Source organism: Schistocerca piceifrons, chromosome 4, assembly GCF_021461385.2.
Source record: "Schistocerca piceifrons isolate TAMUIC-IGC-003096 chromosome 4, iqSchPice1.1, whole genome shotgun sequence".
NCBI lineage: Eukaryota > Metazoa > Arthropoda > Insecta > Orthoptera > Acrididae > Schistocerca > Schistocerca piceifrons.
In genome coordinates, this window is record NC_060141.1 from 109,135,371 (window position 1) to 109,423,728 (window position 288,358).

The 288,358-nt window shown below is 42.4% G+C and overlaps 1 protein-coding gene across 1 annotated transcript; it reads left to right on the forward strand.

The window, feature by feature from the left end:
* Positions 1 to 52,212: 52,212 nt before the first annotated feature.
* Positions 52,213 to 164,663, forward strand: LOC124795638 (40S ribosomal protein S4-like). Its single transcript, XM_047259711.1, has 3 exons — positions 52,213 to 52,300; positions 52,406 to 52,646; positions 163,956 to 164,663. Exons 1-3 carry the CDS (start codon positions 52,213 to 52,215, stop codon positions 164,623 to 164,625), a joined length of 999 nt encoding a protein of 332 aa, XP_047115667.1. The 3' UTR covers positions 164,626 to 164,663.
* Positions 164,664 to 288,358: the final 123,695 nt, after the last annotated feature.

A 288,358-nucleotide genomic window follows, 5' to 3' on the forward strand; every position in this document is an offset into this window, starting at 1 on the left:
AAGAGCAGATATATGACTACTTCTCAGAGATTCACAAAGAATAGGATCCTGGCCGGTTGTCGCCAAGTGTAACCTACCCACAATATTTTATAATAAATAATATAAATAAATATCCTCATTCAGTGTAACCTGACCACAAAATTCTTTCTCATTCGTAACCTCCCCACAAAATTGAATAAATATTATTTGGTTAATGATTCTAATTTTAGTGTAACCTCAGAATAAAATTGCTTCCCAGTTATAATCTCCGGTCAGAAATGCATTCACATTTAATGTACCCACAAAATTCTTTTCTCATTTAATGTAAGCTCGAAACAGAAAAATTCCTAAACCTCGTAATATAAAATAAATTCAATAACCTGGTAAATTTTGGACGACAGCAGTGCTGCGTCATGGCCCTGTAAGATCATTCTGAATAAAAAATAAAAAAAATCTTACCTCAATAAAGTCGCCAACTATCTGCTCTTACAATAACTTTTTCCGGCACAGCTCTGTGCAATGCTGGCCGACAGATTTGTCATTTATGAAAGGAAGCAACTCATTTTTCTTTTGCAACAATCGGTATGATCATGGATTGGAGAAATTAGTAAGTTCTTTAAATAGAAATGAATGCTTGTTGGAAATTACTTTATATGACAAAGATTATTATTAGGACATTTTTAAAAGATTTACATGGGAGTTCACATAACATTACTAGATATGCACGAGGCTGCTTTTTACCTTATACAATAATACTCAGGCTCGGCATCGCTGCACCGCGACCGGGCCAGCCAACACGATACACCAGACCAGAGCAGACTCCACACCAGACTAGCGCAGACTAGCGACAACTTACTGCTACAGCTACACAGTTCCTACTGCAGTCAACACTGCTCTCTGGTCAGAGATTTTCTTATACCTTGCATATCGCAGGCAGCGCATGAGCAATACATCGAAATTACATCTGCTCGGACCTCTTACGAGGTGGATTCAAGTTCTAAGGCCTCCGATTTTTTTTCTAATCAACTATTCACCCGAAATCGATGAAACTGGCGTTACTTCCGGACGTAATCGCCCTGCATACGCACACATTTTTCACAACGCTGACGCCATGATTCCATGGCAGCGGTGAAGGCTTGTTTAGGAGACTGCTTTGACCACTGGAAAATCGCTGAGGCAATAGCAGCACGGCTGGTGAATTTGCGGCCACGGAGAGTGTCTTTCATTGTTGGAAAAAGCCAAAAGTCACTAGGAGCCAGGTCAGGTAAGCAGGGAGCATGAGGAATCACTTCAAAGTTGTTATCACGAAGAAACTGTTGCGTAACGTTAGCTCGATGTGCGGATGCGTTGTCTTGGTGAAACAGCACATGCGCAGCCCTTCCCAGAAGTTTTTGTTGCAGTGCAGGAAGGAATTTGTTCTTCAAAACATTTTAGTAGGATCCACCTGTTACCGTAGTGCCCTTTGGAACGCAATGGGTAAGGATTACGCCCTCGCTGTCCCAGAACATGGACACCATCATTTTTTCAGCACTGGCGGTTACCCAAAATTTTTTTGGTGGCGGTGAATCTGTGTGCTTCCATTGAGCTGACTGGCGCTTTGTTTCTGGATTGAAAAATGGCATCCACGTCTCATCCATTGTCACAACCAACGAAAAGAAAGTCCCATTCATGCTGTCATTGCACGTCAATATTGCTTGGCAACATGCCACGCGGGCGGCCATGTGGTCGTCCGTCAGCATTCGTAGCACCCACCTGGTTGACACTTTTCGCATTTTCAGGTCGTCATGCAGGATTGTGTGCACAGAACCCACAGAAATGCCATCTCTGGAGGCGATCTGTTCAACAGTCATTCGGCGATCCCCCAAAACAATTCTCTCCACTTTCTCGATCATGTCGTCAGACCGGCTTGTGCGAGCCCGAGGTTGTTTCGGTTTGTTGTCACACGATGTTCTGCCTTCATTAAACTGTCGCACCCACGAACGCACTTTCGACACATCCATAACTCCATCGTCACATGTCTCCTTCAACTGTCGATGAATTTCAGTTGGTTTCACACCACACAAATTTAGAAAACGAATGATTGCACGCTGTTCAAGTAAGGAAAACGTCACCATTTTAAGTATTTAAAACAGTTCTCATTCTCGCCGCTGGTGGTAAAATTCCATCTGCCGTACGGTGCTGCCATCTCTGGGACGTATTGAAAATGAACGCGGCCTTATTTTAAAATAATGCGCATGTTTCTATCTCTTTCCAGTCCAGAGAAATAAAATCGGAGGCCTTAGAACTTGAATGCACCTCGTACATAAAATTACATCTGCTCGGACCTCTTACATAAAATTACATCTGTTCGGACCTCTTACAACACATGAATCGAATGGTCGAAGGTTCCTATTACACAGTAACTGCGAATGTAATGTAGAAATTTTGCAAGTAAATCAAATCTGCACGTACTATCTTAACGACTTTAAATGATGAGTACGATAGTAGAAGTACTTTTGAGAATGCGGTATCTTTCTGAAAACACTTATTGGTGTGGATGGTCCAGCAATTAAATAAAACATAACTTGAATAACAGGGAAACAATAGATTCCCACAGCAAGTAATTAGATATGAACAACATCATAGCTCGCGAGATATTCATTTCTAAACGCACGCTGCGTCTTCACTGTAGAATCCACGGAAATCTCAGCAGTGCACAAGTCGGCACTCCAAAGTATTTCTATCTGCCGCGACCACGCGCAAACTGCTGCACACTCTCCAAGTCTCTGCCGCGACCGTGTGTCGTCATACCGTCACGTCCAGCACCCTGTCCTGTGCGACTGTCCCTCACGCCGCACTGTCGCGAACTCCTCTCCAGCTTCCATCCAGTCTCCTCATTCACGACCGCTGTGATTGGCTAGAGCGCTCGCGCCATGTCTTCAAGCAAACGCACCCACACAAAGATAATGAAACACTTTCGAAATACTGGATTTAAATTTAAATAACTTGAAATTAAATAAAAATTCCTATGGCTGGACCATAAAGACCCCCTAACACACATTATTAAATACATAAACAAATTAAATAGACATATATCAAAGGAATAGCGAGCAAAAGTAGGCTAGTAGCCTTACGTCTCTCTGCTTTCTAAAACACAATAAATAATTGACCAATTTCTTCTTGAATAGCATATATCGGATATAAACAAAGAAATAGATGAATACATATATATTTATAAGCTTGCTGCTACAGTTTCTCGCGTCTTTGTGGAGTACTTGTGGCTTGACGCTTTTAGTAGTAATCGTCCACTTTGACCTCCAATAACGCATGTACTATTCAAGTTACATGCCTGTGATTCATACCAATTTAGGTTTACACTAATAGCTTTCTGAAGACACGTCGATTGCCAAAATCGGATGAACCGTTTAGATTTTGGAAATTCGTTGCTGGGTGTTACTTGTATAATTTATCGTCGGATACTAAACTTTAAACTAAGAAAGGTGTTGAAAATCTGATTACACCGTGAGATTCGTAGTGCAAATAATGGGAATGTACATGTTTCTTTTTGAGATATCATGATTTCTCTGGCTGCTATTAATTTCTATATAAACTGTGAAATGTTTGCCTTTAAGGTTTCACAAGGTCCGCCATCTTTGGCACCCCCTGCATGTCTCCTTCATTGACCAGCATCACCATGGAATTCCCAGCCATGCGGCCGATGGACCCCAGCTAACGTTCGGCAGTATGTAGCCACTGAAGAGCCCCGGCTTACCGAGCGGCCCATGTGGCCACGCCAACTCTGACCTTAGAATATTTACAGGGTGTCACAAGTCACCCATTACGTCACATGTTCATTATAATGTGCCCAGAATGTAACATTTGGATGACTTCACACGGAGAAGAATTTTTGTGAAACTAAAAGAAGTATGAAGTGTGATGAGTGAATCCACGGAGTTTGGTATTGCACGCAGCATTGGTTCATGAGCACGAGGGCAGGGAGGCAAGGGTGGGGGGAGGTCGCTAAGTGGAGGGGGGGGGAGCGTTCAGCGTTCTGAACCAAGGGCACTGTTGTTTGTTGCAATGGAGGAGGTGGTAAACCACGGCCAACTACAGCAGCAGATGACCGCTACATTTTGCAAAAGGCAAGAGGAGACCCACGTCAAAAAGTGGGTGCAATTTTAAGGCACACAATCTTACACTCCACAGTGACACAGCGACTACATACGGTATTTATGCCCGACGACCAGTACGTTGTGTTCCGTTGATACTTGTACATCGGTGGCACCGTTTGCAATGGTGCCAAAAGCACAGAGACGAAACCTCTGAGGAGTGGGGTCGCGTGCTCTTCTTGGATGAGAGCGGATTCAGTCTGAATAGTTGTTTGGGATGTCTCCTCGTATGAAGAGATGGGAACACATAATGCACTCACGAACATTTTAGAGCATGATCGATTTGGTGGGCCAGGTATTCTGGTGTGGTGATGAATAATGTTTCATTGGCGTACTTTGAACACGGAGTCACTGGTCAACGTTATTTTGAAATTGTACTCCTTCCACATGTACATCGTTTCAGAGTTTGATTCGATCCTGACTTAATTTTTATGGCTGACAATGCATGATTGCAATGAACAGCGTAGTTGGATGAGATCTTGGAACAAGAGGATATTCAACGAATGGACTGGCCCGCCCATTACGCGGACGTACATTTTATCTAGAACGTGTGCGATGTGTTGCGATAAACACCCCCCAGCATTTATCAACCGCACAAGTGGAAGAATGGAACGCCTCACCAAAAGATCGTCTTACCAAACTTCTGGTCAGCATGGGAGCACGTTGTACAACGTGCATGGTTATCCATGGTGATCACACACCATATTAAGTACAATTTGCCGCTTATCTTAATGTCCAAGGGACTATTATGAATCGCAGTAATTCGGTTTAATTATTGTCTTTGAATGAAAGCGTCATTTCTGCACGTCTCGCTGGGTGAATTTTTCAGTTACCTTCTGTACTATTCTGTAGAATTTCTTTCTAAGTAAGGTCCCAGTTGCATCGAGCTATGTTAGCTGGTAGCGATACAGCTCGCGAAAGTAATTTTCATCCTTAAGTTTTGCACAACTGTGTAATTCTGGGCACTGTGTTGTTGCATTCTCTAAAGATGTGTCTATCGACGAGATATGAAGCACTCAGCCCTTCAGTATTTCCTCTTCGTCTGCGTTCCAAGCAGATGTTTCGCTGTAAACTGTATGCCACTTTGTGCGCATAAAATCTTTCGTGCTTTTTCGGTATTGGCAGTTTAATGTCCGTAACTACTCTCAATTTCAGGCGTGAGCTTCTAATACCAAATTGAACGGTCTTGTAACAAAAACAGAATGAAGTTGTTCCCATCATTGTTTCCTAAGATTCCGTTCCTTACGCTTAGTAACATGATTGCTATCATATCCGTTTCGTTTTATGTTAAGTAAGACTAGAGAAAGAGGTCGAGGAAAAGGGCAATTTACTTAAAATTTTGCAACATGGATTTGATTTAAATTCGTTAAGTACCAGATCATATTTTTAAACATAAATGATACAATGAATTTGGTGTCGTGTCACCATGATCCTCCACGATATATTTCCAGCTCCAGAAATGTTTCCTGTAGAAAGACTAGTTTTTGTGTTTCAAAAATTCAGTCGTTGTGCCTCTAACAACTATGTTTTCACTCCTGACAGCATTGTACACATGTGTGGCTAATAATAGCTCCTGTGACTATTTAGACTGGTTCATTTGATTGTTTGGTGGAATCCATTAACCGTCTTGCAGGGTTACGTTTACTTTTACAGCATGTATGTTGTTGCATGGTACACAAAACGCGTCAGAGCACTGTTGCAGAAGCTACGAAAAAAGCATGCCAAATTCAGAAGAACGCAAAATCTCCAAGACTAGCTAAGTTTCACGGAAGCTCGAAATTTAGTGGGGACGTCATTGCGAGATGCTTTTAATAGTTTCCACAAGGAAACATTGTCTCAAAATATGGTAGAAAACCCAAAGAGATTCTGGTCGTATGTAAAATACACCAGTGGCAAAAACAGTCAATACCGTCACTGCCCGGTAGCAATGGAAATGTTACCCGCGATGGCGCCGCTAAAGCGGAGTTACTAAATACAGTTTTCCGCAATTCCTTCAGGAAAGAAGAAAAAGTAAGTACTCCAGAATTCGAAACCAAAACCGCTGTTACCATGAGTGACACAAAAGTAAACATCTTGTTGTTGTTGTTGTGGTCTTCAGTCCTGAGACTGGTTTGATGGTGCGTAGCGAAACAACTCAAGTCACTTAAGAGAGGCAAGGCTTCCGGTCCACATGGTATACCAATCAGGTTCGTTTCAGAGTATGCTGACACAATAGCATCTTTCATAGTAATCATATGCAACTGCTCACTTGACGAAAGGTCTGTTCCTAAAGACAGGAAAGTAGCACAGGTCACACCAATATTCAAGAAAGGTTATAGGAGGAACCCATTGAATTACAGACCCATATCACTGACCTCAATTTGCAGTAGGATATTGGAGCATGTACTGTACTCGAACATTATGAATCACCTTGAAGAAAATGACTTATTGATACATAACCAATACGGATTCAGAAAATATCGTTCTTGTGCAACACAGCTAGCACTTTATTCCGATGAAGTAATTAGTGTTGCCGACAAGGGATCTCAGATCGATTCCATATTTCTACATGTCCTGAGGGCTTTTGATACCGTTCCTCAGAAGCGAGTATTAATGAAATTGCGTGCATATGGAGTGTCGTCTCAGTTGTGTGACTGGATTCGGGATTTCCTCTCAGACAGGTCACAGTTCGTAGTGATAGACGGTAAATCACCGAGTAGAACAGAAATGATATCTGGCGTTCCTCAGGGTAGTGTCATAGGCCCTCTGCTGTTCCTGATTTACGTAAATGATCTAAGTGATAACCTGAGCAGCCCCCTTAGATTGTTTGTAGATGACGCTGTAATTTATCGTCTAGTAAAATCATCAGACGATCGATTCAAATTATAAAATGATCTAGAGAAAATTTCTGTATGGTGCGAAAAGAGTCAATTGGCACTAAACAAAGAAAGGTGCGACGTCATCTACTTCGGTACTAAAAGAAATCTGATAAATGTTGTGTATACGATAAATCGCACAAATCTAAGCGCTGTCAATTCGACTAAATACCTAGAAATTGCAATTGCGAGTAACTTAAACTGGAAAGACCACATAGGTAATATTGTGGGGAAGGCAAAACAAAGACTGCCCTTTGTTAGCAAAAAACTTCGAACATGCGACAAAGAGACAGTCTACATTACACTTGTGCGTCCTCTGCTGGAATATTGCTGCTCGGTGTCGGATCCTTACGAAGCAGGATTGTGGAGGACATCGAAAAAGGGCAAAGAAGGGCAGCTCGTTTCGCGTGTAGGGGTGAGAGTGTCACTGATATGATACAAGAATTGGGGTGGCAGTCACTGAAACAAAGGCCGTTTCCTTTGCGGCGGGATATATTTACGAAATTTCGGTCACTAACTTTCTCTTCTGAATAAGAAAATATTCACCTACGCAGGGATAAATGATCATCATAGTAAAATAAGAGAAGTCAGAGCTCGAACGGAACGATTTAGGTGTTCCTTTTTCCCCACGCGCCATTCGAGAGTGGAATGGTGGAGAAGTAGTATGAAAATGGTCAATGAACCCTCTGCCAGGCACGTAAGTGTGAATTGCAGAGTAACCATGTAGATTTAGATGTAGACGTAGTTAAATCAGTCTGTATTATATTTCACCATTTTTTAGACATATCAAGAACAGCACTCCGGCCGTAAGTGAACGACTGTAAAAGTAAGGAGTTGTCGTGACTCCCTTTTGTTCTACGTTTGACACCCATCATACTGACACTGCAGTGTCACGACCCCCCTGGGAACATATTTTTCGCGAAGCGCTTCTTCTGGAGAACCCAAGAGGTCGGGATACCCGAAGCGTGGTGTGGAAAAGACCTCCGGTTGCGGTGGGGGTGGTGGAGAGGGAGAGGGGTGGTAAAACTGGCTTCCACCCCTGTACATCGCACCCTTCTCACCCCACTTCTCCTACCGGTGATTTATATTTCAATTCCGCGCCACAGGGAATCCGCACGCCTTTGGAATAGGGCACCTTATCTCTTCCTCTCTCGCCATATCCCCTCTTTGTCGCCACGCGAGCTTTCTTAGATTAAGTGGTTGCTTTTGACTCGGAAGTCCTTGATATGAAAATAGTCTTGTTGCGTGCAAGTCCTGTCGCATAGCTTCGCCGGTGTCTGTTCACTACCGTGAATGGTTGGCGCGGAGGCAAGGTTTGGTTAACTCTTACAACAGCACACAACAGTTATCAAATGGAAACTCAGGAAATATCAGAAAGGGTTTCACGCTGTGATTCTGCTATCGTTAATGTAGTAGGTCGATGATCTGGACAAGACCGATGTTAGGCACAGATATACAAGTGTGCCCCACTACGATAGATATATTTTACCATATTTGTAATGACTATGTTTGTCCTTGATCTTCCATGTATTGGGATGTGACGTCATGAAATAGGCCATGTAGTTGTTCTGTAAGGTTTCTTTTAAAAACTAGAATGTAGTTGTTTTTTATTGATGTACCAGTGTTATGCACTGCCTTACACATAAACTCGTATAACAATTTCAATTCCTTACTATTTGCGTTTTCTTCTGGTGATACACAAATTATCTATATGCTCTCGCTTAAGATAAAATACTCTTGTTCCGCGTCCATTTCCTGTAACCACAATGAATTAATATTTAGTTCGATGATATTAATTAAAATAACTGTACCCCATGTGGCATTCCTAACGCTTGTTATACTTTTCTTATTTTTGTCAGTGCCAGTAAATTATGGGGGTTGATAACAATCTAATGTAAATCCAATTGGGCATGTAAAATCACAATGTGGAGTAAGTAATATGATTCGACAGGGCAGGTATAAATAAAGACTGGTTTTGGGCATATTGAATACACGGTGTTCCCAATGTGGCCTGTTCAACTTCTTTTAGAAACAAATTACAAATACTGAAATCTAATAAAATCTGATTTACAATATGCATTATTACTGTCTCACAAAATTGTTTCCCAGAGCATATTCAAAATATGTAAAGATTTCTGAAGGATTAATGACTTACCTACCTCAGTCATTCATCATGCTGGACTGACAGCGCAGTACTGTTACTTTTTGTTAATCACTGTGGACACACCTTGGGGATATACAACTGTCATTGTCCTATGTAAGTGTGCAGTCTTTCTTGGCCGTTGACACTGAAGTTAACATCTTCGGGATTACTAGGCCGCGTCATATTTCCTCTAAGATGATCGACGTTTCGACCCCTCTGCTGGGATCTTCCTCAGGATCTGTCGGTGTCCACTAGCAGTAGTGGACACCAGAAGTGCCTGAGGAAGATCCCAACAGAGTGGTCGAAACTTCTTTCGTTAGTCCGACACATTCCTCGTGGTTGTAAAGACCACAAATGCAATAGCTACGCATATCTGTCAAAGAATGTTTCTTTTCTCACTTCACAAAACCAAGAGTCATCCTTGTGTGTCAGTCTGGCTGGTTTCTTGGATTTAGGGTATTCTCGGAATTTTGGTTTTATCTTTCTTCGAAGATAGTTATTTCTCCAGAAAAGAAGTCTTACTATTCAAAGCAGCAGCTCCACCGTCATCTCAGTCAATAATGGTATTTACGACACAATCATCCTCCTCCACAGAAAAAATCCGTACTCATTTGAGATTTCTATTTGGCACACTTCAAGGCCCAATATCTAGTGTGTCTCCCGATTTTTGTGGAATGTGTTTACTGCGGTTCTGAAGCTATAGCATTTTGTAACTCGGAAGCAATACTAGGTGTAAATGAAGTTTCTGTAATAGCACCATACGGATAAAACCCAATAGCCTTTGACACAGTTGTGATATTAAATATGGTTATATATTTTTCCCAAATTTTGGTAAAGCCTGTTCCGAATCTTTTCTTAGTTAATGTTCTCGAACGTTGTTTGTCCCAGTACATCATTACTTCTTGATCCCATAACCGTTCGAATTAACGAATTACTACCTCATCGAGAAGATCGACAGGCTGCATGGTCTAAGTGGCTTTTGGCTCTATCAGAAATCAATAAGCACCGACCAGCTGGTTTATGATGACCAAAGTCGTGTATCCATTTCACAAAACTTATTTATGCCACTGATCCATCTTCTATCATGCAGGAAACGGTGCCTGTACGTAGAACGTCAGCAAACTCTGGTTTTATGCGTTTTCCTTTGAATGCGATCATTGGAGGAATAGCTGCTGTTTTTGCACTCATTTAAGAGACAACCGTTACATCTTCCCATTTTCGGTGCTAAAACTTCTGTTTCCCAAACAGATTCAGATTTAGGAATTTTCTGATGCAAACCGAAATCTGGATTCGCAGCACAGAGCGGATCAGGTTGTGGAAACGGGCCAAGGTCAATTAATGTTAATTACACAAGAACACATACAACTTTGTTCCTTAAACCAATGCACAGTCTTCTCTTTATCAATTCACGGCTGACTGCCCAAGTAACTTCTCCAGAATAAGTTTAAATGATTGCTTTTAAAACACCAGGATTTAGAGTAACGGCTGAAGGCCTTAATTTAGTAAAATTACAATATCATCTTGACTAAAAGCCAAAATAATATTTCAGATCAGCTAAGGAAATTAGGAAATGAGACACTTAAAGTAGTAAAGGAGTTTTGCAATTTGGGGAGCAAAATAACTGATGATGGTCGAAGTAGGGAGGATATAAAATTTAGACTGGCAATGGCAAGGAAAGCGTTTCTGAAGAAGGGAAATACACTCCTGGAAATTGAAATAAGAACACTGTGAATTCATTGTCCCAGGAAGGGGAAACTTTATTGACACATTCATGGGGTCACATACATCACATGATCACACTGACAGAACCAGAGGCACATAGACACAGGCAACAGAGCATGCACAATGTCGGCACTAGTACAGTGTATATCCACCTTTCGCAGCAATGCAGCCTGCTATTCTCCCATGGAGACGATCGTAGAGATGCTGGATGTAGTCCTGTGGAACGGCTTGCCATGCCATTTCCACCTGGCGCCTCAGTTGGACCAGTGTTCGTGCTGGACGTGCAGACCGCGTGAGACGACGCTTCATCCAGTCCCAAACATGCTCAATGGGGGACAGATCCGGAGATCTTGCTGGCCAGGGTAATTGACTTACACCTTCTAGAGCACGTTGGGTGGCACGGGATACATGCGGACGTGCATTGTCCGGTTGGAACAGGAAGTTCCCTTGCCGGTCTAGGAATGGTAGAACGATGGGTTCGATGACGGTTTGGATGTACCGTGCACTATTCAGTGTCCCCTCGACGATCACCAGTGGTGTACGGCCAGTGTAGGAGATCGCTCCCCACACCATGATGCCGGGTGTTGGCCCTGTGTGCCTCGGTCGTATGCAGTCCTGATTGTGGCGCTCACCTGCACGGCGCCAAACACGCATACGACCATCATTGGCACCAAGGCAGAAGCGACTCTCATCGCTGAAGACGACACGTCTCCATTCGTCCCTCCATTCACGCCTGTCGCGACACCACTGGAGGCGGGCTGCACGATGTTGGGGCGTGAGTGGAAGACGGCCTAACGGTGTGCGGGACCGTAGCCCAGCTTCATGGAGACAGTTGCGAATGGTCCTCGCCGATACCCCAGGAGCAACAGTGTCCCTAATTTGCTGGGAAGTGGCGGTGCGGTCCCCTACGGCACTGCGTAGGATCCTACGGTCTTGGCGTGCATCCGTGCGTCGCTGCGGTCCGGTCCCAGGTCGACGGGCATGTGCACCTTCCGCCGACCACTGGCGACAACATCGATGTACTGTGGAGACCTCACGCCCCACGTGTTGAGCAATTCGGCGGTACGTCCACCCGGCCTCCCGCATGCCCACTATACGCCCTCGCTCAAAGTCCGTCAACTGCACATACGGTTCACGTCCACGCTGTCGCGGCATGCTACCAGTGTTAAAGACTGCGATGGAGCTCCGTATGCCACGGCAAACTGGCTGACACTGACGGCGGCGGTGCACAAATGCTGCGCAGCTAGCGCCATTCGACGGCCAACACCGCGGTTCCTGGTGTGTCCGCTGTGCCGTGCATGTGATCATTGCTTGTACAGCCCTCTCGCAGTGTCTGGAGCAAGTATGGTGGGTCTGACACACCGGTGTCAATGTGTTCTTTTTTCCATTTCCTGGAGTGTATTTTAACATCGAGTATAGATTTAAGTGTCAGGAAGTCGTTTCTGAAAGTATTTGTATGGCGTGTAGCCATGTTTGGAAGTGAAACATGGACGATAAATAGTTTGGACAAGAAGAGAATAGAAGCTTTCGTAATGTGGTGCTACAGAAGAATGCTGAAGATTCGATGGGTAGATCACATAACTAATGAGGAGGTATTGAATAGAATTGGGGAGAAGAGGAGTTTGTGGCACAAGTTGATAAGAAGAAGGGACAGGTTGGTAGGACATGTTCTGAGGCATCAGGGGATCACAAATTTAGCATTGGAGGGCAGCGTGGAGTGTAAAAATCGTAGAGGGAGATCAAGAGATGAATACACTAAGCAGATTCAGAAGGATGTAGGTTGCAGCAAGTACTGGGAGATGAAGAAGCTTGCACAGGATAGAGTAGCATGGAGAGCTGCATCAAACCAGTCTCAGGGCAGTATACCACAACAACAACAACAACAACAACAAGGACATTCTTTAAAAGCCAAGCATTTACCAATTCCAGCTAAAGGCAATATTTAGGTAAATTCAAGTAAATTCTTCGGCTGAAAGCCCAATTTAAAAAAAAATTCTATACGTAATAAAATAGAGACTTTAAAGATAAACCTTTACACAATACAACAGAAAAACATATTAAGAAAACTCTAAGTATCTTGTGGGCTGAAGGCCCAAACTATTACTCAAGAATAATCAAAGACAACCTTAAGACACGGCCGCTGTGGTCGAGCGGTTCTGCCACTGTCGCAGGTTCGAATCCTGTCGCGGGCATGGATATGTATGATGTCCTTATGTTAGTTAGGTTAACGTAGTTCTAAGTTTAGTGGACTGATGATCTCAGATGTTAAGTTCCATAGTGCTTAGAGCCATTTGAACCATTTGAACTACCTTACGATAAACACTCACAGAACACGGCTGAAGGCCGTTTCAAGATGATTAATGAGAAACCTTACAGATAAGGATTTACATATTAAAGCCACATATTCTGAAACAAACGCGGCTGAAGGCGTAAATACAGAGCAACAAGCATTTTAAATGAAACACGGCTGAGGCCCTAATCTTAAAGTTATTATGAAGTTCGGCTAAAGGCCATATACTAAACATAAAGCAGACCATATTAATACACGGCTGAAGGCCTTGCACAGTACTTGCGACAAAAGAAAATCACAATCACGATCAACAGAACAGTGGCGCTCAGTAGTGTCCCAAGGGTCGGCCTGGGGAGGAAACTCTAACAACAGTTTAGGTGAGACATTCAGTCAAGCCTAACACTAAATAATCGGGTGGCAGCACGACCTCTAGGGACGGCTTAAGAACCCACCAACTACCTAATCAATTCCCTGCCACCCCACCAACGGCACGACAACCGAAAATTTCAGCGAGGACGAAGATCCCAGCAGTCGCAACCGACCGACTGGCTACTCCAGTATGCAGACAGCATTCATCTGCTCAGCGGAAATCACAGAAGCTACACACAGTTTCACGTAAACTCTTTCATCAAGAACTTCGACAATCCTAAAACCAATCACCGTGGAACAACAAGGAGAAATGACAAGTCACACACACACAGAGTTTCTACAAGCCGCCGGCGACGAAATACACGTCGTCCAATGAGACGACCGACCGTACGACCAACCAAGGTCGTCTCACTCAAGCTTTGAGTGTCGGCAACGGTCGGTAGAAACTAGGCTGTCCGGAGCTCACTGCAGCTGCAACCCGACTCAACTCGGTGTCCTTTGGAACTCGGAGACACGGTGACCCGGGCATACTGGCTCGGACCCACCCATGCAGAGGCAACACTTGCCCATCGTTGACGACATCTCTGCACGAGGAAGGAACCGACCCACGTCCGGCAAGATGACCAACTGACGAGGCCCAGAAACGGTCAAAAGACCAAAAACACGTCACCCAATGAGATGATCAACCGGCGGTCGTTCCCGCTCCAATCTCCTTCCGTCAGACACTTCATTCGTGTGGCCAGCGTTCGGCAAGTACTGGCTGTCTGCACCTCACTGGCGCTCTGGTCCCCGATTGAACTGCAGACACACGGCGACCTGGAAATACTAGCTGCCGCTCCAGAGAAAGTACGACAATGCTCTTATAGATAAGCGCTGCTGCTGCTACCACTCACGGCCAAATGAACCAGCAACCTAGTGGAGCCCATAAATGGAATTAAAAAAAAACTAGGGCGACAGAATCATAAAAACAAGATGACGAGCAAATAAACGGCATGACCGCGAGCCACGCACGGCTCCTGAAATGATACGGCTAAACAAGAAAAATTTCCTTCTCCACTGGTCGTTGCAACCTGCTTAAGATCAGCAAACTGGTAAGTAATACTGTTTCTCGTACAGTATGTGTGACTACATAGTATCAAAATTTTAGTTGTTGTTGGATAACCCAGTATGTGTGAGTACATAGTATCAAAATTTTAGTTATTATTGGATAACCCACTTCTGCCAACCATCCTGTTTCGAGAACGGAGTTTAGGTTATTCTTCAGTCAAAGTAAACTTTCACCCTAACTTTTATATGATTTTATATCCAAGAATTTGTCGTGGAAAAACCAAATGGTTTCTCTGCTTTATAGCCCGATATCTCTTTCTTGGTGATGGCTTCTACAACTCTATGTAGGTCATTCTGGCTCAATCGACCAAGGATCTCATCGTAGTTTAAAGTCTTAACTACAATGAATTGATAAAACCTACCAGTAAAGTGTGCTCTCAATACAGTCTCCTCTCAATAATGTAAAAACTCAGTATGCTTCAAATGTTACAAAGTTCATAAAGTGTGCAAAGTCTACCAGTTTGCCTATGTTCCGTGCCTCTAATGCCCACGCTGGGTGGGATGGGGTCACACTCGTTTTTGACTAACTTAAACACGACTAATTTAAGGGTTCCGTAGTGAACACGCATTTCAGTTCTCTCATCACTGAACTGGAACCCATCAACTCAATGTAATCGTGACACACTTCATCACTTTCCCACCATCTCGGTTCTCTAATTCCGTCAAATAGCAACGATGTGTTACTCCTTTCCCATATTCACCGCCAAACTTCGAACAAGCCAATTTCCACAATTCATATCCGGCTGTTTAAGATAATACTAGGGCATTTCTATTCCTTCCTTAGATTTCTGTGCGAACATAACACAAACGGTAGTTTCTCTCAGCGCACCCGCGTCCATTCTTCCCTAATTTGCCTTAAATATTTATATTTCACGGGTGGACATGGAGTTTCTCTTTGCTATGGTCATCACAATTTCGTTATTTGTTTCGTAGCCATTTCGAAGTGTTTCATTCCAGACCACTCTTCAATCATATGCGTCATAACAAATTAAATGCGAATTACAAAGAAATGTCGGGTATAGTCAATTGAAGACCTTACGTCCCTAACCTAGCCAAGACACGTGGAAAAGTATTAAATGCAGAGTAAAATAAACATGAAACCTAAGGCAAAAGTTAGAGTTGCACTACTCATTTTACGTATGTCTTGTAAAACTTCTATGAACGTATGTTATAATTATAAGTTTTTGTGTGTTGCTTCATAGAATGCTTTCATCCTGTTTAAAAAAAATTATTCCTCTGAAATAATTGTTAGAGAAAATACACGTATGATGTGTTACGTCTTGAATGGCTGAAACCCACACATATTCAGAGATGAATATCACATCAGAAAATATGTTTTGCTGAGATGGGAGTAAACTTTAGTCATTCCGGTGAACACACTATTTGGTACTGATGCTGGAATGCTTCTCGCACTGGAACTGAATAGCAGTTAATCTCTTGCTTCTATGATAAGTGTGGGAAAGCGGTAGTAATCCAATCCATAAGCGCAGAACCCAAATCCAGAAACAACCATGAAGATATAAGGATTATGAAACGCGTGTGGTTCCTGTTGGATCAAACGAATATTACGCTAGACTAATTTGGAACTAATCTATCGAATGAGCACGTAAAATCTCGCTTTAAAAATCTTTTATATACACAGATCAAAAAATGGTTTGCGTCACCCCGGTTCCCAGAACGCCTGAAGATAGACGTTGACTGTGGATATTGTATCTCAGACACAGTCTCTTTGACAATTCAGATATGTCACTAATCACGCCAAAAGATGTAAACAATCATGCATGAGCAGCGCCTCTTAGACGGAGGGGGTCTGACAGCCGATCAGGTACAGTCATTCCACAGGAAGGAGGTACACGGCTCGTGTTGTCTGTAACTCAACCATGCTTAGATGGTCAATACTGCGGTTCGATCGCGTCCACATTGCATTTTGTGCCAGGAAGGGCTCTCAACAAGGGAAGTGTCCAGGCGTCCGGAATGTGAACCAAAGTGATGTTGTTTGGACATGGAGGAGACACAGAGACTCAGGAACTGTCGATGACAAGCCTCACTCAGGCCGCCCAACGGCTACTAATGCAGTGGACGACAGCTACCTACGGATTGTAGCTCGGAAAAATTGTTTCAAATGACTCGGAGCACTATGGGACTTAACAGCTGTGGTCATCAGTCCCCTAGAACTTAGAACTACTTAAACCTAACTAACCTAAGGACATCACACACATCCATGCCCAAGGCAGGATTCGAACCAGCGACCGTAGCAGTCGCGCGGTTCCGGACTGCGCGCCTAGAACCGCGAGAACACAGCGGCCGGCATATAGCTCGGAGGAACCCTGACAACAAAGCCACCGTGTTGTATTATGCTTTTCGTGCAACCACAGGACGTTGTGTTACTACTCAATCTGTGCACAATAGGCTGCTTGATGGGCAACCTCACCCTCGACGTCCATGGCAAGGTCCATCTTTGCAACCACGATACCATGAAGTGCGGTACAGATGGACCCAACAATATTTCGAATGGACCGCTCAGGATTGGCATCAAGTTCTCTTCACTGATGAGTGTCGCAGATGCTTTCAACCAGACAATTGTCAGAGACGTGTTTGGAGGTAACCCGATCAGGCTGAGTACCTTAGATACACCTTCCAGCAAGTGCAGCAAGTTGGAGCTTCCCTGCTGTTTTGGTTATGTGTGGCCAATGTCCGCCGCTAGTGATCATGGAACGTGCCGTAATGGCTGTGCGATACACGAATTCCATCCTTCGACCAATAGTGCAACCATATCGGCAGCATATTGGCGAGGTATTCGTCTTCATGGACGACAATTCACGCCCCCATCGTTTACATATTGTGAATGACTTCCTTTAGGATAACTACGTCGCTCGACTACAGTGGACAGCGTGTTCTCCAGCCATGAGCCCTATCGGAAATGGATGGGATAGATTGAAAATGGCTGTTTATGGAGAGATCTACAAGATCTACACCGAACCCCCGTTCAGGAGTGGGTTAATCTGGATCAACAGTGCCTTGATGAACTTGTGGATAGTATGTCACGAGGAATACAGGCATGCATCAGTGCAAGAGGATGTGCTATTGGGTATTAGAGGTACTGGTGTGTACAGCAATCTGGACAACCAGGTCTGAAGGTCTCGATGTATGGTGGTACAACATGCAACATGTTGTTTTCATAAGCAATTAAAGGGCGGAAATGATGTTTATGTTGATCTCTATTCCAATTTTCTCTACAGGTTCCGGAACTCTCGAATCTAGATGATGCAATTTTTTTTCATGTATGTATATATGTGTCTGGCAAAACACCATAGAGAATGACACTCGTTGGAGGGACTTCTGGAATTCTATGCAAGTGTTGGACAAAATTATTGAAACCCCTTGCTTGCTTGAACGTAGACACTAGCCAAGCCCGCGCTGCTAAGCAGGAACAACGTACCGAATCTGTGCAGTGTCCTCAATACCTTCAAAGTGTCGGTCGTGCAAGAAGTTAGTTACATTGGAGCTCAGTGCTCTCCAGCTTGGGCAAATTGATGGTGATCATATCGGGGGGGGGGGGGGGGGGGGGCGGGGTTACTTCTGACACCAAGGCAGCAAAAGTCTTTTTGCTTCAAGATGAACAATATAGGATATTTAAACCGCATGCTAGAAAACCTTAGAAATGTCATCCACTAAATCATAACGCAGACGAAACTGTGTGTAGGCTCATTGTTAAAGACGGTCATTGAATAGGGTGTGGCGAAAAAAAAAGACGAGAACTGCAAAAGTTACTGCAGAACCCTATAAACACCAAAATAACATGAAGAGAGCTTCAGAGGCAGGCAATCCCAGGGCTAGCTGGAATTCGAGAACCATTCATCAGCCATGCGAATGTCGTAATTGGATAAATGGTACCGAAGCCATAAAAACCTGGACTATGGAGCAACGGAAGAATGTCTTTGATTAGTTGAGTCATTGCAACACCATAATCGATAGTGAGTAGTTTACACAGTGCAATTTATTATGTGAAGTATAAAGTGTTTACTCTTTACTGCTTAATGTCTTTGCATTACTGTAAGGAAGTGGAGTTTAGTGAAATATGTTTTGTAGAATTATAACTGTGTGTTTAAATAATGGAATTTTATTGAATATGTTTGCTTATGTACGAGAAACTGCAATGTAAAAATTTGTACATACTTAGGGACTCCGTACTACATAATTTAAAAGACATAGTGATTCCCCTCCGTTACGGAAATGATGTGGTCCGTGCTAAAAGGTGTAATTGGCCCTCAATCTGGGCGGCAAGTAAGAGAGCACAGTAGGCAGTCAGTAGCCAGCAGCCGATCTGTAAACAGTGCAGGTACCGAGCGAGGCATCCAGTACCTAACTTGAAATGGAATGGTCCCGGGTCTAATTGCGGCCGTAAAATGGTGCTCTCGCATTGGAAATGGCTCGAAAAATTATATTAACGTCGCCAAGAAGAACTAAATAAAGTATATTACTGCCAAGGGAGACCCCAGGTAGTCGCCACGTGCTCGCCACCACTATTGCGCCCCTACTTCACCAGACCCAAGAGATTACAACTGTATAACAGTGTGAAGCAGATTGTTTGTGTGAGTGTTAATTTGCTACAATAATTCTAATATTGCTAAACTTTGTGTTGGAACCATGAATTTTCCCCTTTCTTGGTACCTAACATGGACCTCTCCTCAAAATACTACATACCGAGTATCCTGTGTATGAAACACTGATAATAAGCTGTTTTATTTAATTGTGTCTAAGTTTGAATGCAAAAATATATAAACGTGGATAGTCAGATTTTTGGTTTCATGAAAATCAAGGGAGGCACTTATTGATGAATTTATAAAAATTTCCAATGTGTTTTGTTTTGCTTCTATTTTAAGAGTGTCTGTGTTTCAATGTTTATCAGCATAAAAGTTTTCAGTGAAAGTCACTTGCTTCACAAGTGGTGATATAAAGCATTTGGTTTTGATGCTATTTGAAATTGAACTTGTACTTGAAGTCATTTCTGAAGTTGTAAAGAGTATTGACACTGCAAATAATGTTCAAACTTTGCAAGATAAATGATCTTAAGTGGGGCAGTAATTCAGCATTTATCATAATGCAAAATATTTCTGAAAACTGTGTATAGTTTGCTTACATAAAGAAGGGATGGTTTGTGGACCCCCTTTTTTAATTTTTTTTTTATATCAGGAAGTAAGCAAACTGAATAATAAGAAACCTGAAGTAATCATTTAAAAGAGTGAATATAAAAGGTACGTGTCCAGTGTTATCTTACTGCATTTGTGATGTGTATATATGAGTCAAACTTTAATTCTTATCAGATGCCACTCAATCTTGTGTAAGCCTTTGGAATCAATTCCCACGCTAAAGTAGTGAAAGGTAAAAGTGAAGATTATGTAAACAGGGATAAATTTGGTTTCTTTTTAATTGATTTCTATGACTGTTACATATGTTTTTGTAACTACTGCTGTTCACTGTGTAGCTCGGCTGGTTATTGCAGGTGTTCATTGCACTTTAATGAGAAAGAATTAATGAAAGTTCTTTTTGCAAGAGTAAAGATAGATTCATTCAAAATAATGTTTTCACATTATTATGCCTAATTACTTTGGCGACCGTTTTGTTATTTCATTTACAAGAACTCTGATACTGTAAACTCTCGCAAAATTTTAGTCTCTCTGTTATGTACTAACTGTAACCCTTACGAAAATCATGTTCGATACCCTCTCCCTGTTAGGGAAAACATGGTCAAATTCCAAAATCCTCCTAGAGGGTAACACCTCTGGTTCATTTACGCCACATTTGGCAAAAGCTCTGCTAGAGTGTTATGCTTGGCTTCTTTGTGACAGGTTAGAAAATTATGTTATAAGGAAACAGTGCGGGATACGCACGCACGCGCAGCGACAATAGTGTTATATCCTGTTTCACGCTGTTTCCATTTCAGATCTAGTATATTTCCCAAGAGTGATACATGTCCTGCGGTCAGTGATGATTTTTCAGCAATATCGTGGTGTTCTACAGGACCCATGGTTACTCGGCGAGATCGCATTACTGCCAGTGACTATGTGACAATTTTGGCTTATCAGATTCATGTCATAGAAACATGTTTGTTCCACAGCTGTGATGCTGTGTTCCAAAACGAAAGAGTTCCTGTTCATACAGCTCCCATCGTGGAGGACTATTTTTGCGAGCACTGGGATGAATTGTCGACTCTCCCTGGACGTCACAGTTACGAGAACTTAATGTTATTGAGCCTTTTTTGTCTACTGTAGAGAGAAAGCTGCATTATCGCTACCTGCGCCGTCGTTACCTAAACTTGCCACTATGTTGCAGAAGAATCATATAAGATTGCTTTGAAAACCCTACTCTACCTGCAAGCATCCATTCAGAGGTGACTGGAAGATGCTGTTAATGTCAACGGTTTTTCCTACGTAACATTAGGCTTCGTAAGTTGATATGTTGTTTCTGGTGTTTCCATAGGGTAACAGAGGACGGAGTAGTGAACAACGTTGCATCGTATTTCCGACATTTGCTGACTAATAATTGTAGTCAGTACAAGTCTTACTATTTTAGGTTTTCTAGTACCTCCAAGCACATGCAACAAGAGCAAGCCGTTTATCGTAATTTTCTCTATTTCGACAAGTCAGGTGTGAACGCATGAATGCACTGACGCAAAATTGTCAGACTACAATGACGGTGTAGTTCCCTCAGTGGTGCAGAAGGACTGTACAGAAAACATCAGGGTGGAAAGTTTGTGGCATGTTTGTGGAAAGACTATTCTGCGCAGAGATAAACAATTAGCACGCTGCTGTGTGTATGTATTAACGTACCACATATAAAAATATCAGCAGCTATGCCCGCTACACCATACATACAGATTGGACAATTTTATTGAGTAATCTTAACAACTTCGGATACAGTTGGGATAAAGCTAAATGTGTTAGATAAAAGTTGTAGGTGCCAAAAAAGGGTCAAGCATTGCTACTAACGGCTGTGACTCGAACGTGATTTTGAAGATGATTTGGAGGTTAAAGTGAATTTCTTAAATGGGAATCCCAATGTCTGGTCTAAGATTTGAAAAGAGTGGAAACTTTACGTATAAAGTGATACAATATTCGAAAGCATGACACGGTTCAATGAAGGTGAACTAAGCAAATATGTGTTTAGCTGCAGTAGGGATAAACTCGCGATATCATTGCTAATAACCATAACATCAATGGTACCTAAGTATCGAAGGTAATTCGAAAGTTGCGTTTTGTTTCATGGAACCCAATTTCTGACGTCGGATTTGAAAAACGCGGAGAGAGATTTTATTCTATGCTTTCATTAACGTGTTTGTTGACAAAAGCCGGCCGCAGTGGCCGTGCGGTTCTAGGCGTTACAGTCTGGAGCCGGGCGACCGCTACGGTCGCAGGTTCGAATGCGGCCTCGGGCATGGATGTGTATGATGTCCTTAGGTTAATTAGGTTTAATTAGTTCTAAGTTATAGGCGACTGATGACCTCAGAAGTTAAGTCGCATAGTGCTCAGAGCCATTTGAACCATTTTTACTGACAAAAATACACACGACATATAAATGTTATATTGACTTTTACAAGACAGAACAAACATATATAAAACGTAAATCATTAATTTACAACTCGGTGAGTTAATCCCCTCGCCTCTCACTCTGTGTGGGGAGTTTGATTTAAAGAAATCCCATTCATTTCACTTTGCATCTGGAAATTAACCGTTGAGCATATGCTCAAAATGACCTGTGGCAGCACAAGCCTTCAAGATGCATTCCATCACGTTTCCTCTCGTCGTTGGCTGCTGCTCATAACAAATAATTTTCAAACATCGCCAAAGATAAAAATGAGTGAAATTAGATTGAGTGAACAAGCGGGCCACGGAGAGGGACCGCCACGTCCAATCCATTGGTGTGGATATTGTTAATTAAAAATCTCATTACGATACATGCGTAATGTGGCGACGAAAAAAATGGCTCTGAGCACATACAGATACTTAACAACTATGGTCATCAGTCCCCTAGAACTTAGAACTACTTAAACCTAACTAACCCAAGGACAGCACACAACACCCAGTCATCACGAGGCAGAGAAAATCCCTGACTCCGCCGGGAATCGAACCCGGGTGTGGGAAGCGAGAACGCTACCGCACGACCACGAGCTGCGGACAATGTGGCGACGCCCAGTGAAAATGTACCCATATTGTTTGTCTTGCATATCAAACTCAACATCCTCAACTAAGTCAGGTAAATGGTCTCTTAACATTTCTAAACAGTTATGTTGATTTACATTATTATTAAATTAATGGGGACCAATTGATAATTTCGCTACAAACCTTTAGGCTTCAGCGATGTTGGCTGTCAACGGTTCTCTACAGGTTTGGATGGACACATGACCGTTAACAACGGTTGTGCCTGTTGAATTCACCAGTATTTTGAAATGTGCATACTTTTGACTACATTACTGTCGTGAACCCCCCCCCCCCCCCCCCCCATGAACCATGGACCTTGCCGTTGGTGGGGAGGCTTGCGTGCCTCAGCGATACAGATAGCCGTACCGTAGGTGCAACCACAACGGAGGGGTATCTGTTGAGAGGCCAGACAAACGTGTGGTTCCTGAAGAGGGGCAGCAGCCTTTTCAGTAGTTGCAAGGGCAACAGTCTGGATGATTGACTGATCTGGCCTTGTAACAATAACCAAAACGGCCTTGCTGTGCTGGTACTGCGAACGGCTGAAAGCAAGGGGAAACTACAGCCGTAATTTTTCCCGAGGGCATGCAGCTTTACTGTATGATTACATGATGATGGCGTCCTCTTGGGTAAAATATTCCGGAGGTAAAATAGTCCCCCATTCGGATCTCCGGGCGGGGACTACTCAAGAGGATGTCGTTATCAGGAGAAAGAAAACTGGCGTTCTACGGATCGGAGCGTGGAATGTCAGATCCCTTAATCGGGCAGGTAGGTTAGAAAATTTAAAAAGGGAAATGGATAGGTTGAAGTTAGATATAGTGGGAATTAGTGAAGTTCGGTGGCAGGAGGAACAAGACTTCTGGTCAGGTGACTACAGGGTTATAAACACAAAATCAAATAGGGGTAATGCAGGAGTAGGATTAATAATGAATAGGAACATAGGAATGCGGGTAAGCTACTACAAACAGCATAGTGAACGCATTATTGTGGCCAAGATAGATACGAAGCCCACACCTACTACAGTAGTACAAGTTTATATGCCAACTAGCTCTGCAGATGACGAAGAAATTGAAGAAATGTATGATGAAATAAAAGAAATTATTCAGATTGTGAAGGCAGACGAAAATTTAATAGTCATGGGTGACTGGAATTCGAGTGTAGGAAAAGGGAGAGAAGGAAACATAGTAGGTGAATATGGATTGGGGGACAGAAATGAAAGAGGAAGCCGCCTGGTAGAATTTTGCACAGAGCACAACATAATCATAACTAACACTTGGGTTAAGAATCATAAAAGAAGGTTGTATACATGGAAGAACCCTGGAGATACTAAAAGGTATCAGATAGATTATATAATGGTAAGACAGAGATTTAGGAACCAGGTTTTAAATTGTAAGACATTTCCAGGGGCAGATGTGGACTCTGACCACAATCTATTGGTTATGACCTGTAGATTAAAACTGAAGAAACTGCAAAAAGGTGGGAATTTAAGGAGATGGGACCTGGATAAACTAAAAGAACCAGAGGTTGTACAGAGATTCAGGGAGAGCATAAGGGAGCAATTGACAGGAATGGGGGAAATAAATACAGTAGAAGAAGAATGGGTAGCTTTAAGGGATGAAGTAGTGAAGGCAGCAGAGGATCAAGTAGGTAAAAAGACGAAGGCTAGTAGAAATCCTTGGGTAACAGAAGAAATATTAAATTTAATTGATGAAAGGAGAAAATATAAAAATGCAGTAAGTGAAACAGGGAAAAAGGAATACAAACATCTCAAAAATGAGATCGACAGGAAGGGCAAAATGGCTAAGCAGGGATGGCTAGAGGCCAAATGTAAGGATGTAGAGGCCTATCTCACTAGGGGTAAGATAGATACCGCCTACAGGAAAATTAAAGAGACCTTTGGAGATAAGAGAACGACTTGTATGAATATTAAGAGCTCAGATGGAAACCCAGTTCTAAGCAAAGAAGGGAAAGCAGAAAGGTGGAAGGAGTATATAGAGGGTCTATACAAGGGCGATGTACTTGAGGACAATATTATGGAAACGGAAGAGGATATAGATGAAGATGAAATGGGAGATACGATACTGCGTGAAGAGTTTGACAGAGCACTGAAAGACCTGAGTCGAAACAAGGCCCCCGGAGTAGACAATATTCCATTGGAACTACTGACGGCCGTGGGAGAGCCAGTCCTGACAAAACTCTACCATCTGGTGAGCAAGATGTATGAAACAGGTGAAATACCCTCAGACTTCAAGAAGAATATAATAATTCCAATCCCAAAGAAAGCAGGTGTTGACAGATGTGAAAATTACCGAACTATCAGCTTAATAAGTCACAGCTGCCAAATACTAACACGAATTCTTTACAGACGAATGGAAAAACTAGTAGAAGCCAACCTCGGGGAAGATCAGTTTGGATTCCGTAGAAACACTGGAACACGTGAGGCAATACTGACCTTACGACTTATCTTAGAAGAAAGATTAAGGAAAGGCAAACCTACGTTTCTAGCATTTGTAGACTTAGAGAAAGCTTTTGACAATGTTGACTGGAATACTCTCTTTCAAATTCTGAAGGTGGCAGGGGTAAAATACAGGGAGCGAAAGGCTATTTACAATTTGTACAGAAACCAGATGGCAGTTATAAGAGTCGAGGGACATGAAAGGGAAGCAGTGGTTGGGAAGGGAGTAAGACAGGGTTGTAGCCTCTCCCCGATGTTGTTCAATCTGTATATTGAGCAAGCAGTAAAGGAAACAAAAGAAAAATTCGGGGTAGGTATTAAAATTCATGGAGAAGAAATAAAAACTTTGAGGTTCGCCGATGACATTGTAATTCTGTCAGAGACAGCAAAGGACTTGGAAGAGCAGTTGAATGGAATGGACAGTGTCTTGAAAGGAGGATATAAGATGAACATCAACAAAAGCAAAACAAGGATAATGGAATGTAGTCTAATTAAGTTGGGTGATGCTGAGGGAATTAGATTAGGAAATGAGGCACTTAAAGTAGTAAAGGAGTTTTGCTATTTGGGGAGCAAAATAACTAATGATGGTCGAAGTAGAGAGGATATAAAATGTAGACTGGCAATGGCAAGGAAAGCGTTTCTGAAGAAGAGAAATTTGTTAACATCCAGTATTGATTTAAGTGTCAGGAAGTCATTTCTGAAAGTATTCGTATGGAGTGTAGCCATGTATGGAAGTGAAACATGGACGATAAATAGTTTGGACAAGAAGAGAATAGAAGCTTTCGAAATGTGGTGCTACAGAAGAATGCTGAAGATTAGATGGGTAGATCACATAACTAATGAGGAAGTATTGAATAGGATTGGGGAGGAGAGAAGTTTGTGGCACAACTTGACCAGAAGAAGGGATCGGTTGGTAGGACATGTTCTGAGGCATCAAGGTATCACCAATTTAGTATTGGAGGGCAGCGTGGAGGGTAAAAATCGTAGAGGGAGACCAAGAGATGAATACACTAAGCAGATTCAGAAGGATGTAGGTTGCAGTAGGTACTGGGAGATGAAAAAGCTTGCACAGGATAGAGTGGCATGGAGAGCTGCATCAAACCAGTCTCAGGACTGAAGACCACAACAACAACAACTGTCGTGAACACTTCTTGATGATGTACGGTCCAGCGGCAAAATGGAAAGCCTTAAAGGTTCTGAAAACTGTTCCGTTAGAATTTTCCGTGAATTAATGTGAGGATTTAGCTGGACCATTGCAAGAACGGCTACGAGGCGATTATAATTTTCCCCACTTTCATGAGGGCGACCTGCACTATGTGCCCGTCCATCCCAGGCGTTGTCAGTGAAATTGCAAATAGTGACGACACCTGGTTGCGGTCCTTTCGAAAAATCTAGAATAAAGGGCGGCAGCACGGACGTAAACAACCTGGTTCTCTCCTAAAAAAGTAATCATGTCTACCATATTATTTGCAGTGTACTCAGCCATTGTAGCTATGTGATCCAACGAAGTAATGCCAAAAATATTCGCATTTTTGACGAACTGATCACTAAAATTATCACTGGAACAATAACAGTATTTCAGCACCTGATCGTGCGCGTCATATCTCTCTCCCCGTGAGGGTCAAGCGCTCCGGTCCTCACAAGACGGCCCTCTCATCCGCTCTACTCTGGGCGCTATACAAGAGCACCCGAATAGTGTGAGCGACGATCTCCCGCAATACGACTTCATAGTTTTTATTAATAGTTACCTCACTTGATTCAAATTTAGTAGGCCAACCGGAATATTATCCACATAAATTGTGTTACAATATAATGGCCGCACCTCATCCATTTTTATGTTCTCTCGAACTGAGCATAGTCTACAGAATTTGATTTCTTTGTTCAGAAATCATCATTTTATACGTATAGTGTGCCGCTCTTTTCAGATGTTAGTGTTCCCACTAAAACAAATCGCTATAGCCTCCAAATCACTTTGTCAATAACGTTCAAGGTCACAGCCATTAGTAGCATGCGTGACCCTCTTGGCCACCTACATCTTTAATCTAAAACATTTTGTCGTATCTCATCTCTATCCCAAGTTGTTTCCAATTTCGGATTCTAATGGTCCAATATAAGAGTAGAAAATGCTCGCGTGAGTGTGTGTGTGTGTGTGTGTGTGTGTGTGTGTGTGTGTGCTTGTGTGGTGGTGAGGAGCAGTGTTTTATATAAAACATTAACGCGATGGAAAGCCAATGGTAGCATTCCATTTCATTGGACATCTTCAGCACTTCGGAAATACAGTCTCACTTACTATTGGAGATTTTTGACACAGCAGAGGACCGCTTTCTATTTGATCCATTGTCGTCCCTTCTCGATTGCCGGGAGGAAGCAAGGCTCCTCCACAGCATGCAGGCGATATTAAAAATCACGGCGACAGCCAGGGCTGGTTTGTCAAAAGAACAGTAGGCAGGAGACGGCGTCTGTGCTTCGCGATAGCGCATTTTCTCGCCTCACCTACTGGAATTTCTGGTTTTGGATTGAGCATGTGGAAACTTCAAAGGGAATTCTTGTTCGCCAATAGTGGCGAGGGGAACTTATTCAGAGCAGGCGGCGATTCGCGGTGTTCGCGCGCAGCTTTGTGCTGGCCGCCTGCCCTCCCTCAACACCATTTTCTCCCCTCCCTCCCCCCCCTACTGCCACACCCCAGACTGCCCGCACTCCCTTCCGTTTCTTCCACGCGCTGCCGAATTCAAATGTGATTCTCGCAGCGCCGAAGAATCACGTGACTGGCGTGGTCAAGCACGCGAGTGGTTGCGCTTGGGTTGTGCTGCCTGGCTGCCTACCTGCTGGGGAAGCGGGCCGCGGCGAGAGGAGACACCTCGGGAAGGTTCCTGGGACAGGGCATCAGATACCGCCGCCGGTCGCCGTATCTGCTGTACAGATCGAGGGAAAGCGATTCCCGCAGGTTCCCTGCCAGATCTGATTACTTTCCGCCTCGGGAATATATACGTTAGTGACTTTGCCGACTCCAGCTTACTGTGAGTGTATTTGTGCGCGTGTGTGCTCGCGTGCTGGTGAACGGCCGTGTCAGTCTCCCGAAACCTTTTGTACCGCTGGAATAGGATTTAGAGAGTGGCCGAATGCGGTGACCTTTCTGCTGAAAAGGGACGCAGTGAAGGAGATGGAACGTTTTCTTGCCCGATTTCGAGAGCCTCGTCGTGTTGATACGGAGTGCGAGCTCTCTCGCCTAACGATACAGAGATCGGATGTTTGAAACGGCAGGGTGGTAATCAGAGAAACTCTCCTAGGACATGGGAACTCTCTCGCTACGAGCAATAACCTGATGAAAAACTAATGCTCGTAATTTTAGAAACATAACAAGCTTAATTACGACCTTTTTCTTTGCTCCGTAAAAGTGTCGTTTGTTTAGGAACTACTGATTAAAATAACTTTCAGAAGCCATGCGAAGCTCAGCCAGTAATGTAGTAGATTCTAAGAGGAGCCTCTTCGAGGATTAATTATTGGCAAACTCATCTACTCAGCGAATTTCTTAGCAAAATCATTTGACAATCCCTATCGCATAAAATGTATGCTACATAACGCATGATTCATAATTTTTCAATGTAGCACAATGATTAGTAAATGTACGACTGTTTTCTTCTTAGTGATCCTTTTCTGTAATTTCCAAACAATTCATATTATTCACTTTAGTGTGTGTACATTAAAATGTTATGTGATGAATGATTTCAACACTGTTTCATTGCAGCACAGACACTTGCAAAAGTAAGCCTATTTTCCTCTTCACAACGCTTGCGTGTAATATTCTACAATTTAAACTTTACGGTCTTGAACATGCCTGGAGGCAGCAACAGTAAAATTTAATTTTTGTGAGGAAAATGTGAAAAACTGCCAAATACGTCACAATAGAGGAAGATTGCATTAAAACGCTTTGACCTTGGTTTCGAGTTCTTACAAAACTTCTTCTTCAAAAGAGTCAGTGATCAATCTTTGTTACATAATGTTGTGAAGTTCCTTTAAAGATGGACCCATGAGGACTCAGGCAAGGAGATGGGTTGTCCCCTATTCTATTCAACTTTGCTCTCGAGAAGATCGTACTCGAGACTTTCCAAGAGAACGAAGAAATTAAAATCTAAGGAAAGAGACTGGCATACTTAGCCTATGCAGACGGCATCTGTTTACTCTCTAGGTCTGAGGAGGAGTTGGAGCAAATGACCAAAGCTCTAAAGGAGGCTAAACATAAACGAAGCCAAGACAGAGTACCTCGTTATGACGAGTGTTCAAAGTCAGATGCTGGTCATCTACAATCACTGTAGGTGGGAGACCAGTCCTACAAGACAATGCATGAAACCACTGCTTCGGTCCAGATATTTCACCAGACAGTTCACGATTCGACTGTGTAAAACCCTGATACAGCCTGTTGTTTTACATGGCTGTGGGACATGGAGTATCCGGAAACGGGACTTCCATAAGCTCCTCGTTTTTGAGAGAAAAGTGCTTCGGAAGGTCTTCGGTCCAGTTCTGGATAAACACATAGTGGAATGGAGGATCAGATACAACCAAGAGCTTGAGGAACCATACCAGCAGCCCAACATAGGAGGAACTGTCAAAGCCAAACGAATGCAGTGTGCCGACCATGTGGCCCGGGTGGAAGATCACAGACGGCCTCGGAAGCTCCTGGATTTCACATCTACAGGATAGAGACCCTCAGGGAGACCCAAGAAGCGTTGGAGGGATGGCCTCCATGAAGAGTTAAACCAAGCATCAGTAGATGTGGACGGATGGCGTATACCAGCAATGGACAGAATACAGTGGAGGAGGGAACTTGTAGAAGCGTGCGGTCCACTGGGCCTGATAACTTAGAAAAAGAAGAATTGTAATATCACAGTTTATCGTGCTGACTGTCGTTATGAAGCACTTCTCAACTGCATGTAATGAAGTCAATAATTTATACTATGCACATTAGTGTATATACCTACAAGTGGTTGCGGTAAATATTTTATTTAGCGTGCAAACGGAAATATGTTAGGCTTTGCACAACCTTCAGGACCATCTTCCTTAGCTATGAAGTTCATTCAATGGTCACATTAACTGTTTAATGGCTTCACTGAATTCAACTGACTAGACTTTATCGGTAGCTCACAAATGAGCATTGATTGGAGTATACTGTCTTGTAAGTATTAGATGCTCTCTTTCAATAACATGGAAAATACATTTCACGTGGGATCTGTCAAAGAAATATTAGCGTACTACTTATTTTCTAGATTATATTATAATGTTTAATCATACACTGTACACTTTCATGACCGCTGTTTATTGCAGTTGAAACTACCGGGATGGGAGGTGGTGGACGATGGATAGAACTGTTCAGTGATGTTTCGTCTCCCACAGCGCATGACGGCCGATCTACCCTTGGACATGTCTCCCACAATCAGAGACGAAGCGTTTGGTACTAATTACATATATTGACCGCAACCTCCCAGCCCGGAAATTTTAACTGAAATTATTACGTTTGTTTGCCTCCCAGAATAGTTCCACATTTTCGGCTTTAACTTAATTATAGGTAACAGGAATAATATAATGTAACCTATACTCATGTAATTGTATAATTTTTAACAGCAGCTGTCAGTCGATAAACTCTATGAGGATAAGGAAGGTTGTAGTATGTTTTGGGATGCGACACTTGCTTTGAGTCATCCGTATTCCGTCTGGTTTGATGCGGCCACCATGAATGCCCCCCGCAAATTCCTCTCAGAGTAGTACTTCCACCCTGCTCCCTCAGTTATTTGCTGAATGTATTCCAATCTGTCTTCCTCCGCAGGTTTCACCCTCCACAGCACCGTGCGGTACCGCAGAAGTTATTCCCTGACGTCATAATACATCTATCATCCTATCACTTCTCCTTGTCAGTGTTTCTCATATATTATTTTCCTCGCCGATTTCTTACCGTATCAGTCCACCCAATTCTCAACACTGTTCTGTAGCACCACAACTCAAATATTTCGATTCTCTTCTGTTCCCGTTTCCCCACAGTCCATGTTTCACTACCATAAAATACTGTGCTCCAATGTCTTCCGCAAATGTAGGCATATGACTGATACAAGTAGACTTCTTTTGGCCGTAAATGCCCGTTTGTGCCAGTGTTAGTCAGTTTTTGTATGTCATCCTTCCACCGTCCGTCAGTGGATCTTTTGCTGCCTATTTAGCAGAATCCTTAACTTCGTCTACTTCTTGATGTTTAGTTTTTAACTGTTCTAATTTCTGCTACTCCTTGTTTCTTTGGTAATTCCTCAGTTTACTCTCAATCTATACTCTGTACTCCTTACACCGATTATTTCATTCAACGCATCCTGTAACGCTTCCTCACTTTCACTGAGGATAGGGATGTCATCAGCGAATCTTGTCATATATACACATTCACCTTGAGTTTTAATCACATCTTAAGCCTTTCTTTAATTTCTCTCATTGCTTCTTCGGTGCATACATCGAATTGTAGTACGAAAGACTACATCCCTGTCCACACATATTTTAATCCGATCACTTCGATCTTGGTCTTTCGGCCTTACTGTTCACCATTGGTTCTTGTACATGTTATATACTACTCGTTTTTCCTTACAGCTTACTCCTGTTTTTCTCAGAATTTCAAATATCTTGCACCATTTTACACTGTCGAACGCTTTTTCTGCGTTCACAAATTCTACGAACGTGTCTTGATTTTTCTTCAGCATTGCTTCGATTATCAACCGTGACGTTAGAACTGCCTCTCTGATATCCTTACATCCCATAGTCAAACTAATTGTCGTTTAAGTGTTTCTCGGTTTTATTTTCTATTCTCCTGTATATTAATTATGTCAGCAGCTTGGATGCGTGTGCCATTAAGCTGATTTTGCGATAACTGTCTTTGGCATTACGTGGTTAGCATTATCCCAAAAGTCAGATGGTATGTCGTCTATCTCATAAATTCTACATTCCGACCTAAACAGTCGTTTTGATTCCGTTTTCCCCAAGAATCTTAAAATTTCTGATGGAATATTTTGTATACCTTCCGCCTTATCTGAATATAGGTCGTACAAAGCTCTTCTAAATTCTGACTCTAATATTTGATCCCCTATCTGTTTCCCGCCGATTCCTCTTTTTCTTCTGTCACCTCATCAAAAAAGTCATCGCCCTCACTAGACGGTGTTTAAACTTCTCCTATTCGCTCTTTCTTACGCACTTCTTTAAACTGACAAATATCCAATAACATATCATACGGGGTCAGGTAAACGCACTCCAGTTGAGAAAAAAATCGTGAAATTAATCCATTCATACTATGAGAAGAACTGCATGAGTTCGTAGTAATACTTTCACACACTTTTCATAGAACTTTCCCAACAATGTCACTCAAGGACGAGTCGTTCTGAAAAGGATGCACTGGCTTGTATCTTCCTGTATACCAGATAAGGTTTCTGTGGTCAGTGCTCTTAATAATAACGTCGATAGACGTAACATAATGCTACACCTGACAGCTTAATGATAAGAAAAGTAGGAGAGAGATACTGTCTTACTTGAAACTGTTGAGACGGATTGCGATGCATACCTGGCTAACATCCTACTACCGGTAAATGCGGCTCCCGGCCGCATGCCTTGCTTCCACACAGCAGTGACAGCATGTTAGACAAATTTTTCTTCGGTTTTTTTAAATTATTTAAGACACTCGCTGCGGTATTATTGAGGCATATACTGAAGGGTCACGACAAGAAAATAACCTTCGCCGGTCAGGTGCCTTCCACAACCACGTCGACTTCCTAATCAGTTTACTGTTGTTACTGCCGACCTGTAAGCCATACTGAAGGCAATGGGAGTTTTTCATCTGCTCAGCTTCCATTAATATACCATAAATACTGCAGCAAATATAACCAGTAGAGAAAGTGGTTCTCTGAATACGACAGAACCTGCTTCTCCTTCAAGAGATAGGAGGATATCATTCTGGAGTGTAGGAAGTCGGCGATATCAGCTAGCAGATGTAGCAGCCAGGGAGACATGCTGAAAACTCGCAGTGACTATGTACGATACCCCTGAAGGCTGTCATATCACTTCTGGTTTCACAAAAAACGAAATTCATCCCACCAGGCGACACGGTTCCATTAATCCACAGTTCAATCTCGATGATTCCGTGGCCACTGCAATCATAACTGACTATATTGTTGGTTCAACATGGGAATACATAAGGATGCTTAGCTGCAGAACACCGTGCTCAACACTGTGTGCTGAACGGAGTGCTCCAAACCACTTGTGCCTGCGCCAGCACTGTACTATGTCGTCAGATCCGCCACAGTTCCCCGCCTATCCTGCTTTAGAGAGCGGACAAGACTCTGGTTCATATTTTCTGTGATGAGGTACGGACGTCCTACTTCTTGTCGCCTACTCGTGGTTTCAGCATTCTTCAACCACTTTCCATAGATGCTCATGGCAGTAGTACGCATACAGTCGACCATCTTCGCCCTGTCGGAAATGCTAGCTCCCAGGCACTGGCACCAATCTGGCTTTCATTCAAAGAGGCTTAGGTTGGCGTTTGCGTCACTTATCGTCTCCGTAATACTTACCAGTTCGTCTATCTTCTGCTCGTATGCTTCTCTTACCGCGTGTCGTTCACTCAGCGCCACCAGGCAGCATACAACCTCTTAGTCGGCAGTGGTCATAATATTTTGGCTCGTCAGTGTACAATACATTTGCCATGGTAAGTTACATGGTATTACCCCTACTGCAACGTTATTACCGATTATGACACTCTGTGTAATGGACGTTCTGTATGTTACTACTTGTGCTAATGTAAACTGGAAAGAGGAGTTCAAACCTGCCAAAACTACTCATCACTCTATAAATAACTGCGACCTGGCAAATTAAGCGTTCGCATAAAGAGACTTCAACCTTTTGAATCCAGTGACACAGTTTTTTCTGCCTTTTCGGCTATACCTGATAGATTAGTGTGATTGCAAACTTTTTAAAGTGAGACATAACGTATCTTATTTGAAATAGAGGTGAGTAAAGAGCAAATTTCTGAAATTGAGGTATTTTCAAATTTTACATGTTCATCTAATGAGCATAAATAAGAACTTTTCGAACTTTCGAACATTTTAGGTGAGTTTTGGTTGATGCTGGAAGATTAATAACACGTGCTGCATTATAAATGTATGTTAAAATAAATTTACGATTACTCTTTTCTTTAAATTTATAGATTCTCTGTCTCTCTCTTGCACCCACTGCCGACAATTCAGTTTCAATAGAAGTGAACAGAAAGCATATAAGATAGTAATATTTTAATTGTTTGGTGCCTTAATGACTTGCTTCTTAAGCATAAATTCTTTCTTATCGAAAAAAATTTTTTTTGTAAATACTTTTTCTCATTTCGTAACATGAATCATCCTCGCAGGTCCGCAGCTCGTGCTGTAGCGGCTAGCGTTGATACCTCTGTATCACTAGGTCCCGGGATCTTTTCCCGGCCAGACTGGGGAATTTTCTCTGCCTGGGGGCTGGGTGTTTGTGTTGTCCTCGTCATTTCATCATCATTCATGGAAGTGGTTAGACTGGACTGTGTACAGATTGGGAACGTGTACGGCCGCTGATGACCGCACAGTTGAGCGCCCCACAAACCAAACATCATCATCATCAGCAGCAGCAGCAGCATCATCCTTGCTGTTACTGTATAACGTATTTAGTTTGTCTTGAGGGTCACTTTGTATCGAGTCAAATTATTTCTTTCATTTTCACACCACTGAAAGTTTCGCTATTCTGAGCCATACACGAAGTTCACTACTAAGAGAATGCCTATTTAAAAACATGGGCCTATTTATAATTATTTATAAACGCTCATTATAGGCAGTCAATAGAAAGCTAATATCGGAACGGCTATAATAGTCACGGAAACTGATACCGGGCGGAAAGCGTGTTACTGATCACATGCTCCTGTGTATCCGCAGCCGGTGACACCTAAGGGCTTAGGGTGACATGGCGGCCCGTCGGTACAGTTGAGCCTTCACAGCATATATGGACGGTGTTTGTTTGTTATAGTGGCGGCAGGTGATAACAGAGTGCAGTCGCCGGCCGGTGTGGCCGTGCGGTTAAAGGCGCTTCAGTCTGGAACCTCGGGCATGGATGTGTGTGATGTCCTTAGGTTAGTTAGGTTTAATTAGTTCTAAGTTCTAGGCGACTGATGACCTCAGAAGTTAAGTCGCATAGTGCTCAGAGCCATTTGAACCATTTTAGAGTGCAGTCAAAGATAACGATATAACATTGGCAAATCGATCGAATGTTTCCACTCACACTGAATAGGCTGGAAAGAGTCGACTCTTTCCATTTGGTCGCTTCCACACTGATTTCACTAGAAAGTTATGTAACAATAATAACGCTGCGGATGAATAAAACTAGAACAGACGGAGTGGACCCTTTTTATCTGGTTGCTCATGCAGACTGGTTTCACTCAGAAGCATGAATGAGTAATTCAACCGATATGTAAAACTACTGCCGGCCGGAGTGGCCGAGCGGTTCTAGGCGCTACAGTCTGGAACTGCGTGACCGATACGGTCGCAGGTTCGAATCCTGCCTCGGGCATGGATGTGTGTGATGTCCTAAGGTTAGTTAGGTTTGAGTGGTTCTACGTTCTAGGGTACTGATGACCTGAGAAGTTAAGTCCCATAGTACTCAGAGCCATTTGAATTTTGTAAAACTACTACTGGATGAGTCGATTGTTTTCCAACAACCGACTGAAAGATTGTTTCATTCGGTTGTTTCCATCACTAGGAAGTGTTGATGTAAAACCTGTACAAATATGCCAAGACATGACTACACTGAGATGTTTCAAAGAGATGTCGGTCGTAATAGTAGGAAGGAACTTGCAAAGGACAGATTGAAAAATACAACAACCTCCGCTTGAACTAGTCTGCAAGCTTCTGATATCATGACAGAACGAGGTAGCATGCCGCTAAGCATGTGACAGAATGCGTTACCTAATATGTTCGAAACCACTGTGCACAAAAACGGATTTCTTCCAGGACTAATATCTCGGGCTCTACAGCTGACAGAAAAGTAGGGTGAAGTGTTTCTGGATAGACTATGGCCTGGGGACCATTTGTATACCCAACACAAGGATCGTTTTACTGTAACTATCCTACAGTACAGGGTCAAACTTCGAATATTACACATTTCCTCCAGCTCAGGTAAATGGCGCAAATCGGTAGTTTCTTTTTGTTTTATACGTGGCCTCTGGTCTTCGTTTTCAATGTGCCTTAAGGGGCTCATGGAGACACCATTTACTTAATGGGTGGATCCTGAGAGAACCTGAAGAACATAATTTTTGGTGCGGATTGGAGTACGGCTTTACATAACAAATAACTGATATTTATACCATGTACTCTTACGATCCCGAGCTCAAACAACCTTGAAAACTTTCTTGATATCTTTGCCCCTGTTCGAGATACAGATACTTGTACATGTAAAATACGCACATAATAGTAGTAGGGTAGTGGGGTTACAAGCACAATTTTCATATCAAATTGATATGCAAATTAATAGAATTGATCAATTAATCACTCCCACCCCAAACCACTCCAGCCCTTCCCCAACCCGGCCACGTCCGCGCCCACCCCGCATGACATCACATGTTTTCCCAGCTGCACATGTGCCCCAGCCTCTTCATCGCCTCCTCCCACCTCCCCCATCAGTTTTCCCAACCTACCCTGTTGGAGCACATTTTGAATTTTTCGGGAATTTTGAGTTTTGGCGGGAATTCCTGTGTTCCGGTGCTGTGCTGACATTCCATCCCACAACGCTTCCACACCCACTTGGGAATTGTTGGGAAAAGGACTCAGCCTGTGCTGGAGGCAGTGCCTTCATCTGACGTGTTCACCATGGGGTCTGAAGTCCAGCTGACCTAGTACACAGCACTGCTACCATAGGGTGCTGTCGCCCTCCCGTGATGAAATCCAAGATAGCGGTCTGGAGGGGAAAAATTACGGGAAAAGGACTCCACCTGTTTTGGGCTGCTGGAAAGAGGTACGATTGTACTTAATTTATTTTTGTAACAATTTATTTAGGGACAAATTTCAGGTATTTATTTATTACGCTGATACAAAACACTCACCCTGGCGTGCTTGAGGTCGCAGTAAATAGTCTACAGACCTGCAAACTACTCGTAAATAATGGAGTACACTGATGTTCAGAGACGCTAACAACTCGTAATTACCGAAATAATGAACTACATAGCATACAGACGTGCAAACTCCGCATAGATCACCGAAATAATGCATGTGTAACGCTTTGCAAACACGCTCACAACACTTAAACACAAAATAATCACGTTACCTTCCATTCGGAAAGCAGTTGCACTCCGCGACTGTTATATTGACTTGTAAATTATAGATTACAGCAATCAGTCGTCCTTTTACATTTTGATATGCAGATCCAGATTTCGGCAAGAAGCCCAAAATCTGGATCTGCATATTAAAATTTAAAAAAGGACGACTGATTGCTGCAATCTATAATTTAGAACCCGAAAATAATGTGGTGCACAAACACTCTGTGCATGTAAAAAACGCAGCGTATCAGCGACTCGAACCCTGGTTCTCCCGGGCAGAAACCCCAAGTGCACCCCCCTGACACAATTAAACCACCAGAGGTGCTAGGAACTGATGATAAATTAAAAATGGCGGTGCCCTCTCTGGGACTTGAACCCTGGTGCTCCTGGATGGAAAGCCCAAGCACACCTCCAACACTTAGAAACTGTTCAGACGCGGGAGAGGAAGGTTAGGTTAGTGTACTTTATTTATTTTGGCCGGGAAACAGACCGAAAGATCGATCCTAATTAAGTAATTAATCACAAAGATCCGTCATAATTACACAACTATATGCATAGCTCTACATAAAACGACATAAAATCGCAAATCAATGCGAAATCTGATTATACCATACAAATAGTCTTATCTTGCTGGGAAAAAGCTTCACAATATCACTCGAAACTGACGAAATTATAAAGCCTAATTACCTAATTAATCACACAGATCTGGCTTAATGACACAACTACATGTATAGCTCTACACAAGGACGGTATAAAATCGCAATACAGTTCTAAAACGGACAATACCATAAAGCTGGTGTTTTCTTGCTAGGAAAAATTTCGCAATACCACTCGAAACTGACTCAAATATCGATCCTAATTACGTAATTAATCACAAAGATCAGACCTAATTACACAACAATATCCATAGCGCTACACAAGGACGGCAAAAAAGCGCAATACGCCGCAAAAACTGACGATACCATAAAACTGGTGTTATCCTGTTGGGAAAATTTCGCAATACGACTCGGAACTAATTGCAGGAACACTCAAACTCCACCCTACACCTACAAGCTGAAGAGAAAAAGGCAGTGGTATAAACCACCCATATCTTGTTCTTCTTAACCGTCTGCTACACACCCAGCACTTTCAAACGCACTACTGTACACCAATAAGGGGTACTAACCTGGAGAAATCTTGTGCACTTGGATGAGCAAGGACTCGGCAAGCTCCATTCCTTCACGAGACGCTAAATGTAGCGGTCTACTTCTGGTCAGCTGCAGATGAAATCGGTAACAGTACTGCATGGTGGGATGGTCAAAGACGGTGCGAGGGGGTCTTTCAATCCCTAATTTTATCCGAAGGTTGCGAGAATGCTTTGTGACTCCCATCCGCATAGAGATCGTGACCTATGCACTATGCTCAAGGTACTAGAAATATGTAGAGCGCGTTGGTATGCTTTCAGGGTATATATGTTCGAGAATTAACAATGAATGGACGTACTGCACGGTCATATAGCTACATTTACTATGATACTCGCAAAGTAGAAAAGGGACGGTTTAGCGATTATACTGAATTTGGGAAAAATGCTATTGCATCATTGGTTGGTGTTGAAATTACTGTAAAATTGCTTTAATTGTGCGCCCTATCAACTGTGGTGCTTATTATTACAATACATCGACGGTGTCTTTTCCACCCCATCCGTCCACTGGTATGCTGTTGGTTACCACATAATGATTTACTGACATTGCTTGTTTGAGATGGAGAACGAGTTTTGTTGGAGGGGAAACACCTGCTGGGGATGGCTAGCATCGAAACAGTGATCGCGTACATGATTGCAGTATGAGGAATCAGTCGAAATGGAATACAGAACCATTAGCTATTCTGTCACTGTGACAGATGAGTTTAAATGTAGAGGTCGTCAATCATCTTCGGACAGCAGTTTGGAAACTCTCCACAGCGCCGCCAAACTCTTCCAGTTTCCTTATGTATTTAAAATCATTCAGTGTGTCTTGTGTGTTATGGTAGCAGTAGTAGCAACATGATTTGTACTGTGCGGCATCTAGTTTTCTATGAGAAGGAATGGATCAGAACTTGTTAGTTTGGAACCTGATACAGACCTCAAAATCGTGGTGGAAAAAGCAAAATTTATGGCAGTGTACGAAGCGTGTTATAGCAGAAAAAGCAATGTTTCAAACACCGACACAGGGTCACAGGGAGCGTCTCTTGCGACTCATTGTATATTTTGTGGGATACGGTCATCCTCCTACAGTACAGGCAATACATCTGTACACTGGTCGGTGCTATGGGTCAATACCTGTATATTTAATAGGATCCTTACATGTGCCTGATGCCGGCAGGCAGATAGTTCGTAATTTTTCTCTGCTAAATGGTAGAGAATAACGATGAATAGAATGTTTGGGTAATAGACGAGAATGGAGTCTGAGGGACGTGGATCTGCTTCGATGTTGAGTCTTCCTAATTTTTCCAGCAAGAAACAGCACCCTCACTGTTTGTACTGTCGTCGTGTTGCAGGAGCAGGCTTCATTTGACGCAGGCCTTACACATCGTACGTGGGTGGTGGAGCTACGATAACATGTTCCCACTTGCATCGAGTGGTCAAAACACACTCCTATAGCATTAACTCAGCTCACTCAGCCGGCCGGTGTGGCCGAGCATTCGCTGCTCGGCCGCCGATCCGGACGGACGTGTGGCGGCAGCGCTAGGAGGGTTGGCGGTAACAGCGGCCGTGTGGCTGCTACGAAGGTCAGAAGAGCGCTTTGTTTACTTTGCATCTTTCAGTGATTTAAAATGACAAAATGAACGAAATTAACTGTGAATGAGGAGATACGATTAGATTCACTTTTGATTGGACCTGTAAAAGACCAAAGGCTTTTGAGATCAAAAGGTGGCTTTCAGAAACAGTTAAGATCACAGGAGACGAAATTATTGGTGTTCATCTATCATTTGTTTCAAATTCTGTCTTTTTGAAATTGATTACCTCTGATTTGTGGTCCTCGATAGTTGAAAAGTGTGGTTGCAAATTGAAATTTAATCATGCAGACGGAACCGTTAGTGACGTTCTTGTTTCCCATGCTGGGCTAGGCATTCGAACAGTGAGAGTTTTCGAACTGCCGTTCGAGGCCCCTTCCGGAGCAATCAATGCTGCTCTTCAGCCCTATGGTAGGGTTATATCTAATATTGCAGAAAAATGGTCGGAGCAATATATGTTTCCGGTTTTGAATGGAGTTAGACAGATTAAGATTGAGCTCTTACGACATATCCCTTCTTACTTGAATATCTGTGGCCATCGCGCTCTCATAATTTATGATGGGCAGCCACGGACTTGTGCGTTATGTAACGCCACAGGGCACGTCAGAAGTGAGTGCAGTAGAAGGCGTGTTCCTCAGTTACCGACTAACGAGGCGGCTGTCCCAGGACAAGTTGTTAGCATGGGAAGCTAGCAGCTAGCCGGGCCCCCTATCAACAGAATATGGCCGAACAGGCGGGATCTTCCGACGCGCGCACGGAAACGGGAAGCACCGCGGAGTTGACTAACGAGGACAATCAGAATCTGGCCAGTAATGATGTCACTGAGGACCCACCGCGCTTGCCCTCTGAGTCTGACAACTCTTCCAACGAGCGACAAGCTTCATCGATAATACCTGATGTAGACATGGCAGAGTACGAAGCGGTAGTTACACACGGAAGGGCCAACATCCCAGAGGGAACTACAGTGGATGGACATAAAGAGGAAGTGATACAACAGAAAACTGACAACCACACAGATGACAGGATACCACAGACAGGTTCAGGAAACGTCAAAGGAACGGGAGGGGCCCAAGAAGACGAACCAATGACACCACCCGTCTCACGTGTCGTAGAAACAGCAGCAACGGCCGACTCCGAAATTAACGGAGCTCAAAAATCTTCCGCCACGAAGGCGGGACAGGTGACTTCTCTTCGACCTTCCATGGAGCCTCCAGGAAGTTCACCAAAGGTTTCACCGACGATTTCACCGAAATCATCAAAAAATAAAAAGAGACGAAGAGCACATCAAGCTGCAAAGAATTTGGCCCCTCCTTTAAGAGAGCGGTTGGGGAAAATACAGGAGACCGAAAAGAAGGACGAAGATACACAAAAGGAAGCGGTCGGCGAATTTTCGAATCGGAACAAGGGACAAGAACGGGCTGACACGCCACACGGAACGTATGAACCCTTGCATGACAATACGACATCAGATATGGACAATGAAACCCAACTTGGACAAGGACATGGACACGACATCACCGAGCCACGATTTAACTGGGCGGACGAAAAGGAGGATCAGACCGATGCAATGGGGGGCGAAAGGGGTTTTTGAGGAAGAATTTTTTTAATGAAAATTGTCACACCGAACTCTAAGAAGAAAGAAAAAAAAAGAAAAAAGAAGGAAAACCGTCAATAGAATACAAGTAAAATAAAATAACACTATATATATCTAACCCGAAATTATTGTACGCGGCTCCAATACCGTGTCCTCTGTTTAATGTCTTGTAGCGTCTCACAGTGGAACATATATATAACGTGACCACCATAAACATAAACAAAATTCAGAGTCAAGCAAAGGTAGCTGCACTGAAGGACTTTCTGTATCAGTCAGATACAGATATCGCCTTCCTCCATGAAGTTAATGTCAAAGAATTGTATGTTTCAGGGTACAAAGAGGTGTTGAATGTTGCTCCAGAAAACGCGAGTGGAACAGCCATCCTTGCTAAAGAAGGGATCGAGATGACAAACGTGTGCCTTTTAGAGTCGGGGAGGGGAATTAGCTGAAAAATTTTTAACACCACTTTTATAAACCTATACGCACCTTCAGGCAACAATGCGAGACGAGAGAGGGCAGCCTTTTTTAAAAGTGACATTTCATTTCTACTCCAAGAAAACCCTGCAGAAATTGTCATTGGTGGAGATTTTAATTGCGTTTAAAACAAAAAGGATCAGCGACAAAATTTTAACTTCTCCCAAAAACTGCAGGCGTTGGTCACCAACATGAAGTGGTTTGACGCGTGGGAAATAAAATATCCGACGCTGGTTCGCTTCACATTTATCACTGGTGCTACACAGAGCAGAATCGACAGAATATATGTCACCTCCCCCCCTTTAGACACTAAAGTCAGTAGTATCGAGGTGATACCAGCTGCCTTCTCTCACCAACTCGGAGTGAGGTGCAGTATCAAATTAACCAGGCAAAAGACATATTGGGGTCGCCCACTACGGAAATTAAATATCAATACCCTCTCTGAAAACGCTCTAGCTTTAAAGATGCAAGAAACTTGGCGGTCTGTTTTAAGGATGCGTACTAAATATAGAACAACTATTGAATGGTGGACTATGGCCGCTAAGAAAAAGATAATAGCAGCGCTGATATCTTACGCCAAAGAAAGGGCAATGTGGTCAAGACACACAATGGCGTTTTACTACTTTTGCTTAAGAGACCTTTACGACCAACCAATGTCTCAAGACGTCTTTATCAATATAAAAACGTTAAAGCCAAAATGATAAGTATCAAGAGGGTACATTTGGAGGGATTACAAATCAAATCACACACTAGAACGACGGTGGAGACAGAAAACACCTCCATCTACCACTTGATACAACACACAAAAAACAGAAGAAGAAATTTTATTGCCAGCCTCAGAACGGAAGATAACAGAATCCTGACAGAGCAAAGGGATATCTCAACTGAAGCACATAGATTTTTTTCAGCAATTATATTCTGGAAATGCTACTGACGACAACTCAGTACAAGAGTTTTTACAGAACTCCGGAGTAGAGGCAGTTGTTACAGAGGAGGAGAACAGAGGTTTAACGTTAGAAATTACGAATGATGAGGTTTTTGATATACTCAAATCTTCACTTTCACGTAAGTCTCCAGGCCCACACGGCCTGCCTGTGGAGTTTCAAATGGTTCAAATGGCTCTGAGCACTATGGGACTTAACATCTGAGGTCATCAGTCCCCTAGAACTTAGAACTACTTACCTAACTAACCTAAGGACATCATACACATCCATGCCCGAGGCAGGATTTGAACCTGCGATCGTAGCGGTCACGCGGTTCCAGACTGAAGCGCCTATAACCGCACGGCCACACCGGACGGCTGTGGAGTTTTATAGGACTTTTTGGCACCTAATAGGTTCCCAATTCACGGAAGTAGTTAATGACGTCTTGAGGGGAGAGGAAATTCCTGCTGCTCTCAAGGAAAGTGTAACTGTACTATTTCCAAAGGGAAGGAGTACGGACACGGAAGATATTACTAAAATGAGGCCGATCAGTCTAATGAACTCAGATTACAAGGGAGTTGCACGTGTAATTAAAGAACGAATGGGACCGATTTCAGAAAAAGTCATTGGCCGCCACCAGACGTGTCTCCCTCGACGTACCATTTTTAAGACTGTATGTGAATATCCAGACGTTATTTCTATTTTCTCATCATCGTCAGCGAATGGTGGCATTTCCTTCACTGATTTTGCTAAAGCGTTTGACAGAGTCAACTACGGATATCTGTTAAGAACCTTGAAACACATAGGTTTCAATTATGGCAACTTAGCGGTTTTAATGAACATCGTCAGAGGCATACGAACCAAAATCTCGATCAATGGACAATATACTAATGAAGTATTGATATCTAGTGGAGTTCCTCAGGGAAGTCCCCTGTCCATGTTGTTTTATATGGTTTCTCTGGAACCCCTTTTACGGCTTTTGAACACAACCTTAGAAGGCATTACAATAGCTGGACCGAAGACGGTTATAAATGCATACGCTGACGATGTGGGAGTTTTAGTTAGGAGCGATTATGACTGTGCCCAGCTAACAGACAAGTAATTGCTTTGTAGCAGGGCAACTGGTGCGAAGATAAATGAAACGAAAAGTTCCTTTTTAAATTTGCAGGGTCTTGACATTGTGCAGCTACCGTGGGCAAACAGGGTGGAGCGCCACACCGCTTTGGGCATAACTTTGTACAGTTGCCCATTAAGAACAACGGCTGCAAATTGGAAACAGGTGATAGGAAAAATCAGAGGCAGCTTAATACTGCATGAAACGAGAGACTTAAATATCAAGCAAAGAATTAAACCAATAAACTGTGCAGTTCTTTCGAAAGCTGCATATGTCGCTCAGATTTTACCAACACCTCCAGACATAGTGAAATCTATAATGAGTACAATCTGTCGATACGTATGGAAAGGCCATATTTTTAGAGTAGCAGTAGGAACGACTACATCGAGACCCGAAAACGGAGGCCTAGCGCTGACAGATCTTCGGAGGAAAAACACTGCCCTCTTCATTAAAAGAACGCTGAAACTTATAGAGAGACAGCCGAACAGTATAACTGCCGCTCTATTTGACTTTCTCAAACCCGGAAGCATGCAGCCGCCAGTAGATGTTCACAACATAAATTACAACCTAAAGCATATTAAGGATTTTTATGTAGAATTAAGCTACTTGACATGCATTTTAACAGACAAAAATAAGAGGACAAGTAAATATATAGCAGAGAAGTTACAATCACGCGAAAACCAAAATAAAATGGAGCTGAAGTATCCCAACAAAAACTGGGAAAAAATATGGACTAATATAAATAACAAAACACTGAGTACGGACGTGCAAGCGTCTTGGTGCAGAGTTGTCAACAATATCATTAGTACCAATGAAAAACTGTATTCAATAGGACTACAAGCAACCAATGTGTGCCAAAAGTGTCACAATTTGGACTCCTTAAAGCATCGTTTCATCTGTAATGGATACAAGAATATTTGGAATGACATTGTATTGCAAGTCGCTTTTCTCAAACGGACCGATAGAAGAGAAATCACACTAAACGATATACTCTTCCCAGAAGAAATTTCCTTTCCGCCAGAAAAAAAAACAATGTCATCTTGTGGCCATTCGGAAATTTTGTCACTTATGTCGTTAACAACAAAGGCAATGACAATCTACAAGAATATCGAGAATATATGAAAGACGAATACTTCTAAATATACCGCAACAAAGACCATAAAAAGAAGTTCGGAAATAAGATGCAAATTTTGTTTCAGAAACAAGGCATCGGTTAATACCTAAATAATATGAAATCGACCGAACAAGATAGACTGCCAAAGTAGGGGATTGCTGTTGAGGGTGAAGTACGGTGGGGACTTCGTGTGCCCCGGGACCGATGCGGTAGCCGTGAAGGCCTCAACAGAACCCCGAAAATGCATGTTTTCCCAAGAAGTAACAGGAGTCAGGCCACAGCACAAAAATAGTAGGGAAAAACTATTCTCATGCAAAAGACGTGCATCACTGAAGGAGTTTAATTTCCTATCATACTTTTTACTTTTGCTTCTCTTTCACTTATGTTAAAATTCTAATGGAAGAATATTTTGCGTTCCGTTATTGCAGTCAATAGTATTATAGAGAGAGTTATTTTCACCGTAATCAATTCGGATTACAATTTACAATTTTCTAACATTGTCTTCAAGCTGCAATTCAGTTTCATAACGCTTAAATAACAAAAAAAAGAATGAGAGTGGGGCGTTGAAGCTCGCCGAAGAAGGCGCATGAAGGAGAGCGAATGGAAGGGCTAGAAAGGGAGATGGGAGGCCCTATAAAAAAAAAAAAAAAAAAAAAAAAGCGTTCTAGGCGTTTCAGTCTGGAACCGCGCGACCTCTACGGTCGCAGGTTCGAATCCTGCCTCGGGCATGGATGTTTGTGTGTCCTTAGGTTAGTTAGGTTTAAATAGTTCTAAGTTCTAGGGGACTGATGACCTCAGATGTTAAGTCCCATAGTGCTCAGAGCCATTTGAACCATCTTTGAACCAGCTCACTCTCTTTCTAAACAGGTTGCAGAATATGGTAGATATTGTTCCCTCCGACTTATGGGTAAAACTGCTAAAATTGATTTCACTATCAACTGCGGTGTGTATTGCATTACATCGCTCCATTCAATGGCGTCTTTCCAATCCCGACCTTCCACTGGGTATGCTGTTGATTACTGCATAACGACTGACTGCCACAATTCCGTTGAGATGGAGGGAACCTTGACGGTACACTGGATATCAGCAACTTGTACTATCGTCAATCACGTTTGGACAGCAGTTTGGAGATGTCCCGCAAAAGCTTCGTCCTACCTCCATACCTTTCTAATTTTCCCAAAACGAAATACCACCGTAACTGCTCGTATTATCTATCCTATTACCTCATGTTGCTGGGGGATAGCTTAGTTGGGAGCTGTCTTATGCACTGTACACGGTTGGCGGAGACATAACATCGTGTTCCCATTTCTACTGAGTGGTCAACACGCGCTCCTGTCACACTAATTAAGCTCGTCCTGTTTCCCTACAGGATACAGAATATCGCAGATACAGCACTCTACGACTTCCATACAGGTCAGACTTAAATTGGGGCGATCTCATAGACCAATCTGCATGGATGGCAGCGGGGTAGACTTAGGTGCAGTTACCAGATACACAAGGACTTTCTAAAAACAGCGCTGGATTTTCTGTCGTATGGCATCCTTATCAGATAGGTTCCAAAAAGGTGACTCATTTCGAGAAATGAGAGTGCCACGAATATGATTCACCAGTGGCTGTACGTTAAAAGGTGTCTCTACAGAATCCAAAGCAAGTAAGTGGTAGAATGGGTAGACTTGATTCCAGATCGCTGACCGACAGCATTTCTGCCAGAAAGTGTAACACTATTAGTAGCTCGTGTATGTACCAGTAGACTCAAGACCGCCTTTATGCAGGGTTAAGGTGCTCGAAAGGCATGTTCTGGGCTGTACAATCTCTCTGTGGCCAGCTTTAGATGTCATTTCTCGATAGTGTTCCTCGTAAAAGAACGTCGTGTTCCCTCCACTGATTCCCATTTGACCTACCTGCTGAGTGTAATCTGACTGCAGAAAAAAAAATACTCAGCATGCAAAGTGACTCTCATGAACAATTTCATTTCGAAATAACAAGGACATTCTCCGGTGATCGGTAGTTTTCGCATCAAAATAGTCGAACTTTTTTTTCCCCTGATTTTACGCATGGATATGTTTCTGCTGATCATTTGTGACTGGTGGCAGTACACTTTGCTGGTCGTCACAAAATAATGAAATGCGAGTGCAGTCGAACGTAAATAACTATACCGATTTTGCTCATGAAACTAAATGAAAGTGGACTTCGTCCATTTTCATGGAAAGAGTACATTTATTATCGCCGAGAATGTTTATTTTCATTTTTTTAGTAGTTGCTTTATTATAGGAGTCGAGTTGATGTTAAATAGTCCAGTGCAGAACGGCGGGCGACTTCCCTACGAGGCCGTGGCTTTCCCTGGGCCCCAGCTGGACCATTCTCCTGAATTTCGTTGTTGTTCCAGAGGGACCTGGTCTTTCCGAGAAATACTTTTAACGGATTGCAAGAAAGAGTTCCAGAATGAGATTTTCACTCTGCAGCGGAGTGTGCGCTGATATGAAACTTCCTGGCAGATTAAAACTGTGTGCCCGACCGAGACTCGAACTCGGGACCTTGGCCTTTCGCGGGCAAGTGCTCTACCATCTGAGCTACCGAAGCACGACTCACGCCCGCTACTCACAGCTTTACTTCTGCCAGAAGAGTTGTTGACGTTACAGAAAAGGTGTTTTGCATCGCAAAACGAGCGCCTATTGGAGGCGTTTCGGGCCTGCCTACACTTTTTCATGTGCCTCCCTAATCATTAGGGGCGGCTTGGTCACTATATTTTAGACGAACAAGATGCATTTGGGACAGCCGTCCTTTTATCTCCTATTGCTTAGTTAACTATACCTGCTTTTGTGTTGGCGAAGGAGCATCTTCTTAAGGCAGACAGCGGCCAGCACATGTGGCGAGGCTGTTGGTGGAGTAGCTCCTTCGCTTTCCACATTCCCCCTTCCCCCACCCATAGGTGGTTGGAGGGAGAGAGGGGAGAGGGCATCGATTTTCGGCAGTTTGTGACTGACACTGAGCAGAACGCATGTTCGAATACCATCCCCTTTGCAGACTTTTAGAACGACGTATTTCCCCAGTACATGTGCTGCATTATGACCCGTTTGTTACAAGTGCTGGTTTTTTCATGACAGTTTCGAAGTGTGATTAGAATTGTGACGCTTTTTTCCATCAGCTGTGATTGCGTGTATTGGCTTCGTTTATTTGGGCTGTAGGGTGATTTTTAGTAGGCGTCTGTAGCGAACTCTGACGTCAAACAACGATAGATACTGTATGCTTAAGGTAATACACATTTCAAAATCCTCTCTGTCTAGCACCAACATCTCGTCAGTTGAACATATTTTCCCTCAGAAACGATAAAGATAGTACCTTATACCACTGCCTTTTTTCCTCTAGCTTGTACGTGTAGGGCAGAGTCAGAGTGTCTCTGTAATTAGTTCTGAGTGGTATGGCGAAATTTTTTTCCAGCTGGATAACACCAGATGTATGGCATCGTCAGTATAGTATCGTCAGTTTTTGCATCGTATTGCGCTTTTTTGCCGTCCTTGTGTAGCGCTATGCATATTGTAGTGCAATTAGGCCTAATCTTTGTGATTAATTATGTAATTAGGATAGATATTTGGGTCAGTTCCGAGTGGTATTGCGAAATTTTTACACAGGATAGCACCAGTTGTATGGTATCGTCAGTTTTTGCGTTGTATTGCGCTTTTATGCCGTCCTAGTGTAGCGCTATGTATATAGTTGTGTAATTAGGACCGAATTTTGTGTTTAATTACTTAATTTGTATCGATCTTTGCGTCAGTTTCCCAGCTAAAAAAGTATAATACACTAACTTAAACTTACTCTCCCACATCTGAACAGTAGCCATGTGTTGGGGGTACACTTGGGCTTTCCATCCAGGAACACCAGGTTTCGAGTCCCAGAGAAGGCATCGCCATTTTTAATGTCCCGTCAATTCCAGGCGCCTCTGGTGGTTTAATTGTTGTAGGTGGGTGGACTTCCCGCCCAAGAGGACCAGGGTTCGAGTCACTGATACATTGCGTTTTTAACAAGCACTGAGTCTTTGTTCACTGCATTATTTTCGGGTGTTTAAGCGTTGTGAGTGCGTTTACATAGCATTACACATGCATTATTTCGGTGATCTACGAGTAGTTTGCAGGTCTGTATGCTGTGTGCTGAATTCTTTCGGTAATTACGAGTTTGGAAAATTTGGATATTTGTGGTAAGTCCTTATGGGACCAAACTGCTGAAGTCATTGGTCCCTAAGCTTACACCCTACTTAATTCAACATAAACTAACTTATAGTCGCAGAGACCACGACCAGTGGTGTATCTACTGCATTTTTTACTAGTAGTTTTCAGGTCTGTAGACTATTTACTGTGACCTCAAGTATGTCTGTGTGAGTTTTTTGTATCAGCGTAATAAATAAATTACGTGAAATCTGGTCCTAAATAAATTGTTTCAAAATTAGATATTGTACACTCCTTCCTTTCTCCAGCAGCCCAGAACAGGCTGACTCCTTTTCTCACCATTTTCCCCTCCAGACAGGAGGGACGACAGTGCCCTCTATGGCAGTGCTGTGTTCTAGGTCAGTTGCACTCTGGACCCTGTGGTGAACATACCGGATGGAGGGACTGCCTTAAATTGTTTAAATAAAGACTGTTTAAATAAAGACACACATCCATCCTATCCAGCACAGGCTGAATCATTTTCCCACCAATTCCAAGGTGGGGGTGGGGGTGGGGGGGTGGGGTTAGTGTGATGTCAGCACAGCCCTGGGACAAAGAAATTCCCCCCAAAATTTAAAATTCTCCGCCAAAATTTAAAATACCCACAAATAGAATAGGTTTGAGGGAGCGAGGTAGGGGTGGGAGGTGGAAGTGGCGGATGGGAGGGGGGGGCGGAAGGGGGAGGGGGATGCGTAGGCTGGGGCCTACGTGCAGCTGGGATAACATGTGACGTCATCTGGGTGTGGTTGGGGGAAGGGATGAGGGTGATTAATTGATCAATTTAATTAATTTGCATATCAATTTGATATCAATACTGTGCTCGTAACCCCACAACCTTACTACTCATAATACCCAGTGTGGGACGAAAACGTAGTTTATAAAGTGATGTACGTCAGAAGTATATGCTGTAAAGTGTCTCCGTTTTCATCGTAAGTGTTCTCGGGACGCCTTGTTGCATTACTGAAGCACATGCAACAGTTTGTGCACGTGGATCCGAGATGTAAAATTATTAGTTTTGCGCTTTCATTTAAGTAAAGTATCAAAATTTTAGTATCGCATAAAGTTTTTCTCTTGTGTGCCCCATGTCCTGCGGCAGGAGGGAAAAGAAGGGAAACAGCAGAAATGTGCCTGTACTGGAACATGAAAAAGGAAAATATGCTTGTGTTTTAGAAGAGCTTGTCCGAAAAGTGGAAAACCAGATGCCTTATTCTACCTTAATCGGGACCTTTAAAAATTTTCCCAAATATTTTGGCATGCCAACACATTCACGTTTTCCTGTGCTGGGAGTGAAGGAGACAGTGGTAGTGGGAAAGACACGGGAAAGTGAGCATTACTGGAAGATAATAGACTATGGTTGTGGTGTATAAAGAGCGAGGGCAACAATGGCAGTTGAGAGAAAGAGAGGGGCATGTTGACAGTGGGACATAGTTGTGCTAGGAAAAGAGTGAAGTGGACAGTGCCTGAAGGAGTGGAATAAAGAGAAGGATAAAGTGGAAGGGGACAAGGAAGTGATAATGAGAGACAGATTCTTTGACAATGACAAGGAGGAAGAGAGAGATACTGAGAGTGAGAAGAGACAGCAGCAGTGGGAAGGAATGAATGAGGTAATAGTAGCAAGAGAGAGCAAGAGGCAAATAGCGACACTGAGAGGAGACAGTATTAGTAGAACTAAGGAGGCTGTGGCCGTGAGACAAAGGATGACAGCTATAGACAGAATGAGGTTAGACAGAATGTGTGAGTGAGAATATGCAGGGGGTTTGGATGGGTATGAGCGACTTATCGATGGACTAGTGGATGTGAGAGAATTGTAGTTAGGGGAACTTGTGTGATTGAGAAGTGAACTGCGTGTTAAATAGGAGAGCAAATATGTCGATTTTGGGAAAAATTTTAAAGGTGCTAAGGAAGGTAGAATGAGGCAGCCGGTAGTCCACTCTATCAAAGTCTTTTCAAATAGGAGCTTATTAGCCTTTTGAGTGCTCCGATAGCAGCATTGTTTTCGGTGGTGAAATACTGCTGTTGGGTGGTGGGAAGGTTAAGGCGACTGATGGAACGTGAGGAAATCTAATGAGGTACCTTATAATCGCTAGGTATTCTACGGCGCAGCCATTTTCCCGACAGATATCAAATGAATAACGCTCTCACTGCTCCAGTATCGACCGAACTTCCCGACCTGCCTAATGATACCCGCACCCTGCCAATTTGGCCGAGTAACAGGTGGGCTCGGAGAGCCTGCCACCTGCGCCGCGCTCTAATGACCGCTACTCCAGTTAACCGACGTCTTTTGTGTCCCTCGTAATTGGTCGCAGGGACGAGAGCGGAACACAACTTCCAAACTCGCCGCCGTACCTCAGGGAACAAATGAAAAGGTGTAACGGTATAGGTTGGAAACTCTGGCGAAGTTGGCGCCGGTTGCCGCCTCTGGCGAACGATCTTCGTCCACGTTCCGGGCGTAATGTCTACAGTCGCCGTAACGCGGCGGCTGGAGACCCAGAACGGAGAGACGGAGCGTTTTTCGGCTGTTACCCGCTGCCGCCTCATTGGTCGCGCGCGTTCGTACCTGACAGAGCGGAGGCGGCGTCAACGCTTGCAGCTCTAATGGCGGCTCGAGGCGCACCTATTACGCCCTGAGACCCTCCGTCTCGCAGCGTTCGGCAGCGCGGCGCGAGCCGGGCGTCGTCAAAGGAGACGGTCCCGCCACGCGGACACAGCGCCGCCGCCCCCGGTCCCCTTCCGCTCCGCCCTCGCGCTCACCGCCTACGTCATCGTCTGTCTGCTCCGCACCGGCTGCTTTCGGGATGAAATTAAATTGCCGCCGCGGGACTATGAGGGCCCTCCGCTCGCTGCCTTAATGAGGACCTCGATGCTGCGCCACGCCTGCCGTGCCTGGTATGCAATATTCTGTACCTGAAAGGGCATTAGGACCAGACAGTCGGAGGTGCACGAGCTTCTAACGTGAAGACGCGCTTCGCGCCAAGTACCTAGAGATCACCACCTCACTACATTCTCGGGGAACGTGAGGGGCCATTACGCTGCCACCTCTATTTATCTGCAACATTTTTGTACGAAAGCTATTACAACACTTCGCAGCCAAAGTTTGCTCGTTGTGAAAACTCGCACGCTTTTCAACAACCTCTACCCAACGCTGTAATTGGCAAGACGAACGCCGACCACCATTTCGGTCTGAAATACGAAAATTGCACCCCAAGAAAGCTCATTAAAACTAAAACACCTGTCCCACTGGAGAAAAAAGGTCGGAGAATTCTTTCCATTGTACCTCTTTGAATAAAAAAAGTACAGCACCGTGTGTTAAATGTCCTTCTTATATCATCGGTCCAAAAAAGTTTCGAGAAATGTTAAGTTCACGATTTTAAAGTTTTAGGTGTACCACACAGTCTTCTTCCCACTTTGCTCAGCACATAACGTTCATGCAACCATGCGAAACCGTCAGAAAGTCCTTCTCTGGCCTGTTCACCTTTTACATCACATTGCCTTGAATGTTCAGTTACGTCGTCTAATCTAGACCCATCTTGTGAATTTCGTCACTTTATCGTTTTGTGGTTGGTTCATATTGATAACACAAAGTCTTGTCACCCGTGATGATTTTATCCAGAAAAATGTCTACATTGCACATTTGAAGCAAATCACGGCGGTCGTCGATACGTCGTTGTTTTTGTTCAGAAGTCAAGGGTATGCGGAACACACTTCCCTGTTCTTCGAAATATTCTGGAGAATGCCTTCAGTACAAAATGGTTGAAATGGCTCTCAGCACTATGGGACTTAACATCTCAGGTCATCAGTCCCCTAGACTCAAACTAATTAAACCTAACTAACCTAAGGACATCACACGCATCCACGCCCGAGGTAGGGTCTAACCTGTGACCGTAGCAGCAGCGCGGTTCCGGACTGAAGCGCCTAGAACAGCTCGGCTACATCGGACGGCTGCCCTCAGCACACAACAGTGTGATACGTTGAGACTGACTGATCGAATTTGAATGGTCGAATGCACATCTTTTCCTTTCAGTTGTTTGTTCGAACTGCCACCAAAGATATTGTGCTGGCGTTGTTTGTACGCCAGAAATAAAATGAATCCCTGAACAATTTCAGTGGACGGTTTGCGATTCTACACTTATGAGAAAGGGTGGTTTTTTACAAAAATGTGTCTTCGGTTTCTTTTCTTAAAACACGCGCGTTGGTAGCGGTTATTTTCGGGACTATTCTCACACCTGTTGGGTCGTCTAGGATTGCATTCGGATTCATCTACGTCACATTCATAGCCCTACAAGCCCATAAAATTTAGTTATGTTCAGTTTGTAGACCCCTTTTATTACGGGGAACAGGTAACTAGGATGTAACTGACTTATTCTTCGATAGGCTGGTGAAAAGGGTAGGAAAGTGACACTACAAGCAACAGGTGAATTCAGATACTCATTTGCTTCATAATCACTGGCTCTTTCTCAGTTTCAGCATCTCAGTTATGTGTCGCGTATATTAATACTTCTTGGAACCATAGGAGGCATATTAGGATGTAAAAAAGAAAAGGCACTTTAGCTGAGGGTACTTTGTGAATTCACTAAACTAAACTCCGTCAGAGCAGGCAACGGAAGGCCCAGCGGTACCGGCCGACCGCCGTGTCATCCTCAGACTATAAGCGTCACCGTATGAGGATGTGGAGGAGCATGTAATTAGCACGCCGCTCTCCCGGTCTTCGTCGGTTTACCAGACTGCAGCCGCTGCTTCTCTGTCAAGTACCTCCATAACCAGCCTCACAAGGACTGAGTGCACTCGGCTTGCCAAAACCACTCGGTAGACTGGACGGTTATCCATCCGAGTTCTAGCCAAGTCCGACAGCGCTTGACTTCGGTGATCTAACTGGAACCGGTGTTACCAATGCGGCAAGGCAGGTGGCACTTGTTGAATATAGCACCCTAATATTCATAAACACTCCAGTTTACCATTACCGTCTTACACTGAAATGGTGGACCGGTTTATTGTTTAACAGTTATCTAAATTACTTCCCACAAACGGTCCCTTACTATACACTTCCGTAAAGGAAATAGGAAACTAATAAAACAAATGAGGACACATAAACTGCTACTGCTCGGCTTTTGGAAACGGGCCCTGCAGAATAATGAAGCGGAGAACACTCAAATCACTTGCAGATGACCACATACAGAACACGATAATATTTACTACATAGGCTACTATTATTCAAATGAACAGTGAGCATGTCGAAAATGTCACAGGTTAGCATCAGGACTGGGTCGTTGTCTCTACAGTAAGTGGGACAAAATGCATAAATCAGCAACTGGACTGACATTTACGTGGAAGTAGGTAATTTTACTCAGCATGAGGTGCCTTATTTATTGGACTCAGGGATCCAATATGACAGGTTTTTATGCGCAAGTCCCATAATATTCAAAAATAGGAATTAGCTACAGTATACGCTTTATTTTCTACAATTTGAGCAACACTATTTAATTGCTGTAGCTTCTTAGGAAGCACGAGGTGGGTTAAACGGTAAGATTTAGTTTATATGGAGTAAATTCAGAAATGGGGAAACTGAAATTCTGTCCACATGTAGGTATTCGTGGACTCTCCGCTTTCTGATCTACAATTTGAGCAACATCATTTAGCTGTAATATCATCTGAGTAAGAAAAGATGAGCTGAAGGATAATATCTACATTGATTTTAGGAAATTCGGAATTGGGAAAACTATGTAACTGAACCCCACATAGGTGTTCTTTTGATCATGTACTTTATGATCTTCAGTTTGAGTAATTCCATATAATCGTAACAAGTCTTTCGAGTATGTGAGGAAATCAACAGCCAGACTCTACCCTGCCAGACACAAAGACACACACTTCACGATGTAAAAGAATCGCGGTCCACAAAACAGCACACAGAATATGAAGAAAATGAAATCCCATTATCAGCTAAAACATTAAGGGTCTATTATCATCATAAGCGTGAACTTCACATGTAGGCGACCCACTGTCAGAACGATGGGCGACTTCACAAGTCCACTGAAACAATCGAAATTGAGGGAGAACTTCCAAATAAAATGGGCAAGAAGCACTGCCTAATCACTGTGACTGGAATGAATGAAAGTGACCCTCATTTAGAGACAACTTATGTAACACCAATACACTTATCCATATACTAGCGAATCGTTAACAGAAGCGTCAAAGAAACAGTGCTGCAAGTCTCCATTGTTCACGTTCTTCACCCTGTAACCAGTGGTAGGAAGATGTTACACTTAGTAGCAGCGGAGTGGTAACCACGTTTCTCTACTGTGGTCTCTTGACCCTTGCCCTGTTAGCAATTAGAATCTTTCTGGTTTCCACGCCTACCAGCTCCAAAGTTAGGTTGGTAATACAAACCCCATCTCAACAAGCTCTGGCCCTACTGGAGGCATCTTCAAAATACCCAGATATTCGTATTTACCCACTCACGAGTATTTATAATGGACAGTGAGAGGTGGGTCACTGCCGTTACTGCCCAAAAACGGTGACACATCATCAGTCAGAACTTTTTTATCAACGCATCTGGTTCTCAGAAATCTGCGGTTGTCATATTTCACGGACATCAACATCAGCGCTTTCTTATCGTCAAGACTTTTCCCAGAACTCGCATTCGGCTACCTCCAGCCATTCTCGGAATCCTGACATTAGTATCAGCGTTTTGTTATCACCACATCCACCCACCGCACCATGCCGCCGCTGGATTTTTGCTGTGACTGTTGTGTTCAGAGGCAGATAAAGAATTTCCGTTTCCTTCCTCATTCCTTTTACTGCTGTTATGATAATTATTGCACACATTGAGGTGACAAAAGACTTGTGATCCCTCCTAATATCGTGTCGGAACTTTTTCCAGGCGTAGTGCAGCAAACGGACGTGGCACGGACTCCAAACGTCGTTGGGGATATTGAGCTATGCAGAATTTATATCTGTCTGCATTTGCGAATCAGTTGTCAGTGCCGGATTTTGTACACGAACTGGCCTCTACACTATGTCCCATAAAAATTCGATCGAATCAAGCGATTTGTGTGGCCATATCATTCGTCAGAATTGTTTAGAATATTCTTCAAACCAACTACGAACCACTGTTCTTCGGTAATATGACACCTTTTTAGTCATAAAAATTAAATCGTTGTCAGGCTGAAAATGGTCGCCCAGTAACTCGACATAACCATTTCCAGTCAATGATCGGTTCAGTTGCACCAGAGGACCAAGTCCAGTCCATGTAAACACAGCCAACACCAGTATGGAGCCACCACCACCTTGCACAGTACCTTGTTGACACCTTGGTTCAAAGGCTTCGTGGGGGCGGCGCCGCACTCGAATCCTACTGTCAGCTTTTACCAATCGGGACTCATCTGACAAGCCAACCGGTGTGGCCAAGCGGTTCTAGGCGCTACAGTCTGGAACCGCGCGACCGCTACGGTCGCAGGTTCGAGTCCTGCCTCGGGCACGGATGTGTGTGATGTCCTTAGGTTAGTTAGGTTTAAGTAGTTCTTTGTTCTAGGTAACTGATGACCTCAGAAGTTAAGTTCCATAGTGCTCAGAGCCATTTGAACCATTTGAATTAATCTGACCATCCACGGTTTTCTAGTCGTCTAGGGTGTAATTGAGAAGGTCATCATGCCGGTATCGGCGCTGCGGGCGATGTCTTGCTGCTAGCAAAGTCACTCACGTCGGTCGTCTGCTGCCATAGCCCATTGACGTCAAATTTCGACGCACTCTCGTAACGAATACGTCCATCCCACATCTCGCATTGATTCCTGCATAAGCGGCGTTTGTGTATAGTTGTCAGTGCCAACAGATAAGCAACTACGCGGATGCACGCCACACTGAAACCAGCCAGGATATCAGGGCTCTAATAGGGATGATTCCCACGTTCTGATAATCAGAACGTCAGACCATGTGGTTAGCATTTTTTCCTGGACGAGTCAGAACATTGCAGCTGCTGCAGCGACCAGTCTTCACCCACAACGTGCCGTTTTCTGCTGCCGCCTGATGCAAGGAGAAATAGTACAGTAATGCTGCCCTAGCGTAGGGTTGTTAATTGATATTCGCAGCTCCCTGTTCTGAAGGAAAGAATAAGGAAGAGAGAGTAGGTTTAACGTACCGTCGACAGCGAGGTTATTAGAGACGGAGCATAACATCGGATTGTGTCAAGGGTAAGGAAGGATATCGGCTGTGCCATTTCAAATGAACCATCCAGGCTTTTGCCTGGAGGGATTTAAGGAAATCACAGAAAACCTAAATGTAGATGGCCGGACGTGGGTTTGAATCGTTTTCCTCCCGAATGCGAGTCCAGAGTACCGACCACTGCGCACCCTCACTTTCTCAAGGGAACCGTAGTTTGTTGTGTAGTTGATCGCAGTTGATTGCATTTGAATAGAATTAGACCTCACAGTGGGTTCATGTAAATAACATCAAATTGCTCTGTAAAAGGGGTTAAGTCGAGGGAGAATTTATGTACTTTCCACCCCAATGTATGCTTTGCCTATCAAACATAATTCTTTATCTGACTTCTGTTTCACATTTTTGTGTAAAATTTATCCAGAAAGTAGCAGTTACTAATGGTTTAATAAAACTTGTTATTATTTTTGTAAACTTAAATACGCCACTGATCTCGTACATACTCTCTCTACCTTTCACAGTTTTTTTTATATTGTGGTTGTAAATGAGTGCACCATGGCTCAGTATTGTTAAATTTGTTGATCTGATTGTTAATTTGACTTCTGAAAGAAATTAAATGCAGAGGTCATTTACGATTTAACCAAGCTACGGCTTGCACTTGGAATGCTGAACTCCGTAACTATTTCCGAAATGGTGTGTCCCATACGTCTAGCTCCAATTACGATTCCGCGTTCAAAGTCTGTTAACTCCCGCCGTGGTGCCATAATCACGCCGGAAACCTTTCCACACGAATCACCAGTGTACAAATGACAGCTCCGCCAACGCACAGCCCTTTTATACCTTACGTACGCGATACTGGCGCCATCTTAATATGCACATATCGCTATTCCATGACTTTTGTCACCTTAGTGTCCGCTCCCAGTAGCTGCGTGGTCAGCGCGACGGACTGTCAATCCTAAGGGCCCGGGTTCGATTCCCGGCTGGGTCGGAGATTTTCTCCGCTCAGGGACTGGGTGTTGTGTTGTCCTAATCATCATCAAATCATCCCCATCGACGCGCAAGTCGCCGTAGTGGCGTCAAATCGAAAGACTTGCACCAGGCGAGCGGTCTACCCGACGGGAGGCCCTCGTCACACACACACACACACACAGACACGTCACCTTAGTGTATAGCCATATTATAGATATTCCCCCCAAATGTATTTCATCGATCATCACGAAATGCTCACAGCTACGCACAGAGCATATGCCATTGTCACAACAAAAAGACTGTCACAGACTATTAATATCCATCGTGTTACGGTAAAGAAAGTCTCTGCACAGCTAATGCATTTTCGGTACAAGAAGAATAGCTTTTTTTCTTTCTAACATACATTGTCCTTTCCAGTATAGGTTAACTTTTGAAGTAACTGATTCTACAAATAACATTATCCGCAAATACTAAAGTTCTCAGACACAAATGGCAATATTTATTCAAATAGTTTCTTACGATTCTAACAGATGGCTTAACTGGCTACAGTCTAGGGACGGTGGTGCATGCTTTAAGATATTCAGATTGAATTATGGACCTAAATTAATAAACTCATAATTAAACATATTAACAGAATCTTCCGTCGGTTCTTGGTAGAGCAACATTATAATAAATAAAAAGCACCACTTTGTTTTTGTTCTACAATATTACTTTTATTGTTAATTGGTTTTCGGCTTACAAGGCCATCTTCAGACATTTACTGAGTGTTATCACCAAAGAAGTTCAATGTTAGCAGACAACATTGGAAGAGAAGTAACACATCTACACTGAAATAGAAACATACAGTAAGTAACATCTTTGCAATGAAAAAGTTAAAATGTCTGAAGATGGCCTTATAAGCCGAAAACCGGTTAACAATAAAAGAAATATTTTAGAACAAAAGCCAACTGGTGCTTTTCATTTATCAGAATTAAACATTATACTGTGCTTCTGTGATCAACAAGCTAGTAGCATTAAGTGTGTAAGTAGGCTGTTTAGGTTTTCTTATTGGTAACGCTACGTAGCGCTCTGTATGAAAATCATTGGCTGTGCTGTGTGCAGTCTGTGGCTAGTTTGCATTATTGTCTGCCATTGTAGCGTTGCGCAGTTTGAGGTGAGCCGCCAGCAGTGGTGGATGTGGGGAGAGAAATGGCGGAGTTTTGAAATTTGTAAGACTGGATGTCATGAACTGCTATATATATATTATGATTTTTCAACCCTATTAAGGTAAATACATTGTTTGTTCTCTATCAGAATCTTTCATTTGCTAACTATGCCTATCAGTAGTTAGTGCCTTCCGTAGCTTGAATCTTTTATTTAGCTGGCAGTAGTGGCGCTCGCTGTATTGCAGTAGTTCGACTAACGAAGATTTTTGTGAGGTAAGTGATTTGTGAAAGGTATAGGTTAATGTTAGTCAGGGCCATTCCTTTGTAGGGATTTTTGAAAGTCAGATTGCGTTGCGCCTAAAAATATTGTTTGTCAGTTTAAGCACAATCATGTATAATTTTTCAAAAGGGGACGTTTCAAGTGTACCGCATGTTACTGTCTTAAATATAATTGTGTCGTTACACGGTTCTTCAGATCACAGCGGCAATGTCCACCATGTGGAAATCGTTCCTCCGTCAAGGATAGTAGACAGCTAGACGAGCAGTAGATAAGCCGTAATAGGTCCAACATCTTTGCTGGTTGTCTGCGAACTGAGTAGATGTCAGAACAAGACTGGTCGGCTGCAGACTAACATACTTCCACAGGGACGTAAGTGATATTTATATAGACCTGGCCCATGTGCATTATCATTGTGAGATAGCCTTCACATCACTTGGCCAGATTTCCTTGTCTGGTCAGCCTCTCTGGTCTCCTTAGTTACAGGTGAACGGTGTCTCAGCTTCAATTTTCAGGACCAGTGTTGGGTTTAATTTGTAGACTCAATAACTGTAAACAGTTAATCTTGCATCTGAGTATCACATTCTTACCCCACTCTGCATCATCCTGTCTCTATGATTTCATTCTGCTACAGTGGCGCTTTCGACATAGAGCTCCCACGATGAGTAGCAATTAACTCCGTTTTCCGGCTCTATTAGATGCAATATCAACAGTCCTTCTTTGTTAGCATTCCGCCTGGCTGCTGTGTACTGACTTACTTTGTTCGCCTCTTTCCTAACCAACGGAAGCCTATTATTCTGTGGTGGTTCATAAGAGAGAATAAAAGAAGCGTATCTATCCACAAAAAATAAGTCAGAATTATGAGTAGAACATAATGTAAAAAGAACAACTGCTAAATAAGGAGGTAAAAATACACACAGACCTCTTTGGGACAGATATATAAGCAGTCTGGAAAACGACATTCATGACAACAAGCAATTGCCCATAAAGCCATCAAAAATGTAAACAGACAAGAAAAAGATACATTAACCATTAACACAATCAACGAAAATCAGTGGGAAGTACATCACTGAAAGTTGCGGTATGACAATAATGTAACAGAACAAGCACAAGTGCATGACAGTGAGAAAAGAATAGAAGAAGTGCCATTATTAGAACTCGAATAGGCTTTAAACAAAATGAAAAACAGAAAGCCTCATAATATAGATGACATTAATACCGAGTTATTAAAATCCGGCGGATGTTTAAGCTAAGAATTTTACATTTCCTAGGAGAAAGCGAGAATATTGGAAATCTGGCTAACAACTGTTGTGTGTTCAATTTTTAAGAAAGTCGATCGAAAATACTGTAGTAATTATAGGTACAAAAGTGTTTTAACAGCACAGTATAAAGTACACGCTAAAATTTGAACTCTAAGTTTAAGACCAGTAGCTGGAATGATCTTAACCAGAGTGGTTTAAGATAAGAACAAACAACAATAGATGACATAAGCACTTTGAAGATATTAATAAAAAGAAGAAGTTGATAATGAGACACTCACAGCTTTTATCGTCTATTACAAAGCATTTGACAGATTAAACAGGCCTAAATTCTGAACATTATAACCAAAAAGTGCAGTCCTGCGACTCTTACTGTGAGACATAAATGGCTTACAAAATGAAACTAATTTGTAGATAAATACCGGGAACGGAATAAGTAAGAATAAGTAACCAAGAAATTCTATAAATCTGCAGTTTTCCCCAGTTTTGCTCAATTTATATTCAAATGACGTGTTTAAAAAATCGTATGAGGAAACAATAAGCAGCAAAGTAATAAAAGCAGGTAATGACCGTTATTTGAAAACATTAATGTATAAAGCGTATAACAGTCACTTGAAAGCAAATCAGTTTGACAAAATTTCTACTTCAGATATCTACTGAAAAGAGCAAAGTAATGGTATTATGAGGAAACCTACAGTTTCAGTGAAAAACGGTTATAGAAAACGAAATAATGGAGGAATTATGTCATTTTAACTACCTGGTCTGCGACACTTCTTTTGAGCATGGTAAAGATGCAAAGAGTAAGACAGTAAATTACGAGTAGAGCGTCTGTGGAACAATGAAAGAAAACAACTGAATTTGTGTAAAACACTAGCTGTTACATCGCTACTTCACCGACGTGAGGCTTGGACAACAAACAAGAAAGACATAAATCGAGTAGTGACGTGAGAAATGAAAGTACTCAGATCAATAGATCATATTAAATCGAAGACGGGATGAGCAACGAAGATATCAGAAACGAGCTGCAAATGATATTAATAAAAGAAAAACTCGTCACATATAAGCAGAAATGGAAGGTACATCTAAAAAGAATACAAAAAGCAAAAAACCTAAAACTGCTCTGCAATACGTTGAAAGGTGGCTACACTGAGCCACTGCGCCAGAGATTGCGCCAAAGAGTATTATTAAGCCGCCTCCACAGTGCTTGTCGAGGTCTCGTAGTAGTCAGTGCGTGGGCAGAGCTCGTAGAAGACAGTGCCTGTTAAGAACTTGTAGCAGTCAGTGCTTGGAGATAGCTCGTAGTAGCAGTGCCTGTCGAGAGCTCGTGGTAGTCTGTGCTGAGATGTTGTAGCAGAGAGTGTTTGTTGAGATGTGCTATTAGGCAGTGCTTGCTGAGATGTGATATTGGAGAGTTCTGGTTGAGATATAATGTAAGGATTAGAATGATTTTCATCAATATAAATGAGGTAACTAACTCCGTTTGTTTTTATTTCAGTGTCCTAAATAATGCGTCATTACAGGTTCAGTCAACAAAGCATCTGGCGTGTGTTCTTGTATTAGAGTGTAATTCTGCTTTCCTTACGCAATTATCGTATTTCTAATTTTCTTTTATCACGTCAGTATAATTGGTATTTAAAAATTATTGTCTTGTTGAAGAAGAACCGTGCCAGATGTGTACGTTGAGTCACACTCCCACACACAGAACAATTATACTTGTGCTTTGGTTTAGTAGGTTTTATAGTTGCTGGGGACTTAATTAATTAATTGTGTTAATGAAAATTTTCATTTCATTCTTGTTGTTGTTCTTTGCAGTCAGATAGCGTAATAATACTAGTCAGGGCCAACCGATTACGAGACACAGCGTAATCGGATTTACAGCTACGAAAAATTTAAAAAGTATTATCAATAATATTTAATTAAGCCCCCATGCACGTGGCGACCGCTGCTTCGGATCGTCCCTTGGAATTCTTCTGATTGTAAAAGTAGTAGACCGTAGTATTGTTGTAGTAATTTGTAGTTAGTAATTGTAGTCTATTTTGCATGTGTAGATTTGGTAATTGTCATTCTTCTAATGGTATGTTTTCTCAGAATTTGATTTGTTGTCTTGTCTACGCGTTTGACAATTTAGTGCAATTATTTCAATTGTTCGTTAATCATGTTTGAGGGAAATATTTTGTTCGAATGGTATTGTTGAAGATGAGGAGTCATTGTGTGTAATTTTCGTACAGTGACGAATTTTTTGTATGTTTTGTAAATGATTACGCGATCTATGAAAAAGGCAAAAATGATGAATAGTCAGAATAACGAAATTGTTGACATGGCGAACTCGCCAACACAGGACAACAGTATGATGAATAATGGTGTTGAAAACAATTTAATAAGCAGGGAAAATAGTCCGGAAGCAGTTCAAAATTTTTCTCAATCAGAAAATTCACAGATTACGTGGTTAACGACAGAAGAAACGGAGCAGTTGATGAGTGCAATATTAAATTTGGGATCACGAATGGAAGCACTGTTAGATTCACAGTTAGGAACAATTAAAACAGAGATAGGAACAATTAGAACTGAGATGAAAGCAATGACAACACGGTTATGCTCAAAAATAGGAACAATTGAAACAGAAATAGGAACAATTAAAACCGAGATGAAAGCAGTGGGATCACAGTTACGATCTGAATTAGAAACTGTTATGGGAACAATGGAAACACAGTTAGGCTCACGAACAGGGACATGTTTCAAATACATGAAAGACGAATCAAATAAAGAAATTAGAGAAGAAGTACAACCGATTTTGAAGGCTCACAATAATAGCTTAATTTCAACAGAAATCAGACAAGAGGAACAGGGCAGGGAACAGGAAGAAACGATCGCGTGATAGTATAGAAATTTTCAGAGTTAAATTTACAATGTGCACACGATAAGGAAGAAATACTTGAGAGAATCGAGGAATCCGTACCAAACGACAGAATAAATAACTTAACGCAACAGTATGAACAGTTCACTACTAAATGTGACAATACAGAAACCCGAGTCGCGACACTTACAGAAGACGTAAATAAACAGAAAGAACAATTAAGTGACTCATCGGAAAGAGTTGAGGAGATCTCAGATAAATTGACAAATGTTAGTTTAGCAGAAGGGTTTGAAGAAAGTTATTTATTTTATTTACGGGATGCAATAAGAGAGCGCGAGGCGCGCGAACTTTACAACAATCGTCATTGGGACAGGGACAGACGCGGTAGGTCTTTGTCGCCACGAGGCGAAAACTTTGACTATAAACACTTTTTGACTGTTCGGAAATTTAAGATCTTCCGCAACTCTAAGAATGACATGCATCCATGTGCATGGTTAGATCAATTTACGTACGCACTTCCGCCAAGTTTGCCACTAAGTCACAAACTGGAAATTATGTGCGGCTATTAAAGTCCTCAGGGGATTCACTACTCTAAGTGAATATGTGCCGTAGCGAGCATAGGGCCCCGAGCTGTAGTATTGCTATTTCTCATTTAGTTTTCTGTACCGCTGCCTACTCTTTTACTATTCTTTGCATCTGTCAAAACAACTCTTCGACTATCAATCTATCTAGTGAGTAAGTAAACAATAACCGGATATGACTGTTTTACCCAAAAGTGACTTTGGAATTTACCGTTTGGACTTACTATATTTTCTGCAGCATTCATTCGTAGTTTAAATGAAATTTTACCTGTTTATCTTCGTAACAATATTACTTCATATGTTGCCGATATTCTTATTGCGAAACGTTCTTGGAGTGAACACAACCAAATTTTGGATTCATTATTACGTATTTTTGCAAGAGTTGGCATTACAGTGAACTTGGAAAAATCTGAATTTGGTCGTTCTCAGGTGAAATTTCTCGGTCACATTATTTCTACAGAAGTTTCCAGAGAAACTAGATGCTATTCAGTTCGCAATGACATTCTTTGTAAACGAAAATCGGTCGACAACTCTGGTTAGTTTGTATTCCTGATGAGTGGGTTAATAAGCTGATTTGGTATACGCATTTCAGTTATGCACACTTTGGTCCCAGAAAATGCTTTCACAAATTACGAGAAAATTGCTACTTCAGTAATATGGAAAAACGTATTCGATCTGTTCTGGCCAAATGCAAATTATGTCAAAAGGCTAAGCCGCCAACAGTTTCTCACAGAGCACCGTTGTTTCCTATCATTCCAGCGAAATTAAAGGAGATGGGTGCAGTCGATTTGTTCGGTCCAGTGGTTCGTTCTACTAATGGTTTTGCGTACATTTTCGTAGCAGCGGAGTTGACGTCAAAATATGTGTGTTTTACACCTTTACGCAAAGCAACAGCTCGTTCAGTATCTAATGCTTTTATCAAACATTTTCTTAAAGAAGTTGGTCATGTTGATAAGGTTATATCAGATAATGGATCACAGTTTCGTTCTAAAATTTGGCTTCGTACTCTACAGCATCGTAAAATTAAACCAACCTTCAGTTCACTTTTTCACCCTCAATCTAACGCTTCAGAGAGATGGATGAAGGAAATCAATAAATTGTGTCGACTTTATTGTCATCAAAATCACAGAACGTGGGATCAGTATCTTCATATTTTTCAAAACATTCTGAATGAACTCTCTAATGATTCAACTTCTTTACCACTTATACTGGTATTAAAAAATAAAGCACCGACAAATCACATATCTGAAATCGTTCCTTTTCCGTATTCACGGAAACTGCGGCATTCTGAAGTTGTCAACCTGGCTCTGCAAAATATTGCATCTGCGGCTGCTAGAAGAGAGAAATCAGCTAAGCGTCCTGGTCGTTCAAAAATCTTGTCAGTTGGTCAAAATGTGTTAATTAAGTCTCATCGTTTGTCGCACAAAGGAAATGGCTTGTGTCGCAAATTTTTTCTGCTTTATAACGGTCCATATACACTCCTGGAAATGGAAAAAAGAACACATTGACACCGGTGTGTCAGACCCACCATACTTGCTCCGGACACTGCGAGAGGGCTGTACAAGCAATGATCACACGCACGGCACAGCGGACACACCAGGAACCGCGGTGTTGGCCGTCGAATGGCGCTAGCTGCGCAGCATTTGTGCACCGCCGCCGTCAGTGTCAGCCAGTTTGCCGTGGCATACGGAGCTCCATCGCAGTCTTTAACACTGGTAGCATGCCGCGACAGCGTGGACGTGAACCGTATGTGCAGTTGACGGACTTTGAGCGAGGGCGTGTAGTGGACATGCGGGAGGCCGGGTGGACGTACCGCCGAATTGCTCAACACGTGGGGCGAGAGGTCTCCACAGTACATCGATGTTGTCGCCAGTGGTCGGCGGAAGGTGCACGTGCCCGTCGACCTGGGACCGGACCGCAGCGACGCACGGATGCACGCCAAGACCGTAGGATCCTACGCAGTGCCGTAGGGGACTGCACCGCCACTTCCCAGCAAATTAGGGACACTGTTGCTCCTGGGGTATCGGCGAGGACCATTCGCAACCGTCTCCATGAAGCTGGGCTACGGTCCCGCACACCGTTAGGCCGTCTTCCGCACAAGCCCCAACATCGTGCAGCCCGCCTTCAGTGGTGTCGCGACAGGCGTGAATGGAGGGACGAAAGGAGACGTGTCGTCTTCAGCGATGAGAGTCGCTTCTGCCTTGCTGCCAATGATGGTCGTATGCGTGTTTGGCGCCGTGCAGGTGAGCGCCACAATCAGGACTGCATACGACCGAGGCACACAGGGCCAACACCCGGCATCATGGTGTGGGGAGCGATCTCCTACACTGGCCGTACACCACTGGTGATCGTCGAGGGGACACTGAATAGTGCACGGTACATCCAAACCGTCATCGAACCCATCGTTCTACCATTCCTAGACCGGCAAGGGAACTTGCTGTTCCAACTGGACAATGCACGTCCGCATGTATCCCGTGCCACCCAACGTGCTCTAGAAGATGTAAGTCAACTACCCTGGCCAGCAAGATCTCCGGATCTGTCCCCCATTGAGCATGTTTGGGACTGGATGAAGCGTCGTCTCACGCGGTCTGCACGTCCAGCACGAACGCTGGTCCAACTGAGGCGCCAGGTGGAAATGGCATGGCAAGCCGTTCCACAGGACTACATCCAGCATCTCTACGATCGTCTCCATGGGAGAATAGCAGCCTGCATTGCTGCGAAAGGTGGATATACACTGTACTAGTGCCGACATTGTGCATGCTCTGTTGCCTGTGTCTATGTGCCTGTGGTTCTGTCAGTGTGATCATGTGATGCATCTGACCCCAGGAGTGTGTCAATAAAGTTTCCCCTTCCTGGGACAATGAATTCACGGTGTTCTTATTTCAATTTCCAGGAGTGTAGAATTCGTAAAATTATTCATGATAACGCTGTTGAAGTAGAAACTCTTAAATCACGACGCTCTAAGGGAATACATCATATATCTAACGTAAAAATTTTTGTGGAATGATATACTTTAAAAAAAAAAATTTGTAGAATGACATACTTGTGAGAAACTAACAGCTACATGTAAACATGCGGAGAGTACAAGGATACCGCGCTGTGTTTTGGCGGCGGCACATACTCAAAGCAACAGTCAAGTCTGCGCGCCGCACAAGGCAGTCGTTGACTGCGAACAATTGCTTCCTACGTCACGCGCCTACAGCTGATCGAGCGCTCAGTGCGAATGCACTGACAGCCGTAAACAAATACACAGTTTAATTTCTCCCACTAAATTCAGTATAAAGCTATAGTGACTTGATGAATTATGTTATTAACATTCAGTATTTTTCAGGATACGGTTGTATAAAATATTTAAGAACTTCAGGTAAACTCTGTGCGCGTCCGACGTTAAGACGACTTGCTATCGAGAAATTTTCAGGAAGAATGTAATTTCGAAGAAGAAACTAAAACTAAAAAAAAGGTAACTATTAATTGAGTTTATTTTTTCAGGTAACATATTTCCACTTAGGTACGTACTTTAGACGTAATTTGCTGCTCGCGATTACGTGATTCATACTTTGTGCTAAATTTCATGTTCTATGAAATTACTTGTGAAGCGACGTGCTTGCGTACGTTAACGGATTTTGACAATGATTATTAATGAACTGGGTTGTAACTTGTGTATATTATGCATCGCTTGGCTGCACTGCTTTTTCACTGATGTCATATTTTTTTTAAATTATTTATTTAAATTATAATTGTCACCTGATTTATTGTGCTGATGTGGTTAGGTATGTAAGTTATACTTTGTGATTTATCTGCTTGCGCCTTCATGTTTACTTATTAGGATGACATATGAACATTTATTTGCTTATGCTGATATGATGCTAATGACCTGTTTGCTGCTATGCGTATGGATTGCATATTTATACATTTCTGTTTGTTGTCATAACTACTCTTTAATTTGGTGTATAGAAATGCTGATATACTGTGAACGAACATAGAGTTTAGGTCACACTATTGTATTAATTATAGATTCTTTGCTTGGCAGAGCCTCGTTGTAAGAGTTGTGCTGCATACACTTGTTGACATTCTGTTCTCTACTGGTATATTTACTCGCTATTGCTTGTTTTGCTTACGCTCAGTGCCTTATATTTTTGAGATAAGAAAATGAACTGCTATAATTTGACGAACGACATTAGTACAAGAAACTTCATAGAAGTCACATGAGCTGAGGTTTTATGGAAGCTGTATAAATTTATGCTAATAGGAAGGAAGCTAACGACATGACATACCAAAACTAGGTTTAGACCATTGACAGTTATTACACTGCATTTTTCGCGAGCAATTGAAATAGGAAGTGACACTTGACACAAGAAATACTCCACATGTTTGCTTCTGCCATAATTCTTGAAGTGGTGTACACACTGTGAAATATTATGATCATTCACATTCCGTAATCGTACTTAATTACTGAGAGTTATTCGAACTAAGTCTGTTAGAGGTCATGTATGCATTTCTTTGTTTATAATTCATAATGAGTAGAAGATTTGGCTCAGATGGATTACACAGAGGTTGTGTATTGACAATGTGTCTTCGGATTGTATGGGATGATGAGGTTTGCATTAGGATTTTGTTCGAGGAGACTGACTAGAGGAAAGAGTTGTTATGGAAGTGAAATGATATTGGTAATAAGGTTTATATGTATCGACGTATTGAAGAGGTATTATTGACGTATTATTGAGATTGTGTGAAGTTGATGATTATTGGAGTTTTGGTGGATAAGAGGTAAAGTAAGTGAGGAGCATATTTTTTTTGTTGGTCTTATGGAACAAGGAGGATGAAGATAGCAGACTAGAACACTAAAGTAGAAGGAAGATAGTCTATATACACACTTTGTTAAATCACTAAGCAGTATATACATTTTTTTGAAGAGAGGAAGTATTTGCATATCTTGGCTCACTGACAGTTGTTCAACAACAGTACATTTGATCTGGCTTGGCAAACATTGGTCTTGACATGATGACTATGACGTTGACCTAACTATTATTGACTGTTATACATTGCTGCCACTACTACTTGATACGCATGATGAACATCAAATTTTGACAGAATTGCATTTACACAGTTAACACTATTCAATTACACAGTAGTACTTAATGTGGATGAAAGATGAGTGAGTGTGTTTTGTGTGTTTTCCTTTCCTAATCCTACCCACCTATCTCGTAAATATTATTTTATTTGTTTGTAGTGGCTTGCACTGACACCCATAAATATTATAGGTTTACTGATATTTGAGTATTTGTAATAGTTAATATGAAAATAATCTGACATCATTTGTGTGTTTGTTATGATTTGTATGTTTAGTGTAAAAGCATTTGTATGTGTATTCAAACTATTGTTCATGCCTGAACTGTCTGATTAGTGATGGTAAATATTATGAACTGTTACCTGCACTTTTTCAATATAATGTGTGGCACTTAGGAATGATTAATTTCTGCTGATGAACTGTGTGATCAGTGATAGTGAATATTATGGACTGTTACTTGTACTTTCTCTACATGATTGGTGCCACTAGGACATGTTTAATTTCTGCTGATGAACTGTGTGATCAGTGATAGTGAATATTATGGACTGTTACTTGTACTTTTTCTACATGATTGGTGCCACTAGGACATGTTTAATTTGTGCTTATATACTCTGATGAACAGTGTGATCAGTGATAGTGAATATCATGGACTGCTCTCTGGACCTGCTCATCATTGCTAGGTGCAGCTGATGGACTACTTGTATGGAAATGAAGTCACTTGTTGCTGTCTGCACCTACTCAACATTGCTGGGTGCCACTGATGGACTGCTTCTACTGAACTAATGTGACTTGTTGCTGTGTGTACCTCTTCAACTTTACTGGGTGCCACAGATGGAAATGCTTCTACTGTAATGATGTCACTTGTTGGTGTCTGCACCTGCTCATCATTGCTGGGTGCAACTGATGGACGGCTTCTACTGAATTGATGTCACTTGTTGGTGTCTGCAGCTGCTCTCAACATTGCTGGGTGCAACTGATGGACTGTTTCTGCTGAAATGATGTCACTTGTTGGTGTTTGCACGTGTTGACCATTGCTGGGCTGGAATTATCAACTATTTGTTTTTTTTTTAATAATTAAAAGTATTTTATGTGAACATTTGTATAAACTGATTTTTTATGTATTGTGTAAACTATTATGTAAAGCCACATGTATGACAAGAATTTGTATTGCCTACTGTATTTTATATATTAGGTTATTGAAAGGTCAGTGCAAAGCCTAAATTTTAACTAATTATGTGATATTTAGGTATTAATATTATCTTTTATTTTTGTCTGTATTTTTCTGGACGAATTTGGTGGTATTTTCACCACCAATGCTGGCAAAAATACCATCAAATTCTGGCCTGTGGAGGAGGGGCATATGAAAGGTGGCTACACTGAGCCACTGCCCCAGAGATTGCGCCAAAGAGTATTATTAAGCCGCCTCCACAGTGCTTGTCGAGGTCTTGTAGTAGTCAGTGCGTGGGCAGAGCTCGTAGAAGACAGTGCCTGTTAAGAACTCGTAGCAGTCAGTGCTTGGAGAGAGCTCGTAGTAGTCAGTGCCTGTCGAGAGCTCGTGGTAGTCTGTGCTGAGATGTTGTAGCAGAGAGTGTTTGTTGAGATGTGCTATTAGGCAGTGCTTGCTGAGATGTGATATTGGAGAGTTCTGGTTGAGATATAATGTAAGGATTAGAATGATTTTCATCAATATAAATGAGGTAAATAACTCCGTTTGTTTTTATTTCAGTGTCCTAAAAAATGCGTCATTACAGGTTCAGTCAACAAAGCATCTGGCGTGTGTTCTTGTATTAGAGTGTAATTCTGCTTTCCTTACGCAATTATCGTATTTCTAATTTTCTTTTATCACGTCAGTATAATTGGTATTTAAAAATTATTGTCTTGTTGAAGAAGAACCGTGCCAGATGTGTATGTTGAGTCACACTCCCACACACAGAGCAATTATACTTGTGCTTTGGTTTAGTAGGTTTTATAGTTGCTGGGGACTTAATTAATTAATTGTGTTAATGAAAATTTTCATTTCATTCTTGTTGTTGTTCTTTGCAGTCAGATAGCGTAATAATACTAGTCAGGGCCAACCGATTACGAGACACAGCGTAATCGGATTTACAGCTACGAAAAATTTAAAAAGTATTTTCAATCATATTTAATTAAGCCCCCATGCAACGTACCCAAACGTACAAGTGGCATGGTCGATCCAGGAAATAATGGAACAAAGAGGCTGAAGCTGGAACAGTTTCCTTGAACCTAGTTCATGGATGTAGACGATGACGATGACGACGACGACGATGATGATGATGATTATAATGATGATGAAATCTAGATGTCATTGCAAAAATTGCGTTTCAGTGATAAGTGGCTTGCAGTGGTTGATACGAGCGAATCAGATCACTTATATTCTTTTTAATTTTCTAATTAGAAAATTCCCATAAACAGTCCTTAAATTAATATTGGTCGGCCGACACATATGATAGAGACCTGTTTTCACTTTTTCTCATCTGGGCCAGGAGGAAATCTGATGCTTCTTAATAACATTCCGTAAGCACTGATTTTGTATTTAGGAAGGGAAGCTAAATTTTTCTGGTTGCTATCAATGTAAATGCATAAAAGTTTTCATCATTTCAGTTACTGACGCTTTCCTTGGATCACCGTCCTATGAGCAGGGAAAGTCCCCCGTATAATCCGACTCAAACAAAAAACAAAAGTACTTAATGTAATGACTTTACGGTCCTAAAAATGTTACGTTTCTCATATACGTATATATCCTTTGTATGGTATCGTATTGTTAGCATTTTTTTTTGTCGTCATCATTCCACTGACTGGTTTGATGCGGCCCGCCACAAATTCCTTTCCTTTGCTAACCTCTTCATCTCAGAGTAGCACTTGCAACCTATGTCCTCAATAATTTGCTTGACGTATTCCAATCTCTGTCTTCCTCTACAGTTTTTGCCCTCTACAGCTCCCTCTAGTACCATGGAAGTCATTCCCTCATGTCTTAGCAGATGTCCTATCATCCTGTCCCTTCTATTTATCAGTGTTTTCCACATATTCCTTTCCTCTCCGATTCTGCATAGAACCTCCTCATTCCTTACCTTATAGTCCACCTATATTTCAACATTCGTCTATAGCACCACATCTCAAATGCTTCGATTCTCTTCTGTTCCGGTTTTCCCACAGTCCATGTTTCACTACCATACAATGCTGTACTCCAGACGTACATCCTCAGAAATTTCTTCCTCAAATCAAGGCCGGTATTTGATATTAGTAGACTTCTCTTGGCCAGAAATACCTTTTTTGCCATAGCGAGTCTGCTTTTGATGTCCTACTTGCTCCGTCCGTCATTGGTTATTTTACTGCCTAGGTAGCAGAATTCCTTAAATTCATTGACTTCGTGACCATCAACCCTGATGTTAAGTTTCTCGCTGTTCTCATTTCTACTACTTCTCATTACCTTCGTCTTTCTCCGATTTACTCTCAAACCATACTGTGTACTCATTAGACTGTTCATTCCGTTCAGCAGATCATTTAATTCTTCACTTTCACTCGGGATAGCAATGTCATCAGCGAATCGTATCATTGATATCCTTTCACCTTGTATCTTAATTCCACTCCTGAACCTTTCTTTTATTTCCGTCATTGCTTCCTCGATGTACAGATTGAAGAGTAGGGGCGAAAGGCTACAGCCTTGTCTTACACCCTTCTTAATACGAGCACTTCGTTCTTGATCGTCCACTCTTATTATTCCCTCCTGGTTGTTGTACATATTGTATATGACCCGTCTCTCCCTATAGCTTACCCCTACTTTTTTCAGAATCTCGAACAGCTTGCACCATTTTATATTGTCGAACGCTTTTTCCAGGTCGACAAATCCTATGAAAGTGTCTTGATTTTTCTTTAGCCTTGCTTCCATTACTAGCCGTAACGTCAGAATTGCCTCTTTCGTCGCTTTACTTTTCCTAAAGCCAAACTGATCGTCACCTAGCGCATTCTCAATTTTCCTTTCCATTCTTCTGTATATTATTTTTGTAAGCAGCTTCGATGCATGAGCTGTTAAGCTGATTGTGCGATAATTCTCGCACTTGTCAGCTCTTGCCGTCTTCGGAATTGTGTGGATGATGCTTTTCCGAAAGTCAGATGGTATATCGCCAGACTCATGTATTCTACACACCAACGTGAATAGTCGTTTTGTTGCCACTTCCCCCAATGATTTTAGAAATTCTGATGGAATGTTATCCATCCCTTCTGCCTTATTTGACCGTAAGTCCTCCAAAGCTCTTTTATATTCCGATTCTAATACTGGATCCCCTATCTCTTCTAAATCGACTCCTGTTTATTCTTCTATCACATCAGACAAATCTTCACCCTCATAGAGGCTTTCAATGTATTCTTTCCACCTATCTGCTCTCTCCTCTGCATTTAACAGTGGAATTCCCGTTGCACTCTTAATGTTACCGGCGTTGCTTTTAATCTCACCAAAGGTTGTTTAGACTTTCCTGTATGCTGAGTCTGTCCTTCCGACAATCATATCTTTTACGATGTCTTCACATTTTTCCTGCAGCCATTTCGTCTTAGCTTCCCTGCACTTCCTATTTATTTCATTCCTCAGCGACTCGTATTTCTGTATTCCTGGTTTTCCCGGAACATGTTTGTACTTCCTCCTTTCATCAATCAACTGAAGTATTTCTTCTGTTACCCATGGTTTCTTCGCAGCTACCTTCTTTGTACCTATGTTTTCCTTCCCAACTTCTGTGATGACCCTTTTTAGAGATGTCCATTCTTCTTCAACTGTACTGCCTACTGCACTATTCCTTATTGCTGTATCTATAGCGTTAGAGAACTTCAAACTTATCTCGTCATTCCTCAGTACTTCCGTATCCCACTTCTTTGCGTATTGATTCTTCCTGACTAATGTCTTGAACTTCAGCCTACTCTTCATCACTACTATATTGTGATCTGAGTCTATATCTGCTCCTGGGTACGCCTTACAATCCAATATCTGATTTCGGAATCTCTGTCTGACCATGATGTAATCTAACTGAAATCTTCCCGAATCTCCCGGCCTTTTTCAAGTATACCTCCTCCTCTTGTGATTCTTGAACAGGGTTTTCGCTATTACTAGCTGAAACTTGTTACAGAACTCAATTAGTCTTTCTCCTCTTTCATTCCTTGTCCCAAGCCCATATTCTCCTGTAACCTTTTCTTCTACTCCTTCCCCTACAACTGCATTCCAGTCGCCCATGACTATTAGATTTTCGTCCCCTTTACATACTGCATTACCCTTTGAATATCCTCATACACTTTCTCTATCTGTTCATCTTCAGCTTGCGACGTTGGTATGTATACCTGAACTATCGTTGTCGGTGTTGGTCTGCTGTCGATTCTGATTAGAACAACCCAGTCACTGAACTGTTCACACTAACACACCCTCTGCCCTACCTTCCTATTCATAACGAATCATACACCTGTTATACCATTTTCTGCTGCTGTTGATATTACCCGATACTCATCTGACCAGAAATCCTTGTCTTCCTTCCACTTCACTTCACTGACCCCTACTATATCTAGATTGAGCCTTTGCATTTCCCTTTTCAGATTTTCTAGTTTCCCCACCACGTTCAAGCTTCTGACATTCCACGCCCCGACTCGTAGAACGTTATCCTTTCGTAGATTATTCAATCTTTTTCTCATGGTAACCTCCCCCTTGGCAGTCCCCTCCCGGAGATCCGAATGGGGGACTATTCCGGAATCTTTTGCCAATGGAGAAATCATCATGACACTTCTTCAATTACAGGCAACATGTCCTGTGGATACACGTTACGTGTCTTTAATGCAGTGGTTTCCATTGCCTTCTGCATCCTCATGTCGTTGATCATTGCTGATTCTTCCGCCTTTAGGGGCAATTTCCCACCCCTAGGACAAGAGAGTGCCCTGAACCTCTATCCACTCCTCCGCCCTCTTTGACAAGGCCGTTGGCAGAATGAGGCTGACTTCTTATGCCGGAAGTCTTCGGCCGCCAATGCTGATTATTTATCGAAATTTAGGCAGTGGCGGGGATCGAACCCGGAACCGAAGACGTTTTCATTATGAATCAAAGACGCTACCCCTAGACCGCGGCATATGCAACAACAAAACGTAACTCTTTACCGTTGGCGTAAATACCGCTCTAAGAGTCTTTGAAGTAAGGGCCATTTATCAGGACTGGGTATCATACTGACACGATGCATCTGCTGCGTGTGACGTCACCTTCAATGAAAAAACAGCTAAACTACTTTAGTTGTATAGCTAAATGTGGACACTTCCACGCATCCAATGGACAAAGTTCAAGAGCATTTTACAATACGGTTTGGACAGGTATGTGCTAGCAGATTTGTGAAGAATGGTTCGAGAACAGTGTTAGAAAGCTGCCACAAAATCAAAGACAGCTTCATAGCAAATGTAAACGTAATCCGATCCTCACAACCAACCAAAAACCAGACGGGACGATAGTTAAAAATTGAGTAAGAAGTACAAGTTTTTTGTTTTATTGATTTTTGCTTACTTCAAACTAGTTTTCGGCTTATTAGAACATCTTCAGGAAACAACTGACTAGCGTCTGAAAGATAACGTTGTAAGTTCCATGATTCTTACAGCGGGTGATGTATACAGAAAGGTCGCAACGCTAAGGATATGCCACCTAAATGCAGGATTTGTCTCAGAGGACCGATTCTTGGTACTGGGAGTGTTAGTTAGCCATAGACAAAAACAAATGTGAGGCATTACGATTACGTAGAGAGAAACACACCTCATTGCGTGAAAACACGACTGCAAAAAGATCATTCGAAATACTTTTTTTCCTACATAAGAATTATACATCCAACCGCTTGAAAACAGCTGTTGGGTGCAACTGATCTAAGTTTCGACACCTACTAAGGGTGTCTTCATCAGAATGAAATTTTGACGAACCGTAAAATTACATTTCAGATGTTGTTCCTCATTAGGCACACATGCCAAGGCTAGAACGTGTTTTATTTTGTTTTTAACTTGAGCATAGCTGCTCTAAATTATGACCATTGCTTTCTCGCAATGTAATTTTACTGTTACGCAAAATTTCATTCTAATGAAGACACCTTTAGCAAGTGTCGAAACCTAGGTCAATTGTACAAAACAGTTATTGGCAACCGTTTGGCTGTATAATTCCTATGTTTGAAAATTGTATATGGTTGCTGAGAAACAGCCATGTTTAAATCTTATCAGTGGAAATAGCTTACTTGTATGAAATATTTAGGAGTATGCTTGCGGAACGATTTGAAGTGGAAAGAACACATAAAATTAATGGTGGGTAAGGCAGACGCAACATTGAGATTCATTTGGAGAATCATCAGGAATTGTAGTCCGTCAACAAAGGTTACGAAACCCTCGTTCGATTAGTCCTTGCATACTGCTCCGTTCCAAATCGGATGGATAGAGAAAATAGAGAAGATACAAATAAAAGCAGCAGGTGCCGTTAAAGGTCAATTTAGTAACCGCGAAAGCTTCGTAGAGATGTTCCGGTGAGCCATTCGCGACTTGAACAATATAACGGGGACTGGTACACAAAGTACCCTCCACTACCCTCCGCAAGGTGGCTTCGGAGTATAGTTTTAGATACAGATCCGTGAATACGCCCTTTGTTTGGAACGCGATGCAACAAGTTCTAACATTTTCAGAAAGATGTAGATCCCTGTTGGCGTGTTTTATCATTCGTTGTTCCATCTTGTAAATGCAGGTGTTCTTCTCCAAAGTTGTACATATCTCTAACTGGATGTTTTTTCAGCTTCAGTTGAGGATTCACTAATGCACACAGAAACAGCATTTGAGTAGTGCGAACCATACCGAAATAACAGTCAGCTGGTGGGCTCCATCTAAAACATCAACTTTCCTAATGTTAGACGAAGTCCCTTCACATCCATCTAAGGTGTGATGCCATTTTTGTTGTGTTTCCATGACATACAGCGAAAGTAGGTTACAAGATATATGACTCTTTGTAGATGGTGTAAGTAAACACACACTCAAAGGAACTGTCAGTTCATAGTAGACGTTATCTGCATTATTAACACATTTACGAGGAATTGTTGTACGTGCCTGCTAATGGTAGATATCCAGTTTGATATATATTACAACGCAATTCTCATGAAAGACTTCGAGAAGCGCCAAAATAAGTCCACTTTATTATAGCAATGAGTCAGAGTGGAAGATCTTTACCTGGACTCAGCGCTATCCATCACATGGATAACACGTGCTGATTTGATCACGTGATGATGCCGCGCTGTGAGAATTACAACATGGCCAGGCAGCGATGACATGTGCTGACATGTCGGGTCTGATATTTAGCAAAGATAGTGCATTTTCTGAATATGTCTGCAATTCGAAACCTAGATCAAATATGCGAATTTTACTGACGGTTTCAAATTTAGTGACACCAAAGACGAGCAAGGAAAATTTTAATCAGTTCGTATTTATAACATTTCATGTGGTGAAAAAGGCCATACCACAGGCTGCATTGTCTACATGATTTTAATTTGTACATATACGTTTGTGGCACCTAGTTAATTAACAAACTAAAACACATTAGACTAGTCCCCGATCGACATTTAGCTTGAAAACCACATGTGTTGACCATCGAAAAGACACTAAACGATAGATCACTGGCGAAACATGGGAATAATTTAGAGCCTACCTTTCTCATTACACGCGCACAGCCTTCGTTAGGGTTACCCACTTCTACACAAATCTGCGTCATTGTTAGACAGCGAAACCGACCTTTGTCCAATATAATGCTATGTTTCCCAAAACCAAATGTATCCCTCATTTACCATCTTTTCATTTACTGCCGTCTTCTTAAACATGGCCCAGACTTAATCTCAGTTTCCTACAATTCTAGACCGCAAGTTTCTGCAACCACCCTCTGACCTTAACCTTATGCCTATGTTTCACATCAAATGATTCGTCGGTTTTCCATGTCTTACGGTCCTAAAAAAGCAAATAAAACTGTATCTTCTAAAAAAATTACTTCACACGGAATTTCTTTCTATTTGGTATAGTTTCTTACAGTGTTACCTTTTACAGTTATAACGGCTCTAGCATCATCCTTCTTATGTACATAATTTAACATTACTTATGTAAGATTATAAATTTATTTTTTTTTGTTTCCATGCGTGCAATTCATCTCTTGAACTACACAAAAATATAAATAATTTTTGCCATGTTTGGACAATGTTGTCTCTATTGTGAATTATCATCATATGTGATGATTAGTGGTGTCTTCCAGTATCTTGTTTAGCTTTCCTTACACTCTTGTTTAAAAATGTTGCTCTTAACAAAACTTTATCACATCTTCTCAAAACTTTTCGACGAATGTTACGAGTACATTTGCCTGATGCTCGACTATCTCTCATGTTCATTCTATAGAATTTTATGCAGCCTCACAATCTCTTCAAAAGCTTCTCCTTTGCTTTTTAAACTCTTCTTTTCTTGCTTTCGTTGTATCTGCAACAGCTTTTGCAGTTCAAGAAACTTTTTTAAACGGTTTCTCCCTTTCTTCTATGTCATCATAAAACTGCATTCCAATTTTTTTTTTCAATTTGTTGCTTAATCGATTCCTATGTAACTTCTTAAAAATTTGTTGCCAACATTTCTGTTTTCTCGCCTAATGAGACTGTTCCATTAGGTATTTTCAATTTATATTATACGATTTTGTGATCAGTAGCAATTTGAAGTTAATGTGACTCATATAATATTGACGATATTCACATGGCTTTGTCTTAATGTATAGTGTCGAATTTTCTGGATCTCATTACAATACCTGTCGAAAATGCAATCTTCCACATTACGCCTTTCTGAAGGACAGAATTTTGACAGGGCATGGGCTGACATTAGTCTAAATAACATGGTGTTTTATAAAAAATTTATTTTACATAAAGCGTGAATGTATTCCATTTTCCATTCTTATTTTTATTTTCGTTAATCTATGTTTTGTTTCAGCAGCTTCGCTGCAGTTATGACACTGGCGTTATATGTAGCTCCGCAAATAACTTGTCGATGCGGATGAAGCGCTGGTTGGCAAACACACCGGTGTATTGGAGATAGCATGGCACTTGCGAAATACTGCACGGGTAGGTGCGAGCACACATAGGTGACATTTATTCCGTATCTGCTATTGACCTGCTGCGTTTTTACAGCAGATCAACTTGGTGTGCTGGTGTATCGAGAGGGAAAGCTATATGTCCAGCGAAGCAAATGGTATTTGCTGTTGAAAGTCGATCCATATCACAGTTTATAGAACGCTACCACTGCGTCGTGTTAGAGTTTTAATAACGTACGAAATTACAGCGTTTATCACAGAAAATAACCTTCAATCTGTGACCAGTAGCGTATTTCACTCAAGAGATGTGCTACAGATATTATCAGTAACTGTTCTAGTCCACGCGGGTTCTTTTCAGATCCGTGAAAAAGGCCCAGGAATTGGAAATAAATATGCTGTGAGTTTTGCTCCCCGTATTTCATTCATAAACGAGGGATATCATACACAAGATACAAGCTGCCGTGTGTGTCGAAGTATTTAATCTGGTTCGTACATTTCCTACACGACAGTTATTACAAAAGTCGCAAAAGGCTACTGCAGATCATCCATCCACTACTCTTTCACTTTCATTAAAGAAATCTGTTTCGGAAGTGGCTTATAACTTTATGAACAATTTTTATGTTAGAAAAGTGTAGCAAAATTTACGGAAATAAGGAATATGAATTATGGAAGAATGACCACCATTTAGTTTTTTACACAACAGGAAAATAAAGAGAGTGTTTTTGAAGTCCAATCGTGTGAATGCTGTTGAACAAAATAACATTTGCCACGTTTCTCTGTCGCTGCCTGCTAGTGATGAACATGCATATGAGGACAAGAAAGAAAGCTACAACAAGCTATACAACTGTAGCTCCTACAAAAGCTACAATCCCAGAGTTTAAGATCTGAAGAATGAACAGCTGATTATGGCACATATGTGCCGAAAAATGTTTAGACAATGTGATGATTTTGTTGCTTGCATGTACAGGGTAGTCTAGCTTCCATTTTTTTACAAAAATGGGAGGGAATGGTGACACTGCGACATCATTCAATATGCAGACGGTAAAGATGACGACTTTGGTACGTCGATACATCATAATTCTCCTTTTATCAAAATCTCTTTCTCGTTTAGAAACAGCAGTGAATGACGCAACTGCATTTGTTACAAGTACTTTCCGAGCCGTTACTGTGTTTCTCTTCCAGGCATATGAAAGTAAAGTATCTACCATAACGATATTCGTCGATCATCAACAATTTCCGAATGAAATGCAGATAACCAACAGTATCAGAACTCACACAATATCAACACAGTTACATATTAAGCCTCTGCATAATTTTACTTATTGCGTTACCCTGCTGAAGGAAAAGGAGTCTACAGTATCCTTATCTTCAGTCCCATTTCTAATGAGTACAGAAGGTTGGTTCAGAGTGGCAATTTCGTACAGCCAGATAGAAGGACAGCATGTATTGAGACAAAGACACGTCAGTTGGGACTTAATTTTGAACCACAAAGGTTTCACAAAAAGTTCCCAAATGTCCTAACATTATAAAAATGCAGATTTACTTTGGCGTCATTAGAAGCTGGTGAACTCCTTGTCGTATTTTCATTGTTGAACCATTTTAAAGTAACTAAAATCAAAAATTTTTTACTGTTGACTAAAATTTTACGACTACCGCTCGCAATTATCATCGTCAATTAATCTGCAAATGAAGTTAATCGGTTTAAGATTTACTGCAGCCAAGGCAAAGTTGATTGCAGCAATATGATAATCACAGCTTCAGCAACACAAAAATAGGAGCAGGAAAAGTAGCAGGGGAATGCCCACTGTTCACCATGATAAAATACCGGGTTCATGTTCAAAGTAGCGTGAACATTCCCATAACATCACAGAACCACTGGTAGCCTAAATTAAAAACTCCACACACAGTGAGCTAAACTCCTCATATCGCCGTATGTATAGTCGAACTGCCCCTTTGAAAATGGCAGAATAGTGACTCTTCGAACCACACTACAAGCTCCCTTTCAGCTGCTTTCTAGTTTCTGTGCTTTTTGCCACATCGTAGATGAGCAACATCCGGGTCTGTCCTTTACTGAGCTACGTACCTCTAAATATTTACTGCATGCAGTTTCCGTTGCAGTGTACCTAAGGAAAATGGTTGATATGAATTTGCAGTCATTCTGAACAGAAGTTTCTGTCGTGTATGAAACGATTGTGATTACCAGGGTGTGGCACTTGGTGCGTTTCTTTCCGGCTAGGAACTTTAAATGACCACTGTTCTTATGCTGTCTCTCTTGGCTGTGAATGGTGCACCATTTCTTATAGAACACACTGAAGATTCTATATCGATTCACCAACAAATTGGGCAACTTCATACTGGTGTGGTGATGAGCGCGTCTACCACGATGGATCCTTTTCTACCATTCTGTCGTGTAGCCATGTAGAGCTAAGCTGCTTCCACACAGTCGAGTTGCACATACACACATTTTCACTAGCGTGAAGTGAGCAACTGGTATCAATTTTGCACCATGTACAGCAGTCCAAATCGACCAGTGAGTTCTTTTAAGGGAGTGGCTAATACACTCATTATCTTAAAAAGAGCTGCACCCAGAAGGACACAAACAATCCACTACATGGGTACATATGAAGCACACCATCAGCTACGCCAGTGAGTTCTTTAGGACGGTCTGCCACACACTGAGTGAGCGAGATTGGGGTCATGATGCCATGTTTATGGTTTGATACAAGAGGCCCCAGTGCTGGCCAGTACGAAAAAGGGTATCATCAATAGAAAATCATCTGAACATGCGTTGTACTCAGACGACCCGTTTCACAGTGGTTGACACCTGAATGAGTTCGAGACGGGTTGAGTAACAGGGCTGAGGAGGATAGATGCTCCTACCTCTTACTTCAACAACAACGTAATAATTCCAGTTCCAAAGAAATCAAGTGCTGACAGGTGTGAATACTAGCGAAATATCCGTTTAATAAGTCATTATTGCAAAATACTAACGCGAATTCTTTACAGAATAAAGAAAATGGTAGAAGCCGACTTCAGGGAAGACCAGTTTTGTTTCCAGAGAAATGTAGGATAACGCGAGACAGTACTGACTCCACTACTTATCTCTAAAGATAGGTCAAAGAAAGGCAAACCTACGTTTATAGCATTAGTAGACTTAAAGCTTTTGACAATGTTGACTTAGATATCATCTGTGAAATTTTGAAGGTAGCAGGGGTAAAACATAGGTGCAAAAGTCTATTTACAACTTCCACTGAAACTAGGCGGTGGTTATAAGAGTCAAGGGGCACGAAAACTATGCAGTGGTTGAGAAAAGAGTGCGAGACAGGGTTGAGCCCTGCGTGGTTCGCTTTCGTGCCGTCTCTTATTTAACACCCAGTTTTTACCGTACTGCCGCCTCGTTACGTTAGTTTTCAATTACTGGTGTCACTGAGTTGCCCGTGAGAGGCAGCAGCAGTGCTTATCGATATAGGCCCTGCCGTATTACCTTTGGGACTGCTATTTCCTCATGGTCGTCGTGTCGTCTAACGGTTAGAACACTCCAGCAGTGGAGATCGAACATGGCAGTTGGACAGTTGGGACGCGGCAGAAGTTCGGTCGGGTTGGAGCGGCAGTGAGGTTCGGATAGCCATGACTCGCCCGACCGTTGCCGGCACAAATGGCTGGGGACAGTCTTGGTTGATCGTCGGCTCGTCGTCTTACCGGACGACGTGTATTTGATCGCCGACTGCTTATGGGTCGGCGGTGTGTGTCTCAACTCGTGGTTCGTCCTGGTGATTGTACAGTCACTGCTTTTAGTATTGGTCGCGTTCTTCGGCCAAGTGTTTGTGAAATTGTGTGTAGCCTGTAATGTTCACAGCCAAGTTATTTTAGCGCTGTCTCCGTGCTGATGTGTAGCATTTGATCGGTTGGCGCAGTCGCGTTGTAGCACCAGTGGGGCAGCCTCATGATGACTGGGTGTTGTGTGCTGTCCTTAGGTTAGTTAGGTTTAAGTAGTTCTAAGTTCTAGGGGTCTGATGACCATAGATGTTAAGTCCCATAGTGCTCAGAGCCATTTGAACCATTTGAACCAGTGGGGCACGCAGCGCCAGGGAGGCGCCGATAGCCACCACTCGCCCGACGATTTCCGACACACACGTTTGAGTGGCAACGACCTTACTTGGCCGTTTGGTCGGTCGTCTGATTAAACGACGTGTATTTGGGTCGTCCACCGCTTATGGGTTGTCTGTGATCCATTCTCGTTGTTGTTCCAGTCCAGTTTTGATGCAAGTGTGGAGCGGAACTGATCTTGACCATTGGTCTGTTGACTGTCTGTCGGTAGGGTTCCCAGCGGAATGAAAAGGGTTGGTCCGACTGCCTGTCTCACCTAAGCGAGCGTTAGTGTTTGAATTACAGGCTGACCCTCGAACATCTGGGCGCCCTTGTGTGTATTGCCTTTCAAATGCTTCAAATGGCTCTGAGCACTATGGGACTTAACATCTGTGGTCATCAGTCCCCTAGAACTTAGAACTACTTAAAGCTAACTAACCTAAGGACATCACACACATCCATGCCCGAGGCAGGATTCGAACCTGCGACCGTAGTAGTCGCGCGGTTCCTGTATTGCCTTATTTTGTTAAATTTGTGCTTTTTGTTGGTACTTGTATGGGTTCTAGCCGGTTTTGTGTTTTATATTAGAGTTGTTTTACTCTTAAGGCCTTCAGCCTAGTTGAAAGCACTGTTTCACGTAAGCTCTTTGGCACTAAAAAATTTTTTTTTTTTTTTGAATTTTTAAGTCTTAGGTCTTCAGCCGATTTGAATTTAACTTGTTTACTTCAGCCTAATACAAGAACTGTTTTAAGATAAGGCTTGCCTTCTAAATTTGTGATGATGCTGGTGTTTTAAGCTATTGGCCTTCAGCCGTTTTTAAATTAAAGTGGCTTTCAGCAGGTAATTAAGTCCCAAAGATTAAAGCTGTGTGTTTAAAAAATATTTTTGTTTAATAAAACAGTATGTTCGAGTGTAACCGACAGCCCCTTTGCAAAATTTACACTATCTGTCCTGTCCTGCGCGTTAAGCAGGGCGTCTCAAGGGTGGTAGCCTATTCCAGGTGTTATTCGATCTGTACACTTAGCAAGCAAACCAAAGAAAAATTTGGAGCTGGAACTGCAAGTTCAGGGAGAAGGAGTAAAAGGTTTAAAGTTTGCCGATAACATTGTAATTCTGTCTCAGTCAGCAAAGGAATTGGAGGAGCAGTGTCTTGAGACGAGGATATAAGATGAACATCAAAAGATGCAAAACATGGACAGTCGAATTAAATCAGGCGATGCCGAGGGAATTAGATTAGGAAATGAGACACTTGAAGTTGTAGATGAGTTTTGTTACTACGCAACAAAGTAACTTATGATAGCCGAAGTATAGAGGATATAAAATGTAGACTGGCAACACAAGAAAAGCGTTACTGAAGAAGAGGAATTTGTTGACATCCATCATAGATTGAAGTTAGGAAATCATTTCTGAAAGTATTTGTGTAGGGTTTGAAACGTCCCCTTAGAAAAATTTATGAATTATTGTGCTGATAAACCTCTTACATTATTTGATTTTCAAACAGCTGAGCAGAACTGAACGTACTCAGACATTTCGCTCATTACCTATTCTGATCAACACTAAACTGACACACAGTATTTTTAGCTCAACGCAATCTGACTTTCAAAAATCTCTACAAAAGAATGGCCCTGACTAATAATAACCTATACCTTTCATGAATCACTTACCTCACAAAAATCTTCGTTAATCGAATTACTGCAATACAGCGAGCGCCAATACTGCCAGCTAAATACAAGATTCAAACTACTGAAGGGACTAACTACTGATAGGCATAGTTAGCAAATGAAAGATTTTGATAAAGAACAAACAATGTATCTACCTTAACAGTGCTCAAAAGTCATTATATATATATATATATATATATATATATATATATATATATATATATATATATATATATATATATGAGATACAGTCTTACAAATTTACTGTCCCTGATGGACACACATCCAGATCATCCGCTCTCAAAACTCTATCATCTTTCTTCCCACATCCACCTCTGCTGGCGGCTCACCTCCAAACTGCGCAACGCTGCGCGTAGTTCACATCTAACTGCCGAACACTACTATAGCAATATTCTAACAATGCAAATCAGCCACAGACTGCACACAGAACAGTCGGTGATTTTCATACAGAGCGCTACGTGGCGTGACCAACATACAAACCTAAACAGCCTAGTTACAGGTTTAGCCATATATGAAAGTGTAACATGGACGATAAATTGATTAGACAAGAAGATAAGCTTTCGAAACGTGGTGCTGCAGAAAAATGATAAAAGATTAGGTGGGCAGATCAGGTAACTAATGAGGAATTGCTGAATAGATTGGGGAGAAAAGAAATTTGTGACGCAACCTGAGTAGAAGAAGGGGTCGGTTGGTAGGACACATTCTGAGGCACGAAGAGGTAACCAGTTTTAGTGGAGAGATGTGGGGAAGGTAACAGTTGTAGGGGGAAACCAAGAGTAAGGGGAATCAGAAGAATATAAGTTGCAGTAGTTATTCGGAGATGAAGAGTCTTGCAAAAGATAAACACGGAGAGCTGCATGAAACCAGTCTTCAGAGTAGAAGGCACAACAGCAACACAAGAGCCTTACGGATACCAATATTTCCAGTTGTTGGAGGCAATGTATGCAGGAAGGTACCAACGTACGATGTCTATGATCTGGGCGTTCTAAACTCGCCACGAGCAGGGAGCGCCGAAAGACTGTCAGCCATGTGCGAGCAGATATAAGGGTAACGATAGGGGCCGGTCTGCTTAATGTCTTGTCCTCTGTGCAACGTCTGGTAAGTGCTAGTAGCACTGGCAGGCGACTGCCCTCCGGATTGTCGGATGACACACAGCACAACGCACGCCAATCGTTGTGACGTCTCCACACACACCCCTGCGGCGTCGCACTCGACTCGCCTATGTTTGCAACGACGGATGGAAGCACGTTATCTTTAGTGACGAGCCCCATTCCTATCTCAAGGGCGACAACCACTGTTCTGTGCCTTGAGGCACTGTGGAGAGCACCGCGAGGAGCGTTTTGTGGTCTCCCATTACACAACCACCCAGCGGGGTATGATGATGTTGGGTACGTTGTGCTACGGTGCCCATTCACAATTAGTGTTCCTAACGGTCTTCGTGACAGCTCCTCCGTACATGAAAGAGGTCCTGTGAGCGGTAGCTCTTCTGTTCGTGAACGTCCAAGACCACGCCCTATTTCCACAGGACAACTTTCACCCTCACACTGCTGCCACGTTCCGAGCGTGTCTTACATCACCACGGCCAGCCGCTTCGCCCAATCAGTCCCCGATCCAGAATGTGTGGAATGCCATGGAGCCTGTCATTCCACCTCCACCTTCAACAAATTGTTAAGATTTGCGCACTCAGGTGCAAGCGGCATGGGATTGACTATCATAGAACTTGGTACGTGATCTGTACAGCTCCATGCTGCAACCGATGACAATTGTATTCACAACCTTGGGGCCCTACGTCATACTAGCACATACGTTTTGTGGCTGTGTACTATAATGTATGTGCCCATTCCAAGTAGAAAATGTTAACCACGTCGTATGTATGATACGACCTACTTGCCTGCCAACAATGACACAGTCCTCCTCGTCCTTTTGGTTGCAGCGCTTTTTATGACGATAAACGTACTGTCTCCGACGAGATTATGCAGTGTTTCTACAGGAAGCGCCTAAGAAACTGGTGTAGGTAAGAGTGTTCAAATACAGAGACGTAAACAGACAGAACACGGCGCTGCAGTCGCAAACGCTTATATACGACAACAAGTGTCTGGCGCAGTCGTTAGATCGGTTACTGCTGCTACAATGGCAGGTTATCAAGTTTTAAGTGCGTCTGAACATGGTGTTATAGTGGGCGCACTACCTACGGGACATAGCATCTCCGAGGTAGCAATGAAGTGGGGTTTTTCCGTACGACCACTTCACGAGTGTACTGTGAATGTCAGGAATCCGGTAAAACATCGCTGCGACCGGAAAAAGATCCTGCAACAACGGGACCAACGAGGCTTGAAGAGTTGCCGGCACGGTAGCTCAGAGTGTTCGGTCAGGTGGTTGACTACCCTCTGTAATAAAAAAACTGAGTGAATAGATCAACGAGGAACTCGGACGGGTGTCACAGTACCCCCCCCCTCTCCCCCCCACAAACAAATACAACGAACAAAATGAGAGTAAACCGAGCGAGGTGACGCAGTGATTAGACACTGGACTCGCATTCGGGAGGACGACGGTTCAATCCCGCGTCCGGCCATCCTGATTTAGGTTTTCCGTGATTTCCCTAAATCACTCCAGGCAAAAGCCGGGATGGTTCCTCTGAAAGGGTACGGCCGACTTCCTTCCCCATCCTTCCCTAATACGATGAGACCGATGACCACGCTGTCTGGTCTCCTTCCCCAAAAACAACCAACCAACCAACAACAACCAAAATGAGAGTAAAAAAAAAAGAGAGGGATTCGTTCAACGTGACAGAAGTGCAACCTTTTCTCAAATTCCTGCAGATTTCAAAGCTGGGCCATCAATAAGTGTCAACCGGCCGGAGTGGCCGTGCGGTTCTAGGCGCTACAGTCTGGAGCCGAGCGACCGCTACGGTGCAGGTTCGAATCCTGCCTCGGGCATGGATGTGTGTGATGTCCTTATGTTAGTTAGGTTTAATTAGTTGTAAGTTCTAGGAGACTGATGACCTCAGAAGTTAAGTTGCATAGTGCTCAGAGCCATTTGAACCATTTTTTGAACAAGTGTCAGCGTGCGATCCATTCAACGAAACATCACCGATATGGGCTTTCGGAGCCGAAGGCCCATTCGTGTACCCTTGATGACTGGAGAACATCAAGCCTTACGCATCGCCTGGGCCCGTCGACAACGACAGTTGATGAGTGGAGACATGTTGCCTCATCGAACAAGTCTCATGTGGAATTGTATCGAGAGGATGGAAGTGTACGGGTACGTACGCACCCTCATGAAACCATGGACCCTGCATGTCAGCAGGGCACTGTTAGGCTGGTGGAGGCTCTATAAGGTGTGGGGCGTGTGCAGTTGGAGTGATGTGAGACACCTGATATGTCTAGGTACGACTTTGACAGGTGACACGTACGTAAGCATCCTGTCAGATCACCTGCAACCATTCCTGTCCATTGTGCAATCTGACGGACTTGGGAAACTGCAGCAGGGCAATGGGGCACACCACACGTCCAGAATTGCTACAGATTGGCTGCAGAAACACTCTTCTGAGTTTAAATACTTCCGCTGGTCACCAAAGTCCCCATAAATGAACATTATTGAGCAGATCGGGGATGCCAGCAACGTGCTGTTCAGAAGAGATCTCCGCCCCGTCGTACTCTTATGGTTTTACGTACAGCCCTGCAGCATTCATTGTGTCAGTTTCCTCCAGCACTACTTCAGACATTAACCGAATCCATGCCACGTCGTGTTGCGGCACTTCTGTTTGCTTACGGGAGCCCTACACGGTATTAGGCAGGTGTATCAGTTTGTTTGGCTCTTCAGTGTAACAGGAGACAGTTGTTGTATTACGTGTGTGAAGGAAGGAGTGCAGTCTATGGAAGAAGAAGGAGGAAGGCGAACACATCGGAATGGATAGAGATGACGGTGGATGGATGAAATTTGTTAACAGCAATTTCGTAAGTTCACGAGGGATACTTGTGTTTGCATTACACAGTTACGTTTTGAATATTGAGAACGAAGGACGTACTTCCAGAACAGCAGCCCTGTTGGTACGAGAACAGCAAACACGGGGAGAAACATCCGCTGCACCCCAGGGTTCTGAACGCTGCCCTCCGGATTGTCGATAGACGGCGCTGAGGAAATGCATTGCTGCGCCACCAGATTTTCGCCCCGCCGGCAGACGCTAAAGTGAGCTCGGGAAGCAAGTCGGGCCCTCAGGGGAAATAACTATCCGCCAGTGATAAATCCGCTTAACTGTGCGCCTCGCGTTCGCCATGGCTGCGGCTCAGCTGTCGGGCCGTCAGTTGGAACTGACAAGTTCTTTTATTCTCCCCGTTCCTGCCTCAGTCCTCCGCTTCCTCTCAACCCTCATTCGGAATGCTGCCCCAGCGGCGGTTGCCTGGCTAACAACATGACCCGATAAACTAAACTGGGATACCTTCAGATCCACTGCAGGCCCTTGTTTCTACTAAGACCCAATGAATTCATACTGTCTGAAGTACTCCAGCAAGCGAAGAGCTGCGGATGGCAAGTTACCAGGCCAGCAAAACAACACCCTATCCAGATAACACTTTGAAAAAAAATTCATATTTAAATTTTTTAGTTATAAGCACATGAACTTTAACAATTAAAAATAAGCAAGCTAAAAATTTAATAACTGAAAACTGAGAAAAATTCAGTTGATATTTGAAAGCGATACACTACGTGGACCTACTGTCAAAAGGATTTTAAATGGCGCTGTATGAAATCCAAGCGCTATTATAACATGCCAAGGAGGTTCCAATGAAAAATAAAATAGTGGTCAACCTGTCAACGGAGAACCTTAATCCCAGCAAATGGAAGCAAGAAACGGGTAAATGTAAAACACAAGTTAGTTAAATCAACTTTAGCTCTTTAAGTAAAATGGAGATATGTATACATTAAATTTAGACAGTGACGCCGACAAGGCTTCCAATAAAACGAGAGGTGAATAAGTTAATCCGCAGCACAAAATCACTTCATGCAAAATGAGCAAGAAAATTGATAGATTACAAAATGGGCTCAAACCCGCTAAAGAAAAACGACTGTGCTACGAGCAGACAGAAACCTATAGCCGTTTATGTTAGCCAATGGTAACCGTTTTAAATAAAACAAAAGTAACTCAAACCCAAAACACGTCATGTAATGATTCCAGCGACCGAGAGGCTAGCTCCTAATGCTCGTGTAGTCTACACACTACTGCGAACAAAATGTTCTCGAGCTTCCAGCAGCGTTAAATGCATTAAATTCCAAGAAATCGTCATTGTTCAGTGTTATAACACCCAATGGTCTGCTGGTACCCCCTTACATACACTAGCTGATTGATTATATCAGTGAAATTAACCCCTCCGACTTACTGCTGGCTATATATTGGCGGTTTTGATGTAGTGCCACTGTTCACGAATGTGGCTACCAAAGGCTCTTTGGACTTAGTGTCACAGTTCTAAGAAAGTGGCGTGGTCGAACTATTTACGTACGCTCTTACGTCTTCATTACAGTCTGACGTATGGCGTTGCAACGGAATGTCCGTTAACTCCAGCTGTCGAAAACTTCGTTATGGAAAATTTATAGGATACTGGCTTAGAAACTGCGCCTTTAAAGACTTGTTTCTTGCGATACGTTGACGACACATTCTTCTTTTGGCCCGATCGTGAAAAATTTGACGATTCCTTGGAGCATCTTAACAGCATTAGCAGTAGCATCTACTTCACCTCGGAAGTTGAAAGAGACGTCCTCGTATGTCGTAAACGAAATGAATACCTTGGCCACACAGTCCACACTAAATCTACTTGCATACCACCTACCATTACCATCCGACACAGAAGCGCACTTGTTATAAACACTGGTATATCGAGCGAGAACGATATCACACGCCCGTTACCTCTCCCACGATCTCAGCGACCAGCCCAGGGTCTTTAGGAATCACTGCCGACCACCAAAAAGATGAGGTGACCTCACCGAGATTCACAATAAGACCAGCGACGTTCTTCTGTAAGACACCTTGCGAGTGATGCCGGTCTTATGTGGGACGAACAGTGCACACTGTAGAACAACGCAGGAAGGAGTATGGACGCTTTTATTATCTACGCCACTTCTAAAAACTCCCTTTAGGAGATCTTTCCCTAGGAAACGGTCAACGGATCAAATTTGACGAAACATCTGTCGTAGGATTTGGGACTCTGTTATTAGAGGAGCCATAGAGCTAAAATCGCCGATAAAACTCTTAATAGAGACGACGGCCTACAGCTGAGCGTGGCGTGGGATGCAGCTATAGGCGGGCTAGAGTGAAAATATCGAACGATGAGTTAACGTATGTCCATACATGGTAATGCCGTGAGGACAGTGCCAACGAGATATACGGGCCATGTGGCATACATCACAGCGCGAGACACTTAAAAATCTTACGCATTGCAAGAAGCGTCTTCAGCTGGGATCGCGATTTATGCGACCATTTTAAAACTCTATAGATGCGTGTTTAAACAGACTTACGCTCTCGATTCCATAAGGCTAATTTAAGGACTATATTGGGTACGTCCTCACTGAAGTACTGATTCCTCACCTGCACCCGGATGTAGCCGAACGTTCGCGATGTACATCGAGCAACCCAACAAGTGTGGCATCACACATTCGTTTCGGAGCCCGTATTTCCCTTGGGGGTGGCGTGAATATCAGTGACGTCATACCTGGCAGCTTGTGTATACACTACCGGCCATTAAAATTGCTACACCACGAAGATGACGTGCTACATACGAGAAATTTAACCGACAGAAAGAAGATGCTGTGATATGCAAATGATTAGCTTTTCAGAGCATTCACACAAGGTTGGCGCCGGTGGCGACATCTACAACGTGGTGACATGAGGAACGTTTCCAACCGATATCTCATACACAAACGGCAGTTGACCGGCGATGCCTGATGAAACGTTGTTGTGATGCCTCGTGTAATGAGGAGAAATGTGTACCATCACAAATCCGACTTTGATAAGCGTCGGATTGTAGCCTATCGCGATTGCGGTTTATCGTATCGCGACATTGCTGCTCGCGTTGGTCGGGATCCAATGACCGTCAGCAGAATATGGAATCGGTGGGTTCAGGAGTGTAATACGGATCGCCGTGCTGGATCCCAACGGCCTCGTATCACTAGCAGTCGAGATGATAGGCATCTTATCCGCATGGGTGTAACGGATCGTACACCCACGTCTCAATCCCTGAGTCAATAGATGGGGACGTTTGCAAGACAACAACCATCTGCACGAACAGATGGACGACGTTCGCAGCAGCATGGACTATCAGCTCGGAGACCATGGCTGTGGTTACCCTCGACGCTGCATTACAGACAGGAGCACCTGCGATCGTGTACTCAACGACGAGCCTGGGTGCACGAATGACAAATCGTCAGTTTTTCGGATGAATCCAGGTTCTTTTTACAGCATCATGATAGTCGCATCCGTGCTTAGCGACATCGCGTAAACACACATTGGAAGCGTGTATTCGTCATCGCCATACTGGCGTATCACCCGGCGTGATGGTATGGGGCGCCATTGGTTACACGTCTCGGTCACCTCTTGTTCGCATTGACGGCACTTTCAACAGTGGACGTTACACTTCAGATGTGTTACGACCCGTGGCTCTACCCTCTATTCGATCCCTGCGAAACCCTAAATTTCAGCAGGATAATGCACGACGGCATGTTGCAGGTCCTGTACGGGCCTTTGCGGATACAGAAAATGTTTGACTGTTGCCCTGGCCAGCCCATTCTCCAGTTCTCTCACCAACTGAAAACGTCTGGTCAATGGTGGTCGAGCAACTGGCTCGTCACAATACGCCAGTCACTACTCTTGATGAACTGTGGTATCGTGTTGAAGCTGCATGGGCAGCTGTATCTGTACACGCCACTCAAGCTCTGTTTGACTCAATGCCCAGGCGTATCAAGGCCGTTATTACGGCCAGAGGTGATTGCTCTGGGTACAGATTTCTCGGGATCTATGCACCCGAATTGCGTGATAATTCTAATGTCAGTTCTAGCATAATATATTTGTCCAATGAATACCCGTTTACCATCTGCATTTCTTCTTGGTGTAGCAATTTTAATGGCCAGTAGTGTATAAGGTCGTACCAACAGCCCACTGGCAGTCTTACCTCTTCACATTGGCGAGGGAGGGTTTGGCTGAGTGGTGGCGGAAATTTAAAAAGTTCACGTTGCTGGAAGCTCGACAACATTTTATTCAGGATTACTGCTGCGAGACTGCATTCTTACACTACACACTACTGAGCTCAGCCAGCAAATCGAAAGAACGGTAGTATTTACAATCCAGTAATTCCATATTATTTGTGAGTTCTACAGCCGTAAAGAAACAGGGCTATCATCCACCAAATCCGAGTGACTTGGCTCTGGGGCGTACAAGCTGATAAAATAACGCAAAACCACTGGCTCGAAATAATATTCAATTCCAGGAATCCGCCAGCTTTGGTAGTGAACATCTGAGGGCGAGCTGATGTGAGGCACTGCAAGGTCAGTGGGGCAGAACTCGCCGATCCCCCCTGGGAGACACGCAACGGACCTTTGCTTAGCTACAGACAAAGAGGTTATACCACGCTTTCCATTACATAACGAAACGGCGCACAGGTCGATGTCATCCATACAAACGGTACAGAACCCGGAGAAGGTGTATATATTTTTCTTCTCTGTCTGGAATGTTGCGGCTTTGATATTGCTGTTGCAAGTATTAAAACAACTACACAAACGTGAAACAGAAAGAAAGGATAAAGGTAACGTAACAAATATAAGGAAGGTGAGGAAGTTCGACCTATGTGGGTGTAACGTTGGTATTTTTCTTTGGCACGATAATTGTGAATTTTTAAGCACTGTAACGTGCTAGAAAAATTATTTTTGACATATTTCACCATGTAGCGAAAGACATTGTCCCGAAGTAGGTTACACGATAGTGGCCCCATCATCACAGGACATTTATTTATTTCCTCCGAAAATTTTAACGGCAGATTTTTATGCATTTGGAATATATGATTACTGAATTATTAGTCTTTTTTACTCGACATTTAGGTTAAGTTTTGTTTGGTGTTCAGGTACCGTACCAGAAGATACATCTAGCGGGTACAAGTGCAAGTATTTTAATATGGTGTACGTTAATAGGTACATACATCGGTGTGTTGGTTGTTTCAAGGCCGTTTATGGCTTTTATACTGAAGCGTTTTTCTAGTGGAATATGTAAATTATGTTTCACAACAGCAAATTTTTCTGATTACATTAGGAAATAGCTTCACTGTAAGAGCCGAGGCCAAGGTAGTCCGACTTCATCAGTCCTACCTCATTACAGTTTCCCCGCAACTTGTGACAACCTATTTCTCTCTGCTGTATTCTGGCGTATTTTAATGAGAGCGCTTCATACTCAATGAAGGTAAGGCTCGTCAACCACAAGCACTTGATAGTAACGATATACGACAGTAGAAATAATAGCTTAGAAATTTCGCAGATTGACCTCTCAAAATTTCATAGCCTTAGTTTTTTAGTGAAACATGTTTTATATTTGCTGTCTCCCATTCACAAGTTCACATCTCATATGTTAAATGAATGAGATCCTCATTCAGGGTTGATTCTCTTAGTGAATTTCTGGAAGATGACGGTCCACAATGAGTGAACTCCAAACACCTGAGAAAGTTATGAGCAGTAATTATGTCCATAAACCATCATTTTTTATTTCACAAGAGAGAAATCGGGTTGTCTTTATAGGTCACACAATTAAATGAACATATCTTGTGTGTATTGTGCATCATATCATGCTGCTCACATCGCATATTTAAATTACGTTATTTACCTCAAAGCCGAGGGCGGTAGCTGTTGGGTGGCATACCCTATTTCGCATACGTGGTCAGAGTTTATGCCGCTGACATACAGTTAAAACCAATGTAGTTGTAAAGACCCACAAAACATTTACTAACTGTGATCTATCGCAGTTTTAGAAGCATAGAACAGTAATCCATTCAGCCAATTCTGGTGGCTCAGGGAGTCATCTTTGGAACAGTTGCACTTTAAATTGAAGACAGCCCGAGAACTAACGCTTGTATCCTTGCCCGAGATACGAATACAGCTCAGGAAACCCATTTTCGAGATCAGCAACCTCATATTTTTGTTGCATGATATTAATGGGAAACCGAGGAATTATCTGATACAGAATTCATACCACGTAGAACAGCATCCAATTTTGGATTTTGGTTTGATGAATTGTAAAACCATAGTTACTGATTTTGAATTTACAATTTCTCAATCAGACGGCTTGTACGCCTTTACCAAAGTAAATGGCACCTTTTCTATGCACAGAAACATGGTTAAAACCGAAAATTGACAACAGAGAGCTTTTTGAGGTATATCACAGCGCACATGGAAATATAGGAAAATGGGAAATGAAGGTCGTGTATTTACCGCAGCAAAAAAAGAACTCTAAACCACCGATATAGAAATTAAAGTAGCATGCGAAAATCTCTAGACAAGACTGAGTATAAATGGTGGCCATAAAAGTACCCACAGATGCTGCTAAAAACTGCAGCGGAGACATCAAATTGCTAATACGAATGAGCTGTAACTAAAAACTGTAAAGAAAACGACAGGTCACTAGTACAAATGTTCCTCAGTTATAGTACCATCACTAGATATGATAGGACTCATCCAACCATTAACTGAGATAGTTACAGTTCTGCAAGCGGTGACAATAACTAAACAAGCTGAGAAATACAAACAAAACTCTTCTCTGAAAACTACGTGTGTTCGGAAGCCCAGTAACGATAAATATTCATTAGACCTAATGGCAGCAACTAGACGTCATTCTTATTGGAAAGTCTGCAGTGAAGCCGGCATCATCGTCTATGAAGCAACTATAGCAACAATCATTAAAGCACAAAGATCCTCTAAAACCATTAAGAAGAATTACATATTCAGCAAGTTACTTAAAGAAGAATTCATTACACGTCTTAAATAATGCAACATAGTAGCTTAAATTTGACTATATGGAAACTATTAAAATTTTTCCATTAAACTCTGAGTATAAAAATCGATACATAATTAAATCGACGCTATCAAATGATGTTAAGAGTGTCGATGGTTACTAAAGATGTTAAATGTCTTTGACAATCTGTTAAAAGTAAATTCAGTAATAGATACCGATTAAAGAAAGCAAAAGCACAATAATGAATCTTTTTTATAATTATAGTGACTGCAGTATTTATAGGTTGTTTGAATATTAATATTACTTTAGACAACGCAAACAAGATAGCTGGGAATCCGTTTTGGGTTTTCAACCCGGATTCGTGTGGGTAACATTGATGATAAGTTGGGCAGAAATGACGGAACGTAACAAAAAGACAGCAATCGCTGGCAGGGTAGCCAGGTGTGTGTCTACGTAGCTGAGCTACGTCTGGCTGTGTCAAAATATTGTGAGTGCTGAAACTGCATAATCGAGTGAAAGTTTGTGTGTTGCAAAATCGCCTCCACAAATTGCGGTTTTTGGAGAGCAAGAATGTTGATCATTAATCTAAAATGGAATTTCAGGGGATTCTTTGATGACACTGATCACTATTTAATCTGCAGTGAAATTGGGATTGTGAGGCCGAAAGTGCAGGAGGTCAGGTCCATGTGTAGGAGGATAAGAGTGGAAAAACTTCAGGATACGGAAATCAGACACAAGTACATAACAGTGATCTCAGAAAGGTACCAGTTAGTTGAATGTAGTCAATTGCAGTCACTGGAAAAGGAATGGACAAGGTACAGGGACACAGTACTAGAAGTGGCTAAAGAATGTCTTGGAACAGTAGTGTGTAAAGGTAGGATGAAGCAAACAGCTTGGTGGAATGACACAGTCAAGGCAGCCTGTAAAAGGAAAAAGAAGGCATATCAAAAATGGCTACATACTAGAACTCAGGTAGACAGAGAAAGTTATGTTGAAGAAAGAAAGAAAGCCAAACAGATAATTACAGCATCCAAGAGGAAATCTTGGGAAGACTTTGGAAACAGGTTGGAGACCTTGGGTCAAGCTGCTGGAAAACCATTATGGAGTGTAATTAGCAGTCTTCGAAAGGGAGGTAAGAAGGAAATGACTAGTATTTTTGACAGGACAGGAAAACTGCTGGTGAATCCTGTTGATGCCTTGGGCAGATGGAGGGAATATTTTGAAGAATTGCTCAATGTAGGTGACAATACGATCAGTAATGTTTCAGATTTCGATGTACAATAGGACAGGAATGATGATGGAAGTACGATCACATTTGAGGAAGTGGAGAAAATGGTCAATAGATTGCAGTGCAATAAAGCGGCTGGGGTGGATGAAATTAAGTCGGAACTCATCAAATACAGTGGAATGTCAGGTCTTAAATGGCTACACAGGATAATTGAACTGGCATGGGAGTCGGGACAGGTTCCATCAGACTGGACGAAAGCACTAATCACACCAATCTTTAAACATGGAAACAGAAAAGATTGTAACAACTACAGAGGTATCTCTTTGATCAGCGTTGTGGGTAAAATCTTCTCAGTTATTGTAGAAAGGAAAGTGCGAGTATTAGTTGAGGACCAATTGGATGAAAATCAGTGTGGGTTTAGGCCTCTTAGAGATTGTCAGGACCAGATCTTTAGCTTACGGCAAATAATGGAGAAGTGTTACGAGTGGAGCAGGGAATTGTATCTATGTTTTATAGATCTAGAAAAGGCATATGACCGGGTTCCTAGGAGGAAGTTATTGTCTGTTCTACGTGATTATGGAATAGGAGGCAAACTTTTGCAAGCTATTAAAGGTCTTTACATAGACAGTCAGGCAGCAGTTAGAGTTGACGGTAAATTGAGTTCATGGCTCAGAGTACTTTCAGGGGTAAGACAAGGCGGAAACCTGTCTCCACTGTTGTTCATATTATTTATGGATCATAGTTGAAAACAATAGACTGGCTGGGTGAGATTGAGATAGGTGAACACAAAATAAGCAGTCTTGCATATGCGGATGACTTAGTTGTGATGGCAGATTCTATTGAAAGTTTGCAAAGTAATATTTCAGAGCTAGATCAGAAATGTAAGGACTATGGTATGAAGATTGGCATCTCCAAAACAGAAGTAATGTCAGTGGGAAAGAGATATAAACGGATTGAGTGCCAAATAGGAGGAACAAAGTTAGAACAGGTGGACGGTTTCAAGTACTTAGGATTCATATTCTCACAGGATGGCAACATAGTGAAAGAACTGGAAGCGAGGTGTAGCAAAGGTAATGCAGTGAGCACTCAGCTACGATCTACTGTCTTCTGTAAGAAGGAAGTCAGTACCAAGACTAAGTTATCTGTGCACCGTTCAATCTTTCGACCAACTTTGTTGTATGGGAGCGAAAGCTGGGTGGATTCAGGTTACCTTATCAATAAGGTTGAGGTTACGGATATGAAAGTAGCTAGGATGATTGCAGGTACTAGTAGATGGGAACAATGGCAGGAGGGTGTGCACAATGAGGAAATTAAAGAAAAACTGGGAATGAACTCTATAGATGTAGCAGTCACGGCGAACAGGCTTAAATGGTGGGGTCATGTTACACGCATGGGAGAAGCAAGGTTACCCAAGAGACTCATGGGTTCAGCAGTAGAGGGTAGGAGTAGTCGGGGTAGACCGAGGAGAAGGTACCTGGATTCGGTTAAGAATGATTTGGAAGTAATAGGCTTAACATCGGAAGAGGCACGAATGTTAGCATTGAATAGGGGTTCATGGAGGAATTTTATAAGGGGGACTATGCTCCAGACTGAACGCTGAAAGGCATAATGAGTCTTAAATGATGATGATGATGATGATGGGTGACTGGAATTCGACAGTAGGAAAAGGAAGAGAAGGAAACATAGTAGGTGAATATGGATTGGGGCTAAGAAATAAAAGAGGAAGCCGCCTGGTAGAATTTTGCACAGAGCATAACTTAATCATAGCTAACACAACACAATGTTTATTCGAGAAAGGACATCTGAAATAAACGGGAAGTAGTCCTACGACATTCGGTTAAAATACACTCCTGGAAATGGAAAAAAGAACACATTGACGCCGGTGTGTCAGACCCACCATACTTGCTCCGGACACTGCGAGAGGGCTGTACAAGCAATGATCACACGCACGGCACAGCGGACACACCAGGAACCGCGGTGTTGGCCGTCGAATGGCGCTAGCTGCGCAGCATTTGTGCACCGCCGCCGTCAGTGTCAGCCAGTTTGCCGTGGCATACGGAGCTCCATCGCAGTCTTTAACACTGGTAGCATGCCGCGACAGCGTGGACGTGAACCGTATGTGCAGTTGACGGACTTTGAGCGAGGGCGTATAGTGGGCATGCGGGAGGCCGGGTGGACGTACCGCCGAATTGCTCAACACGTGGGGCGTGAGGTCTCCACAGTACATCGATGTTGTCGCCAGTGGTCGGCGGAAGGTGCACGTGCCCGTCGACCTGGGACCGGACCGCAGCGACGCACGGATGCACGCCAAGACCGTAGGATCCTACGCAGTGCCGTAGGGGACCGCACCGCCACTTCCCAGCAAATTAGGGACACTGTTGCTCCTGGGATAACGGCGAGGACCATTCGCAACCGTCTCCATGAAGCTGGGCTACGGTCCCGCACACCGTTAGGCCGTCTTCCGCTCACGCCCCAACATCGTGCAGCCCGCCTCCAGTGGTGTCGCGACAGGCGTGAATGGAGGGACGAATGGAGACGTGTCGTCTTCAGCGATGAGAGTCGCTTCTGCCTTGGTGCCAATGATGGTCGTATGCGTGTTTGGCGCCGTGCAGGTGAGCGCCACAATCAGGACTGCATACGACCGAGGCACACAGGGCCAACACCCGGCATCATGGTGTGGGGAGCGATCTCCTACACTGGCCGTACACCACTGGTGATCGTCGAGGGGACACTGAATAGTGCACGGTACATCCAAACCGTCATCGAACCCATCGTTCTACCATTCCTAGACCGGCAAGGGAACTTGCTGTTCCAACAGGACAATGCACGTCCGCATGTATCCCGTGCCACCCAACGTGCTCTAGAAGGTGTAAGTCAACTACCCTGGCCAGCAAGATCTCCGGATCTGTCCCCCATTGAGCATGTTTGGGACTGGATGAAGCGTCGTCTCACGCGGTCTGCACGTCCAGCAAGAACGCTGGTCCAACTGAGGCGCCAGGTGGAAATGGCATGGCAAGCCGTTCCACAGGACTACATCCAGCATCTCTACGATCATCTCCATGGGAGAATAGCAGCCTGCATTGCTGCGAAAGGTGGATATACACTGTACTAGTGCCGACATTGTGCATGCTCTGTTGCCTGTGTCTATGTGCCTGTGGTTCTGTCAGTGTGATCATGTGATGTATCTGACCCCAGGAATGTGTCAATAAAGTTTCCCCTTCCTGGGACAATGAATTCACGGTGTTCTTATTTCAATTTCCAGGAGTGTACATACAGGAGATACACTTATTAGATGAAATAAAGTTACGTTAAAAGCGTTACGAGAATAATAGCGCTCAGAGACACGTGAAAAATAATCGTATTTCGTGATCACAATACAAGAAATATTCATCATCTCCAAACAGTTCAGATTCTGCATGATGAATAACAAATTAAAGCATTCGAATCAAGGAATAGTAGCTCTGTCTACTGGTAGTTCCGCATTACAAGCGGAGAAAGCTATAGTTCTGCTCTGAAGCACATTCAGACCTCTAGAAATACAAAGTTCCTTCAGAAGTTAAAGTATTGTAGCGGCCGTTCACCACAGAGAATAAATCACCTATACGAGCGAATAACGCTCGTTAATCACAAGCACGTCTGCTTCTGATAGAACTCGATATTAAGTGCGTAGAATTGCTCCCTTGAGCCCTTCACTCGAAAAGTCCCAGCCTCCTCTTGATTGTCGCAGGGTTCTGCTACTGTCTCCTTTTCCATTTGCTGAAGGCTATTCGTACGATAATGTACTAGAAGTGGAATTAAACTCTCGGTTGCCATTATGCTTGTAATTAAGTACTTATGTACAGACATCATTATTTCCTTACGATAATACTTGTAGACCTATAAGGATCTTAACGTATGATAGTATATTTTTTATATTTGTCTTTTTCTAATTATTTTCTATACTTGTTGACTCACATGGAGTATTTCTGTAATTCTGTTAGTAAATTCAATGCGCCTACGGTTATTGTCTGTTTACGCTGCTAAGCGTACATGTTTATCGGCGTATGCGCCTCAGGATTTTTTTTGTTAATCACGCTCTTCACTATCCCCCAGTCAGTATCTAGATCCTGAATCTCCTAGGATATGTTATAACATCAGCTTAAAATTTACAAATGTACATAAATTAAAAAATTATAGCATATTAATTAAATGCCAAAAGAAACACATCAATTGAAATAAATTCCCGAGTCAGCAGTTTGTTTTCATAATTTTTTAACGCTTTTGCACTCATTTGATAGCATCTTGCCTTGACCAACTCATCGTAGCAGTTCACTATCACAGAAGTTATCGGTGTTCTAGCGTCAGCTGTTTCGTAGTCCAGCCGCCTGTGCCCAAGTTTATGACGTCCATGACCAAATACTGCGCCGAAGCATGCGTCGGTCTGCAGTCACCGTCAGTACTAGAGGTTGAAAGGCGTCGAAATATAACTATGGTTTAGCTACCAATAATCATATGACTCCCTGAATCGCCGTAGATCAGGCACTGAACGCCCTCCAAAGTGGAATCGCTACATTCGCTAACAGGAGAGCTAGCAAATGCTGATGAACAGCATATCCAAAACATTTTTAATTCAGTTCGACATTTCAAACACTCTTTCCATGTTTCCACACGAAAACACGTCTTTTGTGCTGTGAAACTTGTTCGACACCATAATTCACTTCTCTACAATTTTACCATGTCTAAAAAGAAAATTTAAAACTAATGCTACCTTGTACAGAAATCACACATTTAACTTTCCTTTCAGCTCAGCAGATAACTGCTTTTTACATCTGCGTCCACATCTTACTCCACTAGCCACCTAATGGTACACGGCGGAGGGTACTTTTCGTACCACTGACAGAGCCTTCCGACCTTGTTCCACTGGCGAATAGCGCGTGGGAAGAATGATTGTCGGGAAGCCTCTGTTCTGGCTCTAATTTCTCGAATATCCTCCTCAATGTCATATGTACGTACAGGGTTTGTGTGAAAAGTAATGAGACAGATTTTTTGCTGACGTGACTCAACTTTGCAGGGCGCGCTCGCCCTGGGGGATTAGTGGTGGGGGTTGTCTGGCCGAAAACGCGCGACGTGCCAGTCGACTGGGGGCTCTTGTCTCGGCAGTATCGTGCGTTGAGTCGACACGTCGCGAAGTCGTCGACCGTGGCGCAACGTGCAGCGAAACGATCGAGCCACGTTACGCCATCAGGTTTTGTGCGAAACTAGGAAAACCGGCTACGGAAACGATGGAATGCGTCGGCAAGCCTACGGCGATGATTGCATCTCAAAAGCCCAGGTTTTCAGGTGGATGAAGAGCATTAAAGAGGGCAAGGACTGCGTGGAGGACGGGGACCGCTCCGGACACCCGTCAATCAGCAAAACCGGCTAAAAAATCGACCGTGTCCACGTTTTATTGAACCATGACTGTCGAATGACTTTCAGGATGATAGCAAGCGACCTCAGACTTGATAAAATGACAGTGCACAACATCACCACCAAAGAATTGTCGATGAGGAAGAACTGCGCCAGCATGGTCCCGAAGATTTTGTCAGACGTTCAAAAGCCAACATTTGTGGACACCTGCCAAGACTATCTCCAGAGCCTTGAAGCTGATCCGGAATTTTTTGATACCGTTATCACCGGAGATGTAAACAGGGTGTTTCAGTACATCTACATCTACATGATTACTCTGCAATTCACATTTAATTGCTTGACAGAGGTTTCATGAACCATAATCATACTATCTCTCTACCGTTCCACTCCCGAACAGCGAGCGGGAAAAGCGAACACCTAAACCTCTCTGTTCGAGCTCTGATTTCTCTTCTTTTATTTTGATGATCATTCCTACCTATGTTGGGTGGGCTCAACAAAATATTTTCGCATTCGGAACAGAAAGTTGGTGATTGAAATTTCATAAATAGATCTCGCCGCGACGAAAAACGTCTTTTCTTTAATGACTTCCATCCCAACTCGCGTATCATATCTGCCACACTCTCTCCTCTATTACGTGATAATACAAAACGAGCTGCCCTTTTTTGCACCCTTTTGATGTCCTCCGTCAATGCCACCTGGTAAGAATCCCACACCGCGCAGCGATATTCTAACAGAGGACGAACGAGTGTAGTGTAAGCTGTCTCTTTAGTGGACTTGTTGCATCTTCTAAGTGTCCTCCCAATGAAACGCAACGTTTGGCTCGCCTTCCCCACAATATTATCTGTGTGGTCTTTCCAACTGAAGTTCTTCGTAATTTTAACACCCAGGTACTTAGTTGAATTGGCAGCCTTGAGAATTGTACTATTTATCGAGCAATCGAATTCCAACGGATTTCTTTTGCAACTCATATGGATCACCTCACACTTTTCGATATTTAGCGCAAACTGCCACCTGCCACACCATACAGCAATCTTTTCTAAATCGCTTTGCAACTGATACTGGTCATCGGATGACCTTACTAGACGGTAAATTACAGCATCATCTGCGAACAACCTAAGAGAACTGCTCAGATTGTCACCCAGGTCATTTATATAGATCAAGAACAGCAGAGGTCCCAGGACGCTTCCCTGGGGAACACCTGATATCACTTCAGTTTTACTCGATGATTTGCCGTCTATTACTACCAGCTGCGACCTTCCTCACAGGAAATCACGAATCCAGTCGCACAACTGAGACGACACCCCATGGGCCCGCAGCTTGATTAGAAGTCGCTTGTGAGGAACGGTGTCAAAAGCCTTCCGGAAATCCAGAAATACGGAATCAACTTGAGATCCCAGTATGACCTGGAGACAAGCGCACGAGTGCCGAATGGCACACTGCAGCATCTCCACGTCCAAAAAAGGGTCGCATGAGCAAATCGAAATTGAAAACCATGCTGATTGAATTTTTCGACGTTAGGGGCGTGGTTCATCATGAGTTGTGCACCAAGGCCAAACTATCAACGGTGTTTCTTATTGTGAAGTGCTCAAGAGACTGAAGCCAGGGTCCATCACGTGACGCCAGCTATCACCGATGATTGGAAGCTGCATCGTGACAATGCGCCGAGTCACACCTGCTTCATGGTGGCCTGCTACCTGGCCAAGAAAGGGATTCCAACGATTCCCCAGCCCCCTACACTCCCAGTGTGGCACCACCAGACTTTTTTCTTTCCACAAACAAAAAACGTCCCTGAAAGGACACCACCATACGACCATGGAGGAGGTCCAAGATGCCACGATAAGGGCTTTGAGGGCCATGCCGGACTCAGCGTTCGCGGCAGCGTTTGAAGTGTGCTAATCTCGCATGGAGTAGTTTGTTGACTCTCACGGGCCATACATTGAAGAGTACAAAGTGGCTGTAGCGATATCCACAATACATTTTTGTTCACAAGCTCAGTCTCATCACTTTTCATACAAACTCTGTATGTATACATGTAGGGCGAATGAAGATGTGGTCTGACTCTTCCCAGAAAGTGCTCTCTTGAGATCTCTGATGCACAACGCCTCTCTTGTAACATCTGGCAATGGAGTCTGTTGATCATGACTGTAATGATCTCGCTCTGGGTAAACGATCCCGCGACGAAACGCGCCACTTCCATTGAATCTTTTCTATCTCTGCTATCAGTCCTGCCTGGTAAGGATCCGACATAGACAATAGACAAGCAATGCTCAAGATTCGGTGGAAAAAGTGCATTACAAGCCACATCCTTAGTGGATGAGTTACATTTCCTTAAGATTCTTCCAGTGAATCTGAGTCTGGCATTTTATTTTCCCTTCTACTAGTGTTATGTACATAGTCATTCAGGTTAAAGTCGTTGTGCATGGTTTCTCCTAGATATCTTACTGTAGATACTGTTTTCAACGGTTTGTTATCAACAGTGTAGCTGTACAGTAGCGGATTTCTTTTCCTACGTACAGGTATGAGTATTATGTTATATTTACTTTCGTTCAGGATCAACTGCCAGACATTCGCCATTCATCAATTAGCTGGAAGCCTTTCTGCAAATTTTTACTGTCTTCTGGCGTTCCTACTTTATTATAGACAACCTAATTATCTACGAACGTCCTTGAAAGAACATCCGAAGCTTTCTACTAGATCATTTATATATATTGTAAACACTAACGACCTTTTCACACTTCCGTGAGGTACTCCGGAAATTATTGTAACATCTGTCAATTTTGTTCCGTTTAGAGCAACGCATTGAGTTCTATCTGTAAGGAAGTCTTCAATCAAGTCGAGCTGAGTTTTGCAGGATCTCTGTCTGCGGAATTCATGTTGATTTTTATAGAGGAGCTTTTAAATTTACCGGTATCCTATTTGCATAGCAAAACACTTGTCCCTAGAATCAGTCTCTTAAATATTACGTAGTTGTTCCCGACATTTTACACACAAATCTATTCGAAACCCTTAGAAAATAGCATACATCACAGAATTAACCCACGTGATGTTCCCCAAAACCTTAGCTCACACTCTGAATAGAATGACATGCTCCGCTCCCACAAGTAATTAAAATTTAATGTAGTCTGATGACCTCCAGTCACCAAATGTTGTGTGAGCAGTAATTACAAACAAACCACATTTTTTACACGTGAAACCCATCCAAAATACTACAAGTAACATACACAAATAACCCCTGAAAATTTACCCCCAAATTCTATGTTTCAGTCCTCTGTAAATGGAGAAATTAATTATGATCCGCCGACCTCCACTCAGCAAGAGTCATGCGGCCAGTGTCGACCCCTCACGCTAAGCTGTGACTACACATTTCACATACATCATAAATTCACCATTTTTAACCATTACACCAAGCAGAAGTAACCCCCACATTTCTTAAAATAACTACACATGAAGAACATTTAGTTACATATTTATATTAGTACAAGTGACTTTTTCATTCACAAGACCACGCGGTATTAGCCGAGCGGTCTAGGACGCTGCAGTCATGGACTGTGCGGCTGGTCCCGGCGGAGGTTCGAGTCCTCCCTCGGGCATGGATGTGTGTGTTTGTCCCTAGGATAATTTAGGTTAACTAGTGTGTAAGCTTAGGGACTGACGACCTTAGCAGTTAAGCCCCATAAGATTTCACACCCATTTGAACATTTTTTTCATTCACAAGATGCAACTCTTGTAACATTTTCCTTGTCAGCGAGAGTATCTTTTGAATTCACTTTTTTCCTGTTTTTGACCTGCTCAGATTCAAGCCCTCTTTCCTCGTTCACCAACGGACTCTTTTTTTCACATAAAATTTATGTCTGCTGTTGGAGCACCACCGTTTGGTTCGAGAAACGCACACATTTTTTCCTCATCAGCAGTGATCACTTAATTTACTTTCACCCCTCTCTGAACACTGTTCCCGGAAAACATCATTTTTAATATTCATTCCTTTCTCCTACATATCTGTTGTACACATTACAACATCAGATCATCAATCAATTTCATTATGACTATCAAACAATTCATTAAACACTTCCTTGTCCCAAAGTTCGTCGTTCTTCCCTTCAAGACCTATTTATACTTCTCCCGTGCCCACCAGTGAGGCAGTAATGACTTCAATATTTTTCCAAACCATCTCCTGACATTTGTAATCAATATCTTTCTTGCCGTACCATTCAGTACTAACATCATCTCCTAAAGAAAGACTCTCCCCATTATCCACTTCTGCATTCTGCCGATCAGTCTCTAAATCACCTGTGTGCTTTAAATCGCCCTCATAATTCTCTGTTTCACCTTTCTCGTAAGCGTCAAATATACTGTTCACTTCGTCTGTAGTAACATCAGTGGCAGTATGATTCTCACAATTAACCACACAACTTAAAACATTTTTCCATAACAGGAAATGTCATTTATTCCCGCCAAATCAAAACAAACTTTTCTTAATTTACCTTATTAATATCCACCGATAACTCATTAGCTTCATTACTGGGAACTTCCGCTACATCCGCCGATACATTATTGACAACACCACCAATAACTTCGTCCACCTCCCCCGACACACCTCTCAAACCGCTGTTACTGCATCGCACCACATCGGAATTCACATTACACTCATATTCATCCAAATTCGGAACCACCTATGTCTTCATAACATTATCTCTCCTCTCATATCTCTCCGACATTTTGCATTCTGATCACGTAATTAGCATTACGTTGATAATTATTTCTGTCATATTTATTAATATTATTGTGAATATTACTACTGTTCAGGAATGGGACCCACTTCGCTATGTACAGTTCCCGTGATGTGGCTTGAATTTCAACGCCTGGTGAAAATTAATCGATGGAATCTGTCGGACTGTGGACATGATCCCGTTGTAAATGTTCCAGTAAGTATCTCATGATCATCGCAGTCTCCGTCAAACGTATATTACTCAGGTGACACCCGGTAACTAGTACACGTTCAACGCCAATGTGCTCCTCCAGTCGACACTGTCAGCTGTTGCTAATTCTTACCGACAACACAATACCAATTATACCGGGAGGTCCCCCTCTGGTGACCTCAAACAGTCTGCTACGTACTACACACAGTTGTCGGGATACTTTGTTTAGGTAGTGCGTGCCCCAGGAACTGAAACTGAGTGTAACAAAGCAAAGACAGAAAATGTGGAACTCAGTTTTCAGATTTTCTTTTACTGTGACCAAAAAGTATTACATAGTCCGCTGCTTGCTTCTTTACAAAGGCTGATGTAGAATTTGTTATCAGTGGCATTCAGAAACGCGTTGAACTGTTAAAACTGAACAAGGCCCATTGGTAGTGAGGACCTCTCCCAGATTCTAAACTGAATTTACAGCTGTGTTAGCTCCCGTTTTGACCATAATATACCGTAGAGCCCAAGATTAAACGTCTGTCCACAGTGACAGGACAAAATTACAGGTCATACCCGTTTACGCAAAATGCATCAGAAGTAATTCACGTAACTACCGCCCGACCTTAAAGTTATTTATCAGTTGTAGAATGGTAGAACATATGCTGCGTGAGCTCAGAGAAAGACCTCCTCCACGTCAAGCATTCACGATTCCACGAACATCCAGCTTGCTGATCCCAACTTGAGTTCGTCGTACATGCTAAAAGCCATGGATCAAGGCATACGGATGGATGCAGTATATCTCCACTGCAAAACGCATTTGACTGATTACCCTACCAAACCTTATTAATGAAAGTGCGATAGTATGCACTACGAAACGAAATTTGCCCCTGACTTGAGAACTATTAGTAGGCAGGGCGAAGAATGTTACCTTGAATAGAGAGTCATCGACTTACACACAAGTATTTTAAGACATCTTCCAGAGAAATGTGCTGAGATTCATGTTGTTCGTATCGTAGACACATCAAAAAAAGTTTTGCATCACACCGGTTCCCAGAACTCTTGAAGACAGACGTTGACTATGCATATTGTATCACAGACACAGTCCTTTTGACTGTTCAGAGATGTCAGTAAACCCGCCCAAAGATGTAAACAACCATGCATGAGCAGAGCCTATTAGACGCAGGGGGTCCGACAGCCGATCAGTTCCAGTCATTCCACCTGGCAGGAGGTACACGGCTCGTGATATCTGTAGTTCAACCATGCCTAGACGGTCAATACTGCAGTTCGATCACTTTGTGCCAAGAAGGGCTCTTAACAAGGGAAGTGTCCAGACGGAGTGAACCAAAGCGATGTTGTTAGGACATGGAGGAGATACAGAGGGTCAGGAACTGTCGATGACATGCCTTGCTGAGGCCGCGCAAGAGCTACTACTGCAGTGGACGATCGCTACCTAAGGATTATGGCTCGGAGGAATACTGACAGCAACGCCATCATGTTGACTAATGCTTTCCGTGCAGTCACAGGACTTCGTGTTACGATTCAAACTGTGCTGATTTGGTTGCATGATGCGCAACTTCATTCCCGATTTCCGTAGCGAGGTTCATCTTTGCAACGACACCATGCACCGCGGTACAAACGGGCCTAACAACATGCCCAATGGACCGCTCAGGATTGGCATCACGTTCTCTTCACCGATGAGGTTCGCATACGCCTTCAACCAGACAATCGTCGGAGATGTGTTTCGAGGCAACCCGATCAGGCTGAACACTGTCCAGCGAATGCTGCGAGGTGGAGGTTCCCTGCTGTTTTGGGGTGGCATTATGTGGGGCCGACGTACGCAGCTGGTGGTCATGGAAGGCGCCGTAACGGCTGTACGATACGAGAATGCCATCCTCCGATCGATAGTGCAACCATATCGGCAGCATATTGGCGAGACATTTGTTCAAAAATGTGTGTGAAATCTCATGGAACTTAACTGCTAAGGTCATCACTCCCTAAGCTTACACACTACCTAACCTAAATTATCCTAAGGACAAACACACACACACCCATGCCCGAAGGAGGACTCGAACCCCCGCCGCGACCAGTCACACAGTCCATGACTGCAGTGCCTAAGACCGCTCGGCTAATCCCGCGAGGCAAAGGCATTTGTCCTCATAGACGGAAATTCGCGCCCACATCGTGCACATCTTGTGAACTACTTCCTTCAGGATAACGACATCGCTTGACTTCAGTGGCCGCCATGTTCTCAAGTCACGTACCCTATCGACCACACGTGGGGTAGATTGAAATGGGCTGATTACGGACGACGTGACCCACCAACTACTCTGAGGTATCTCCGCCGAATCGTCATTGAGGAGTGGGATAGTGCCTTGATGAACTTGTGGATAGTATGCCACGATGAATACAGGTATGCATCAATGCAAGAGGACGGACCACTGGGTAATAGAGGTACCGGTGTATTCAGCAAACTGGACCACCTCTGAAGGTCTCGCTGTATGGTGATACAACATGCAGTGTGTGTTTTTCTTGAGCAGTAAAAAGAGCGGAAATGATGTTTATATTGATCTCTATTCCAATTTTCTGTACAGTTTCCAGAACTCTCGGAACTGAGGTGATGCAAATATTTCTTATGTGCGTATTTAATGGCCTGGCAGATATTTTTACTACCTTAATTTTGTAGATGTTGATGTAATTATCTGTTATGAAGGACTCTTCGGAAAACGCAGCAGAAATATGGAATCACATATTGATAAGATTGCGAAGTTGTGAAAACATAGTCAACTTGCTGTAAAAGAAAAGAAACGTTAAAGTCACCAAAGACAGAAACTTAATAACATATCGAGTAAAATTGCTCTAAGTACTTCATCCGAAAATTACCTTGAGCAGTCTTATCAGAAAATCGACTCGTGACCATGGGACACAAAAGCAGCTGGAATTGCTCAACAGATGAATGACCATAGGATCCGATGTGATACCAATCCCATTCTACGCAGACTATGAAAAGAACTTTCCCCTCTTCAACAGTAGTGCACTGTAGGTTTTTTTATACTCGCGTAGTATGACATTTCCGGAAAACAAGAATCCCCACAGTAGGAATCAACATGAGTTCCGGAATCAATGATTATGTGAAACCATGGCTCTGTTCGCCCACGAGACCCAGAAAGCAGGGCAAAACAGGCTCTCGGATGGATACCATGTTCCTTGACTTACAAAGAGCTTGGATACAGTTCTTCACTGCCTCTAAATGAACAAGATACGAACTTACGGAATATCAGACCAACTTTGCGATTCTACTGAAGTTATTCGAGTAAACAGAACCCAGCATGTCGTTCTGAATAGAATTATTCAAGCCTAAAAGTAAATTCGGTGGTGCCCCCAAGAGTGTTTTACGGCCATTATTTTTCACAACATATGTAAATGACCTAGGAGATGACATCTAAAATTCCACGAGGCTTTTTACAGATGATACTGGTGTATACAGAGGAGTGGTAACACCAGAAAATTGTAGCGAAAAGAAGGAAGACTTCGGGGATGGGGGATCGACGATTCCTGCAGGGAGTGACACGCTGCGAACAGGTAAAGCCCTTTTATTCTGTGAGTACACAATGGTAGAAAAATCACTGGAAGCAACTAATTCCATATCATACCAGGGATTATGTGTACAGATCTATTTCATGTGGAACGACTGTATAACGTTAATGGTGTGGAAGGCAGATGCCAGACAGGTTCATTGGAAGAATCCTGAGGAAATGTAGTCCTCAACAAAGGGAGCAGCTTACAAGACCCTCGTTTCCCCAACACTGGAGTACTGCTCGTCAGTCTGGGATCCGTATCAGATAGGACTGACAGAGGAAGTACAGCAGACATGAAGAAGAGCAGCACGTTTTGTTACAGGTTTATTTAGTAAGCGCGCAACAATCACGGAGATGCTCATCCAGTCCCAGTGGCAGACGCTGCAGACGTTCTGTATCACAGTATGACCTACTATTAAAGTTCCGAGAGCAATCTATCGCTTCCTCTTACTTATATCTCACGAAGAGATCATGAAGATAAAATCAAAGAGATTCGAGTCCACACATCAGTTTACCAGCAATCGTTCGTCCTGTGAGTCGTACGTAACTGGAGCAGGAAAAAGGGGAAGTGGCAAGGATACCCCAAGTACCCTCCGCCACGTACCTGTTGGAGGATTGCGGAGTACCGAAGTAAATGAAGATGTAGACGTATAACTTACGAATGAAATGTCAATGATTAACAATTAGAATTGATCATCTCGTACTAATACCTCGAAGCACTCCCCTCTGGTTTGGATCTTATTTATCACCGAGTAGCAGTCTAATAAATGTGTTATACTGAGGATAAGGAGCTGATCTGTTAGTAGTGCTGTGGGAGTGGTTTCGTATCAGTGTTTCGGCTGCTGAATAATGTATCAACACAACCAGTAAGGCTTTAACAGTAATCGCCATGGTGTTGTACCGTATTTAAGTGTGGTATTCTCGATTTTACATAAGTATAAGGCAGTTACTCCCTTCACGATACAATTTAATTATGTTTACACTCATCAGAGGTCACTCCTTCGTATCTTCTTATGATTTAGCGTAAACACACCCCAATCCTCACTGCAGTCCAGTTGTAGCCTCCGGCGAGGTTGACGCGAAACCCGTAGCCACGGTACGATGTAGATACTTAACAAAAACACTCCAAAATAAACTCTTTTTTCACGATCAGTAAATTGCTGAGGGTCAACCCGCAACATCGGGGACTCACTCACTTGACAAAAACACTTATTACGGCCGGCCGGCCGTGCGGTTCTAGGCGCTACAGTCTGGAGCCGAGCGACCGCTACGGTCGCAGGTTCGAATCCGGCCCCGGGCATGGATGTGGGTGATGTCCTTAGGTTAGTTAGGTTTAATTAGTTCTAAGTTCTAGGCGACTGATGACCTCAGAAGTTAAGTCGCACAGTGCTCAGAGCCATTTGAACCATTTGAACTTATTACTGGCGGCCTTCCGCCATTACACCATGTCCTGCTCGCTTATAGCTCTCTTAGCGACTTCCGCCCCTGTGCACTGCCTGTACTCCACTTCCTAGTAATGCATTATTTCTCTGGCGCTCTTGCCCTCTACGTTTGATACTTGGTCTACCTCGACCTTTCTGAAGAAAAACTACATTTATCTTTACGAAAGGGGCTGTGAACCCTTTACAAATTGTGTCTAACAATTTGTAGGGGCATGGAAAGGAATTATCACTCATGTTCATCAGTAGGTAAGGAATACTGAAGACTTCGGCTTGTTGACAGGCTAGTGAGAAAATGCAGTCACGTGTGCGTCTCATCTTCGAATATTGCTCCAGTCCGTGGGTTCCGTATCAGATGGAAATAGCAGGTGACATTCAACATATACGAAGAAAGTTGGCTCGAATGACCATACATTTGACTCGCGAGAAAGCTTCGCGGAAATACTGGATAACCGAAGTTACAGATTATTACCGATAGATGCAAAATATTTCGCGAATGCCGACTTACAACATGTCAAAGACTAATATTAAGTGTATAACATAGAGATAATGGATAATCTTCAGCTAGCTACGCATGACTTCAGTGGAGGCTGTTAAGACAGTATGAAAAAGTTAGCCTAGATGAGACACACACACACACACACACACACACACACACACACACACACACATAAACATACATAGCCACAGCCAATTAATCGACCAACCGTCCTGCATTCCACATGCGACTGGAACGGAAATAATCCACGGCATGTAATTCCTTGCTGCGTTGCCGTTGCCGCGTACATCCTAGTGGTATGTATATGCGTTTGGAGCCGGCCAGAATGGCCGAGCGGTTCTAGACGCTACAATCTGGAACCGCGCGACCGCTACGGTCGCAGGTTCGAATCCTGCCTCGGGCATGGATGTGTGTGATGTCCTTAGATTAGTTAGGTTTAAGTAGTTCTAAGCTCTAGGGGACTGATGACCACAGATGTTAGGTCCCATAGTGCTCAGAGCCATTTCAACCATTTTTTTTATGCGTATAGAAATAGACTGTACGTTAGTTCACAGGTGAGCTGCTGGATGATAAACAGAAATGCACATTTTCAAAAGTATGGAAGAGACTATTTCATTATCAACGAGTGCTATAATGCAACTTACATCAAACGATATCCTGGAACATTTGTAATTCCACCATCTTTTTCTGAAGAATACCATTAATGTGTTTCCTAGTGTTTTCACTTACACTCACGGTGTTCTTCATTACTGTTCACTTTCCTTGTGCAATAACTCGTGCGATTACGTACTTACATTGGATACAAACGAATAAATAGAACAATATGAGGCTCAAACACGTGGCGATACAGATACACAACCGAAAGATATGACACTTCAAGAAAACGATGCGCATATTAATGTTAAGTTAGATTCACGCAGGTGCTTCAGGTTAAATATAAGTAATTGAAAAGACAGAGATATAGGGGAGTTTAGGAATTCACAATATTAGTAGTTTACCCTACAAAATAATATACTAATATATATAATCAGTAAAGCATTCAAGATCACTTGCGATGTTCTAATGGTGCTATCAACAGCGCATTGTAAGTTTATTAAATGTTTGTTGCCAGAAATATTTCTGACTATGGAGGAGGCAAGCTACAGTGTAAGATTATTAACTTAATCTCGAGTTAGGTGGAGGAAATTTAAATATAGCACAGTGTGGACAGCAACTTCTGAAAGTATTGTAGGGCGGAAATTAACAATATTAGACGAGGAGGTGTCCTTACTCCACTCTAAACAAAACTGCCCCTGAAGATTTGCATGTTACATGTTACATACTGATAAGTTGGGGGAGGAGGGGGTGGAGGCGTTGGAAAGTGATAAGATGCTGGGGATAATTATTAACGTAAACGTGTCAATAACTTACTCAAGTACTGAATGACTTTTGTTTCTAATTTTTTTCTATTATATATATATATATATATATATATATATATATATATATATATATATATATATATATATTTTGCATTGAATTACGATGAATTTATAACAAGAACAACTATCAGCTAGGTTAGTTTAGTAATGATATTTATCTCAACATAAGTGAGAGTTTTAAACAATATAAACAACAAAAGAATTTCAACTAGCTGTAATATCATATTTGTTTTATAACAAAAAATTATTATTTCCGCTTCAGTGACGTTGGCATAACCAGTCGACTGGTGCCTTGGAATGGCAATAACAGAAGGACAACATTATACATAACACTTTACTATAACAGAAAGCAGCAGAATTAAAAGTAGCATGTAGAACGTGAAAAATCATTAGTTCAAACGCAAATACATTGTGGTCACTTAAAGCGCGGCAAAAGCATGAACATACGTGACTAAAACCTTAAAACATTTAAAATTACAGCAGAATGCAACAAAAGAAAGTTATGGTTCAGTGCTGTTGACTGCATTCTTCTTTGGCTCTCCCGGAAACAACATAGCTTAAAAACAGTAAAGAATAATCATACTGAAAGAATTCCGCAGCTGAGGCAGTAATAAGAGAAGAGTCACAATATTCAACCGTTACCATGAGACTCAGATGACTATCAGTGAGTATTATGACTCAGAATAAAAGAAACTGGTGAACATAAACACAAAATGTCTACCATGAGTGACAGGAATAAGTTAAAATTCAAAGACAAAACTCCGGTCAGATCCGCAACGAGAATAGTTAACGTGAGGTTTGCAACAAAATAATTTTCATCTGTGACTGTCATTGAATAAAGATTTCATAGCCATCGGTGCAGTCGGCCTATGTTAATGCACACGGCCTAAATTCCTTCTTAATGTGGTTCTTGAAGGTAACAGCCAAGCCTGGATTGCCCGAAAAAACAGACACCATACATTCCTACAGTTTGTTAGACCTAGCAGGCCAATGAATACACTACTTCAGTGCGGACACACAAATATGTCCGATCTCCTGTGGGAATCTCGGAAGAGCGAATACGGAGGAAATGGACAGGGGATGCCGATAGATGGCGTTCGATGGGAGTGTTTATCGGCCGTTAGGTTGGTTCAAATGGCTCTGAGCACTATGGGACTTAACTTCTGAGGTCATCAGTCCCGTAGAACTTAGAACTACTTAAACCTAAGTAACCTAAGGACATCACACACACCCATGCACGAGGCAGGATTCGAACCTGCGACCGTAACGGTTGCGCGGTTCCAGACTGTAATGCCTAGAACCGCTCGGCCACCCAGGCCGGCGGCCGTTAGGGGAACCGAAAGAGTCAGTGCAGTTGCCCTAACACTGGGCTCCGGATGGTGCATTTGGTTACCCCACCTTCCTAGTAAGTAGGAGGTCCCTGGTTCGAATGTCGGTCCGGTGCTCATTTTCACTCTTCGCCACCGGTATCGTGTAATGACCCGTTGCAGCTGACAGCAGTTATCCCTCTCTTTTCTTTTCCTTTCCTTTCTTCACCTCACCACCTTCAGTCTGCAATAACTCTTCACACTGCTTCCATCGAACTACTCTTCAGAGAGCACAATCGCTCCACCTAAGGCGGTATACACCGGTTGTCCCCTATGGGCATGGAAGGTAAATACGTACTTGTGAGTCTAGCACTCTTACACGTCACATAATGTGAATGACTAATGTAACATCCACGTGTTAAATTTTAGCTACAGTGCGACGAGAGGAAACTATGCCTCCAACAGTTATAAACATTATCTATCCAACATATAGGAAAACAGTGGAATAAAACAAAACGATGATAAATATTAATTATTTATATAATATTTTATGGTGTAATTGGACATATCGATGTGTATCATACAAAGAGAATGATAATTGTGAATTCCTTTTATGATATGCGTTCGTCTTCCTTTGTTTTTACCTTATTTTGGTTGGCTTTTGTAAGTTGCGGACGCAAGACCAATATCAAACTGAGGTCTGTTAAGAAATTGTAATTATTTGTTAGTTATTACTTGAGAATAGAGTTCATTATTATTATAAATATGAGTGAAAAATTATTTGTAACTGTAATTCCTCTCTCAATAAGCATTATCTGTGTTTATTGCTTCCCGCTGCAAGGAGCGCAGCCACTGATGATAGCGATTTCCATCGCATTTTTATCAGTGTTTCTTGCGGAAGTATCAAAGGTTTGCTTGATGGAAATTAGTCTAAATAGTGCACAATATAAAAGTAAAGTTTAATAAGAATTAATTCAAATACTTATCCTGTTAAAAGGAAATTTGCTCTAACAATAGAAACTCTCTGTCAATTGTCTGGCACCATCTTAACAATTATCTCAGCGGCAAATTCAAATTACGCAACTCTGCAGACATAAATGCCGAAAGGTAACAAAAATGTGTAAAAATAAATGTGCACCGGTGGTCCCGAACCACTTTAATGAAAATAATTCGAATCAGATTGGTTCTTTAAAAATAGTGCTCATAGCACGATCCGTATAAATAATTTTTCTTGCTGATGTATGGAGCCGAAATTAATTACGCACGAGTTGCGAAGAATATCGTTTCAGGTAACATACGTCAGTATTGTTTGCGGCTGATATTCGGTGGTTTTAATGATCATTTTGTTGAAGACAACTGTTTCCATCACAATCAATAGTTGTATAGAATCTGTTGGATGAACTGTGATTTAGTGACACTTACACAATTTACAGACAACACTTTAACAAACCGTTAACTAGGATTTCTTTAGCAGCTTGACCAAATCTTTAGCCGAGAGAAAAAATTATTTTATAATTACCCACTGTAATGAAATAACATTATAATTTTCATTTAGAAATTAGTTAAATACCAAACCACTGAATAATACAGCGAACGCCACACTAAATAACACAGCAAACTGGCCTTCAGCCTGAAATAAAAATACATAAAGTAATAATAACATTTTTAGTGCAACTCGACTGCATACGGTAGTTACAAGCGAACCTGAACACCAGCTGCTCTCGCCTCGCATATGGGCGCGTAAAGTTTTCAGCGCTTGCCACTGCCATACTTGACAGCAATATAATGCTTCCTGCCAGAAAAGCTGCGAATGTTCCAGAGAACCAGCTATACGTGAAGGGTAAGTTTGACTGCGTCATACCACTATCGATAATACTACCTCTTACAAATTCTTCGAGAGAGTCCACGAGAAACACTTACATTGCTGAAATGCTTACATTAAATCTCTCATAGTGAGTAGACCAGTAGACAACATGCATATTATTCCCTACTACATATAAATTACATAAATCCCCTGATGGAAAAGTAGAGACGTTTTGGCTTATATCTACACATAGCGACAGACGATTTTATTGGAGGACAGATGCACATAGAATGTTCCAGAAACGTTGCTCGAACAGCGAGGCGTTGTAGAGGGTGTCTCGAGGAACAAATGGTGGATAGCATCCCGTGACCGGGAACGTCACCAAACGAAGCTACAGAGCGTCGAACTTGTAGGCGCCGGTGACTGGCACTAGACCACCCTTTCGGCAGCAATCGTGGCTTTGTACGCTGCCGGATCGTAGACAGAAAATCTCGCAATGTAGTCTATTTATCAGTGACTGCGACTGACTGCCACTACATTTAGTGGAGAAGGTGGAGCTAGCGGCTGTGTAGTCAAGTATTGTCTCCTATGAATAAGATGCCCTGTTACCTTGGTGGAAGACGGTTTCGGACACGAGTTTCCTTCTACAGTTTATATCTCACGTATACCGAGAAACACTAGAGATTTAAGAATTTTCCAAGGGAAAAATAAGCTACGGATGGAATCCAAAAACCGAGGCAACAGAGCATCGCATTCATAGAAGACATGGCCTGACTAAATAGCCGCTAGCCTCATCTTCTCCACTGGCTGTCCTGGTAATAAGTCGCGAACACTGAATAACAAATTACATTGCGAGACGTTCCGCCTACATTCCGTCAGAGTACAAAGTCACGTGTGCTGCCGCAGGGGTGGATTACTGGCTGCAGCCGTCACCTACAACTTTCACGTTCTGTAGTGTATTTGGGTAATGTTTCCAAACACGGTTTCCTGTCCACAATTTGTTCCTCAAGACAACCTCTACAACACCTCGAACTCTGCCGCAAAATCTCTCGGACACCCCATATACAATAATTAGTACATGTACATGCGATTTGTCACATAACAAAACTGAAGATTAAGTGAACCTCTGTCCTGACTTTTATAATGTATTCATTATAATGATCTACACAACACTAGAACGTTTCCAGTGATTTAACTGTATCCAACAACAGAGTATATTCCAAGAGTTTCTGATGAGTTTGCAGATAATGACTTGCAGGAACCGTTTTGAGAATCGTGTGTTAGTCGCTGAAGCGCACCTTACATTTGGAACCGAACAAAGTATTTAAGTACTTGTTGAAATTATTCATCGAATCTCACCAAGATCTGTTTCTCACACCGCTATTTAACTACTGATGTGGTTCCGTGTTTCCTGCAGAGTTATTGTTTCCATCGTATGCACAACACTACGACGTCCAACTCATTCCCTGTCTCCATGCCAATTTGCCCTGGCGGCGAGTACCCACCACGGCAAACCTCGCAACACCTCAATAAGACGCCTGGGTCGGTAGTCGAAATATTGTGCATAAAACTGAAACAACAACTCGGCAGAACACCTGAAAGAACACCATTAACCAATCGCGCCGAGAAAACCTGGTAGATCACGACACGTAACTAGTGGTGTGCATCCGTAAATCGACAGAAATATATAATGGTTACTTTTCGTCCTCTTTTGTATACTCTAAGACAAAGAAAAACCGACGCACCACGAAGAAATTACCCGAATGGGACGGAAATCGGTGTATGTCATTCTCATGAGCAGACAAACAAATTATAATTATTTCTGTGGAAAAGGATGATTTACTCAAGAGAACGACCCTCACAAACTGAGCTAGTCAGTAACGCCTCAGTCCACCTCTTGACGTTATGCAAGCAGTTATTTGACTTGGCGTAGATCGACAGAGCTGTTGGATGTTTTCCTGAGCGATATATTGTAAAACGCCATGCAATTGGCGCCTTAAATTGTCCAAATCCCGAGATGGTTGGAGGCCCCTGTCCATGAATCCCCAAACGTTCTCAACAAGGGAAATATCTGGCGACCTTGCTGACCTAGTTACAGTGTGGCAGGCACGAAGACGAGCAGTACCATCTCTCGCTGTGTGCGGGTGTGCGTTATCGTCCTGAAATATAACCCCAGGATGGCTTGACATGAGGGGCAACAAAACGGGGCGTACAATATCGTCGACGCACTGCTGTTCCGTACGGGTGCCGTGAACGGCAATCAACAGGGCCCTGCTATGAAAATAAATGGCACCCCAGGCGACCAGTCATTGTTGGCTGTATGGCCGGGGACAGTCCAGGATGTATCCCTCCGCTGTCCGGGGCTTCTGCAGACACATCTTAACTGGTCAAAGGCGTTCAGTTCGATCGAAGCGCGTCTCATCAGTGAAGACAATTCTACTCCATAAATTATGCGTGTAAGCAGAAGACGCCTCTGGAGTCACCCCAGAGAGCGTTCGGATACCAACTAGACAGTCGCCCGCCGTACGTCCCAACAACCAGGAACGTATCATTTCATAGCAGGATGCCTTACAGCACAACGATACGTCGACGATAGTTTACTCCCAGTTTTGTTGCCCCTGATGACAAGCAATCTTGGGCTTATATTTCGGCAACATAATGGCCCTCCGCACACAGCCCACGTTTCTACTACTTGTTTTCGGGATTGTCAAAACATACCTTGGCCCGGAAGTTTGCAGAATATATCCCCAACTGAGAACTTTTGGACCACTACGGATACGACCCTCCAACCTTCTCGGGATTGTGAAGATCTAACGCGTAAATTGGACATAATTTAAAACTATATCCCTCAGGAGGACAATAAAAACTATATTAGTCGATGGCAAGCCGAATAACTGTTTGCATAAGAGCCCGAGGTGGACCAATGTGTTACTGACCCTCTCTTGAATAAATCAGTTTTTATGAAATAGTAGTGATTTCTTTGTCTGTACACGTACATCACATCTACCGATTTCCCTCCCGTTCGGATAATTCCTTCGTGGTGAGTCTTTTTTTTTGAGTATATATTAATTATTACTGTATGTATATCTGCTAGCACTGCAATGTACCCTAAAATAAAATAAGTAATTTACGATGTTTCATTTTATTTACTTATGTATTTGACTTGGAAAGTCTCTGTTACTACTAACAGATTGCTTATAGGATGTCTCTCCAACACAGTGCGACTAAAGCAATATATAGACATCACATTACTAATTAATGTTAATTCAGTGTCAGATTCTTTAGGAGTAGTTTGTGTATGTTATAGTACCTCCTTAAGCTACAAAATTTGTTATTATAGCAAAATATTACTGGAAACACTAAATGATGCTATAGAAGTAGTATAGTAATTTGGTTTATAAACGGGCAATTAGTGCGAGCTTCCGTTGTTGACAGAGTATGGCAGCTACTGTGATAAAGTTAGTGTTATGAGTCCGTTAAATACAATTGTATGTCACGCTAAACAACATTAGGGCTCAGTTCTTGTGATCAATAAATGTGCATGATATTAAAATGAAACAAGGTAACTGAAGCCTGGATGTTGTCATAACCAGATTAACTCATCTGATGAAGATATTTGTGTCAGGTATTAATATGGACATTCGTAAGAGCCCCGGAAAGTTTATTGTAAGACGATAGATTTGCAAAGTAAACCATGGGGATGGGACACTCAAAGATTAAGAAATTAGCTCTATTTATAATCTGATGACATTACAATACAAGGCAAGCCCAAAATGACTTCGGAAAATGAAGATTTGAATTGTATGTGTATGCAGTATGTTTTCACCGTCAGAATCAAAAGCTTTTTGGAATTCAATCCAGGTTACAATAAATGACGTAACAGAGCGTTTCGCTTTTCATTACGGTGTATTAGCTATGGCGATAAAGGAAATAGAGTCAGTCGTTTAATTCTATGACGTGTGATAAATACCGCTTTCGATCTGAAAAGGGTAAAGAGTGTGCTTGTTTTGAACACAAATATCTGAATGTGAAATCCTAATGGCGGAAAGACTCTAAACCAAGAGAATTCGTTGTAAAGGCGTGTTTTCAGTGTTCCTTGCAAGTTTATAAACACTGGTTAATAAGATCCAAAGAGAAATAGCAGATGAGTTAATGAAGATACTACAAAAAGATAGCCATTTTATGTGAATGAAGATGGCCACAGCACGTGCCAAGACTGTGAACAACAACTTAAACACTTGAATTTTGTACATGATCTTTGAATAACTACTGTGGCCTGAAGATGATTGTTGTACTATGGAACATGTCAATTTCTTTAAAAAATTTAAGTAAATCAACAATAATTTGTTATAGGTAGAGGAATTTTGATAAACATTTCCCTTTCGAAAGAGTCACGGTCGATGACCAGGAAATATGGTTTTAAAATAGACGGTCATTCGCAGTCATGTAACGACCGCCATGTTCAACGTCTACATCTACATCTACATACATACTCCGCAATCCACCATACGGTGCGTGGCGGAGGGTACCTCGTACCACAACTAGCATCTTCCTGTTCCACTCCCAAACAGAACGAGGGAAAAATGACTGCCTATATGCCTCTGTACGAGCTCTAATCTCTCTTATCTTATCGTTGTGGTCTTTCTGCGAAATATAAGTTGGCGGCAGTAAAATTGTACTGCAGTCAGCCTCAAATGCTGCTTCTCTAAATTTCCTCAGTAGCGACTCACGAAAAGAACGCCTCCTTTCCTCCCACCCGAGTTCCTGAAGCATTTCCGTAACACTCGCGTGATGATCAAACCTACCAGTAACAAATCCAGCAACCCGCCTCTGAATTACTTCTATCTCCTCCATCAATCCGTCCCGATAGGGATCCCAAACGCTCCAGCAGTACTCAAGAATAGGTCGTATCAGTGTTTTATAAGCGGTCTCCTTTACAGATGAACCACATCTTCCCAAAATTCTACCAATGAACCGAAGACGACTATCCGCCTTCTCCACAACTGCCATTACATGCTTGTCCCTCTTCATATCGCTCTGCAATGTTAGGCCCAAATATTTAATCGACGTGACTGTGTCAAGCTCTACACTACTAGTGGAGTATTCAAACATTACCGGATTCTTTTTCCTATTCATCTGCATTCATTTACATTTATCTGTATTTAGAGTTAGCTTCCATTTCTTACACGAGTCACAAATCCTGTCCAAGTCATCTTGTATCCTTGTACAGTCACTCAACGACGACACTTCCCGTACACCACAGCATCATCAGCAAACAGCCGCACATTGCTATCCAACCTATCCAAAAGATCATTTATGTAGATAGCAAACAACAGCGGACCTACCACACTTCCCTGGGGCACTCCAGATGATACCCTCACCTCTGTCGACGTGCAGTAACGTGCAGTAATCGCTCACGGAGGATAGGCGGCATCTCTAGCAGAGATGCAAGCGTAAATAGAGCAGACGTTGTTGTAATGCAGAAACAGAGCGATTTATCCTTCTTCCAAACGGGTTTGATCATTGGCTTTCGGACAAAGAGTGGAACCCTTCCCGAAAAGGCAAAGTTTGGAAGCTGTTCGTGTGACGCCATGGTTAAAGCACACTGTGCATGGAAAAATGGCGCTATCGAAGACCGGCAACTGTGTTGCACAACGGCCGTAGATGACAGGGTAGAATGTCGACTGCGGAAACGTGCACGGGCGAACAGGCGTGCAACTGTTAAGCAACTGAATCCCCGATGAACCAAGGGATCTGTCACAGTGTTTCCCTATCGACTTCTGCGAATGGGCCTCCGCAGTAGGAGCCTAGTTCTTGCACCCACGCTGTCTGCTGTTCATAGGCGACGATGGTTGGAATTTGTACTCCAGTACTGCAACTGGTCGTCCAGTGAATCGCGACGGGTGACCTTTTTAGATGAATCACGTTCTCTGCTCCATCAGACTGGTGGCCGCTGGCGAGTACGTCGTGGAACGAACGAAAGCAGAGGGTTCCAGACCAGAGCGGAGCTTTGTGATCTGGGCATTGCGTGGGTGACCTCTTCATTCTGGAACACACTGAAGTATCCATCTATCCTTGGAGATCATGTCCACCCCTCCATGCAGTATGTGTTCCCTCAGCATGACGGAATGTACCAACAAGACACTTCAACGTCTCTGACAGAGTACTCATGTTGAAACTTCCTGGCAGGTTAAAACTTTGTGACGGACCGAGACTCGAACTCGGGACCTATGCCTTTCTCGGGGAAGTGCTCTACCAACTGAGCTACCCAAGCACGACTCACGCCCCGTCCTCACAGCTTTACTTCTGCCAGTACCTCGTCTCCTACCTTCCAAAGTTTACAGAAGCTCTCCTGCGAACCTTGCAGAACTAGCACTCCTGAAAGAAAGGATATTGCGGAGACATGGCATAGCCACAGCCTGGGGGCTGTTTCTAGAATGAAATTTCCACTCTACAGCGGAGTGTGCGCTGAGATGAAACATCCTGGCAGATTAAAACTGTGTGCCGGACCGAGACTCGAACTCGGGACCTTTGCCTTTCGCGGGCAAGTGCTGTACCAACTGAGCTACCCAAGAACGACTCACGCCTCGTCCTCACAGCTTTACTTCTGCCAGTACCTCGTCTCCTACCTTCCAAAGTTTACAGGAGCTCTCCTGCGAACCTTGCAGAACTAGCACTCCTGAAAGAAAGGATATTGCGGAGACAACGCAAAGGTCCCGAGTTCGAGTCTCGGTCCGGTACACAGTTTTAATCTGCCAGGAAGTTTCAAATCAGCGCACACTCCACTGTAGAGTCAAAATTTCATTCTACGTACTCATTTTGTTCGAAGAGCGTGGGTATACTCCAGTGGCAATAACCTTTCCGATTTAAACCTGATCTACAATCTGTGGGACCACCTCGATCTGGCTGTTCGCGTCATGGATCCTCAAGCGAGAAGCCTAGTGCACCCTGGCAGTACCTTCCAGAATCTCATTGACTATGTTCCTGCATGTCTTGTAGCAGCAAAACACTACTATCCAGGCTGGTGACAGGTAGTCACATTAATGTAACTGGACGTAATCCGCGCTGATTCCGTCGTTAATGTCACACACTCGAGGGTAGATAACTGAACTGGTGCCACTCAAGGACACATGTATCCGAGTATCGTGGATCGAGTCCTTACAGGTAATCTCAGCGTCCATACGATGAGCGAACCGTAGCGGCCAGAACGCCGTCCACTGTGGAAGCGCGCGGCGACCGTAACAAGCGCAGCGTCCCCACTCGTTAACAAGTTGGGGGCGGCTGCCAAACTTGTTTCAGCGGCCTGTGGCGTGCTGTGCTGTGCTGTGCTGGCGCAGACGCACCTCCATTACTGGACGCTGATAGGGTACTCCCTCGTTACCATGTAAACTCGGCTATCCGCCGCTGGAATGACGGGCGCACTAGATGCGCCAAATCTGTGCCTAATAACCGAGCTCGATTTATTCTTTCACTGTAGCGCTGGGCATCGAGTGCTATGGGATTGCGGATTTCACGATAAAGCGTTCTAGTAGTAATTAAAAAAGCATTTGTGCCGCAGGTGTTTACAGGTATTTTATCAAGTCGATACAAAGGGGCTCATTACAAAACCAATTCTAGCGGAACACGTTAAGAGGGACGCAATCTACAAGTAGAAAATAACAGGGCTTCATTTTACCTTGTCTGTTATTCTATTTCTAATTCGACATGCCAGTAAACCTCATGTTTTTCTCATCTTAACTTGGAGGCAGAGTGGCTACCAGCAAGATTGAATATACATCTAAAAGTGGAAATGCAGCCTTTCTCGGCGAATTTGGAAGATGAAGTCTTCTCGGGCTGTTAGCGGAGTCAAGGCGTCCTTGTGAGGCAAAGTTTCGTCAAGTTTCCTATTCGTCTTCTTCAGGCGAAGTGTCCACTTCACCTAAAGATCTCGAGTAGGAAATGTATCGAAACGTTGCCACAGAACGATGCCTTACTTTGTTGAAAACCCAGGAAGATTTCGTCACATCTAAAAATATTTCAAATACATTGGAAGATGCTGAATTATACGAAATTTGTAGGGTAGTTCAGCTAAATATGATAAAAAATCTGTATTTTTGAAAGAAAAAGAGTGGGTATTGAGAAACAATTTTAATTGCTAAAGAGTATAATCTACTTCAATATAACACTTAACTAATATTTTAAAATTGCAAATGTAAACTCTGAAAAATAAATTTAAAACTTTGTATCATTTCTTGGACTGATATTCTTAAATATGTTACGAATCGTCCAAAATATGAGCTGCATGTGATGTCCTAACGTATACTGAAGATACGTGTTTACAAAAAGGGAATCAGAAGAGTTATCTACCTCTTACAGAATCATGTAACATATTCTGAGCGCAAACAAAATGAGACATCTCGAAGAGAATGGCCTCCTCCATGTCAAACAGTCTCATTTCTGGAAAAATCGAGGTTCTGGATCACAACTTGAGTTCTACGGACAAGTTAAATGGATCAAGCCAGTCATGTGGTTGCAGTACGTTTTTACTGCAAAAATGCTTTTCACTGGGTACTATACCAAAACTTATCAATGAAAGTGCGGTAATATGCAGTAGCTAACGAAATTTCTTACTGACTTGAAGATTATTATTGGCGGGACGAAGAACGTTACCTTGAATGGAGAGTCATCGACTTACAGAGAAGTATTTTAAGACTTGCCCCAAAGAAATGTGCTGAGATTCATGTTGTTCATATTGTATTTAATAGCCTGGCGTGTGTCATTATTATTACCCTCATTTTTTCACTGTTGATGTAATTATCTGTTATGGAGTACTGCCCGGAATAGGCAGCAGAAGTACTGAATCACATACAGACAAGATTTAGAAATTAGGCGAAGAGGACTTAAAATGAGATAGAAAACACTCAAATCGATGTGCGTGTGTAACTGGGTTTCTTCTGGGGAAGATATTTCTAGTATATTTATGGCATTGAACGTACGTAAGAACTACAGAAATTTCTATATTCGCTTATCCTGTTTCTAATACTATAAAGTCAACTAGCAATGGGTAGGAACTGTTTACAGTTAAAATTAATATATTGGCACTTATAGAAAAATACGGGACGTGCGAAAGAGAATTCTTGTTTTTTTTCTTGAATATCAACAGGACCCTTAAACACAAAGCAGATTCCCCTTTTGATATTTTCTAACCCAGGAGCAACTCGAGGCATCCGCCATTTCTCTATCACATCCCTCTTATTAATAAAAGTGTATCTCATTTAATTGAAGAACTATGTTGTCCTTGTGCACAGACTTTAGAGACGTAACTTGTAGAGCATGGGTTCCCCAAATTTTATTTGTCGCGCCTCTCTACTGCCTCAAGTGCAAACATCACGCCCCCCTTCACAATAATATTACTGTATTACCTAGAGAAAGCATCGGAAAATGCGTCGATTAGCTCATTGTCTCGGGGGGAGGGGTGGTGTTGGGGTTAAAATAGAAAGTAGTAAGGGCTTGGCGAGGAGACGGGGTCGTGAAAGGGGAAATCCGTATGTATTAATTTCTCTCTCGGCACCACCAACATTAAGGTGGTGCGTGAGCTTCTATCGATCAGCCTCTACGATGTCCGCCCCCAGGTTCGATTCTCGGCTGGGTCAGAGATTTTCTCCGCTCACAGACTTGGTGTTGTGTTGTCCTAATTATCATTATTTCATCCCCATCGACGCGCAAGTCACCGAAGTGGCGTCAACACGAAAGACCTGCACCCAGCGAACGGTCTACCCGACGAGAGGCTCTAGTCATACGACATTTAAATTTTTTTAGCCTCTACGGTGTAAATACTGCACGGAAGTAACATGGATTCAAAAAAAATCATTTATAGAGCCCCAATTTCCAATCCTTATCATATGTTAAACATTTGTGAATTCACGAACTCCCACAAGACCAAAATTGCACGGTTAAGCAAAAAATAATAGAAATACACATTATCAAAACGCAGTGTCAGTTTTACATTTATATTTACTTTCATTTTGGTACATCCTTTTATCTAAAACGTTGGTCGACGGGCACCAGTTTCATTCCATAGGAAGTCTACTCATCTGTGGGTCTGGAGCACAATGTGGACCCAAGTCAACATTCTACCTCTCACGAACACGGCGGCTGAACATCACTCCCTCTTCATCGTACACGCCATTGAGATAAGCTGCTGACTAAAACCGCGTATAACAACCACAACACAAATGTCCGTCATTAAAAATTGTTTCTTCGGTTCGTTTTGGGAGAAGGTCGGTTCGTTTTGGGAGAAGGTCTCATCTTGCGATACTGGTAAGTGCAACGAGTACATTTCACTCTTCTGCACAAATTTATATTAATGTCCACGCGTTCATTGGATTATGAGCGGTAGATTATTTGCTACGAAAGTTTGAAGTTAATGTTTTACAGCAAGGGCGTGCATGTGGAGAAGAGCGAGAAAGTACCATTATTGCTGCGGTCAGGGTTGGCGTGAGAAGGAGAAGTTTATCTGTTTCCGATTCGGAGCTGCCAACAGAGTTTGCGTGCATCGTATTAAAAAGCTGCAACGATGTAAATTTGGCACCGAAGAAACGCAGGTTGAGATTGCTCATTATCCAGGTATACACTCAACTTCAAATGCGTAACTCAGATGTCCAAGGAAAGTGAAACTGTTTTAAAGGTGTCGTAGAACTAAACAATTAATAGAGAAAAAAGTATTGAGCGTTTTAGGTAGCGTCAGATAATTTTACATAAATACAGTCATTACCACTCAATTCACTGTTATTTAAAGTGTCAAAACCAGACAGTACACCACGGCACAGCCACATTTGCCTTACATCTTTAGTGTCACAACAGTAAGATTTTGAGGATGGCGACAATGGGAAAAATGTTTATCGACAAGAAATGTTCCGATTTGTTCTGATATTCCTTGCGAAGAAAAACTAAAAATGCGCATACTGTACTTCCCTCGGGCACTTTTCTTTGTGGGCGAAAATGAAGCACTTTAGCTTTGCCGACTAACGTCTTGACATAGAGGAAAATGTTTTACACTTTTTTTGTTGTATTTTACACACAGTTCTAGGAAACAAAGCGCTTAAAGAATTGATAATAATATTCAGTTATCAAATAATGATTAGGTTAACCACATTACAATAAATTTCAAGTAATTTTCAAGTTGTTCATATTTCACATGAGAAAAGAGAGTCTCTATTATACCTATGCAAGTTATTGCAACATTTCTATTGAAGTCAGGAAAATTATTTATAGCCCTTATAAATTTCTAAATTCACACATCAAAAATGTTTTGCATCACCTCGGTTCCGAAAGTTCCGGAACCTGTACAGAAGATTGGAGCAGAGATCAACATAAACATCGTTTCCGCCCTTTTTATTGCTGATTAAAACCACACTTTGGACGTTGTACCACCATACAGCGAGACCTTTAGAGGTGGTGGTCCAGATAGCTGTACACACCGGTACCTCTAATACCTATTAGCACATCCTCTCGGATTGATGCATGCCTGTATCCGTCGTGGCATACTATCATCCCGCGTCCGGCCATCCTGATTTAGGTTTTCCATGATTTCCCTAAATCGCTCCAGGCAAATGCCAGGATCGTTCCTTTGAAAGGGCACGGCCCTCTTCCTTCCTCGTCCTTCCCTAATCCGATGAGATCGATGACTTCTCTGTCTGATCTCCTTCCCCAAACTACCAAGAAACCATACTACCATCAAGTTCATCAAGGCACTGTTGGTCCTTAACGGCGATTCGGCGTAGAACCCTCACAATGGTTGGTGGGTCACGCCGCCCATATACAGCCCTTCTCAATCTATCCCAGGCATGTCGACAGGGTTCATGTCTGGAGAACATGTTGGCCACTCTAGTTGAGCAATGTCGTTATTCTCAAAGAAATCATTCACAAGATAACACGATGGTGGCGTGAATTGTCGTCCATGAAGACGAATGCCTCACCAATACGCCGCCAAAATGGTTGCTCTATCGGTCGGAGGATGGCATTCAAATATCGCACAGCCGTTACGGCGTCTTCTATGACCACAAGCGGCGCCCGTCGGTCCCACATAATGCCACCTCAAAGCAGCAGGGAACCTCTACCTGTCTGCACTTGCTGGACACCGTGTCTAAGGCGTTCAGGCTGACCCGGTTGCCTCCAAACACGTCTCCGACGGTTATATGGTTCAAAGCATAAGCGACACTCATCGGTGAACAGAACGTGATGCCAATCTTGGGCGGTCCATTCGGCATGTTGTTGGGCCCATCTGTACCGCGCTGCATGGTGTCATGGTTGCAAAGATGGACCTCGCCACTGACGTCGGGAGGGAAGTTGCGCATCATATAGCATATTGCGCATAGTTTGATTCGTAACACGACGGCCTGTGGCTGCACGAAAAACATTATTCAAAATGGTGGCGTTGCTGTCAGGATTCCTCCGAGCCATAATCCGTACGTAGCGGTCACCCACAGCAGTAGTAGCCCTTGGACGGCCTGAGCGAGGCTTGTCATCGTCAGTTCCTGTCTCTCTGTATCTCCTCCGTGTCCGAACAACATCGCTTTGGTTCACTCCGAGACGCCAGGACACTTCCCTTGTTGAGAGCCCTGCCTGGCATAAAGTAACCATGTGGACGCGATCGAACCGCGGTATTCACCGTCTAGGCAAGGTTGAACTACAGACAACACGAGCCGTGCACCTCCTTCCTGATGGAATGACTCAGACTGATCGGCTGTCGGACCCCCTCCGTCTAATAGGCGCTGCTCATGCATGGTTGTTTACATCTTTGGGCGGGTGTTGTGACATTTCTGAAGAGTCAAAGGGACTGTGTCTGTGATACAATATCCACAATCAACGTCTATCTTCAGGAGTTCTGGGAACCGGGGTGATGGAAAACTTTTTGATGTGTGTGCAATATATCAAATAAAAAATTCTTCGGCATCCGAATTTATTCCCTAAAATTGTCAATACACACATTTGCATAGGAATTCAGTTTCTACTCTTTACAGAATTTAATATGTGGTGCTTATGTGTAGCAAATATTGCGAAAATTACTAAGCCTCTTGGAACGCATCGCAATGAACAGAAGAAAAATGGCGGCTATTGTTGGATCGGTGAGGCTGCGAGAAGTGTGAAACAGAAGACAGCTCACACAAAATGCTTCAAACAGGGAAGATATTGGGCGACCGAACTACGGCCTGTCACAACAATTCGTGCGGCTAAGGGAAATAACGGAAAAAATCTTTCATGAACTTTGCAATACAAATATTTTGTTGTAAACATATACGATTTGCAGGAGCAAATATATCATTGTGATGGACGAACTTAACTATTTGGCAAAGAATTTCAGTTATTAGTCGAATAGAAGAAAGTGCGCAACGTAAATCACTAGCTATATTCAGTTTGCTTCTGTACATTCTTTTCATTTCTACAACTGCCGAAAACGGCCTTTCGCCAGAATAAGTGCCTGAAAGTGGAAAGAACGGCTGTAGTGCTTGCTTTGCACTGCTGGAGTAAAGTTTCGTATATTTTCCCCAAAATAATGACTTATCCACTTCCCAAAGTCATATTTGGCCGCATAGTCGTTTTTAATTTCCTAAGCTTGTTCTTGCAGTGTTTCCAAAACCACGTATGTGTCAACGTTAAGAGGATCTTTTGCCAATTTTTAAATGTTACTATCACACGAGCTAGGGAAATAGCGTTAGGATTCGTCAGTTAGATGCTGCAAATGATTTGATAGTTTATTCGTAGTATCAATTTGCTTAAAGGCCACCATATAAAGTCGTTCTTCCACGATGAAAAATAGCTTGTGGAAACAATAATAGTACTGGTTAAAATTTTAAGTTTCCGAAGTTGCAACTTATCATTATATGCTGTGGTGACGCCCCGATGATAAATGGTGTTCGAATCGCCACTTCGCAATTTCAAGTTCACTAAGTTCAATGAATCGTAAATATCTGACAGTAAACAAATACAACGTCAACACTTGGCTTTCGTAGTTCCACACACAGTTCAGTTTGATTCTGAATTCCCAAAAACTGAATCACTTCATCTATAAGTTCAAAAAATCTAGCTAACATATTTCCTTTTGAGAGCCAGCGTACTTCCGTTTGAAATAGCGACTTCTTTGCGTTCTGTTCCCAAATCTTTATAAATGGCTGAAAAAAGACGATTATTTAACGCACCCTTTTTAACATGATTCACAATTTTCATGCATAAATTTTAAACGTCGTTGTGTTCGTTCAGAAATGTCTTAACAGCCAAGGCTTGACGGTGTATTTCAACAATGGAATTCTTTTCTCTGACCATCTACACGAATTCTGAGCGAGATCCACGCACTGACGAGGCGCCATCTGTGCATACGCCGATCAGCTTCAGCCGCGACAGTTCATATTTGCAAAAGAATTCATATATCGCTGTCAGTATATGAATTGCTTTCTGAGAAGTCATTAGCTCTGTAGAAAATAGTACCACTTTTTAATTGTTCGTTTTGTATGTATCAAACGATCAAGAACTGCTGACAACAATTTGCTCATCTTCAATCTCGTATAACTGATTCTTTCACGGCCTGCACTACCTGATTTGTTACGTCATCAGCCGTATCATTAATCCGACCTTTAATAGCGTTGTAAAAAGCGGCTTTGGTGGAAGTTGTTTTTTGTTTCATGGTCCAGGAACAATATAAGCTGCTTCCAACAAACAGGGTTTGACACGTGTTTTTCCGACATTAAAACTTTTCTAAACATTTGCAATGAGTAGCGATAGCTCATGGGAACCTAGGATCGCTTTTTGAGAAGACTGAGTAATGGATCCAGTATGCGTACTATCCAACTTCATACGTTTCAAAGTCGCACATTTTGCAGCAAATACCTCCATCGGTTTACGTTTCAATGAGCTATGTTTCGTGTACGGATGTCGTTTTAAACCCAAGTATCACAAATATCAATTGGTTTCACTCATGAAGCATCTACACGGATGCTATTCAAATATATATATATGGGAAATGTTAATAGTTCTTTTTCAAAGAAGTGTAAAATATACATGAATACTGACACGGTTAAAACGGTTTAAGCCACCACATTTGTGATTACTTACATAAAATGTAGAGCACGTCGTGAATATACGATACGGGACTTCCCAAAGCAAACATACAAAGTGTACTCAGAGCGGTACTGATGAGAAAATCAGGACTAAAGGTATTACATTGTACAATACATTGAGGCGTTAATCAAATACCATTAAAAAATATTTTCGTCGTATGGTATAAAATTGTCTCTATGACATAGAATAACATCGACGTTACAGTACGAGGTAGAAACATTATAAAACCCAAATGTTAGATAGTATCATATTCATTGCTTACACTTGATGTAATGTATATACACAAATGTCAATGACATCATAAAAGTAACGGAAATCGCATCCGTAAACATTAAAACAAGCTAAAATACTGTGTTCAGAAATGGGTAGAATGTCACTCAGCATTCATATGCATCTAAGTCATGTAAGTAGGCTGTTTAGGTTTTTTATTGGTAACGCTACCTGTGTGCAGTCTGTGGCTAGTTTGCATTGTTGTCTGTCATTGTAGTGTTGGGCAGCGGCAGCTGGATGTGAACAGCACGTAGCGTTGCGCAGTTGGAGGTGAGCCGCCAGCAGTGGTGGATGTGGGGAGAGAGATGGCGGAGTTTTGTAATTTGTAATGAACTGCTATATATATTATGACTATTAAGGCAAATACATTGTTTGTTCTCTATAAATATCTTCCATTTGCTAACTATCCCTATCAGTAGTTAGTGCCTTCCGTAGTTTGAAACTTTTATTTAGCTGGCAGTAGTGGTGCTCGCTGTATTGCAGTAGTTCGAGTAACCAAGATTTTTGTGAGGTAAGTGATTTGTGAAACGTATAGGTTAATGTTAGTCAGGGCCATTCTTTTGTAGGGATTTTTGAAAGTCAGATTGCGTTGCGCTAAAAATATTGTATGTCAGTTTAAGGACAGTCCTGTACAATTGTTCAAAGGGGACGTTTCAGTCATAGTAGTGAATAATTACTGTCTAATATCGACTATATTTAAAGGCAAACTTCGTCAGTAAATATAATTTCGTTCCAGCGCTTTATTAGAAGCCTAGTATGTCAGTAATGGTAGTATCACAAACAAGGTGGGGGATAAATGGCCACAGCATAACTAACCACATCACCAAATTTGGCTTTAAGGAATATTTACAACACATGTGTATAATGCTGACCTTACGACGTATCTTAGAAGAAAGATTAAGGAAAGGCAAACCTACGTTTCTAGCATTTGTAGACTTAGAGAAAGCTTTTGACAATGTTGACTGGAATACTCTCTTTCAAATTCTAAAGGTGGCAGGGGTAAAATACAGGGAGCGAAAAGCTATTTACAATTTGTACAGAAACCAGATGGCAGTTATAAGAGTCGAGGGACATGAAAGGGAAGCAGTGGTTGGGAAGGGAGTAAGACAGGGTTGTAGCCTGTCCCCGATGTTGTTCAATCTGTATATTGAACAAGCAGTAAGGGAAACAAAAGAAAAATTCGGAGTAGGTATTAAAATTCATGGAGAAGAAATAAAAACTTTGAGGTTCGCCGATGACATTGTAATTCTGTCAGAGACAGCAAAGGACTTGGAAGAGCAGTTGAATGGAATGGACAGTGTCTTGAAAGGAGGATATAAGATGAACATCAACAAAAGCAAAACAAGGATAATGGAATGTAGTCTAATTAAGTCGGGTGATGCTGAGGGAATTAGATTAGGCAATGAGGCACTTAAAGTAGTAAAGGAGTTTTGCTATTTGGGGAGCAAAATAACTGATGATGGTCGAAGTAGAGAGGATATAAAATGTAGGCTGGCAATGGCAAGGAAGGCGTTTCTGAAGAAGAGAAATTTGTTAACATCCAGTATTGATTTAAGTGTCAGGAAGTCATTTCTGAAAGTATTTGTATGGAGTGTAGCCATGTATGGAAGTGAAACATGAACGATAAATAGTTTGGACAAGAAGAGAATAGAAGCTTTCGAAATGTGGTGCTACAGAAGAATGCTGAAGATTAGATGGGTAGATCACATAACTAATGAGGAAGTATTGAATAGGATTGGGGAGAAGAGGAGTTTGTGGCACAACTTGACCAGAAGAAGGGATCGGTTGGTAGGACATGTTCTGAGGTATCAAGGGATCACCAATTTAGTATTGGAGGGCAGCGTGGAGGGTAAAAATCGTAGGGGGAGACCAAGAGATGAATACACTAAGCAGATTCAGAAGGATGTAGGTTGCAGTAGGTACTGGGAGATGAAAAAGCTTGCACAGGATAGAGTAGCATGGAGAGCTGCATCAAACCAGTCTCAGGACTGAAGACCACAACAACAACAACATGTGTATAATAGTGGTAGTGATGAGTAACATACTTTAACCACTGTAAAACCTTAGCTCAAAGACGTTAGAGGCTTACAATGATTTTATCTTGGAACTCTTCTATTTGGTCCGTGTCTGCATAGAAACACAGTAATATCAGAAATTGAGTCCGCCTTGATGCAAAACATCTTGTTATTCGTTTATTTCTTTATTATCCTAAACTAGTTCCGGCGACAAGCAACAGCAAGATCAGAAACAAGGTGCGAAAGTTTTATTTTTCTGTGTATAAAAGCAGCCACATACCATCCAACGAACATGACACGATGTCCGCTAAGTAAAAAACGGCAACAGAGAAAAACAGAGAGAAAAAAAGAGCACAGAAAATATGTCGCAAACAGCGCCAATAATTGCTTAAAACATGCTGTAACATACAATAAATAAGAATTAAAAAAACCAATGATGATGGTGATATTTGTCGCCGAAACTTGTTTTGGATAATAAAGAAATAAACGAATAAAAACGTGTTTTGCATCAAGGCGGACTCAATTACTGATATTACTGATTAGATGCATAGTCAATAAGTATATATTTCGAGAGGCATGTAGAAAAAATCTTCACATAATCAAGACAGGTGATTGCAAAAAAAAATATTTGCGTATGTACGGACTTAGAAACATTAAATGGAATGTAGACCTCTGGCTAAAGATGACTTATCTAATATATGAATGCATGATAGTGATGTACATAATAGCATTTGAAAATAAACAGTTTTAAGTAAAAAAGGAATATATGACCTTTTGCTCATTAAAATAAGAACTAAATTTGAGAGTGAGAACATACTACAGGCAAAGGCAACTTATTGACCAGAGATCCATGTTAGATACGACGGTGGTTTGAAAAGTTCTCGGAATCACCACGAGAGGTCAGCGTTAGCGCAATGAGTTGTTCACGTGATATTCACTGCACTGTTGCCTGTGAACATGTGCCACGTCAGTGCTTCTGGAAGAGAGCTGTGGTGCTGACGTGGCTCTGTTGTTGTTCCCGCGTAGTGATTTGCGAAGATGGAAAAAAAATCGAGATTCGAGCAGTAAGTACTTCGTAAAGAAAGATGTAAAGCACAGGACATTCATGTCGATTTCCAGAATACACAGGGGACTCTGCTCCTTCATGTTAAACTGTTGCCAGGTGGACAAATGAATTTAAATTTGGTCGGGCGAGCTAAGATGATGTGTTTTAGACAGGTACGTCCCGAGTAAAACTGTGAGGGACGGGAAAAACCCACCGTGGTTCAACAACAAAGTTAGGAAAGTACTGCGAAAGCAAAGAGTGCTTCACTGCAGGTTTAAACGCAGCCAAAACCTCTCAGCCAAACAGAAGCTAAACGATGTCAAAGTTAGCGTAAGGAGGGCTATGCGTGAAGTGTTCAGTGAAGTCGAAAGTAAAATTCTATCTACCGACTTGACAGAAAATCCTAGAAAGTTCTGGTCTTACGTTAAATCAGTAAGTGGCTGGAAACAGCATATCCAGACACTCTGGGATGACGATGGCATTGAAACAGAGAATGTCACGCGTAAAGCTGAAATACCAAACACCTTTTTCAAAAGGTGTTTCACAGAGGAAGACCGCAGTGCTGATCCTTCTCTAAATCCTCTCACAAGCGAAAAAATGGCTGACATCGAAATAAGTGTCCAAGGAATAGAAAAGCAACAGGAATCACTCAACTGAGGAAAGTCCACTGGACCTGACGGGATACCAATTCGATTCTACACATAGTACGCGAAAGAACTTGCCCCCCCTCTAACAGCCGCGTAGCGCAAAGCTCTAGAGAAACGGAAGGTTCCAAATGATTGGAAAAGAGCACAGGTAGTCCCAGTCTACAAGAAAGGTCGTCGAGCAGATGCCCAAAACTGTAAACCTATATCTCTGACGTCGATCTGTTGTAGAATTTTAGAACATGTTTTTTGCTCGCGTACCGTGTCGTTTCTGGAAACCCAGAATCTACTCTGTAGGAATCAACATGGATTCCGAAAACAGCGATCGTGTGAGACCCAACTCGTTTTATTTGTTCATGAGACCCAGAAAATATTAGATACAGGCTTCCAGGTAGATGCCATTTTCCTTGACTTCCGGAAGGCGTTCGGTACAGTTCCACACTATCGCCTGATAAACGAAGTACGAGCCTACGGAATATCAGACCAGCTGTGTGGCTGGATTGAAGAGTTTTTTGTAAACAGACCACAGCATGTTGTTCTCAATGGAGACACGTCTACAGCCGTCAAAGTAACCTCTGGCGGGCCACAGGGGAGTGTTATGGGACCATTGATTTTCACAATATATATAAATAACCTGGTAGATATTGTCGGAAGTTCCACGCGGCTTTTCGCGGATGATGCTGTGGTATACAGAGAAGTTGCAGCATTATAAAATTGTAGCGATATACAGGAAGATCTGCAGCGGATAGGCACTTCGTGCAGGGAGTGGCAACTGACCCTTAACATAGACAAATGTAATGTATTGGGAATGCATAGAAAGAAGGATCCTTTACTGTATGATTATATCATAGCGGAACAAACACTAGTAGCAGTTACCTTTCTAAAATATCTGGGAGTATGCGTGCGGAACGATTTGAAGTGGAAAGATCATATAAAATTAATTGTTGGTAAGGCGGGTACCAGGTTGAGATTCAGTGGGAGAGTCCTTAAAAAATGTAGTCCATCAAGAAAGGAGGAGGCTTACAAAACACTCGTTCGACCTATACCTGAGTATTGCTCATCAGTGTGGGATCCGTACCAGATCGGGTTGACGGAGGAGATAGAGAAGATCCAAAGAAGCGTTTTGTCACAGGGTTATTTGAGTAGCGTGATAGCGTTACGGAGATGTTTAACAAACTCATGTGGCAGACTCTGCAAGAGAGTCGCTCTACATCGCGGTGTAGCTTGCTGTCCAGGTTTCGAGAGGGTGCGTTTCTGGATGAGGTATCGAATATATTGCTTCCCCCTACTTATACCTCCCGAGGAGATCACGAAAGTAAAATTAGAGAGATTCGAGCGCGCACGGAGGCTTTCCGGCAGTCGTTCTTCCCGCGAACCATACGCGACTGGAACATGAAAGAGAGGTAATGATAGTGTCACGTAAAGTGCCCTCCGCCACACACCGTTGGGTGACTTGCGGAGTATAAATGTAGATGTAAATGTAGATCCGTACAGTGGTCGGCCAAAATACGTCACTACTCCAGAAATCATTGCAAAAGTGCACAAAAGGGTCTGAGGGATCGCCGATTGAAAGTGAATGAAATTGCTCACACTTACCAGATGTCATCTGAAAGGGTATATCACATTTTAACTGAAGAATTAGAAATAAAAAATTAACTGGAAGATGGGTGCCGCGGCGCTGAATCAAAACACATGTGCCATCGCCATGGCATAATTATTCGAAGTAAGGTCTGCATTGTAGCCACACCCCCATTATTCACCTGAATGGCCCAGTCAGACTTCCATATCTTCCCAAAACTTAAAATCTTTCTTGGAGGCCGAAGATTCACTTCAAACGAAGGATTGATAGCTGGAGTTGACAACCATTTAGCAGGCCTGGAGGAAACGTATTTTCGAGATGGTATCAAGGCACTAAGGCACTAGAACATAGTTGGACCAAGTGCGTTAATAAAAAAGAATACTACATTGAAAAATAAAAAAAAAAATTTCAATGATGTGAGTACGTTTTTCTATTCCGTTCCGAGAACTTTTCTAACCACCGTCGTATAATAAAAGTTAAACTAGAATTACTGAGTGTTTGACACTGAACACGCGAACATTGGTCCAATCAGGTTCAGTATCTGCGAGTGACACAATACTAACGGAATTATCGCAGTGCTGGAACTGCAGTTGAGAAATATATCGCGACAGTAATTTTTCAACGGGAAGGGAATCCAAATATTTCACGCGAAACACGTACTCGTCTGCTGCAAAATCAGCGGTGTGGACCTGATCAGAGCTCGTATAAATTTTTTTGTAAGCCAATCGTGGATTTCTAGAGACCTGGGCTGCACATGTAGCATTGTTTTATCGAAAGTAAAGCTCATGTTACCTTGTCGTGGAATACGCGTGGAAACCGTGGTAGCTATAACAGAGCGGCCGAAGCCGCAGCAAGTAGACGAACACAAAAAACCAGTTGAGCGGAGAGGAAGCGCCAAGACTCACTCGGCAGGCAGAATAACACCAACGAGGAAAATTTCATGCAAACGACACTGCGGCAAGTGGGACGAACAAGAACCTTCCTGCTCAACCGTCGAAGCGGAGCCAGTCGGTCAGATACGGATTCCTTGGCTGCTGGTGGCCACACTTAAGTATATATACATGCCTAAGATATTCAAAGTCGATTTTCTCGAAAACGGTTGAGACCTGTGCCAGCGTGGCTGAGAGTTGGCTGAGGATTGTATTTTGAATAGTCTTCACCTACTATGGCTCCGGCTGTCTCTAATGGGGCGTCGTTTAAGTCTGCATATGAGCGATTTACTTTAAATTCGTGCATTTACTTGTTGTGAAAATTTATATAAATCTTGGTGTTTTCTAGTATTTCCCACATGGACTGCTAAACCTAACTAACCTAATGACATCACACACATCCATGCCCGAGGCAGGATTCGAACCGGCGACCGCAGCGGTCGCGCTGTTCCAGACAGGAGCGCCTAGAGCCGCTCGGCCACCTCGGCTGGCTGTATGCTAGGAATGTGGTGAACTTTAAGCTGTGGGAGCTTAATTTCTCTTGTTAAAAGTTCTGGGATTTTACGTGTAGCATGCTGCGCAATACTGCAAGTCATGGTTATGTAATTTTGAGACTTAGCTAATATTTTATTCCAGATTATATATTTAATACGTATGTAAAATTCTTGTGCAGTCTAGGCATCAGATTAATTGTATTTTATCGTGTTTGTAAGGTTGTTTATAATAGTAAAGTTTCAAGGCAGTGAGGCCCAGGTATTTTGGCCGATTGGGTCCATCACAAGCCTAGTGGGTTGGTGCAAGGATTTGCTAAGCAAAATTTAATATTCATAACGTAGTTCAAATCTGGTCCGTCGGTCTATTCAGGTAACTCGAGTTTTCCCTCTCTTATCTAGTCTAATAAATTTCTGTATCCTAGGTCTGCCTCCCACCCTAGCTGTCAATGTACCTGTTTGCATAGGGCTATCTTTCTTGTGTTAATCATCCACACTAGGGTGACTGAGATGGTTGCACTGGCTAGTCTACACTTCTGTCTTCCAGATGGGGCGCCTAGAAATCGGGTGACACAACTTGCTGTCGTAATTATTCTAGAGGGACTCCGTGTGTACATTATGCCTGTTGCAGCTAGCACATAGCTAATTAGCGAAGTTAAGTTGTTGTTCACTGTGGCTGGAAACTGACCTTGGGACTTTAATATTTCACGTAACAACAGAAACATGTTTTTCATTTTCCAAGGAGTCGCTTGCTATACTGCTTGATACTCTTGCATCTTATCTGTCACTGTACTGATTAATAGATTTATGGGCCTAGTCTTCCTTTAACTATGCACTGTTTAGACTCTTATTTCCTCAAGCCAACAATAATCATAATATGTTAAGTCTTCTTCTAATTTTAATGCAGTTAATTTCCTTAAAGCGTGCAATTTTTTTATTCAGGTAGCTGTGCTTAAGGGGCTGGTTCTGCATCTTAAATGAATTTAATTTGTTTAATGTAAAATAATTAATACTCAATGTTCAGTGCTATTCTGGGCATTAGTCAAACTGTGAATCTTGATTTTGATGTTATTAATTAGAGTCACGTTAAATGCTCTTGAGGTTGGTGAAGTAAATCCTGTATTAATTGATGGTTTAAGTAACCTTCTTTTAACTGATTAATTTTTTTTAGTAAAATTGTGGTTTCTCAGAATGTTTATGATAAATGTATATTTGTATTTGAAATTAAATGGTGAATACTGGAGAACAACTTGTTGTCAGGTCTTTCCAAATGAGTGTCTCCTTGAAATTCATTGGGCTGTAACTACCCAATCTCATTTTTGAATCTTCATGTATTAAATTAAGAGAATCTAACATGGTGATGAAGTGTTCTTGATTTGTCTGTGGATTTTGAACTAGTTTGGCTCTTCTGGCCGGACTAAACTTTGGTTTTAATATTTGCAAAACGCCGGGAAGTGGGATCATTCCAATACGTGGTCTTGTTCAAACAATTTTCGAAATGTTTTCGAAGACATCGTTGCGTACAGTGAAATGGTTCTCGGTTGAGCGTCTCCTTGCACAGTCTTTCTTGTATACAACCTGTCAAGTATTTTGACAAGAACGCCTTCTCAAATTCCCCGTAAGTTTGGTAGTTCAAGCCATTTCAGTTATACAAAAGGCATCTTCTTCCTGAATGAACCCTGCAGTGCAGTGTTTCCAGTCTTTTTTTCCAAGTAAAAATATTCTGGCAACCCATAGAACCATAGTAAAAATGTGTCAGCGATTTTAACGGCAACGTATTTATCGTTAATACAGCGTATTTATTATAAAACGACCTACATTATACTCATTTCATAATTAATGTTAAACAAAGAATTACATAATTTTAATAAAAAATAAATGCCATTTTCCACAGGCCTATGTTTTTGTATTACAGAACCCCTAGTTTTGTGATATGTAGCAGGATGGTTAATTCATTTACTTTCATTCCACTTCAAAAGGAAGACGACATTTTTTTTCATTAATTGCTAGAATATGTAATAGGTATTTTTACAAATGATGGTACTAGTTTTTTGTAACATATTTTTCAACTCTTTTATAAAGCACTATAAGGAAGCAGTGGTTCACTTCACGGCATACACCACAATTAACTCCACGAAAGAAATGAGAAATTAACCACGTGACCAGCAACGACGATTTTGTGGGAATCCCGATGAATCCACAGAACTAGGAAAATAGAAACGACGTCAATATGCAGAGTGTGAATTAAAATGTGAGCTGAGCTCTGGCATCCTGGATCCGCTCGTTAGAAACTGCTGTACTTCGTCCTATAAAATAAATAAATAAATAAATAAAATAAAATATTGATTATTAATTATGTATGATAGTGATTGGTTGTAATTAATATTTGCTTATCTGGAACGTGGAAGTTTAATTATTTGGTATCAGACGCTTGACAATGGCTTTTTCGTAAATGCAATGTTATTCGTAGTTGACCGTGAAATGTGATTCAAATAATCGGACTTCGTATTTAAATCGTTTCCAAAGACTGCTGCGGTAGGTGCAGACTCAAAATCTAAATTTAAATATTAGAATAATTTGCCAGCCATGTCAATACGTCGCACAGAGGTGACTATCTACTAAACATAAAAAGTTTACACAGTTAGTTAAATCAGATATATTCAACGAATAAGCCTACAGTTAAATAAGACTACTTACTCTCATAAATATAAATTCTTTACAGAATCGAGTGCCTAGTAAGATTGCATCTCGCAGTGTTCTTATATAACATCAAATATGGCGGTGTGCCAGTTAATAAAATATACGTGCTTCCAGCCTCAGCTATTCTACAAGACCAACTTCTTCTTAATGAAACATAAGAGTGTCATAATTGTATTTTGTTTTATTAGCGGCATAGCGCTGTAGTTCTGTGCCATATGCTTTATTTATCTATCAGAGATTAATTATTTAACTAAGATTTCGCGTTTCCGAGGAAACTCAATGCACGGCATGCAAATGTGCCTTTATATTGCCGCCTGAATTGCGAGGCGAAAGGACACCCCTGCAGGCGAGCAATTCACCTAAAGGCACAAGAAAATCTAAGTTATCTACAACTATTTACATGGCATACATTATACAGTATATTATATACAAAATTTGAATGACGAGCGTGCGCCGTAAAAGTTCTTATGTTGGCAAAATAGAGAGCGCGCATGCGCAGAAGCGTCTATGTGACTCCGGCAATGCCGTTACACCGTAAATTTAGATCACGCGACACAGTATTGCAGTTCATATTGTTCGTGTGCGCGCGCGTTTCTTAGTCGTTGCATAAAGAAAATATTCCACCAAGATTACATACACTCCTGGAAACGGAAAAAAGAACACATTGACACCGGTGTGTCAGACCCACCACACGTGCTCCGGACACTGCGAGAGGGCTGTACAAGCAATGATCACACGCACGGCACAGCGGACATACCAGGAACCGTGGTGTTGGCCGTCGAATGGCGCTAGCTGCGCAGCATTTGTGCACCGCCGCCGTCAGTGTCAGCCAGTTTGCCGTGGCATACGGAGCTCCATCGCAGTCTTTAACACTGGTAGCATGCCGCGACAGCGTGGACGTGAACCGTATGTGCAGTTGACGGACTTTGAGCGAGGGCGTATAGTGGGCATGCGGGAGGCCGGGTGGACGTACCGCCGAATTGCTCAACACGTGGGGCGTGAGGTCTCCACAGTACATCGATGTTGTCGCCAGTGGTCGGCGGAAGGTGCACGTGCCCGTCGACCTGGGACCGGACCGCAGCGACGCACGGATGCACGCCAAGACCGTAGGATCCTACGAGGTGCCGTAGGGGACCGCACCGCCACTTCCCAGCAAATTAGGGACACTGTTGCTCCTAGGGTATCGGCGGGGACCATTCGCAACCGTCTCCATGAAGCTGGGCTACGGTCCCGCACACCGTTAGGCCGTCTTCCGCTCACGCCCCAATATCGTGCAGCCCGCCTCCAGTGGTGTCGCAACAGGCGTGAATGGAGGGACGAATGGAGACGTGTCGTCTTCAGCGATGAGAGTCGCTTCTGCCTTGGTGCCAATGATGGTCGTATGCGTGTTTGGCGCCGTGCAGGTGAGCGCCACAATCAGGACTGCATACGACCGAGGCACACAGGGCTAACACCCGGCATCATGGTGTGGGGAGCGATCTCCTACACTGGCCGTACACCACTGGTGATCGTCGAGGGGACACAGAATAGTGCACGGTACATCCAAACCGTCATCGAACCCATCGTTCTACCATTCCTAGACCGGCAAGGGAACTTGCTGTTCCAACAGGACAATGCACGTCCGCATGTATCCCGTGCCACCCAACGTGCTCTAGAAGGTGTAAGTCAACTACCCTGGCCAGCAAGATCTCCGGATCTGTCCCCCATTGAGCATGTTTGGGACTGGATGAAGCGTCGTCTCACGCGGTCTGCACGTCCAGCACGAACGCTGGTCCAACTGAGGCGCCAGGTGGAAATGGCATGGCAAGCCGTTCCACAGGACTACATCCAGCACCTCTACGATCGTCTCCATGGGAGAATAGCAGCCTGCATTGCTGCGAAAGGTGGATATACACTGTACTAGTGCCGACATTGTGCATGCTCTGTTGCCTGTGTCTATGTGCCTGTGGTTCTGTCAGTGTGATCATGTGATGTATCTGACCCCAGGAATGTGTCAATAAAGTTTCCCCTTCCTGGGACAATGAATTCACGGTGTTCTTATTTCAATTTCCAGGAGTGTATGAAGAGTACATGCTATGACGGGCAACTTAATTTTAAAATTACGATATTTGTTATAAACAATACAAATTTAGATTGTTGAATATTCTTAGTTACATAGCATTGCATTGAAATGCTTCAAAGAAAAAGTCTTTTTATTTCAGGTGCGTTGACCTATACACATCGTGTCGTTATTACAGTTTATATTCATCTGCTGCACAGTAATGTTTCACAGGTTAGTGTCGTCGTGGTAAAGTTTTTTGATCACAGTAACATCGATGTATAACAACGTAATTGATACATAAGCACGTCCATTTCCTATTCCATTATAGTCGTTGTGATGCAGTTCGTTGTGACAACAAGCATTGTTTATTACTGATCGGACGTGACCCGTCGAGTAATTGGTCCATATGCAGTTCGTTTTCGATTTTCCGTGGAAGCTTGGTTGCAGAACCTCGGACGGCACATAGCTGACGTCGATCCTTGGACAGTCCAGGTAAGTGTGTGTCCGTCACATTTCGAGAACATTCCATTCCCTGAAGTTCCAACCAAAATTCTTCCACTCGTCGTGTTGTTTTCTGGACAGGCACGTTGTGACCATTTAATCCACTTAACATCTTCAAGTTAGACACTGTAGTAATGTCACTAGACGGTGCACCAGTTATGCACTTCACATTTTCAGTTTTTATTGCTAAATATAGCTCACCTAAATGTTTGTAATTACTTATCAAAGAAATCGTTCATCGCGTTTACAAAGGTACGACGCATGATGAATATCATTAACAGTTTCTTTCACATAGGTTTCTGCATAGTTGCTGACTTAGTAATGTACGTTAATGTCCGTGAACAGTGGTTCATTATGCAATTTTTTTTTAAGTTTTTCACATTTTGGCAATCGTTATCGTTCAAATTTTCACATAATTTAAGTTACATTATGCATCATTTTTTAAAAAACATAAGTAATCATACATATACAAGTCACATATTTTCTTAGCATAAACATAATACAGTTACACATAAACATGTTTACATCATCATTACATAGCTATAAATTATTACGTTATGTCACATTTGATTACATGAATTGCAGATATTTACATTCTCTTTAACGGTTTTGCTGGGTTTTTATCGATGTTTTTTGTGATGTCATCTGAAATTAAGATAGGTTAGACAGAACATTCATTACGTCAGTAGGCAAGACCAGGCGTTTTCACTACTCAATAAATACTCAAAATATAAGAGACGGAAAACTGTTAAGATTCCTCGCGTTTTGTGCGTGTGTGTATAGTGTCTGTGTGCCCTTGGCTACTGGTAAATGCTTTTCTTGCTGAGAGATGTGCGTCTGATCTATTTCTCGAAGTAAAAGATCCCTACACAGATGACGTCTGTCGGTTCGTCGGGTGTCACACCAAGTCAGTGGTACCTACAGTCACAAATGTTCCGCGAAAAATTAATATATCATTCACTGCTACGTAATCATAAATTTTACCTTAATATTCAGTCTTCTTGGTAGTGCCGCGGCGTTGAAAGAAAAGTTCTTCTGTCTTCAACTACGTCACTGGCACAGCTGAAATGAAAATTTTTATACTACTTATTATCTATGTTGCAGCAAATAGAGTTTTGCGAGTTGCTTAGCAATGTTTTCATGGATATGACTTTGACAATATTTAGCATGAAATGCTCTAAGATCTCGGTGTACGTATAGCCCAGTAAGTTTGTTAGTTTTAGGATGTTGTAACAGATACGCACCAGGATGCGGTATGTTAACAATAATACAGGGTGATTCAAAAAGAATACCACAACTTTAAAAATGTGTATTTAATGAAAGAAACATAATATAACCTTCTGTTATACATCATTACAAAGAGTATTTAAAAAGGTTTTTTTTCACTCAAAAACAAGTTCAGAGATGTTCAATATGGCCCCCTCCAGACACACGAGCCATATCAACCCGATACTCCAACTCGTTCCACACTCTCTGTAGCATATCAGGCGTAACAGTTTGGATAGCTGCTGTTATTTCTCGTTTCAAATCATCAATGGTGGCTGGGAGAGGTGGCCGAAACACCATATCCTTAACATACCCCCACAAGAAAAAATCGCAGGGGGTAACATCAGGGCTTCTTGGAGGCCAGTGATGAAGTGTTCTGTCATGGGCTGCCTGGCGGCCGATCCATCGCCTCGGGTAGTTGACGTTCAGGTAGTTACGGACAGATAAGTGCCAATGTGATGGCGCTCCATCCCGCTGAAATATGAATTATTGTGCTTCTTGTTCGAGCTGAGGGAACAGCCAATTCTCTAACATCTCCAGATACTGTAGTCCAGTTACAGTAGCACGTTCGAAGAAAAAGGGACCAAAAACTTTATTGGCTGAAATGGCGAACAAATGTACAACTAAATGAAACTTTATAGCTCCCTTAATTCGCCGACAGATAGTGCTTAGCTCTGCCTTTTGTCGTTGCAGAGTTTTAAATTCCTAAAGTTGTGGTATTCTTTTTGAATCACCCTGTATAAGGTCCTTCATACAGCAGACGCCGCTTAGCATTGCATCGTTTGAGTGCTACAGATTTATGATGAGTACGAAGAAGTACAAGCATTCCTGCCTTCAGTTTTTGTTTTCTTTTTATTATGTTTGTGTGATGTTTGTTTCGTATCTGTGCGTGATGTGTCAGTGTAGTCAATACTTCTTTTATTTTCTGTTCAGGTGTGATTTCCTTGTCTGACAACTTAGGTAATGGTTCTATCCATTGATCGTTCTGTTTGCAATTGAACATGATCTCGTTACGTCTGTAATTTGTATTGTAAATATTTAAGTTATTGTGTACGTCTTCGAAAAGACTTAGTATGTTTTGATGAAATATAGGTCCTCATGAATCGGTTTAGTTCTCGGAAAAGTCTCTCAGTTGCGTTACATTGTGGACTAAACCTTGAAATAAATACACTTTTAATGTTATTGTCCTTCAAGAAATATCTCCATTTGTACCCAGAGTAGTATGCTGCATTATCTGACAGAATTGCTTTAGGTTTTCCCACGTGCGTCAGGTAATCACTTGAGGATTTTAAAGCATAAAGTTTTACATGTTTAGAAAATATATCGTAAAAAGCTAAGATATATTTGACACCTCCAGAGCTTGTTGGATGCGGTCCACTGAGGTCAGTACACATAATTTCCAGGGGTTTACTCAGTAAAATAGAATGTATATCTGTTTTTGTGGATAAATTCTGAGGTTTTCATTTTTGACATATGACACATGTTTTCAGTTCCCTGTAAATTTTTCTTCTCATATTGCTAAAATAACAGTATATGTTGAGCTTTGCCAAACACTATTTCGTCCCATAATGACCCCAAACTAAGTGAGTGTGCCAAATCAAATTACGTTCAGACTCTTCGGGAATGCATACACACCAGTTAGTAGCATTTGGATGTCGGCGATAAAATAATACATCATTGTGTAACTTGTAATACTTAGTCAAAGGATGATTGTGTTTCTCTACCAGTAATGTTATTATCTTATACCAGTGGGGATCAGATTTTTGTAGTTTAGCCATGTTTCTGCGCATATCAATATAATATTGGTGATACTGCTTGTCTTGCATTAAGAGAATCCTGTAGTCATTTATATTTTCTAAGTCACTGTTGGTTTCAAATGAAAGTCTAGACAAAGCGTCGGCAATGGTGTTGTCCTTACCTTTTATGTACTTAATTTCAAAAGAGTAGTTCTGATGAGTAACTGACCATCGTGATAGTCTAGGATGTACAAGTTAACAAGGTAACAAAAGTGTCAGGGCCTGGTGATCGGTATAAATTACTGTATGTTTGCCAAATAAATAATAATAGAATTTCTTGAATGCCCAGACTATGGAAAGTGTTTCTAACTCAGTAGTGGAGTATGTGCGCTCACATTCACTTAGAGTACGACTTGCAAACCCAATAATTCTTATCTGTTCCTTTTCTTTAATCTTTACAACTTGAAATAAGCTACAGCCCAAGCCAGAACATTAAGCGCCACAAGTCATACAAAAATCTAAATTGAAATCTGGATGGCTCAATATATTTGCATTCACTAAATAATGTTTAATTGTATTAAAGTCATTCTGGCACTGTTCCGACCAGATGCAAACTTGATTCTTTCTGAGTAGATCTAACAGATGTTTACTGTTCAAAAGTGGTTGTGGTAAAAAACGTCTGAAAAATGAACATAGCCCAAGAAATGATTTTAACTGCTTTTTTGTTTGAGGGCTAGGAAAGTTTCTGATAGCATCTAATTTACTTGGATCAGGACATATGCCCCGTGAATTAATGATATGTCCTAAATATTTTATCTCACTGCAACCAAATTTTGATTTTCTAAGATTGGCTGTGACTCCAGCTTGTGCAAATTTTTCTAAAATTCTTTGAAGTGTGTCAACGTGTTCATTCCAAGACTGTGTAGCTATCAGTATATCATCTACATAGTGTGTGACTGTCTCAACTAAATCATCGCCAAGCACGGTGTCCAGGGCTGTAATGAACACTCCAGAACTGACATTCAATCCGAAGGGTAGAACACAAAACCGATAGGTTCGCCCTCCGAACTTAAATGCAGTATATTTCCGAGAATCAGGAGTGATACCTACTTGCCAAAATGAATTAGCGAGATCTATTGTGGAAAAATAGTTTGTATCTAGAAAGTTCTGTAATTGCTCTTCTAAATTTTCGGGTTCTGTGTGAACCGGTAAAATTATTTCATTAATTGCTCGTGCATCTAACACTAGCCTAATGCTACCATTTGGTTTTTTTTTACAACATGTAGAGGACTACAGTAAGGTGAGGTGGATGGTTCAATGACCTTCCAGTCTAACATTTGTTTTAGTTCTTGCCACACAGCAAGTCGTTGAGATAACGGTACGTTATATGTCTTGTGGTAGAAGATCTTGTGAGGCTTAACTTCAATCTTGTACATATACATGTTGATAACACCTAATTGTTTGGTAAAAACTTGTAAATATTTGGATAACACTTCCTGTAGTTTCATACATTCATGTACACTGAGAGCTGTAGCTTCATTTATCTTATGATCATGTAATGTTTTCAAGTCCATTAGCTCTGTGTCAGATGAGTGTGTGTGCATGTCTTGAATGTCTTTGTCAAGTACTAACTGAACCTTGTATCCTGTACAGTGTTTGTCACGCTTTAGAGTTTTCCTGTCCAAATCAATAATAATTACACTTCCTTTATCATTTAAAATACATTTACCTTTGGAGAAGTCTATAATGCAGTCCTTCTCGCTCATAATATCTAATCCTAATATGCAATTTGTCACAAGGTTTTGTACAACCAGGAATGGCCATTGTACGGTTCCATTACCTATTTTAATGTTTACAAAAACTTGCTTCTTAACTCTACATGACTTATTACCTAGAGCAGTAGTTATTTTACAGTTTTGGGCGGGAAACTCAGGCACAGGCTCCAATTCACACATCTTTTTGTAGAAATTGAAAGACAAAAGGCTCACAGCGGCACCTGTATCTAAGATAATAGTAGTTGGAATCGCACCTACTACACCGGTAGTAGACACTAAAACAATTTCATTTGTGTTTGAACGACATTGTGTACTGTCTTGCAAAAGTTCATCTGATATATTCTCATTGTGGTTGTATCTTATAAATAAAGCAGGTAGTTTTTGCTTAGAATTATTAGGCATATCAATATTTTGTTGTTCAATGGTGGTGTCAAATAACTGATTAACATTGAAGTCGCCCCCCAAGAATTCTTCAGCCACGACCCGGGGCATAGAAGTGACTGTTTCTAGTTTGTTGGATTAGCATTTGCATTAGGTACTGACACAGATTCAGGTTGTGTATCAGGTGTCACTTCTATTATATTCATATTCGGATATTGCCTGTTGTGATCTCCAAACTTTTGCGGTTGTTGTTGCTATTGCGCATTATGACTTACCTGTCGGTCGTAAGGTATGCTCCAATTTTGTCCTGGTGGCTGCTGTGGTATAGCAGTGTTTGAATGAAAGTAGTGATCGCTACGAGTGCAGCCTTGATGCTGTCTTGGCTCGTAGTTTTTGTTGTTATATTTGTATGCGTTGTTACCGTTGTTGTTGTTGTTATTACCGCGGTGCCTTTTGTATGGATTGCTGCATGAAGTGCTATTACTGTAGTAACTGTTGTTTGTATTGGAATACGAGTGTTGATTTTGATTTCCGTATTGAGACGGCATGTGAGTTTGCTGTTTTTGCTGTTCCGCGTATCCAACTGTCGGCGCGCCAGAATTGAGTTGGCAAGCCTGCATGTTTTGCATACCACTAGTATAAACATTGTGGCTGCTGTTTTGCCGCGCGAAGCGCTGATCTTCTAGTAACATGTCAACCAAATCTAAAGCTGTTAAAAAATAATCTGGATCGTCATCCGGAATATGTAAGAGTTTTTCTTTAATGTTGAAAGGCAAATTGGCCTTCAACACACGGAGTATACCACGTGTTGCGACTGGTTTGTCCAAAAAATGTCCCATGTTCAAGTATTTTTCAAAATATCTGCGTAAGTTACCATTTTTACTGTTAAAACTTTCAGGTTCTAAAATTTGTTTTCTGAGTAGCTCCTGGACGGATTGCGACCTGAATTTGTTCAGAAAGGCACGCTCAAACTCACTGTACGTGGTACATACGTCAGCTTGACTGTATGCCCAGACAGCTGCATCGCGTTGGATGTAACCGACAATATATGAAATCTTTTTCCGGTCACTCCAAGTGCGTGGAAATGGGTTGCTAAAAGATTTAAGAAAACTCACCGGATGAATGGTTCGTATTTCTGGGATAAAAGTCTGAAATTGCCTGTGTTTTATTAAGCTTTCTTCTTCCTTTGCATTATGATATGGATTTGTTCCACTGTAATTACTGTAACGTTCAGATCGCGAGTAATTACGATAACATTGCTGTGGTTTACCATGATAATAGCTTGTGTTTGTGTTTGCACGACGCGGTATGTGTTGTTGTCGTGCTGTGTTTTGTTCTTGTGTGTTTGTTGTGTGCGGTATGTGTGCGTCATACTCGAACGTATATTGATTTCTGAACTGTACATTTTGACTGATATTTTCGTTACATTCAGACTGTGGTTGATCGGTGAATTGTGTCGTTGGTGCAGTGACAGACTGTACTGCGTCACTAATGAGCTGTTTGTTATTAGTGATGTATTCCGCTACGGAGTCGTGCACAATTGTTGGTAAGTTTTCACGTATACATCTATCAAAATGTTTGTCTTTGTTCTCTACCCAATCATGAAATTCCTTATTAATATTTTGAAAATGAGCTGTGGCATCAGATTGTAATCTGTCAGTCAGGTGTTGTTCAACATCGTCAAATTTATTCTGCACGTCAGTAATTCGTTTTTCAAGGTTGTCATGTACTGAAGGATATGTTTGAATTTGTCCAGTAAGAGCTTCACACGTGACATTAAGGTTTTTTACTTGTGTCTGTAAAAGTGCTACATCATTTGTAGTCTTTTCTTGTATCGTATTAAGCTTGGAAAATTTCGTACTGAGTTCAGTCATCTGTTTGGTCAGTGCGGCGTCTATAAGTTCCACACGTTTACATAAAGTGTCATTACATGCCTTGATTGCTGTGAGATCAGATTTAATTTCGTCATTTTGTGTCTTTAAATGTTCATTTTGTGTCTTTAAGGTTGCCATATTTTCTGCGTTTTGTCTCATTAGCATTTGTAACATGTTGACAATGGTTACTGTTTGCAAGGTCACTGCCCCCGCCGCGTCATTAGACGTGTCGTCATGTATTAACATGGGCTCTGACTGAGACTTTGAAATTTTTGTGGTGGACGGCCTGTTGTCAAAATTTCCATTAACACTTGCGTCAATATTTGATGAATCGTCACTACCGGTTGCTGTCGTAAAGTCATTTTCAAACATTCGTCTGGCGTCCGAGCCGGATTGCGTCTGAATAGCATGTCTTTGCTGTTCCACCTTTGCGTATTGTTTTGTAGTTATGACCATGCCACACGTAAGATGTGCTTCACGAAAATAAAATTTGACACTGGTTTTATAATAAGATGCAGTTGAACATGAATCGCTCGTAGGAACAATGGCTGTTTGTTAATTTAAAAATGTAAACTGAATATCGGATTTTTCTTAATGGCTGCTGGCCATGTTACAACGTATCGTACAGAGGTCGGCCATATTGTACACTCGTGTATCGGTATTGTTGCACAAGTTATTGTTTAAGGAAAAGTGCTGAGAATGAAATTGCTACGCGCAAAAGATATACTACAGAATCTACTGAAGAGCTAATACACTGAATTATGCGTCTGGTCAAGCCTGCCAATGCAAAGATGCTGCGTCTTACCTTATTTTGCTGGAAGCTTCGTTGCGTCTTCCCGCAAAGTTTTAGAATTGGCCGATATCTTCAGATTTTTGTTATTTCTCATATATTCAAGTCCAGGTCCAGAAAGTTGATTTTTCACATGAAACAAAGAGAACGATGTAACAAATGACAAACTGAACAACGTCCTGTCACGGTCGCCAATATAAAATAAATAAATAAAATAAAATATTGATTATTAATTATGTATGTTAGTGATTGGTTGTAATTAATATTTGCTTATCTGGAACGTGGAAGTTTAATTATTTGGTATCAGACGCTTGACAATGGCTTTTTCGTAAATGCAATGTTATTCGTAGCTGACCGTGAAATGTGATTCAAATAATCGGACTTCGTATTTAAATCGTTTCCAAAGACTGCTGCGGTAGGTGCGGACTCAAAATCTAAATCCCAATATTAGAATAATTTGCCACCCATGTCAATACGTCGTACAGAGGTGACTGTCTACTAAACATAAAAAGTTTACACAGTTAGTTAAATCAGATATATTCAACGAATAAGCCTACAGTTAAATAATTCTACTTACTTTCATAAATATAAATTCTTTACAGAATCGAGTGCCTAGTAAGATTGCAACTCGCAGTGTTCTTATATAACATCAAATATGGCCGTGTGCCAGTTAATAAAATATACGTGCTTCCAGCCTCAGCTATTCTACAAGACCTACTTCTTCTTAATGAAACATAAGAGTGCCATAATTGTTTTTTGTTTTATCAGCGGCATAGCGCTGTAGTTCTGTGCCATGGGCTTTATTTATTTGTCAGAGATTAATTATTTAATTAAGATTTCGCGTTTCCGAGGAAACTCACGCACTGCATGCAAATGTGCCTTTATAGTCCCTCGTCTCACTGCTGTCAATCCTAGCGATCTATTGTTTGGTTCGAATCTTGTTACTGAAATGCATTCTAGTAACCGCGGTGCCAAATCTTACACGTGAACTGCGTGCGTATATTTGCAGCCATTCCGTATCACATTTGAACTTGGCCATCTTTTAAATGCACTTTCATAATTTTTTCTCGTTCCGTGTGATATTTTTATCGTAGCAGATGATTGGGACGTAAACTAAGTTGTCAGTAATATACAAGACGCTGCCACTGCACTGCCGTTCCTGCCGGGAAGTTGATGTGGTCCCTTCTTTCCCCTGAAAACCTCTCAGAGGTAAATACTATCTGTACAAGACTTACTGACCCTAGTTCCATTCCGCAGAAGGGGGAACAGATCGATAGACATCGTGTTGCTTCCCACTGCTGCAAGTGTTTGCTTATTTGAACTCTTCAACAGGTTTAAATTAAATTCGCATTCATTATTATAAATAAGTACCAGATCTGAACACGAGCGAATTTGCACGGTGCTTCCACAAAACCTTGTCACTTCCGTGTGACATTTATACCATAGCAGATGATCGTAATGAAGCACACGTTACCAGCCACGCTGCAACTGCTTTCTCCTGTGACCGTGACCCCATGAGCAAGGTTTCGTGACCCATGGGGGGTCGCGACCCACAGGTTGAAAAACACTGCTGTTGTGAACCGCATTATTTGTTGATCTGTCTATGATCTCGTGAAACTCTTTTAAGAGAATGAATGAACATGACTTCATGTCAGGTGTGAAAAGCTGAAAGTGCCTCAGTGTCAATAAGCTTCGTTATGATGCTACTGTACAACACGTAGCAGTTCTGAATGTAGCCCCTTCATTTATGTGTGTATCTTTCATTGAAATCCCCTGTGAAAATCCTGCGAAAAACTTTCCCCCCGTGCATCAAACTTTTTTTTAACCTCTTAACAGCTGTGAGCGTTTATAAACTAACTGCTACACCGTTCTCTAGGTGCTGTGGAAGAGGCTACGCACGCCGCTTGGGTCTTCCTACAGTGCTGTGGACTTCTGTATGCGTTCTCAGCTGCTGACCTGCCACTGCTGCGGACGACTTACTTCCATATCTCAGTGAATAAAAGAGTTTCATGTTTTTATCGTAAAAAATACGTAGTCCTCACGTTTATAAGATAATACGTTTGTCATGACCACGTACAAGGATGTTAAGACGCATCACCTGTGACTGTTCATTAGATAGAAAACCCAAGACCTCGAGAACGAAATCAGATATCGTTCTGCTGTCAGTTTTATATACACTACCGGCCATTAAAATTGCTACACCACGAAGATGATGTGCTACAGACGCGAAATTTAACGGAAAGTATGGAGATGCTGTGATATGCAAATGATTAGCTTTTCAGAGCATTCACACAAGGGTGGCGCCGGTGGCGACACCTACAACATGCTGACATGAGGAAAGTATCAACCGATTTCTCATACACAAACATCAGTTGATCGGCGTTGCCTGGTGGAACGTTTTTTTGATGCCACGTGTAAGAAGGAGAAATGCGTACCATCACGTTTCCGACTTTGATAAAGGTCGGATTGTAGCCTATCGCGATTGCTGTTTATGGTATTGCGACATTGCTCCTCGCGCTGGTCGAGATCCAATGACTGTTAGCACAATATGGAATCGGTTGGTTCAGGAGGGTAATACGGAACGCCGTGCTGGGTGAGAACGGCCTCGTATCACTAGCAGTCGAGATGACAGGCATCTTATCCGCATGGCTGTAACGGATCGTGCAGCCACGTCTCGATTCCTGAGTCAACAGATGGGGACGTTTTCAAGACAACAACGATCTGCACGAACAGTTCGATGACGTTTGCAGCAGCATGGACTATCAGCTCGGAGACCATGGCTGCGGTTACCCTTGACGCTGCATCACAGACAGGAGCGCCTCAGCGATGAACCCGGGTGCACTTATCGCAAAACGACATTTTTTCAGCTGAATCCAGGTTCTGTTGGCAGCAATATGATGGTCGCATCCGTGCTTGGTGACATCGCGGTGAACGCACATTGGAAGCATGTATTCGTCATCGCCATATTGGCGTATCGCCAGGCGTGATGGTTTGGGGTGCAACTGGTTACACGTCTCGGTCACCTCTTGTTCGCATTGACGGCACTTTGAACAGTGGACGTTACTTTTCAGACGTGTTACGACCCGTAGGTCTACCCTTCATTCGATCCCTGCGAAACCCTACATTTCAGCAGGTTAATGCACGACTGCATGTTGTAGGTCCTGTACGGGCCTTTCTGGATACAGAAAATGTTCTACTGCTGCCCTGGCCAGCACATTCTCCAGATCTCTCACCAATTGAAAACGTCTGGTCAATGGTGGCCGAGCAACTGGCTCGTCACAATACGCCAGTCACTACTCTTGATGAAATGTGGTATCGTGTTGAAGCTGCATGATCAGTTGTACCTGTACATGCCATCCAAGCTCTGTTTGACTGAATACCCAGGCGTATCAAGACCGTTATTACAGCCAGAGGTGGTTATTCTGTGTACTGATTTCTCAGGATCTATGCACCCAAATTGCGTGAAAATGTAATCACATGTCAGTTATAGTATACTTGTCCAATGAATACCCGTTTACCATCTGCATTTTTTTCTTGGTGTAGCAAATTTAATGGCCAGTAGTGTATAATTTCAAAGTCTTATCGAACATTTCATTGACTAATATACGCGATCCAATATCAACCATGCGCAAAGTTTATGCAATGCGTTTTTACCTCAGCAGACTCTCGAAAATCTCGCTCAATATTTTACTGAAATTGCTGTAGCGCAGTAGATGTGACGGATGACAGGAGGAAATTCAGTTCTTTATCGAGTGAAGATATCAAACCGTATCAAGTGCATAAATCAAAATTTTCAGCTACTACTTCTCGCAAAATCTGATGATACGTGTATCAGTAAGGGCCTCTCAGCGCAGGTTCCAGCCTTTGGTGGGCAGTGCAATCGTAACAAAAGCTGCCCTCAGCACAGAACGCAGATAGGACATCTGCAGCAGCGATAGGGTTAATTTAATTTCTTGTTCTGCTTATGACTTGTGTCCCCCTGCTTTCATCTTATGAACAGAATGTTTTATTAGAGTTTAATAAACAGACGGTTGTCTTATGGCGTCGGGAATGCCCTGACGCACAGTTTTAAGTTCCGTAATTTCGGGTGTTGTTGCCTGTTGCGATGACAAATTTGTCAGTTTAGATGACATAGTGTTTCATTTGGACAACATTTCATTATGCTTGGATGGCATTTCATTTAACTTAAATGACTTTGTATCTTGTTTTGACATTTAATTATACATAGTCGACGTTACATTATGCTTAGTCGACATTTCATTTAGCTTGGACGGCATTCCATCGTGTTTTGATAACGGTATACTGTGCTAAGTAATGATAAATGTTCGTAATTCATCTTCATCATCGCCTCTAATGTATGGGTCTTGAGTGGAGTTGGTTTGTGGAATAATTTCCTCGTTCCCAGCTTGCGACTCGCTTTTGTGAACACAATCATCAATGTTCGCAACAGTCACACCAGGAATTGGCTATCTTCTGTGTCTGATTCTTCTTCAGGGGAGTCCAATCCGCGGCACGCGTGCTGTGTGCCGTCCGAAGCAAGTATCCATGGGGTTCAGTACGTGACCATCTATCGCACGACAGATAAAAAAGATTCCATAAGATTCCACTTACATAAAGTTGAGATAAATTGAATATTTTCGATTTGGAGCTCCCACCACACTATGCCAGTCACTCACTGGTCCTGGTCTGCCCAGTTTTTTTCAACGGTTATTGTTAGTCTTAAGTCTATTACGTGCGGCCCAGGTAAGCTAAAAAACTGAACACCCTCTTCCACTTCATCACATGTTTCGGATTCCATTTTCTATTTCCCTATATGTACTAAAACATTGATTGATTAAAGGAAAAAATATAAAAATGCAGTAAATGAAGCAGGCAAAAAGGAATAGAAATGTCTCAAAAATGAGATCGACAAGAAGTGCAAAATTGCTAAGCAGTGATGCCTAGAGGACAAATGTAAGGAGATAGAGGTATATATCATTAGGGATAACATAGATACTGACTACAGGAGAGTTAAATAGACCTTTTGAGAAAAGAGAACCACTAGTATGAATATCAAGATCTCAGATGGAAACCTAGTTCTAAGCAAAGAAGGGAAAGCAGAAAGGTGGAAGCAGTATATAGAGGATCTATAGAAGGGCGATGTACTTGAGGACAATATTATGGAAATGGAAGAGCATATAGATGAAGATGAAATAGGAGATATACTTCATGAAGAGTTTGACAGAGCACCTGAGCACTGAAAGGACCCGGGAGTAGACAGCATTCCATTAGAACTACTCATATCCTTGGGAGAGCCAGCCCTGACAAAACTCTACCATCTGGTGGGCAAGATGCGTAAGACAGGCGAAATACACTCAGGCTTCAAGAAAAATATAATTCCAATCCCAAAGAAAGCAGGTGTTGACAGATGTGAAAATTACCGAAGTATCAGTTTAATAATTCACGGCTGCAAAATACTAACACGAATTCTTTACAGACTAATCTAGAAACTGGTAGAAGCCGACCTCGGGGAAGATCAGTTTGGATTCCCTACAAATGTTGGAACACGTGAGGCAATACTGACCCTACGACCTATCTTAGAGGCAATACTGACCCTACGACCTATCTTAGAAGGCAGACTAAGGAAAGGCAAACCTACGTTACTAGCATTTGTAGACTTAGAGAAAGCTTTTGACATTGTTGACTGGAATACTCTCTTTCAAATTATGGAGGTGGCAGGCTTAAAACACAGGGAGCGAAAGATTATTTACAAATTGTAGAGAAACCAGATGGCAGTTATAAGAGTCGAGGGGCATGAAAGGGAAGCAGTGGTTGGGAAGGGAGTGAGACAGGGTTGTAGCCTATCCCCGATGTTATTCAATATGTACATTTGGCAAGCAGTAACGGAAACAAAAGAAAAATTCGGAGTAGGAATTGAAATCAGTGGAGGAGAAATAAAAAGTTTGAGGTTCGCCGATGACACTGTAAATCTGTCAGAGACCTAAAAGGACCTGGAAAAGCAGTTGAACGGTATGGACAGTGTCTTGAAAGGAGGATATAAGATGAACATCAACAAAAGCAAAACGAAGATAATGGAATGTAGTCGCATTAAATCAGGTGATGCTGAGGAATTAGATTAGGAAATGAGACACTTAAAGTAGTAAAGGAGTTTTGGTATTTGGGGAGCAAAATAACTGATGATGGTCGAAGTAGAGAGAATATAAAATGTAGACTGCCAATCGCAGGGAAAGCATTTCTGAATAAGTGAAATTGTGAACATCGAATATAGATTTAAATGTCAGGAAGTCGTTTCTGAAAGTATTTGTGTGGAGTGTAACCACGTATGGAAGTGAAACATGGACGACAAATAGTTTAGACAAGAAGAGAATAGAAGCTTTCGAAATGTGGTTGTACTGAAGAATGCTGAAGATTAGATGGGTGCACCACATAACTAATGACGAGGTATTGAATAGAACTGGGGAGAAAATACACTTGACTAGATGAAGGGATCGGTTGGTAGGACATGTTCTGTGGCATCCAAGAAGCACCAGTCTAGTGTTGGAGGAGACCAAGAGATGAATAAACTAAGCGGATTCAGAATGATGTAGGTAGCCATAGGTACTGGGAGATGAAGAAGTTGGCAGAGGATAGAGTAGGATGGAGAGCTGCATCAAACCAGTCTCTGGACAGAAGACCACAACAACAACAACAAAAAGTGCATGAATATATGCATGTAAATTTACGTATTTTAGTTTGATATTAGCAAACAACTGACAATATTATTGATCATGGGCTGAACTGAACATTACTGAATATGATCCAAGAAACGACATAAGTTTCTGAAACAAACTAGAAGCAATATAGGCCTACCATGCCGAGCGTTTACAAAGCAAAGTCAGCCATCTTTTAAATTCAACATCGTGATTACTAAATTTAATTTATAAAATAGGATAATTAAGTTTTGTAGAAAGTTTGGGCCGTGAATGATCAATTAGACTAAAAAGAGACTCATTACACACGGACAAAGGAGAGTAAATGATGTTGTCCTTCCCTTATATATCGTGTCTCAGTTAAAAGCAATTTCTCAGAAAAGTTATTTTTCTTATTTGTGTTACAAATTTTCGTCCATCCTTTTGTTAACTGTTCGTCCTTCAATATTGCATCTTCACAGAGTCTTTTTCCTCAACAGTTAATTGTCACCATTCTTCATGGAACAGGCACTAAGTTCTGTAACGATGCAGTGACAATAAAGTTTCATATACAGATTATTAATCAGATAATGGTCCTGGATACTGCTCGCTAACGTGATGATACCTCCTTCGTATTAGTGTCGGCCTTATGCTAATTCTCAAGCGAGAATATAAGACGTTAATGAAGGAAAATTTCATCACGTTAGCGACAGCAAGAGAATGGCAATAACATGTTTAATGTAGACTTAAGATTTTATGAGTTGAATATCATTAAATTATCCCACTACGTGATTTGTTCTGATAAGATGGATTTTTTTAGTAAGTAGTCGAAGCATCAGGCTCAAAAGTCATCGTTAGGAAATGCCAGGCTTGATGAGACAAAAGTGTGTTACTGTAAAAATTCGATGCAAAGAAGCGGTTTTTACACTAATAATAATGATGATAGTAGCTTGTTTAGGGGACCACACCCTGCCTATCTAACCCATGTTAATTTAGGCGAGTATTTGACCCATTTCTGAAAATAAACTATTTGATGCATGAACTTAATATTTTTCCTGTGTGTTACATGAAGCTAATAGAGTCAACTGTACTAAAATCTACTTTATACATTCCGTAGTTTTTAAGAAATGCTTTTTTAAATTTATTAACAAAAAGTATTAAGATTTTTCTGCAGAAAATATTGTTTGTGAACTTCCTAAGGGGGTATATTAATGAATGTAGTTCCAGAGGTGGCTTTTTATGTTATGCAGAGTCTATGAAAATTTCGTTCATTTATCTATGATAGTTTCTAATACATATGTACTGAAAGTTTTAGTTTGCAGGAAATTGACTTTAAATAAGAAACTTTTGAAATTAGTTACTTACAGGTAATTAAAACTATCCTGCTGCATATGATGGCCCTTCTTTGGCCTCTAGCAGGTCTTCCAGTTTCTTTTTCACCTTCGTGGATGTTTGTCTTCCTTTCTTGGCCATATTAGACGCAGACCTCTCTGCATCGGCTATCCTCAATTTATCGCAATGTTGCAGCCCAGTGATCATGTTTTCACCAGGATTAATTCCCAGCTTTCTCAGTACCCAACAATTTCCAAATTTACCACAACTGAATTTAATAACAGCATAATGAACTCCTAGTTTCATTGTATGCATGCCTACAAATAAAGTTTTAGGAAGGCGGTTCCAAATTATACTGCTGAAACATTCATTTGGGTTCTGTGTCTACCCATGCAGACATTTCCTTAGAAGGTCAGGATGAGCCAAGACTCTGAAAATAGGTTTAATTGCTGTAATAACAGCAGCAGGAAGAGAATGCTGATGAGAATAAGATTCTCCAGTTGCCTGAGCCCTATTGTATTTGCACCACGAATTTTCTCCTGACAGACACAACCCATGACATGGCGTATCATCAGTAGAGGACTTACGGAAGAATGTGGTCCAAACACCTCTCCTCATTGCCTCCAGATTTTCTTTATTTCTCCTAATTGCCTACCCATAGTATACCTGCAAGTTTTCTATTTCAATTTTAGTTAACCGACCATGTCCGGTCAACAATTTTCCATCATCTAATTTTTTTCCTCTCATATCAACAGTCAGTTTTGTCAGCCTTGTTCCCAAAAGTTTTTGAAGATGATCTACACATTCTGTTTTGCTAATAATGGCATCTCCATATGGCTTAGAGTTTACCACATTGTTGTATGCCTTACTGTCACCATCGCCCAAATATTTGGTGTACCGTATGCCTCTTGTTTCTACGGAGCGATGAAATATTTGTTGTGCTCCATACCACCACTTGTTCCTCTAAAACTAGCCACACAGTTGTGTTCTTTATGTTCGTAGACTTTACAACATTTGCAATATTTAGACATCATCTCCACATCTAACACTTTACCGGTATCTACACTCGAGGCAGTCATTACTCCATTCAGAGGAGTGCAACTGCAATATTCAAACACCCATCATTTTCTTCCACTGCTTCCCTAGCAGCCAGTTTCATGCTTTCCTCACTAACCTCACATACAGCTTTCTCTAATATTGCAGTCAGTTTGTCAAATTTATTTGGTGCTTGATGTAAGTTCATCAATGAACTAAATGCTCTTCCTTCAGCCATGCCCTTGCCAATGTATCGTAAGGCATAAACTAATCTAGTATTGATTTCATAAGGGCCACTTGCATCTGGTTTTGAGGAACTCATAAATGAAGTCACAGCTGAGCATTTAGTGCAAATTAAATCCAAAGCAATTGCTAGGCCTTTTCTCTCACTGGCACTCTCACAAATTCGTTGTAACTCTCTTGAAATGATGAGAGCTTTTTTTGATGATGCACTTGTTGAAGAATTACAATTAGAAACATCGTTGCCAGGCGACATAACCTCTTGTGCAGAAAGCTTTCTAAACTTGTTTCCTCCAAATTGTCGTTTCTTGAAAATGCCTTTACGTTTCAAAATGGTGCAAATGGCTCTAAGCACTATGGGACTCAACTGCTGAGGTCATTAGTCCCCTAGAACTTAGAACTAGTTAAACCTAACTAACCTAAGGACATCACACACATCCATGCCCGAGGCAGGATTCGAACCTGCGACCGTAGCGGTCTCGCGGTTCCAGACTGCAGCGCCAGAACCGCGCGGTCACTTCGGCCGGCCCTTTACGTTTCATCACCTTCAATAAACACAACAAAACACACGTAAACAAGCACTGCAAACGTAAATATAACAACTACTCGCAATCACACTTGAACAAAACTACCGCATGTTTGAAAGCGTGTTGTTTACAAACAGCAGAAACAAAAGAATACCGACCGTTTCATTCCAAGGATAGCCAACACACTCGGGAGTAAAAAAAAAAAAAAAAAAAAAAAAAAAAATCGCTAACGTGCAATGTAGGGGTATAAAGGTCTAAAACATATGCAGAAAAGTGGGTGACAGAAAAGTGGGCGTGGGACATAAACACACGCGGTTGAAAAATGCTCTTTAAATATTCGAAAAAATTTTCTTTCAGCAAAATCATTTTCAGAGTGTTGTTTTCTCCAACAGTTTACTGAACGTTACTTCTTCTACAATACAATAGCTGGCTGTACAATCGATGTCCGTCGATTTAGCCGGTGATATGGTTCCTCTCGGCTGGTACTTGGATCGGCGGTGCAGTACAGCGGCTTCGGTGATATCTTCTCGGAGACTCTGCTATAGCTGTTGCCATTAGTAGCGGACGAAGGGTCATCTTCCTTCGAAACAGACTCAAGTATGCGCTGACAAACAGTGAAGTGCCAAAGATAGTTATGCAGCGGCTAATAAAAGTCGATGGAAAAGTCCGTACAGATCCGAACTACCCAGCAGGACTCACGGATGTGGTGACAATCGAAAAGACTCCAGAGATTTTCCGTGTAATTTATGATGTAAAGGGCCGTTTCACAATTCACAGTATAACACCTAAGGAGGCAAAGTATAAATTGTGCAAAGTGAAGAGGGTGCAGACTGGTCCTAAAGGTATCCCATTCTTGGTGACCCAAGATGGACGTACCATCAGGTACCCAGACCCTGTTATAAAAGTTAATGACACAGTTCAGCTGGATATTGCTTCAGAAAAAATAATGGTCTTCATAAAATTTGACTCAGGAAATCTGTGCATGATCACTGGAGGCCGTAACTTGGTTCGAGTTGGGACTGTTGTGAACAGGGAACGACATCCAGAATCCTTTGACATTGTGCATATAAAGGACGCCAATGGTCACACTTTCGCTACAAGGTTGAATAAAGTATTCATCATTGGAAAGGCAACCAAGCCATATGTCTCATTGCCTAGAGGCAAGGGAGTGAAACTGAGTATTGCAGAAGAACGTGATAAGAGACTAGCTGCAAAGGCAGCGTCTGGATAATGTAATAGTTCTGTGGAAAATTCTGTTTAATTAATAAAAATCCATCAGAAAAGAAAGAGTGGTTTGCTTTCGACCGGCCGGGCCTATATAGTGAGCTGGAGCCAATAGAAACCCGGCGTAGGAATCCGTGGCCAGATATATCGCGGCGACCTCTGCAAGGAAAGGTTCCTATTAATCGACTGGAATCTTCGGCGTGTTTACCTGATTGATGTCTTCACCTGTTTGGCTGTTGGTTTGTTTCCCTCATAGCGTGGCTGTTATGCGGTGCTGCCTGTCATTTAGGGGAACCCGATGGCAGACAGTACACATAGTATTTAACCTATCGAAATATGATGAAAACCGAAAATCGATTTTTATTACTTGAATCACCATTTGGTAGCCTTAAGGGCTTGGATTACGGGCTCGACTGTCTAACAATGAAAAGCGTAAATGATTGCGCCTGATCGTCATATTTCGAAACCGACCAGTTTGAATCATTAGTAATGAACAGGAATAAGCACTAGTAAATAAAAACATATTTACGCCAAAATTAATTGTTATTTCACGATAATTTACAGTACAGAATATATCACCTTCTAGTGACTAGGCCCAAGCGAGAAAAGAAAGAAAGGAGAGGTTATTCTCCTTACCAATGCTTTAACAGAGGGCAATCAAAATCCTCATAGAAGTTAATAAGATATTGAGGTAAGGTTCATATGATGACTTCTTTTGAACGTATAGACATTTTTCGTTAAGGGTGGGAGGGGGGAGGGTGGTTGAGCCTTACACGAACCACATATGAGCTCACCCAGTGGTGGCGCTTCCGCTAAGGGGCAGCGATGCGGCGCCAAGATACGGCTTATGAGCGTGTGCGGCTTCCGTTGAGAGGCTTATTGGATGCACAGTGCGCTGTTCAGGGTTCGCCTTTCCGCCGGGCTCATCACCGGGGCAGAGGTTGCAGTCTTGCCTGAGGACTTTTGGTGCTTAGACCCCTATCTGAATTCAAGCCACCAGCCACTCAACATTTTGATGAATGGAAGCCTGACCTGGAATGACTTCTCAACTGGAAACTGTTGGAATCTTTGACCATCTGCCTCCGTCGTTTGTCAGCGACTTGAACTTCTTTAAAAAGGTGTCCTGAGCCCCAGTCACCCTACTTAAGTCGTACCTTTCAAGTGCGATTCCTTTCATTACGTACAACCAGACGGACTGCGCTAGTCAGTTAATTGCGTTAGGCTGTTTGTGGCCGTTTTGAGCAAACCGCTGACTGCTACATTCGTGCGTTATTTGTTGAATTTTCGGTTAACTGTAGCAGACAAGCGGTTGCCGTCGTTACTGACGGTGCGGATCCCGTTGTTATTCCTTTATGGAGCTGTGTTTGGTATTAAAACTTCCTTGCTGGTTTGCATAATGCTGTCACGTTGATGGGCGTATGTGTGCCTGTGTTAGAAGGGACTGTATTAATATAATTTCGTGTGTTTCAGGGAGGCTTACGAAGATTATTATTGTTATTTTACGTACGTGAGGAAGAAACCTGAAATGAAGCCTGCTCTCCTCAACTGAAAGCTAATTCAAAACAGAGAGCCCCCTCTGCGTGGACGTGTGTGATGTCCTTAGCTTAGTTAGGTTAAAGTATTTCTACGTTCTAGTGGACTGATGGCCACAGAAGTTAAGTCTCATAGTGCTCAGAGCCATTTGAACCACCTCTGCGTACTATTTCATTACTGAATGCGGTAATCAGTAAAGGTGTGTGTCTCCCTTTATTGATTCGGCTGATGAGCTAGTTAAATCAGTGAGCTTCTACTTCAATTTTTGGAGGCTAGAGCCACATTTTGCGTGTACCCTACTCCTTGTGATATCAACACCATTTTCTGGTGATTTCTGTTGTTCTGCTTCCTTCAGTTTTCAATAATTTCCTTTTACCGTGCTCGTTAGTTAATGTATTAGGCTGTTTGTGGCCGTCCTGAGCATGCATCGCTGACTGCTACGTGCATGCGTTATTTGCTGAATTTTCTATTAACTGTAGCAGAGAAGCGGTTGCCGTAATTACTGACAGGTGCGGAGCTTATAGTTATTCTTTTAGAGAGCTGTGCTTTGTTTTAAAAGTTCCTTGCTGGTTTGCATAATGCTGTCAAGTTGATACGCGTTTGTGTGCGCGTGTTAGCAGGGACTGTATTAATATAATTTTGTGCCGGCCAGAGTGGCCGAGCGGTTCTAGGCGCTACAGTCTGGAACCGCGCGACCGCTACGGTCGCAGGTTCGAATCCTGCCTCGGGCATGGATGTGTGTGATGTCCTTAGGTTAGTTAGGTTTAAGTAGTTCTAAGTTCTAGGGGACTGATGACCTCAGCAGTTAAGTCCCATAGTGCTCAGAGCCATTTGAAAATATAATTTTGTGTGTTGCAAGGAGGCTTACGATGGTTATTATTATCATTGTTATTGTACGTACAAGGTGAAGAAGCCTGAAAGGGCGCCTGCCATCCTCAACTGACAGCTAATTCAAAATAAAGAACCACCTCTGCGTACTATTCCATTACTGAATGCGGTAATCAGTAAATGTATGTGTGTCCCTTTATTGATTCGGCTGGTGAGCTAGTTAAATCTGTGTGCTTCTACTTTAATTTTTGGAGGCTAGTGCCACATTTAGGTTGTATCCTACTCTTTGTTATATCAACACCATTTTCTGGTGATATCTATTGTTCCGCTGCCTTCAATTATCAATAATATCCTTTTTTTTTAAAAAAAAAGAATCAATTTGCTTGTTGCCGTAAGGCGTTTTACCCACCTGGCATTTGAAGGCTTTTTACTTAAATATAGAGGCTGTAAGATTCTGTTAGCGGAATGTATTTGCTACTCCGGTATTGCCTATTGTGGTTGCATGGCTCTTGCTCTACGCACAAGTGTACTCGGCCGCTGATGGCAGCTTCTTTTGGTTAAGGAAAGTAGAATATATTTTAGGTAGTACCGTAGTGAGGCGTTTTTCAGTCTCTAACCTACAGCCTACCTTTTTTTGACGAATTATGCCTCAAAAAGTTTTTATTCCTCTTAGTGAGCCTTGGCTATATTCCAGTCTCATATTCTGTGCGTGTTAAGTACAATTCAGAAGCCCCTCGCTTCCTGTAAGCTTTTAATTGGCCACTGGCAGTAATTTTTTAAAATTATTATTTATTTGTTTGCCAGGAGATCTAGATTAAAATTTTAATATTCTGTATTTCTTTCAATATTGCTGCGATGCGTTCAAGTTGTCATTAAGCTTCCTTTTGTCTATGATGATAAGTGACAGTACCAACTGCGTTTCTAAATTAATATCTCCGTGGAGAATTGTAGTGATTATTTATTCACTCTAGCAGGGCTCTTTATCGAGAACCATAAGAGCAGCCGAATCGAATATTTACTATCTATTTATTTGCTGGCCCTTAAAGTTAATGAATGGTTGTCAAAATCTTATATGATTTCTTTGTCCAACGCCTGTATATATATATATATATATATATATATATATATATTATTAATTTATTACATTGTTGTCATGTTTGATTTTTATGAATTTTGCAGCGAATGAATTGTCTTTCACTTTTAATTTACCGACTTGTAAACTGTAAGTCAGTGGCGGCGTAAACTTACGTCGATTTTGCTTGCTTTACGCCATTTAGAATTTCGGAATTTGGTTATATGCTTCTTCTTTCGCCATGACTACTTCTCAATTTTGACCGTGAATACATTACTGATTTTTAACGAACTTCCTCTTCAAATGCAGGCAGCTACAGTGACATGACAGCATAATGTGCAGAAGAGAAGAAAACTTTCGTGGTTTTGCCTTAGAAAGAACTCTCACACTTCACACTTTCATAAAAAATTTTATTCAGGTAACACCATGGCTACTACACACTTCTCACAAGAATACGTCTTTTACCCACGACAACTAAAGACAAAGACTTCTAAAAAAAATTGAATGGAGTTTCCATCATTTGTCATTCGCCTTCCGGCGTAGCAAAATACATCTTTTCCGACGCTTACAGCGGTAGCGCTAATTATTATTATCACTGGTTTTAAATTTTTGTCGTAGCTTGTTGGGGTTTTTCCTTATGTACCCAAGCGCACACCTTATCACTGACCCTACCAGCTACCTGTCACTACACATGTCTTGTGGGCAGTTTCACAAAATTTCCCCGCGAAAGAAGGTTCTGACCCGTTGTATTTCCGCGTATGATCGTTTCCGAGATTCAGAATAAAGTGGTTGTAAATTGACGAGATCCTTGAATATTTCATAGAACAGTTTGTGGTGGGTGGAATTCATCGTACATGTGAATGATACGTATGTAACGGGGAGAGTCGAAGCGTACAAACATGTTCTCTATCCCACGTAGGAGGCGCGAAAACTTCTCTGGGAAGCCCTGAGAAATCCTCCATACAGTTTCGAAACCAATCCATGCGATATCCATGTTTTTGGAGCCCTGGAAAGAGACATACATACTCGTCGGTTTGCTTCGGGAGAGTTACACGCCTATGTATAATAACAGTTCTGAAGGCAACAGCAAACATTTTTTTATGAAACTATCGATCGCCTTGTCTTACAGTCGGAAAAACATACCAAGAGTTATGGCGATTACTTTTTAAATAGTCACATTAATGTGAGCAACAGTCACAGGCCCGAATAACAGCCTTTTGCTGCGCAGTCCATTAGTGACATGGAGGAACAGATTGAAGTAGTTTCTAGAAGGTATCGACAGGTATGTCGTCGGTGCCGATTCCTGCGCCTTGGCCCGCCGCCCTAGGATTCTCAATTGAGGATCCGTGCCGCGAACAGCCCGGTCTTGGTGGTCTCGCGGACTTTCGATTGGATTTAATTCCGGTGAACTTGGTGGCCAGGAGAGTATGGTAAACCCATCCTGGTGATCTCCCAAGCACTCCTGTAAATGGCGAGCTGTCAGACATATTGGTTTGTCCTGCTCGTAGATAGGATCATGCCGAGGAAAAGCAAATCGCATATAGGTGCAGGTGTGGTCCCCAAGGAGGGATGCGCCGTTGTGTTGATCATTAGTGCCTTCCAGAATGACGAGATCAGACAGGGAATGCTACGAAAACATTTGCCAGATGATAACACAGCCTTCTCCGACCTGTGCCCCATCGATGAGTGCGCATTCAGACACTTCACGCCATGCACGCCAGCGGGCATCTGCCCGATGTGGCACAAAACGTGATTCATCTGAAAAGACCACCTGTCGACGTTCAGTGGATGTCCAGTCACTGTAGTGGCGCGTAAGTTCCAGCGTTCGTCGCCTGTGAACAGCAGTCAGCATGGTTGCGTGAACAAGCCAGCTGCAGCGGAGGCCCATACCCATCAACTTCCGCTGAAAAGTCACGAGGAGACACTGTTGGGAGCCCCTTGGTTCATCTGAGCGGTTCGTTGCAATAACTTTTCACACCTATCCGCCGTAAACATATCCGCAGCCGTCGTTCAGTCTGTCGTCTAAAGCCCGCTGTCGAACACAGCTGCTTTGCTGTCGGTTTTGGAAAGTGGCGTTTTGTCGTGCACGGTATACTTGAAACATGGAGGCACGTGAATAGTTTACAAACTTATCTCTTTCAGAAACGATTGCATCCTTGGCCCGAAAGCCAATTATTACGCTTATTTGATGATGATGACGATGTCCCATACACCGACGAGAGTAGGGGACGATGCGGAAGACCCGCACCGCTGTACTAGGCAAGGTCCTAGTGGAGGTGGTTTGCTATTGCCTTCCTCCGACTGTGATGGGAATGAATGGTGATGATGAAGACGACATAACAACAGCCAGTCATCTGACCCCTTCGGGAATCGAACCCAGGATCCCATGCGCTGGAAGCGAGAAAGCTACCGCAAGACCACGAGCTGCGGACATGCTCATTTAGACGTATCCCTCGACTCGCTTTATATACCCTCCAATGATAGTTCGGCCACTTGACGTCTGTGAGTGGTTATTGCAAATTATGGTTCCATTTATTATGAAATAATAAGCAGTATATCTCTACTGAGAAAGTCAAAGGCTTTTTTAGAGTGAAACAAGGATTATTAAAGATTTTGGACTTAAACATCCTTGTTTGTGATTGAGAGCATTAGGTTTAACAAGTGTTCGATGTTTAATTTTCCTCACCTAAGCCCACCATTGTATTCTCCTAATTCATCCCCCTTTAGATTTTCTAATCTATTCTGAACAGTTTTTGACATAATTTTCTGCGTCACTAGGAGAACAGATATCCATAGGTAATCGTTTGCATTTGCTTAGCCCCCCCCCCCCCCCCCCCAGTTTTGTGTAATGGATCAATAAGCACCACTTTCCAATCTTCTTCTATTTCTTCAGTTCCGTAGACGTTTACGACTACTTTTTGTAAGTACTTAACGCTTGTCTGATCCCGGATATTCTTTGGGATTTTGTACTTGGTCAATAACTTGTTGAATTTTCTCAAAATTTGGCGGTTATGAATCTCCACGTATATGTTGTGGAACTTGTTTTAAAAATTTCTCTTTACATTCTTCTAGTTCATAATTTTCGTAAAGTATCTTTCCAGTACTATACACTTCCCTAAATTTTCAGGGCCAGCTTTCCTTTTTCATCTTTGAAACACAAATTTTTGGATTATTATTTTTCGCAAATGTTACTAATATTTTTATTTTTATTAAAATTATTAGTATCTTGTATCTATTTTTATTACTATCAATATAATAAAAATCTGTATTTACTATGCACTGTGATTTTTAATATGTAAAGGGAGATTTCAAATGATGTGTGGTTAGATGTAAGATATTGCTTGAAGCTGTACTATGAAATGTAGGTATATCCATTCATATAGAGGAATCAGCTTCACCGTTATCAACCTGTCAACGGGATCTCATAAATTACACAGAAAATGTGAAGTGAATAACATGTACCTCTTACTTAATGTGACACAAACACCAACAAACACATCAGCAGCAATTCGAGCTTTGTAAATAGTTTAAAGACAATGTAAATATCCACGAATCGAAGACTGTACGTAGACAATATTTATATCCATGACCACGATGAAGCTCATTGATGGTGGTTGTCGACAGCTTACGCAGTCGTACCAAATAAACCATTTTTTACAGCTAGAACCGACGTCCTTCACTCATACTTCATGGACATCTGATATTATTCATGATATTCAACTAAATATGAAAAAGTTAAAAGGCGAGCAGTAGACTATAATGGTCTGCACTTTTTGAAGTAAGTGGCACAGTAAACACACAAATAAAATTCAATGACTCTCTAGAATATAAAATGATCGCCGAGACTGTAGAGCATTACACGAGTGCAAAAAAGGCTGAGACCTGCACGGTAATATGAAAAAACAAGATGCACCCCACATGTGTATTACTAATTAAGTACCCCCAAGGGGGTGAAATAGGGGATGACATTTCTATGAAAATATTTTATTATGAAAACCTTTTTATAGCTAAATCTATGACAATTTCAACTTGGTTTCTCAGTGAGAAACAAAAAAACACACGCCTCACTACTTTTGGAAATTCAATCGCTATGGGGTGAAACAAGGGATGAAAATTTTTATGGTAATATTTCGTTGAGCTAGAATTAAATCGATGAATATTTGTATTTGGCTTCTATTTTAAAATAGTATACATACATGTCATTCTTATTCGAAATAAACCCGTAAGGGGATGACATTGGGGTAACACATTTTACGAAAATATTTCATTTCTAAAGCATTACTAAAGGTAAATCTTTGAAAACTGGTGTTTGGCTTTTCGGTTAGTGATGAAAAAATACATGTTACAGTCTTTCTGGAAATTCAATCATTAATAAGGTGAAATGGGATCAGATTGATTCACTCATTCACTATCACTAAGCCTAAACTGCTAAGGACAGTATCTGAAGTTTGCAGAGGGTATCGATCTCAACCAGTAGGCTTCGTTTAAGAAGGGTTTGTCTTAAATTCTACTGTAATTTGACTTCCCGGTCAGCAATAAAAAATGTACGCTTCAGTATTTCTGGAAATTAAACACCTAAGTGAGCGCAATGCGGGACGAACAATTTTAAGAAAGTATTTCGTTACATTAAAAAAATTTAAGCTAAATTAATAGATAGTGGTATGTTACCTCACGTTCAGATAAAAATAAATATTTCTTAGGGGACGGAAATTGCTACTTAAATGTCTCTACAGGATGCAAAAGGCATGATTAACAAAAACATTGGACACCAGGTACCAGCAGCGCTTTTTTTGTTAGAAGTTGGTTCGGAAAACACCATGCTTCTACGGCCTTAATTAGCGTGAAAAGCTTGGAGTGTGTTGCACTTTTTGAATAACACAAAATTTCGATTAAATAAAAACAAAAGAATTACAGCGGGCCATCCAGTCTAAGCGAGTAAAGCAGTGGACACTAAGCTACAATGAAGCACCAAAGAAACTGGTAAAGGCATGCGTATTCAGATGTAGAGATAAGTAAACAGACAGAACACGGCGCTTCGGTCGGCAACGCCTATATAAGTCAACAGGTGTCTGGCGCAGTTATTAGATTCGTTACTGCTGCTACACTGGCAAGTTATCAAGATTTAAGTGAGTTTGAACGCGGCGCTATAGTCGGCGCACGAGCTATGGGACACAACATATCCGAGGTAGAGACGAAACGGAAAAAGAAGCTGGGAATTTGCCATACGACCATTTTACGAGTGAATATCAACAATCCGGTAAAGTATCAAGACCTCTGACAAAGCCGCGGCCGGAAAAAGATCCTGCGAGAATGGGACCAACGACGACTGAAGGGATTCGTTCAACGTGAGAGAAGTGCAACCCTTCCACAAACTGCTGCAGATTTTAATGTTGGGCAGTCAACAAGTGTCAGAGTGCGAACCATTCAACGAATCATTATCGATATGGGCTCTCGGAGCGGAAGGCCCATTCGTGTACCCTTGATGACTGTACGACACAATGCTTTACGCCATGCTTGGGCCTGTCAACATCGACACTGGACCGTTGATGACTGGAAACATGTTGCTTGGTCGGACGAGTCTCGTTTCAAATTGTATCGAGCGGATGGACGTGTACGGCTATGGAGTAAACTTCAAGAATCCATGGACGCTGCATGTCAGCAAGGGACTGTTCAAGCTGGTGGAGTTTCTGTAATGGTGTGGGGCGCGTGCACGTGGAATGATATGGGACCCCTGATACATCTGGATACGACTCTGACAGGTGACACATACGTAAGCATCCTGTCTGATCACCTGCATTCATTCATGTCCATTGTGCATTTCGACGGTCTTGGGCAATTCCAGCTGGACAATGAGACACCTCACATATCCAGAATTGCTACAGAGTGGCTCCACGAACACTCTCTAGAGTTTAAACACTTTCGCCGGCCACCAAACTACCCGGACATGAACATTATTGAGCATATCTGATATGCCTTGCAACGTATTTTTATGGATTTATGGACAGCCCTGCACGATTCATGGTGTCAATTCCCTCTATCACTGCTTCAGACATTAATCGAGTCCATATCAAGTCGTGCTGCAGCACGTCTGAGTGTTCGACGATGGCTCTACACGATATTAGACAGGTTTAAACAATTTCTTTGTCTCTTCAGTGTTGTTTACAATATAATGCTACTGAGGATCAAAGCTTCGACGGGACTTGACTGAAAAATCACATACGACTCCCAATGCAAATCCAGCCAATTATTTGCTTTGGATAAGCCTTTGAGATTCTGCGCTAAAACTTTAAAAGTAATTAATGTTGTAGATGCAAAATTTTGAATGGAAATGTATAATACTGACACGTTAGTCTTTAGGCGGTGTTTCGAGGTTTTTTACTTTGTTTTCGTTTCATGTGTCGGAAACTGTAAGTAACTCTGAATTCCGCAGTAAGTGAGACTATTTAAATCAACAACCTCTGTGAGTAAAATGCCTCGTTGCATGTCAAATTATCAGTTTAATTCCAGCTGCCTCGCACAGAGCTAGCAATAATGTGCGTCAGATCTCGCGCTTTGCGCCATACTGGCATTAAACTGTCAATCTATATGATGCAGTGCGCGCGCTGCTAATGCGTTTATTACGTTATCATTACTTATTAACGACCGCCTCTGTGACCGAGATCGCTAAAACGAGCACTAGTGTTAGCGCTCGATGTGGATGTAAACCGTTCGAACCCCTTACTTGAAGGGATTTGCAATCTATACCTATCACTGTGTGACAGCAATGATTCTGTAACGCCACTAACGACAATGGCAATAAAGCGAAGTTAATAAACAGGACTTTCCTAAAATCCTTTACCAAAGAAGATGCAGTAAATATTCCAGAATTCTAATGAAGTGCAATTGCCAACGCGAATAACAGAAGTACTCGAATATTCCTTCGGTGTAGCGAAGCAATTTAATTAAGTCAATAAAGGAAAATCCTCGGGTCAAGACTAATCAAGTTCCTTTCTAAGAATGCTAATGAAATAGTTCCATATTTAGCCATCAAATATCACCGTTCAGTGGATGATGGATCAGTACCTAATGACTGGAGTGTTGTACAGATAATAAATATACATAACAGTGTAAATAGATGTATTCGACTGCATTATAGACTCATCTTATAGACATCAATTTGATGAAGGATTTTCGAACAAATACTATATTCTAACATTATAAAATACTTTAAATAAAACGGTCAATTGAAGTAAAGCTAACATGCATTCAGAAAATATCGTTGTTGCGAAACACAAATGCTTCTTACTCACACGAAGTAATGAGTGCTATCGATGGCTGACTCAGTTTTTTTCATACTTATACATTTACAGGAATCTTCCGACACAATTTCTTACAAGTTCTTTCTAATTAAAATGTGTTCCTATTGAGTATCGTCTCATTTGTGCCACTGGACTCGCGCTTTATAGCCAGAAAGGTCAATGTCCTTAATATCGGAAGTCAACTATTAGAACAGGTGTGATATCAAGGGTTCCCCAGCGAAGTTTTACAGGCCTGCTCTGTTCTTAATTTATATTAACGATTTAAGAGACTAGATTCTATTCCAGTATGCTGTCGTTTACTATCTAGTAAACCCGCTAAAAGACTAATACGAATTACAAAATGGCTCGCACAAGATATACGCATGCCGTGAAAAGTGGCAAATAACTCTGACTCAAAATACCTAGGGATTACAGTTATGAACAACTTAAACCGGAACCGTCACACGGAAAGTTTCGCGGGGAAGGCCAACCTATAACTGCGTTTCATTGGCAGGACACTTAGAACAGTGGTTCACAACTTAAAGGTTAAAGAGAAACTTCCTAAGTGGTTAAAACAAAATGATTCTAATTTATACTGATCATGAAATTAATACATTTTTGAAAGTTCATTACCATTTCTCTATTTCGGAAGACTGTAATACAGATTACGTAAGTCACGAATAATTTATTTTTTTAAATAGTAGCGTCAATGCGTGACTCAATGTGGCATAGGTTCAGCTTGTGAAACGAATGTACGAAAATCTTCTTTCTTACATAGTTCTCCCCATACATACGTAGTTCATACTTTGTACCATAGAACTATGACAGTGATATATATACCTGTAATAGAGTATATTTATACATGTATTGATAGCATAACAAAAGAAAACTATGTAATGCCTACTACACTGCTGTAGGGCCTAAACTTCTTTATTATTATTATTATTGTTGTCGTCGTCGTTGTTCTGTTCGTTTTTGTTATAATTAGTGGCAGTGGGTATATACAAAGCATTCGCAACTTGATGTTTTCCAATATCTGTCAGTTCAGTAGTAAGAAGTCCAGCAATCAGGTGATTTATAAGCACCAGGTCTAACTATAACGCATACATTGTAATTTGGTTTATTTTAAATACGACTGCAGCGTGTGGGAGAACCAAGTGCCTATAGGGAATTGAGTGGTACAGAGAAGTCATTCTTTGTAGCATGTGCCTGCTTTCAGTGTGCACATTTAGCTTCTTGTTCTGAGAATGTTTTGTAGACAACACTCGAGAGTCACTGAGAATTGTTTCAGCAATCTACAAAAAAGCTTGTGAGAAAGAACCATTAAGAGTCATCTCATTTCTCATTAGATTGTGGTTTAATTAAACACATAAAACAACTACAAAATTTATTACCTTTTATCAGTTTAAAAATAAGACTGCCAAGAAAGTTTTTTTTCGTCTAAAGTTTACTGAGCCGCTAATGTAAAGAGGGGGGGGGGGTTGAGTAACAGCCAGAGGTAATGGCCTCAGAAGCATTGGGAACCCCTGACTTAGAAGATGGAACAAATCTACTGGAAAGACTGCATATACTACGCTTGTCCGTGGCAAGCGATCGTTTTTTTTTTAGTCATCAGTCTTATGACTCGTTTGATGTGGCCGCCACAAATTTCTCTCCTGTGCCAACCTCTCCATCTCACAGTAGCACTTGCAACATACGTCCTCAATTGTCTGCTGGATGTATTCCAATGTCAGACTTTCTCTACAGTTTTTGCCCTCTACAATTCCCTCTGGTACCAAGTCAATTCCTGATGTCTTAACAGAGGTCGTATCATCCTGTCCCTTCTCCTTGTCAGTGTTTTCCACGTAATCTTTCCCTCTCCGATTCTCACAAAACCTTCTCATTCCTTACCTCATCAGTCCACCTAATTTTCCACTTCCGTATGTAGCACCACGTCTCAAATGCTTCGATTCTCTTCTGTTCCGGTTTTACCACAGTCCATGTTTCACTACCATAGAACTCTGTGCTCCAAATGTATATTTTCAGCGATTTCTTCCTCAAATTAAGGCCTATGTTTGATACTAGTAGACTTTTCGTGGCCAGGAACGCTCTTTTTGCCAGTGGTAATCTGCTTTTGATGTCCTCCTTGCTCCGTCCGTGATTGGTTATTTTGCTGCCTAGGGGGCAGAATTAATTAACTTCATCTACTTCGTGACCATCAACCCTGGTGTTAAGTTTCTCTTTGTCCGCGTTTCCCCTACTTCTCATAACTTTCGTCTTTCTTCGATTTACTCTCAATCCAAATTCTGTACTCATTACACTGACCATTCCATTCAGCAAGCCATGTAATTCTTCTTCACTTTCACTCAGAACAGCAAAGTCATAAGCGAATCGTATCATGGATAAACTTTTATTTGGAATTTTAATTCCCCATTTGACATTGTCGAACGCTTTTTGTAGGTCGACAGATCCTCTGAACCTGTTTCGATTTCCCTTTAGTACTGATTACATTATTAACCACAAAGTCAGAATTGCCTCTCTGGTGCCTTTACCTTTCATAAAGCTTTTCGTCATTTAACACATCCTCAATTTTCTTTGCCATTCTTAGTCCTATCAGCAAATTGGATACATGAGCTGGTAAGCTGATTGTACGATGATTCTCGCACTTGTCAACTCTTGCAGTCTTCGGAATTGTGTGGATGATATTTTTCCGAAAGATAGACGGTACATTGTCAGACCCATACATTCTACACAGCAACGTGAATAGTCATTTTGTTGCCAGTTCCCTCCAGTAATTTTAGAAATTCTGATCGTATGTTATCGATACCTTCTGCTTTATTTGATCTTAATTCCTCCAAGACTCTCTTAAATTCTGATTCTAATACTGAATCCCATGTCTCTTCTAAATCGACTCCTGTTTTTTCTTCTATCACATCAGACAAATCCTTCCCATCATAGAGGTCTTCAGTGTACTCTTTCCACCTATCCGCTTTCTCTTCTGCATTTAACAATGGAATGCCGGTTGCTCCCTTCATATTACCACCTTTGCTTTTAATTTCAACGAATGTTGTTTTGACTTTCCCATATCCTGTCAATCCTTTTAACTATCATTTCTTTCTCGATATCTTCACATTTTTCATGCGGCCATTTCGACTTAGCTTCCCTGCACCTCCTATTTATTTCATTCCTCAGTGACTCATATTTCTGTATACCTAAATTTCCCTGTACATATTTTTATATCCTTCTTTGATCGATGAGCTGAAGAATTTCTTGCGATACCCATGGTTTCATTGTAGTTACCTTGTTTGTACCTAGGTTTTTTTTTTCAACTTCTGTGATTGCGCTTTTTACAGATGCCCATTCATCTTCGACTGAACTGCCTACTGGACTATTTTTTATTGCTATATCTACAGCCATAAAGAACTTCAAGCGTATCTCGTCATTCTTTAACACTTGGGAATGATGGAGAGCATTGAAAAAATAAAAAAGTGGGCAGCTTGTTTTGGATTATCATGAAATAGGGGAAAGAGTCTCACGGAAATGATAAGCGAATTAGAGTCGTAATCCTTCAAACAAAGGCGATAATTTTTGCAGAGAGATCTTTTGACGAAATTTCACTCATTCATATTCTCATTCACATGCGAGAATTGTTTGATGGCTCCAATCTACGTTGGCAGAAAGGACAATCGTGACAGAATATGAGAAATCAGAACTCCTGTGGAAATAATTAGGGGGTCGAGTATGGGATATTCGAGGAACGGTCTGAAAGACGTTCTATGAATTCTCTGCCAAGCACTTAAGATTGAACGGTGGAGTAGTAGTTAACATGTACATAACACATGTATGCGATTGCATAGGACGGACATATTGGTGTTTTCCACAAGAAAGAAAACAATATTAAATCTAGAAGTGACGTGCTTTGATCAATGTAGAAATCAGGACTAAATGTCTGAGCAGTAAATAGAACCTATCTCCTTCCGAACACTTAATCACCGAATCGTCTCGTCCAGATCAAGCGAAAGCGGATTTTGCTCCTAACATGAGTCACGTAGAACTCTATAAAGTGAAGGTCATGTGGTCAGTATGCTGGATGTTGTAGTACTGTAACACTATTATCGATATTACCTATGATGGTCTTATCTAACTTCTTTGTCTGTTTTTACTAAGTTTAACTTATGTATAAATCGATGTAAACGTTTCAGTCATTATTTTTGATTGTTTATGTAACTGTAATTAATCTATGGACGTAATTTCAGAAGCAGTATGCTGTAAAAGAATGTAAAGCCATATATTATACTTGTAGTACTGGTTCATGCATAGGGGAGGTAGTTTTGTAATCGTGTAAAACTCGAAGGGAAGTCCCTCTGCAATGGATATGGCTAGTCGGGAATAGAAAATATGGATATGGCTTTTGTGTGCCACGAGTCAGTCGGTGGCGATCAGACAAAGAGTGCGTATGTTGTGAAATGAAAGAAAGAAGAAGAACTGCAAGATTATGGAACGTAGCCTCGGATGCGGAAGGAATGCGTCTCATTATTCATGGCATACTCTGGTCAGCTCTGTACTATGAAAATCGTTCCCTAAGAACAGAATTCTCATAGCCTTTTGCCCGAGAAAAGCCATGAATACATTTACCGGCTGTTTTGAATAGTACAGGAGACTGATGCTGTCACCACCTTCATCTCAAATTATTATCCGTTAAGCACTGTTTAACTGCATGTGGATTCGTTTTCAACAATAACTTTGTGTTCTTTAAACTTTGTGATGAGCCACCGTGTTTTAATGTTAGTCACTTAGCAAGACAGGGTCCTGTCCCAAGCGCTACGATAAATCGGAGTATCCTATTTTACTGAACTGAAAAGCAGTTATCTCCTTTAAGAACAGTTAGTAAACTTTGTGGAATTATAAAGTACATGATTATTTAGTGAGCGTAAGTTTTGAAATACTCCACGGAGTTTGCACAAATGAAGAGGATATTAATTTGCTCACTGTGTGACAAGCTCGCCCATATTTTATGTAAGTGGCCAGCCAATAACAATTTCCTGTGACATTCTTGTTGCTATGTTTCCCCTTTCCGTAGGTTTTACTTTCTTAGGTAGCATTTTCCTTCTTTTCCTGCTTTGTTTGAGTGTGTGCTTTAGTTTTCTTAGGTCTGTCCACATTCGTTCCTTTTAATGTGTGTCAGGGCGCTGATGACCTCGACGTTGAGCGCCCGTAAGCCCCAACACACCACCACCACCACCACCACTATCAAAGTATAGTTACTATGACAATATTGAAAGTATTTAGTTCAAAGATTTTTTCAGTGAAATAAGTGTTTACAGTTTGATTTGTTACCTAGTTAACAATGCTTTCGTGTGGTGATAAAGTGTTCAGCCGTTATCTGAGTCTACCGATCGATTAGTGTTTGGATTCCCAAGCTTATAGTATCATATTACAATCACAACATCAAGGGTATGCAACTGGCTACAAACATTCAGACCTTACTAGAGCCACTTGTCACACCTACCGCTTGAACTAAATAATATAAGAAACTGAATGTTTCTTGAGAATGGAAATAACAATCAGTACAAAAGATACTATTGCTTCATAACTGTTTCAATACTAGTAATTTACTATAATTAAACTGACAAAAGAAACTTTTTCCCAAGTCAGTAGTACTCCACCATCAGTAATCATTTACTTATCGTTATCTTGCTACTGTAATGTACAGATAGTAAGTGTTATTGGGAGCCAGTTGTTGCCGAAACGTTTCAATACTCCTCCTGTATAGTTAAAGTCAAATCACTGTTTCGTTACTTTATAAATTGTGCTATTGTCTTGCATTTTATCATGCAAAATAAGAGATCAGTCAACGCCAAAGGTGAAATTTCTTCCTGAACCATAATAGTACTTGGTACAGCTTTGTGTAATTAGGCTGGTGACCGTTACCTTTCACGTCGTGCTATTTTCGTTCATCCTGCCACTGTTTCCTTTCTACACATATCTTTAGGGGAACAAAATTATTCTGATACTTTACCATTACGCAACGTCACAGTCACAAAATAAAAATCCTTTTCCAGGGTTAAAATTATCGTCATATTACTATTTTAATAGATGCCGATAGTGTTATAATACGAAATTCAATGGAATGTAGTTCCTAATATGAAATTTGTTGCTAGAAGTCGTGGACATTTAATGGAATTAGAATGGTGTTATAATACGAAATTCAATGGAATGTAGTTCCTAATATGAAATTTGTTGCTAGAAGTCGTGGACATTTAATGGAATTAGAGTGGGATATTTCAATGCGGAATTAGTACTCAACTAAAAGATACTTAGATTCACATACCGGTTTAGTATGTGTCCCTGAAAAGTAAGAGAGAGGCAGAGAGCGAGAGAGAGAGAGAGAGGGGGGGTGGGGGGGGGGGGAGGAAGAAGAGAGAGAGAGAGAGAGAGAGAGAGAGAGAAGAGAGAGGGAAATTTAAAGTGAAGCACACTGAACTCATGGTCAGAAGTCAATGTAACTTCTTACCATACATTCCTTTAGGGGGCCCGTGAGTGATTAGAGTAGAAATTCTCTGTTCCCTGTGACAGGTGGTACGGCCATCAGTGTATATTGGCGTTGTACATTGGCTTTAAGAGGTATGTAAGGGGAATGAAAAGCGTCATATATTGACTATGTAGGACATCCAAATCGTTAAACCAGCATTAAATAAAATTCACGGATCATTGTTGAGAGGAAATGACATACATATGGATTTGGGACAGAGTCAACATGGACTTTACGTTCAAAATTGTGATAATCCAAATAAATTGGTGAATCAATTAGTTTTATGTCTGGCTACGAATGCGGTAGGCAACAATTCACAAGACAAAGAAATAATCTCTATTGTAGACAAACGTCGAGGAGCGTCGATTACTGGTTGAATTTTAGAATGGCTGTTGATATTTATGTGGAAGATTTACAAGCTGTTGCGTGTGAGAACGTTGAGTCTTTCTTAGAGTAAAGAAATGCCCAGATAAAAAATTATTAACTTATTCCATTGAGCTGAATCGTTACCAAGTTGTCAGTTGAACAGGGCTTGGATAAGATGATGATTTTGAGAGAAACATATGTCAACAGTTCCACTTCGCTGAAATTTTTATTGGAGAATCATCACTTGACACATCACCGACAGATTTTGCTGAATTAGGCCTTCTGATCACATTGCTATGCTAAATGCATTTCAAGCCTGGGAAGATGTATGGATGAATGGTAAACTAGCTAGAACTGCTTTCTGCGATCATACGATGTCGACAATGCCAACGTCATGGGAGTAATTTTTTGATTCTCGTCGAATAGTGCACTCTAAATGAAACTTAGATTTACAATAGTGCCAGTGAGAGTTTTTCAGTGTCGTAGAACGAGTTTTTATATATTACGGTAAATTAAATGCACGGTAAAAAGGTGATACTAGAGTCATCGACTAGCCGATAATCTCTTGAATGAATGTCAATAAGATATACAAGTGTATTTCAGTAAGTAATAAAAACAATTGAGATATGGGAATATTTAATTTGAAGGGCCATTGTACTTACAGATTGTGGTACAACAATCAAAGGTAGATTGTCAACAAGTTTTATCAGTAGCGCCAAATGCATATCACATACATTTTCTTAAAAATATCTTATGCAACAATAAATTTACAAGAGTAATGGATCATGTATTTTGTGCTCGAAATCTTACATATTTTGAGAAGTAATACAATTATATTGTGCATTACGACCGATGGAAGGCTTGTCGGAATCTGCGGGCATCCAGTTTGTGAAAATGGTTGAAGCAAAAACAGAGAAATCCCGTGGTGTACTGGACAGTTTCAAGCCATATTTCCTAACAACTAAGGGGTACAACGGTGTCTTGGGAGGCCACCGATAGACAGTGTGGATATGGCGTCGAAGAGAGTAGGAAAGGGACGTCCGTTATGGTTGAGAGGCGGCTGACAAGAGAAGCTGGATTCTGGGCCCTACTGCCCTTCTCATTCTGCATCATGCGCGTACGTGACTGTTTCCATTGTCTTTATTGGTGGACAGCCTCTACCGACACATATTCTGGAAGCGTTATCTCGTCAGCGAAGCGAAGATTAAGTAAGATGTCACCACATTAGTATTGCCAAGTGGATTTGCCCAGGTACGTGGACAGGGAGTCGGTTGACAATGGCATCCAGATATTATACGGGGCCAACCGGATAAATTGTTCATGAGTGGCACTATAACAGGTCGGATCACGAGAATTTGCTGTCAATATACGTAGGTTAACCCCGAGACAGCCCTCGCTGTCGTATGAAATCGCACCCAGGTGTTGCTACAGTCAGTCCAGCACGCAGACAGCTTTGTTGCAGGCCCTCATCTGACCTCTTCTAACCAACGGAAGGTAATACTGCTACCGAGGCCAAAACGGCTTTCATCAGAAATCACAACAGACCTCCACTCTGCCCTCCAAGGAGCTCAGGTTGACACCACTTAAAACCCAAATGGCGGTAGGTTGGCGTCGGTGTTCTGCATGCTACAGGGCGTCTGGCTCAGATATGTTATTGAAGTAACTGATTTGGAACAGTCCGTCGTGTTACTGTGGCTGCAACTGCTGCTCAAATTGCTGCTGGGGTGCAGTACGATGCGCCAGAGGCATACGCTGAACATTATTGTCTCCCTCTCACTAGTGACACAGGACTGTCTGGAGCCCTGTCACCTTGCGACCGTACGTTCTCGTGACCACCGGTGCCAGTATTAATATACAGTGACTACAATGCTGCTTCTCGGAGCTCTATTAGACGACCTCGTTCAACTCAGTGAGGTGTTGATACTGGCGTCTTTGACACTTTAACGGTATTCTTGACTATCGCAGCTCACCCCGTCCAATCTCAAAGGTAACTGATGCTCTCGACCGTTAAAGCGTGTACTTACAGCAAACGTGATTATCATCTTCATAGTGGCGCTGTTAGCGCTGTTCTTATACGAACGGTGCGAAATTTGAGTAGACATTAATATAATACAAACAATTGCTGCCAGTCACTTTCTTGAAATAGCTGTTTATTCGATGAACCGGTTTTCGAACATCTTCAGGCTCAACTTTGGATGGTGTACTTACCTACTTCAAGACGTATTCCTGCGTGCTGACCCTGTGACAAAAAGATGACACACGATTTACCGCATAGCCATTAGGACTGTTTATATTCCGATTTAGACCCAAAATTTAATTTTGTACTTTATGCGACAGTATGGGCGTCGTTGTTGTTAACATCCACTGTCTCCTTCCACAGCGATGGAGAGTTGGTGACACAGTGACCATGAAAATGGTTAAGTTATACCCTTTACGTTATTATAACACACTTCTAGATGTAGTAATGATCCTGTAACACTTTACCACCACCATGTACCTGGTACAGTTATAGGTCTATGCTAGTCGAGAGGTGCAGACTAACCAGTGACTTAGATATAACGAGTAAGTTAGGTCACTAATGCAAGGTTACACCGGTATTATCGATGTCTCTACGTAGTTTCTAAAAATGTTGCCAGTTTACGCTAAATTCGCACCTTTCAGATAAGCCTGAGAATCACTACGATTGTCGAGTTCCGTTTTAATAGCTGTTAAAATACTGTAGTGTTACTGGGGGTGGGGAGGGCTAATATGGGTATGTTTGATTAGAACCTGTCTGCGTGGTCTATTTCGAAGAGAGGAAAGGATACAGGAAAGGTGTAATAATAATCATATATATGGGGAGTGTCTCAGGAAGTAAGCATGACCTCCACTTGCAACAGCTCAAAGAATGGCCGGTTCTTCTCTTGCTACTGAGAGGAGCAAATCGATTCTTTGATCTAATTGTCACACAAATATACTGTATCTAATTAAAATATCGTATTGCTTGACTGCAGAAATAACTAACAGGAAATTTTATTGTTAATTCCTGACATAGTTAGGATGGGGACATGCAGTTTAACATTGCACAAAAAATTAAAAAATTTTCTTTACTATATCTTTTAATAGTAGAGATCGCAAATAAATAACATTAAGTGATGACTAGTTAGCCTGCCGGGGTGGCCGAGCGGTTCTAGGCGCTGCAGTCTGGAACCGCGCGACCGCTACGGTCGCAGGTTCGAATCCTGCCACGGGCATGTTTGTGTGTGATGTCCTAAGGTTAGTTATGTTTAAGTAGTTCTAAGCTCTAGGAGTCTGATGACCTCAGAAGTTAAGTCCCATAGTGCTCAGAGCCATTTTTGATGACTAGTTTCAGCTGATTCTACAGCAATCTCAGTCACAAAAACGTGTATAGTGTATGCTTCTAAAATGAAAGTGAGACCAGAGGGGACGCTCGTGGAAGAGCCAGATCTCAATAAATCAACGATGTATAACGTTGAGGTAAAGCATTACGTATAAAAGATCTAAGAAATAAATAGAATATATGAATCCATATATATTATAAAACTATATTTATGTATGTGTGTAAGTTCCACATCTGCTCCCAAACTAGTGGACCGGTTTCTGCCATGGTTGCTACACACATCACCTACTATCGTTGTGTGGTAAGGACCTTCTTCCAACCGAAGAGGCTGGGGGGTGGTGGTGGAAAAGGAGTATGAGAATGCGTTGTCACAACCTGACAATCTGAGAGAGACTTCACTGTGGGTCTCCACCCGATCGGCTATTCGAATTGTGCAATACCCAGATTTGTAGAGCGTTTTTATGTGACAGTGACCCAGTGTTGCACTGCATGTAAACGCCAGGATACGCATAATCGTCGGAAAGACTCCGTTCGACCACGTCCGGCCACCAATTGGAAGGATAGCCGTATTATGCATTAAACACATCGTTACTCTTTCATATCTGCACTTCCCATCCGAGGACATGTAAAGGACTTCATATATCTGTGCCATTCCGCACCATTGTTCGTTGACTGACGGCGACTGGACTACGGAATTGTCGTCCTACGCGTAGGCTACTGTTAATAATATAAAACCACAACACGAACAGCTGTCTTTCGAGTGCTGTTGCATGTGAGAATCATGGAGAACTGTTGATTGGTGTCACATTGTGTTCAGTGATGAATCGCGTTTTTGCACTATCCTGAGTGACCATCGCCAGCGTCTGGCGATCTGTCGAGAGGTCCTGTTCTGCCAACATTTTGGAGTGGCACTGTGGTGTTACCCCTGGCATCATGTGAGGAGTCATCTGGTATGAATCAGGTGACAGTTGATTGAGTTTGAAGGAGCTTTGATGACACAACCTTACTTCATGGATATATTGCGTCCTCAGGTATTACCTCTCATGAAACGGTATTCACGTGCCATTTTTAACAGGACAACAATCTAAACTTCCAGGCAGATTACAACTGTATACTGGACCGAGACTAGAAACCGGGACCTTTGCCTTCCGCGGTCAAGTGCTCTACCGTCTGATCTACCCAATTACGATTCACGACCCGTCCTCACAGCTCAATTCTGCCAGTACCTTGTCTCCTACCTTCCAAACTTCACAGGAGCTCTCCTGCGACCCCTGCAGATCCAGCACTCCTGGGGGATGCTTCCAGAATGAGATTTTCACTCTGCAGCGGAGTGTGCGCTGATATGAAACTTCCTGGCAGATTAATACTGTGTACCGCACCGAGACACGAACTCGGGACCTTTGCCTTCCGCGGTCAAGTGCTCTAGCTTCTGAGCCACCCAGGCACGACTCATGATCCGTCCTCACAACCTCAGTTCTGCCAGTACCTGGTCTCCTACCTTACAAACTTCACAGAAGCTCTCCTGCGAACCTTGCAGAACTAGCACTCCTGAAAGAAAGGATATTGCAGTGACATGGCTTAGCCACAGCCTGGGGGATGTTCCCAGGATGAGATTTTCACTCTGCAGAGGAGTGTGCGCCGATATGAAACTTCCTGGCAGATTAAAACTGTGTACCGGACCGAGACTCGAACTCGGGGCCTTTGCTTTTCGCGGGCCAGTACTCTAGCTTCTGAGCTACCGAAGAACGACTCACGACCCGTTCTCACAGCTTCTGTGAAGTTTGGAAGGTAGAAGACGAGGCTCTGACAGCATTGAAGCTGTGTGGACGGGTGGTGAGCCGTGCTTGGGTAGCTCAGATGGTAGGGTACTAGCCCACGAAAGGCAAAGGACCCGAGTTCGAGTCTCGGTCCGGCGCACAGTTTTAATCTGCCAGGAAGTTTCGTATCAGCGCACACTCCGCTGCAGAGTGAAAAACTCATTCATGACAAAGATCGCCCACACATAGCGCTTATATCTATGGCCTGTGTGCGAGATGTTTACGTACTCTGTGGCTGGCGAGATCCCCAGCTCTGCCCCTGAGAGACCGTGTTGAACTAATTCGGACTTTCAATACATCCCTTTGCCAGTGTCCTGGATATCTGGGACCAGTTACGGAAATTTCTGACCAGTTTTCCACGGGAAAGGATAAATCGGCTTTGCAACACTCTTCCCAACCATATCAGCGAAGCGTCGACGACACACGGGGTGCGGTGTCACACTGATAACTGGATGCATGCTGCCAAGTTCACTGTGAATTTGACTCGATGCTGTAATCACCTAAATAACATCAGAAAACCTTTCGATCTGTAATGTTTCATTTCGTTTTCTTCTACTCTAAGTGGAGATTCAGTGGAACTTGTAATTCTGAAACAGTAATTTATCCAACAACCTACCAAGACAGATAACTTAGTGCAAATCACAGGAAGGGATTCATTATTTTTTACTTGCTAGCGTTTATGAACTGTACTTAGACAATCACAGTCAATGTACGTAGTTCTATTTTGATTATTTGTCTAAATCTAAGCATTATGAAGCATTGAATCAGCTCCAAACTAACCGATTTTTGCGTTTAAGTGAATCCCTGCAGCAAATAATCCACTAATAGAACGTCAAGTAAACGTGAAAAGTTAAGGCCACTTACTAGTGTTTTCATTAGATTCTCAGGCCACACTTTTAATGAAGAGAATGGTAAGATGAACTTCCTCGCGTTCTTTAAAAGCTTAAGAACGCTTCCTCTGACCTGGTACTGCGCCGCGAGAAAATGTCTCCCCGCTAAGTAAGGCGTCACCGCATACACAGTAATAAATAGGCTGCAGTTAATCGTAATAAGAGCTCCGAGATCAGGGTAACCCAATCACTGCTAAAAGCCCGTCCCTGGTCAGAAAACGGCCGGCCGGCATCAGGAGTCCCGCACGGCGGCCAGGAGAAACAATTTGCCGGCAACGTGGCTTTCCTAATGGAGCCGTCAATTAGCGCGAGGGACCTAGCCGGGTCGGTGAGGTGCGGGTCGCCCGGCCTCTTGCTGCTCCCTCCGCCCCTATCACTCCCTCCGCCCCCACTGCCGCCCCCGCACTGACCCTGCGCTGTCCTTACGGGCCCATTAAAAGCCCGAACGGCCAGGCGTCCTTCACGGGGCACCTGCCATCGAGCGCCCGCAAGGTAGTTCCTCTGTCCGGAGGATGCCCTTCAGGGAGCGCCCGCCAAAATAAATCGGCTGCGCACAAGCCCTCTTCTGCAGCTGCCGACAACCGTTACCGATTTTCTGCTGGAAGCAGGTGGCAGTTTTTTTTGCGGAGACGAAACGCGTTATTTGTAGAGAGTGGACATTACGGAACTGTAATAACTAGACTTCAGTTAGGGGCACACTGAAAAGCATTATTAACAAAAGGATATAGTCTTAATAAAACCAGTACAAACAGTTACAAGTGCAAAGTTAAGATTTGCACTACAACATTACGTGTTCACTCATAATTTAACTCTATCATATACTAGCTGAGTACCTGGTGTTATTCCATTCTTCTATTAGTCCATCTCCTCCTTCACTTCCTCTCTGTCCATCTTAACTTCCTCTCTCTGTCCAATTTCTCCCTTCTTTTCTCTCTGTCCACATGCCCGTGCGCACTCAGATCAGTCCCTCCCCCTTCCCTCTGATTCCATCTCCTCCTCTTTCCTCCCTTTACCCACTTCTTTCTTCCTCCTTTCTCTGTTCATCTCTCCTCTCCTGTCTCTGTCCATCTCCTTCTCTTTCCTTTCTCTGTCCAATTCCGCCTGTGCCCTCTCTCTGTCGATTTCCTCAACCTCCTCTCTATGTGTCCTTCCTCCTCCTCCACCTCCTCCTCCATGTCTATCTCCTCGATCTCCTTGCTGTCTGTACATCTCCTCCCACCTCCCACATATCACTCTCGACATTCTCATTCTCGCTGCAATAAGAGGCTGGTGATTTACACACCACGGTATTTCTTTCGTAATCGCAATTCATATGTATACCAAATTTGGTTGAAATCGCTCCAGGGGATTAAAATTAGCTTTATACTCTCGTCTTTGGCCACGTAAGTATATGGCAGATGTGTTTAACATGAATTCAACACATTGTACACCTAAGTATGTACATAATTCTACCGAATTCCGCCATGGATTTTAGTTTTCACGCTATTCAATGTTTATGACGTATTTCCTGACATATGCGCTGTTCCGTGAAATAATTTTGCAGGTATATCGAGTGGTATATAGAGTGGTATACAAGGCTACTGTCGGCGAAATGTGTTCTACATAGAGTTGGTAGTAAAGAAGTAATAAATTGTAACGTCATGCGCGATGCGGCAGTTTTACGCGCATCTCAGTTTTATGACATTATATCTCTCGAACTATTTGCCTCACAACGACATATTTTTTATAATAAATTCTGGTCTAAAAGAGAATACTGTCTGTCAAAAATGTTGCGAATGCAGTTAGTAGTGACAAATTAACTAATTTAAACGTTCATTATGATGTGACAGCTTTTCACTCATCTAAGTGTTTATAGCGTCTTATCTCCATGAACTATGTGTCCTACAGTGATATAATTTTGCTGGCAGATTCAGTGGTATGTTTCAATACTGTCTGCAAAATGCCACGAAAATAGATAGCAGTAAAGAAGAATACACTGAATGCTTCATACGGCAATTTCACTGCAAGAACAGTGAAAACGTAGTAAGTGGGAAATTTTTTTCCTTTCATCATTTTTTGAGGATGAAAAAGTTTCGTGAAACTTTGAAATTATACCTAAAGTATGTTTCAAGTCACTAAGTGCTGTCGTTTTCATGTACTGGATGAATAAAATTTGAAACTCCGCGTGTCGTGGGCCACACTGCTTTTTCACCCCCACCAATTTGACAGGTGTGTGTTTGTTACCCCATACAGAAAGTATTATGTTTACCAAGTTTAGATGAAATTGGTTCAGTGTTGTAGGAGGAGATGTGGAACATAAATACATGCAATCATACATCTACACTCCTGGAAATGGAAAATAGAACACATTGACACCGGTGTGTCAGACCCACCATACTTGCTCCGGACACTGCGAGAGGGCTGTACAAGCAATGATCACACGCACGGCACAGCGGACACACCAGGAACCGTGGTGTTGGCCGTCAAATGGCGCTAGCTGCGCAGCATTTGTGCACCGCCGCCGTCAGTGTCAGCCAGTTTGCCGTGGCATACGGAGCTCCATCGCAGTCTTTAACACTGGTAGCATGCCGCGACAGCGTGGACGTGAACCGTATGTGCAGTTGACAGACTTTGAGCGAGGGCGTATAGTGGGCATGCGGGAGGCCGGGTGGACGTACCACCGAATCGCTCAACACGTGGGGCGTGAGGTCTCCACAGTATATCGATGTAGTCGCCAGTGGTCGGCGGAAGGTGCACGTGCCCGTCGACCTGGGACCGGACCGCAGCGACGCACGGATGCACGCCTAGATCGTAGCATCCTACGCAGTGCCGTAGGGGACCGCACCGCCACTTCCCAGCAAATTAGGGACACTTGCTCCTGGGGTATCGGCGAGGACCATTCGCAACCGTCTCCATGAAGCTGGGCTACGGTCCCGCACACCGTTAGGCCATCTTCCGCTCACGCCCCAACATCGTGCAGCCCGCCTCCAGTGGTGTCGCGACAGGCGTGAATGGAGGGACGAATGGAGACGCGTCGTCTTCAGCGATGAGAGTCGCTTCTGCCTTGGTGCCAATGATGGTCGTATGCGTGTTTGGCGCCGTGCAGGTGAGCGCCACAATCAGGACTGCATACGACCGAGGCACACAGGGCCAACACCCGGCATCATGCTGTGGGGAGCGATCTCCTACACTGGCCGTACACCACTGGTGATCGTCGAGGGGACACTGAATAGTGCACGGTACATCCAAACCGTCATCGAACCCATCGTTGTACCATTCCTAGACCGGCAAGGGAACTTGCTGTTCCAACAGGACAATGCACGTCCGCATGTAACCCGTTGCCACCCAACGTGCTCTAGAAGGTGTAAGTCAACTACCCTGGCCAGCAAGATCTCCGGATCTGTCCCCCATTGAGCATGTTTGGGACTGGATGAAGCGTCGTCTCACGCGGTCTGCACGTCCAGCACGAACGCTGGTCCAACTGAGGCGCCAGGTGGAAATGGCATGGCAAACCGTTCCACAGGACTACATCCAGCATCTCTACGATCGTCTCCATGGGAGAATAGCAGCCTGCATTGCTGCGAAAGGTGGATATACACTGTACTAGTGCCGACATTGTGCATGCTCTGTTGCCTGTGTCTATGTGCCTCTGGTTCTGTCAGAGTGATCATGTGATGTATCTGACCCCAGGAATGTGTCAATAAAGTTTCCCCTTCCTGGGACAATGAATTCACGGTGTTCTTATTTCAGTTTCCAGGAGTGTATATGTAAATCTACATTTATATGTGTGGATTTCCTTCTGGGTACATCAATACTTAGTTATTACGCCCAGTAATAAGTAGGATATGGGGCAACAAGATTCGATCATGTGTCAGGTTTCCGGCTTCCACACAGTTCGTTTCCATCCACTCGTGATCTGTCGTTTCTAGGTATTGCGAGGTCTTCCTCCTCTATCGATCTTTTCCACAACTGTGCAGGATAGTGGATTCTTCCATCTTTCGCGAGTAGAAGATGCCCCGCAAGCTAAAGTCTTCTTTCAGCAACGATTTTATGCAGATGGAGTAGACCTCTCCTTCTCAACACTTCATCATTAGAAACGTGGTCGTTTTCCTTTGAAGACATCAACCTGTTTTTTTCTACATTTTCCTTGGAGTTATATATTTCATCGACATGGACAATAATAATTATTTGTGAGTACAATGGCCTTTTAGAATAAACGACCGTTTTCTAAGACGTCCACCTAAAAATTTCGCACACACGCGCGCGCACACACACACACACACACACACACACATAAGAGAATCTCAAATTGAACGGTTAGAGTGTAATTACAACTTTTATCACAAATTCCAAGTAACATAAATTATTCTATTCATTACTGCCAATAATGCTTATAACCTTTCAGATAAGTTCTTGATTTTTGTGACTCAGCACATAAGCAGCCACTCTGATTATCTTCTATATCTACATCAAAAAAAGGAGCTTCTTTTGGATGTCCCTATAGTCGCAGTATGGTCATGGTGAGACTTAGATACTGTAGAGGTTTAGAGGGTAACTGCCATTGTTGAATTACATCAGCATTACAACAGTCCTTACGAAATGCCTCATGTTCCATACCCTAGTTGAGTTACATTTGGTGTCCCATTTTTGAACGTTCCATTAGGCCTTAGGTACATGTCTGTGATTTTTGTTATTTTTACATGTACGACGTCCCTCGAGCAGATCTTGGGTTTCTCGCACCTTGCTACATTACCTTTTTTTCCATCTCTCTGATTACTGCAATGGGATAATCCACTGGATTTAGATGTAACATATTCAATTTTGTTCCCATCTAATATACTTTAGAATCGTGTCTTGAAATATGAAACGCTAAGAGGACTTGTACAAGTGCAAAATTCCTATGCAGTCAACCCAGTTTGCCAACAGCACATTTTATATTGAAATATTAAGATTGTTGTATCCAAAGCATACAATTTTTTATACTTGAATAAATATGCTAAGTGCTTCTGTAATAAAATTTCGGAAAATGTAAAAGTATAAAAAATTTGGTAATTTCTGTGTCGCAGAATTTTAGCGATAATATGAAAACAAATGTTGTAAGGGATTTAGCTTGTGGGTTTCATCGCATGAATTCATTTCTTAATGAGGATGTGTCCAAAAAAGCGATCCTCGTGAGTGGAAAGTGCCATACGGATCACTTTGGAATTGTGGTTCCGTACCTAATGTTGAAATGTGTTTTCATTTTTTGTCGATCCTGAAAACAGACTAAGGTAAAATATGAAGAGGTTCTTCACAGAATCTAGGAGGGCAGAAATATATGGAAAATACTGATAAGGAGACGGAGTAGGACGATAAGACACATGTCAAGAAATCAGGTAACTTCTGTCACCAAATGTATCAGGATGACCAAATGTAGCGGGAAGAGGTGGAAGGCACCGTCTTAAGACTCGTCTGAGCTTTCCAAATGATTTATTGTTTCCAACTACAGTGCCCACGTACATCTCATCTGCGTCACAGGGCCACGCAATGCTGAAAGGGCACCCCAGTGGCCTATGCAATGCAATGCTGTGTCGAGCCGGCCTTGGCCAGCCATGGAGTTCCGATGGCGTCAGGATGCGCCGCTGCCGACTCAGCTGTCCCCTTTCACATTGCCTCAGCGCCGATCCGAGGAGCCACCGAGCGGTCCGTTGATAACTCCAAGATGGTCTGTGCTGTGTTCCCTCACCGGCATGGCTTATGTCATGGCGACAAAAAGTGCCCGCGATCCGCAGCCGAATCTGCGACCCAAGCCCCAGGTGTAGGAAGCCAGGACGCCTGCCTGCTGTAGTGAGCCATGGAGTGGCCCACCGCTGGCTAGCTACGGACCCCGCATCGGCCTCAGAGGGTCGAACCAGCGACCCGCTGTGGACTGGAACGCTGGCGCCCCATCTGCTGCTGCGTGCAGCTGGTGGTGTGACATGCCCCGCCATCCAGGAGAGCTGCCACACTTGAATGAATCTCATTAGAAACCCACACCTATTTATATGCAGCTGTGCATCTCTGTTTTGCTGTATGCACTGCTTCGTGTCACCTTCTCATAAAATGCTAGGTTGGCACGTGGGCCCCTTTGCCTGTGATTTGCGATATGCAAAATCTTTGTGTATACTCTTTCAGCAATTTGTCGGCCCTGTAGCCTCTATTCTACATCGCAACTGTAGGTATGCGTAACTCACTGCAATCTGGCCTGCACCTGGCTGCAACTTGTGCTCAGAATATTGCACAAAACTAACCATCCCTATTCTATACAATGGTGCCGCTACGCTTCTATGGTATTAGAGAGAGCCTTAGAGGGTGCAAAAAAAAAAAAAAAAAAAAAAAAAAAACGAGTGGAATAAAACTGTGAAGTTACCATTCTTGATAGCTTTGTTTATGGGTGCACACATTACCATCTGCTGCGAGCACTTGGCACTTGGTATTATAGGTTATTCACAAGTGTTACGGAAACAAAATAATTCCATCATTCCACTCCTTGACTCCTAATTTACATACCCATATTAGGTATGTAGGCTAGATTATTAACAGTCTTAATAAAATGTTAATAACAGTGGAGAGAAATTGAGCGATTTTCTGGAGAGGAGAGGTTTATAAAAGTGTCAGTTCGAACGACAGAGGTACTTTTTATTTTTTTACTAGCTGAGAGACTCGGCGTTGCCGAGGTATTTATTTATAGCTCTACATTCATGCTCGTATTACTCATTGACTGGTCTTGTGCTTAATGTTCATAACGTCATATCTCCAGAACCATGAGACGTATAATGGATGATTTTTTAGGTACATTTAGCGGTGTATGTGAATACTGTACCACAACCGTGTTGCAAATGGAGTGAGTAGCAACTAAGTAACAAATTTAAACGTCATGCATAACGCGACTGTTTTTCACGCATCCCACTGTTTATGACGTCATGTGAACTATGTGTCGTATAATGATACAATACTGTACGAACATTCAGCGGCGTACATGGATATTGCCTGAGAAATTCATTGCGAACAGAGTTAAGCAAATAAGTAATGATTTTCAACTTAATACATGACGCGGCAGTTTTTCACGCTTCTCATTGCTTATACGTCATATCTACTGAATTATATTTCGTACAACGACATAATTTTGCACTTAAAATCAGTTTTATATGCGCATACTGGCTGTAAAACGTCTTGTTAGTAGCAAAGAAGTAATAAATTATAACGTCATGCCTCAAGCGGTACTTTCACCATATGAACAGCAGAAAATTAAAGTGACAAGCATTTTCCCGTTCACTGTTTTGCAGGTGTTGTCAGCGACGAAAAACTTCGTAAAGTCTTAAAATCATGTGTTAAGTTTGTTGCAAGTCGCTAAGTGCTCTCATTCTCGACTACTGGGAAGACAGGAATTGACGTGTCAGTGCTTAAGCTTCTTCTTCACCCCCACCACTGGCATTTACATACATAGGCTGTTATTACACCAACAGTGATTATTGCCTGACAGTACGTTACATATGCCCCAAGTACGATTGAAATCGGTTCTGTGGTTTAGGACGAGATTTGAAACATAGAAGCACACACACATACATCGATCTTCTGCCTCAGATGGACTTACAATTTGGGTCACAGTTCGCAAGTCAGCAGCTTTGATAGGTGGTGATGCTGCTCGGTGAGGATGGAGTAGCTTAGGTGTACAACCGAGCTACTACCTACGCGGAGACTGTGTCATTTGAATGCACTATGCGAAAAGAGCGATGCTACCATGGAAACGCCGCATTGTAGTGCCCCACGTAGCAACAAGACAACCACTAACAGCAGAAGGCCGCGCTGGAGGCTGCGACCTCACCACCATTGCAGTGCCCACTTGACTGGTTGCGAAGCCCTGCCAGAACCATAGGCCGGAAAACTCTTAAGACTCAATTTTTCAGAGACTTTATCGAGTAAAACTATATTAGAAATATCTCTCTTTCCTGTTTGTTTTTTCCTTTCTTTTACAGTTTTATTGGGTTTTAGTGGAACATATGCAGGAACATATAACACTACCAATGTAACGATTGGTTTGGTACTTGATAGTTTCATTAACATTGTCTTGGAAAATGTAAGCAGATTAAGACATGTCTACAACCATTATGAATGCGCTCTGACCAAACTAAGCTGTGACAGCCTCTGTGCAATGCTGCACTCAAGCGTAGCAGTTTGTGAAAAGCGTGAATTGCAGTCACATCCCTGTGTGCTATTTGACTAATTTTCTGCTTATTTTTTAGCTATTTTTGAGTAGGGCACGTGACTTGCTAACTCAGTCAGAAGGCTTCACATTTTCCTGTTAGAAACGAGCTGGCAAAGGTGCTCATCCCGTAGTGTGGTTTCGCTGCCGGACATGGTAACAGAGGCTCTAGAGAAGGGACGTCTATCCCCAGGGTACTGCAGTTTGTAGAAGTCAACTGCGTTAACCCCCTCCCCCGCACTTCGGCAAATGTGGTTATCTTCTTTGAAGGCGGTATGCTGCTAATCCGCTGCTAGTCCCTAGTGTATCAGTGTGACAAATTCACCTCCCTGTACGTAGACCTAAGAGCGGACTCACCTCTACTGTGACAATATGAGAAAATTCGTGGCCTCACACACTACAGTTTCTTGTCCAACCAGATACGTCTTGTCCGTCAACTTGCTCAAACGTAGAAGGATTGACCAATGAGTAGAACATGGATGGCAGCCGAATCAAACCTCTTGCATGTTAAGATGCGTTCTCTGAGACAGGAATGTGACATTTCCGCAGGGTTTGCATTCACGCAAATAAAACTACATTTTGTTGGTCTCGCTGGCAGTAGCATCGAATTATCCCTTCCACGAGGAGTTTTCAAAGAGGCATAAGAGAGGAAAATATCGCACACGTGCGCCCCTGCCGTAGGAGAGTTCTGGACCTGGATCCGAGTAAGATGAACGCTTCTTGACACTGATTTGAGCGATCTTAATCCAGTGGCAATGGGCGCGGTCTGACCCATGTTTACCAAGTTTGGAGTAAGTGTCGCATTTCACATTAGCGCTTTGCTCTTTCTGAGCAGCTTACAATATGCGGTATTTGATACTCAGCTTGTGTTGGCTTCATAATTGTATTGTTTCGTGGGTCTTGGGACTCGTTTACATTGCATTTTCGAGCTGCAAGGATTAGGAAAGCTTGTAGCGTTTCACAAGTAGTGTTCCACACAAATGAGGCATCTTTCCGTAGTGTTAACGGGACATTTTCAATTAAAATGAGCTCCTAGAGAGTTTTATGTTTCACTAGTTTGGTTGACTTTGTGCTCGTTGCGTTGGAGCAATTTCACAGTAAATTTCACGAGACTTCATCCTCATTTCACCGGAAACTTAATTCCTGTTTTTTAATACAGCATGTGTTATGATCTTAGAGTAAATAAACGACTTATTGAAGTCAGCCTTGATTTGCAGTTCAGATCCAAACAATTGCACTAGGACTGATCCTTACTGGGCTACCGTTTGAAAATGAGTATAATCAGTTTATAGCATTCGTAATTTCCGGTCACAGACCGAAAAGTTTTGAAGGAATTTCCATTTTACGTAGGGAAAAGAGTGGTCACAAACTCGATGTACATGAAGAACTGGAGATTTTCAAGCATGTTACTGGAAGGATGACATCATCCTCAATGAACAGTAACAAAGAGTTTTTCAATGGTTGTAATCCAGTGCCTGCAGATTTTTCATTCCTTTATTTTTTGCTATGTTTTCCTGCCTCTAATTCTGAAACATATTTTTCTTCAAATACCATATAGATGTGTACTATAAAAGATTTTACGTCCATGTCCTTTTGGACTCTACTCATATTTCACTAAATTTTCTATGATACGCCATACATTACGCAATGGACGTTTAATCAGTAAAGCCTAATAGATGGCTTTTAGTTGTACTTATTTATTTGACTACTGTGTATGTTCTAAAATAAATTAAGCAATCATCCTTTCAATTCCGTTTCCTTACGATGAACTGTTGTTTAATTCTATTATTTCTGTTGTAATGTCTCAAATGTCACTGTCCGCATGTGACAGGAAGCGCAGCTTGTATCTTGTTTTCATAGCAGCAATGCATAAATCATTGGGCTGCTCAGTCTGATGTTGTTCTTGGCATGGTGTACGTACCAAAGGCTGGAACTCTTTTAATTTGTAACTTTTGACTCGGGCATGTCTAAATGTTATGCCAGAGCCAAGGTATCCCCGAGGGCTGGCAACCCATATTACACCACAGAAGACGGGGTAGTCTATGTCCAGGGCGTACCAAAAGCACCATGGTAAACACCGGCTATTTACATACAAGATATTGGAAACAGACATTCCGAGCACTACTTCCTGCAGGGAGGGAGCTCGAACCACGGCCTGCAGGAAGTATCGCTACGTCAAAACCTGATTGGCTGGAGACAGCTGTTTAGGACCTATAACCAGACCCAAAGTCATACATGGTGGTCCATTGATCGTGATCGGACCAAATATCTCACGAAATAGGCGTCAAACGAAAAAACCTACGAAGAACGAAACTTGTCTAGCTTTAAGGGGGAAACCATATGGCGCTATGTTTGGCCCACTAGATGGCGCTGTGTTTATTTTAAATAAGAACATCCACTTTCATTGCATATTCGTGTAGTACGTAAAGAAATATCAACGTTTTAGTTGGACCACATTTTTCGCTTTGTGATAGATGGTGCTGTAATAGTCACAAACATATGGATCACAATTTTAGACGAACAATTGGTAACAGGTAGGTTTTTTAAATTAAAATACAGAACGTAGGTACGTTTGAACATTTTATTTCGGTTGTTACAATGTGATACATGTACCTTTGTGAACTTATCATTTCTGAGAACGCATACTGTTACAGTTTGATTACCTATAAATACCACATTAATGCAATAAATGCTCAGTATGTGTAACGACATTCCTCTCAACAGCGAGTAGTTCGCCTTCCGTAATGTTCGTACATGCATTGACAATGCGCTGACGCATGTTGTCAGGCGTTGTCGGTGCATCACGATAGCAAATATCCTTCAACTTTCCCCACAGAAAGAAATTCGGGGACGTCGGATCCGGTGAATGTGTGGGCCATGGCATGGTGCTTCGACGAACAATCCACCTGTCATGAAATATGCTATTCAATACCGCTTCAAATGCACGCGAGCTATGTGCCGAACATCCGTCATGTTGGAAGTACATCACCATTCTGTCATGCAGGGAAACATCTTGTAGTAACATCGGTAGAACACCACGTAGGAAATCAGCATACGTTGCACCATTTAGATTGTCATCGATAAAATGGGGGCCAATTATCCATCCTCCCATAATGCCGCACCATATATTAACCCGCCAGGGTGGCTGATGTTCCACTTGTCGCAGCCATCGTGGATTTTTCGTTGCCCAATAGTACATATTATGCCGGTTTACGTTACCGCTGTTGGTGAATGACGCTTCGTCGCTAAATAGAACGCGTGCAAAAAAATCTGTTATCGTCCCGTAATTTCTCTTGTGCTCAGTGGCAGAACTGTACACGACGTTCAGAATCGTCGCCATGCAATTCCTTGTGCACAGAAATATGGCACGGGTGCAATCGATGATGATACAGCATTCTCAACAAACTCTCAACAACGACGTTTTTGAGATTCGCGTTCTCGCGCAATTTGTCTCCTACTGATGTGCGGATTAGCCGCGACAGCAGCTAAAACACCTACTTGGGCATCATCATTTGTTGCGGGTCGTGGTTGACGTTTCACATGTGGCTGAACACTTCCTGTTTCCTTACATAACGTAACTATCCGGCGAACGTCAGGACACTTGGATGATGTCGTCCAGGATACGGAGCAGCATACGTAGCACACGCACGTTGGGCATTTTGATCACAACAGTCATACATCAACACGATGTCGACCTTTTCCGCAATTGGTAAACGGTCCATTTTAACACGGGTAATGTATCACGAAGCAAATACCGTGCGCACTGGCGGAATGTTACGTGATACCAGGTCCTTATACGTTTGTGACTGTTACAGGGCAATCTATCACAAAGCGAAAAAAGTAATCAAACTAAAACATTCGTATTTCTTTACGTACTACACGAATATGTCATAAAAATGGGGGTTCCTATTATAAAAACACAGCTGAAATCCGTTTGACCTATGGCAGCGCCATGTAGCGGGCCAACCATAGCGCCATCTGGTTTCCCCTTCAAGCTAGACGAATTTGGTTCTTTGTAATTTTTTTATTTGATGCTTATTTCCTGAGATATTTGACCCGGTCACTATCAGTGGACCGCCCTGTATATAAATAAATACAAATATATGAAAACTCGTTCTATAACACTGAAAAACCCTCAGTGGCAATATTGTAAATCTAAGTTTCACTTAGAGTTCACTCGTCGACGAGAATCAACAAAATTACTGCCATGACGTTGGCATTGTCAACATCTTATGATCGCAAAAAGCAGTTCCAGCTAGTTAACCATTCATCTATACATCTTCCCAGGCTTGGAATGCATTTAGCGTAGCAATATGATCAGAAGAACTACATCACCAGATTCTGTTGGTGATATGTGAAGTGAAGATTCTCCAACAAAAACTAATGCAAAGTGGAACTGTTGATACATATTTCTCTCAGCAGCATCATTTTACCCAGTGGAGGCCGACCTCGTGGACTTCGACCGCTGAAGATTACGTCTTCGTCTCTGAATCAGACATTTACTAGTGTGTGTGTGTGTGTGTGTGTGTGTGTGTGTTTTACCACGAACCTTTGTGGAAAATTAGAAGTGAACTGTTGTTTGCCTCAATTAGGAGACTTCTACCGGCATCGTTATTTTTACCTTTCTTTTGTTGTTCGGTCATCAACCTTGGAAACTAACGTAAATAGAAGTCGTGTTTATGATAAATTGCGAATTGTCCGTCACAACACTAAAATCTGACTATGCCTTCTCGCAGTGTAACTGTACGTAAGTAACCTTTCTATGTCATGACATTTTTCATCTAGGTTAATGCCTCTGTTTTCTATGTATTATTTTATAGGGCTTTTGAATTTTTGTTCTAATTAAGCAATTATAGAGGTATCGAAACCTAGGTAGACGTATTAAGCAATTATTTGCAACCGGTTGTCTCTGTTATTTCTCAGTTAATTCGTCCCTAAGTTGTTTGCCTCATTGCGACGGATTTCCGTTGCAATACAGTGTTTGCTTTACAAGCAGATATTGTGATCTGTTGTTTAACTCATGCATAATGATCATTGAAATCACACGTCTTGTATGCTTCTCATGATATCGTAAGTCAAGTCAGATTGAACACTACATGCATCAGAGTGAAACAAACTACGCTTGCATTTCAGATGTTGTGACGAAATAAACTGTTATAATGAAGATTAATCACCCATGTGACCATTAGTCATTTCAATCACCACCTTAAATTACTGTAATTTTAATTACAATCTACGTAGCCGCTGTTAACAAGTTTGTTTAACATATTGTGACGCTGCACGACCGTTGATAGCGAGCCAATGTTATTGAGAACAGGGTGTTAGTGTTCTGCCGATCTCTTCAGTGGTGGCCAGAGTTTTCATTCATCGCAGGACGTACCTGTTTACATCAATACGGCGTTCAGTAAATAATGCAACACTTTTTTTCTTGGCCAATTTCGGTTGAGAAAAGGAACAGAAATTGTTGTGGAACATCGTGAAATATTCTCACTTCAGACCCTATAGTTTTATAAAATTCTGAAGCGTGGCAGCGTTATGTGTAGACTTCAAAACGGCCTCTGTAAGGGAGTTGCGTTTCAAGCAGAGAGTTGTCATTCATAGCGCTTGGAGAATATCAACGGAGAGATGGCAGTGAATCAAAGCACGGTGAGTCGGTGGGCGAGGCGTGCCGGTTGCTGTGGCCGAGCGGTTCTATGCGCTTCAGTACGGTCGCAGATTCGAATCCTGCCTCAGGCATGGATGTGTGTGATGTCCTTAGGTTAGTTAGGTTTAAGTAGTTCTAAGTCTAGGAGACTGATGACGTCAGATGTTAAGTCCCATGGTGCTTAGAGCCATTTCAACCATTTGGGCGAGGCATGCGTCATTATCAGAACAAGATCGCGCTAGCCTGTCCGATCTCCCGTAAGAGGAGACACACAGCTGTGACTCCTGCGAAGTTGGAACTTGCGGATACTCTCATTCGAGGTGATCGACGGATCACAATCAAGCACCTCCCTGCTCAGCTGGTCGTCTCAGATGGTGGTGCTGACCCGTCCACCAGTTGGGATACTGAAAGGAGTGTGACCGCTCTGTTCTTCGTTCATCTGTTGGGCCTAATGAATTATAAACTCCGCGAAAATCAGTACAGAGGTGATGGGAAGGTCACTAATGAAGCGAGGCGTTGGCTCTGACGTCCACCAGTAGAGTGGTACCATGCGCACATGCAGACGGTAGACTAAGGCCGTCGCATTGAACCAAGATTACGTTGAAAATAGGGTTTTGCAATGAAAATACTGGGGAAAAAAGTGGCCTATTGGAATCCTGAACATAGATGTGTTGGACGCCCCTCGCAGATGTACCCGTCTGAGTGAAAAAATAAAAGATTGTGCTTTGTCAATTTATTTTGCGGACGTACTTTACAGATTTCGCCCTCGTGGTCTCTCCAGCAGCGCGGGCAAGAGCTCGCATTCTTTACACAGCAGCCAGATTAGGGTAAACATGCAGGTGAATGTTTAGCCGGCGCCCAGGTCGGCGCCGTAATCAGAATAATTAATAACTCAAGTTGGGCGGGATTTACAGCCCTCAGGAGGCCCGGCGCTGCGCTGGGGCGGTGCGGGGGCGGCCCTGCTCGGCCCGGCCGGGGGCAGTGGCCGCCGGAAGTTGCTACTTACCGGCATAATTAGCAGCCGAATGATGGAGGGCGGAGCGATTACGCGCGCCTGGCAGCCGCCTGCGACAAAACCGAGCGCGGAGGCGCCGGGCGTGGAGCGGCAGATAATAGCGCAAACTTGCGGCGCCGCCATCTGCTGCTGAGATCTGACCCGCTAACGACCGCCGCCGTCGTCCATTATGTCGCGAATTCTTAGAGGGCGCGCCGCACCTGCCGCCGCGTGTCCACCTCGCGGTCCGGATACGATTTCACTTTGATCGCTCCTCCGCTGCGCGAATAAGTCCAGCGAATTAGACAAGTGGAGAAGGAATAACCCTCTACTGTCAAATGCTTTATTACATAGAGACAAGAATATGTACGACGCGTATTCGGAAAGTAAGGTCCGATCGGTCGCCAATTGGAAACCACCGTGAAAATCGAAATTGTTTTATTTGCAATACGTAGCCACACCTTCCAGCAATGTTTCTACATAGTCGCTGCTCCGTCTGAAACATTTGTCGTAGCGTTGTACCAACTTTCCCTTCTTTTAAGTAAATTAAAATATTATGGCGTCACTGGTAGTGCTGCAAGGTGGTTTCAGTCACATCTTACTAATAGAAAACAAAGGGTGGCATTACGTAACACTTCAGCAGTTGGCAATCAGACATCATCTGACTGGGAAGAAATTACATGTGGTGTTCCCCAAGGTTCCATACTAGGTCCACTACTGTTTCTTGTGTATATTAATGACCTGTCATCTGTTACTTTACCAGATGCCAAGTTTGTCTTATTTGCAGGTGATACAAACATTGCAATAAATAGTAAATCAAATATAAATTTAGGAAGGGCAGCTAATCAAATTTTTACAGACATTAATAAGTGGTTAATAGCCAATTCATTGTCATTAAACTTTGAAAAGACACACTATATGCAGTTCAGAACTTCCAAGAGATTTCCTTCTGGTGTGTGTATAAAACATGATGACATGGAAACAGGAGAGTGTAAAATTCTTGGGACTACAACTTGATAATAAATTCAGTTGGGAGCAACATACTAACGAACTGCTGTAGTGCCTAAACACATCTGTCTTTGCAATGCAAATGTCAGACATAGGAGATATAAATATAAAAAAACTGGAATATTTTGCTTATTTTCACTCCATTACGTCATACGGTATCATATTTTGGGGTAACTCCACAAACAGAGAAAAAATTTTTTGCGTACAGAAGTGTATAATAAGAGTAATGAGTAGTGTAGATCCAAGAACATCATGTCGAAACCTATTCAAAGAATTGGGAATATTAGCCACAGCTTCTCAGTATATTTCTTCCTTAATAAAGTTCGTTGTAAACAATACATCTCTTTTTTCAACTAACTGCTTAGTACACAGTATCAATACTAAGAATAAGAACAATATACATAAAGATTTAAAATCACTTACTCTTGCCCAGAAAGAATTCCAATATTCAGCATCGCATGTTTCCAATAAGTTACTAGCAACCATTAAGAGTTTAGTTTAAGACAAGGCACAATTTAAACATAATTTAAAAGAATTTTTGGTGGCCAACTCCTTCTATTCCATCCATGAGTGCAGTAGACCATTTTAATGAAAATTTATTTTACTTTAATTTTTGACAATACTTGGTTGTAACAGCCAAGTAACTACCTACTGTGTGAATGATGGATGTATGGAAAGCAGATGTAAGTCTTAAGTCTGTAAATAGTGGAAGTTTAATTTCAAATCTTCTACATAATCTGACTGCTCTTAACCGAGGATCACTGAAATGAATAATTTTCTTAATTTTTGACAATACTTGTTCATATGAATGATGGATTTAATGAAAGCAGATGTAAGTATTAAACCTGTAAATATTAGAAGTTTAAATTTAATTCATGTACATAATTTTACTGTTTATTGACTGAGGATCATTAAAATTAATGAAACTCAAGTTTTTCTAATTACGTTTTTGTAAAGTGTTTGTCTAACATGTTCCACACTCAGGAGGATTCCCTCTTTTACAGGTCTATGGAATGAATAATTAATCTAATCTAATTTGATCTCCAATACCCACGTCACAGAAGGCAGCCGTCTGCACTTTTCGCCGATTCTATACACTGATCTGCTGTTCGCTGTCTGTGCGGAAACGTTGACTTCATAGCCTGCTATTCATACCAGCAAAGGTAAAATTCAGAGGCACCGAAGTCCGGGCTGTTTGGACGGTGATCAGACTTTACGTCGAAAACGCTGCAGGGGCGTCCTCATTGCCCCTGCAGAGTGAGGCCGAGAACAGTCATGAGGAAGAAAATTGATGACAGTTATGTTGTGTGGGCTGCATTAAATCAGGCGAAATCTCTCACGTCCACTCATACTTGGCGGGAGACACTGTTTCCTAGGCACCTCTATGTGCTCACTGTGCGCTCAGAACTGAAAAGATAGACGTGACGCGATCAACTGACGTACTAGAGACACTGTCCAACACAACTTTGCAAAGCTTTATCGTATATTCACTGTGGTTTCCATTTCACGACCGATCGGACCTTACTTTCGGAATACGCTTCGAACGTTCGTTTGCAGTGTAAGTCTTTCATGGTGTGCGATGTGTGTGAGGAAAGTAATGAATCCGACCTTTTACCTGCAAAGTTTTTACTTTTTCCAGTAACAATATAGCCCCCTTCATAATAAATTGGTAGCTGTACAGCCGAGGAGTCTTTCCCAGTCTTGGCACCTGCGCTGAAGGGCTTCATGTGATAGGGCATTCAACATGCCAGTCACTTTCTTTTTAACCCTCTCGAGAGACCCAAAACCATGACTTTTTAAGAAATTTTTCAATTTTGAGAAAAGAAAAGTGAGAAGGACACTGAACAGGCGGATACAAGGGGGGGAGGTGCTGTCAACAGACATTGTCTCCTGAAGTAGAAAATTCCGTGTTGGAAGTGGCCATATGACATGGGCTGTTATCATGATGCAGCATTCACTTGTAAACAGTGTTCGTTCTCACTCGTTTCACCGTTTTCCTAATCCTTTAAAGTAAATCTTTGTAAAACACCCGGTTGACAGTTTGTTCTGGAGGAACAAAGTCGTTATGCATGATATCTCTACTGTCACAAACGCAAATCAGCGTTGTTTTGACCTTTGTTAAGCACATTCGAGATTTTTAAATCACCTTAGTGTGCCCTCGTCATCTTACTGCTTTGTCTCAGGATGATATTCAAAAATCCAGGATTCACTATCTGTGATCACGCGACTGAACCATTCGTTGTCATCGGCAATCCTTTTAAGATCACACGTTTGTTCAATTGTTCTTCTGCTCAGCTTTGTAGTTTTTCGGTACCAGTTTGGCACAAACATTACGCATGTCCGTAACTTTGATCAAAATGTGATATACGGTGAAAGCAGCTCACCCACCATCCTTACTGTTAAACGTCGGTCTGATCCAATAAGTGCATGCATATGTTCGACGTTATAGCCGGTTCTTGAAGTTGAAGGTCTCCCTGAGGGAAATCCATCTTCAACGTGTTCTCGGCCTTCCGAAAATGATTTTTGCCAGTGAAAAACTTGTGCTCTTGATAAAGAATGTTCCCTATATGTAATGCTTCAACTTTTCAACGGTCACACTCGCGGAATATTCAAATTTAACACAAAACTTGACTGCATAACGTTGCTCTAAATTCCACTGATCATTTTTCGTAATACACAACAAAAGCACAACTTCACTGACGATTTTCTCAAAAATCACCTGATGGCTGTACGAAACTGAGACTCGGACTGAGGTTCTGGAACGGATGAACACCACCGATCTGCGTAAGTTCAACATCTCAGCATTGCTAACTGGCCCGCAGTGTTGTCAGTCATATATTCTCACACACCTCGTATGCAACTTGTAGCAAGTGTATTTATGGTTGCCTGATGTTGTCTTGTCTCTGCAGTGGAATTCTCACACCTACAAATGATTAAAATGACTCTCTCAGAGTCAGCTTACGCCTATGGATACCCAAAAAAGAAGAATTGTGTTGTCCTGCATTTCAGTTCAGAACATCAGTTATTCCTGTCAGATTTCTGCTACAATGAAAAACCTGGTGGACTAGTAAATGGAACTCAACACATTTATTGCGAATGTTTCCCTATCCGCCGAACTGGAGTGCGCATGTCTCGCATTTAACGATGGGTAGTAGTTATATTGCACCAATGGACCACCCATTGGATTGCTGGCTACTCTGCAGATGACATATATACTGTATCCGCTACTCTCTGCACACACGGTTGACGCAATATGCCATTATCAAACTCCTAATGCTGAAATTACTTCAGCAGAAACAGCTGCCACTCTGCACAGTACACCACTCCCTCCCATACATGTGGACATGCAGCTTACGAATTCCAGCTTCCATTACAAATAAATTACCTCCCACTACGTGGATCATGAATCTGTCAGACAATCACCTGAAGCTCACACTCCTTTCAGAAGATTTCCCTTTCTACATCCTTAGCACTCTGCCAGTCAAATACGCATCTCTCCTTTTCGGTGGAAAGCTTGCCCTGACGCTTCTCATGAAAAGATTTATCAAAGGTCGGCTTGTGACCATCATTTGTGACTCTGCACATTGCTTTGCTCTAAAATGACGTCGTTTCGTCTCTTAGCGCCATGACACTCTTTCTCCACGGACACTATCCTGAAATATTTTCCGTTCCACCAGAGCCCAAAACTCACCTCCACTCGCCATGCTGTGTGAGTTGTGCAGTCTCCAGCACTGTAGATCGCCACCTCCTTACTCAGCTCTCTCTGAGAGAAGTAAATGTCCACTCCTGTAGAATACAAAAAGTCTCTTTCCATCCCTCTTTAGCGAATAGCATCGCCTATGTCTCATTTCTGTCAATGCTCAGCTATGATTAACTCTCAGATATACAGCACTACAGAAATAGTTAGTGTGCAGTTCTAGCCAGTATTAGTTCATGAAACGATTAACAACCTGACTGTGCATTATGAACAATGATCTAACGTAAATGCAACTCGAAAAGTATATACACAATATTAAATATATGGTGACAAATATCTTGCACTCTTAAGTCGCGCACACATTGAGCCTGAAACATGTTTTGAAAACATGTTTCCGGCTTCTTGATGTGGATACCATTTGGTAAAATGTTTGGAAACGTGTTTCGAAACATCTGTCCGTAGCAGTGTCGGTACAGATCAAAGGAAACAATGCTTCAGGATAGCTACCACTTGTTACCGATGCACGGCACTAGCGCGTTTGTGTGTATGTGTCTTCTACTGTTAAGTGGTGTTCTATTACCTATAGTGTCGTTTTCGCTTTATTTTTCTGAAATAGTGGAGTGGTCAGGGCAGCAAATTGTTGATTTAATTGTCATGTACCAGGGGGAGGATTGCTTATGGAACGTCCGGAGCAAGGAGCATGAAAACAGCGTTGAAAACACGATGCACTTGCAAAAATTGCAGCAGCTTTTGGCACGGATAAGGAAAGCGTAGAGAGGAAGTCTGTAATTAAAAACTGTTTCTTTTGAATCTTTAACATGTTTTCCTGGGTAGGGTTTCATAATGTTTTCCTGTAAGGGAAAAGTATCGTCTGCTACAAAAACATATGCCAGGGCCATTGTGCCACCTGGTAAGCATTCAACTTGTGGCAAGTTAAGTTTCGTTTTGTTAATTAAGTCACTTATGGTTGCGTTTTTGGACACACCACTACTTGATATTCTCCCTTGGTAGTCGATATGTGCGTACAAAAAGTTATAACTGGCATTGACGACAGCAAGCAGCACAATGCTGAATGAACCTTTATAATATTCACTTCCACTACCAACAGGACACTGTAGCCCCATATGTTACCCGTTAATTGCTCCGACACAATGGGGGAACTGAAGAATCTCTGAGAACAAACACGCTGCTTCTCGCCAGTCGCTTTGAGTCGCAGGTATCTGAAAGCAAGAAATTTGATTTCATGTTTTCGTACATTCGCCACAGGGCATAAATGAAGATGAAGAGATTGTGGCTGGACCTTCCAGTCCTCCTCGACGAAAAACTAGAAGAATGGTCGAGAAGAAAGATATGAAGCAACCCTACAAGATTGCGCCTCAGTTATTAACTAAAGTGCTGCAAAAACAAGAAGATAACAAGAACGATGAATGTAGTACATATTGGCAGTATGTGGGATCAGTGCTACGGAAATTGCCAGAGTTACAAAGAGCAAAAACAATGCCTTTTCTTAATGAAGAGTTAACGAAACAGCACGTAGCATATTTGTAAAGTCAGCAGTCGACAGTGGGTATGAATGTGGCAGTGCCATCATCATCACATAATAATTACCCTGTTGCATTTACGAGTTATGAAGACAGTGATAACACAATTGAAGAAGTTGTGTTTGATGAGATCTGTAATGTAACTAGCAAATAATATCATTTCGAAAAGAGACTTATTTAAAGATGTTTTTCATTTACTTACCTTCACACAATCCTTCAGTACTTCCACCAAAGCTCCACATACTTCAGGTACTATTGGAGACATGCTTGCTTCGAAATGTGAAATAAATACGTTAGGCTCTGAAATGAATCTCCTGTTACAAGAAAACGAAGAGTAACTGCAGCCTTTGGTTGACTGAAATCGTTTTCCTGAAATTCGTTTCTTGTTTTGAAACAAATTGTGATATCATATTTACCAGATATTCGAAATCGGTAGACGATATCCGAGTGAAGTTACGGAAGACACAGCCGTCTTCGATATTCAGCTCGCGTAGCAAGTTAGTCCCGACAGTTCTTCTATAGAATGATTTTCTCCACCAACGACGACAACGCCTTTCATTTTGTTTGTGTAAACCTTCCAGTATTAATAATACAGCACCAAATATCATTATTGTTTACTCGACACCAGACATAACGCAGCAGCAGACGATACGAAGAGAATAATACAAGGAGCACTGCAGACGGCGTGAACACACAACGAGAAATGCTTGCCGCTAGTGTGGGCGGAAACAGAGTCCAGAAACGAAGTCGGAAACATTTGCGAAACGTCGCAGAAAACAATGTTTCCAACAAAAACATATTTCCAGTGGCAATGTCTATGCGGCTTTACACTATCGACGCCTTATCAACTAATTTTTCCCTATGATCACGGAACAGTAGAAAGGATGAAGACGGAAGGATTTTGGTTCAACATCTCACCGATAATGGGGTCATTGGAGCACAAGCTCACATAGTTTTTCTTAAGAATGAGGAAGAATATCGGCCAAGCTGTTTCAAAGTAACCGTCTGGGGATTTGATTGTAGTGATTAAAAGAAATCTGGGAGATCAAAACAGAGGCGGATTTGAACCTCCATCCTTTCGAATGTAATTCCAGTGTGACCACCACTAAGCCTCTTGGTCGGCTCTAGAAAATTCTGGTCATATGTAAAATCACTTAACAGGTCGAAGGCTGCTATCTAGCTAATGGTCAACGAGTCTGGTGTGGTAAACGAAGACAGCGAAAGGAAAGCTAAAAATCTGAATTTCACGCTTAAGAAATAATTCACGAAGAAGGACTGTACACACATACCGTAATTTGACAGTCGCACGGATCACCTCATGGAACACACAGAAATAGTCATCCCTGGTGTACAGGAGCAACTGAAAGAGTCGAAAACACATAAGTCGCCAGGTCTAGATGGAATCTCAATTTGGTTTTACAGAGAGTAGTCTGCGGCATCGGCTCATTGCTTATCTTGCAGTTATCACTAACCTCTGACCCTGGGCAAAGTCCCAAGCGACATGAAATATGTGCAGGTGACTCCTGTTTTTAAGAAGGGTAAAAAAAAAAAAACAGACGCACATAAATACAGACCGACATCCTTAATATCGGTTCGCCGTAGAATTCTTAAACACATTTTGATTTCGTATTTAATAAATATCCTTGAGACGGAAAAGCTTCTGTTCACAAATGATCATGGTTTTAGAAAGCATCGCTCGTGCGAAACCCAGCTTGCCCTTTATCACATGCAACCCTACTAACTATGGCTGTAAGGGCAACAAGCGATCCAATGTTCCTAGATTTCCGGAAAGCGTTTGACCTGATGTCGCACTACAGCCTGCTGACAAAGTTCTGAGCATACGAATATTTCCAGATATGAGGGTGGCTCGAAGACGTTTTAACTAATAGAAACCAGTACCTCGTCCTGGACGCTGAGTCTTCATTAGAGACAATGGTATTGTCAGAAGTGCCCCAGGGAAGTGTGAGCGAACCCCTATTAGTCTCTATAAACATAAATGATATGGCAGACGGCGGGAATAACAATTTACGGCCGTTTACTGATGATGCTGAGGTGTACGGGAAGGTATCATATTGTGACTGTAGGAGGGTACGGGATTACTTACTATGAGTTTCTAGTTGGTTTCATAAATGGCGGCTTGCTCGGCGTGTAGAAAAATACTAGTTAAAGCAGATGAGCAAGAAAGGCAATTCCTAACGTTCGGATTCAGCATTAATACTGTGCTTCTTGACACAGCTGCACCGATTAAATACCTAGGTGTCGCACTGCAGGGTGATATGAAATGGAATGAGTGTATCAGGTTGGTAATCGATAACGTGAATGCTCGATTTAGTTTTATTAGGAGAATTTTGGGGAAGTGTAACTCATCTATAAAGGAGACAACGTATAAAACGGTATTGCGACTCATCCCTGAGAACTGCTCGCGTGTTTGGGATCGCCACTTGATCGGATTAAAGGATGTCATTGAAGCAATTCAAAGGCGGGCTGCTAGATTTGTTACCGGTAGTCTGAATCAGCACGCAAGTGTTACGTATATACTTCCAAATCTCAAATGGGGATCCCCTGATGAAAGACGGCACTCTATTCACGAGACACTTTGCGGGAATGTGGAGAACCGGCATTTGCGGCCGACTGTAGATTGACTCTATTGACAACAACATACATTTCCCGTAAGGACCACAAAGATAAGATTAGAGAATTTATGGCTCTTACGGAGCGATAGCTCTTTTAGCAAGAGGAACAGGAAAGGAAATGATTCGTAGTAGTACGTTGTACCCTAAGTCATGCACCGTACCTTGGCTGGAGTATGTAGGTAAATGTAGAAGACATGTTGTGACTGGACGGGGTACACTTCGTATCAACATGCAAAAATAAACTCATCCTCAGTAACCAGTCTCTACAGTCTCATCACAGTCTTTTCAGAATGTCCATCGCTCGTAATAAAGAGGTTTGCAAAAGATGGCGTGAGTTTTGGTCGTCGTAACAATGTTGGCACGTCTCTTCTATGGGTCGTTGGGCATATATTGTGTATGTCCCTCTGGCGGAAACGGCGATATCGTTCGTCTCCCAGCCGTAGCGTGAGTTCCCTCTGAATGAAATGATGTGTGATGTGTGTGAATTCCTAAGGGACCAAACTGCTTAGATCACCGCTCGCTAGACTTACACACTACTTAAACTAACTTATGCTAAGAACAACCACACACACACCCTTGCCGGAGGGAGGACTCGAACCTCTGGCCGGAGGGGCCGCGCAGTCCGTGACATGACGCCTCAAACCGCGTGGCCACTCCCTACGGATTTAATGAGGTGAACGCACAAGCAGTGAAGTCAGCTCCCTGTCCTATCCTATTTTGCAAAGTATACACCTGGCGTTTTGGAATGCGTGGCTTGCTGATGTGGAGCCTGTGGAGGGGATGTGAACTCTAACTTTTGGAGACACGCAAGTAACTGCGTTTTTCTAGCGTCTAGATGAACTGAAAATGAAGTGCTGTATACTGGTATTTTGTTGTATTCGCACTAGCTTTGCCGCAGTTTTGTAACACTTGTCTTCGCTGGGACTTTGTAACTTGTCATTAGAGGTATTGCCTATTACAGATTTGATTAAGAGCCACAATGAATAAAGTTTTCGTTGCATGTGAATGGCTGCAATCTGTGTAGAATCAGTTTAATTAATTTACAAACTCTTTCATAGAGGAGATCGCAGTTGTCATTGGGTATTGGTTTTATTTATTACAAGTTACTGAGTAGCTCCTGAAATGCTGAAATGTAATCAGCTGCGAAATTGGTTGACTGTTTAGATGAAATTATGTTATAATCACGTCACATGGAGCCAGATTGATACGTCATAACAGCCAGCTTTTCAGCAACATTGTCCAAGATCAAGACATGGGACCTATCAAACTTATTACAGTTTGTTTGATTTTTAAAATTGTGAAGTTATACAAAGTCTTGCTAGCCTGTGCGACAATGCCTCTAAAAGGACTCCATATGTTGTTCCTGCCATGCACGTCAAAGTGAAACTAGTTGTAACAGTTCTACAGTTCACATGTGGTATCTCAGGTGGATGTACACAGAAGCGCCAAAGAAATTGGTATATTTAAGCGTATTCAAATACAGAGATCAATCGGCAATGCTCACTTGTGACAAGTGTCTGTCGCAGTTGTTAGACGGCTTACTGCTGCTACAATGGCAGATTATCCAGTTCTTAAGTGAGTTTGAACGTTGTGTTATAGTCGGCGCACGAACGTTGGGGCACAGCATTTCCGAGGCAGCGATGAAGTGGGGATTTTCCAGTACGACCGTTTCACGAGTGTACCGTGAATATCAGGAATCCGATAAAATATGAAATTACCGACTTCGTTGCGACCGGAAGAAGATACTGCAAGAATAGGACCAACGACGACTGAAGAGAATTGTTTAACGTGACAGAAGCGCAACCCTTCCGCAGATTGCTGCGGATTTCAATGCTGGGCTATCAATATTTAGCTTGCGAACTGTCTAGCTAAACGTCATCGATATAGTGTTTCCGAGCCGAATGCTCATTCGTCTACCCTTGATGACTGCACGACACAAAGCTTTACGCCTCCCCTGGGCCCGTCAACACCGACATTGGACTGTTGATGACGGAAACATGATGCCTGGCCGTACGAGTCTCGTTTCAAATTGTCTCAAGAGGATGGCCGTACATAGGTATGGAGAAAACTTCATGATTCCATGGAGTCTGCATGACAGTAGGAGACTGTTCTAGCTGGTGGAGGCTCTGTAATGGGATGGGGCGTGTGCAGTGGGAATGATATGAGACCTCTGATACGTCTAGATACGACTCTGACAGGTGATACGTACTAAGAATAATGTCTGATCACGTGCATCCATTCACGTCCATTGTGCATTTCTACGGACTTGGGCAATTCCAGGAGGACAATGCGACACCCCACACGTCCAGAAATGCTACAGAGTTGCTCCAAGAGCGCTATTCTGAGTTTAAACACTTCCACTGGCCACCAACCCCCCCCCCCCCCCCCCCCCGCGACATGAACATTATTGAGCATATCTGCGATGCCTTGCAACGTGTTGTTCAGAAGAGATCTCCACCCTCTCGTATTCTTACTTATTTATGGACAGTCCTGCAGGATTCATGGTGTCAGTTCCCTCCAGCATTAATTCAGACATTAGTCGAGTCCATGCCACGTCGTATAGTGGCACTTCTGCTTGCTCACAGAGGCCCTACACAATATTAGGCAGGTGTACCTTAGGCAAACGTCACAAAATGCCTTACTGCATTCACATCGCTTCTTCGTATGATGTTCTTTCTCATGGAGCCGAGTGGCTGATGTTTCATTGCTACTCAGCTCTGACGCTACGATGCTACGAAGTAATGGGCCAGATAGCAGACTGAAATGATTTTTCACCTAACAGTCTACAACTCTTTGTATGGACCTAACGAACAGCCTGAACGTGTAATATAGCAGCGAAAACTATACATAATCATCATGACTACATATTTCGCGCGAGTGATATGTTCGCAGGAAATTAACTTCCTTCACAGGTGCGTTTTCCTTCCTAACACGTCAGCTTTCAATGACTTCTAAATTTAGTGTGTGATTTGAATTTCATCTGTTTAGCAGCGAAGTCGATACTTTCTTACCCAGGTAATCAAAAGGTTGGAGGAATACAAGTTTCCTTATAAGGTAATATGTGGTGTCTGTAAAACGTACAGTCCATCCAATACCCATTAGCAGCATTTTCCTGAAATAAATACAGCGTTATTCATAACATATTATATTTCATATCATTTACTCGAACAAGTATTTCCTCATACATATGTTTCTTTATATGCTAACCTACTTACGAGCTGATACATTAATTTTATTCTCTTACAGTTGCTTGTCCTTTTCATGGCTCATAAAACAAATCTATAAGCTTACACAAACTCTTGTTTGACCAATTAGCTTCCCACTACATTTTATAAACATTAGTTATCTGATCTGGTTCTCATTTTATTACTTCTGGCACTATTAATTTTGTCATGTACTGACACTAAACTTATCGATTGTTTCACATCTCACACTCTACATAAGCAGTAACTACTATATAAATTTACTACATGTTTCCTGGCTGAATTATTTGGACGACCACTACCTATCCTAACTACTATACACTAATTTCTTAACCTAAGGATAGAGAAAGATGGTAGAGGAGTGAAACTTGAAATAAGAAATAAAGTCTCACCCAGCTGGGAGTGTATCAGTCGCCAATTGGTATACCAGCAAAAGAGTTGCTGGCTCCATACACCTCTCTTATTTCTTCAATTTGTACCTCGTGATCCCTTCGTCTATCTTATCCCCTCTCATAATTGCTGTCATTATCATCATCATCATCTCTCCCATGATTGTGGTGAAACTCTCGGCCATTGCCTTGGTTCCTATCTCCATTACCCCCACCTCTACCTCTGTAATTTGGTGGGCCATTAAGCTGACTATGATGGTAATTATTTCCACCTTGGTTCTGATCATGCATCTGATTATTTTCCTGTGCACGAATAGTCTCTAATTGCTCCAATACTTCCATTAAAGTATCTTTATCTTTAATGAGCCTTCCAGATAAGTTTTCTTGCATCCTACGACTTAACCTCCTCTTAATTGATAATATCATTATGTCGTCATTCAATGGCTGCTCCAATGTTTCATTCAACTCCCATAGATGCTCAGCAAATTCTCTCAAGGTACCTCTCCAGATATTAAGGGACTTGCGATGCAGGAAATCTTCAAGTGTTGCACACTGGTGACTTTTGGACCAGTACTTCTTTAAAAACTCTTCCTCAAATTGACTGTAGCTGGTAACTTCTTCTTTCCTCCTAACTCCCCAGGTGAAAGCTTCACCTTCCATTCTGTCTATTGCAAACTGAGTTTTATCTGCATCTCGTAAGTGTGCTGGGAAAACTCCTCGTCATCACTTAGTAAATATCATTGGGTGTAATGCCCCTTTGGGTTTATAATTTTACCCCATGTGCGTCTGGGTATACCTATTATCTGCGTTCACTAATGTAACGATATTGCCCTCCCCTACTGTTAAGGCAGCACTATTTATCTTCCTATCAATCTCTTCGGTTCTAGTTTCTAGCTGTTGGACCCCCTCCTGCAATTGTTTGAACTCATTTGTGACTATATGTTCCACAGCCTCCTCCAATTTCACATTCCTATTTCCCAATTTACCAATATTAACTTGGCACAACTGTTGTATTTGTATCACGTCCTTAATCTGTCGGTGCTGATGTGTTTCAATTGTTTGAACTCTCTCTTCCAATTCAGTCTTAACACACTCGACATCTACCTCAGCTTTTCCAATTATCTCTGCCTTCATATCGTTCATCTCTTCTCAGAGTCGATCTGACTTCACCTGCAGCTTGTCATCTCTCTCCTGAAGAGTTATTCTCGTCTGTTCCTGGACTTCCTGCAGTCCTTTCCCTAAGTTTTCTTGGTTTTCTTTGGACATCTCTGCTATACTTTTCCTGATTTCTCTGTTTTCTTTCTTGATTTCCTTTCTTGATTTCATCATTTCCTGTAGACATCTCTTTTAAACGCTTGTTGACTTCTTGGAGCATCTTGAATATTATTGACTGCGATTCTCCATCCTCTAGACTCAGTTCCTTTCTAATTGGTTTTACTGGTCTCTCAGAGTAGCTGGTTGAATGACCCAATGGGCTGTCGATTGACATTCCACTACTACCAATTCCTGACTCATCCTGGTCCTCCTGCCCTATCTCCATTTTTCTAACTACCTCCTCCACAACTTTTTCTTTCAATTCAGGATCCATTCTCAACTATCCACTATGCACAGTCAAGAAAAAAATAAATAAAATAACCTCCTAGTAACCCAAACACTCACTAATTAGCTAAAAATTAAATAATGCTTCACTGTATTAGGTTAACCCAGACTGGCAAAATAGACTTATCCATTGAACACCATAAATTATAGAAGCTTACCCAGATCAAACATCAATGACTGCATTTATGCACAAAATCTCAAACTAAAGACATATAAACATGTAGTTTACAATAAATAATGCAAATGAGACACTATTCTGTGCTGTACAGCATGAAAACACGCGCATATAAGCATACCATGCTTCAGAGCAAATTCGCCAAAAATTTTTAAAAGATATTTTTTTATGTTTTCTGCAATTGACGCATTTAATTTAAAGCTCCTTCCGCGCTCTCAAGATAGTGCAATACTAATTGGTCTCGCGCCACCAAACCGTCCTCACTCACCCCTCGACGCTCGTCGAAGTCGCGATGTTTTGACGTTTGAAGTCGCGCTACTAGTCGTGTTGGCGTAGGCTCCTCCGGTGCGGCGGCTGTCAGGCGAAGCGTCTTTGTAGCTGGTGTGTAGTGCCGTGTGCAAAGCGAAGCTCGGGGCGAATCGCGCTGACGCAGTCTCGTAGTTCCGTGGTTGGCGACGGGATGCAGCTGCTGTCACATATTTCATTGATCGGCGGGTAGGTGGCGCAGACGTAGTATTCTTCGAGGGTTCGCCACTAGATGTAGAACTCCGCGTCGTTGTTGTTTCTACTTCAACCACTTGGCTCCGCTGTAGTCACTGGTCAGTGTGGTACATCTCCGCTATCTAAATCCTTGATGTCGCGGCGTGTGGACCTTCTTTGCTGCTTCAAATGCTTTGGTTAGCCGCTCACAGTCTGAATGACGTCATCCAACAATCACGCCACAGTCAACACTCGCAAATGCGGTAACAGTTTATAGGTCCACATCAAATTGAGCGATTTACACCTTTCAAAAGATAATTTCGAATACAAAGTCACTTGAAAACATGCTCTGGATACTTTCGTAAAGGAATCTTGGCTGGTTCACACGCAATTATGTACGAACTCGTCTTTTCATAGAGTACGAATTTTACAGTAATTCACGCACGTTTTCCTGTCCATACTTCAATACATTGTTTATTAACTCTATTCTTGTCACTTGAACTCGTAAAAAGAAATTGTTTACTGTTTCTCAGTCACTTTTGCACCGTATTGTCTAAATAAGTCACTTTTATACTGTGTTGTCTAAATAATGTGCTTCATTTCCGCGATTTCTACTTTCACCATAAATGTTATATTACACTGTTTCTAGCTGAAATACTGTAGTTTACTGGATTGCTCTTGCACTAAAATTGTCCGATAATTGCAAATGTCATTCCACTGAAACCAAAAATGGTGCTTAATCAATCATTGTTCGGATCCGAACATTGCAACTGTCCTTTTCAGGGGAGCCAAGATGAAACACCCCCGTTTTAATTCTTTAATTGGGTTTAGTGTGATTACCGAAGCCCCCAAACAACTAATTATTATAATAATATGACTGTGTGGTTAATGGATGAAGGCTATCGGTTTTCCTGCTGTGGTTTCGGGGGTATTTCAACCGAGTGCGGCTGTTCTGAGACGGAATAGTTAAATAATGTTGCGATGTGCTAACTGATATGTATTTTCTACTAACACACAAATTCTGAGACTGCTACCTTTGCCTTACACGTCTAATTACGGTTATATCTTTTATTGGTTGCTGATTTTAGGTACTTCGTCACACGCAATGATGATGGTTAACATTCACAACAATCCACACTGCAATCCACGGTTGTTGCTGGCCGACGCGAAACACATAATTCGGCACGTGTCACTTTCGGTTTCATATCACTCGTGAATCGGTATGGACGAGGGTCCACCCCGTGACGATCAGGGGGACGCGCTCGTCCGTCATAGTCCGGTGAATTTACAGTTCACTACTCACTCGACCGCCATCCTTGCCCGTCTCTCCAGCACTACTTCTCACTCAAAACTCGCCTCACTGCCTCCTGCAGCGCTCGACAATCGACTACTGTCTGCTATCGACCTGGGCGTCGGATACTAGCATTTATGTTCGTGGGATCCCGGATCCCTTACGAGTTCCACCTCGCAAGAAACCTTTTACTAATAGGTTTGTTGTGCAGCAGGACAGTTATCCCACACATGCTTTTAAACTGTGCAGAGGGTATGTTAACAGAACAGATAAATGTGGGGAACTGAAGGATATGATGTAGGTAAATCAGTCACCTGACTTATAACCCGTTGACTCTTACAGATGAGCCTGCCAGGAAGGTCAGAAAAATGAGGTGCTGTAATGCTGAAGATCAATGGAATAATCCATAGACTTGTTGTACTGTAAAATTCTGAAAAACTATTACGAAATCTTATCTCCAGAAAGCCAATAGTTTGTGCAGCTGTTCTGAAGGCAAAGACTGGATACTTTAAAGAGGCTAAAATCAAAATCATATTGTATTGTACTAAGAGAAAGTAATTTTTTTGTTGGTCTGTTTAGTTTGTGTGCTGTGTTTGGACATTAAAAGAAACTATATGTTATTTGTGAACGAAAACTTTTGACCGCTAGTGTACCTTGAACAAAAAATCGGCCCTCGCAGATGAAAGAAAGCTAATGCCACATCCATCTTCAAGAATGGGAGCAGAAGCGACCCACAAAACTAACATCTCAACTCCTTGAAATTCGTTTGCTGTAGAGTCCTAGAACATAATCAGCACTCAAACATAATGAGGTATCTAGAACAGAACGACCTTCTGTACCAACCACCACAGTTTTCGAAAACGTAGAGCATGTGGAATTCAACTGTCACTTTTCTCACATGACATCCTGAAAACCATGGATCAAGGCAGTTGAGGTACCCGCAGTATTTCTCGATTTATGAAAGACATTGAACTCAGTACCACAACTACGATTATTATCAGAAGTACTATCGAATGTGATATCAAGCGAAATTTCTGTCAGGAATCAGGATTTATGTGCAGAGAGGACGCAACAAGTTATCTTGGATGCAGAGTCATCGACAGATGTAGAAATAACTTCGGATGTGCTCTGGGAAATGGTTTGGGCCACTTGCTATTCATACTGTATATTAATGACTTCGCGAACAATGTTAATAGCAACCTGAGACTGCTTGCAGATGATGCAGTTATTTACAATGATGCAATGTCTGAAAGACGCTGCGTAAATATTCAGTGGTATGTTGACAAGGTGTAAAATTAAAGCTAAAACATGCATTATCGTATGACTATAATATCGAGTCACAGTTGAAATCGTTCAAGTCATTCAATTAGTTAATAAATATAACTAAACGAAGACATAGCTTATTATTCCACGAGGAAGGGCATTCTATGGTAACTGAAGAGAACTTCACAAACTGAACTCGCTAGAAAAGCAATTTATTGGATGAGTGTTATCGACAGAGCCATGCTGTCGCCACTTGATCTTATGCTTTTGAATAAGATCGGATGATGACATTGAACTTCGCAGTTTGTGGAACCAATGCGCAAATCTCAACAACCATGCTCGTCTCAGTCATAGACAAGACAGTGGTGGAGTCAGAGGTCTTCCTTGTTGATCAGTTTTTACATCCTTTCCGGATAGAGAGCGACCTGTCACTCTATACGTGCCAGGTGAAGTTGCATCATGATGTCAGCATGTTAGCTGACGCCAACGCTACAACCTGAATCATCAACATTGGTCCTCTTGGCACACTGACAGCAAGACGGCCGGTGTTTGTCGCAAGAACTTCGCTACTCGTATTGCACTGTTCCCCCAGACCCTTTGACAGCGTACAACTCATGGCGCTACCATAATAAATGCAATTCCAATCTTCTTTCTATTGGTAACATTGGAAAGGTGTTAAATGAAGAATCCAACAGTGTAATATTTTGCAAAAAACCCTCTTTTTTAGGCTGGCATACCGACTGAGCTAATAAAAGTGCATGGTTGGATTATCAGACTTGTTATTTTACTACTCTAAGATCGATCTCACGTTTATTTTCCCTTTGCTAATCACTTTTCATTAGTAGTACATATACAACAATTACACAAAATGACTAAAGCCTTTTCAATAAAGTATTTCAGTAACCTCATTACTCACAGTATAATTTACCAATTGCTGATGTCAGTAGTATGTTTAGTCCAGACAGAAACATTTTATTTAAGAAATATTCGTAATTCACAACACCTGTACACAATATGAACATCAAAATTATATACTATTAACGAGTGTTTGCTTTAATACAAGGGTTGGAACTTAAATAGTAGCAACTATTAAATCACAACCGATACAGAAGACTTACATGTTTGCACCAGTTCCTGTCGTTCAAAATAGTCACCAGCGTTGTGTATGGTGGTGGTGGAGGTGTGTTGGGGCTTATGGGCGCTCAACATCGAGGTCATCAGCGCCCTGACACACATTGAAAGGAACGAATGTGGACAGACCTAAGAAAACTAAAGCACACACTCAAAGAAAGCAGGAAAAGAAGGAAAATGCTACATTAAAAAGTAAAACCTAAGGAAAGGGGAAACATAGCAACAAGCATGTCACAGGAAATTGTTATTGGCTGGCCACTTACATAAAATATGGGCGAGCTTGTCACACAGTGAGCAAATTAAAATCCTCTCCCTAAAATCTTTGTAAAAACATTTGACAGGGCACAGAACTTTAAAACTTTAACCACATTCGTCTGAGTGTTGCCTAAAAGAGATGGCAGGTCCGCTGGCAAGTCAGCCGCAACCCGCTGGTGAGAAAATAAAACGCAATCCAATAAAACGTGGCGCACAGTGACCTGGACGCCGCAAGCACGACACATTGGAGGGTCCTCTCGCCGGAGAAGGAAGCCATGCGTCATAGGGCTGTGGCCTATTCGAAGCCGAGTGAGGAGAACCTCGTCCCGTCGATGGGGCTGAAAGGAAGTACACCACACACGCGTTGTGGGCTTGACTGTACGGAGCTTATTGTCAGTCACTTCCAGCCACTCATCCTCCCACCGACGCATGACCCGTGAGCTCAACAGCGAGGTGAGTGCGTGCAAGGGGATAGCACACTGAGATACTTGTGGAGCGAGACACGCCTCCTTGGCTGCGAGATCTGCCCTTTCATTCCCAGCAATGCCAACATGCCCCGGAACCCAGCAGAAAGCTACAACCTTCCCCAGTTGCTGTAGTCGGAGGACGGCATCCTGGATGGTCTGGACAATTTTGTCTGCCGCATACAAACGTTGCAATGAGTGAAGGGCACTGAGTGAATTGGAACAGACAAGAAATTTAGGAGAGGAAGAATGTCTCATGTGCTCCAGTGCCCGCAAGATCGCAAACAATTCTGCATCAAAGACAGTAAAAGTCTGAGGCAGTCGGACCTTGAGGACACGATATGGAAAAACAACTGAGCAACCAACAGAATCCCCTTGTTTCGACCCATCCGTAAAAACAGCTACATAATCGTGGTGCTCAGATAAAATGGCAGAAAATGCTGCATTAAAAACGGTGGCAGGAGTGCAATCTCTCTTGTACCGCAATAAATCTAAAATCACTCCGGGCCTCTTCAGTAACCAGGGTGGCAGGCGGTTAAAACCTTGGATTTGGGGTTGTACAGACTCCACACCGAGGGACTGTAGTACACGTTGCACACGGATCCCAAACGGCAACGTAGCCCGGGGACGGCGGGAAAAAAGGCGGTCCAGAGGTGGATGGGCCACAAGATGGTGAGCAGGCGATCTGGGAGCTGCAAGAAACTTACAAGCCTGACGCACCAGCAGGAGCTGCCGCCGGATGGTAAGTGGCGGTTCGCCAGACTCAGCACAGAGGCTGGGTACGGGACTGGTCCGATAAGCACCCGTGGCCAGTCGGATCCCAGCATGGTGAACAGCGTCAAGGATCCGCAAATAAGATGGCCTCGCTGACCCATATACTGTGCACCCATAGTCCAGCCGTGAACGCACAAAAGCTCCATAAAACTGTAGGAGACGCGCCCTGTCCGCGCCCCAAGACCTGTGGCTGAGGCACTTGAGGATGTTCAGTGCCTTCAGCGTTCTGGCTTCCAAGTCACGTAGGTGTGGCAGCCATGACAACCTGGAGTCAAAAATTAGGCCCAGAAACCGCACTGTGTCTCTAAAACGTAGGACAGTATCCCCCATATGCAAGGCAGGCAAAGTAAAAAGATGACGAGAACGATTAAAATGAACACAAAGACACTTATCTCCAGAAAACCGAAAACCCGTCTTTGCAGCCCACTCTAACCACCGCACTGTTAGCTGCAACTGACGGCTCACGGTTGCAACACTGGAGGAGGAACAGAAAACAGCAAAGTCGTCCACAAATAAGGAGCACTGTACTGGACTCCTCACTGTAGACGTTATACTGTTAATGGCTATGGCAAAGAGGGTAACGCTTAAAACACTGCCCTGGGGGACACCGTTCTCTTGCTCAAAGCGATCAGACAGTGTGTTACCAACGCGGGTCCGAAAAAACCGCTGAGACAGGAAAGACCGAATGAAAATCGGGAGGCGGCCACGAAAGCCCCATTGATGCAGTTGTGCAAGAATACAGTGTCTCCAAGTAGTATCATATGCCTTAGTGATATCAAAGAAGATACCGATAAAGTGATGCTGACGGAGGAAAGCCTGCTGAATAGCCGCCTCTAGGAGCGTCAGCTTGTCGACCGTGGACCGAAATTTTCGGAATCCACACTGAAAGCGGCTAAAGAGCTGTCTGGTCTCTAACAGCCAGACCAGACGCCGGTTAACCATCCGTTCCAGGGTCTTTCCGACACAGCTTGTCAAGGCGATACTACGATAACTACCGGGACATGTGCGGTCCTTTCCTGGTTTGAGGAGGGGGATGAGAATTGCCTCCTTCCACGAGGTGGGGAACACTCCTGTCTGCCATATGAGATTAAAACATTCGAGGAGGATTTCCTTTGACGCTGCTGGCAGATGTCGATGCATGGAGTACCGGATGCGGTCGTAACCTGGTGCAGCGTCAGAAGTCTCAGTAAGTGCGATTCAAGTTCCCACATGGAGAAAGGGGAATTGTAGGCCTCAGAACTGTTCGACCGAAAGTCCAAGGTCGCTCTTTCGACAGTCGCACGGTAGCGACGAAACGCTGGATCCTGATCTGCAGTGGCAGTACTTTGTGCAAAATGCTCTGCCAGCGTCTTAGCAATGGCTCTGGGTGTCGTTTGGAGGCATCCCTGGTTCAGGACAGCAGCTTTTGGTAAACGGCTATGTTTACCAGAAATCGTCCGGATGGCTTCCCATACTTTTGTGGAACAAGTGGAACGGTTGAAGGAGTCCAGGAACTCCTGCCATGACCTTTTCTTGCTATCTTTAATGACACGGCGTGCCCTGGCTCTCGCGATTCGAAAGGCGGTAAGATTGACCGCTGTTGGGCGGCATTTAAATCGGCGAAGAGTCGCACGCCTGTCCCGGATGGCTGAACGGCACTCTTCTGTCCACCAAGGCACAAGGCGCCGCTTAAGAGTGCCAGAAGACTGTGGTATGGACAGGTCAGCAGCATGATGGACCACAAGCGTGATGTGATCCACCCATTCCTGTACGTTATTGTGGCGGTCAAAGACAGCCAACCGACTGAACAGTGGCCAGTTAGCCCTGCCAATCATCCACGATGGTGGCCGCTGCTCCAGCGATACACCATCCAGGAGATGAATGCGGATAGGGAAGTGATCGCTGGAATGCAGGTCGTCAATGACCTCCCAGTGAACAGAGTCGGTGAGGGTTTGAGAGCAGAAAGATAGGTCAATGGCTGAGAATGACCCTGTAGCAGTAGAGAAATGAGTCGGAGTACCTGTGTTGAGGATGCACAACACTTGACATGTTAGGAGGCTCTCCAAAACTCGACCTCGAGCGCAAAGAGAAGTGGAGCCCCACAGAACATGACGGGCATTGAAGTCTCCCAGGAGAAGAAATGGGCGGGGGAGTTGGTCGATAAGATCTGTGAGAGCGTCTAAGGTCATTGCATCCAGAGGGGGTAAATAAAGGGAGCAAACGGTAAGCCTCCGAGGTGAATGAAATTCAACTGCAACTGCTTGCAGGTCAGTATCCAGGGGGAGGGCAGAGGAGTGGTGGTCGTTATTGACAAACACAGCGACTCCGCCTTTGGCCCTTTCTCCAGTCCGGTCATCTTTGTGATATGACGTATAGCTCCTTAGTACAGGAGCATCAGATGATTTTAAATGCGTTTCCTGTAAACACAAGCACAGGGGGCGTTGCTGTGCTAGGAGGTTCAGTTCCTCCACAAGTGCCCGGAATCCATTCATGTTCCACGGTATAATGGGAGCCATCTATCAGGGTGGGAGTACCTTCATTCTCACTTTCTGTTGGGGAGGAGAGCCCACAACAGGTGGAGGCTCAGTTTTGGGGCGAGATGATTGCCCCAGTCTGACATCAACCTCCATCGCCTCAGAGGAGAAGTCGAGAGAGACGTCAGAGAGAATGACATCCACATCAGGAGACTGTAGAACTGCAGTCTCCTTTAGTGGGTGAGTCTTCACCTTTGTCTTTGGCTTCGATGTTCTGGCCTGAGGTGGCATTGGAGCCAAAACCACAGAAGCAGTAGGGGGTGTAGCAGTGCTGGGCACTGCACAAGACTGGACCCGGGAAGGGGCAGTAAGTTCCATGATGTCAGCTACCACGGCCTGGTCAGAAGGCCGGGGGGAGCAGCAGGCTTCACAGGAATGGCAGCAGCACACGTACATTGACAAGCACAGGTGCTAGTGCTGACAGTAGCAACCTCCGTTTGTGTAGCGGCATCGGTTTTCAAGACTGGTTGTTTGAGAACGGAAGAAAAGGAAGCAGCGAACGTGGGCGACTGCATGGACTTGTAGATTTTCTTCGCCTCACCATACGGGATGCGTTTTGTAGTTTTTAGTTCCTGGATCTTCCGTTCCTCAAGGAAAACCCTGCATTCCCTACTCCACACAGGGTGATCCCCAGAGCAGTTGACACACTTGGGAGGAGAGGAGCAACCAACTCCCTCGTTGGCGGCTTTATCACAATTCCCTCAAGTGGTTTCCCCTCTACAGCCGAGAGTAGTGTGTCCAAAGTGTTGGCATTTAAAACACCGCATGGGGTTGGGGTAATAAGGCCGTACACTGAGACGTAGGAAACCTGCCTTCACATGCTCTGGCAATTTGGTGGTGTTAAATGTAAAGATAAATGAGTCAGTCTATATGAGAGCACCATCCACCCGTTTCATAATGTGTTGCACGTCGACAATTCCTTCCCGGGACCATTCAGCCTTCAGTTCGTCTTGGGGAATGTCAACGAGATCCCTGCAAGTCACAACACCCTTGCTGTAGTTCAAGGTGTTGTGAAATTCAGTCTCTATCGCAAACTCCCCAAGAAATTGTGCCTTCTGGACTTGCTGGAAGCTAGATGTTTCAACCAACAAGGTGCCATTTCGCAAGCGCTTTACAGATTTTAATGTGCCAGCAATACCTTCTAAGCCCTTCTGTATATAAAATGGCGAAACTTTTTCAAAACTGCCATCTTTTCTTTTAATTATGAAAACACATTCTGCGAAGCAGCATGCGTTCTGTTACTACTTCCTGAATCAGGAGGACTGGCTACAGGAGCCCTCTTGTTGGATTGGGTGTTAGAACCCACCAGCGGTCCACTCTTTCCGCTGGCAGGAGAAGAATAAAAGTTCGAGGGTTCCATCTCGGTCCCACGAGCAGCTAGGGAACTAGAAGTCCACCTAGACAGAGCCCCGCGTGCCTAGGTAAGCCTTATAAAACTGGGGCGCGGCAGGTGCCCCAGAGGTTGCCCGCTTGCGACTGTTCCACCCCAACAGACATGCACACCGTAAGATTGAGGGGTTTTTATAGAGGTTTACCTTCCTCGCAATCCAGGCGGTCAAGCCAAGGTTACCATTCCCCGCAGCACACAACATTCCACCGCCGCGCCATGCGGTGGTCGCTGAAGCATGTCCGGGGGTTACGGTGACAGGAGACTGGCGGCGCTGACCAGACCCCAGCTCAGGACCCCGGGGTCGCCAAGCCCGTACTCAGCAAATGAATGCTTAGCCCCTGGGGGTGGGGGGGGGGGGGGCGTTGTGTAGAGCCCGTTGCTAACGATGTGGAAGGTGTAGTATACCTGTTCTGTTGATGAAGCGAATGGAGCGGTCTACTGTCTGTCGAATCTCTGGAACAGTTCTGAAGTGGATGCCACAAAGTAGTTCCTACATCATCGGAATCAAATGAAAGTTACAAGGACTTAAGTCCGGGGAGTATGATGGATGATACAATACTTCCCAGTCCTATCGACCGAACAGAGCAGCCACAGCTTGCGCTGTATGTGCCCGCGCATTGTCGTGCAAAATGATGTGTGGGTTGCGCAGAAAATGTCGCCGCTTCTTTCGCTAAGCTGATCGCAGGTGATGCTCCGAATACGAACAGAAAGCCTCTCCTTTGCGCTCATAGCGCTACAAGTGCGTCTTAGCAGCGTCGTAAAGCATCCACTTCTGCATTTCCGTCAAGTCATGCGGAAACCATCGTGATGCAGTTTTTCGCAAGCCCAGGCGTTCCTTCAGCATACGAAGCACAGTCGTATGCGCTAATCCGGTTTCGTGGGCGAGCTCACGAATCGTATGGCGTCGATCACTGTCCACTAACGCCGCAACAGAATGCACTTCTTGTTCAGAGACGCTAGGACGACCTGCCCAATGCATGTCTGCCACAGTTCGGTGACCTTCGATGAAGGAGTTTATCGAACGTCCCACTGTTCTGTTCGTAAATGCCGTTTGTCGGCACGCCTCTTGAAGACCTTCATGACACTGTGTGCTATACGACCTCTGGCACGTTCAATCTTGATCCAACTTCGTTGTTCCTGTTTCGAAAACATAGTGACACCGTTACCTTAGACCGCTCACTCAAAAGTGCTTGAGTTTCCCTCGATTGTGCGCACGCCGGTGACGTGGGACGGGCGAGTCCATTTGCTCAAAGGTAAAGTAGGTATGTCAACAACGTGTGCTATCAGGGACAATAGTACATTCCCTTCCACAGTGCCTCTACAGCAGTGTTGCTAATATTTAAATTCCAACGTACGTATTAACATAGTTTATTCAAAAGCCCTTATTTTTCTTTTTCTAGCAAATGTATTAATTTTCTTGAAAACATAATATAAGAAAAGTTATTCGTATTTAAAATACACTGGTGTGCAACCTCAAAGATAAAAACAATGTTCGCAAGAAGTGTCATTGCCAAGTAACATAGCTCGATGAGACAGTAGATACATAGGGAGAATTGCTACATTATAACGCAGAAGGTAATTGACAGACAGAAATGACAATTTTAATAATTACACTGAAATCACTGCGATTTATGAATGTACATTACATGTTCAATGTCTCGCCATACGAGGAAACGTAATGCACATTCATATGCACATACGACCATCCAGCAGGTGTTGAGAGAAGACGAGTACCTCCATCACTTACTTTCGTATCTAATGCTATACTTTAATGTTGTTACTACACCACAGATATCATTTTCTTTTAGACGACAGGAAGTTATCAACATGGGCAAGAGTTCGTGGGAGCACGTATAGTGTTAATGCATGCGGGATCCTTGTGGTAGCTCTCCTTTGAATCGTCCTTTCTGGAGTTGAGAACAAGCAAGTGGTTTGGTATTTTAATAGTAAATCTTGCGATGGACACTAGGGGCTTGGAAGCCATGAGCAGCTGCTTGGTATAGGAATATCTCAAAGCCCTTGCCAGGGGATAGAATGCTGGTCCCAAGAATTTCTCGCACCGGTGTGCAGACAATACTTTTAGCTGAGAAGGCGAAAGACAGCCTACCTGGACCTGCCTGTTAGGCGTTTCTAGCCTCGGCAGGGGCAGACAAAGTAAATTACCTGTCCGAGGCATTTTGACAGTGTCGTAAATGCCCATTATGGGTAGAGCTGGCGTCCATAAAAATTCGCGAGTTACAGTGTTTGCCTTGGACCGGACGCTATAGACGGAGCCATCAGATGGTGTCGTATCACTGCGTTCCACGTTCTTCGGGAAGCCTCGGGCCTTTAGAAGAATTTTACGATGAAACGCAACATTCATGGTGGCTCTGAAATGGTCTGTGTTGGGACATTAAAGCACTTCTATTAATTTAGCAGAGGCCCTGGTCAGATATACTGTAACGTTCAGACCGTCAGGATAATGATGTCTGTGATAAATGTGTTCACTTTTGGAATAAAAGAAAACTTTCAAAATAGGCTGCCTAAACTGACCATGGGAAACACAGATCGGTAGCGTAACATCTTTGCCTCCCAGAGCGGAAATTTACGAGTCAGAGGTTGGCTGCTTTTCCAGCAGGGAAAATATATTATTAACTTTGGATACGATTGGTTCAGAGGCTGAGAAGACGAGCTAGATGGGGCACGTGGCACTCATGGGGACTTGTAATATGCACGAAACCGTGTGGGGTCCGTTGCGTGAGCGCATTATTCGAGTTTGTCCCGTTATGATGGAAAAGTGACGAGTGTAGAAATGACTACTGATTGAGACTCTGGTCTGGAGACGAAATTAGAAATTATGGTCTTGACGCTTGCTATGAGTGGTTTTAACTTGGAACACTTGTCATGAGTGTGACTTCGTACTGGCTGGGAAGCCATGATGAAGTCTTAGCTGTGCCGACAGTTTGGAACTTAATCAACTCGGATAACTCGCTGTGCACACTGCCGTATGAGTGAGTCACACACTGGAATCTGCCAAGATTTCGGACCCCGTCGGAGAGAACCTCGATCTGTCTGACAGATCCCCTCCCCACGACTGTACATATTCCGTGCCCGCGACAACGAATTACTGACGCCGAACATTAATGCTCATCGGTGCATATTGAGAAAGGTGTATAGATTGCTGTTTCGGATTGTTAGGGCAAAAAGAATCACAGTCTTGCCACTTGATTGCAGCTGCACCAACCCTGTGCAAGTTTTGTGTAGAATGAAAACCCATCCATGACTGTTCGGCGTTAGATAATTTCAGGTTGGGCTATCTATGTTTTGAGTCAGACTAAATAAATTACGCAAATAAACTTTACTCTTTGCCAACGAAACACCATCCACTGGTGTACTAATTAATAACACGACTAGCCATTAAAATTGTTTCATTACGAATATGACGTGCTATAGACGCGAAATTAAACCGACAGGAAGAAGATACTGTGATATGCAAATGATTAGCTTTTCAGAGCATTCACACAAGGTTGGCGCCGGTGGCGACACCTACAACGTGCTAACATGAGGAAAGTTTACAACCTATTTCTCATATACAAACAGCAATTGACCAGCGTTGCTGGTGAAACGTTGAAGTGATGCCTCGTGTAAGGAGGAGAATTGCGTACCATCATGTTTCCGACTTTGATAAAGGTCGAATTGTAGCCTGTCGCGATTGCGGTTTATCGAATGGCGACATTGCTGCTCGCGTTGGTCGAAATCCAATGACTGTTAGCAGAATATCGAATCTGTGGGTTCAGGAGGGTAATACAGAACGCAGTGCTGGATCCCAACGACCTCGTATCACTGGCAGTCGAGATGACAGGCATCTTATCCGCATGGCTGTAACGGATCGTGCAGCCACGCCTCGATCAATGTGGGGACGTTTGCAAGACAACAACCATCTGCACGAACAGTTCGACGACGTATGCACCAGCATGGACTATCAGCTCGGAGACCATGGCTGCGGAAACCCTTGACGCTGCATCACAGACAGTAACGCCTGCGATGGTGTACTCAACAACGAACCTGGGTGCACAAGTGACAAAACGTCGTTTTTTCGGATGAATCCAGGCTCTGTTTACAGGATCATGATGGTCGCATCCGTGTTTGGCGACATCGCTGTGAACGCACTTTGGAAGCGTATATTCGTCATCGTCATACTGGGGTATCACCCGGCGTGATGGTATGGGTATGGAGTGCCATTGGTTACACGTCTTGGTCACCTCTTGTTCGCACTGACGGCACTCTGAACAGTGGACGTTACATTTCAGATGTGTTACGTCCCGTAGATCTATCCTTCATTCAGTCCCTGCGAAACCCTACATTTCAGCACGATAATGCACGACCGCATGTTGCAGGTCCTGTGCGGGCCTTTCTGGATACAGAAAATGTTCGACTGCTGCACATTCTCCAGATTTCTCACCAATTGAAAACGTCTGGTCAATGGCGGCCGAATAACTGGCTCGTCACAATACGCCAGTCACTACTCTTGATGAACTGTGGTATCGAGTTGAAGCTGTATGGGCAGCTGTACCTGTACACGCTATCCAAGCTCTGTTTGACTCAATGCCCAGACGTATCAAGGCCATTATTACGGCCAGAGGTGGTTGTTCTGGTTACTGATTTCTCAGGATCCCAAATTGCGTGAAAATGTAATCATATGTCAGTTCTAGTAGAATATATTCGTCCAATGAATACCCGTTTATCATCTGCAATTCTTCTTGGTGTAGCAATTGTAATGGCCAGTAGTGTATTTGTTGCTTTTATTTATGTTGTCGGAGGTTCACGATTTATTTGTCTTCTAGTTTAACTTGTGATGCGTGTCCTATTTGATGATGAATATAGTCTTGAGATTTTTATAAAAGATTAAATCCATGTGGGTATGCATTAATGACCCATCAATATATGAGTAGAATAATGAAGGCCACCATTTTATTAATTTTTTTCAGAATTCTATTTTCATTTGAGATACTGATAAAAGTGATGATCTCCAATGCAGGCTAGCAGTAGCGGTAACTGTCAGTGGGCAGATTTAATTTTGCAGACGTGGGACCAGGTAGACGAATTGAAGGAATACAAGTTAAAGCTATTGCGGTCCGGGTGTAAATTTGCAGTCGCCTTCTGTGACAATCAGATGCGATTCCCGCTACAAGATTTCTGTTTTCTCGTGTTGAAATTCATTTGGTGAAGTGAAGTAAATTAGATTCGCATAACAATAAAGCTGCTGGTGCCAAATAAAATGTTGATGTGCAAATTGGTCTGTATCGTTTGTATTTTCTTTCGTTTGTTGTTGTGACTGTGTGTCATTTGTTGATTATTCCTGAAGGAAAACGGCTTTGTGTTAACTTGTGGGATGATAGGTTATTTGAGGCTCATGTATGTTATAGCTGATTATGGTTAGTTTTATTTGATATTCATTGTTATTTGATATTCATTGTCACGGGCTCAGAATTAGTAGCTGGCTAGAGCGAATTTCAGGACAGAATTGTGTTGCGGTTAGTGGCAATTGAAGCCTTTCTGAAGTAGGAATTTGAATGAATGCTTATTAGAAGCAGGTTACGTTTGCTCCAAAGTAGTGAGAGTATTCTAATGACGCCACAGATCGAACAACGTCAGAGAGATAGCGTTTATCAAGAGAAAGTTGCGGAGAATTCTGAGTTGAATGTAATAGGTGACTATCCGGATACGTCAAACGCAGGACTTTCTTAATACGACGAGGTAATTTATTCGGACAATGAGAGTGAAGGTGAGACCGCTTCAGAGTCATGTAGACTCTGCATGTACGGTAAGAAGTACTGTTAGTGAGAGTCGCAGATCAGACTAACGAATAAAACGTCACAGAGCGATGGTATCGTTTTCGTGTAGTCCTGGAGGTATTAACGGAGGATCTCAATTTGAGGCCCTCATACAATTCACGCAGGAAGTTGAGAGGAAGAGAGAGGAGTGAGAGAAGGTACCCATGAAGGAGATGGAGGAACTAACCTCAAAAGAGATCAAGGAATTAATAGCTAAAGAGAACAAGTAGACATGGATGGTAGCAGAAAAGCTTATTGAAAGTGTAGAGCAGGTTAATAAGGAAATCGCCGGTATTAAGGAGGACGTGCTATGGAAAACGACAAGGAAACATCAACAGAGACGCAAGAGGTTACGAACGAGGCCAAACGCGATACCAGGGGGCAAGTTTAGCATACCAAGGTGCACGAAAGGACGTTTTGTTAGCTAATAAACAAGTGAAACAGGCCAAAACCGAAGTGTGCAGGAACAAAAATGTTCTTACCACACTTCAAACAAGAAAGAAGGATCGTCCAGGAAACGCAGGAAAAAAATTTGCGAGAGCGTAAAGCGCATCGAACAGATCGACAACAAACACGCAGAAATGTAAGAAGTCAATGAAGAAACGACCCTGATCACTTAACCGCAAAACGAGCTAGCAAAAGATGTCCAGTAAGCACGTGAGAGGATTTCGCAATTAGAATCACGGTCTCGTACAGCAACACTCCTGTGTGACCTTGGTCGGAGAGAAGAGCTTGCATTACGACATTCCGCTATGCAATATGAGGCTACATCACCTCCACGGCGAATGCCGCAGGAGAATATACCAGCCGTCATAGGGCGCACGGTAGAGTTCGCACCGACGGTGATCCGAAGTATGGAATAAATCGGACAGAACACAATTGTCTACGTCTTCGGCGAACGGAAATATTACTCCGTGAACATGGGATCTGACGATAAAAAGGAAGGTCTTAACTGTGAACAAGGACCGCTTGGTACTACAAGAATGGTGCCCACTGAAACATAACATTTTTATAAGGGTCGGTCGCAGAACATATGCGCAGTGTTGCAGAGTGTTGTCGCTCATACAAAGAGTTCAAGAACGCGTTCCTTAACACATATTGGGCGCAGGACACGCAAGAAAGAATCAAGAAAGAGCTTGAGGTGGGCAAAGGCCTAGAAGTGTCAGGATTCCGTAGACTGTTGAAGTCCTTTGAGTCGCTAGTTAAGAAGAATCGGTTTTTGAACCAGCTGTACAGTCCTGAGGAAATTATGAGGCACCGTTACGTCAAATTACCTCTGCACTATCAACAAATCCTTATCGGGCGGTGCCACGATTCCACTGAATCATTCTAGAGTGCTCTACGCGGATTAGTCTATGCCAACGAAATACAAAACGAAACCGACAGGAAAAGAAACAGTGACCGCAGTTAGCAAGGATCATCAGAAAGGAACGACGACAGACAAAATAGGGGAAAATATCGATCAGAGGAAAAAAAAAGCGACTCGAACTAATGAGGGAGAACCATCCACCGTGGGAGAACAGAGGTAAACGAGGCAACGAAATCAATAATTACAACGAACGCCAGAACGGAAACTGGAGATAACCACAAAATCCAAACCACTTTCAGCATGATATTGGAGAACCACAGCAGTACAGAAACAGCTCGGATAACAACTGCCAGAGTCAGTAAAATAACGAACAATATTAAAACATCTGGAGTAGACCATCTAATCAATCACAGGGCAAACGGGATTAGCTACCCATGCATATTATGCGTGGAGACACTGATGGGATTTTGGACCATCACCAGCTGTTCAATGAAGCCTTTCAAAAATGGCTCTGAGCACTATGGGACTTAACATCTGAGGTCATCAGTCCCCTAGACTTAGAACTACTTAAACCTAACGAACCTAAGGACATCACACACATCCATGTCCGAGGCAGGATTCGAACCTGCGACCGTAGCAGCAGCGTGGCTCCGGACTGAAGCACCTAGAACCGATCGACCACAGCGGCCGGCTAATGAAGCCTTTCTCGAGGCCTTCGTACTCTGCCGACGCCACAAGAGCGACGTCGGCGAAATGTATATTATGATTAGCACGTACGTGCAAATCACTGTCGTGTGGCGTACACAAGGCCCAGGAACATGTAGGCAGTGGTAAGAAGGGGACCGTTGGTGAGGATGAAGGTCAGGCCACATCGGAGAACTAATTTATGTTTTTCTGTTTTATTATAGTGGCGATGAAACGAGAGGGAGACTGGAGGAATTCTTGTAACATGTACACGGGAACTAATGACATTCATAATTTTGAGATCTGCAAATCCAAGAACAGTTCTCACGAGACAGAGTATGTTTGCCGACAATGAGAGCACAATTGCAGACCTCTTCGGCATTGGGTAATAACGACGCTGGAAGTGATAAGAAGAGGAGGGCTTTATGTAGCATAGTCATAGTGAGCACGTTTCACTGATGAGTAAATGCCGTGCCGGCTAGCAGAGGTATGAATAGTAGGAAATGGTACCAACGCAACTCTCACACACAAGCCAGAGACACTTCACAAGGTATTTTTGATAGAAAGGTAAATGTTAAGGATGTCACGTTTAGTCAGTACGATGACAGTTACATTTTTCATTTTTTTTATAATCACTCAAGTAATCATACGTGGGTTCATACCATATTTATTCAATGAGTCCATTTTGTTGTTGTTGTTCCAGTCATAAGAACTTATTTGAAAAAAAAAAATCGATGTAAAGACATTGCGCTGAAGCATACTCTGAAGAATGTGCAATCTTGGGAGCTGTCAAGCCCCATATCGATGCTTTCTGTTGAACATAACGAGGCAAAACACTGCGGTCAGCGGCGACAACCACGAAGCTGCTTGAAGGAGAACACCTTCGATGAGTGTGGCCCAGAACACCACCAAGAGAGGTGCCACTCAGGAGTGCTGAATGAATCCTAGGAGAACTGGGGTCCAGCCAACTGTCTACAACTACACGAGGTGAGGGCAGAGCGGTAGCTGGACCCTTCACTGTGGCTGCCACGGAACAACCAGTCTCGGGTGGCTATGAATGGAGGTGGCCCGCCGGACAAGGGTGGCCCACCAATGATGGTACGCCACACCTTCAAGAGCCTTGCAGACCACCTAGCGACGATTAACTTACAGCCGACAGCAACTACCCACACGTTATTCACTGGCACACTGAGAGACAATTATTGGTCACTAGGAGACGGAAATGAATTATTATCCGCGGAAGACTGCACTTTTCAAGCCACCAGGTCTAGAGACAAGATGGGGGCAGAGATGTCACTTCCTCAGTTGAAGATCTTGGGCGCCATCCATAAGCACTGGGTCTCATTTTCTTCTGCCTTATGGCGTGTCCGTTAACCCACCAGCACATGAGACTGCCGACTGCTACGAGGTCGAGACTATGCCAGTAGCCCAGTTGCCATCCTGATGCTTCCAGGGATGAGATTGGGAACCAGGGCCACCTGCTGCTGCCTGCTGCACTTGCCCGCGAAAGGCAAAGGTGCCGAGTTCGAGTCTCGGTTCGGCATGCAGTTTTAATCTTCCAGAAAGTTTAATATCACAATTCATTACGAAATAAGCACAGCAGATGGTAGATGTTATTTGCTTGTTTAGATTTTGGGAATGAGCGTGCTTCTTAAAATATAATTACTAACTGTTCATGTATTATGGACAGAAACCGTGTAGATGACTGAGCAGGGTAAATCAGCACGTCAGAGACGATTCAGACTCCACGGAACTGTAATCTGAGTAGGGACATCAGTCGTCTCTGACCTCAGTAACAGTACGAGCAAAAATTCTGCTGCAAGACATTCTTAACCACTTACTAATTCTTCATCTAAAGGCTATGGCTTAACAGTGATCTTAGCAATGTTTAAATAATTTTCTTGCAGGAATGCAGCTTTGTGTGAGTGAGTGATCACTGTGCTGAATGAGATCAAATTAGGATGCTTTTCTCATAGGGAGTCTTGGTCGGCGAAGTCGCCCATGTAACTTGCATTATCATTACAAGATCTCATTAATACTCGTATCTAATTATTTCCTCCGTTCTGTGTCACGCTATACTGTTTTGAGGTTATACACTACCCATGCGGGAATCAAATGTAGCTGGGGCCAGTGAGAGACTACAAGTCACTCTCTCACTTCTTTTCATATTAGATGTTACTCTTTAACGCTGTTATTACACCCCACATACCATTTCCTGTGAAAAGGCAGGAAGACATCAACATGACCAGGCACTGATAGAAGTATGAACAGTATTTACATAAGCAAATGTTAATGGGTCAGATCACTGTCGTAGAACCAACAACGAAAAAATTATGCCAAATTTGAAAGAACGTAAAATCTCCAAGGTTCGTAAAGTTTTGCGGAAGCTCGAAATATAGAGCGTATTCAGTGCGAGATGCTTTTAATAATTTTCACAGCGAAACACTGTCTCGAAATCTGGCAGAAAACACAAAGAGATTCTGGCCATACATAAAGTACACCAGTGGGAAGACGAAATCAATACCTTCACTGCGCGATAACAGCGGTGGAGTCACTGTCAAGATGAGAAACATAAAAGTAGATATCCTCAGTGTGACAAAGCAGCTTAAGTCACATAATAATGGTAAGGCCTCTGGTCTAGATTGTATGTCAGTCTGGTTCCTTTCAGATTATGCTGATACAATAGCTCCATATGTAGCGATTATATATAACCTCTCGCTCACAGAAAGATACGTACGTAAAGATTGGAAAATTGCTCAAGCCACGCCAATACTAAAAAAAAAAAAAAAAAATTAAAAAAAAATTGAAGTAATCCGCTGAATTACAGGCCCATATTACTAACGTCCATTTACCGTAGGGTTTAGGAACATATACTGTGTTTGAACATTATGAAGTACCTCGAAGAAAAAGATTTATTGACGCATAGTCAGCATGGATTCAAAAAATATCGTTCTTGTGAAACACAACTAGCTCTTTATACTCATGAAGTAATGAGTGCTGTAGATAAGGCATGTCATGTGGATTCCATATTTTTAGATTTCATGAGGGATTTCGACACCACTCCTCACAAGCGTCTTCTAACCAAACTGTGTGCCTGTGGAGTATCCCTTCAGTTGTGCTACTGGATTCGTCATTTCCTGGCAGAAAAGTCACAGTTCGTAGTAATATATGGAAAGTCATTTAGTAAAACAGAAGTAATATCCGGCGTTCCCCAAGGAACTGTTATAGGCCCTCTATTGTTCCTGATCTACATTAACGACATAGGAGACAATCTGGGTAGCCCTCTCAGACTGTTTTCAGATGATGCTGTCACTTACCGTCTTGTAAAGTCATCGTATTACCAAAACCAATTGCAAAGAGATTTAGATAAGATATCTGTATGTTTCCACAATGAGATTTTCACTCTGCAGCTGAGTGTACGCAGATATGAAACTTCCTGGTAGATTAAAACTGTGTGCCCGATTGAGACTCGAACTCGGGACCTTTGCCTTTCGCGGTCAAGTGCTCTATGTATGTTGCAAAAAACGGCACTTGACCCTGAATAAAGAAAAACGTGAAGTTATTCATATGAGTAGTAAAAGAAATCTCCTAAATTACAATTACGCCATAAGTCACACACATCTAAATGCTTTAAATTCAACTAAATACTTAGGGATTACAATTACAAATAACCTAAAATGGAATGATCACATAGATGTGGGTAGACCAAACCAGAAACTGCGATTCATTGGCAGCATACTTAGAAGGTCTACTAAAGACTGCTTAAACCATGCTTGTCCGCCCCATTCTGGAGTATTGCTCTGCGTTGAGAGATCCGCATCAGGTGGGACTGACCGACGGCATCGAAAAAGCTCAAAGAAGGGCCGCTCGTTTAGTATTACCACGAAATAGGGGAGATAGTGCCACAGACATGATACGTTAATTCGAGTGGCAATCAGTAAAAAAAAATGCTTTTTTCGTTGCGAAGGGATCTTCTCATGAAATTTCAATCACCAGTTTTCTCTTCCGATTGTGAAAACATTCTGTTGGCACCCACCTACTTAGGGAGAAATGATCACTGTGATAAAATAAGAGAAATCAGGGCTCCCACAGAAAAAGTTTAGTGTTTGTTTTTACCGTGCGCCGTTCGAGAGTGGAACGGTAGGTAGACAGCTTGAAGGTGGTTCATTGAACCCTCTACCAGGCATTTTATTGTGAATAGGAGAGTAATCATGTAGATTTAGAAGGAAGGTCTGTATGGTAGCTGTCCTTCAAATAGTGTTCTCTATAGTTGAGAACAAGCAGGCACTGATAAGAGAATGTTCAGTGTTAGTGTAGGTGGGTTATGGTAACGCTCATAGTATTCTCTGGAGTTGAGAAATTCCCGCACTGTGGTGCAGACAATACTCATGGCTGAGGAGGCGAAAAATAGGCTAGCAGGACCTACTTGTTGGGCATTTGTCCTCACGGTATGGACAGTGGCGCAGGAGAGGAAGTAGGTCGCCCAGCTGAGGCGTTTCTACAGCGTCGTTGCTCCCATTGTGTATAGAGCTAGGAGCCGTAACATCCGCGAGATTTCATGTTCGCCTAGGACTGGTCGCTCTAGACACTGTCCGCAGGTGGTATCGCCCCTCTACCTGCCGAGTTCTTTGGGAAGCCTCAGGCCTTCAGTACAGTTTCAGGATGGAACACAGTTCTTATGACGGCTTCGATATCTTCTATGTTGGAACACAAAAGCACTTCTCTTAGGGGTCCTGGGACCCTGGTCAGACATGCTATAACGTTTGACCCATCAAAATAATGATCTCTGTGAAAAATGTGTTGTTCATTTTAGGCCTAAGCGAAAACCCTCAAAACACACTGCCGAAAGTGCGCATGAGAAACTCATATCGGGTGTGTACGTCTTATCTCGCTCTGCAAATATTTACAGGTTAGAGATTGGATGCTTCTGCAGTAAGCAAAACAATATTATTAGATTTGGTTACGATTGGTCCAGAGGTTGAGCAGGTGAACTAGAGGAGAAACATGATGTTTGCGAAGCCTTGTCATTGGCATAAAACCATGTGTGGACAATTGCATTGGTGAGTTTTTCGAGTTTACCGATTCATACATTAGTCTGGAGAGGAAATTGTGGTCTTGACGCTTGTTATGAGTGGGTTTCTCTTGGCACACTCGTCCTGAGTGTGACTTCACACGGACATGGTCTTGACTAGAGGCCTGTGTGGAAGTGTTAGCTGTATCAACAATTTGAACCTCAATCGTCCCTGACAACTCACTGTGCTGAGGACAATCTTATTCGTATCAGGTCTGCTGCTTTGACGTCCGATATAATTGTGCGCACTGCCGTACAAGAGATTTGAATTGATCCATTGTATGACCGGCGAATGGGAGTGTCACACGCTGGAATCTGACGATGTTTCGAGACACGAACCTCTGACTGGGGGGAACCGTGCGAACCGTAGCAAAGCGCCTAGACCGGGCGACTAACCCGCGTGGCGGACTCTCAGACTTCAGTGTCATTTCTACAGTCTTTTGTTCGGTATTTTCCAGGTAATTTTTGGTGCAAGCCACGGAGTCAGAATGTATACATATATAGTACTTTCACCCAGTTTACCAATTCTGCCTTCAGTAAGCAAAATGTAATGCTCTAAGATGAACATTGTCACCTGTTAACTTCGTGAAACTTCTCCCTTCCTAGAAAGCTGATCATCTAACCTGGACTTGGTACTTATAAACATGAAGAGAACGGAAAGCAAATTTTGCAGTGTTGTGTTCATGACTTAATAACATTTCATCACATGTAATAAACGCAGGAAGGACATTAAAGAAGAATATCCAGGAAGCTTGGGAGGCACCAAAACGAGTCAGCAAAATTACACCAATGTATGAGTGCGTAACATCGACCGCTAAGAAGTGATCATCGTCAACAACACTACCGTTTTTCAGTTCTCTAAACTGTATCATTTTCGTACAGAAAAGGCTGATTTATAAGAAACTCCAGATAGGACGCAGTGTGTGTTGTTCAGAATAATTAACTGGAAATTGCGAAACCTAAGAAACCGTAGGGAATAAAGCATCTACTGTCGGAGGCTAGATTCTAAAGAGAGACGAAAGGGAAAAATTAAGTGAAAGAAAAAATAGGTCGAGGGAAAATCAGGGACGACAGTAGATTTCGAAACACGGATTATTGATCACTGCATCGGTAAGAGAAAGAGTCTTTTCATCACAACTGAGAATGGCACAAAAGTAAATAACTATCCACCTACAATAATGTTCCAGTCAGTTTTCGTAAGCATACACGCTTCTGATAGAAAGTTATGGCCTTTATTTCTGAAGAGCAGTGTTGTGTTCATGACTTAATAACATTTCATCGCATGTAATAAACGCAGGAAGGACATTAAAGAAGAATATCCAGGAAGGTTAAAATTTAGATATGTAAAGGTTCACTGAAAAAAATACAATTATTTTTCGCAGACTAAAATTCAGATCTTATTAAAAGAATGGAGGGCGATCAGAATGTTTTCAATTAAACCAATAAAGGATATATGTGCCGTCCCTCTAATATAATTCCTATTGCGTAACCTAGGAACACTTTTATTTTGCCAAATTGTGTGTTACTGAACTGGCCCCTTCTACAGGGTGTTCGGAAATACCAGTTACAAACTTCCAGGACTTGTAGAGGACGGTGAGTAGATAATATTTGAACTGGAACCAACGTGCTACAACCATTTGAAAACATGTTGGTAATGTGATCATTTTTACTAGTAACTGATTTGGAGTGACCCAGTACATCACTTATTCTACAGTTTCACTCATTAATAGCCAGAGAAATTTCCAACGTGGTGCAGTATGGTCTCTTCCGATTCGGGTGTGTGGCGTCTCGTTGGAGCAGCAAAGTCACGTCCGCTGACGGAGAAGGCATCCTTTTTCAAAGCCGTAGCATAACTGGGGCGAAAAGGGTATGTGATTAAGTCGGACGTTGTGGACAACGATCGTGATAAAGGCGACGAGGAGCTGTTCCATACCGTGAGTTTTTTCATTTAGGAGGATCATGCCGGTGTATTCTTCAAACATGAACTCAACCATGTTGGTTGGTTGGTTGGTAGTTTCGGGGAAGGAGACCAGACAGCGAGGTCATCGGTCGCATCGGATTAGGGAAGGACGGGGAAGGAAGTCGGCCGTGCCCATTGAAAGGAACCATCCCGGCATTTGCCTGGAGCGATTTAGGGAAATCACGGAAAACCTAAATCAGGATGGCCGGATGCGGGATTGAACCGTCGTCCTCCCGAATGCGAGTCCAGTGTCTAACCACTGCGCCACCTCGCTCCGTCAACCATGTTGTTCTAACACTCACAGACAAGCGAGTTAGCCTCGAACAGGTCAGAGTGGTAGGACAGACATCAAATGATATCAGCCGATCCAACGTAAGCACCCCCACCAAGACTACCCTGCTTCAAACCTACCCAGAAAACATGTTTTCAAACGGCTGCAGCACGAAAAGAGTACGTTTCCGGACATGGATTCCTACTCAAAATATTACGTACTTACTCCCCTTAACAATTCCTAGAGGTTTGTAACTGGAATTTCGAATGCTCTTTAAGACAGAAGTTCCTAATTTTGCATGGTTGACGATATTATTGTCAGGGGTTGTAGGAATCAACAAGACGATTTCGGATATTCTCATATTAATTTCTTTGAGAAGTGACCAAAAAATTGCAAGAAGAAAGGCGAGAAGGGAAATGATTCTTGAAAGCAAAATTAGGGTATTTACTGGTAATGTTCATTGAGTTTTCAGTTACATCTGATATTACACGAAGGGAGAAATATCAGAAAGTAGTTTCCGTAGGTCATACACTATTCGCCATTAAAATTGCTACACCAAGAAGATGACGTGCTACAGACGCGAAATTTAACCGACAGGAAGAAGATGCTGTGATATGCAAATGATTATCTTTTCTGAGCATTCACACTTGGTTGGCGCCGGTGGCGACACCTACTACGTGCTGACATGAGGAAAGTTTCCAACCGATTTCTCATACACAAACAGCAGTTGACCGGCTTTTCCTGGTGAAACGTTGTTGTGATGCCTCGTGTAAGGAGGAGAAATGCGTACCATCACGTTTCCGACTTTGATAAAAGGTCGGATGGTAGCCTACCGCGACTGCGGTTTATCGCATCGCGACATTGCTGCTCGCGTTGACCCAATGACTGTTAGAAGAATATGGAATCGGTGGGTTCAGGAGGGTAATGCGGAATGCCATGCTGGATAATAACGGCGTCGTATCACTAGCAGTCGAGATGACAGGCATCTTATCCGCATGGCTGTAACGGCTTGTGCAGCCACGTCTCGATCCCTGAGTCAACAGATGGGAACGTTTGCAAGACAACAACCATCTGCAAGAACAGTCCGACGTCGTTTCCATCAGCATGGACTATCAGCTCGGAGACCATGGCTGCGGTTTACCCTTGACGCTGAATCACAGACAAGAGCGCCTACGATGGTGTACTAAATGACGAACCTGGGTGCCCGAATGGCAAAACGTCATTTTTTTCGGATGAATCCAGGTTCTGTTTACATCATCATGATGGTCACACCCGTGCTGGCCTGAGTGGCCGTGCGGTTCTAGGCGCTACAATCTGGAACCGCGTGACCGCTAAGGTCGCAGGTTCGAATTGTGCCTCGGACATGGATGTGTGTGATGTCCTTAGGTTGGTTAGATTTACGTAGTTCTAGGTTCTAGGTTCTAGGGGACTGATAACCACAGCGGTTAAGTCCTCTAGTGCTCAGAGCCATTTGAACCATTTTTTGGCCACATCCGTGTTTGGCGACATCGTAGTGAACGCACATTGGAACCGTGTATTCGTTATCGCCATACTGGCGTGTCACCCGGCCTGATGGTATGGGATGCCATTGGTTACACGTCTCGGTCACCTCTCGTTCGCAATGACGGCACATTGAACGGTGGACGTTGCATTTAAGATGTCTTACAACCGGTGGCTCTACCCTTCATTCGATCCCTGCGAAACCCCACTTTTTGATCAGGATGATGCACGACCGCATTTTGCAGGTCCTGTCGGGCCTTTCTGGATACAGAAAATGTTCGACTGCTGCCCTGGCCAGCACATCCTCCAGATCTCTCACCAATTGAAAACGTCTGGTCAATGGTGGCCGAGCAACTGGCTCGTCACAATATGCCAGTCACTACTCTTGATGAACTGTGGTATCGTGTTGAAGCTGCAAGGGCAGCTGTACCTATACACGCCATCCAAGCTCTGTTTGACTCAATGCCCAGGCGTTTCAAGGCCATTATTACGGCCAGAGGTGGTTGTTCTGGGTCTTGATTTCTCAGGATCTATGCACCCAAATTGCGTGAGAATGTAATCACATGTCAGTTCTAGTATAATATATTTGTTCAATGAGTACCTGTTTATCATCTGCATTTCTTCCTGGTGTAGCAATTTTAATGGCCAGTAGTGTATTTTTGGCACTTGCTCTACTTCATATGTCAAACTGGATTTTCTAATGTAGTAATATGGCAGTTCCACTTTCCTTGTTGCAAGTGAACCACCGTAACCCTACTCATTTAACATGAATAGTTTTATATGGGAATGGACATGTTCTTCCAACACATTCCGGTGACGTCCCATGTGGGAAAATGCTCCACCATTACATAATCCCTTTTACAGAAACGGGCTCCCACTAGCTGTCTGTTTTCAGAATATATCAGAGTGACAACTGCGGAAAAGACACACCACAGTCGCTTCTACCTCTGTGCAGATGTTCCAGCAGCCAGGTAATCCGCATCCGTTGGTGTCGTTTTACAGGATGTAACAGGTAATTACGCCATATTATATGGGCAAACGCATTTTTCGCACAAAGGTGCACGGAACACACTTTCATATAAACTTCGCGTCATCGTGTTTCGTTTCATTTCGGTTAGCTTTTTCTCCCGCCCCTTTATTTCTTTCTGTGTGTGCGCTTGGTAATCACTTAAGCGGAACGTGCAATGCGGCAGGCGGCAGCGAAATTATCCCGGGCGCAAACAACGGACTATCTGTAGGCGAGCGAATCGGCGCTGCAATGTTTTCGGCAGCCGAAATTAGCCAGGACCGCGACGGGTAATTCATACGCGCTAAACGTTATCGCAGAGGAAGGCTCGAAATGGGGAGGGACGTGGGAAACAATTCGGACAGTCTGATTCAGAAACACTTTGTGCACATGCCATAAACACGGCAACCCTCACCGCTTGTCCGCGCGTTATCTCCGTTACAATTTCTGCCAATTAGTTTGAAGTTATGCTGGAACTAAGCTGGAATGCAAGTCACACGCCGGCCGCGTTTCGACACAGTCCAGTACACGCGATTCGACTTGTGAAGTCTTTTTTAATTCGCAGGTAAAAAGCGTAGGAACAGTTATTTACGTTCTCAGTCGTTACATAAACATGCAGACTCGTCTACAAAAACGCATCTTCTAAAAGCGGTTCTAAACTTTTCCCATAAGGTGCTTTCTTCCTTCCAAAGGAGGAGCATATTAATAAAAAAGACGCATCTGAATACCAAATTCCTCCCGAGCAACCATTTATGCACAGGATACCGGACGGGCTTTTACAAAATGATGTCGCTATAGTCGTCAGTCTGAACGCTGCTACGACGCTGCTCTCCAAGCTAACCTCCCTTCACCTCTTCATATCTTCTGCAGCCTACTTCGATATGAATCTGCCTGTTAATTGTATGCTTTAGTCGCTCGTCACGATGTTCCCCACACCCGAAAATAATCATAATCATTATTGTACTTTCGGACTTGGTGCTCAGAGTTTATTGAAGGTAAAGTTGTGGAAATGAGTCCCGGTCAGACAACGAAGGTACTTTTTGATTTGAAGATACACCTCGCTCAGGTTCCACATTAAAGAGGAGGTCCCCTTTTCCCGGCAGGATAAGTAAGATGGGTTAAGGGGGCGTAAGTCGCCGGAAGGGAGTCCAATTGCAAGAAATTACCGGCCGGCTGCTGGTTTCGGGTACTGAACATTCTCAAGTACGTCTGTGAAACATAACACACCAGAAATAAAAAGAGCTAGAACATAAAAGTCAAATACATTAGATGAAATGTGAGACAAACGTCAGAGTTGGTCTATAGTGACAGATGAGGAGATATCGTTGCCGTTTCGTTAAAACAGAAGCGAAGCGTTCCATGCACGTTTGTGCACAGCACGGTCGTCAACGGTTGTCATCAAAAATGTAAGGTGTATGACATGAAAGTGCTTTCGATAACAATAGTATTACTACGTTATTAAAATACCACATCCGATTGGAAGCTCAAGCTAATAAACCTTGTAAAATTTACTACAAATCACACTTTACACACGAATTCTCTGTCACTGTCAAGCGCATGCGCATGACTGCGTGGGAACATTTTACGTCTCAGTCAGAGAATTAAAATATAAGGATCTTAGTGTAATATCCATACGATTTCAGAGTATGTATCTTCTGTATTAGTTACGTTGGATATATTCGTACTAACATACACAACAATTGGTGTCACACATGATCACCGATACGGAAACATTTAGTACGATTTGGAAGATATATATCACAATCAGAACATATATATTTATACCATACACTCGGTACGATATTGGTAAGCGATGCGTACAGTGTCGAATCTCAAAACTAATATTTTGTTATATAAAGTTGAAGAATGTGAGAAATTATATGGCTTTACTGTAAGAGAAAACGTTCAAAACTTAAAACGGAGAGCATACACCAAAATCTAATGTCGGTAAAACAAACTCGCTAGGCGTCATAGATAACTGGTACGCACACAGATAATAATTAAGGTAAAATAGTAACAATGTATCTAAGATAAAACGAATAACATTCAGAGATCGATGTGCATTCAAGCTGTACATGATATACATCTGTACATTGCGCAGTATGTGTCGATTGGCGTGTGTGTGTAACTGTTTGTGGTTGCTGAACGCAGAGCGATTTTTTAACGAAACGACACCTTCAATCCACATCTGTTACTACAGGTGGGTACTGTGTTTCATACTGCATCGAATGTAGCTGTGTGGTTTTCATGTTCTAACTCTCTTTACTTACAGTATGTTACGTTGTTTACAAGCACTTGAGAATGGGCAGTGCCCGAATCGAATAGTACAAATAAAATATTTGAAAGACAGACAGATGTGCCCTTGACATTTATTGAGGCTGTAGAACAATTACAAACGAAAATAATATATATATTTTACATGTTCCGTGATCTGTAATATGCGTTTTCCCGAAATATTCCAGATCTGGCACTAACAAGTTTCTATATACATAGAAGAGCCAAAGGACCTCGTACACCTGCCTAATATCGTGAAGGGCCCCGGCGAGCTCGCAGAAGTGCCGCAACACGAAGTGACATGGACTGGACTAATGTCGAAGTAGTGCTGGAAGGAACTGACACCCTGAATCCTCTTCTGAACAGCACGTTACAAGGCATCCCAAATATGCTCAATAGTGTTAATAACTGAGGTGTGTGGTGTCTAGCGGAAGTGTTCAAACTCAGAAGAGTGTCCCTAGAGCCACTCTGCAGCAATTATGGACATGTGGGGTGTCACATTGTCCTGCTGAATTTGTCAAAATCCGCCAGAATGCACAATGGACATGAAAGGATCCAGGTCGTCAGACAGGATGCTAACGTACGTAAAACCTGTCAGATTGGTGTGGATTAGATGTATATCACTCCAACTACACACACCCCACACCATTACAAGGCCTCCACCAGCTTGAACAGTCGCTTGCTCTCACGCAGGGTCCATGGATTAATGAGGTTGTCACCTTACCCGTGCACGTGCATTTCCTTGATGCAACCTGAAAGGAGACTCGTCCTAGCAGGCAACACGTTTCCAGTAATCAACAGTCCAGTGTCGGTGTTGACAGGTCCAGTTGAGTCGTAGAGCTTTGTGTCGTGCAGTCATCAAAGGTACACGAGTGGGCCTTCGGCTCCAAACGCCATATCGATTATGTTTAGTTGAATGGTTCGCACGCTAATATTAGTTGGTGGTCCAGCACTCAAATCTGCTGCAAATTGCGGAAGGGTTGCACTTCTATCACACTGAACGATTGTCTTCAGTCGTCGTTGGTCCCGTTCTTGCTGGATCATTTTGTGGCCCAGCGATGTCGGAGATTGGATGTTGTACCGGATTCCATGTATTCACGGTACACTCCTGAATTGGTCGTACGGGAAAATCCCCACTTCGTTGCTACCTCGAAGATACTGTGCCCCATCGCTTGTGCGCCGACTGTAACACCACGTTCAAACACACTTAAATCTTGGTAACCTGCCATTGTAGCAGCAGTAACCGATCTAACAACTGCGCCAGACACTTGTTGTCTTATATAGGCCTTGCTGACCTGCCTTTTCACGTATCTCTTTATTTGAATACGCATATCGTTACCAGTTTCTTTGGCGCTTCAATATATGTTGATGCAATCTTTTTGCATTCTCAGTGCCCAGTCACTGGCATAGTCGTAAGTCCTTGGCGATCGGTTTACTCTCAGGCAGTAGCACTGATTGGCGGATTTCAAGCCACGTAGCTTCCTTGTTGGAGCAGAATTATCCATTACATTACATTGATACGTCTAGTCTGGTTCCGGCTGCAAGGGGGAGAGCTAGAGCCTATCTGCGAGGGAGCATGCTTTTCTACTGCAGTCAGGTTCTGTTGGAGAGCTACGTTGTTCAACAGTCGTGACTACATACATGACGTCTGGTAAAATCAGTCCATTTAATATTCAGTACTGAAGTAAAGTTTTCTGTGTGAGGTTAGCTGACTGTTTACTTGTATCGTTCCGGGAGCAATTGTTTGATCTCGTGTTTCCTTGCAGAGGAATAGGTGAGAAGAGATTGCGAATTCATAACTGCTTGGTAGCTGCTTACTGCACCACTTGTAACTTCATTTCATTCAATTGTATCTTAAATTATTCGATGTCAGCTGTTAATGGAGGATATGATTACTTTTTGTACTGATGATTCGGGGTTCCATATCCGATGAGGTTGTCTTGGGTTGTCAGAAGGAGGGTACATTAGATTACCCCAGCCTAAGTAGTCTTTCAATCCTACTTAATTCATCACTGAAATCGTGTGCTGTAAGCCTTTTTCCCAGGATCGTATTATGGTGTATACTTGCTTCATTTGAATGTGTTGTAAGCTTATTTCCTATGATCATATTATGTTGTATTCTTGATTCATTTGAGTGTGACACGCTCGTGGGCCACTATCTTTTCATGCCACTGGAGTGAAGTATGCTATTCATATACACTTTAATATGTTGGTTGGTTGCTTGGTTAGGGGCAAGGGACTAAACAGGGAGGTCTTCGGTCCCACCGGATTGCGCAAGCGGCCGAGCCCTGTCAAAGGAACGATCTAAACCCGGTTGGCCGGATGCGGGTTACTTTAATATGTCGCCTCACAGATGCACCGTAGACAGTGGGGATTAATAACAGTCGATTGAATCTCTAAGCACGCTAGTCAGCTTTTAGGAATATGATTTAAAAATGGATTACAAACAGTCTCGACCGCAAAAACATTTATTTCGATGGTAACCAGTCTCGGTCAAAATTTCATCATCCTCAGACTTGCCATGATTGTAGGCGGTGCTGGTGAATGGTGCGGGTGTTGTGACTCCATTAATCGCCATCGGGATATGAGGGTCTAAGGACAGTCAAATACTGATTATTTCTGTTTTTATTCTGTTAAAACGTTTATATGTGTCTGTATTCGGCACCTCAATAATTGTATGATGATGATGTTTTTTGATTTGTGGGGCGCCCAACTGCGCGGTCATCAGCGCCCGTACAGATTCCCAATCTGTACACAGTCCGATCTCGTTATTACTTTCACGAATGATGACGAAATGATGAGAACAACACAAACACTCAGTCCGCGGGCAGAGAAAATATCCAACCCGGCCGGGAATCGAATCCGGGATCCTCAATAATTGGAGATTTTCAGTATCGCACAGAACAATGAACATGGCTAGTGACATTTTATCCGATATTCAGGTAAGGGTTCATTGTACATTGAATGTTAGTGTATAGATCTTAGACAATTTTAATGTAGAGCGGCAAGTACTTAGACGTATTATTTCATGTATAATGTAGCAGGCACATTGTCTAATCAGCAGTACTTTGTGATGTAGAGATGTTAGCAAGACTGTTAGGAAATGTAAACTTGTCCAGTAGAGAGTTGGTTCAAATGGCTCTAAGCACTAATGGACCAGTCCCCTGGACTTAGAACTACTTAAACCTATCTAAGAAAGAAATACAAATGTCTCAAAAATGAGATCGACAGGAAGTGCAAAATGGCTAAGCAGGGATGGCTAGCGGACAAATGTAAGGATGTAGAGGCTTATTTCACTAGGGGTAAGATAGATACTGCCTACAGGAAAACTAAAGAGACCTTTGAAGAAAAGAGTGCCACTTGATGAATATCAAGAGCTCAGATGGAAACCCAGTTCTAAGCAAAGAAGGGAAAGCAGAACGGTGAAAGGAGTCTATAGAGGGTCTATACAAGGGCGATGTACTTGAGGACAATATTATGGAAATGGAAGAGAATGTAGGTGAAGATGAAATGGAAGATATGATACTGCGTGAAGAGTTTGTCAGAGCACTGAAAGACTTGAGTCGAAACAAGGCCCCGGGCGTATACAACATTCCAGTGGAACTACTGACGGCCTTGGGAGAGCCAGTCCTGACAAAACTCTACCATCTGGTGAGCCAGATGTATGAGACAGGTGAAATACCCCCAGACTTCAAGAAGAATATAATAATTCCCATCCCAAAGAAAGCAGGTGCTGACAGACGTGAAAATTACCGAACTATCAGTTTAATAAGTCACAACTGCAAAATACTAACGCCAATTCTTTACAGACGAATGGAAAAACTGGTTGAAGCCGACCTCGGCGAGAATCAGTTTGGATTCCGCAGAAATGTTGGAACACATGAGGCAATACTGACCCTACGACTTATCTTAGAAAATGGATTAAGGATAGGTAAACCTACATTTCTAGCATTTGTAGACTTAGAGAAAGCTTTGGACAATGTTGACTGGAATACTCTCTTTCAAATTCTAAAGGTAGCAGGGGTGAAATACAGGGAGCGAAAGGCTATTTACAATTTCTACAGAAACCAGAAGGCAGTTATAAGAGTCGAGGGGCATGAAAGGGAAGCAGTGGTTGGGAAGGGAGTGAGACAGGGTTGTAGCCTTTCCCCGATGTTATTCAATCTGTATACTGAGCAAGCAGTAAAGGAAACAAAAGAAAAATTCGGAGTAGGTATTCAAGTCCGTGGAGAAGAAATAAAAACGTTGAGTTCGCCGATAACATTGTAATTCTGTCAGAGACAGCAAAGGACTTGGAAGAGCAGTTGAACGGAATGGACAGTGTCTTGAAAGGAGGATATAAGATGAACATCAACAAAAGCAAAAGGAGGATAATGGAATGTAGTCGAATTAAGTCGGGTGATGCTGAGGTAATAAGATTAGGAAATGAGACACTGAAAGTAGTAAAGGAGTTTTGCTATTTGGGGAGCAAAATAACTGAGCATGCTCGAAGTAGAGAGGATATAAAATGTAAACTGGCAATGGCAAGGAAAGCGTTTCTGAAGATGAGAAATTTGTTAACATCGAGTATAGATTTAAGTGTCAGGAAGTCGTTTCTGAAAGTATTTGTGAGGAGTGTAGCCATGTATGGAAGTGAAACATGGACGATAAATAGTTTGGACAAACAGAGAATTGAAGCTTTCGATATGTGGTGCTACAGAAGAATGCTGAAGATTAGATGGGTAGATCACATAACTAATAAGGAGGTATTGAACAGAGTTGAGGAGAAGAGACGTTTGGGGCACAACTTGACAAGAAGAAGGGACCGGTTGGTAGGACATGTCCTGAAGCATCATGGGATCACAAATTTAGCGTTGGAGGGCAGCGTGAAGGGTAAAAATCGTAGAGGGAGACCAAGAGATGAATGCACTGAGCAAATTCAGAAGGATGTAGGTTGCAGTGAGTACTGGGAGATGAAGAAGCTTGCACAGGATAGAGTAGCATGGAGAGCTGCATCAAACCAGTCTCAGGACCGAAGACAACAACAACAACAACAACATGTAACCTAAGGACACCACACACATGTATGCCCGGGGAGGGATTCGAACCTGCGACGGTAGCAGCAGCGCGGTTCCAGACTGAAGCGCCTAGAACCGCTAACCGCTCAGTCGCAGTGGCCAGCATGAAAAGAGTGCATCACCAGAAAGCTCTGAGTTATTATAAAGTGTAAATGCACAAAAGCGCTATAATACATTTATACTGGTCAACGTGATATTTCTTCCCAACAGAGACATGTTAAAAGAAAAGCGTATTTTTTGCTCATTGCTGATACTGATGTTTGGTGTATATAGCTCACTGCAGTCCCATAAAACCTTATTTTGAGGTGTCTGTGTTGCCCTGTTTCACTAATGATAAATTATGTTTAAGCAACTTCCGTGTTGATGATGTGATAATAACTATTGCCTATCTTAAGGGAGAATGTCCCCCTTTTAATGGGATGATTCATTGTTTTCTGTAACTCATTTTCCCAATTTTTTACTAATATTTATGTTGAGTCGAGTCGTACGATGGAGGCTATCCCGAACAAGTTAGCATAGGGACTCACAACTGGAAGGACGGTACTCTGAACTGAAAACTTACTCAGACCAGATGGTGAGCGGTGATCCTGCAGCAACATTTGTCACACTTTACAACCTGGCAGAATGTCACTCACCTAGAACTGACGCTGTAGATTCTTTCGAGACAGAGTGACTTGCTAGCTGTCAAATGGCTGTGTGGACAGCGAATTCAGGGTGACGGAAAGAGGTCAATTGAGTGCAGCCATATTAAGTCGCCAAGGAAATAACCGTATTGGAATGAGGCCATTTACATTGTCAAGTTTCCTGTATGAAGTATAATGCAGTTGTGTCGTGCCCGCCATACTGCCATGTGAGGTCATTAAATTGTCAGTGATGCAAGTTGTTCAATAAACCCTGCAAAGCTCAGTTCTCGTGTCGGTGCCCGCGTCAAATGGTTCAAATGGCTCTGAGCGCTATGGGACTTAACTTCTAAGGTCATCAGTCCCCTAGATCTTAGAACTAATTAAATATAACTAACCTAAGGACATCACACACATCCATGCCCGAGGCAGGATTCGAACCTGCGACCGTAGCGGTAGCGCGGTTCCAGACTGTAGCGCCTAGAACCGCTCGGCCATCCCGGCCGGCCTCGCGTCAAAAAATAGATACAATTACAATAACGAGTTGGGCTATACACTGCACATTACTTGGCAACAAGATGAGCTATTAAACGTTTTGAAACGCTGCTATGAGCTCGTCACAAATCAGTCCTATCAAAGAATTCATTCGAAAGTTCATTTACGCACGCAATTATTACGTTGCGCAAAGTAAGCTATACCTACACTATTCTTGTTCTATTTTTTTAAAAAATTATAGCCAGATTGCGTTATAATATCATCTCTTGGATCTGAAGTTAATACTGAATAGGGCGTTTGTTCAGGGCATTACTCAGGCTATATAAAGCATCTCCCACAAAGTACTTGGAACTATCATAGCTCGAAGAAAAATAACAAAAAACTATGAATTTTTAAGACACACAAATACTAAAATTACTGATGATGTTTTACTGTTGAAAGTGTTCAAAATGTCCTCCATCGGCAGCAAAGTAGCTCTACAATCCTGCGAAACAGATTGAAGCATATTTGCTATGGTTGTCCATGGAGAGCTCTCTCATGTCATCCAAAGTACTTAGCTTTGTGGTGTGGACGGCGTCCGTTAGATTGCGAGATCTGGTTATCTGCCTATCCACCTCTCAACGAATGTTTCATTCAGGAATTACACGTCAGTTTGGTAACGTGACGGTGCACCGTTCTGTAGAACTCATTTTCACTACTCCTTAAAATAAGAATTGCCCTTCAAGTAGTCTGGCAGACCTACCACACCACATAAATAAACTGATAATCCAGGAAGATTAAAAGACCCTTTCTTCCGTAACATGGGGATTACCTCATGTCCAGTAAATACAGTTATGGCGACTGTTCGTTCCATTCAGTTTAAACATCGTCTCATCAGACCAATCAATGTTGTCGGTCTCCTGTTGATTATCACAAATCCATTCGCAAAATTCGAGGCACCTGTTTGGATTCTCCTTATGTATGGTGTGAGGCAACCTGGAAATGTAGGGTTTCCGCTTTGATTGTTTTAAATTGAGGTTAACACTTGATTGGCTTACACCAGATTCAGGTGCAGACTGCAGTATGGACTTCTTTGGGCATCAATTGAAAGAAAACAGCCCTCGGTCACTATTTTTAACGAATTAACACTACAACCGCCAGAACTAGAACTATACTTAGAACCGCCGATATGGTCAAAGTGCCCACTTTCTTTGTAAGTACATGTTGTGCTGTTTAATGTAAATATTAATGACCTTGATAACAATGTACCACTTTAATTACGTTTGATAACAGTATCATTGTATTTTACAACAACAATGGGAACATCATATTACTAATATTAAAGAACATAGTTCACAATATTTATCTGCAAGCATACTTATTGTATTGCAGTAGTTTTAAAATTAATAGAAATTAATCTTACTGGAGAAACTAAGTACCCAAGAATATGTTAAGAGAAAGACCATTCATAAAATATGACGATGTATAGTACCTAATCCCACTTACAAGCATTACAAACTACTGTCTTCATTACTTTATATGTACACAGCCCACAAACATATCTCTTGCATTTACTGCATACTTCATTTGTCTTGTTTCTGCATTTTCTCGTTTGGCATAGTTTTCTTACTTTCGCAGGAATTTCCGCTTCTTCTCTTTCTTCATCACCATCGTCCTTTTCTTCCTTTTCTTTTCCATCCCTTGGCATCCTTTCCTGATTTCTGGTTTCCATATAGGCTCTACGTAATTCTTCTGCTGGATTTAGGATGAAATTCCTCCTACTTATTTTGATCCCTGTCACTAGCTTGAAAATGATCCATGCGTTGATGGCTGCTAAATCAAGGATATTGTGAAATACGTGTACAGGCCATCGAAGAGTACCAGAGCGGACAGAATATATCCTCGTCATCTGGTCCGAGACATCTACAGCAAATTTTGTGCTATTGTAGAAGCTCACTGTTTCGGGAAGGTGTTTCGAATTATTTCAACATCTGTGTGCTATACAGAAGAACGTTTTTGTTCTTTTTCCCTTGGTAAACAGTCAGAGTACCACCTTCCCTTTTCAGGAGAACAGACGTATAAAGAGGAGTTTTCATTTTTTTTTTTTGTAGTGTTCGTAATTTCTTTTCTTGCACGGTTGATAGTGCGTACAAGACTAGTTTTCTCTTTTTCCCGTCTCTCCCCAAATGTGGCCGTAGTGAAAATATTATCAGTAGTCACATTTCGCCCCTCATAGTGATATGGAGCTACCAACTTCATTACTACTTGTTCTGGAAGTTTCCCATTAGGTGCCCTCTGTTCGTTCTTTCCTTCATAAGGGAACCCATTACAAAGATATTTCGTTTCTACATTCGCTAGAAGCTAGAATTTGATTCCGAATTTATCAGGCTTATTCGCCGTATATTGCAAATACGGATGCCTGGTTCTGCTGAGGAAAAGTTGTTCGTCCACAGTGACGTTTGATCCAGGTATGTAATTCAACTGACAGTTTTCTATAACATGGATCCAAGTAGATGATATAAGTGCAAATTTATCACTTTTCAAACGTTCTGACCGTGTATTTTTTTTATCAAAACGCAAATATTTCAAAATTTCTTGAAACCTGTTTCTGCTGATTGTGTCAGAGAAAAATGGGGCTCCCCACTTTTTCGACCACAACTCATCTACTTCAATACATCTGGCACCTAGTGCACCACGAACATATAATAAAGCAACAAATGCATGTAATTCTTCTAAATGCAAACTCCAGGAATCATTTCCAAGAAGCCGCTGTGCCTCTGCTTCTGTGCATTTCTTTATGTGTTTCAACATTGACTGATCAACTAAAAGGCGCCAGGCATTCGGAACATTATCATTTGAGACGTGCCGCTTTGCGTGTGAAGTAGGTCCCCGTGTTTCTTTCAATATACTCTGTTGACCTATCCTACCTAGAGTAGTAACACCGAAGTCTGCTACAGTCCACTCCGTGATCCCGTCCTTCCCCAGGAGTTTTGAGCCAGGTTCTGGAAGTGAACCCCCACTTCGTTCTCCTCTTCTACGTCGATTCTGTATTGGTCCACTTACAGGAGGTGCAGTTCTTTTTTTACCCAGGATACGTCCTTCTCTAGCATTGTTTATATTACTGCTTGGTCCTGGTTGGGCAACTGCGTGAGGAAAGAGACAATTAGAAATCTACATCTCATTATAAAGATAGCATACCACACAATAAAATAGCAGTAACAGAAGTAGCAGTAGAAGTGTCAGCCCTATTATAACAGTGATCATTATTCATATAGTAATACTGATAATAATAATAATAATATAAGTGAAAGTAAATTACCTTCATCTTCTGTTTCGGATCTGTCACTCTCCACATTAGCGACAGGTTGGTAATCTTCATCTGTAGAATCTTCCACAAGGTCCTCAACTTCAGGATCATGTTCAGCATCCGATTCATACAAAAGTGTGACAATTTCTTTATCTGAAAGTGGCCGTGGTTTGTATCGCTGTGACATCTGAGCCATGTCTACTGCTCTGAGATCAGTACGCCGGCCAGGGTGGCCGAGCGGTTCTAAGCGCTACAGTCTGGAACCGCGCGACCGCTACAGTCGCAGATTCGAACCTTGCCTCGGGCATGGATGTGTGTGATATCGTCAGGTTAATTAGGTTTAAGTAGTTCTAAGTTCTAGGGGACTGATGACCACAGCGGTTAAGTCCCATAGTGCTCAGAGCCATCTGAACCATCATCTGAGACCAGTACTCAAATAATCAGTCCTGTTTATCCGAAACCCAATAGCAAACAATAAATGAGATATTGCATTGTTGAGCTTTTAAATTCAAACAATGCGAATAAACTTCTGTAACTAACATATTTTTAGTACATTGTTGACGAGTGCTAAGAATAAATCCGGGGAGTGATGCACAACAATCTTTAAATAATGTTTTCAAATATGCATGTAATGTGGTCAAAGTTACCACTCGGCGGTTTTAAGTATAAGTGGTCAATCAAAGAAAACTACTGAAGATAAAATAAATATAGGACTATTTATATGATCTACATAAACATTTAGGAAAAGTCATTAACTCACAACAGCATACATTAGAAATTGACCGAATAATAACATGTTAAAATATAGAAAGTGGTCGAATTGACCACTCGGCGGTCCTAGTGTTAACCGGGTTTCAACACTGCTAGGAGTGTCTTCCTCAGAATTTAAATTAGGGAATGGTCTATAACATGGTCACAGAATTATGACTAAAATCGTATGATACCGAGTATAAGTACAGAATCATCGTGAAAGATCGGCAGTACTTGCATGTCATTTATAAAATAATAAATATGCCAAAAGGGCATTAGTCACAAAGATATTTAAGATAAAAAAATTGTGATAGCGACCACTCCCTCCGCCCGTTTGCAACCTGTAACCGCGTAAGTAACGAGTAGCCCTTAGTCACATGTTTTTGTCATTACACTGTGCTAGAAACTAACCTGAATAATAAAACTGATATTTACATTGAATTTTCTTTAGGAAACAGGACTGGTGTTTAAGGTAAATAACTTTACAAGAATTCCAATAACTTGCCCTATACTACAACTAAACAGATCACAAATAGAAAATGACGACTGGTGGTGCTCTGAACAGTTCTCAAAGTTTTTTGACAAAAGTTTTCTGCCTTGCCTTTTGTCTTTACTAATTGAGCCGCTGTAGTTGAGATGAATGACAGCTGGATGATGTCTTCAAGTCTTCTTAGTGGTAGCCACTGTTACATGTTCGCCTTTGCTCATTTCTGAGGAATTACGCCCTGGTTCGATGCACGCCACCTTGCCATCAACTCATCTACATCTACCTCTACATGGATATTTTGCAAATCACATTTAAGTGGCTGGCAGAGCGTTCATCGAACCACCTTCGCCGGCCGGTGTGGCCGAGCGGTTCCAGGCGCTTCAGTTTGGAACCGCGCGACCGCTACGGTAGCAGGTTCGAATTCTGCCTCGGCCATGGATGTGTGTGATGTCCTTAGGTTATTTAGGTTTAAGTAGTTCTAAGTTCTAGGGGACTGATGATCTCAGATGGTAAGTCCCATAGTTCTCAGAGCCATTTTTTAACCACCTTCACAATAATTATCTATTATTCCAGTCTCGTACAGCACGAGAGAAAAACAAACACCTATATCTTTCCGCGTGAGCTCTGATTTCCCTTATTTTACCGTGGTGATCGTTTCTTCCAATGTACATCAGCTTCAACAAAATATCTTCGTATTCGAAGGAGAAAGTTGGTGATTAAAATTTCGTAGGAAGATTCGGTCGCAACGAAAAAGTCTTTCTTTTGGTGACATCCATCTCAAATTCTGTGTCACTTCAGTAACACTCTCTCCCATATTTCGCGATAATACAAAGCGTGATGCCCTTCTTTGAGCTTTCAGCCCTATATGATAAGGATCCCACAACGCCCAGCCGTGTTCTAAAAGAGGGCGTACAAGGGTAATGTAGATAGTCTCATCAGTAGGTCTGTTACATTTTCAAAGTGTTCTGCCAATAAAACACAGCCTTTGGTTAGCCTTCCCTACAATTGTTCGCAATTGTAATTCCTAGATATTTGGTTGAATTTACGGCCTTTAGATTTGACTGATTTATCGTGTAACCGAAGTTTAACTGATTCCTTTTTAGCACTCTTGTGGATAACATCACACCTTTCGTTATTTAGGGACAATTGCCAATTTTCGCACATTACAGATATCTTTTCTAAGTCGTTTTGCAATTTGTTTTTATCTTCTGATGACGTTACTAGTCGATAAACGACAGCGTCATCTGCAAACAACCTAAGACGGCTTTGCTCAGATTGTCTCCCAAATCGTTTGTATGTATAAGGAACAGCGGAGGGCCTATAAAACTACCTTGGGGAACCCATAAATCACCTCCGTTTTACTTGATGACTTTCCGTCAATTACTAGGAACTGTGACCTCTCTGATAGGAAATCACGAATGCAGTCACATAACTGAGACGATATTCAACTGAGCCGGAAATTTTTGCAATCTGACCATTTATGTTATGGAAACGATTTTTCCTATCATCCAACCTAGCTATCTTCAACCTTGACGCTGATCACATTTAAATAAGCACTCTCAATATTGTTACACAAGAACGGATCTACTCGAATTCTCAGGCGTGTCTCTACCACAACAATTCTCTGACATCTGACTGTTGCTTCCGATCCCTGCCGTTGCTCAGGTTTTTTCCTCACGGTACTAACCACCCGCAAGGGCGCTCAGACCTAACGCCTGAACATTGTTTAATGAACTGAACAACATTAAATCTAAGAAAACGTAAGTCTGTTACATTTTCAACAAATCGGTTATTGAGCGATTTAATGCAAAAACTGTATTTAGCACATCAGCATTTTGATACGAAATACATGTCATAAGTATGTGTCATGACCTGCACTTGTGCGAGCATATGGACAGGATGAAAGTTTTCTCGCACCTTATCCCATATTGTGAAAAATTTAGTACTCAAGACCAGCTTACAATAAAAGGGAACGGGCTGTCTTCAGAGATGGCCTGAAGATTCAATTCCGCGGCGTGGTGGATCGTCTTTGTAATGTGATCGACTCCTTCCCGGACACTGTCATGGTGTGCAGTCAGCGGAAATTGGTTGTACAGCGTCAGGTTCGTCTCTCTGAGGACCCAGCGTTAGGTGAATCCATATAGGAAAATGGTCACTATAATATCGCGCTAAGATCACCTCTAGATGTGATGCTCAGGCACGGACGTAGACGGCTTCGAAAAACTGATGACGGAGTATGACCTGTTAGGAGAGCTAAGGTGCGCTCTCTGTCTCAATTTCTAAAAGCAAAGATCGTGTGTCACCAAGAGACTGCAACTACTACATCATGGGTAGCGAAGTTCCAAAGCACCTGCCAATAATTAATTCTTCACATAGGAGGGATGGTCGATGAGTTGAGTGGTGCAGTTCGTGAGATGTAAGTCATCCAGATGTATCTGCCAGTAACGTCGTTTCGGCTGTTGTCATCACCACTCAGTGTCACTTTCAATAAAATCTGTACCCCGTTATTCACGCACTAAATTTTGACTGCATTTTACTGTTAACGAATATTTCAGTGCCGCCGGATAATTTTTCATTTTCATTTTATGGCGGTACAGTGAGAACGATACCATACAGACTGATATAAATACACTACTGGCCATTAAAATTGCTACAGCACGAAGATGACGTGCTACAGACACGAAATTTAACCGACAGGAAGAAGATGCTGTGACATGCAAATGATTAGCTTTTCAGAGCATTCACACAAGGTTGGCGCCCGTTGGGACACCTAAAACGTTCTGACATGAGGAAAGTTTCCAACCGATTTCTCATGCACAAACAGCAGTTGACCGGCGTTGCCTGGTGAAACGTTGTTGTGATGCGTCGTGTAAGGAGAAGAAATGCGTACCATCACGTTTCCGACTTTGATAAAAGTCGGATTGAGGCCTATCGCGGTTGCGGTTTATCGTATCGTGACATTGCTGCTCGCGTTGGTCGAGATCCAATGATTGCTAGCAGTGGGTTCAGGAGGGTAATAAGGAACGCCGTGCTGGCAACCAACGGCCTCGCATCACTAGCAGTCGAGATGACAGGCATCTGATCCGTATGGCTGTAACAGATAGTGCAGCCACTTCTCGATCCCTGAGTCAACAGATGGGGACGTTTGCAAGACAACAACCATCTGCACGAACAGTTCGACGACGTTTGCAGCAGCATGGACTATCAGCTCGGAGACCATGGCTGCTGTTACCCCTGACGCTGCATCACAGACAGGAGCGCCTGCGATGAACCTGGGTGCACGAATGGCAAAGCGTCATTTTTTCGGATGAATCCAGGTTCTGTTTACAGCATCATGATGGTCGCATTCGTGTTTGGCGACATCACGGTGAACGTTCCACCCGGCGTGATGGTATGGGGTGCCATTTGTTGCACGTCTCGGTCACCTCTTGTTCCCATTGACGGCACTTTGAACAGTGGTCGTTACAGATGACACTTATCCGACCCCTGATGACGTACGCAGCTCCTGTCTGGGGATATGCTGCGCCTACACGCCTGCGCCGTCTGCAGATCATACAAAACAAAGTACTCAAAATCATAAGCAATGCTCCACGATACACACGCATCGCGGACCTTCACCGGGAATACCGACTTGAGACTCTCACGGAGGTAATCCACAAACTCACCACAAGACTATACAGAAACTCCAGACATTCGCAGAACCCGTTTATTCTGAATCTGCGGAACTACGACCACAACCATAGATGGAAACATAAAAGACCAAAAGACATACTTGTAAGGACATAACATCTATGGCCGAGCATACGCAAACATAACGGCACAGGCGAGCCCCTGTTAATCAGACGCCATTACTGGATATCCAGCTGGAATACACTGCCGAATAACTGGCACCCCACAGGGAAGCCGTACCGTACACTGCATGCAAACAAGCTCCACTCATCCCCCACACAGTGAGATGATCTATGGCCGATCTCCCACTACTGTATAACGATCTTGATTGTTCCACGAATGCAGCAGCAGCAGCAGCCGGGACACATCGCCATAGCTTGCCATGGTAATGATGCATGATACCTATACTAACAAATCCAACCTTGGATGAGCTATAGCAGCTAGTAAGCCACTACTGCTCTTACTACCCATCCCACTGTCGCAGAGGTTTTTTTTCCACGGCACGAGCCATGGCACTTTTTTCCCTCTGCTCTTCAAATCGCTACCCTCACTCGCGTTTCGTCCACTATCTATCACCTGATGGACCGTGTTAATGCATAGTCTTACCCAGACGCACGGATAACATCACAGCCCAGCATCCTGTGATCCACTTACTAGACAACTAAATTGTTTACGGAGGTGACAGTAGAACTTTTGGTTTGGTCACCACGTTGGTGCGGGCGTGGAGGGGCCCCATCTCTTTTTTAAAGTGGTCGTTACATTTCAGATGTGTTACGACCCGTGGCTCTACCCTTCATTCAATCCCTGCGAAACCCTACATTTCAGCAGGATAATGCATGACCGCATGTTGCAGGTCCTGTAAGGGCCTTTCTGGATACAGAAAATGTTCGACTGCTGCCCTGGCCAGCACATTCTCCAGACCTCTCACCAATTGAAAACGTCTGGTCAATGGTGGCCGAGCAACTGGCTCGTTACAATACGCCAGTCACTACTCTTGATGAACTGTGGTATCGTATTGAAGCTGCATGGGCAGCTGTACCTGTACATTCCATCCAAACTCTGTTTGGCTCAATACCCAGGCGTATCAACGCCGTTATTATGGGCAGATGTAGTTGTTCTGGGTACTGATTTCTCAGGATCTATGCACCCGAATTGTGTGAAAATGTTATCAAATGTCAGTTCTAGTATAATATATTTGTCCAATGAATACCCGTTTATCATCTGCATGTCTTCTTGATGCAGCAGTGTTAATGGTAAGTAGTGTAATTTCATGACACCTAATGGTGATCAGTTGTTCTAAACTATTGGTTGTTAAATATTTGTTTCATCAGCAGCCATTGGTGATTCTTGAAAACGACTATTTTCAAATAATTATGAAGTGAAGGGCACCACCCACACAGATATTAGTATATAGTTTTATTTTCAAAATGTAGTTTCTTTCTGAAATTAAATAAGATTTTCCCAATTGTTAAACAGATTTTAATAAACATTAAAGTCTCCGACACGTCGGAAATAATTTTCTTTCCAGCATGTGGTCTATAAGTGACACCTAAAGTTTGGTTAACAACCTTTTCTTCAGAGTGATTTATTAAAAGAACCGTCCCCGGGTATGGAATTTGGCATCCAGCCATTCTCCTGTGATCTGAAAGAGATGAGTTCGATTGTTGTGTGTCAGTCCCACAGCCACACAGGACACCGAAGATTCACCGAGTTTCCTTGCTTGGGTAATCCTTATACAACAGACATATGGTTGTTTTTCCAGAGGTTGTATAATGTAAACTTTAGTTGTCACAATTAATAAAATATTCCTGGATGTTATGCCGTGGTCTAAAGGATTTCACTTCAAATCCTGACGTTTCGTCGCCATCTGCGGAGAACAAATTCAAGGGGGATGCTAGGTTGATTGAGTATCAGATTCACACCCTGGCCCGCTACTGACTACAGCAAAATTCGGCTTACGCGAGCTTCTGCGCAGTGGAGTGACGTCATGATTGCCTCACAATCACGTATTTCCAATAGAATGAAGAGCTCTAAGAACAGACGGATGGTGTCGCTAAGAGGAGCCCCTTAAGCCAGATTATAGCGAACTTCTTTACGGGAAAACTCGAGGAGCAGGCTTTGGAAACTGCGAACAAGAAACTGAATCTGTGGTTCCTTAACGTGGATGATACGTTTGTTTTGTGGCGCCATGGCAGGAAGGAACTTCATTGGTTAAGAATGGATGGTCGTTCGCTGAGGTGGAAAGAGCGTTAAGACCACCGCGTAGAAATCATAGCGATGCTCAAGCACTGGTTAAATCGGAGGTCTTCTGCCGTTCACTAAGGACGTGACTGGCAGCGTAGGAAACATCTTGGCAGAGCAGAACATCGTGGTAATTTCCACACCCACACAGAAGATACAAGATCGTCTAAAATTGACCAAGGATGCCCGCCAACCACTAGAAAAAGCTGGAATTTGTAGAATTCCGTGTAATTGTGGGGAGGTGCACGTGGGTACTACAAAAAGAACTGTCAAAAAACGACTCGTAGAGCACAAGAGCAGTTGCAGAAGAGGGGAGACTGAAAGATCAGCTGTTGAGGACGTGCTTTACAGCCAGGAGACCACCACTTTCCTTTTGATAGGACTCAAGTACTGGCAGCCACAAACGTATACCACGAAACGCTGTACAGAGAGGCCATAGAGATTGTGAAGCACCCCAGGAATTTTAATGGGAAAAAGGAAGGTGCGAAATTGAATGAAACTGGGATTCCGGTGCTGAAGAAGATGTTTACGTCTTACACCATGGGATGATAGTAACAGTGGACGATGGCAGTCCACAACGGCCTGTTGCGCTTGCGTATTCAAAACATGTGACGTCACGCCACTGCGCGGAAGCTCACGCAAACGGAATTTTGCTGTAATCAGTAGCGGGCCAGGGAGTGAGTCGACATTTATCTAAGCTACGATCCCCCTTGAAAATGTCATCCGCAGATGGGGGCGAAACTTCGGTTTTTGAAGGGAAATCCCTTACACCATGGCATAACAGCCCGGAATATTTTATTAATTGTTTCCACAAGTTAGCAACAAACGACAGTATCGCCTCATCCACCCCATCAGCACTTAGTATATTTGTGGTTGAGTAATTTTTATTTTCACAGAGGTTTGTACGTTTGTCGCTATCAGGGTGGTCAAGTCAAGGTCTCTCTTCTCTGTGACACAAAGTATGAAAATGTTGTTAAACCTATGACGGTTCGCTTACATCGGCCGTACATATACTTTTTTAAATATTTGCTCTAAGTAATATGTAGTGTGTGTACATTGTTGCTGGGCTGCAGAATTAAGCTACAAGTGAGTGGCAACCCTTGACACAATTTTTATACTAGGAGTAATGCGCCGCCATGCAGTCACTCGTCTAGCTGGGTGATACAGTACTCAGCCGAATCAATTTTTCACATACAAGTAAGGGATGATTTCCTAAAATTGCGAATATTTAATCATGTCATATTAGAAAAGTACTTAGTTTCTCATTTGTTTTCCGACTTCAGACTTAAAATTATAACATCCTTAAAGCCTTGGAATTCTTGAAACAGATATCCTGCTAATATTAATGTAGATAACAGGCGAAAATCGTAGATGGATGGCTCTGAGCACTATGGGACTTAACATCTGAGGTCATCAGTCCCCTAGAACTTAGAACTACTTAAACCTAACTACCCTAAGGACATCACACACATCCATGCCCGAGGCAGGATTGGAACCTGCGACCGTAGCAGTCCCGCGGTGCCGGACTGAGCGCCTAGAACCGCTAGACCACCGCGGCCGGCGTAGATGGATGAACTGGCTATATGAGTAATTAAATTTATACAGAACCCTCACAGCTTGAGTTCTACTCGCACCTGGCCATTTTTTCTGACATTATTTGTAACTTTAGAATGTACTTTGAGCTCTCACTTCAATTTCCACCATTTTCTTTGTGTGTGGTTGGCTGCTTTGATACCACCTCTGCGTAACAACGCCTCATTAAAAAAATTTTCTAAATTTCAGTTCACTGTGGTGTTCTTTTGTGCACCCTTTGTTTCCGATAAACATGGGTAGGGCTTATGCATTTCTCTGTGCTACTCCCCCTGCACCTGACGTTGCTACCAAGTTAACCTAATGGTTACTGGAATCCATGAAATGCAGAGGTAGCAGTGAAATGGGCGTGTAGCTGTGAAGACAGGTGGTATATTAGTGCGGCCACTCGTGCGATGTTCATTTGTTTTTCCGACGTGCCTATTTTTCTGTATGAATTTATACGCGTGTTTTAGAGTCAGCTGTTCAACATAAACTGCTGTATAACGTGCTTCTGTAGGGTTTTCCGTGCATTAAGGACCTAAGTTAAATGAATCCATGTTACTTCCACATGTTTTATAATTTGATCCACCACCCTTATCGCTGTCTTTTCTTACTTCTTGTAGTACAACAGCGAACAAGCTTCATCCATCTAACTGCCGTTGCCGCTGTAATTGTTTTAATGTGGGTTTTATGTCTCCCATTGAGTACCCCGATCTTCGTTTTCTCTAAATTAGTTGTTCTCAGATTTTTTGCGGCCAAATCCTATTGAAATACTTCGTGTTTTACCCAGACTAAGGCGAGCAAAAATTAGTGTTATATTCATTCTTTAATTAAAAAATGTTGGATGTAAGTTTCGTCATACTTCCTTTTTTTTTTACCTTTAGTGAGTCGTTAGATATGACACTGCTTGAAACCGTCGTTATATCACCATCTTGAAGTCTTTGACGTTGATGACACATCTTCCCGATGAAAGACCTTTCAACTTCCGATGCAAGTTTTGTTGGGACATCTTTAAACCAACGTCCCACTCTACCTTTTATCCGCGCGGGATTAGCCGAGCGGTCTATGACGCTGCAGTTATGGACTGTGCGGCTGATCCCGGTGGAGGTTCGACTCCTCCCTCGGGCATGGGTGTGTGTGTTTGTCCTTACGATAATTTAGGTTAAGTAGTGTGTAACCTTAGGGACTGATGGCCTTAGCAGTTACGTCCCATAAGATTTCACACAGATTAGAACATTTTTTTCTACCTTTTAAAATCAACAGTTTAACCTACCAATGTGACAAACTCAGAGTAATATCATCACAAAATATTGAATTACGATATTGTAGTCAATAACAAACACGAATCGAAATACCGCTATTCGAGAGCGGTGCGCGGATTCTCCGTGCCGAATTGGTATGCGCACTGAGTTTGAACTGTGCTCTGTGATGCGCGGTGCGAATTGGTGTTCTTGTTGTTCTTCTTCAGGAAGGATTTCTGCTTATGCAGGTCGTTCACAGACTCCTTTCGAAGCTTCTCTTTTCTCCCACAGTCTATTGTTCAACATTTCCCCCCATGACAGCCCTCTTCGGTTCACATCATTCTTCACCTGATCATTCCTCCTTGTTCGTGGTCTTCCAATTGGTCTTCGCCCAGATCTTCTCCGTTCTAAAGCTCTTATTGGAAGTCTACCTTGTAACACTCTTTTAACATGGTAAGACCATTTAAGCCAGTTTCTACCGCAGTTTCTTTAGGGGACTTCCCTGAAGGGCATTGTTTCATTCCTTATCACGTCCCCTCTGACCTAACACAGGACGCCTCGCAGAAATCTGTTGCTTGTATCGTAGGCGAGTTGTTGAGGTCGTTCTTTGTCTGCCGTGCTTTCCTATTCGTAACGAATCCTGCTCATGATATATCATTTTCTTCTGCTGTTGATATTGCTCTATACTCGTCTTACCAGAAATCCTTATACGTTTCACTGCACTGACCCTCACTACAACAATACTGTGCATTTGTACTTCCGTTTCAGATTTTCTAGCTTTCCTACCACTTTCAAACTTTTGAAATTCTATGCCTAGACTCGTACACTGTTATCCTTTCGTTGGCTATTCCGTCTATTCCATGATCACTTCCCCCTTGGCAGCTCCTTCCGGAGATGCGATGGGGGGGGGGGGGGAATTGATCTGCAATCTTTTGCAAATTGATAGATCGTTATGAAACATCTTCAGTGACAGGTCACATGTCTCTCTAAGACAGTGGTTGCTATTGCCTTCTGCCTTTTCATGCCGTTGTTCTTTGTGATTCACCTATCTTGCAAAGCTATGCGTAAATAATTAATGGACGTGACAGTCAAACACTACACCATTAACACTCTATTCGAACATTGCTATAGTGTTTTTCTTACTCATCACCTTTAACTTGTATTTCTTTACATTTAGTGTAAGCTTCCATGCCCCACACCTAAGATAAATTCTGTCGAAGCCATCCTGTATCCCTCGGCAGCCACCCGACGACGATACTTTCCCGTATAGAACAGTATCATCAGCAAAAAGTCGGTGAGTGCTACTCACCTAGCCATCCGATCATTTGAATAAATAGAGAACAAGAACTGTCCTTTCACATTTCCCTGAGGCACTCCTGACTACACTCTTGTCTCCCATGAACAGTCGTCGTTGAGTACAACGTACAAGGTCCTGAACCTTAATAAATGCTTTCACATACGTCCACTCTGACACATAAATAGTTCAAATGGCTCTGAGCACTCTGGGACTTAACATCTGAGGTCATCAGTCCCCTATAACTTAGAACTACTTAAACCTAACTAACCTAAGGACATCACACACATCCACGCCCGAGGCAGTATTGCAACCTGCGACCGTAGCAGTTGCACGCTTCCGGACTGAAGTGCCTAAACTCGCGCGGCCACAACGGCCGGATCTGACACATACTTCGACACCATTCAGCATTGGTCAATAGTTAACTCTCTTGCTTCCTCTTTTCTTCTTTCTATGGAATACCTTAAGGATTTTCTGGTGAAAGCAGATTTCCTGTTTAAGAACGCACAGTGTGCATATTACGTTTAGGTAAATACTCTGTTTATAAATGCGTAATTAGGGTCTTAGTGTTACTAGAAGATTTTAATCTTTTATAGAGAGGAATTATCGTTAGCAACAATTGTTAGTATTATTTTGGTCTGTGTTAAGTGCTTCTCACCACATTCGTTTCACTTCGTTAGTGCATCATCGTCAGTGTCGATAGTCGTTTACAGCTCCCGTTCATATATTTTGAAGACAGTTTTTTTCCGTTCGTTATAACGGGTAGCAGTAGACAATCTTCATTTCCTTTCCAATGGATCTGTCTATTGTAATGTCTGGGAACAAAGAAGGGGAAAAAATATTTGTCTTCCTAACATTTTAAAAGGAGCAATAGACGCCACTCACCGTTAACGATGCGTTATCAATAACGCAAAAGGATTCACGTGGCATGTTTAATGCTGGAAAAAACAAATTACAGTGTGCTGAGTATGGCCTTCCAAACAAAAATATTACAAGTAGTGTTTAGCATATGCTACCGATGTATCAGCATTTTGTTAGTGGCGGAGTCAGAAGCGGCTGAAACGTTGTTTTCGTCGGCTGATAGCTTTCTTCAAAATGTACTTGAACACAAAGTTGGGTTATTAGGGCTACTCTGGTTATTAAGTACACGTTTATTTTGGCAATAGTTTTTTGCACGAGTTGTTGTCTATCTTTTGGTTTTTAATTGTGTGGTTATAGTCGTTAAACTGGTCACCAATTGTGACGTGGAGAGTATTGTATTTTCAGGCTCATATTTGCTCTTTTTATAACATTAAAAGTCCATATTCCGTAGAAAAACATACATCCGTCACAGATGTTCTATCCGAGTTAATGAGTGCCCCATTTTTTGTGCGTGTCTGTTACTTTGTGGAGCTTTGCGAATTTCGTGAAATGCCTTTGCTAATTCGTTGTTTGTATTTCGTACTAAACGGAATTTTTTTCTTCGTTGATATTTTACAACTCTTTCAGTCACCAGAGCTCGCCGAAATACAACACACGCACCTCATGCAAAAAATGCAAGGAAAAAAGAAAAAGGAGACACGGTTTCACCCGCCATGAAAATATTATAGGCAGAAGCTGGTGCGGTAATTGTCCTACACCAGAATAGCTACAAAACCGGCCGTAGAACTATCCATGTGACAACAGAGAGAGAAACCGAGGATTAAAATGACGACCAACAAAGCACGAGCCACGCGATAACGACGCCCAGAGAGAAAGTGTTTGCCCACGCAGGCAGTCAGAAAGTCACGAGTCTTTTGACGTCCTCACACTTAACACATCCTGCCTGGTAGTGAAATACATTGCAAAAAATGAAAAAATAAAAAAAAGTACAACCGAAGGAGTTCCATTCGTCTCAAAATTATTAATTACTTTCACTAAAATAAAGAAGGTTCTGAGTCTTGAGTAACAAGTAAGTGCGCTTCTACGGAGAACAGATAGCTATTTTCTGATACCGTAAAATAGACATTGATCACTAACACAACTGTAAATGTGATTTGCCGATAATCAAGCAAACAAGCAAAACAGTGTTTTAATATTTTTGTGCTGAAGAATACTGACGCTTTTGTCAGACGATCCTCATTCAAAGTGAGCTGACAGATTTATCTTTTTAGTTAACAGAGATTATATTATGTTACGGTCATATAATTACACTGCATGACAACCTCCTCATTTCAAATACTATTTATTCGCCCGTTCGTATTCATCTTGTTGTCTATAGGTATTCTGTGGGGAGACATAAGAAAGGGGAGATAGTGAAATGTGTCGTGTCAGTAACACATATAACTTGGTACACTGTGTAACAGAAACTGTAACCTATAAATATTGTTAGGTAGTTAAAATGTAAGAGTGGAACAAATAACACCGTATCATCTCCATAAAAATATTTCAGTAGAACATCTACAGAATCACAAAGAGGGAGCCCTGACAACTTTTCCAGCCACTATGTGCGTCGTAATTCCTCCAAATCGAAAGTAATCGCAGATTTTAAAATAGACAATGTTAGCTATGGAGGATAAGAAGAAAAGGAACTCTAAGAAGTGGGCGAGATCTGCAGAAAGCCGATCATGTATATGTTTCAGTCTTACACATGCCACAGGTTTGACTTTGTTTAGAATCAGTGGTGATTGACCACCACGAGAGAGTTTCCCTACGTAAGTTTGAACTCCTACCACTAGACGTCCAAAAATAGAGCAAAATATTTGCTTTTTCCTTGCAAGTAAGTTCAAAAGTATTTTTTACTACAGCAAACAACATGGAGAAATAACTGAAAGTGCTGGAAACAAATATGTCGTCAGGTCCGGATGGAATCGCAATTCGTTTTACAAATAGTACTCTACGTGTGATTCTTCAGTTTCTCCCGGCGTATTTATTGCTCGAACAGTCCACGGATATACTGCCGGTTCATAGTGGCCAACAGGCACAATATTTCGGCGATCAGACATGTCACCGTCGTCAGGTGCGCTGACGAACTGAGCTCCTGAGGGCGGGCAGCCGATTTAAATCCCCTCCCCCGCGGGCCGCTCTCTTCGCCGTCCGCCTCCGCGCACCAGCGGTCGCGAAGACGTGGGCGTCGGAATCTGTCGTAGCGTCGATGTGCTTGCTACGTCCGCCCTGGTCGCCAGTTAGTACTTCTTGCTGAGAGTCTTCTTAATTACATTCAACGCCGAGTCCCAAGCCTTGCTCAGATTGTAGCCGCCCGCCTTCAGGAGCTCAGTTCGTCAGCGCACCTGACGATGGCGACATGTCTGATCGCCGAAATATTTTGCCCGTTGGACACTACGAACCGGCAGTATACCCGTGGACTGTTCGAGTACTCTACGTGATTGTCAGTTTGCATTTATCGCAAATCTCTCTACCAGCCTTAAGTGCCAAGCGACCGTAAAAAACGCAGGTGACTCCTGTATTTAAGAAGTGTAAAAGAACTGACTCACAAAATTACGGACCAGTGTCCCTGACACCAGTTTGCTGCAGATTTCTTGAACATATTATCAGTTTGAATAACATAAATTTCTAGACGGAAAAATTTCGGTCCCTGAATCAGCACCGTTTTAAAAACCATTAGTTGTGCAAATCTCAGCTCGTTCTCTTCTCACATGATATGTTGCGAACTAGGTATGAAGGGAAACAGGGAGATTCCATATTTCTAGATTTCCGAAAACATTTGACACGGTGGCTACCGAAGACTTAACGAGAGTACGAACGTAAGAAATGGGTTCCCAGAAATGGGAATGGCCCGAAGACAGGAAACAGGTCTCAATAGATTTCCGTCGACGGCGAGTGCTCATCGGAGACATAAGCATCGCCAGGGGTGCCCCAGGGAATTGTGACAGAATTGCTTTTATTTTCTATACATATAAATGATTTGGCGGACAGGGTGGGCAGCAGTCTGGGGTTGTTTGCTGATGATGCTGTGGTGTACGGTAATGTGTCGAAGTTGAGTGAGTGTAGGAGGATATAAGACGACTTAGACTAAATTTCTAGTGTGTGTGATGAATGACAGATATCTCTAAATGTGGAAAAATGTAACTTATTGTGGATGAGTAGGTAAAACAAATCAGTGATTTTGGTGGTGTCCTGTTTGACACAGTCACGTCGTTTAAATAGCTGGGCGTCACGTTGGGAAGTGATATGAAAGGAAATGAGCATGTGAGGATGTGGTAGGGAGGTGAATGGCTCATTTCGGTTTATTGGGAGAATTTAGGGAAAGTGTGGTACATCTCTGAATTAGACAGCAAATAGGACGTTAGTGCTACCTGTTGTTGAATACTGCTCGACTGTTTTGGATCCGCCCCAGGTCGGATTCAACGAAGATATCGGAGCAGTTCACAGGCGATCAGGTAGACCTTTTAACGGTATGTTCGACGCACACTCAAGTATTACGGAGGTGCTTCGGGAACTGAAATCGGAATTCCTCGAGAGAAAGTGTGATAAAATGTAGAGAAACGGCCTTTAAAGCTGATTGCAGAACGATTCTACTGCTGCCAACGTACATTTCGCGTAAGGGCAACGGAGATATGATACGAGAAATTAGGGCTCTTACGGAAGCATATAGACGGTCGTTTGTGCTCCCTCTATTTGCGACTGCAACAGGAAAGGATATGACAAATTGTGGGTACACGATACCCTCCGCCACTTATCGAACGGTGACTTGCTGACTATCAGAGCAATGCGAAATTATTCCAGTGCGATAATTGTTTTATCCGTATGTATTAATACGGACAGCAGAACTTGATGAATAACTAGGACTACAGCAGCGAAAGTACCACCCTGAGAGATAATGTCATACAAGAGCACACTGTGTGCTAAGACCCTTCCAGTCCAATAGCAAAAGTGATCTTACGTACGCTCATACATTTTTCATTAGGCGTCAGACCACAACAAAACGGAACACATTCTCCAGAGGTTAAGAAACATATCCACCTGGGTGACACACCTGCTGTCATCTAGGTCTGGGGTGAGCATGAATATCATATGCTCAGTGTTCGGACAATCTATGTAGAGTCCTACAGAGGAGATCTCCGGTCTCCAGAAACGTCATAATTGATGAGCATAAAACCCATGAGCAGTGTCGTAAATTTATACAATAGACTAATGTCAGCGCATGGGTCGATATTTTTATTTGTCTGATAGATAACCAAGCTTAAGATGTTACTGACCTGGACATCCTTCCAGTCACTAGGAACGCTTGATACCTCCAGCAACTTTCGGCAGATTGCCGCTAGAAGATGAGCTAGCTCCGTAACATACATAAATCTATCGGACGGGCATTCACACCTAAATTTTTGATTGTTGTTGTGGTGGTCTTCAGTCCAGAGACTGGTTTGATGCAGCTGTCCATGCTACTCTATCCTGTGCAAGCTTCTTCAAGTAACTAGTGCAACCAACTTCCTTGTGATTCTGCTTAGTGTATCCATCTCTCGGTCTCCCTCTACGATTTTTACCCTGCACACTGCCCTCCAATACTTCATTGGTGATCCCTTTATGCCTCAGAACATTTCCTACCAACCGATCCCTTCTTTTAGTCAAGTTGTGCCACAAATTGCTCTTCTTCCCAATTGTATTCGCCATCTCCTCATTAGTTGCGTGACCTACCCATCTAATCTTCAGCATTCTCCTGTAGCATTACATTTCGAAAGCATCTATTGTCTTCTTGTCTAAACTATTTATCATCCATGTTCCACCTCTATACAGGGCTACACTCCATACAAATACTTTCAGGAAAGACTTTCTGACACTTACATCTACACTCGATGTTAACAAATTTCTCTTCTTCAGAAACGCTTTCCTTGCCATTGTCAGACTAAATTTTATATCCTCTCTACTTCGACCATTATCAGTTACTTTGCTCCCCAAATAGCAAAACTCATCTGCTACTTTAAGCGTCTCATTTCCTAATCTAATGGCTTAAGCATCACCCGATTTAATTCGACTACATTCCATTATTCTCGTTTTGCTTTTGTTGATGTTCATCTTATGTCCTCCTTTCAAGACATTGTCCATTCTGTTCAACTGCTCTTCCAGGTCCTTTGCTGTCTCAGACAGTATTACAATGTCATCTGCAAACCTCAAAGTTTTTATTTATTCTCCATGGATTTTATTTCCTACTGCAAGTTTTTCTGTTGTTTCCTTTACTGCTTGCTCAGTGTGCAGATTGAATAACATCAGGGATAGGCTACAACCCTGTCTCACTCCCTTCCCAACCACTGTTTCCCTTTCATGCCCCTCCACTCTTATAACTGCCATCTGGTTACTCTAAAAATTGAAAATTGCCTTTCGCTTCTTTTATTTCACCTCTGCCACCTTCAAAACTTGAAATAAAGTATTCCAGTCAACATTGTCAAAAGATCTCTCAAGGTCTACAAATGCTAGAAACGTAGGTTTGCCTTTCTTTAACCCTAGCATTACCAACGTATTTTTTGTTACATGTAATACCAACGGGGGGGCCTCAAAGGCCCATAAAGAATACCACAATTTACTTCTGATACCTCTAATAACAATTCAAAATGCTTAGACATTGTTTTTGTATACTGGATAATAAAAGATGTTATTATAATAGGAATAAAATGAACAAATCACGAGATTCAGTTTATATATTTTTTGGAATAATGTTTCAAAATAGTGTTTTCTTATAAAAACGACTTTTTTAATTCGATACACTACATGAAGCAAACAAAATTTACTGTCTCATTCTGCAACGCATTTTTCACACAACACTGTCTTCCTGCAGTGTTTCCCACAGACGTGTTTGTGGCACTGAGAGCAGGTAACAGTTGACTTTCCCAGCTTGTTGTACTTGATCTTTTTAGATGCAGCTTCTTGGCAGCATAGGTGGCACCGTCCACGTGTTCCTGGTTCTGCTGTTGAGGATGATGGTTCTACAGAGCAGCTGAGCTTCCGTTGTGTGATGCTTTCCATTGCCATTATTACTGGCTTCTGAAGTCCATACAAATTTTGTGCCCGTTTATCTACCTGAGATCTTATTAGTTCGAGACCTAAGTTAGTGATAAAAACTCTTCTGCGGTTTAGCAAATTCTTTTTCCAATTCGGAAAGTTGAGGAGGAAGAGTGAATATGCATTTATTGCTGCTATGTCAATGAGTGTGTAGAAGAGGGACAAAGGCCATCTTCTTGTTCCTCTCTTTGTGCTGTAGTGTCTTGCCATCTGGTCTATGGTGTCCACGCCTCCCTTTGTAGAATTATAAAAAAGATTTATGTTAGTCTTTTTTGAGTCTTCATTCAACACCCCTTCTGAGTGATAAGTTGAAAGCATCAACAGCAGTCGTTTTGGCTTCTCGCGGACTAGCGTTGATGCAAGAGTAACTGGTGGCCTCTGTGTCTGAGGGTCAGTATAAGCAAAGATGGAAGAGTGTAAACTGCGGCCAGTTGTAGTCTTCAGCTCTTCAGGTATGTGTCGTCTGTTAGACTGTAGGGTGCCAACAAGTGTGAGGTGAAAATCATTCCATAGAGTCTCAGCAAGCTCCACTGAAGTATAGTACCGATCTGTGGTAACATTACGGCCTGATTTTTCAATAGGTTTTATTAGTCTCTATACAATTTCCATCGGTCCATTTGAATGCTGTGTATTTCCTGACTTGCCTGTATAGATGTCCATGCTGATCACATATCTAGTCTCAGAATCAGACAGCATTCGAATTAGAATGCCGTATTTTCCAGGTTTTTCTTTTAGAAACACCTTGAATGGACAGCGACCACGGAACAACATCTCATCCACTGTTGTATGTAGACCAGGAATGAAATACAATGGAAGTGAAGAATTGAAGCTTTCAAAAATTTCCCTCATTGGAGCAAACTTGTCAGTCTGGCGACGAATTTCTCTTGTGTTCTTATCATCAAACCTCAATATTTTAGTCAATTCCAAAAATCGGGTCCGACTCATTGATCCATAGTACACTTGTCGGCCCTGAAGCAAAGACCATAAATCTTGGACAGGTATCTTATTGTCATGATTTGAACCCATGCAAGAGTCCTATATAACAAAATAACTCATCTTCATCTGTGTGCTGAATACCTAGTCGAGAAGCCTCTTCATTTCAGTGTAGTTTTATTAGATTCATAATTTGAGGTGTAAAAAAGAGCTCTATAACCTCTTTCGGAGACGCAATTCTTCCTTGTTGTCCTAGCCCCATTCTTTCTCGCACTATATTTTGTACAGAACGCCGATATTGTCGAGATGGCTTCGTAATATACTCTCGTCCACTTTTTGCAATGAATTTATCACATTCCGTATCATTATCATCTGGTGCATTGGCTTCAACCTCATCTTCATTCTCAGACGATGAACCAGTTCTAATTTCTTCCACATCATCATCCACTTCACTTTCCTCTAAATCTGATTCGTTCAAAACTTCTTCTAGCACTCTTTCAATGGAACTATCACGTAAACGATGTCTACTCATGTTGCTGGTTCAACAGCAGCAGAAACACTGAAAATAACAATGGTCCACTTCATAATAATATGTCTGAAGGCAACAATGCCAAAATTCGTTTCATGGTAAGAATTTGAAACGAGAGACTCAACCTCGTAAATCTTTCCTTGCTATTACCAACGGGTGGGCTTCTAAGGCCCACAGAGAATTAAATCAAGTAAATGAATTTCAATTACATTTTTATTCCGAAATTCTGTAATGACTCAATAGTACATTCAATAACGAACAATTACCTTTGCTTTCAAGTTCATATATCAAAGGGTGTGGCTACAACATAGAAAAACTGAGTCAGTGGGCCTACGAGGCCCCCCCGTTGGTAATGCTAGGGTTAATCTATCTTCTCAGGTAAGTCGTAGGGTCAGTATTGCCTCACGTGTTCCAACATTTCTACGGAATCCAAAGTGATCTTCCTCGAGCTCGGCTTCGACCAGTTTTTCCATTCGTCTCTAAGGAAATTGTGTTAGTATTTTGCAACGGTGGCTTGTTAAACTAGTAGTTCGGTAATTTTCACTCCTCTCAACACCTGCTTTCTTTGGGATGCATGTTGAATTTTGCGTGTTGAACGAAAACCTCTACTCGTATGATAAATCATCTGTTAAAGGCACGACCGGTTGCACAATTTAAATTACACCATCGTGTGTGATACTGAATACAAAGAAGAAAGACACCGTAAACAAAATTGTGCAAAGACCATATCATGATGATAAGAAGTGTCCAGAAAACTGAATACTTACATTATAGTTTTGAAGTCACTTTCAAAGATCGATCGCAAGCCACTCTTTGAAATTTTGGAAATTTCGCAAAAAGCGATAGTCATAGATTAAAGATTGTGTTGAGTCGTACATGGATGCTCTGAAGTTCTTATGTTGAGCGATTTCAGTTCTTCTTGTTTTCAACAGTACCTGTCAGTCAGACGTTCGTCTGAGGGTTCAAGAGAGGAATCACAGCACGATCTCCCTGAGCGAAACAAATTCAGGAAAACGAATTTACTACATAGGTATTCCTTGTTGCCGTTCTCCGGTTTGATGCCAACACGGTCACAGAATGATTGGACACACAGCTTTCATCCTAATATATTCCTCAGAGATACAAAGCACATATGAGATTTTGGGGCCGTCTGCAACTCAGGAAGCACTGAGTTCGCTGCTGTAGACGTGCTCTCCGCATTCCGTGCTGAGGGTGGCATTTGTTATGGCTGTACAGCTCGTCAAAATAATGCTGAGAGACGGCATTCCAAATGTTACGAAATACTTATCATCCGATATTTAGAAAACTAATATGTGAAAAAATTTGATTTTTACACATTTTTCAGTCTCATATCTTCACCTGATATCGGCGATACTTACCATGCTGTATCAGATTAAGTAAAACAGTGCACACAATTTTAAAGAGTTTGCAGAGGAAAAAACACACTGCATAAACTTTGCGTAAGGTTGATTTTAGTCCATACTTCGCAGTGAATGAAACGCAGGGAATACATCTAAATTTATTTAAAATTGGGAGCAGAACGATATCTCATTTCGTTTTCGAGTTATTGTGTTTTATATCCGACAGACGGCCGCGAATCATGTGGCGGAACAATCGTCACCTCTCATAAATGATTCAAGATATCGAAATGAGGTGTGTGGCCTACGATATAACGCCATGAGGCACATACGTCGTATGAAAAATACTCCAACATTTTTTATTCAGCGAGATGTGGAAGTAATTCGTTCACAACAGTGGAAGGTCGGCGGATCAGGACGCATACAAATGTCCGTAGTTTTGAAAGAAATTATCAGCACTGGCAGCAAAATACTTTTTACTAAACTTCACGAACGGTTTCGCGTCAACTGATGATGCATCCTCAAGTGATAGAGCTTCTTTTTAACAAGTCATGGTAGGAAGGTAACTACCTTAAAGCCACTCCCCATCATTCGCGTCTAGTGCTTGCTACTGCTCAACCAGCTTCCTGCATGTGGTTTAAATGGTTCAAAAGGCTCTGAGCACTATGCGACTTAACTTCTGAGGTCATCAATCGCCTAGAACTTAGAACTAATTAAACCTAACTAACCTAAGGACATCACACACATCCATGCCCGAGGCAGGATTCGAACCTGCGACCGTAGCGGTCGTTCGGCTCCAGACTGTAGCGCCTAGAACCGCACGGCCACTCCGGCCGGCTCCTGCATGTGGCAAGGTTCTGCTAGACCCATCATTTTAACTACCGAATACCGTTTATAACGCCCTATTTCTTTATAAATTGACGTAGGTGATGTGGAGTGACCTTAAGACAATTACCTTCCTCCATGACTTGTTAAAAGGGATCTGTATCACCTGAAGATTCGTCTACAGTTGATGCGAAACCGGTTTTGACTTTTTATTTAAAGTGTTTTACAGTCAGTGTAGATAATTTCAATCAATACGTGGAAATCTGGCTGCAGTTGCCCAAAATTTAAACTAACATATGCTCAAGATATCCAAAGCAGTTTAGGTGAACTCAAGCAGAGTACGTAAGCAAGTCCACTGCACCTGGGGAACGTCGTAGTAGGTCGTGTATAGCCACCTACAGCAGCGAAAGGATTAAAGCTAGTGTCCACAGAGGGCGTCCCATAGAAAGACCTATTTTACCCTTCATACGTCACTCAAATATTTCCAAGCGGACATCCAAGCATGTGTTTAAGCGGACCACACGATTCCTCTCAGCCAATTTCACTTGGTGATGGGACTGCCGATTGTTGTTAACGACCGATCGGCCAGTCGACTGTTTTTACGTTCAATCATTTTTTTTTTCACGCGAATGAAACAACCGAATTAAACTAGTCTTCACTGCCATGTCAGGTTTGTGTATGTTTTCACTCACTCATCTCGCCTATGTGGATTCAGTCAATGTGAGCTACGCTACTGAAAATCGTCTCCATCGGTTGCAGATGTTACATGAATATTTTTCACCCCTTGACCGCGTTTGAGTAGTTTCATTCAATACGAGACAACCAGCCGACAATTGTGTCGGTTGCAGCCGTTACATGGACTTCTTCCAGCCATTTTAGAGTACGTGAACCATGACTGACAGCTTCTTTATACACAAGTAAATATCTTATTTCAAAGAGATGTGAATAAAACGTAAATTTCTAAAAAAACATTTTCAGAACATATGTATTTACTTACTTAAATATGACTTTTCGTACTTGTGGCATTAAATACCACTTTTTGGTGATTTAAAAGTGCAAAAAATGGTTAAAATGTCTCTGAGCACTATGGGACTCAACTGCTGTGGTCATTAGTACCCTAGAACTTAGAACTACTTAAACCTAACTAACCTAAGGACATCACACATACCCATGCGCGAGGCAGGATTCGAACCTGCGATCGTAGCAGCAGCGCGGCTCCGGACGGGAGCGCCTATAACCGCACGGCCACCACGGCCGGCTTTAAAAGTGCACTAATTCGTGATACACTATACGTATATATACACTACTGGCCATTAAAATTGCTGCACAATGAAGATAATGTGCTACAGGCGCGAAATTTAGCCGACAGGAAGCAAATGCTGTGATATGCAATGATTAGCTTTTCAGAACATTCACACAAGGTTGGCGCCGGTGGCGACACCTACAACGCGCTGACATGAGGAAAGTTTCCAACCGATTTCTCATACACAAACAGCAGTTGACCGGCGTTACTTGGTGAAACGTTGTTGTGATGGCTCGTGTAAGGAGGGGAAATGCGTACCATCACGTTTCCGCCTTCGATAAAGGTCGGATTGTAACCTATCGCGATTGCGGATTATCGTATCGCGACATTGCTGCTCGCGTCGGTCGAGATCCAAACACTGTTAGCAGAATATGGAATCGGTGGGTTCAGGAGGGCAATACGGAACGCCGTACTGGATCCCAACGGCCACGTATCACTAGCAGTCGAGATGACAGGCATCTTATCCGCATGACTGTAACGGATCGTGCAGCCACGTCTCGATCCCTGACTCAACAGATGGGAACGTTTACAAGACAACAACCATCTGCACTGACAGTTCGAAGACGTTTGCAGCAGCATGGACTATCAGCTCGGAGACCATGGCTGCCGATACCCTTGACGCTGCATCACAGACACGAGCGCCTGCGATGGTGTACTCAACGACGAACCTTGGTGCACAAATGGCAAAACGTCATTTTGTGGAATGAATCCAGGTTCTGTTTACAGCATCATGATGGTCGCATCCGTGTTTGGCGACATCGCGATGAACGCACATTTGAAGCGTGTATTCGTCATCGCCATAATGGAGTATCACCCGGCGTGATGGTATGGGGTGCCATTGGTTACACGTCTCGGTCACCTCTTGTTCGCACTGCCGGACTCTTCATTCTATTCCTGTGAAAGCCTACATTTCAGCAGGATAATGCACGACCCCATGTTGCAGTTCCTGTACGGGCCTCTCTGGATACAAAAAATGTTCGACTGCTGCCCTGGCCAGCACGTTCTCCAGATCCCTCATCAATTGAAAACGTCTGGTCAATGGTGGCCGAGAAACTGGCTCGTCACAATACGCCAGTCACTACTCTTGATGAACTGTGGTATCGTATCGAAGCTGCATGGGCAGCTGTACCTGAACATGCCATCTAAGTTCTGTTTGACTCACTGCCCAGGCGTATCAAGGCCGTTATTACGGCCACAGGTGGTATTCCTGGGTACTGATCTATGCACCCAAACTGCGTGAAAATGTAATAACATGTCTGTTCTAGTATAATACTCGTATATTTGTCCAATGAATACCCGTTTATCATCTGCATTTCTTCTTGGTGTAGCAATTTTAATGGCCAGGGATGGATACACGAAACATAACCACTTTTAATACGTTTTTATTAGGACGGTTTCTTGTCTGGTTGTTTGGTACAAACTTTTAAACTGATTTCCCGATAAGCTAGACACTTCAGACTCTCAACATAGCTCATAAATGGCGGATACTGTGTAACTTACTTGCTTTCGAGTCTGGCGTTTGGCGCAGAGTACTTTGTTTTCCGTTCTGTCTGTCGAGTACTAATTTTGCAACTGATTTTAAACTAACATCTCGATAAGTTAAAGATTTGAAGCTTTAGTCTAGCTCTGAACTGGATGAAATGCAATATTAAGTCGCTTTCTTTTTTTTCTGGATATGGCGGAGAGTGCTTGAGTACCACAGCTGTTTCACTGTTTTCCTGTTCCAGTTGCGAATGTTTCGGAGTTATAAGTAATTGATGCTAAGCTTCTTTATAAGCTCGCTTCTCTCTAGTTTTTACATTCCCTGCCTTTTTGCGAGATAAACGTGGAGGAAGCAATATACTGATTAATTTTTGAAGAGAAACTGGAATTTACTACAGGTCTCTGTTGGAATCTCATTAAAAAGTCTGAAACGAATTTAAAAATTTCACAGAAAAGACTAAAAAATCAGAAAATAACGATCTGAATAACAAACGCTTTAATATAACATGTAGTTGAAATAGACTAAAACGTGCTACATAATATCTCCTATCCCCATATAAATTCCTAACTCCATGCATATATTCCTGAAAAGTAGTGCTTGGGAAATATAAATATCTATGACAATACTTGTAAAACTGAAATCATGCGGTGCATACAAAAGAAGTTTAGAGAATAAGTGCTGTTGAGAAAAATCACACAACAGTTCGTACCATTTTAAGTTCAATTAAATTGTAGGGACTTCTGTGAAATATTTTGCATCAGTTACCAACTGCATGCGTCCTACGTTTCTCGTTTATAATTTTAAAAGTATTCTCATAGCTATTAAAATTCACAAGCACAAATTTTTAGGGATATCTGTATGGCGTTAGGAACTTGTATGAGCCTGGGAGAAATTATTTAATACATTTTAATCAGTTTTAAGAAACGTGTTCCATTAAATCGTTTTTTACCCAAATAATTACTTTTAATTTGAATTTATTGAAGCTCTGCCTCTCTCTTCCCATCGGTTGGCTGCCAGCATCCATAATTCTTTTTCATTCAGTGCTGAGATGACGTAAAAGTAAACCAAACACCATACAATATTTTTAATTGGTAACTTGATCAGTTGTATTTGAAGGATATATTGCCACTTGTGGAAAGTATTTTTTTACAAAAAGTATTTGTCATCGTTTGTTAATTTCCTTTGAATTACATTGTTTGGTACAGATTCATAACCACCTTTGAGGATACTGCTCGCATTAAATTTGTCTTGTGGGTCACGTCTTACTCATTCATAAGATTTTCTGATTCAAATAATTGTATTTTTCTGGTTGAGAAATACAGTAATTTATATAATAGTTAAGACTGCTTTGTTTTCATTAGGCTTCTTGTACATGAGAACCAACTCCAGCACAATCTGTTTCCGTTTAAGGGGTTCAAACGAACAAAAAACATTTATGAATTTCAAACTACGCACCGTTTTTCACAACGATGCAACCAACAGTTACTTCTAAACGTAGTCTTATGCGTGATGAGCCGCGCGGTGTAGCCGCGTAGTCCAGGGCGCCTTACAATGGTTCGCCCGTTACACGCCCCCCCCCCCCCCCCCCCTCCACAGTCAGAGGTTCGTGTGTTCGTGCGGGCATTGGTGTGTGTGTGTGTGTTGTCCTTAGCATAACTTAGTTTAAGTTGGATTAAGTAGTGTGTAAGTCTAGGAACCGATGACCTCAGCAGTTTGGTCCCATAGGAACTTACCACCTACTCCCACCTATGCGTGATGAAATGTCGCTGCGTAATGGTGTTAATACGTAAATAGCGTTTTTGTATCGTGTAAATAGGGTGAGTGTGAAAAAACGGTGTAACCCCAGGCTGACTGGCAAAATCGATTCCAAGAGACCGGGATTCAAACCGAGACTTCTCTCGCCTTCCCAAGTCTGGCACACAGCGAGTAAACACATTTTAAAAACAACATCCTAAAATTACTCAGCTGAACTACATTATGACATCATATAACGATGTTCATCTAAGCTGTGAGCGTACTCGCTCCACGTTACTATGAGTACAAAAATATTGCAGTTTTTTAGCTTAGTGGCATTTATAATTTTACAGCATTAAGTTTTCCCGGATTTGTCCTAGTTTTGAGGGCGTCCAGAGGCATATTGGAGGGATATTTATACAATTGTCCAGGGTAAACCCAGACTTATTTTCGTGTCCGGGGAAATTCGATTTATTGAAAATAAAGAGAATGTAATAAACCTTAGTTAAAATTCATGAAAGACGGACCGGACAGTAGGTAGTTTCTCCGTTTACTGAAAATCCAGAGGGAAGCAGGCTTACAATTCAAATGGCTCTGAGCACTATAGGACTTAACATCTATGGTCATCAGTCCCCTAGAACTTAGAACTACTTAAACCTAACTAACCTAAGGACATCACACAACACCCAGTCATCACGAGGCAGAGAAAATCCCTGACCCCGCCGGGAATCGAACCCGGGAAAGGCTTACAATTACACGCTCTCCTATACACATACAGAACATTCCAAACTTGTCGAAAAAAACAAAGCAATAATATTCTAACCGGTGTGTAAAACAAAAACTGACTGAGTTGACTGTTTTAATTCGGTTGCTCCCACAGACTGGTTTCACTCAAAAGAATGAATGAGTAGTGCAACCTACTGAATCGATAGTTTTCATTCGATTGCTTCCATGATGTGTAAAACTACAATGAAGGAGTCGTTTGTTTTTCAACAACGTAATTAATCGATTGTTTTCATTCGGTTGTTCTCATCACTAACGTCACCATCAGCGCCACTGTCCGTAGTATCAACATGTGGGGCGGCGGGTTGATAATAATAACAATAAATCATATTATGGGTAATAGGAAATATTAGAATATTGTTCGCCGTCTTTTACGAGAGCCTGAAAACTATTTCTGTGGTCAGCTAGAAAGCAATGGAGAACATACTGACCATACTTTCCAGTCTGCAAGTCCACATTCTTCTTCAGCCCACTGAAAGAAATGTTTCTATGTTATATTTAATCAAGCAGTATCAGGTACTATCATTATAAATGAAGAGTTCTAATTGATAGATATATTTGATCAACTTTCACACGTACAATACAGTAATATTCCTGCCTCTATCCTAAACAGCACGACGAGCAGTTCAAAGGTGACCTCTGCGGTAAGTTACCATTAAAAGATCTTTCGCCCTGACTTCTGTTAATCAAAATAACTGTTCGCCACAAAAGTGGAAAATAACTGTCACCACTTGCCACGCGGATTTGTTAACATGACGGGCGGTACACAAACAGTTACTTCAGCGAAATCTGAGCGATCCGGGACGGTGTACAGTCGTCGCGAGTTGACTTCCTATTTGTACCGAAAACGTGTGTTTAGTTGCAATCTGGCTGTGACGTCATCCGAGGCATCGCGTGCGCTAGCGTTTGACTGACGTGGGCCATATGGTAGCTAGGTGAGAAGTGAAGTGGAGTTTTGCATCTCAGCCCGTATTTATACACGGGTGCAGCGGACGGTCAAGGGAACATCTGCTGTTATCCCCTCTATGCCCACGCTAGTAGCCACTAAACGGCCGCTTTCTCTGACACATAACATTTTATAACACTGTTGTGTATTACTTTACAATCTTCGTAATTTTTGTATGAATGTAGATGTGTTGGTTAAAATCACAGAAAAAGGTTTAGCTCGCGTGCATTTAAATTTTGTCGCCTAGAATTTTTAGAATGAAACTGACAGTAGAATATGACCTCTGAACTACAAATTTAAGAGACCTTTAATTTGTTATTATTTGCATCCAGGCCTTGAAACTGGTGACAGTTGTATTATTTAGAAGGTTTAATCACCTGCTCTAGCATTAATATAACATACTTAATTACTAAAATAAGGACGTTTTTGCTGCAAATTTAATTTTCAATAAATGACTCGAAAACTATTAGAGGTAGCTTAATGGGGTCACGTAGTTACTATTTTTATGTTGTACTGAAGATTCTTACAAATTTTCATGTTTCTAAGTCTAACATTTAACGCCTTAAATTTTTCTTCAAAATATGGATTCTGACCAAAATATTGCTTTAATGACATTGATACGTGTACTAGTTAACTTTGACGTAAGTCTGCACGTTATGACCAGTTTTTGGCTCCCTAGCTATATTACTTAGCGCCACTTATTGTTTTCTTAAAACGATGTATTTAGAGAATGATATCCATCTTATAAATGTTAGATTTGGCAATTTCAACATTAATACACTGAAGCATGTGTTGACAGAGCTTGGAAAAGCAACTTTAATTTTTAATTTCATTCTTAATTTATGGTATAACACTTGTGTGCTACACACAGATGCGTTATGGTGACGTGGCGCTGCTAGCAGTGAACTGTGGTAAGTCCCGACCCACTCGCTCCCCTCTGTATCTCTCAAATGATATGGCGCTTGTTTCGCCATAAACAGCAACTAAAGACAGCATCAGGACCATGCCTATAGTCGTCACCAAGAAGAGCCAAACTCTAAAGTCATCAGTCGCGCCGGCCGGGGTGGCCGAGCGGTTCTAGGCACTACAGTCTAGAACCGCGCCACCGGTACGGTCGCAGGTTCGAATCCTGCCTCGGGCATGGATGTGTGTGATGTCCTTAAGTTACTTAGGCTTAAGTAGTTCTAAGTTATAGAGGACTGATGACCTCAGAAGTTAAGTCCCATAGTGCTCAGAGCCATTTGAACCATTTCATCAGTCACTGGATTCAAGATAAGACCAGAATTGAACATTGATTTTTTAAAAAATTGAACATTGTACATCGACATACACTACCTTCTATACTAAACTAGTCTAATATTTCCTTTACTACATAAACTATAGTAAACTGTTGCTCATCTTGTGTTCCCGATTATTTTTGCCACAGTGTTCCCCAGTCCTATGTAGCACTGTGACGGTGCTATATAGTTCCTGCGTCCGAGAAAGCTTCCACACAACAGTGACTACATTAGGTTGAACGGAGCACTCTTCCACACACCTACTTTTGTTAAGCATCCATTTATTATTTCAACATCACACCCAATTCTGAGACACCAAGGGATAGAGTAGCTTGGAGAGCTGCATCAAACCAGTCTCTGGACTGAAGACCACAACAACGACGCTAAAATAAACCATTCGGGTAGCCACACGCGCTCACTGCTTCCAGAATTCGGTGAAGAGTACTGTCCACAGATCTATCTGTCTGGCGGATAAACGATGAGGGCTCATCCTTTGGTGTGGTTTTAGGCGGTTTCCCAAACCCGGCTAAGTGAATACTGTTTTAGTAGTCACGTCCTGCCTCAGTTGCACGATTAGGAAACTTTTCGAAAACGTTCACACACTTTCGCATGGAATAATACTAGACGCAGGCCGATGGAGTAGACCAAACAAGTCGTTAGATCAAAACTGCTTTTTTGCCAGATCCGTAGATGATCTTATTTTCACATTCGCTGAATGTTTAAAGCACAGCTTCCGCTAGTTTTGGATTTGTTTCATTTCAGTTTGTCGACGAACTGCGATGAAGATCTGTTTACTTTAAGAGTTATTCGTCTCTACTGATACCTCGTTAGCTAAATGTAGTAAACCTGTATTCGAGGAGGACCACCTAGTACGTGAATAGGTAATAAAATGATGTGAGCGCTCTGGTTTTCTCGGCGTGTTTCATTATTGGCGAACTTACAGTTGCTCACTCGTGTTGTTTTCTAATGAACAGGGACGGTGGTTTCAATTTAAACAAGGTCTGCAGTCCAGCACTTAGGTTACCAAAATATCATCAGCATCAAATCCACCAGGGCTACGAAACGCTGAGAAAAATTGCGTTCCGTGGAATATCAGTACGCGTTCTATAAAACAAAAGACTATCAAATAGCGCAAAGTGCGTCAGGAGTCTAATTCCCAATCGGCTATAAATAGCGGCGCCAGGTCAGCAATAGTTCACAATTAGTTTGGAGTCCATCCAGCGAGCAGGCCGAAAAACAATAGCAGAACGGGCATCTTTTACACAGGACGATAAATTCCATCACCGTAATATTGTGCATGAGACGGATACACCCGGAAGAACTCATTACGGTAAGAAAATGGATAACGTTAGTACCACGTAGCCTCCGACAGGTACTACACAATGACTTGTTGAGTTAATATGTAGATGTCTGTCGTCTTCTAATCTTGTGGTCAACATACCTAAGCTCTCAGACAGCATTCTGCTATTCATCTTATGGGATTACATCGACAAATAATGATGCATTACACCGGCTGCAGTCCATCGCAGGAGTTTGGTCTCAGAGTTCATTTGTGCTAAAGAATCTGTCTTCCATTAATCAAGTAAGAAGTCAAAACATGTCTCCTTAAATAATACGCATTATCTAAAAAGAGTGCACATACAGTGTCACTACTATGAATATCGATCGGTCATGTTTTTTCAATGTTGACATCCTGACTTTTTTTGACAATCACAAAAAATGAAGTATTGAAAGTCTAGCGACCGACCGCAATGCTAAATCACACCAAACTGCCAAACTGTCTGTTGTATTCCTTATATATATATATATATATATATATATATATATATATATATATATATATATATATATATATACCTCTCCCCACCAGTTTAAGGGATTTGAGATCAAAAGAACGAAATATAACTTCGTAGTAAAAGTAAGCTGCCTGATAGCTAGCAATATTGTAATGTATGTTAGCTTTTACATAAATCATGTTGATTATTAATGTCGTAGCGACAAACTTTCAGATGAATGTTCCTGGTAGCCTTCGTTCTGCCATTTTAGCAATATAAAACAATTGTAATTTTCACGAAAATTAAGACGATAGTAAAATAACGTGCAAAATGTCTCTTCTGGAAGGAATTTTTTTACTGATTTCAACACATTTTGTGTAGATTAGTATTACGATCTATATTTCATTATTATTAATTCGTCTCGGGCGCTTAAGTTACAGATGTGTATGTAAAACGTGATCTTTGGTTCTCTAACAACAGTTATTTCTTTGGAAACAATCGTTTGACCGAATTCAGCACGACATCAAAATTTCTCTCGTTGATGTTTGATACAATTTTTGAAGTATTTTTTAAAAAAATTAAAAAAAAATATTTTTAAATTTTAACTACCGCTTTCACCAGATGATGGTATAAAAAATGGTTCAAATGGCTCTGAGCACTATGGGACTTAACATCTGAGGTCATGAGTCCCCTAGAACTTAGAACTACTTAAACCTAACTAACCTAAAGACATCACACACATCCATGCCCAAGGCAGGATTCCAACCTGCGACCGTAGCGGTCGCGCGGTTCCAGACTGACATGAAGGTATATTGGACGTGAATGGTGGGGAGTGGCTATAGGGCAATGTTCAACGTTACCATGCAGATAGCGTATGTCAGTATTACCTTGTCTCATTCAAAAAACTGGTTGTTGAAAAGTTCAGTTTATATCTGAGAATTGGG

What these genes read in the sequence shown, in the direction of transcription:
- LOC124795638 (XM_047259711.1), top strand. Translation starts at nt 52,213, where the DNA reads ATGTCTACAGTCGCCGTAACGCGGCGGCTGGAGACCCAGAACGGAGAG. An exon ending in TACCCGCTGCCGCCTCATTG is followed by an intron (nt 52,301 to 52,405) that starts GTCGCGCGCGTT and finishes TCCGTCTCGCAG; the next exon opens with CGTTCGGCAGCGCGGCGCGA. An exon ending in CGCCACGCCTGCCGTGCCTG is followed by an intron (nt 52,647 to 163,955) that starts GTATGCAATATT and finishes TGCCATTAGTAG; the next exon opens with CGGACGAAGGGTCATCTTCC.